At 40.1% G+C, this 206,404-nt stretch overlaps 13 protein-coding genes and 1 long non-coding RNA gene across 28 annotated transcripts; 8 read left to right on the top strand and 6 right to left on the bottom strand.

The window, feature by feature from the left end:
• Positions 1–1,255: 1,255 nt before the first annotated feature.
• On the bottom strand, positions 1,256–21,856 carry ppih (peptidylprolyl isomerase H (cyclophilin H)). Its single transcript, XM_080897890.1, has 9 exons — positions 21,672–21,856; positions 10,111–10,175; positions 9,960–9,983; positions 4,176–4,220; positions 2,998–3,040; positions 2,620–2,712; positions 2,363–2,450; positions 2,242–2,282; positions 1,256–1,635 (listed from the first exon to the last, which is right to left on the bottom strand). The coding sequence occupies exons 1-9, from the start codon at positions 21,735–21,737 to the stop codon at positions 1,567–1,569; spliced, it is 534 nt and encodes a 177-aa protein (XP_080754016.1). The 5' UTR covers positions 21,738–21,856; the 3' UTR covers positions 1,256–1,566.
• LOC308406706 (uncharacterized protein) lies at positions 10,208–19,291 on the top strand. The gene is made up of 2 exons (XM_080897887.1): positions 10,208–14,284; positions 16,811–19,291. Exon 2 carries the CDS (start codon positions 16,849–16,851, stop codon positions 17,944–17,946), a length of 1,098 nt encoding a protein of 365 aa, XP_080754013.1. The 5' UTR covers positions 10,208–14,284; positions 16,811–16,848; the 3' UTR covers positions 17,947–19,291.
• Positions 21,857–22,824: 968 nt separating the features above from the next.
• Positions 22,825–26,627, bottom strand: taf10 (TAF10 RNA polymerase II, TATA box binding protein (TBP)-associated factor). 2 transcript variants are annotated; one of them, XM_080897889.1, is made up of 5 exons: positions 26,247–26,627; positions 24,336–24,493; positions 24,146–24,210; positions 23,292–23,406; positions 22,825–23,146 (listed from the first exon to the last, which is right to left on the bottom strand). In XM_080897889.1, the coding sequence occupies exons 1-5, from the start codon at positions 26,371–26,373 to the stop codon at positions 23,057–23,059; spliced, it is 555 nt and encodes a 184-aa protein (XP_080754015.1). In that variant the 5' UTR covers positions 26,374–26,627; the 3' UTR covers positions 22,825–23,056. The 2 variants fall into 2 exon arrangements, with proteins under 2 accessions (XP_080754015.1, XP_080754014.1); XM_080897888.1 differs by having other exon boundaries at positions 26,241–26,624.
• Positions 26,628–27,087: 460 nt separating this feature from the next.
• LOC308407564 (2,7-anhydro-N-acetylneuraminate hydratase) lies at positions 27,088–32,851 on the top strand. Of its 3 annotated transcripts, none has more exons than XM_080899313.1 (14): positions 27,088–27,264; positions 27,549–27,657; positions 27,872–27,956; positions 28,032–28,105; positions 28,199–28,258; positions 29,068–29,175; positions 29,558–29,614; positions 29,989–30,119; positions 30,304–30,358; positions 30,467–30,559; positions 30,653–30,787; positions 31,355–31,456; positions 32,127–32,226; positions 32,499–32,641. In XM_080899313.1, the coding sequence occupies exons 1-14, from the start codon at positions 27,251–27,253 to the stop codon at positions 32,504–32,506; spliced, it is 1,131 nt and encodes a 376-aa protein (XP_080755439.1). In that variant the 5' UTR covers positions 27,088–27,250; the 3' UTR covers positions 32,507–32,641. The 3 variants fall into 3 exon arrangements, with proteins under 3 accessions (XP_080755439.1, XP_080755437.1, XP_080755438.1); XM_080899311.1 differs by having other exon boundaries at positions 27,090–27,264; positions 32,127–32,288; positions 32,499–32,851; XM_080899312.1 differs by having other exon boundaries at positions 27,109–27,264; positions 27,556–27,657; positions 32,127–32,288; positions 32,499–32,851.
• A 3,304-nt stretch (positions 32,852–36,155) lies between these two features.
• Positions 36,156–39,948, top strand: LOC308407566 (uncharacterized protein). Its single transcript, XM_080899314.1, has 2 exons — positions 36,156–39,517; positions 39,821–39,948. Exon 1 carries the CDS (start codon positions 36,207–36,209, stop codon positions 39,306–39,308), a length of 3,102 nt encoding a protein of 1,033 aa, XP_080755440.1. The 5' UTR covers positions 36,156–36,206; the 3' UTR covers positions 39,309–39,517; positions 39,821–39,948.
• An 18,634-nt stretch (positions 39,949–58,582) lies between these two features.
• Positions 58,583–66,144, top strand: errfi1b (ERBB receptor feedback inhibitor 1b). Of its 2 annotated transcripts, XM_080899765.1 has the most exons (5): positions 58,583–58,735; positions 62,232–62,311; positions 62,413–62,571; positions 63,008–63,093; positions 63,888–66,144. In XM_080899765.1, exons 3-5 carry the CDS (start codon positions 62,525–62,527, stop codon positions 64,883–64,885), a joined length of 1,131 nt encoding a protein of 376 aa, XP_080755891.1. In that variant the 5' UTR covers positions 58,583–58,735; positions 62,232–62,311; positions 62,413–62,524; the 3' UTR covers positions 64,886–66,144. The 2 variants fall into 2 exon arrangements, with proteins under 2 accessions (XP_080755891.1, XP_080755890.1); XM_080899764.1 differs by lacking the exon at positions 62,232–62,311.
• Positions 66,145–66,775: 631 nt separating this feature from the next.
• On the bottom strand, positions 66,776–78,161 carry emc1 (ER membrane protein complex subunit 1). The gene is made up of 22 exons (XM_080899748.1): positions 78,020–78,161; positions 77,427–77,554; positions 77,274–77,339; positions 77,074–77,167; positions 76,859–76,987; positions 76,552–76,678; positions 76,228–76,386; positions 75,878–76,045; positions 75,497–75,568; positions 75,127–75,225; positions 74,772–74,868; positions 74,041–74,157; positions 73,256–73,455; positions 72,890–73,039; positions 72,459–72,620; positions 72,110–72,229; positions 71,860–71,997; positions 70,495–70,668; positions 70,095–70,305; positions 69,870–69,954; positions 69,653–69,782; positions 66,776–67,785 (listed from the first exon to the last, which is right to left on the bottom strand). The coding sequence occupies exons 1-22, from the start codon at positions 78,109–78,111 to the stop codon at positions 67,606–67,608; spliced, it is 2,898 nt and encodes a 965-aa protein (XP_080755874.1). The 5' UTR covers positions 78,112–78,161; the 3' UTR covers positions 66,776–67,605.
• A 952-nt stretch (positions 78,162–79,113) lies between these two features.
• Positions 79,114–135,422, top strand: ubr4 (ubiquitin protein ligase E3 component n-recognin 4). 8 transcript variants are annotated; one of them, XM_080898517.1, is made up of 106 exons: positions 79,114–79,255; positions 81,664–81,761; positions 81,893–81,996; positions 82,150–82,279; positions 82,538–82,683; positions 82,858–82,957; positions 83,473–83,614; positions 83,740–83,864; positions 83,984–84,108; positions 84,216–84,275; positions 84,413–84,603; positions 84,727–84,826; positions 85,355–85,492; positions 85,797–85,914; positions 86,743–86,784; positions 92,325–92,512; positions 92,625–92,781; positions 92,950–93,035; positions 93,175–93,344; positions 93,626–93,905; positions 94,196–94,328; positions 94,425–94,504; positions 95,733–95,861; positions 96,433–96,615; positions 96,825–96,947; positions 97,043–97,272; positions 97,989–98,107; positions 98,211–98,308; positions 98,439–98,596; positions 98,703–98,909; positions 99,082–99,183; positions 99,263–99,363; positions 99,490–99,877; positions 100,370–100,433; positions 100,985–101,176; positions 101,323–101,393; positions 102,122–102,314; positions 102,989–103,222; positions 103,344–103,514; positions 103,649–103,831; positions 104,073–104,231; positions 104,343–104,495; positions 104,667–104,894; positions 105,704–105,861; positions 105,963–106,137; positions 106,350–106,551; positions 106,878–107,041; positions 108,897–109,113; positions 109,313–109,529; positions 111,470–111,502; positions 111,772–111,835; positions 111,957–112,091; positions 112,222–112,396; positions 112,602–112,733; positions 112,944–113,065; positions 113,295–113,406; positions 113,572–113,702; positions 114,347–114,524; positions 115,044–115,148; positions 115,563–115,700; positions 116,088–116,256; positions 116,478–116,682; positions 116,765–116,878; positions 117,113–117,322; positions 117,411–117,560; positions 117,649–117,876; positions 118,152–118,230; positions 118,334–118,576; positions 118,758–118,926; positions 119,068–119,212; positions 119,510–119,595; positions 119,699–119,786; positions 120,102–120,295; positions 120,464–120,703; positions 120,793–120,931; positions 121,051–121,176; positions 121,345–121,473; positions 121,568–121,917; positions 122,153–122,243; positions 122,419–122,503; positions 123,261–123,388; positions 123,506–123,635; positions 123,748–123,908; positions 124,021–124,130; positions 124,487–124,628; positions 124,802–124,883; positions 125,022–125,195; positions 125,327–125,448; positions 127,569–127,766; positions 127,898–127,978; positions 128,122–128,209; positions 128,386–128,513; positions 128,730–128,837; positions 130,026–130,142; positions 130,270–130,460; positions 130,641–130,814; positions 130,911–131,010; positions 131,123–131,341; positions 131,422–131,535; positions 131,744–131,886; positions 132,006–132,131; positions 132,217–132,411; positions 132,596–132,820; positions 133,135–133,225; positions 133,458–133,620; positions 133,946–135,422. In XM_080898517.1, exons 1-106 carry the CDS (start codon positions 79,131–79,133, stop codon positions 134,008–134,010), a joined length of 15,597 nt encoding a protein of 5,198 aa, XP_080754643.1. In that variant the 5' UTR covers positions 79,114–79,130; the 3' UTR covers positions 134,011–135,422. The 8 variants fall into 8 exon arrangements, with proteins under 8 accessions (XP_080754643.1, XP_080754644.1, XP_080754647.1 ...); XM_080898518.1 differs by having other exon boundaries at positions 113,572–113,699; XM_080898521.1 differs by having other exon boundaries at positions 102,122–102,269.
• A 403-nt stretch (positions 135,423–135,825) lies between these two features.
• On the bottom strand, positions 135,826–139,703 carry LOC308406765. Of its 2 annotated transcripts, none has more exons than XR_013973582.1 (3): positions 139,685–139,703; positions 137,299–137,728; positions 135,826–137,026 (listed from the first exon to the last, which is right to left on the bottom strand). It is a non-coding gene; the product is annotated as an uncharacterized lncRNA (long non-coding RNA). The 2 variants fall into 2 exon arrangements; XR_013973583.1 differs by lacking the exon at positions 139,685–139,703 and adding an exon at positions 139,425–139,555.
• LOC308406764 (transcription factor HES-5-like) lies at positions 139,295–140,884 on the top strand. Its single transcript, XM_080897970.1, has 2 exons — positions 139,295–139,594; positions 139,711–140,884. The coding sequence occupies exons 1-2, from the start codon at positions 139,433–139,435 to the stop codon at positions 140,149–140,151; spliced, it is 603 nt and encodes a 200-aa protein (XP_080754096.1). The 5' UTR covers positions 139,295–139,432; the 3' UTR covers positions 140,152–140,884.
• Positions 140,885–144,978: 4,094 nt separating this feature from the next.
• On the top strand, positions 144,979–146,155 carry her12 (hairy-related 12). The gene is made up of 2 exons (XM_080899587.1): positions 144,979–145,132; positions 145,217–146,155. The coding sequence occupies exons 1-2, from the start codon at positions 145,064–145,066 to the stop codon at positions 145,622–145,624; spliced, it is 477 nt and encodes a 158-aa protein (XP_080755713.1). The 5' UTR covers positions 144,979–145,063; the 3' UTR covers positions 145,625–146,155.
• A 2,332-nt stretch (positions 146,156–148,487) lies between these two features.
• Positions 148,488–152,245, bottom strand: tas1r1 (taste receptor, type 1, member 1; the record flags this gene model as incomplete). The annotated part of the gene is made up of 6 exons (XM_080899610.1): positions 148,488–149,410; positions 150,055–150,175; positions 150,468–150,686; positions 150,769–151,527; positions 151,626–151,953; positions 152,064–152,245. 6 exons carry the CDS (start codon positions 152,243–152,245, stop codon positions 148,488–148,490), a joined length of 2,532 nt encoding a protein of 843 aa, XP_080755736.1.
• Positions 152,246–154,521: 2,276 nt separating this feature from the next.
• rprd1b (regulation of nuclear pre-mRNA domain containing 1B) lies at positions 154,522–161,611 on the top strand. Of its 2 annotated transcripts, XM_080898132.1 has the most exons (8): positions 154,522–154,903; positions 155,003–155,226; positions 156,112–156,241; positions 156,585–156,718; positions 157,213–157,331; positions 157,476–157,602; positions 158,485–158,660; positions 159,282–161,611. In XM_080898132.1, the coding sequence occupies exons 2-8, from the start codon at positions 155,076–155,078 to the stop codon at positions 159,429–159,431; spliced, it is 987 nt and encodes a 328-aa protein (XP_080754258.1). In that variant the 5' UTR covers positions 154,522–154,903; positions 155,003–155,075; the 3' UTR covers positions 159,432–161,611. The 2 variants fall into 2 exon arrangements, with proteins under 2 accessions (XP_080754258.1, XP_080754257.1); XM_080898131.1 differs by having other exon boundaries at positions 154,522–155,226.
• A 6,263-nt stretch (positions 161,612–167,874) lies between these two features.
• On the bottom strand, positions 167,875–195,518 carry LOC308406694 (pleckstrin homology domain-containing family G member 4B-like). Of its 2 annotated transcripts, none has more exons than XR_013973577.1 (25): positions 195,135–195,518; positions 186,410–186,607; positions 184,045–186,277; positions 183,749–183,952; positions 182,674–182,794; positions 182,426–182,519; positions 182,091–182,177; positions 181,247–181,363; positions 181,059–181,157; positions 180,797–180,948; positions 180,239–180,377; positions 179,424–179,546; positions 179,134–179,331; positions 178,216–178,931; positions 177,397–177,843; positions 176,192–176,441; positions 175,985–176,074; positions 172,000–172,326; positions 171,744–171,914; positions 171,410–171,587; positions 171,199–171,315; positions 169,187–169,465; positions 168,664–168,858; positions 168,339–168,401; positions 167,875–168,009 (listed from the first exon to the last, which is right to left on the bottom strand). XR_013973577.1 is itself a non-coding variant. In XM_080897862.1 (25 exons), the coding sequence occupies exons 1-24, from the start codon at positions 195,135–195,137 to the stop codon at positions 168,363–168,365; spliced, it is 6,621 nt and encodes a 2,206-aa protein (XP_080753988.1). In that variant the 5' UTR covers positions 195,138–195,518; the 3' UTR covers positions 167,875–168,009; positions 168,339–168,362. The 2 variants fall into 2 exon arrangements, 1 of the variants encoding a protein (XP_080753988.1); XM_080897862.1 differs by having other exon boundaries at positions 168,620–168,858.
• Between the last annotated feature and the right edge of the window lie 10,886 nt (positions 195,519–206,404).

Genomic DNA, 206,404 nt, shown 5'->3' on the forward strand with positions numbered 1-206,404 from the left:
GGCTCCATCTGTGGTTATTGAAACCACTTGGTTTGGCTCTATTCCTCGCTTTGTTAACATTTCCTTAATGGCCAGGTAAATATCCTCTCCTCTTGTAGTGCTGTGAAGGGAAGTTACACCTAGCAGGTCTTCACAGAACTCTTTCTTATCATTGTTGAAGAACCTTACATAAACTAACAGCTGAGCATTGTCAGACACATCAGTGGACTCATCTACAGCCAAGCCTACACATGGTGTCTTATGAATAGCTTCTTCCAGCTGGGATAGCACATCCTGAGCTAATAATTCACTTCTCTTTGTGGCTGTTGATGCTGACATAGGTATTTGCTTTATTTTGTCATGAAGCTCTTCTTTTTGTTTACCCTCAAGTAATGTTTCTGCTACTGCACTCATGCACTCTTTGACAACACCTGCAAAGGGCTTTTTGTGTTGACCTAAAATCCAAGCAACTCTGAGGGAACATTCATGAGCACGTTGTTGGGCGGTGAAAGAACTGGTTAAGATCCTTGTGGACTGATCATATTGGGCTCTGAGACTGCTAATTTTCTGGGACCTGAGTTCAGACTTGGGTGGGTATGATTGTTCAAAAGCTTTGTGCTTTGTCTCATAGTGGCGTTTGACATTGCCACTTTTAATCAGTGCCACGGTTTCTGAACATATGAGACACACTGGTTTGCTGCTTGCGGCCGGAAGAATGAACATATATGCGTCAGTCCATTCAGTCTTGAAAGTTCTATTTTCGGTGTCTACTTTTCTCTTTTTTGAAAGCGCCATAGTTGTTTTACCTCTTGTGACTCCCGCTCACGTCTTGTCTCACTGTATCGTTAATCGTCTCGCTTGTCATTCACCTCTCACCATGTCTTTCCTCTGTCTGTCTGTGTCTGCACTCAGCGTTGCGATCGCCTTGAATGCGCAGATGTGATTGGCTAAGTAGTGTCACGTGGGTGGCGTAACTCGCACACAATTGGTTAGTATGTTCCCTGGTCTAATACAGCATGTTCCCTGGTCTAATACAATGTAAGGTTACTGCTTAAAATTGAATCGCCCCGTCAAAATTAAATATAATTTAATATTTTGTTAACTATAGGTCCGGGTCCATATAGGATGGCGACTGGGTCCGGACTCGGACCCCGGTCCGCCTGTTAGTGACCCCTGTTCTAGACTATATCCAATGGTCAGTATTGCAACATTTGACACCCTTTGACACTTAATGAAATCCTTTTGAATAATTTGATATAAAAAAAAATCTGCAGCATTTATAAAAATGTACAGAAATTTATTGATTGGAAATAACACAAAGTATGACCACCATCCAATTCTTTGTTCAATTAAAAAAAGAAAAAAGGTACACAAACAGTCTTAATTTGGACTTGACAGAACAACAGCAATGAAGCAATGAATTTAAAACAAATGCAGTCTGAAACCAAATAAATACATCAATGTCCACTACTGGTCATTGTAGGAATCAGTGTGTTAATGTTTTCTGAAGAGTAACAAGTCACAATTAAGACATTAAAAGTATACAGAGGCTGTGTAATGTTGGCATGGTGTTTAGCACGTGTCGGCTCACATCTCTCCACACTGTGCAATGACGATGGGGAGTTTAGGCTTGTTGTTGGGCCCTGTTGGGACATTCTGTAGGAAGAAAGTGACACACGTTTAGAACAAAAATGCCACTCTAAAGCTGTAATCTAAGCACTACATCCAACTACGGTGATTTATATGGACTTGTACGAGTTACAGGTTTAATTATTTGTTACATAAACATTACGTTATAAAAGATTAAACTGTAGGTGTTAGTATTAGGCTGGATACCTGCTTTAAAAAAAGGTCTTGAAGCCTTAAACATCACAGATGTAAAGTGATGAGTGTTTACAAAAGTCAACATTTTATTGGGTTGTGTTCATTTATTTCCCAAAGAAAGGCATTTCAAAATTAATTTTATGTAAGAATTTATTCATTTTACTATTATTATTTGAGCATTTTGGCTCTATTAGATAGCACAACAGAAAACAGACAGGAACGTGCAGAAAGAGAGCGGAAGAATTGTGAGAATTTCTTAAATTTAAATGGTAATACTACATTTTAGCTTAAATTTTTTTCATGGCTATTCTCCCCCTTTGAAGTTTTTTAGCTTAGTGTACAATGTCTCTGTCAATTTACTCCTACCAAAAGAACCACAAATACAAATCTGTCCGTTTAAACAAATATGGTAGATTTATAGGGAAGATAAGTTCTTACCTCAATTTTTCTCATGACCAGCAAGCCATCAACCAGTTTTCCTGTAATAATTACAAGTAAGACAATTCAACTCTGACACAGACAATACAGTAAAAAAATGCAATACTGTTGATTTACTCACCAAACACAACATGTTTCCCATCTAGCCAGTCACATTTAGTGCAGGTAATGAAAAACTGACATCCATTTGTTCCTGGACCACTGTTTGCCTGTAATATGATACAATATTAAAACAGACACATTTTGGTTAGGGTGATTTACCTGAAGTGTATCCGTGGAGATTAAGCCATCCAGTAGGAGTTTAACCCAATCAACTGGTAACATTTTCAATCACTATACTGCAAGATAAAATGTAAGTAGATTTATCAAAACACGTACCATTGAAAGAAGACCGGCAGCAGAATGCTTTATTCTGAAGTTTTCATCTGCAAATGGACCTCTATAGATGCTGCAGATACCTGTTCCATCACCCTGCACAAAAGATTAATAGTACATACAGTAGTAAGTAGGGGCTCATAAAGAGAGCAATAGATTAGGAAATTTTAAATGTGTTGTAATATGCTGCATAACCACCAGAGGGGGAAACACCAATGTGGTATAAATCTGCTCAGTTCAAGTCAATAGTTACCATGGCAAGATTTAATCAACAAATTCTCAAATTCACAAAGCGTTTGTGCAAATCTTCCAGACACAGTCAAAAGACAACCATTAAACTATGGATATTTGTGTTGTCAATCCAGTCTTCCATGTACTTACATTTACAAAGTCTCCTCCCTGTATCATGAAGTCTTTGATCACCCTGCCAATGACCAATGGAAAAAGAAAATATCAATTCTGCTAAAGAAAACCTCACAAAAGTTAACAAATATATGAAAAGTATTACAGTCTAACTGTAATAGACAGCAGATTACAAATGTATGCTGTCAAAGGAGCTTGCAAAGAAAAGCGTCTGGACTTCTTTAAGTTGCTTGAAGACGTTTCACCTCTCATCCGAGAAGCTTCTTCAGTTCTAAGGTCAAATGGTGGAGAGTCCCAGATATAAACCTAGTGGGAGTGTCCCCCCACAGAGGGACAAAAGGACCCCCTGATGATCCTCTAATCGCCTGAGCCAAGGTGTGAAACTGGGTGTGGGTCCCAATCAGCCAGAGTTTCGGGTGTGTTCATTGTGAAACCTGGCCCCACCTTATCATGCGAATTCCTGAGGTCAGATGGCCCAGGATGTGAGTGGGCGTTAAGGCGTCTGGGAAGGGATCTCAAAACTGGATTATAGATGGCAGAGAGTTGGTGTCGTAAACCCCCGCCTCTGTTCAAAGATGGTCGCTCACAGTGGACATAGATGGCTTCTTTCACTCCTCTTTCAAACCATCTGTCCTCTCTGTCCAAAATGTGAACATTGGCATCCTCGAAAGAGTGACCTTTATCCTTAAGATGCAGATGGACTGCTGAGTCTTGTCCTGTGGAGGTGGCTCTTCTGTGTTGTGCCATGCGCTTGTGAAGTGGCTGTTTGGTCTCTCCAATGTAGAGGTCTGAGCATTCCTCGCTGCACTGTACAGCATACACCACATTGTTAAGTTTGTGTTTTGGCGTTTTGTCTTTCGGGTGAACCAGTTTTTGTCTGAGCGTGTTGCTGTTCTCTGCAAGCTCCTTTGACTACGATGACCTGGATGACTGAGAACCTTCACAGACACAAATGTATGCTCTTTTCCATTTTCGAAGAGGCAGTGTAGCATTGCAAAAGTTTTCTAAATGACACTATGAATCACATAACAGATGTGCTAGTCTTGTCATCATAGACCCTTCGTTAACACGGTACATTTCTTCTGTAACTATAGCGCAGAATATCATCTCAGCTTTGCTGCTGTAGTGTACACACTTCATAAGTCAAACACCAGAGTTTAATGTAAGCTACAGAAGTCAAGATGCCATGTGAGTACCTGTGGAATGTGCAACCTTTGTAGCCAATAGGAACGCCATCTTTCCTAAAAAGACAGGAGTCAGTGAGAAAAGAAAATGAAGTAAGCAGTAAAATACTTTAATGTACAAACTGTGTCAACTGTCTCCTTGAAACGAAGTAGATTTGTCTATGTTTGTGATTCAGATTTTCACAGTAAATGGGCCAGCATGAAATATAGTACATCTGGAAAGTATTCACAGCACTTTCTCTTGTTCCACATTTTCTTATGATACAGCCCTATTTCAAATATTATTCTTGGAAATTCATTTAAAAAACAAAACAAAAGTATTCGCAGCCTTTGTCATAACACTCAAAACTGTTATGGCAAACCAGGAGACTAATCAGGTTTGAAGGAAAGACGAATGCAGCATTGTACAGAGTCATCCTTGATGATAACCTGTTTCAACAGAACAGCAACCCAAAGTACAAAGCTAACATATCTCAACCCCTCATTAGGCTAGCTATCTTAACTGTCCATAGACAGGAGTGATTTCCTAACTTTTCCTCACCGGCCGCTAGCTACCTTATGGTTGTCTATCCTGAACCCGAGACTTCATCACTGATCGAGCATCATACCACTTACTTTTCAGTAAGGCGGGGGTTTTTTTTGTACAGTTTAGCACACCAGCTAACTGATTGCCTTTGTTGTAAACATCCCAGCAATCAAAGATATGCACTTTTTTCCCCCTCACACCAGAGGAAGCAGAGAAACTAGGGCTCTACTCTTCGTTTGTGGCAACAAATTTTCAATTACGGACACACACACCAGGTCTCAGACCACCAGATCACATTATGAAGGGAAGAAATTGCCCCAGGCCACCAGGGCGGCAAAGCAGTTACTCATGTAACATGGGGCTTCTTCCCTGGATTTTGAGGGCACAGAGAAGCATGGCTTACTTTCACTTCCTATGATAAGTCGGAGCCCACCTCCATCCACGGCTGGCTACGGGCTCCTCCAGGAGTTCCACATTTTCATTGTGAATGAAAGGGCCTACAAAGTGGCGGCTTTAGCGGTAAGAGCACTGAAAATTACCTCCATGTTAGCTGCTTACCAAGCAGAGGTCTATGTGAGGCCAATGCGACTAGGACTGACTAATGTGTGGGAAGAGATCACTGTGATCACAGACATTTATCTTTGCATACAACGCTGCACAATCCAAGCCACATTTCAGGACTGTTCTGGGTTCCATAAGGCATAGATGTGAGACGGGGAAGCAGGAGGATGAGGTCTCAATCTCCATCTTCCCAGAAAACTGAGCCGACACCACCTCCGACCCCATGAGGGATGTGAGATGGGCAAATGAACTGAATCATTTCTTCAACAGATTTGACTCAGCCATGAGGCAGTCTGCAACATCGGCTGCAGACTCACCCACCCCCACTGCTGCTGTTCCACCTCAGACACTTCACACCTCCTCTATTCACCCTGCTCACTCCCCCCCACCCCCAACAACAGCATCCAATACACACTCAACACAAGGCTCCAGCCTGTCTCTCTCAACCACCCAGGTTAGGAGGGAACTGAGGAGGATTAATGGCAAGAAGGCAGCGGGTCCAGATGGCATCAGCTCGAGGGTCGTCAGGTCCTGCGCGGACCAACTGTGTGGGGTGATGGAGCACCTCTTCAACCTGAGCCTGAGGTTGGGAAGAGTCCCACAGCTCTGGAAAACCTCCTGTGTTGTACCAGTGCCAAAGACTTCACGCCCCAAGGACCTCAACAGCTACAGGCCGGTGGCTCTGACATCCCACCTGATGAAGACCCTGGAGCGGTTGGTCCTGGCTCAGCTTCGGCGCCTAATAAGCTCATCACTGGACCCACTTCAGTTTGCCTACCAGCCTGGCATTGGAGCGGATGATGCCGTCATTCACCTCCTACATCGTTCCCTCGCTCACCTGGAGACCGCTGGAAGCACTGTGAGAATCATGTTCTTTGATTTCTCCAGTGCCTTCAACACCATTCTTCCCTCGGTTCTAAAGGACAAGCTGGTGAACTCTGGAGTGGACCATCACCTCACTACCTGGATCCTGGACTACCTCACCGACCGACCACAGTATGTGAGGACTCAGGGCTGTGTGTCGGACAGGGTCGTCTGCAGTACGGGGGCCCCACAGGGAATGGTTCTGGCTCCGTTCCTCTTCACCATCTACACTGCAGACTTCTCCCACAATTCCACCCAGTGCTTCCTGCAGAAGTTCTCTGATGACTCTGCAATAGTCGGCCTCATCACTGATGGGGACGACAAGGAGTACAGAGGTCTGACCCAAGACTTTGTGGACTGGTGCCAGCTGAACTACCTCCAGATCAACGCCAGTAAAACCAAGGAACTGGTGGTAGACTTCCGCAGGCACAAGCATTCTCCACTGCAACCACTGAACATCCAAGGTATGGACATTGAGGCTGTGGACAGCTACAGGTACCTTGGTGTTCATCTGAACAATAGACTGGACTGGACTCATAACTCAGACGCCCTCTACAGGAAAGGGCAGAGCAGGTTGTACCTGCTGCGGAGACTCAGGTCGTTTGGAGTGGAGGGCCCACTCCTGAAGAAATTCTATGACTCTGTTGTGGCTTCTGCTATCTTTTATGGCGTGGTCTGCTGGGGCGGCAGCATCTCTGCTGGGGACAGGAAGAGACTGAACAGGGTGATCCGAAGGGCCAGCTCTGTTCTAGGATGCCCTCTGGACCCAGTGGAGGTGGTGAGTGACAGGAGAACGGCGGCTAAGCTGTCATCCCTGATGGACAACATCTCCCACCCCATGCAGCAGACTGTGACAGCACTGAGCAGCTCCTTCAGTGGGAGACTGCGGCACCCACGGTGTGGAACGGAGAGATTTCGCAGGTCTTTCCTCCCCACTGCTGTCAGACTCCAGAATAAAGACTTTAACTGATCAAGCACACACATCCATACATATGCAATAATACTAAGTGCAATAATCCTTTCTGTCATCGTTGTATTTTTACTCAGTTGTATATAGTATTTGTATTCTATTTTTATCTTATTGTATATTTATTTTATTTTATTCTACTGTATATAGTATTTTATTTTATTCTATTCTGTACAGTTGTGTACTGTATTTATTCTTATTGTATTCTAATTTTTGCCTCATAACTTTTGCACTGTCCACTTCCTGCTGTGACAAAACAAATTTCCCACGTGTGGGACTAATAAAGGTTATCTTATCTTATCTTATCTTATCTTATGACAGACCTTTGCTCAGGCAGTCACCCAGCTTCCCACTCAGTTCAAGGTCCCAAAACAAGGGCTGGTAAGCCACAACTCAGACAGCAGTTCCACCGGGACAACCCGCATAGCAGGTAAGTCAGCAGCTCAGGAAAAAGAAGAGTGTGGCCTGACATTCCCCTGCCATTTTATCAAAGAGTACTCCAAGTTACTGCCTGTCTTCTGGCCTCGTGCACTCAGTTTGCTCTAGGGCAGACCAGGGTGTAACTGAAGCCCAATCTGGCCTATGTGGAATCTGGAATCTCCGTTTTCCATAATGGGACATCAAAACAAATGCTAGGAATGAGAACTTTAGGCTACTTGTGTAACCCCAGTTCTCAAAGTAAAATGAGTAAGATGTCTCAATAGACAAGCCCTTCTTGCTAAGGAAAGGCAAGAAGAGGTGCTTATCCTGAATAACAGCTACGTAAGCATAAGTTACTAAAGGATAGGTGGTTCTGCCCAACGTGGGTTTTACAATTAGGGCTGGGCGATATGGCCTAAAATCCATATCACGTATAATTTGAAGCACGTGCGGTAACTATATATATCGCGATATATTATTTTCTTCTGTATAACGTATTTTCAATAAGGCACACTTAAAATCCTTTAATTTTCTCAAAAATCAAGAGTGTGCCTTATGTATGAATTCTGGTTGTGCTTACTGACCTCGAACCGATTTGGGCGTGCAGAAATCTGTTAAAAAATGTTTTAGTACAACTTTGGTAAGCCGCACTGCTTAATGGATTGTCAGAGCATTACGGCTGCCGTAGTGAGGAGCTTCGCGTAGTAATCTGGGTCCAAAACGCCATGGGTTCAGGTCCCAAAGTCAAACGAACACTGAGAGTTAAAAACGGTCTAAATCCTTTCATCTTTAATAAAATCATCAGTGTTGCTGCTTTACCAGGTGTAACAATTAAGTTTAACATCCAGGCATCCATGAAAACAGAATTTATTAAATTTAACGGAGTTAGAAGTTAACAGGAAGTTAGCTCGCTAGTTTCCACCTAAACATTTCATACCATGTTCTGACAGAAATTTCTGAAACTAATTAAAACGTACAGCTCTGCTACCACTTCCAACATAAATGAAGACAGAAAACTAATCAGCAGTGGCGTTTTGCAGGGTTACTGAAGTTGAACTACCTGGTATATGTTGTGCTATGTGATTGCTAGCGACACAGCTATGTTAGCATAACATTAGCACAGTGAAGCTGGAGGATGAACGCCAAACGTTTTTTCCACTCGATAAAAGTTAACGTGAGGGATTCTGGTGGTTAGGGACAAATGCAATCGCATAGCAGGATTCTATAAACTTCAGTCAGGAGAACAACTGAGATTTTTCATCCACAATACAAGGTTAGTTATTAATATACTGCAACAACATGGGAATAGAGCAGCTGCGAGAGAATTCAACATTAAGGAATCAATGTTACGGAAGTGGAGGAAGCGCAGTTTTTGGCTTTCCCCATATTTCAGAAGTGCTTCATCTCTTTGCTATGACTGTCGCCCAGCATAATTTGCAGACGATAATGGTTGTAGCCGCTGCGATGCTTTCGACCAAAACAGGCGCAGCTGGATGACATCATCAACATGCGCTATTGCGGTAGAGCGTATAGTCAAAATCTCTATCGTTGGCCAAATTTATATCGTTTCTATCGTATATCGTTTATATCGCCCACCCCTAGTTACAATCACCAGCCAATCAAGATTAGTGGAATGAGATAAATGCTCATCTCAGGGAGGCACATCCCATTGTGAGACATCTCACCCATGCTATTCTGGGAACTGGGGTTATGCAAGTAACCCAAAGTTTTCTGCAGCAGGAAACACTGCATCAAAGCACAGGACACACCTCAGTTCTGATAATGTTGATATGCGCTTTTTTCTTCCTTCAGTCACCAGATACTTACTCCTTCTCTAGTACACTTACCACGCAGGCACACATTTCAGCCCGAAAATACAGTGGAATTTGTAAAATGCAAACCAATGAGCACCCCAAAGAGTTAATTCTGTTCATCTTGATGTAGCAATGTCAGTGGGAGAAGCGTTTCTCAATTTGCATATTAATGATCAAGAAACTGACCTCATAGCCCATTGTTCATTCAGTGGGCTAGTTTCAGTCATTGTGCAAAGGTACTGTTTATATGGTTGGGGAAACCTGCAGTCAGCTTAGACTGAAGAAGTCACTTGAATGAGTGACGAAACATTTCTCCCACTGAAAAAGTTACGTCTAGATGAACAGAATCAGCTTTTTGGGATTTACTTAAACGGATGATTGAGCATGCATCAAGGCAAACGAATGAGCGGTTCAGTTCGCAAAACCTTTGCTTTTCTCTTAAGAATATTATGCTCATTATTAAGACAATAGTATTTCTTATGTGATTACTCGATAATTGATGGAGTACTTGATCACTAAAATAATCAATAACTGCGGCCCTGCTAACAAGTGCTTTCAAGAAGAGCATGTAAATGTTATGTCAATAACTGTACAGATTGGTGATGTGGTATTTGCAAATATGCATCCACCACACATTGCCTTACCTGAACTCTCCAGTACAGAACTGCCTGTAAGAGATTATGAAACTGTTAAAGTTTGATTTCTGTTAACACATACTGTATATCAAACAACAACAAAGAAGATTATATCATATAAGGCTGTGAGCAGTCTGTGATTGTGTGACTTGTTCTCTACCGGAAGTTCTCAGCTGTCTTTGGAACCACATCAGCAAAGAGCTCAAACTTCATCCGTCCAACATCCTGTCAAACAGTAAAGCAAAGTTAACAATAATTGATCAACAGAATTATCAAAGTTCTCGCAAACTTTTTTTTAAAAACAAAAACAAGATAATAAGTTTGATGGGGTGGTCCCAATTGTCATGAATACACAACAAAATGTCAGTGCTTGGGAGGAAAAGAAGAGCAGACACATGGACAAATTTCAACTTTTATACTGAATATTTTAGTCAACTGAATCAAGTTTATAATTAGTCTACTAAAATCTTATGACATTTAGGCAACAAAAGCCAGACAAAAACAAAGAATTTAGATGTTTAATTTAATGACTTAAACTAAATAATGTTTTAGTCAAAAGAATATACAAAACTACATCTAAATTTCATGTCAAAATCAACACTGCAGTAAAGAAAACTACTGGTTAACCAACCAAAGGGTAACCACACAAAAGAATATACCTCGCGGAGATTTGGCACCAGAACACAGAAACAGGTTATTCTTGTCTAAATGATAATGTACACTCACTAACACCCTTTCAGAGGGAGCTGAAGTTACACTTTCTACTTTCTACTTCTGGTTTTTAATTTGTGTCGACTTCGCTGAACACTTTACATATTCGGCGAAGTTGAACATAACTACTGTTGTTTAAACAACACAAGCTCTGCTGTGTCTCAGTTTTGATGTCATGCAGGTGTGACAACAGAAATAATGAGATGCTACAATCTTGATGCAAAACGTCACTGGACTATAAATTATCTTAGCCTTGTATTTACATATTTACATGTAAATGAGTGTGGCCATCTCTCCGCCCAGTTCTCTGATACTGTTGAATTCATGTAAGTGGCCCACTGTTACAACAATGTGTGCAAGTCTGTGTGAGAGAACAGTCTAACATTTGGAGTACAAGGAGCGGTTTGTCCTCATGACATCACTGCACAACTCGTCCTCCACTCCATGTGGACAAACCACAGTGGCCTCTAGATGTCCTGTGCTTGCCAGATAAAAGAGATAAAACAGTATGCTTAAGGTTTCCAGACAAAGAAATGAAATCAGAAATTGTGTTGATAAAGAACAAACAAGCACAGCACATTTTATCTGGTAAGGGTTTTCCCTTGTTGGAGTCTGGTTTCCCCTGACGTTTTGTACCCAACAATAGGTAAGACAGCTTTTAACTTTCTTTCTTAACAGTGGACTACTTTTGTTGTCATCCTATTACTAGGGTATCAACTTTCCAAGATTATTTCCATTTCAAGGGATTTATGCTACTTGGAAAAACCAGGTCTCAAGTGCACCGACTTAGACATAAGGCCAAGGCTTTAACTAACAAACAATGTTGAAATTTTCCAATCCACAGCGAGCAAATTCACCACACCTATATTAACTGATCAGGAGGAGTAAAAGAAAATAATAACAATACCAAAACTGAGAATAAAACCACACAGCAAACTAATCAAGCCAAACCTGAGGCTACAGTGTTGACATAGTCCACATATCAACTTTGCAACAGGAATAATCACCAGTCTATTGTGGTCAAAGACAGACGAGTTGACATTTCTGTGAACCGGCCATTCACTGGATCTTGAGTCCCAAGAAACGAGTGTAACTTGATATACATGAGGTGTAGGCAAACAAAATAATTTAAAGGGAGTAGTTTCAAACACACATTGTGTGTTCTACGGCGTTTGTGCAGGCGCGATGAGAGGAGGTGGAGGAATGATAGACTCCAGTCATCATATGACATTTTACGTATTAGCCGCTCGAAATTCCAATCTGCTGCCAGAATGGCTAAAGCAGCCTTCTTCGCTAAGATTATTACTTCTAATGGTGACAATCCTCGCATCCTATTTAAAATTTTTAACTCAGTGGTGAATCCTCGTCCCTCTATGCCACTCTCGTGCTCCCCAGGTCTCTGTGAAAAATTTTCAAACTACTTTCTAGATAAAGTTTTATCTCTTAGATCTACGCTTCCTTTGGTGGCTGACAGTATGTCTAATCCTGACTGTTCTGCTGCCTTACATCAATTTGAATTAATTTCACTTCCCACTCTGAAGCGTATAACTGAGAAACTAAACAATACTAATTGTGTACATGATGTTCTTCCATCTCGTATAGTCAAGGATTGTTTTAATGTAATTGGACCCTGTCTATTGTCTATATTGAACCTCTCCTTGCTTTCTGGTTATGTACCTTCAGTTCTTAAACATGCTTTTATTCAACCCGTTTTAAAGAAAAATAACCTGGATCATAGTGATTTTGCCAACTATAGACCGATTTCCAAGCTTCCTTTCTTGGCTAAAATCCTTGAGAAGGTGGTTCTGCTTCAACTGCAGACCTACCTGGACGAGAATAATATAAATGATAAATTCCAATCAGCCTTTAAACAACATCATAGCACTGAATCAGCGCTGCTTCGTGTTTTTAATGATCTTTTACTTATGGCTGATAATGGTCGTCCTTCTGTTTTAGTTCTATTGGATCTTTCATCTGCATTTGATATGGTTGACCATAACATCCTAGTCGCAAGATTAGAGCACTCTGTTGGCATTAAGGGCACTGCCTTGGACTGGTTCAAATCTTACCTCTCCAATCGGCTTTCTTCGGTACATCTGGCCTCATCTTCCTCTTCCCCTGTACCTGTTTGCTGTGGTGTCCCCCAGGGTTCTGTGTTAGGCCCGACCCTTTTCTCACTGTATATGCTTCCTTTAAGCGCTATCTTTGAGAAATACCACATTGCTTTTCACTATTATGCGGATGACATCCAGATTTATTTTGAGTTACATGATGATCTCGCTTTATCTTTAAATAACTTTCGTGAGTGCATGAGTGAGGTCAAGAAATGGCTGTTGGCAAATACTCTTATTCTCAATGAAAAAAAGACTGAAATCATGATTTTTGGCAGTAATGCCCTTCGCGCCAAACTTCAAGATGCCTTTGGCTTTCTTACTAGTTCTTTCTCTGATACTGTCAGGAATCTGGGTGTCTTGTTTGACAGCTCCTTTAAACTTGATAAACAGGTGTCTGCTGTTGTCAGATCTAGTTTTTATCAGCTTCGTCTCATCTCCAGGGCCAGACACTATATCCCGTATAATGACTTAGAAAAGCTCATTCATGCTTTTGTAACGTCAAGACTAGATTACTGTAACTCACTCTATTCTGGTCTCCATGTTACCCTTCTACATAGATTACAGACAGTTCAGAATGCTGCGGCACGTATTCTAACTAAAACCAAGAAGTTTGACCATATTACTCCGGTTCTTGCTGAGCTGCATTGGCTGCCTATCAAATACCGTATTCAATTTAAAATCTTGCTGCTTACGTTTAAAATTATCAATAATACTGCACCAACCTATCTTAAGGAACTTTTAAACCCTTATGTCCCTGCCAGGGCTTTAAGGTCATCCTCGCAGTTATTGTTAGTTCAGCCCAGATCTCGGTTGAAATCTAGAGGCGATCGATCGTTTGCCTTTGCTGCACCTGAGTTATGGAACAGCCTCCCGATTGGCATTCGGGAGTCTGATTCTATTTTTTCTTTTAAAGCACGCCTTAAAACTTGTCTTTTTGAACTTGCCTTCTCTACCCGTTAAATGCTGACTGTTAACTGCGACCTATTGCATTAACTTTTTACTATTCCTTCATTCTTGGTGTTCTCTATCATGCGGCACTGGGTCTGCTATAATCTATGTGCTGCAGTCCATTTTATTAGTGGCTTTCTACTGTGAACATTGTCTGCTGTTCTTATTATATTTGATATTAATGCTCTTAACTGTATTATTTTATTGTTTTTTGTAAAGCACTTTGGTATGCCTAAGGCTTTTAATGTGCTCTATAAATAAAGGTTGTTGTTGTTGTTGTGAACATTCACTGGTTGTCGTGGCTGCAGGACATGCAAATTGATGCACCAGGAAGTCGTCACTTCCATGATACATGTGGGAGGGAAAACAAGCCGAGTTCTTGGAAAAAAGAAATAGAAGGTGTGCCTCATCAGGTGTGTGCATCAACAATGGGGAAACAGGATCATGAAGAGTTGCCTACCTGCTCATAACAGTCAGGTCAGAAGCAGGACTTACATTACTAAACAAGAGTTATCCACCTCTGCTGAAGCTTACGGGACTAATACAACACAGCATAAAAAGGTAAATTCAGAGCCATTTATTATTTCGTTCTCATGACAAACACAGGATTCTTCAATGGCAGAACATGATTTAAATCTAAAGGAACATAAAGTTTATGTGTGTGCTGTATTGTGCAGAAGTGATTCTGCGGTGGCAAACTGATTGGTCAGTTTGAATACAACACTTTAGCATGTCTTAAAATTACAATAAAAGGAGTTTACCATACCAAAATAACAACTGATGCTTATTTTCATTAGCGATTTCCCACTTTCTTAGGTATGTAGGTACATACAAGATAAGCAGACTGGTCATGTTAATCAATGAGGCCCTTACAATTTTTTCTGGGATGCACATCAAGTACTGTGAGAGAAACTGAGAATTTTTGCATTTGTTCATTTTTAACACTGCTTGGTATCTCGTTTCCTCTTTTAATCTAATATTTTAATATTAATAATTTACCAGTGCATCAAACGGATACACCCCAATTTATTTTCAGGGTGTATGGTTTGTAATCATCTCAGTCTTAGCGACCTGTAAGCAGGGTAACACAGCTTTTAAGCTACGACTACACCAAATTTGATAATGATACATATCTATAGTACTACATGAATGCATTTTGCCAGTCCACTGTGACCCCTTAACTGTTCAGACTTTACAAGTGCGGTGCATACTGTAATTATCAGGAGAACGTTTTCTAAAATGAAATTGAATGTAAACAAGAAAAGACATTTTATAACTTGCAGGAGAAAATTATCTTTATAGTTTAATGAACTTGAGATTCATACAATGTATATGTATTCCCTTTGGTGGAGTCTTAAAGCAGACCTCTAAAATACCCTCTTCATATAATGATCAAAGTTTAGAAATACAACGATAATCTGAATAGGGGCAGGAGCAAAGGTATTCAATAAAATAGATCTGCAACAATTTACTCAGTAACTCAATTATAAAATATCCTGAAGGCAATATTTTTTAATATGTTTTACAATTAATTATTAACATCTACACCAGGAGATCATCTGTAGCAGGAAAGATTGCAGCTACTGATTATTCTATCTATTATTCCTTCAATTAACCCTTTCATGCATAGTGGTCACTACAGTGGACAGCTACTCAAAGGCTGTTTTATTGTGTTTGTGTCAGTGTTGATGGTATACTTGCACATAAACTACTACATTGGATACTGATATGTCACTCCATACCTTGCCACCCACTGGTTGTTTAATATTACTATAGATGCATGGCATGTTTCATTGTAATTATCGTTATTTAACCCTGTCATGCATGAATCAGGATTTTTTTCTCAAGTATTTTTATTCATCTTTTCAAACTTGGTGTGTGTCTGTGTTTTTGTGCATGTGTGCACATTAACCTATGTTTCAGCGATCTAATGAATATGCATGACTGCAATGAAGATAAACAAGTTTATCGACATTCTCAGAACTGAGGCGTGCCCTGTGCTTCAATGCAACTCTTCCTCCTGTACAAAACTGAAGTTTTGATGCTATAGATGTTAATAATTAACAATAATATTTCAGTGTCCAACCTAGCAGCACTGGGTCAGTGGCTCAGTGTGTTACATATTTATATTAATATAATCCAGAAAAATAATCCTACTAAAACCGTGAAATAAATATGATCCAACTCCACGCCCTTTAGACTCACACTGGTTGTTGCAGGTATTGCTGCCATATAATGTAGAACAGCGGCCAAAAGCCTTCAGCGAGCTTCCTGGTTTAAAGATTATATCAAACTAACTTTACAGTTCATCTCCGTATTTTATGTTCTGTAGCTCTACTGTAGATTTTAACTGAAGAAAGCAGCAGACGGGAGTGGCGAAGTTCGCTTTTATTCATGTTGAAACTTGTTTATCGAGTGGTTTCAGAAAAGAGTCCCACCAGCTTTTTCCTAGTAAAGGTGTAATGGTGATTACAGGAACAAGCGCTGCTGTTTTGCAAGGCAGAACAATGTTTTCTTTCATTCCACGTGAGCTCACCGTCTCGCTAACGACCGCAACTCTTTGCGTTAAACTATGACAGCATTGTCATCATTTCTGCTGTTGTGCTATCTAGGGGCAACATGGGCTTAAGACAGTATGCTTGCTGGTTAGTAAAAGGCAGACATCACAGCTCCCCCTACCAAATACCAAGTGTGTGGTTTAGGTTGTGATAAGTAAAAATACAATGGCATGAAAAAAAAAATGTTTTTCCTTTTTTGTTAACTACCATGTTATTTTATTTTTATATTTATCTTTTATTATATTTTCTCCCCGTTTCTGTTAAATCAAAGTAGTGTTTTTTTCTCTTGTGAATATTTACTATTGTTCATTAATAAAGGCATAAGTACTTTTTATCAGATGACTTGATTAATTGATAGAATACTCAATAACTACAACAATCAATAGCTGTAGCCCTAGAACAAAAGCCCTAGAAGAGTCAGAAAATAGGTGGTTTCTCACCTTGCACTCACAGCTAAAAGCTCTTTTGTGGTTTTTTTCTCCCGTATAAGCTTTCATCATGTCTATACAATTTCTGCTGTCTTTCACAGAATTTCCTGGAACATCTGAACACTGCAGTCCAAGTCAAATGCTGCCAGAGTTGCCATCTTTGTTTGACACAAGCCACACTTTCAGAATGATGGCCATTATACATGAATGGGAGGGCATGTCTGCCAGTCACACAGACAACACTGGAAAGTATGTTTCACTTTTAATTTCCAAAGCAGGCCTGGAAACAGTGATCTTTTATTTATTGTGTCAAAAACGGTACACCATCTTTATGAGTGCGTGCAGCCTGTCCATCATACTGGCTGACTGGCTGATGACCATTTTAATGGCAGCTGTGTGGTTACTGGGTCCTGTCCACTCATTTACACCCTGCCTCATTTTGACTAATGCCTCAGCAACATATGCAGCATTACCACTGCCCATGATATGCCTGAGTTTAATGGACTACCTTTTAAGAGACAAAGCTCTTAGCAACGGCAGAGCCTTCTTAAAAACCCTCAGAAATATACTCCTGACACTTCTCGTGTGGCTGCTAGCTTTTATGTGCTCTTTTAGCCATGCTGATGCTAAACTGATGGATATGAGTTGCGGCAAAAGGTTGAAGAAAGCTCTGGTGTGTGAAGTGCAGGAGTCAAAACTGGTGATCAACTTCATTGCTGGGATTTTCACTGCAATCCTTTTAGCACTGCTACCATTTTGCTCACATATTCCCCAGTGGGTAAGAGATGCTGACAAGTTCTGTGAAGCAGTGGAAGAACAAGAGAAGGTGGGGAACAACTTGCTACTCACTTCAACCCTCTGCCCAGAGACAAAAGGTGATGAAAAGAGTTACCTGACACATACAATCCACCATCGACCGCCTCTCTGGATCAGTCTAATACTGGGCTTTGCCACATTCTGGATGCCTTTTCTTGCTGTGTCTCTGGCCTGTTTGGTTTTTGGCCGTGGAGTACCTGCATACATCTCTGTTAACCTGTTGTGGCTGGAATGCACCAACAGTTTACTGCTGGGTGTGCTATTCTGGGTAAAGAGCAAGACTCTAGGGCCACACACCAATTTACCAGAAAATCTGTGCTCATGGCACATTTACTGGCATATAAGCACAGAAATGCAACCCGAGCTGATGGTTCCTGAGCTCAACCCATCAAAAGAGAAGAGAAATACTTACAATGTGTAAGAAAAAACCTGAAAGTAACAGACATCATAAGCCTAGATGGAAAGTCAAACTCATTGTACAACGTGGGCCACATACAGCAGACTTTGATGCTAAGTGCATCGAATCCCTATGCATGGGACAAGTTTTTCTATATGATAAAGAAATATTGCTGTAGTAAATAAAAGAAATCTGTCAACACAGCTGGACTTAAAGTGTAAGAAATGTATAACATTACAGAAAGGTTTTGGCAGCTCATTGGTCAGACTGTCCTGTAATTATAAACAGAGTTTATGTTAATTCAAAGAAAATGTCATTTTTACCCCCGTCTAGGTTTTTGATAATGTTTGTATATGTAAGCATCATTCTGTCTTTAAACACACTGACTGAAAAAGCTTTGAATAGCAAACTTTGTAGGGGTCTAGAATGAGGTCCTATTAACAATCTATTCAAATCTGACTTATATCCATCAAGCTATTCAAGGTCAGCTTAATGTTTTATTGGTCAAAAATTGCCAAACAGACTTATAACTTAGAAACTATGACTGTTAAAGTTGTAATGTGTATTGCAAACATATACAAACAACAAAAAAGGTTAAAACTAACTCACATTTGACCTCTGACATCATCTTTAAGGTAAATAGATTCATCTGAAGGTCAAAGTGCTAAAGGCTGTTTTAAAATATCTTACAGCCACTGTTTGCACTGCCAGCATAAGCGATATAGGTTACCAGAAGTTTATATTATATTTACTATACTATGTTTTAAAGCAAGTACTTTAAGAATTAAAAAAAAAAAAAGAAGAAAAAAATAAATAATATATTACACAAAATACAATACTATTCTAATAAAAGTAAATACTGCTCAGAGTGTGAGCTGCCTTGGTGACGGTTTCCACGCTGAGTGCTTCTTGGTTTATTGGGGCTTTTTTTGGTTTTTGTATTTGGATTTTTGTTTGTTTCTTTTTTATTTTATGTAACCGTAGCCCCTTCATAATAGTTGTTGTAATTGTAAAAAAAATTTTCTTCTTTATCTATTAGTAAATTGGTGTAGTATGAATGGCAATTCACCCCTGGTCTACACTACAAGAAACGTGATGTGATGAGCCACTAAGAAAGTTTCACCTGTGTCAATGCTGCAGGAAATGTCTACTCTACTCTAAGTTACACACCTGATGCTATGACTGAATGATTGATTCTAATTTATTCCTTCTTCTGTTAGAATCAGGTAACATCATAAAATTTTATTTTACAATACCTTCTTTTTCCCTCTTACCACTCCTGCTGCTTGACTGTTTTGTACATATCAAAAAGGTACAAAGTTTCTTCTGGATGTTCATGAACATCATTAAATATGATCAGCAGCTACAATGGATGTAATCTTTTTTCTATCATATGTTATTTCCAAGTTGGAGAATAAACTTAAACTTGACTTAAAACTAAGCTTTTAATCCGACACTGACGCCATCTGCTGACGAAGCTGAGATAACACAACTGAACGCACTGCAACACCAACACTGACCTCACAGTGGCATTTTGTAATTGGCTGTAACTAAAATGCATCTTTTCTTTACTTAACCATATCATTATAATAAGGCTGTTTATTATAAGTAAAGGGGTCTTATGAAGACTTTTTTCTTTTGTTGTAATTATTTTAGATGACAGATGTGTCCTAAAAACTACAATATGCTGGTACACGTAGTTCAAACTTCATACCACCACCATTCTATGTAAAAACAGTCGCTACTAGCACTACTGACATTCTCCTTTCTTAGGCTAACATATTTTTCTCTCAAAGTCTTAAGCAAACCTAAATATGGAACAATCTTCAACTAGAAAATTCAGGAAAATGAATTAAAAAAAAGAGGACTTAACTAACATGTTAACATAATATGGTACTTAGAGTCTGTATATTATTTTAATGCTTTCAAAGGCAAGTTATGATAATAGCGGTTCATTTTTAATGTTAAAGGGAACTTCTGTCACTTTCATTAAAAAAAGAAAAAAAAATATGACTAATCAATGCGAGAGTCTGAGACAATGAACCATCATTAATCAAAATGAAAAATTAAAGATAAACATAGAAAATAATTCTTGGTCTCTCTGTTTTAAATAGCTTTTGTCTTTTTATCTTTTCTCTAATTTCTTTTTACATTGTTCCTGCTTCATTATGCAACTGGGGGCGGTGTCTTTAAAGGAGCTCATGGGATCAAATTTCCACCTATTAGTTATTAAGGGGCAGGCTCATAAAGCACCACAGAAAAAAGCTAAAAATAATATTGACTTTCAGGACTATTTACTTCTTTTTAAAACTCTAAAAATATATTAAATAAATCTGTCTAAAAATACATTAATACATAATGTAAGCTTGAATGGCAATGCCAATAACACTTGATGCAGAAAGAAGTAAAATACATATTAATTTATAAATACTTGTATTTCAATACACACACTCGCATACATATATAAACTTTGCACAAACAATATTTGTGATTGGTCAATTACTTCTTTGTTGTAATGATTTTTTTGGCACTAAATCTTAAACTGTCAGAAATCCTGTTTATTTGCCCTTAAATGGTGCCACATCTATAAGGAAAATGCTTTTGTGGGTTGAGCAGCAGGTAGAGTATGTCTTCTTTTTCAATGCCAAACAGCTTATTCTGCTATTGATTCTAGTTTTGATTCTCAGGTAAAGGAGGTCCTAGCACTCAGGTGCCATGGGCAAATGATTAGAAGCACCCATAAGCAAGAACAGTGATCAGATGTTGTCTTTTCCAAGCATGCTGTGCTTGACTGCTCTAGATATGGCAACTTCAAGATGGCGTTCTGCAAAACAAGCAATACTTAGTGTGAGCAATACCGAGTGAGCCCTAGCCCCCTACCATCTCCAAGTTGAAGGCCAAGATCCGTATAATGGGGGATGACAGAGACGGTGGCGAAGTGTGCATCTGAGGGCAACAAGACCACACGAAGACCGTTTCCTTACCTGTCACCATAACAGTATGTGACCACCATGAGGTGGAGGTGCCAGGTTGGTGTGGCTGTATGGGTCTTCCACATGCTACTGAGGCTGCTGTTTGTTCAATGAATAAATTGTTAAATTGCCAGGATGTATTGATTCTTCAGATTTTAATCATCCAATCTGATAAATGACACTAAATAAAAGTGAAATGCAAATACGATATTTGGCATTGGAAAAGATTTTAATGGGCACAACCCACATACAAAATTCTCCTTCTCAAATCACAAATGTGGTACCATTTAAGTGAAAATAAATAGGCCAAGAAGCATTGTTACAGGATAATCCCCAAGTTTACATACACACCAAGTCTATACATGTGTGCGTGTGAGAGACACATCTAAAGTTTTCAAAAAGTCATTTTTCCAAATGCAGCTTTTTCCACGGTGTCAATAGAGGAATAACAGTCACATAACAAATTTATCGTACCATACTGATATGCATTTAGTTGCGAGGGTTATTCTTTTGAACAACATCGGGATATCTTCGATTTGAAGTCAACGTGCTTTCTCTGTCCGCGTCAACATTAGTTCAACAAACTCACCCGAAAATAATGAAAAGGATTTTAAATGTTTTGCCTCCCTTATTGTATATAATGTACATCAGGTGTGTATGTTTTACAACAAGGTCGTTTAACAGGGTTTAACCAGACTATGAACTTTATTGTTGCCACTGATGTGACGCGGTAACGTTGCCCGGTTAGCTTCAAAGTGTCTTTATGATGCTACTCACCTGCCCTCCAATGGTAATGTCGAAGAACACAACCGGGTTGTTGGGGTTTGAGGCTTGAATCGACATTGTCGTGATTTACCCGCTTTCTGAGACAACAAAATGCAACGTTTGGCTATTTACACAGCAATCATTTGAACCACGATCTGCGCTGTCGGAACTACGGCGTCTCGCGAGAGACGTGCTACAGATCCCTTCTGCGGACAAAAGACTTTCGTCACCAAAAGCGCGATTGTACGGAAATAAATGATAATGGCGACATGCCTACTGATAGCAGCGTAACAAATGAACAGTTTATTTTAAAAAAAAAATAAATAAAAAAAAAGGCTGAATTTGTCTTTACTTCTACCTAAAAAACTGTCAACGAAATTACTGCATTTAGTAGTCCTTTCCATATCAAATTCATTAAGTGAGTATCAACTGGTAAGGTAAAGGTCTGGAACTTAGTTTTTCTTTTATTAAAATCTATACCATCTATAATCTCAAATCTATGCTTATAAATACAGCAGCAAAAAATCTTTCACACGTGAAATTTCCAATTTAGACTAATTATACAATACAAAATGAAAATGTTGGGGGTGTAAATCACTTGAATTCCAGAGTGTCAGTCCTGCTCTGGTATCTGACATTTGTGAAGAACATCACATAAAGCTGTCATGGGCCGCATCCATAAAGGAGGAAAAAAAAAAAAAAAAAGAAAAAAAAAATCACTGTTCACAAAAGTCCAGGAAAACTGATAATCTGACCTTCACCAAAAAACAAAGCCTTGTCTGATGGGTGCAGTAGGTTTCATGTGGCTCTAGCAAGGGCTAAGAGGAACTGTGTCGGCCAGGATGTATAGAGATGTAGCTGCATGACTGTAGTTCAGACAATATTTTAAGACAGCATTATAAATGAAACCTTATATACTTAAGCGAGGCTCCCAGTCTGAAGAAGCTTTGGAAGTGGGGAAGTTTCCAAAACGAAAATGATCCCAGACAGACCGACAATTACCAAAGTTGTTTTAAAGAAGAAAAAGGAGAAAGTTATGACAAAGTATGTCCCTGATCTGAATCCAGTAAAATACATTTGAAGAAATTTGAACTGTAAGGCAGAGGAACAAAAGTCATACAGAAAAGATTAGCTTAACTAATTTTGACACCTTTGTGGGAAAATGTTTCTGTTAAAGGTTTTATTTTCACAATAAAACATTTTTACAAATTAACAAATTGCAAAGACTGCGCCACAAAACAAATGACCAAATGCAAATTGACTGCAAAGATTTCTCAAAGTTGTTCTAACTCAAGGTGAGAAAAAAAAAAAAAATAGCAATACAGGTTGTCACAAACTCTGCTGTGCAAGCAGGCAGATAAGTACTAGCAATAGCAAAAAGCTCTAAAGAAATTGTTTTATGTAAAGTAATAAGGTTTCTTCACATTCACACCATATTCTGCGAGGGCAGGAGTCAGGTCCTCCATAGTCAATGTGTACTTCTTATCCTATACACGGGAGGAGGAAGAAAATTATCAGGAACAAAAATAACTGAAAGCAGATGAAACCTTCCTCTTCTAGCAACACTCACACAGCGCTCTCTAAATATTGTACATCATATTTAAAGTGCCTGTTAAAATTAGACAAGCTTACCTTTGTCTTACTTCTTGAGCTTCCTGAGGCAGTGCCTTTCATTTTGCAGTACTGCAGCGCATCATTGGCAATGTCTGAGATAAATTTCTGAGATGCGAGGGAGATCAGACGAATTCTATGCATGGAAAAAAGAAAATAATTAATGACTTCTTCCCTTAATGGTTTACAGCCTATCTGTATCCTTACTTTGAAAAACACCACACACATAAACCTCAGATTTTCTCTGATCTTGTTCGGAGTGATCACAAAGCTGACATTAAAGAGTCTTACAAGGTTAGAGATGTTGCATTTTGGTTAAAAGGTTAAAGCCAGTTTGTTTTAAGCAAATCTAATCAGCCAACACTCCCTTTAATATCAGAAAGCACAGTGCTACCTGACTAATACAGTATTAAGATAAGAAATGCTGTATACCATTGGGAAATTCTTTAAATTAAGCAGGAGCATAGAAATATTTGACAATACAGTCATCTATTTGTGACTTCAACATGTTCCCAATGCCAGATTACATTAATTTCCGACTCATTCAGTGCCTTGAACTCGGGTTTTTAATGGTGAACTCATATTATATAAAGGCTTTTAAGTCATAGGTTTGTTAAGTAAATTGGTGGCTATCAATCAAACCTCTGAATGTACCAACTGAGCAGCCTTATGATTTGTGCTGTTTGTTTTGTTAGTCACACTCATATCAGGATTATGTACTCCTCCATGCGTGCACACTGACAGACACAAAGCTGTTCCTAGTATACAATTTCCCAGTCTATTTAAAGGACACATGTATAGGTGGAGCCTTTTTGCTGTATTTAATGTCTAAACTGACAAGTCCATGACATTAGACCAGAATTGAGTGTACTCACATCCTTGGATCAGAAGCCTCAAAGCCAGCCCGGTTGAGGTAGTAGCCTGTGACTGCATCAGGAATCTGATGGGGGGGGGGGGGGGGGGGGGGTTAATAACTACTTATGTATATGCCAATCAAGCACTGATTAAGAAACATTACTGTCAAAAACATGTGAAGATATGATGTAGCAGGGTTAACTGACTTACCGTGGGAGTGTACTCTTCCAGCTGCATGAGGAAATCAGCCAGTGGCGTGGTGGAAACAGCAGGCTTCACATCTCCATTGGTGATGCCACCAGGAACATACACTCCATTGGAAACAGATGTGTCTGCAGACGGTGTCACCACAGCCGATGAGGACGAAGCTATAAAAAGAGACATCAAGAAGGGTCTATTAAATGCTTGGAAAAAGGGTGGCTTTACCCCTCTGGAAAATTAGGCAAAAGGAGGCCAACTGAACTTCTTTAAGTTTGTGAAGACGTTTCACGTCTTATCCAAAAGCTTCTTCAGTTCAAATAACGAAGGTGGAGAGTCCCAGATATTTAAACCCTAGTGCAGAATGTCACCTTTGGAGATAATCGTTGACCTACTATTAATCGTGTGTGACATGACATGAGCCAAGGAGTTAAAAAAGGGAATGAGTCATTAAACCAGAGGTTTCAAGTGAAATTAAAGTGAGACCTTGCCCCTCCCTATCATGACCTATTGAGGTTACCTGAGGCAAGGGTTGAAGTGTCTGGAAAGGGATCTCAAGATAGCATTGAAGGTGGCAGCTTGTGTTCAGTGATGTTTGTTGACACAGGGCAAAGATGGCCTATTTTACTCCTCTTTCAAACCATCTGTTTTGTCAGTCCAAAATGTGAACATTTGTATCATCAAAAGAGTGTAGCTGTGCATCTGCACCTAAAGGATAAGTTGCACCTTTTGCCGCTTGGTTATTTGGCCAGTGGTGTTGAGGATTTAGGTAAACTTGATTAAATTATAAACACACATGAATAGGGTCAGATTTTGATATCCACCACAAAAAACTATCTGGACACAGTTTCATCTTTTAGCATGACAATGACGCCAAACATATTGCTAATGCATTAAAAAATACCTGGAAAGAAAAATATACAATTAAGCACTATCACTCATGGATCGGGATCCCAAAGAACAAACTTCAACTTTACTGAAGAATAGTTGGACCACCTTGACAGACAACATAGCAAAAGGCAGCCAACATCCAAAGAAGCTTTAGATGTCCTTCAAGAAGCCTGGAAAACTATTGCTAAAGACTACTTGGAGAAGTAGTTTCCCATTTTTACATAAAAATTAAATCTATCTTAAGGATGGGGCCAAAGGGTCTTTCACCATCTCACAATGCTGTGACTGCACCAATTCCCCAACTCTCACTGAACGGTACCCATGGCCATTAATTAATGATCATGACAATTTCTATATTAGTAATCAGGAAACTGACCTAACAGTTAGTCAGTTGTGTTAGTTTCAGTCTTTATGCAAATGTAATGTTCACAAGGTTGGGGACCCCACAGTCAGCTGAAACTGAAGACGTCACTTGAATGAGTGATAAAACATATCTCAACAGTCAGATAAATAGAATCAGAACTTTCTGTGACGACTTAAAGAACCTACAAGAAAGCTTGCCTGAGAGAATTCAAGCTCTTTTAAATAATAAAGGTGATCATATCAAATATTCACTTTATTTTCAAGCTTGTGAGAATTGCACAAACTGTTTTTACCTTATATACTAACATTTTTGCAATACACTGTACCCATTTCCAATCTTCCCTGGCAAAATATAAGGAAATCATGGATGGCTTGAGACTTTTGCAAATTACTGTACTAACAATCTAAAAATTGCTACAGTGGTTAAGTTAGTGATACGGACTTAACCTGAAACATGGTAGTTGGTAGGTTTTGTAATAAATATGTTTAAATCACTTTAGTGTAAGACGGCAGCCAGGTTAGTACGCGTTTCTCTCAGTCAGGCTTGGTAATGTTGACAAAGTCAATGTACATCGTGGAAAATTCCGACTTCCACAGCGAGATGAAATCATCAAATGCTCTCAGAATAATAACAAAGACAATAACAAAGCCACGTTACGTTACCATTACTTGTGACCGACGGGATGCTGCTCACGTTGGTTGTCGTATTATCATTGGCAATGCAATTACTTGCCGTTGACGATGTGGTAGAAGGCACTCCTGTTGTTACAGACTGATTTAAGTTGTCCATGTTCATGTTGGCGTTAGCTAACGAGCTAACCGTGGTTAACTAGCACCGAAATATGCAAAACACCACAAATCCGCGATTTATAGCTGTAAGACAAATATTTTACAAAATTCTGTTTTAGTATAACTCTACCCTTTAATTCAACGAAATGAATTACCAAAACTAAAAAAAAAACTATAACTCGTAGCAGAAGTGTTCCTAAGTCCTTTGCAGTAAAACGCTGAGCCACCACTGTAAAGTAGATCGCTTCACGTGACCTATAGTCATCCTCTTCTTCTATGTGTTTTATTGCTGACTGCACACCGCCTCCTACGCCCCCTGCCGTAGCGGAGACTGTAGGTTATAAATTAATACACTTTCTTCGTGATATTTAAAGCATTTAATTCAGATTTGTTCAAAATTATATTGTACTCACAAATATAAAATGATTAGTGTGTAATTATGTCTTCCAATAAATTGATGCATTCTCATAAACTTAAAATGAATCCATTATGAAGACATGGGATCAGGCTCTGGCTTGAATAAGCAATCATGTTGCCCTGTCAGAAAATTCCTGTAAGAAATCAGCATTCAATTGATTGCAGTCTGCAATCTTTTGACATCTAGCGGTGCGATTTTATACCTTTAAACAGAGATTCACCTCTACTGGCGGTGCGAAGTGGTAGTTTACGAGGTGCACTGAATACAGCAGAGCGATCTCGTGAACACTGCAGGGGGCGTTAAGGGAGTGTCAGACATTTTCTCGGTTGATATTCTTGTTCGAAGAAGTGAGTCTCCGTTTTTGTGGTCAGTCTTTCACTGCAGTGGACTGTATGCTGAGCTCTGGACAAATTTTAGTCCTGTATTCGTCTGACCAACGCGGGAGACGGACGTTTGTGACAGTTGAATGGGACAAAACAGGTACTGACAGCCTTTATAAACGTGCAAGTTAAATTCTCCACAAACGTCGATTAACGACTTTCACAAAGTTCCTCTCGTCCCCTGTTCAATAATCACTCAGTTTAGTCCACTTTTAAATGATTGGCAATTTTGTGCCTATCTCTGTAGGTTTAACGTGTTTACATATCGCCGTATTAAGGGAAGTATCGTGCATCTGTAGAGGACTGCTCAACCTGTAATCTCACGATTATGTATTTTCTTCGGTTTTGTGGCGGTGTACCTACAAGCTTTAATTTGTATCAAAGTTCACAGGCTGGCAAAATGACTGCTCCTGTCCGTGCCATCGTGGTAGGAGGAGGATGTCGGGGTGAAATCTACTCCCAGTATGCGTCTATTCATCCCGAACGAATGAAGGTTAGGAGAGGCTTGTGTTTCTGAGGGAAACATTTGTCAAAACGTCAGCATGTCTTCGTCTGTCGAAAGGAAATAGCTGAAATCTGAAATTAGTCTCCTAATTATAACCCTTCTATGCTCAAGTCATTGATGCAAGCTGTTCCTACCAATGTCACATAGTAAGTTGTAATATTTAACGGGGCGTACCTTGATTTATTCACTTTGACCTCCTCAGGTTGTTGCAGTGGCTGATCCACGGAAATTTGCAAGGACCAAACTTCAAAAACAACACAAAATCGTGGAGGAAAACGTATTTGAAGGTGAGAGGAAGAGAGAAAAAGTGTCAAATCCTTATAATTATCTGCCTTGTCCTTACTGAGTCCTCTTTTATCCAGACTGGCAGGCTGTAGTTGAAAGAGACAAGTTTGCAGACGCTGTGTTAATTTGCACCCCAGATCGCCTCCATAAGGTAAACATTGTCTGCAGCAAATATTTATTGGTTTAAATTACTTTGAGATGTTCTTAAATTAATTATTATGGTGATCACATTTATGCTTCCTAGGAACCTGCTGTGGCCTTTGCAAAGAAGGGATACCATGTTCTTCTGGAGAAACCAATGGCAGTGAGTGTTTGTGGATGTTATTGATGAACTGATTTTACAGTAATAATGAATCCCTGATTTGCACCAAAAGTTTTATTGTCTGAAGTTTGGACACACAGTTTGATTTTAGCTTCTTTTTAAAAAAATACTTTTTAACTTGTATTGTTTAGAAAAATGGCCCATTGAACCTCTCTCAGACCATTTATTTTAGCATTCTAAAATCTGAGGCAGTGTTTGAACAACAGTATCAACATCAAGCAAAGATATTTTCTTCTATCTTGAAATTTGTATTTAGAGAAGACAGTTTAAAATATAATGTTAAAAGTAGTCTGTGTTTTCTTTTAATTTTCTTTAATGTGAACTTTATTAGTGTGTGCTCAAATATGGAACTTTACAGGACACCATAAACTGGCTAATACTTAGACATTTTTTATGTATCTGTTCAAAATTACAGATGGCAAGAAAGACCAGTGAAAATTTCAGGCTTATCTTGAATAGTGTTTTAAATATTAAATATCTTCAAATAGGTCTTTAATGTACAAAAAAAAACTTCTGAAAGTGGGTCAACAGATTATTTTTTTCAAAGAAAGGACATCTGGAAAAGTATTTGATACATGAAGCTAAATTTTTACAGCAATTGTTCTACGTGTCCAAACTTTAAAGCTTTAAAATCTGCTGATTTGAGCTAGAGTGACCCAACAGTTGTTTGTTTTAGTTGCTTTCACGATTCACTATTCTGAGCAAAAGCTTTAACAAAACCACACACCCTCAGTATTTTACATCAAACTGAAGCACAGCGTCCCTCTTTTAATGTCCCCACATGACTTCAGACAACTGTAGAAGACTGCACGGCGATCGTGGAGGCTTGCATTCAGAGCGGCGTGATGCTGTCCGTGGGTCACGTTCTCCGGTACGATCCAGTCATCCACAAGATAAAGGTGAGCATTTTCTAGTGCACTTTATCCAGCTGTGACAGTTTTCTTCAGCAGGTAGTGGAATCTATTGTGGGTTCAAACACTTAAACTTCATCTGCCTAAAATCTATAGGAACTCTTTCTCATTCAAAACAGCCACACATTTACAGAATCAGCAGGATTGAGGAAAAATAAGCAAACAGAGCACTCTTTTGTGTTTGTGAAAGTGCAAAAAAAAAAAACCCATCAAAAACAGCATTTTAATCAAGAGTGCTGAGGCTGTTTTGACTTGATTAAGTCAAAACTACAATTTTCTCATACTTGGGAAAGTGGTAAAGAAAATTTACAAAATCTGTATGAGGGTTTTGCTGTTTTTTTTATTTATAAAAATAAATGGTCTTTTACAGAAGCTCATAGACGCTGGAGTCATAGGTGAAGTGATCCATATTCAGCACCTGGAACCGGTGAGCAGGCAGATACGATAGAAACAATAATAATAATAATAATAATAATAATAATAATAATAATAATAATAATAATAATAATAATAATAATTTATTATTATTATTACCATTGTTAAATTGAATTTAACAGACACATGTTGATTTTTCTTTTGTTGTTAATATTATATTGCAATATAAGACATAGTTTCATAATTAACATATTCATTAAGAAAATCATAATTTGGAGACATTTGCACATAGTTGTGGCCTGTGGACAAAATTTTGTAGCATTGTATGTTTTTGTTATGTTTTGGGTTTTTTCAGGGTTTTTAAAGTGTTATTCAATGTTAACATTTCTGCAGCATGGTTAAAAACAGAATCGATCTTTCTTCCAGGTTGGGTTTTATCACTTTGCTCACTCGTTTGTTAGAGGGAACTGGAGAAACGAAGCAGAGAGCTCTTTTGCTCTTCTCACTAAATCTTGCCATGACATTGACCTCATACATCACTGGGCTGGAGGGCGCAGGTATATCATTAGACAGTAGTCAGTGATTAAACTCAAGGCTCAGTGTTCAAAAGTAAGATTTTCTTTCTCTTTTATTTTGGCCTAAAACAGCTAGAAAACTACATGTTTAGCCCAATTTTGTTGGACTAGAGGTAAATGGGGATGTTTTTTTGTGTAGTTTGATTATTTAGTTTGTTCTTGGCAGGTGTGTGAAAGTGTCGTCATTTGGATCCGTCAGCCACTTCAATAAAGACAACAAGGTATGTTGTCTGTTCAGTGATCAAATGAAGATAATCAGTAGCCATGATGGGTAGAAATCTCTGTACTAAGCATGAATATAAAATGTGACGTTACTAGTTTTGTGTCAGCCAGCAGGGGCTGCAGATCGCTGCCTTAACTGTTCAGTAGAAAAAGACTGCCCGTACTCAGCATGCAAAATCTACTTGGACAGTGTGAAGAAGGTAAAAATTTCACCAATTTACTTTCATCATTTATGTACTTTTTTTATATACTTCTTATAAATAATTTTTGTGTTTTGTATGTTTGTGTGCTAGGGTCACACTGGCTGGCCAGTATCAGTCATATGCCCCAATTCACTCCCAGACATTGAGTCAGTAACAGAGGCATTGAAGACTGGACCGTATGGCCGCTGTGTCTATGAGTGTGACAATGATGTCTGCAGTAACCAGGTTAGAAAACACTGTGAAATCTGCAGCACTGACCCTTTCTGACTCAGTTATGCAGTATTAGGTTCCTATCAGGCATCAAAGATGCATTTAGAATATACAGAATATATTGTACTTCTACCTGCACCATTTTCATTATGTGTACTTTCTTTTTTCTTTAATCTCAACAAACAGTTATCTGCATATGAGTTAAAATAACTTAAACACAGTGAAATTTATTATTCATTTATTTATTTTTTAGCACAAGAAGCTTTCTGGTTTCTGCCGTTTTGCAGTTCTATACTGTACCTCTCATATTTAAGCAGGCTTTGTTGCAAGCAGGAAGATGGTGTGTGTGAGACTAAAAGACAGGTTGAATTTGGAGGACTGTAATTACAGAACCATTAGTTGTTGCTGAGATTAGTTTTTGTTTTGTAATTATGTGCATTTGCCCAAAATATTGGACATTGTCCCCATAGCTTAAATCAGCTGACTGACATACGAATTCCCAGACTGCACTTTGTTTATTTATTTATTTGGTCTGTGATTCTTTCCTTTTATCTCTTTTAACTTTTCTGATCTCCTGAGCAGGTTGTCAACATGGAGTTTGAAGGGGGTGTGACGGCAGCCTTTTCCATGGTGGCATTCACTGAGGAGATTTGTAAGCGAAAAACAACCATTTACGGCAGCAAGGTAGGACTGTAATTAATGTCTCTGGGAAAGATGAGAATGAGAGACTGAAGAAAATCACATAGAAACACATTAATTAGCAAATGAATTATATAAAAGTAAAAGTGTGAATGCTTACAGATACAGCAGGTAAGAAACATATATCACAGCACTGTTAATCCTTATAGACCCTGTAACAGTTCAAACTGTTAGAAGCATGTTATTTACTTCATAGGACAAAGGCACTCTTCTGCATCATAAAGCAGAACCGCAGACCAAAATCACCCATTCCATAATATGTTGAAAAATGGTTTAACAATGATATGTTATTATAATTAGGGATTTCCTGCCTCGTCATACATTCACAGAAATCTGTGTATTTCCATGTTTTTTTTTTTTATGACCATTTGATTTAAAAACTATTATATTTTAGCAATTCCTTATTTGATAAAACTGATTCAGTTGTTTTACAATACTTTCAATTTTGCTTTGGACACCCTCAAAAACAGGACAAAGTTTCAATATTCAGACAAAAACCTTGTTGATAAAACCAGTTCGATGAGCTATCATTCATACTACTGATGTGCGACTGATGAAATGATATCTCCTTGAATCTTTAGTATTTGATAAACATAGAGTTAAGTATTTTACTAAAATTCAGCTCTTTCCTACATAATGAACTGGGTCTTCTCAGGGCGAGCTCTCATGCAATGGCCACGAGATCCATGTGTTCAACTTCCTGACCCAGAAATCCAGAAAGCACACAGCAGACTACAACACTACCAGGCAGTTCGGTATGAGTGGACATGGTGGAGCAGACTACTGCCTTATGCATGCCTTCATTTCTGCTGTGGCAGTGAGTGCTCATTACACTTTTTTTTATTTTTTAAAATATCTAATTTTAGATAAGATTTGTTGTTGCTGAGTTCTACTTCCACTTGAGATTGTCTGTATTTGCTTTTCTTGTACCTGTGATGCAGGACTTAAAGGATGCATGTGTCGTATCTATGTGTATCTGCTCTGTGATGGCTAATTTTTGTTTTCATATATCTTTATATGCATACAGAACAATGATCCATCACTGATACGGTCTGGTCCTGTGGAGACACTGCAGAGTCATTTGCTGGTGTTTGAAGCTGAGCGCTCACGACTAGAGAGCAGAGTGCTGCACTGTGGGGACATTAAACAGAGCTTAAAAAAAAATACCTACAACATTTTTTTTTAGCATATTTTGTTATAGCTTCTTAATAAATCAGTGTAGTAATACCTATATTGTTAGTTATTGAACAAAACTATTAAACTTTCTCATTTGTCAATTACTAGATTTATATCCACACACTGACATATATAACAAGGACTTTTTTCTAGTGAAGCAAAGATGTCCTGAGAACGTATGATGATTAATGACAATGACACTCACTTCCTGTGCTGCCACTGCTGGGTGCAGTAGCTCCACCACCCCACTAGGGGGAGGAAGCGGGTTTGTGTACTCAAGTTTCTCTAGTAAATATAGGAAAAGTTCATGGAGTCTGGCCAAGTTGATACCAGCACACAAAATATTAGCTCTGAAGTTGGCTGTACTGGAGCATGAGAAATATATGCTTGTAAGTACGATTATATTCTGTGTTCATGTTAAGCATGTGATGTAAAATGGGTTGTTGACTCTCATATTTGAAGCCGGCATGTTAGCTGCATTGCCGATGCTAATTGTGTTAGCATGTCAATAGGAAATTCCATTGTGTGTTAGCATCAAGCTAGCGGGATTTGGAGTTAACATGTTTTCATTTATTTTTCTTGGTTATACCAGCTATAGTTCAAGTTGCTAAGTCTTCAGTCTGTACTTTGTAATATGAGAAATATATTATGTTCCAGATGTATGTTTTAATATGCTTTTCTTATGTTTGTAGTTTTACAGTGCCTTCATTAGGGAGACAAATAAACCCTGCAATGAGAACTGGAAGCCTTTGCCTCTCCTTTTGAAGAACTGTTTATCTATCTGCCAAACTGGGCATCAACGTACAGGGAGGGCAGAATAGTAAAAAAGCATCATTCTCATCAGCCAGATAGTTCTCTAAAAGAAAGGATGGATGAGACGCTGGAAACAAGGTCAAAAGTGTCCAGTTCTTTACGTTCCAGCCAGCTTACATCATCATCTACTGCTGCCGCCAGAGCACGAGCAAAAGCAGAAGCTGCCCGTGCTCAGCTCTCCTTTGCTAAGCAGGAAGCCAGCATCCTAAAACAACAGGCCGAGCAGCTTAAAAAGAAAGCAGATCTGGATGCAGAGCTACACGTACTCAAATCGCAGAAGGCAGCTGCAGCAGCCCTAGCTGAGGCTCAAGCTTGGGAAGCATCTGCGCAAGAGAGTGAGCACCCACAACAGCCCCAGCTGGACGGCATGCAGCAAATCAGCCCATTAGAACGAGTCCAAGAGTATGTGCAGCAACAGTCAGAACTCGGCGACGATCTGCAGACTCCACAAGTTAATCATCCAGAACTCCTATCTTCTCTGGTGCCACAGCCAGCCACAGCCATCGATGCAACACCAAAAGCTCACAAGGAACCAAGTATCCATCAGCCCAGTAGGAGCAACAACCAAGAATTCACACCTTTGCCAGTCTTCCGTGCTTTGAGCCCAAAGAGAGAATCTTGCAACTGGAGCTATGGAGGCGAGCCAGCAAACTATGATCGATATCACCATCCTCAGTCTAAGGTATGGACACCCACACCTGTAAGGAGTAGTCATGCTGACACGTCTGATCTAACGAGATACCTGATACGGAAAGAGATGATCAGCTCAGGCCTGCTGAGGTTTGATGATCGACCAGAAAATTACTGGGCTTGGAAGGCTTCCTTTCTAAGTTCAATTCAAGATCTGGGTGTAACACCTCAAGAAGAGCTAGACCTGCTATCCAAATGGCTCGGGCCACAATCAGCAGCACAAGCCAAGCGAGTCAGGGCTGCGTACATAAACAATCCCACTGCAGGTCTTCAGATGGTGTGGCAGAGACTCGAAGAGTGTTTTGGCGCACCAGAAGTCATTGAACATGCACTTTTAAAGAAAATCCAGGATTTACCGAAGCTGACGAACAGAGACAACCAGCGTTTGAGAGAGTTGGGGGATCTTCTGCTAGAACTTCATGCTGCAAAGACAAGCGGTCATCTCCCAGGCCTTTCACACCTCGATACAGCCCACGGGGTGAATCCGATTCTGGAAAAACTCCCATACAACCTTCAGGAGAAGTGGGTTGCAGCTGCCTCGAGGTTCAAGAGAGAGAATGCAGTGTCTTATCCTCCATTTTCCTTTTTTGTGAAACTTGTGAACGAAGAAGCTAAAATTCGTAATGACCCGAGTTTTTCGTGTGTAACCGGTGCCAACGTCAACAAGCCTAGAATCGAGACAATGACACAACAGAAGTATCGTTCACATGTCTCTGCTAAGAGGACGGAGATAGCAAGTAATCTGGCAGCCAGCCCAAACGTTCCTACAGGCAAGAACAACTTGGACCCCGATAAACAGTGTCCATTACACTGCAAGCCTCACCCTCTCGGAAAATGCCGTCTTTTCAAAAGTAAGACCCTGGAAGAAAGAAAGGCATACTTAAAGGACAAGAACATTTGTTTCAAGTGTTGTTCTTCTGTGCAGCACATGGCCAAAGATTGTCCTAAATCAGTGCAGTGCACAGATTGTGGTAGTGAAAGACATATCACCGCACTACACCCCAATCCTCGTCCTCAAAATGCAGAGAGCCTGGTGGCTAGTGAAGGGTATGGCGGGGAAGAAAGAGAAGGAGAAGCAAGTGTGGCTGACGTGACATCAAAAAGCACAGAAGGATGCGGAGACTCAGTTGGTTCAAGGTCATGCTCTAAGATATGTTTGGTCAGAGTGTATCCTGCTGGACAACCAGAGAAAGCTGTCAAGATGTATGCTGTTCTAGACGAACAAAGCAATCGCTCCTTGGCTAAAACATACTTTTTTGACATCTTCAACATTGAAGGACAGCTTGAGCCGTATACACTGAAAACATGCTCAGGTGTTGTGGAGATAGCAGGGAGACGAGCCCGTGACTTCATTTTGGAGTCCCTTGATGGCACCACACAGCTTCCCCTGCCTACTCTTATTGAGTGTGATATGATACCTGATGATAGGACGGAAATCCCATCCCCAGAAGTCACTCATTTCTACCCACATCTGAAGGCAATCAAGGGAAAAATCCCAGAAATTGATCCAGAAGCTGACATCCTCCTTCTCCTTGGCAGAGACATTCTGCGTGTGCACAAAGTCAGAGAACAACATAATGGTCTCCATAATGAACCATATGCTCAACGACTCGACCTTGGTTGGGTGATCGTAGGGGAAGTGTGTCTGGGAGAAGTGCATAAGACATCCAACATCTGTGTATACAAGACCAACATTCTACCAAATGGACGAGCTTCACTCTTGAGTGCATGTCCAAACAATATGCTAGTCAAAGAAAAGCTTGGTTGTCACACCTCGAACCTAAGTCTTCAAAGCTCTGCACAACACTTGAAAAGTAAGGAAAGTGAGTTTGCCAGTCAGGTGTTTCAAAGGACACAACATGATGACGTCCCGGCAATGTCAATCGATGACGAGAGTTTCTTGAAGACATTAGATGAACAAGTCTATAAAGACAGTTACAATACTTGGGTTTCCCCATTACCCTTTCGGTCACCACGAAACCACCTTCCCAATAACGGACCTCAAGCTTTAAAGCGTCTTGCATCTCTTCGGAGAACTCTGGAGAAAAAACCACAAATGAGGAAACACTTCATCGATTTCATGCAAAGAATGTTTGTTGAAAAGCAAGCAGAGCCGGCCCCTCCATTAAAAGAAGGTGAGGAAAGGTGGTATCTACCAATATTTGGGGTTTACCACCCACAAAAACCTGACCAGATAAGGGTAGTGTTCGATTCAAGTGCCAAACATGAAGGGGTTTCCCTCAATGATGTGCTCCTGAGTGGACCCGACTTGAACAACACTCTCCTTGGGGTTCTGATCCGCTTCCGCAGAGAACCTATAGCAGTTACAGCGGATGTGCAGCAGATGTTCTACTGCTTCAAGGTGTGCGAGGAACATCGCAACTTTCTGAGGTTCTTATGGTATGAAAACAATGATCTCCAGAAAGCAGTGAAAGAGTTTCGAATGACAGTACATGTATTTGGCAACAGTCCATCACCAGCAGTTGCCATTTACTGCCTCAGACGAGCTGCTAAGCAAGCAGATGACTCCACTACCAGTGCAAGGGAGTTCATCACACGCAATTTTTATGTGGATGATGGACTTGCATCTTTTCCTAATGAAGCAGAAGCCACTGGTGTCCTGCGCACTGCCCAAGCGATGCTAGCTAAATCAAACATTAAGCTACACAAGATTGCATCGAACAGCAGCAGTGTTATGCAAGCATTCCCACCAGAAGACTTGGCCAAGGATTTGAAAGATCTAGACTTAGGAGTGGAGTCACTACCTCTTCAGAGGAGTCTAGGTCTAATTTGGAATCTGGAAACAGACAACTTCACCTTCTGTGTGTCGAAGGAGGAGAAACCCTTGACAAAAAGAGGGATTTTGTCTGCAGTGAACAGTTTATTTGACCCTTTGGGATTTGTAGTGCCAGTCACAGTGGGAGGAAGACATTTAGTGAGAAACCTCTCCATTGAACAGTATGACTGGGACACACCATTGCCAGCTTCAAAACAAGAACACTGGAAACTCTGGAAAGACTCTATGAAAGACTTAGATCAGCTCCAGATCCCAAGACTATATGTTCCAGTGTCTTTGTCTACACAGACTCAGCACAGAGAGTTGTGCGTGTTTTCAGATGCATCAGTCATGGCTATAGCTGCTGTGGCTTACTTGAAAACAATTTCTGCAACAGGAGATATCCACGTGGGATTTGTTATGGCAAAGGCAAAGCTGGCCCCACACCCAGCGCACACCGTGCCCCGTCTTGAGCTTTGTGCTGCGGTTTTGGCAACTGAAATGGCAGTCTTCATCCAAGATGAAATGGATATTGACATTCATTCTGTGAAGTACTATACTGACAGCAAGATAGTACTGGGCTACATATATAACACCTCACGCAGGTTTTATGTCTATGTGTCAAACAGGATAGCACAGATCAGAAAGTCGTCTCGTCCAGATCAGTGGCATTACATCACCACTGAAGAAAACCCAGCAGACCATGGAACTCGGCCAACAACTGCTGCAGCTCTCAAAGGCACCAATTGGTTCACTGGACCATCATTTCTATTGGGCCCTTCAAAACGACTCCTTCCCCAGAGTGATGACTTTGAGCTGATACATCCGGAGGTGGATCCAGAAGTTCGCTCTGAAGTAACGACCTTCAGCTCAATGGTTAAAGAAAGCTCGCTTGGAGCTCAAAGGTTTCTTACATTTTCCACTTGGAGAGCTTTGACTCGTGCAGTCTCCACACTAATCAAAAAGGCAAGGAGTGTTGCAGATACACATGGTGGCAACACTGGGGATGAAGAAGAACAAGCAGTAAAAGTGATCATTAAAACTGCACAACAAGATGCCTTTGCAAGGGTGTTGCAGTGTCTAGCCAAAGGGGACCGAATCCCAAAACAAAGTCCACTGCGAAAGCTGACACCATTTCTGGACAAAGATGGGCTATTAAGAGTTGGCGGCCGTATGTCCTCAGCCGTTATGTCTTTTGATGATAAACATCCTCTGGTCATTCCCAAGACGCACATTGCTACATTATTGGTCAGAAGATATCACGAACAGGCTGCGCACCAAGGACGCCATTTCACGGAGGGAGCTATTAGGTTGGCAGGACTTTGGCTGATTGGGGGGAAAAGGCTTGTATCTAGTGTGATACACAAATGTGTAACTTGCAAAAGGCTGAGAGGTAAAATGGAGGACCAGAAGATGTCAGACTTACCATCTGAAAGACTTTCACCAGATCCATCATTTACTCATGTAGGGTTGGATGTTTTTGGACCTTGGATGGTGACTGCCCGAAGAACAAGAGGAGGGCATGCGGAAAGTAAACGATGGGCAGTAATTTTCACTTGTTTGACTACCAGAGCTGTGCACATTGAGGTTATAGAGACTATGACCACTACAAGCTTCATCAATGGGCTCAGACGTTTCATTGCCATAAGAGGGCCGATCAAAACAATCAGATCAGACCGGGGAACAAATTTCACTGGAGCCTGTAAAGAACTCAGACTTGACACATCAGATTCTGAGGTGAGGAATTACCTTAAAAGCAACAAGTGTACTTGGATATTCAATCCTCCCCACTCTTCCCACATGGGTGGGGTGTGGGAGAGGATGATTGGTATCGCTCGGCGAATCTTAGATGCTCTTCTTCTGAGGCTGAATCCATCGTACCTCACACATGAGACACTTGTCACCCTGATGGCAGAGGTTACCGCCATTATAAATTCAAGACCATTGGTCTCAGTGTCTTCTGACCCAGAAGCACCGGCAGTTCTCACCCCATCAATGTTGTTGACACAGAAACGAGATACGTTGACTGCTCCCTCTGGGGATTTTGATGTTAATGATCTGTCCAACAAACACTGGAAAAGGGTCCAAGCACTTGCTGATGCATTTTGGAAGAGGTGGAAAACGGAGTATCTGACCACGCTTCAAACACAGAGAAAGTGGACAACAGAGAAGCCAAACCTTCAAGTGGGAGATGTTGTACTGATGAAGGATTCGCAAGTAAAAAGGACTGAGTGGCCTGTTGGACTTGTGATTAAAGCCTTTCCTAGCCAAGATCATAGAGTACGTAAGGTGGAAGTGAAGGTAGTCAAGAATGGCACTCCTAAAGTGTATTTGCGGCCAGTGTCGGAGGTTGTTTTACTACTACATCCAGGGAATGGGTAGTGGTATAATTCATTATACCAGGCGGGGAGTGTGCTGCCACTGCTGGGTGCAGTAGCTCCACCACCCCACTAGGGGGAGGAAGCGGGTTTGTGTACTCAAGTTTCTCTAGTAAATATAGGAAAAGTTCATGGAGTCTGGCCAAGTTGATACCAGCACACAAAATATTAGCTCTGAAGTTGGCTGTACTGGAGCATGAGAAATATATGCTTGTAAGTACGATTATATTCTGTGTTCATGTTAAGCATGTGATGTAAAATGGGTTGTTGACTCTCATATTTGAAGCCGGCATGTTAGCTGCATTGCCGATGCTAATTGTGTTAGCATGTCAATAGGAAATTCCATTGTGTGTTAGCATCAAGCTAGCGGGATTTGGAGTTAACATGTTTTCATTTATTTTTCTTGGTTATACCAGCTATAGTTCAAGTTGCTAAGTCTTCAGTCTGTACTTTGTAATATGAGAAATATATTATGTTCCAGATGTATGTTTTAATATGCTTTTCTTATGTTTGTAGTTTTACAGTGCCTTCATTAGGGAGACAAATAAACCCTGCAATGAGAACTGGAAGCCTTTGCCTCTCCTTTTGAAGAACTGTTTATCTATCTGCCAAACTGGGCATCAACGTACAGGGAGGGCAGAATACTTCCTAAAATGATTACATAACTGATTCATGTCAGAAAAAGAAATATTAATTTCAAGGGACTGCCTGGTTTAATAAATGCTAAATAAAATCTGTTTTTAGTCTTGTGTCTTTAGTTTCCACATTTTTTTTTTCTTCCACACACTATCACGCTACAAAGCCTGACACTAGTCTTGAGGCAGTAGGACATGGAAAATATGTACTATTTAAAGAAAAAAGTAATCTTGAATTTAATGGCAACCGCACTCAAATTTTGAGACTGTGTGTCACATCCAATCTTCAGCACCTGGACTCTTCTGCTCCAAAGCCATGCTATTGTAAGACATGCTGTTTGCCATCGCTTTGCTGAAATGTGAAACCTCTTCCATAAAAAAGATGTTTGGATGAAAGCGTATGATGCTCTGAAACCTGTAATCTTTTTTTTTTTTTGGTCCCAATAATTTATTACATTTTGACATCAGGACAAATGGAGTACATGAGACCTCAGTTATTAATGAAAACATGAATTTCACAACTTATCACACCACTTTACAACTGCTCATTGAGGCAAATAGGTAGGGAAATATTGGGTGAATGATCGGGCACAAGCACAGGACTCTGTCAGATCTTTATGTAACAAGAAAGCTTATTTACACAACACCAAGACACTGAAGAAGTCACTTGGATGAGTGATGAAATGTTTCTTCCAATGAAAACGTTACATCCAGATGAACAGAATCAACGTTTGGGGATGCAGAACACCAAGTGCAGTAAAAAGTGATATTTTTTTAATTAAAAATAATTTTTTAAATGGAGGCTGTATGATAAAAAAAAGTATTTCTATACTATAAAATTAAAACAAAAAGACATTTTAAAGTGGCACATGGCAGCAGGTTTCCATGTAACAAAATTATGTTGTGATTCCATTTTTGCTATCGTTACCATTTAAAGTAACATAACATATATGAAACATAACAAGCAAAGGTCTTCACCATTTCAATCCAGAGCTTGGAGAGAAATTGACTATCACAGCGGTTGCAAAGCAAGGATTTACTAGCAAGCAGAAATTTGTTGGATTGCAAAACCACTGACCATCGACTGACAGCATGGGAAAAGTAAGTGCATGAATAAATGAATAAGTTCTTCAAGTCATTTGTTTTTGAATCAGGTGTTTAAACTTGAAATTCATATTTGCAAATCTAAAGATTGTACAATTTTTTTTTACATTCCTGCATTTTTTCTGTGCAGTCCTGTGAAAGGAAACCTTTTGAATCACTGTTTTGTTGTAACAAGAGTAAAAAGCATCTTTTAGTTATTGTATTTATTTTGAACCTTTAAAGCAGCTTGTGGTAAATATAACAGACACTCTGTCACGGTCCTCGGTCGGTGACCCAGTGTTTTGTGTTTTGTATTATTATTGTTATGAATTGAACTTAAATTTTTTATGATTTTTCATTGCTAGTCTCTTGGTTTTTGTTTCTGTATTTCTAGTTCTGTAAGCTCTTTAGCATCTCCTTATTTCCAGTCTTTACCTTTTGTTAATGTGCCTTCCCTCTGTTCACTGTCTTGTCTCTCTGTGCCTTTACTGTGGGACACAAATGTCTTGTTTTCCAGTTTCCTGAGACCTTACTTTTTTTTAGCTTCTAGTTATTATGCTTTATTTTCTGTTACCCCTATTTCAGCTCTCTAGAGCGTAAGCTCGTTTAGTTCATCCCTCTGTGTCCTGCAAGTCCTGCATTTGGCACCTATCTCCTTCCTTCCACACAGCTGTAGCCTTTACACACAGTTACTGAATTTGACTCATTTAAAATTTTAAAGGTAAACAAAATAATAACCACTGACCAAATTTAAAAAAGCAAAACAAAACAAAAATAATATTAATAATGATAACAAAAAAACGCATTACAAAACTTAAATCTTCAGATAAAATGAACTGTTTTCATTTTGTTTATATCTATGTAAAAATGAAATATTTCTAATGCTCTGCTTTTTCCTTTAAATGTGGTGTCATATCATAATAAAAATTACTTGAAATGTGTATTGAAACAGAAAACATAAACCTACAATATATTTTTCACTACAGTTAACATTTTAATAACAGAACAGTGGTTTCTAGAATATATTTTTCATTTCATTATTGTTTAATCCACAAAACTTCTTTTAGTTCTTTAAGAAAATGTCTTACAGTGAAATAAATACAACTAAATCTTTTTTTTTTTTTACACCTTGAATCCTGTCTGGCAGCTTTGGCAATCAGAATTATGATCTCAGTGTCAGTCACTGTCATTTATTCAGCACCAGTGTTTTGATGGGTATCAGTACATCAACACTGAAATGGTTTAACTGTAAATAATAGCAAGAATAAAACAAAGCAGATCACAACAAAACTTGTACCATGACTTCATATATTTGAGTATGTTTGCCCTTTATGTTTACCTGGTTGTTGAATGTCCCTGACAGGCAAAGATGAAGACAAAGTGGCTAGAGGACAGCAGCCCTGAATCCCTCCAACACCCTCCCGAAAAAACATATTGGACCACATTTGGTGCTCTGCTGGCGAGAAGCTCCAGCCCTCAGCCCTCCACCTCTGGCTTCCAGCATAGACGACCCAAGTATGCCAATCAAGAGGTGAGTAGAAAGCATATTCATAAGCTCATAGACAATGTAAATGTTTTGACATCTTCTAAATCCTACAAAAACAAGAACTGAGCGGTGAAAAAATACAAACTGGCATTGTAGACAAGCCAAGAGTTTTGACACACATTACTCCATCTCTAACAGGTAAACACTGCCCAGCCAGTGAGGAGGTCAAGCCCCCAGCCCTCCACCTCTGGTTTACACTTGAACCGTGACTGGAGAGCAAGGAGATCCAGCCCTCAGCCCTCCACCTCTGCCTTCAAGCGTGGGAGAGAGGAGGCTGACCAGGAAGAGGTGAGTAAGCACAATGCTGTAAGCATCAGTGGTGGATATTTCAAGAAAAAAAAATACTGTCATGTATTCACTGTATTCACTTCAGCTTTAAATGTTTGTTGTCTGATCTCACTGTGCTGCACACACACCATACCCGCAGTCATTAGTGGCTTATACAGTCTCTATTTCTGACCCCTTCTATGCACATTACTGCCACCTTCTGGCACTAGCAGCATGTAGCAGCACACTATATTTGAACTCATGTTGGTTACATAAAGGTACATTTTGTTGCACTTTGCTAACTATTTCAGTATTCACAAACCAATTACCACCCCCAGTGTGCATACAGAACTGACTTCTGTTGAAGTTATCTGTAGTATTTTTGAAAAAAATAAAAGAAACTGCTAACATAAGAATAATAGTTAGCATTTTCGGTGCTTAACATCAAGTGATATCTCACAGCTACCCCCTGGTCGGCGAGTGAGGAGATCCAGCCCTCAGCCCTCCAGCTCTGGCTTCCAGCATGGACGACAGGTGGGTGCTCATCAGGAGGTGAATAGAACGTATATTGTATGCTCACAGAGAAGTACATGTTTTAACATTTTCTAAATTCTACAAATACAAGATGTGAGTGATAAAAAAAACAAACACTTGTTTCTAAAACTGGCATTTTCAGATAAACGAAGATCATGTGGTCCAACCAGTCTTCTACCTCTTTTTACAACCCTGGAAGAGAGGAGGCTGACCAGGAAGAGGTGAGTAATCACAATGCTGTAAGCATCAGTGGTGGATATTTCAAGAAAAAAAAAATACTGTCATGTATTCACTTCAGCTTTAAATGTTTGTCCTCTGATCTCTAATGACTGGAGCATTTTTAACCTGTTTGTTCCTTTTCGTTACTGCAGCAGGAACGCCAAAGATTCCGGAGCGGGTACTACAGAGTCCAGACTGACACCGACGGGTCCCGCCCCACCGTGTGCTTCCCTTATTGTTTTCTACCAAAAATTGTTAATGTTAATATTGTATATTGTATTTTGACTTTTCATGTTATGACATAAAACAAACAAAATAAAAACCAACTAATCTAATGGACCAGTTTTAGATTTTTATTGATTTGATGGGATGTTTCCAAAGGGTCGCGCCTATCTGTCTTTTAATGTTTTGTTTTATGTTTTCATTTATTTGATGTTTTTTAAGGTTAATAAAAATTTGCTAAAAGATTCAGTAAAGCCTTAACATTGTTTGCATTAAACTAATTCATTGTTTGGATTTTGAGAATATGGTTTCACTTCTTTATCAATCTGCAAACTGCCACTAATGAAAGAAAGCTCATGCTCAAACCATTATCTGCCCTGGTTTATTGATGAGTTTTGTTGTATTGCTAGTTCATTTTTCTCTCGCTCTCACAATGATGTGCGGTCATTCATTGACAAATGTACAAAGTAGAGAATGCCGCCGCCCGGTACACATTGCACCTGACCCCTATGGCGCCTCCTGCAGGAGGATAGGCCCATGTCCCTTTTTCAGGCTGTGCCCCGGCCGGGTCCCAAGGACTAAGGCCCGGGCACCAGACACTCGCCCTCGGCCACCCTCCCTGGGCCTGGCTCCAGGGCAGAGCCCCGGTAACACTATCCTGGGCAGGGTGAACTGTTCCCTTGATATTGTATTCATAGGGGTCTTCTGAACCTTTGTCTGGTTCCTCACCCAGGACAAATTGGCCATGGGAGACCCTGCCGAGGTACCAAAGCACCCGGGACAACACAGCCCCTGGGATCCCTGGGACACAGAAACCCCTCCACTACTATAAGGTAGCTATTCGCAGAGGGGATGGTGTAGAGCGTAGCCTTAAAAAAATCCAGCAAAGGCCTATCTATTTTAACTAAAATCCTTATCATAAATGTCCTTTGTTTCAAAGTTCGAGGAGTCAATTTTAAGGAAGGGAAAAAGTGAGTAAAGGCTGAGGTATGCCAAACACAAGAATTGGACTGAAAATCAGTGAACTCAATTCCTGTGGTAGGATATATATATTAACATGTGATTCAGAACCATAACATTTGAAAAATACCATAATGCAACATTAATAGTGAAACACATATAACAAAGTGGGAAAGGGTATAAAATCAAACAGGAAAAGTCAATAAATTTAGCCAAGTAGCTTTGGTATAGCAGCTAGTTATGTACAGAAGTTCCACCATTTGTGGGGATAGCAGAATAATACAACTTTGTACAGTCAGACAAGTAGCACTGAAAATGTCCAACTGCTGAAGTCATGAGATTAACTTTAACTTTATTACCATTACCTTTTCTGTATACTCTCGTTGATGTGTGCAGTATCCTTTGTGTATGGAAAGCCTGAATATTGCAGTAATGGGAGATTGTTTTGTTTCAGATCGAGCTTCTCTTTGATGTGCTGATCCACATCGTTAGCATTCTGGTTCAGCAACATCCTCTGTTTTTCCTGATTCTTCACACTAGATGGAGCCATCTAGTGTGAAGCACTCCAAGCACTGAATGTTGTTCCAAATTTGATGCTGAAATTAGAGATCAGCAGGTATAAAATCACCGCCCACTGACCATTCAGTTCTTTGGAAAATAGTGTCACCATTCCTGGAAGATCCCTCTGACCCCCTGCAAGCAATTTTGTTTTCAGATCATTACACAGCTCAACAGATAAAACTGTCTCTTAAAGATTGATTTAATGAAATACTTGATAATAATCCTTCTAATTGCCCTGTGCCTTAAAAACAGAGCAGTGATATTAAGTCTGCTAACTTAAACAGCATTTTTGCCACTTTGCTTTCCTGGCTATCCATATATTTCCAGTCTCGCTGACCAAAGTCCTTAAACACATTCAGAAATTCACACACCTCTTTTGTTACTAAACTACTGTAGAGCCCTTTTCCTTTCACACACACGTTCATGTCACTACTTTGTCTGCAGCAGCTTTATTGTTTTCCGCCTGTATTGTGAGTTTAATCTCTTAAGATTTTTCGGGTAGTATAGTTTTATCTTCCTTTGAAAAATCAACTGCTCTGCTGCCACTACACTCTTTCATGTTTGTGATTGGTCAGATGCTACCAATGCCACTCCTTACATGGAAACGTGCAGGGGAAACCCTGGATTTACTCAACAAGCTGTTAACTAGCTTTGTGATCACTTTTTTTTGTTGCAGATGTTAGGGTAAGTGAATCCAGATAACAGAGAGACACCCTGAGTATATTGAAGGGAGGCAGGCAGTGTTGGACCCTTTAATAACTCTGCTGGAAAACTGAACTCATATTTTCCAGCAAAGATTTCACATGTAGAAACTGTTTCTTCTCCATCAGTAGTGCATACAGCTCCCCCTTCAACTCACCATTCTTGGTTATCAGGCTATTTAAGCACTGGCAAGCCTTAAGTTAAAAAATATCTTAGCGTTTGTTTTTAAAAGGATTCCAACATCAAGGGGACCTAATACCAAGCACAACAGATATCTATTACTTTAGAAGTTGGCAAAATCACAGTGAAACTGACAGTAAAGTGTATTCTCTGTGCAACACTAACCCTGAAACACTTGTCTTCAGTATGCTGCATAGTTTTTAGAAATTTCCTGTTATCAAATTTATCAGATTTGTCAGGTATGGTTGCCCTGACAAATCTGATAATTTGTCAGGGCAAATTAAATCTCAATTCTGCTAACTTCTCTCCCATTCAAGGATCTGAAAACCAAACCAACAATGAGGGACAATTTTATTAAGAAAGGTTGACTCAAATGTGCATTTAAAAGAAAAATATAATGGACAAAATAATGACCACTGCTAGTGCTAGTTCAGCCTCTTAGTAGATGAATTTAAAAATCCTTAGTGGCTTCCTTCTTGCGTGATTCATTGGAAGAAAACTTGATCTCTGATTTTAAACCTTGAGATCAAGGTCAGCAAATTGTACTTAGATTTTTAGTAGATGTACCTATGGTATTAATTTGAAAATCCTACATCTTCTCATTCTTGAGTCATCACAAAGTTGGATGTCCATGCCGAACGTGTGGCCATCCACCACCCGCCTGTTGGGGTGACAACAATACCCTATCAACCGTTTATGACTGAAGGGAGAAAAGCAGCAAAGGATTCACAAAAGATGCCAACATTTAAATTTGAGAAAAAAATTATTTAAAAAAAAATGAAAAAACAAAAGTCTCTGTAACTGACAGGTTTTTAACTCCATCCATCCATCCATCCATCATCCACCCATCCACCCATCCATCCATCCATCCATCCATCTTCTTCTCCGTATCCAGAGCCAGGTCTCGAGGTTTTTAACTGAATATGTGAAATCTGTTTCTATCATATTTAGAATTTTAATGTAAGGGGTCAAAATATCATCCAGCCTCTGTAAAATGTCTCTAGAGCAGGCAAACAGGTACAGCCCCAGTCAAATATATGCACACACCCGAAGGCAGGGAAGTTTCTCATTATCCGAGACAAGTCATAATAAAAACCAACACGAAACTCTTTGACTGTTTACACAATGAACATGAAGTCAGTGCAGGAAGCTTACTGCATCAATTCGGTTGATGTTCTTTTGTTGAGTGTTTCATTATAAAATATGGGAAATAATGAAAAATAAAGAAATACTCCTTTTTAAAAATATATTTGTTATCCTTTTAACAGCTTTATTTGACAGAAACAGTGAAGATCGACAGGAAAGGCATGCGGCAAAGGGCCACAGGTTGGACTAGTACCCAGGCCCGCCACTTTCAGCCATGCGGCATATGGTCACCTGCTCATCCAGCCGAGCTAAACCGGCATCCAAGAAGTACTCCATTTTGACTGAGTGTGTCCAAACCTTTGACTGATACTGTAAAAAAACAAAACAAAAAAACAACTTACTCGTCTCTGCTGGTGATATCTTTGAATTTCTCAGTGCATGGCTGCTTGGCTGCCTTGGCTTTGTGACGCTGCCACTGCAGGTTTTTCAGGTCTGCTTCAGCCACATTAAAAGTATACTTCAGCAATGAGTCTTTTCATAATTACAGTGTAATGAATTGTGATCGCTGATATGTGAAAGATGTCTGTGTAATCAGGATTTACTGGTTATTATTTTGTGTTGCATCTTACAAGCAGCTTTCAACTAAAATTATTTAAGGAAAAACAAATGTATTTTTATTCTCAGTTAACTTACTCACAAAAATTATTCATCAGTCAGCATAGACACTTGAAGAACAAAAGCTGGAGCTGCATACCTGTGTGATGTGTTCTCATATATATCATACATTACAGCCACAGGCATTAGTGTGTGGAACACCTGTACAGATGAAGTTAAGAAAGGTACATCTATACAAAAATGTACACAATTGTTTAAAAACAATAAATTTTATGAATATAGGAAATGTTCCTCTTAGTGACTGAGATGTCCTATTGTGTTATAATAAAGCTTTGTCCTGATTTTTATTGATTAAGCAAAGCGTAACCCAAACGTAAAGTATTCATTAAGGTGTTTGTCACATAGGCATAATTCCATATGAAGCAAATTACAAACATCATAGGGTGTTTAGCTTAGGTAAAAATGTAGTTTGTTGTTGTTTTGGTTTAAGAGCTTAAATTGTTTCATGTGTGTATTGTATATGAGTTTAGACTTGTATACAGTTAAAAATGTATGGATCGTTTAATGTCGAATTTGGAATATTGATTTGTAAACAATGGAATTTGAAATAAGAGGGTAGGAACAGAAAATGTGAAACTTCATCTTACTTCTTTTTGAGCATAAACATTGTGTAGACATAGAAATATTCATGAAAATATAATGTTTTCAAGTTTTTCATTCCTCTTGTAAATCTTGAAATATCTGTGTATCATTTTCAGAGCTTCCTTGTTCTTGTTAGACTTCAGTCTCAGTTTTAGAGTTTTGATTTGTGTCACGGCTACCGGGGCAAGCCATGTGGTGTTTGTTGAGAAAGGACCCAATATGCAGGAAATGGCAAGATGCAGGTGAGCGTTTATTTACAAAATGGAAAACAGGAAATGAGGCACGAGAGAACTACTTAAAACCTAAACTGGGAAAACTAATAAGGAGACCTGAAATAATAATAAAGCAAGATGAAGACCAGAGAGACGCAGGACGAATGAAGAGAACACCATGAAATGCAGATGGAGTGACAACCAGCATAGGCAACACACTATATATACATATATATGTTGTGGGAAATACATCATTTTTTACAAAGCTTTAGTAGTGGCATATTGTGAAAACTTTTATAACATAAGTAGTGATGATCATTTTATACACACATTGCAAATGTGCTCATGAAGAGTTAGCATTCAGTCTTCTGAGGGTCATAAGCTTCATCTGGTGGGACTGTCCAGATGACATATTGTGAAAGGTGACTTAGAGTGCAGTAGAGGTCAATGCAAACACGCTTACAGACACAGACAGCACGTAGATTCACTTCTAGGTCAGAGGTAAGCTACATTTCCTTGCAACTGCATTTTGTGCCTGCACAATATGACACACATATCTGTACAGACACAAGGTAACGAGGGAACTAGACACAGGAGGGAGACACAGCTGAACCTAATGAACATTACGAGGAGGAAACAGCCAGAAAGCATGAAGCTAGATCCAGAAAAACTAGACATTACACAGAGACATGACAGAACTGGAGCAGAGGGAGTACAGAACCAAAACCAAAGATAATATATAACAATCAAGACAAAAGCACTGAGTCCAGAGACTCAGGACCATGACAATTTGTTCCCTCAGTGCTTGCCCATTTCTGCATCCTACATTTTTGCCCAGATTCCACAATACCTAACAGACTAGCTGATAGGGATACCTTAAAGTATATCCAGCTTTAACTGTTGTTACAACAGTAAAGAAAAGGACAAAATGGTGACTAAGACAATGAGTTCATTAAAAAAAAATAACTTTACCGATATATATATATATATATATATATATATATATATATATATATATATATATATATATATATATATATATATGTACAGGGCGTTGTTGGAATGTTACTACGCAAGTAACCCCGGCGGAAGGGGCTACATGAATAGGATGAGGGACCTATGGATTCTTCGATACCCAACATCCACAATGACGGCGAAACAACTAGTAGCTCAGTGTTCCAACATTCGAAAGAAGGGACTGCTCTCACAGCTAGAGATTGACGAGGTACAACACAAATGCTACGGCAAGGAGGAGTCAGGACGCCAGGTCAGGGGGGAGATATCATCACCCCCACCCGAGATTGGGTACATAGCCCCAAGTGCGATAGGAGAAGGATCGTTGAGTGCGAGAGGAACTGACCTGAAAAATAGGATCATGGCCAAGCTTGAAACCTGGATCCCCCGTAGCCGGTTACCAAGATTACGTGAAGTACCCTCAGAAGGTCTGCTAGATGATGTTAATGCAGCACTACGGGCAATACCTACAACCACGATTACCGACACTAACAAGCTGATCTACAATACGGCAGCAGTGATCAGTGAGATGCTTGGCTACACGTTGAACAGCGACAAGGGGCAGTACCCTCCATGGAGAAGGAGGCTAGAGGGCAAGATCAAAGTAGCACGGAGGGAGGTTAGCCAACTAACGGAGTTGCAGAAAGGTGCGACAAATAAGGTGCCTAAGAAATACAGCAAGCTGTCCATACCTGAGGCCTTGGAAACTGCCAAGCAAAGACTCACAGCCTTGGCCAGCCGCTTGAGGAGGTACACCAGAGAGATAGAAGGCAGGAGAATAAACCAGCTGTTCTCCACAGAACCAGCAAAGGTGTACTCTCAGTGGCAAGGGAACAATAAGAGAACAGCACCACCAAGGCTGGAGACGGAGCAATACTGGAAGAGCATATGGGAGAAGGATGCAACCCATAACGGCAATGCTCAGTGGCTAGTGGATCTGAGGGCAGACCACAGCGACCTCCCTGAACAGGGTCCAGTAACCATCACAGTGGCAGATATCCAAGAAAGAGTCTCCAGTATGAAGAGTTGGACAGCACCAGGGCCCGACATGGTTCACGCCTACTGGCTGAAGAAGCTGACTGCACTCCACGAGCGTCTGGCAGCACAAATGAACCAGCTGCTAGTTAATGAGAGACACCCGGAATGGCTAACCGAAGGTCGGACGGTCCTGATCCCCAAGGACCCCAAGAAGGGACCGGTCCCCTCCAACTACCGACCAATAACCTGCCTCAGTACTACATGGAAGCTCCTGTCAGGCATCATATCGGCTAAGATGAACAGGCACATGGGTCAATACATGAGCGGGACACAGAAAGGAATTGGCAAGAATACCAGAGGCGCAAAACACCAGCTACTGGTAGACAGAACAATCAGCCGAGACTGCAAGACCAGACTGACCAACCTGTGCACTGCCTGGATTGATTACAAGAAGGCCTATGACTCAATGCCCCACAGCTGGATACTGGAATGCCTAGAATTGTACAAGATCAATGGGACCCTAAGAGCCTTCATCAGGAACTCAATGGGGATGTGGCGTACAACACTAGAGGCCAACTCCAAGCCCATAGCACAAGTCACCATCAAGTGCGGGATCTACCAAGGAGATGCTCTGTCCCCACTGCTGTTCTGCATAGGCCTGAACCCCCTCAGTGAGATCATTAACAAGACTGGCTACGGATACCGACTATGGAACGGAGCAGTTGTCAGCCACCTCCTGTACATGGATGACATCAAGCTGTATGCCAAGAGTGAACGAGACATCAATTCACTGATCCACACTACCAGGCTATACAGCAATGACATTGGAATGTCGTTCGGACTGGAGAAGTGTAGTCGGATGGTAACAAAGAGAGGGAAGGTAGTCAGAACTGAGGGGATTGAACTACCAGAAGGCAACATTGCAGACATAGAGGACAGTTACAAGTACTTGGGGATCCCACAGGCGAATGGGAACCATGAAGAGGCCGCTAGAAAAGCTGTAACCACCAAGTACCTGCAGAGGGTCAGGCAAGTCCTGAGGAGTCAGCTGAATGGTAAGAACAAGATCCGGGCCATCAACACGTACGCCCTGCCCGTGATCAGGTACCCTGCTGGGGTAATAGGCTGGCCAAAGGAGGAGATAGAAGCCACTGACATAAAGACAAGAAAGCTCCTTACCATGCATGGAGGGTTTCACCCCAAATCCAGCACCCTGAGGCTGTACGCTAAGCGGAAGGAAGGGGGCCGGGGACTGGTGAGTGTCAGCACCACAGTCCAGGATGAGACAACGAACATCCAAGAATACATTGGGAAGATGGCCCCAACTGACCGAGTGCTCAGTGAATACCTCAGGCAGCAGAAACCCAAGAAAGAGGAGGGAGACGAGGAACCATCATGGAAGGACAGGCCCCTGCACGGTATGTACCACCGGCAGATAGAGGAGGTGGCTGATATCCAGAAATCCTACCAGTGGCTGGACAAAGCTGGACTGAAAGACAGCACAGAGGCACTAATCATGGCAGCACAAGAACAAGCTCTGAGCACAAGATCCATAGAGGCTGGGGTCTATCACACCAGGCAAGACCCCAGGTGCAGGCTGTGTAAAGATGCCCCAGAGACAATCCAGCACATAACAGCAGGGTGCAAGATGCTAGCAGGCAAGGCATACATGGAACGCCATAACCAAGTGGCCGGCATAGTGTACAGGAACATCTGTGCCGAGTATAACCTGGAAGTCCCGAGGTCAAAATGGGAGATGCCCCCAAGGGTGGTGGAGAATGACCGAGCTAAGATCCTGTGGGACTTCCAGATACAGACGGACAAAATGGTGGTGGCTAACCAACCGGACATAGTGGTGGTAGACAAACAGAAGAAGACGGCCGTAGTGATCGATGTAGCGGTTCCGAATGACAGCAACATCAGAAAGAAGGAACACAAGAAGCTGAGAAATACCAAGGGGTGAGAGAAGAGCTCGAGAGGATGTGGAGGGTGAAGGTAACGGTGGTCCCAGTGGTAATCGGAGCACTAGGTGCAGTGACTCCCAAGCTAGGCGAGTGGCTCCAGCAAATCCCGGGAACAACATTGGAGATCTCTGTCCAGAAGAATGCAGTCCTGGGAACAGTTAAGATACTGCGCAGGACCCTCAAGCTCCCAGGCCTCTGGTAGAGGACCCGAGCTTGAAGGATAAAACCGCCCGCAGGGGCGTGCTGGGTAAAAGAGTAGATAGATAGATAGACAGATAGACAGATAGATAGACAGATAGATAGATATAATAGTAGATAAAATAGCTCTCCAGTTGTTATCAGGAAATTGCATTCCATTAAGGAGCAAGGTGTCCTTAATTGTCCTCTCAACATAATAATGTCAACAACAGCATCCCAGCTCTGGGTCTTGCAACACATCCAAGATGACTAATCCTGGAGCATGTCCCACAGTCCATACTTCCAGTGGATCACGTTGTGTCGATGGCAGTTGTAAGACTAGTGTGGTAAGAAGGGTGTGTAGAGTAAACTCAAGAGATGACGACATGCTTGAATCACAGAAAAACTTTGACCTCGTGCCAGAAAGGGGATTACAGCAGCGCTGTGATGGGCACTCCTTCGAGCAAAGCCTCATTTTCCATTAGATGCAATCTGCTTTCTTTGAGCAGTTTGTGAATAAAGGAGTACAATTGTAGTTTTTTAAGAATGAAGCCTTTATTAGTACTATAACCTTTTCCTCTTCTCTTTTTCACAGTGACAATGATCACCTGGGAGGAGTTGTCTTCATGTCATAGTCAAGATATTAGTCCCTCAAAGGAACAGGGTGGACGCACACAAACACACATAATGCCACATAGGCTGGCGACGTGCTTCTGGAGACGAGTTTGCAAACTGAGTCAGCAGCTGTATTTCTGAATGACTCAACCGGTCCACCACAGAGCCCTTTCATTTCTCAGGGCCCTGCCTTCAACCCTGCCTAACACACAGGCATGCACTGAATATGTTAAACACTAGTGCTGACCTCACTACAGCATCACTTCCTCCCAAATGACCAGGGTAAGTACTCAAATACCAAGGCGCAATATGGACTTAATTTCCAAGGAAGTAATTCATCTCAGTGATCAATATTAACAGACAGTTTGATGCTTTAAGGTAATTTCTTAAGGCTACATCTTTTGTTTTTCATTGCTGCTGGAAACTTTTTTTGGCATTAATGCTGTATACTGATGACATGTTGTGGCAAGTGAGGTGGTGAATTATCTGTAGAGCTAATAATCCTTTGATCCTCCAAGTCATTTACTGTATGAATCAGTCAAGTTGCCAGGAAGAGACTTGTACATCTGCTTTGACTTTTCCAAAATGCTGCTTGGAAGGCTGTTGTGGGCCGACGTTGTGTTTCATTCCCCTCAATTTAAAATGATAGCCATCTTGTGAACAAGGAAGTGGAGGAGGAAAGTTTAAAAAAAAGGGGGACTAATAAAATGTAAAACATGGTGCAGCCTGACTGTGACTCAACAGGAAATGATGGAGTGCGCGTAAGTAAGGTGAGAGAAGAAAAGGAGGAGGTCTGGAGTGGGAGGAGAGACACAGTGAGGAGGAGGGGGGAAAAAAGGAAAACTGCCTCAGGACTCCAAGTTAATTTTTGGGAAAGGAACAGACTATAAGAGAGCATACCATGCCTTTCTGGGGAAAACTGTGGGTTGTATACGTATATCATTTCTCAGCCTTGCTACTCAATAGAGCCATGACGTGGACAAACACACACACGCACACTCACTAAATAATCAGAACAACAATTTGACCAAATTTGACTAGTTTCCACCGTCCTCCTAAAGATGACCCGGGATGACGCAGTTGTGCAAAAAGACTTCAACCTCAGAACAAGTTGCGAAAACTGTGCAAACATTCAAATATTGACAGCGCCTTCGTGTCTCCTCTCTCTACCCAAAATGTCCTTGTTAGCTAATTTGCATTGATGCCTGCAAATGTTTTTTTCCACTCCAGCAAAAGTGTGATTTATCAAGAAAAGCTGCCACGGATGAGTTAAATAACGGTCAAAGATCAGTCCAAGGCACTCTCTGTATTCTTTTTATCTGGATTCTACACAGAGCCTCCTCCGGCCTTCTGTTCCCTTTTCTCATTTCAACTGAAGCTCTTAATGAACTGAAGATGGACTTCACAGGGCTGCGGAAGTCCTCCTGCTGGGTTTGCAGAGCCTCTGCCCACACTGAGGCCTGATGTAATGGGTAGAAAAGCTGGCCAGGCGTCCAGTTCAGTATCCTAGGAAAAGAATTGCTCTTCTTTCATGCTCAGATCTCTGCCATTCATTGAAACTGTCACCATGACATCTGATGTTGCTGCGTTTAAATCACTTTAACCCTTGATCCCTTGGTGTACTTCCTCCATCAGTTTGCCTGCTTACTGTGCTTTGTTTTTCTCTGCTGGTACTCTGGGAAAAGCTACGCTGCTTCATTGTTTGTTTGTTCTGTGTTTTAAAGAAATCTGTGTTCATTTATGTGTGTTTGTGTGTCATTTCTCTCTCCATTAAGCTCCATTGTAGCTGGATTTTATTCACAGAAAATATCAGTTGCTATTATTATTTTTTTAAAAAGCACTTTAGCATCAGATTAGATTACACAGAAGTCTTTGTGCACATCCAGATTTGTCCATTATTAAAAGGTAGCAGAGGCATGATTCTTCCATCTGTCCTCCTCTTCCTCCTGATGACTGTTGTTCCTTTGATAACTAAGCTAAGATGTGGTCAAAGGCTGTGGTGGTGAGCCCACACAGACATTTGAGGAGCCCAGCTCCCAACTTGTCAGATCTACCCGTAAAGCCATTAAATGAAACAAGGACTAGGTGTGGGGTGTGTGTTTCAAATCACACACAGCGTTGCACACAGCAGCACAACATTCAGGTCTTAATCACTGTCCGTCTACTTTGAAGTAAAGCATCAAACATAAATATTACAAATCAGGCTGAAGGAAGCAGTAGGTGGCAAGAGAGGGGTGCAATGCACTAAATATGAGAATTTCATAAGAATATCTTTCTGTTTTTTCTCAATTACAGCAACTCGAATCCAGAGTTAAATGACGACGCTCTTTCAGTTCTGGTGACCCATCGTTTACTCATCTCTGAACAATCTTGATTTTTAACCTCTTACACATATGGCAGCATCAAGTGGACATTGTTTTATGCAATCACATATTTAAAGTATACGGCTCATAAATATGGCCGCCATATGCGCCTGTAGTTATCACAACCTCTAACACAGATTCGCTGGAACAAGGAATGTGAAACCTAAACACAAGACACGTCAACCGCGACTTTGAAAACAGCAGCCCTGTAGCGGCGCTCTAATTGCTATTACATGTTTGTACACAGCTGGTTCCTCTATAAGAGAATTCCCTGTGTCACCGTGTCAGCACATCAACCTACACGAATGTATTTACCATAGAAAACATATGTTAACACCTACCTACTTCATTTCCTTTTCCAACTTGAGACACTATTAAGCGCTGTGCTGCACACACACTCATCGTTTTAGTTTTCTATTCTCAGACAGATGGGGAACTGATAGATCAGTTTAATATAACCATAAGTCTTGATGAGTTTTATTATGATCTTGTACTTTTTACTCATTCTTGCATTAATCCTGTTCTTTTCCACAGAACAATTGATTCTTATACACACACACACACACACACACACACACACACACACACACACACACACACACACACACACACACACACACACACACACACACACACATATGTGTATCATAGTCCACCTGGTATTCCTGCTCATTTTTTGCCAGTCTGCATTTGAGTCAGGCCAGCTCTCGAAGTCTGACATATATGTATGTTTGCAACATTAAAAATAAGCAGTCTTCTTTATCTTTTTTGATAAGGATGTTGGGAGGTGGAGTGCTGCAGATGTGGAAGGTGGGCTTCTGACTGCACTGACATCTGTGAGGGACGGAGGTCTCTCAGAGCAGGAAATGACTTGACCTCCCCTGTAGGAGACTGGCCCACCCTGGCAAAAACCCCCACAGCCCTGAGCATCCTGGGTCACCACAAGCGCCCACAGAGGACTGCAAAGCAAGAGCAGAGCTGCTGGTAAAAGTGGCAAAAACTTTGAATTTTGCATGGCCATCTTTATGCAATTTATTAAAAGATGATTAGACTAAGATTTTGATTTTGAAGGGACAGCAGGTGGTATATTTAATTTCTATATAGTTTGGTATTGTTAGTCTTACAGTCTTAACTGTAACACAAAACGTGTACTTGGTTTACAGCTGAATGACAGTGGTGTGACTGGACATCTCTGTGTCACTTTGAAATTCCACATTGCACAATGTAAAGTTGATACATAACAGCTTATTTGTTGAAACTATGAGTATTCCTTTAAGCAAACAAGTTAACGTTAGTGGGAGAGGGATGGTTGATGATTGCAGCAATGTAAGCACGTTACATGTGGCGTATTTATTTTATGGGTTTGTGATTTACAGTCAGTATATAGGTATAAGGCACTCCTTAATCCGCATATGACTGTATGTGGGCTTTATTGGAGTAGTACAAGCAGAGGAACTACTCAACAATCTGCACCAAGGGAAGAAAGAAAGGTTACAGGGTCACTTGGCTTACAATTTTACGATTTGGTTATACAGTGTACAATATTTGATGGGTCATTTTGCCTAAGGATTTATTTGTGCTGTCACTGCAGTAAAAAGATCAGATGGCAGTCTGGGGGAAGACTGTAAGCTCAGTGTGGTCTGGACCCTGTGGTGAAAACAAGAATAGCCTGCACTCACTTCCCTGTTATTTTCTGGTAAATGGCCTCTCATATTGTCCTTCTGCCTCTCTCAGCGTGGGTGAGGACAAACACAGGACAAACACACACACACACACAGTCAACTCTTTTGTGACATGCAGGCTTCAAAACAAGTCCTCATCCTTCATGTCTGGTCTGCCAATCTAGTGCTTGTAACTTTTTATCAGTGTTATGTTGTACACACGCCAATATCCACCCACACACTTTCTGACTCCCACACAAGTCAGGCCACAATTGCTTGAAATGCAATTTCCTGTACACGCATTACAGGGAACAAATAAAATAAAGGACATTTTTGCTTTTTGACCTGCTGAGGCATACTTAGTGTAGGGTAAACGATGTAATAAAATGGGAGGGGAAATGCTTAATAGATTTAAGCATAGATCCTTAAGCTCTACAGAGTCTTAGTTCCACTGACTGTAAGGAAATAGATTTTGTGAATGGTGTCCTGAAACCTGAAAGTTGCGCAGACAGGTTAACAACATCTTGTTAGATTCACACTGCAGTTGAGAGTTCAGGAAGGTGAGTAAAACCGTACAGAGGAGTATAGAGATGAAACGTAAGAGAAACGTGAATTACTGCTGATAGCATAATGCGCAAGTACAATTTCAATGTTATTCCTGGTCAAAGGGAGACGATTTGTATAGTTTAATTGAGAACAAATAATCATATTTTATAACATTATCATGTGTATGTAAAAATGTAATATGAAAAGTAATTTCAGATTATCAGTTACATTTAATAGAGTCAAAACTATGTTGGACAGAATTGGGTTCTAACTACATACTCAAAAAATACATTTAATTAAAATTTTAAAAATCAAATAGTAAAGTAAACTTAGTAAAGTATTCAGTGCATTTCCTAGTAGAGTGATGTAAAAAGAATTACAGGCATTTTTCCCCTTTAAGGCAGCCATGGGTGGAGTTACAGTAACGCGTTCTGGGTGTTGAATTCTTTTATAAGGAGATGTGGAAACCCGCGTCACTCTGACAAAATGAGTTTCACCTCCCAGTGTTGTTGACAGAGGAGGGTCGATGCACATGGGTCAGGGTTGACTGACAGACTGGATTTTAGCCTCACGGGTGTCATTTCTCGCTTGGGACTGAGGGCGATCGAACGAAACCAGCTGTACGTGACGGATAAGCAGCATTTGCATGGTGAGGCTCATCACGTTCTCATAAAAGTTGTTTGATGAACATTGGCTCTTTTTTGTTGCCTTTGCCTTTACCACGGGACGGTCAGATGCTGTGTTGTATGTGATGTGAATGTTACTCTGTTACTAAGTGTATACGAGTGTTTTCCACACTGGGACGTCACGAAAAAAAAGAAAAAGAGCCGGTCAGAAATCACTGAGGTCTGTTCTCTGAGTAGAGCCTGTATAGTTCAGATGTGTGTGGACAGCATTTTGTAAGCTGGACATTTGTGTGAGTAGACCAGCTAGAGGAAGTTATTTATCTAGTGGAACGCACTGTACTTCTGACTCAATGAGGGATTTCACTCGCGTCCGCCGAGGGAAGTCACGTCGAGGCGGGATAGGTCTTGGACTGCTCGGCACTTCCATTTTCACCCACTAGTAGGCGATAAAGAGTAAACCAGTAATTCTATGTCTGTCTGACGTTTTCGTATAATTTAAAGCGCAAAAATAAAACAAAACGAGGGAGTCAAAATTGGTTCACAACTATCATTCAAAAAGTGTAAAAAAAAAAGTGACGTCAGTAATATAATGTAAAATAATTTACAGTAAAAAGCGCATGACCCAGAGTTAAACATAACTCGGTGTTATCAAGAATAGAGTGCGATAAAGGCCAATAACAGAAAGTGACAATAAGGGTTATGGAAATTAATTATAATAATAAAATAAACTATAAATATATAGTTTAATAGTTATGATGTGAAAATGTACTACATGCCGATGTGGCCCATGACCAGGTGGAGTTGCGCTTTTTTCAAACTATAAAAATGTGAAAATCTTCATTTTCTGCACACTATCTAGACTTTAGTTTATTAGAAACAAAACATTTCGGACATGCAAGTAGACTATAAAGTCTACCTACCATCTTGTTACATATTAGATATGTAACAATATTAGATAGGTTGTTACATATATAATATTATGTAACAATATTAGATATGTAACAACAAAAGATTTTTAACACGTTTATTTAATTATTTTTTTTTAAATATTTTTTGTAAGTAAAAAGCAAGTACTAAAACTGCATTTTTTCAGTTAAATATCATCACAAACATCTTTTCATATGCCTCTTTTATTCCCCAGGTGAATGAAGTTAAACAGTGGAAATGTCAGGATCTAATGAACTGCACTAAACTGTCACATTTACAGCATGGCCTTCGCCTGGTGACCCATTAAAAATCAGTACACGCAGATAAACCTAAAGGTCTGGTTTGTTAGTGCAATGGAAAAAAAAAATTGAAAGCTGCAGTCACACATTGAACCTAGATTAGTTTGGTGAATAAACTTGTATTTGGGCTGCGGATCTTGTTGTTAAAACGGTTTCTCTCATTGAATCAAATGCTTTATTGTTTAGTTTTGTGGCGCGCAGTGTTGTAGTTAGTCCCACAGCTTAGCAGACCTAATTAGTGTGTATGTATGTGTGTGTAAGGTGCAAACTTCACGCCATCAGGATAATCAACTCGTGCTTAAAGAAGGCCCGGTCACTGAATGGTCTATTGCCTGAAAAAAAGTTGAGGTGGGGACTGCCAAGGACAACACACCAAGGACCCTGCATGTACTAAACAAACTGTTTTCTCCAGCCTCTGGCTTGTCCTTCCAACTGTGCCAACACACGCAGTCCCCCCCGCAGGGGACTTTTTGTGGCACAGACTCATACCTTGGCCGTGGCAGCTTGTCTCCATGGCGTATCTCTAGTCCTAACCTCATGGGAGAGTTTACTTGTATTTTCAGGCTTGCTTCGCTGTGCACCAAAGTGGTACAAAGGCTCATTCATGCCCGAGAGTGGCTCCATTCATGGACACTGAGTAATTGCCGGTAGAATTCATAATTAGTCTGTGTCTTCCATCTCCGAGGCTCACGGGTGGAAATGACGCCACAGTTGGTTGTTTTAAGGATAGCATTAATATTCAAATCCACGCTTGAGTCACTGTTTTGTTTGTAGTTGGGTTTCCTTTGCATGCTCTGCATTGTTTGCTTCCCACTTCGGCATTGGAGTTATCATGGACAGGAAACAAAGCAGGTCTTTGAAGCGAAAGATTGCAGTGATAGTAGAATGGAGACCTTGGGTTGCCCTCCAGGCAGTGTGGTGCTTTCATTTTAATGTGAAATGGGTCTTTTTATTTCATTGCATAAGCACAGTATGTGTCCGCCTTATTGTATTTTAATTCTAAATGTTGCTTTCAATGCAAGAAGAAGCACAAATATGTAAAGTACAATATATGGGGAGAACAAAGATTTAGAGGTATGTCATTGAGTCAATGCAGCTGGGTGCTTTGCTGCGTCACTGCTGGGAAGACACAGGGGCACCACTCAGTTTTAAACTCCTTCAGTTGTCTGATGGTCTGCTTAACCTGAGCTGCACATCTGACCGTAAGCCAAAACCGCAACAGCAAGGTTGACATCATCATCTATCATAAAAAAAAAAAAACCAGGATGACCTTCACCTTTGCCCTGATACAAGTGTCCATCGCCCTGGAATGATATCAGTTGCTGTGCATCATATCAGGAGAAACAGTCATCATCTTTATAGATATATGCTAGTTGAGAATCTTAATCATCAGCATGGATGTCACGTACAGTCTTTGTACTTATTTCATTGCTTTGCCTGTCTGCACAAAATTCTCTCTCACCTTAACCCCTTAAAATATTTTAACAGTAAGACATTTCCTAGTCATTCGCAGTGTGCCACTTTTTAAGTGCACTTTTGTTCTCAGCCAGTAGGCTAACAAGGTTAGGGCTTGTGACCCTGTCAGACTTAAACTAAATTTTCCTTCAAGTGCATCTATAATCGCGGTGCTTTGGGGCCGTCTCAGCGGTGGAGTTTGTCATCCAGCATCACAGGAATTCTGGACAATAAGCCCCTTTTGTGAGGGCAGATACTGGAGCGTTGCACAGAGACGAAGGAGGGTGCAGGAGTACTGTCGCCCTCCCACATCTGACCCAGAGGTTGTGTAATACCCTGCTCATCAGACAAATAGCTTTAAACTGGATATATATGGTGGCTGAGAGAGCAGGCTGAAGCAATTTTCTTGGCTTTTGTTGTTACTCGTTTCCTCAAGGCTCACCTAAAACATGCGGGGTATCGCAAGTCGTTTGTTTACTGCGTCTAGTGAAAAGTGGCATATGTTCAAAATGTAAACGTTTCTTTTGCCCTGCTTTCATAACCTTTTTGAGAATAGGAAAAAGCTATTGGATATAGTTGTGTAATGATACTTTTACTACACTGAAATGTGAATGATATGAATGTTTTTCACAATCCTGCAAATCTACATACTAAACATAAAGAATGTCATGAAATGTTACATCCTTTGAACTTTGTTATATGTTACTTATTCAATGTAAAATACTTTGCTTTATATACAATTTTCATGAAGTAGTCCATCTGTCTGTAATATATGCTGTATGCTTGTGTATGTGCAGTTATCTTGTATTGTTTGCTGCCTTTTGCCTTGCCTGGTAAGATAAGAACGTGCAGCTGAGTGTGATGGACGGTGATGAGATCCAGCTGTACCCTGCTTATGGGCATTTCACACCAGCAAAGGTGTGACCTGAATGATGTGATGTAATGCAAAAGCCAGATGTGAATGTAAAAGATAGCCAGATGAATCCCCTTGCACTCTAATGTCAGTGTTTCTTCAACAGCTTACCACTGGCTAGAATGAAGCTGTGATGGGTTTGACGGAGCTGACTTGTGTTGGAGCTTTAGATCGATATCAAACAGAGCTTCTTATAAGAACACGATCTCTTCTACATCATGGCCAGGAGTCAGAATAATTTGTGGAGACAGCATGACCTGAACAGGTACAATTAACACTACACAAGTCCTAATACTAATTTAAAAAAAAAAATGTAAATAATCTGTTATTATTATCTGTGAATCTGTGGCAGCTTTGCAAAATGTTGAGCATGTAAATCTGACCAGGAAAAAAAGAGAAATATAAGAGAAGGGATAAATGTTAGCATGAGCAACTACATGTAGTCATGCAGGATTATAATATATGTATATAGCAAGATAATATGAAACTAAATAACAGTGTCTGGCAATCATAGACACAGAGTCTGGCTCAGAAAAGAAATCCAGTAACTTGTTACTGTTTTATACTGCAAATAGAAAAAGGACAACTGAACATATGTCCTGTTAATGCATTTGTTAGGCTCGTCTTATAAAGACTGATTTGGAATGATTTACCATCGTGCACAGCTCTGTATGGATTTCTCAACCTGTCCTGCTTTGCAGAGTGCAGAGCTTTGGCCTGAGGGCTTACACAGAGCAAACCCTGAAGGAGCTTCAACAGCAACAGCAAATGGCCAACGAGTTTAACTGTGAGTCTTTTTCAGATATTAGTGTTACATGTATGAAGGAAACGGATTTAGCATGGATGCATGAACTTTATCAAAGCTCCTCTGCTTTGAATTCGTATGTATCAGGAACACTATCAGTATGTATCTGCTATTACTGTAAATTGTAGAAATTCTGGCAATTTTTTTTTCATTGTTTTGAAATTTTGAAAGGATGTGAAGAGTTATGTTTGTTAAATTAGGTGAAGTTATGCACTTTTTTTTATTAGAGAAAAAAAAAAACCTTTAAACCTCATTTGTCTAGTAGAACAGTATTTAGACAGGATGCAAGTGAGTTTGCCATCACAGTACTAAGCTGTGTACCAGAGGAAAGAGATCGGGGTGTAGGAGGAGGGGAAGCTATCGCTCCCCAGTCACCAGCTGTTCCTGCAGTCTGGGGCACGTCGGATGTTTCCACAGAGAAGGTTATGGGAAGCTCAGTTAAGATTGTGGCCTGCCCTGCAGATAATGACGATTCCCGTGTTAATCATGGTGTTGTGGCTGATGTTTGACGAAGAAGGCGATAGGTTAAGCTGGTGTTTTCAGGATGTTTTTACTCCCGTTTCCTGTACAGTATCTTCAGTAAGTACGTTTTTATAAGGCGGTTGGGCAGCAAGTTGTTTTCCATGTTTCTTCCTCTGAGTGTTGTTTCTGCACTGGAGGGGACAACAGCGATAGCAAAGCCTTACATAACAATTTGCTTTCTCAGTATAAAAGCAAACGTAGCATTTTGTGTGTTTTAACACATTTCCTTTTTTTGCCCCTTTTTCTCTCCGCAGCCAACCCCTCTCTCTCCCAGCCTCCATTTTTTTCTGATTCCTACCACCTAGCATCAGACAACATGCTGCTGCCCATTGAGGGAGACCAGGTGGTTCCTTCTTCCCAGAGACAGGCAGTGTTCGGGGTTGATCAGAGGGAGGCCAAACCCTTGCCACCTCTGCCAGACCCCGAGGAGCTTATGTCAGATGAAGCAGCTGATAGTGAGGTTGAGTTCTTTACCAGTGACCGACGGCCCCTTTTGCCCAAGAGCTGCCCTAAGCCTATCTGCAGGAACAGCAGCAAAGACTTTGGCCAAGTAAATTATGCCTACCAAGAGAGTTCATTGAGGGCTGGAGATGCTGGCGTTGGATCCATGGCATTCTCTTGGCCAAGCAGAGAGGACCGGCCAACATTTGGAGGAGGCAGGTTTGCGGCCGACATTTGGTGCCTTGGTCACCAGACAGATGAAAACCAGCCTGTGGTGTCGGAAGCTGAGGATACCTTTGGAGCCAAACGGCCAGAGCAGAACCTATTACCTAGAATCCAATTTTTTGGCTCGGGTCCTTCCACCCAACCACACGCCAGCACCTCATCATGGTCCACTGACAGGCCACAAATCCCTCCTCGTATCCCCATCCCACCAAAATCAAAGACTGGGACCGATGAAGACAAACCTCCCAAAATCCCTCCTAGGGTGCCTTTAGTCCCACCCTGTCCACCACGCACCCCAAGCCCTAAAAGTCTTCCAATTTATATCAATGGAGTGATGCCTGCCACTCAGAGTTTTGCTGCTAACCCCAAATATGTCAGCAAGGCGTTGCTGAGACAGATGACAGGTGAGCCACCTGCAACCCAGTTTTCTCCCTGCATTGTTCCGATTTTGAAGGATGGCAGAAAGGCCAGCGGGACACACTACATCCTGCTGCCGCCGGGCCGACCGCCAAACACAGAGAGAAGAGAAAGACTCCTGAGTGAACCTGCTAAGACAGGGAACAGCAGCTTCTGGCAGAAAAGGTAGAAATCATCTCACCATGTCTGAAACTAGACGAGTACAAAACGGTGACTGACGTTATTAATCACTCTGTGATACACAACTGTACAGTGTGCGATAATATCTGCTCACATGTGTAACGTATTGGTATTTTCATTGACTGACATGTGTTTGGTGTAATATCCACAAGGTTTTTTTGACTGAACATTTTACCAATCAGTATTTTAGAGACGTCTCTTCTACTTCGACCACAACGACAATACACAATAATATAGTATTTTCACAAATAGAGAACAAATATTTATTTTCTATCACCATTTGTCAGTTTTTGATAACTAAGATACTGCCGTTTCCTTACTAAAAAAAAAATAGTATGATCACTTATAAATTTTTAAAGTCTGACAGTCGTATGCTCATACCACTAAAAACAGCCTTAGCTATGCAACATATACCTTACAAGAGAGCACGTCTTTATAAATGTACAAGCTGGGCTTGTGCCAAACTGTTCCACGTCTGTTATTTTTTATCACAATGCTGCTTGAAAAATATAATGTGTTGATAGATTTGATGTTTTTCCAAATAATTAAAGTACTATTTGAATATTTTAGCATCTTTTCAGGTAAACTTAATAAAGTGCTCCATTAAAAAATACCAGATTATAAAGAGTTAGCCAAGTGCAAGTCTAAAGATTCTTGACAAATTTTATAGTAAATTTGCAAATGAACTTGTTAGATCACCCCCCACACACACACACACACACAGTCGATGCAGCTAATATTGGGTGTTTGCGCTTTTGAATTAGCTTATGATTTCAGTATCACAAAGCTGATTGAGATAAGATAGCCTTATCACTCCCAAAGTTTAGAAATTTACATCAAACTACATTAACTACAGAAAAGTGTCAATTTGTTCATTTTAATCAGTGTGTATTTAAAGCTAGATTCTAATTCATTTTCATTAGAAACTTTGTTGAAAACCTGCAGTCACACTTATGATCACAGGTCTTTAAACATATGAAGAGCAAGTCAGAAGTTTTTACTTGTTGCATTTGTAAATAGAGCTGAAAAATTGTCATTAGCTGATCCTCGTGAAATTTTTTAATGATGTAAATCTGATGTTGTGTATACTTTTTTTTTTTACTGTGTGGGCATGGAAGTCATGTTACGTTTACACTGCTGAGGTGCAGGCCCACATTTACCTTTGTTACACCAACCTCTATGAAGTTCTCATGAAGGTTCTGTATCAGACTTGGCCCATTCAAAGGCTGTTTGTAAGTTCATAATTCTGTGTCAATTGTAAAAATTGTCTTTAATCTATTTATAGAAATAAATAACTTATTCATTCTAGGATTGCTTCATTCTCCACACTCAAGCTATGATATGGAGAGCTTTCTCTAAGTTTGACCTCCTTTTTTCAAGATAAGATAAACTTTATTGTCTCATCCATCTATAATCTGGGTTCAGGTCGCAGGGGTAGCCCAGACTTCCCTCACCCTGGTCACCTCTTGCAGTTCATACAGAGTTCATCTCAAGCCAGGTGGGGAATATATCTCTCCCATGAGTCCTCGATCTGTTATGGAGGAACTGAGAAACCTATGAACATATATATTTTTATGGCATTAGGGTGAAACCAGGCTGCCATCCCATGTCTAATTGAACTTTCAGGCACTACATAATAAAAAAGCACATGTTGTTATTTAGAGTGGATCATGTCACAAGCACCTGGAATATTGAACTAATAATAATAACACTACTAATAATACTATAATACTACTAATAATAATAATCAAAAGCAGAGAGTTGGTGTGACCGAATATAGGTGGATGGGGGCAGATGATCAGCTGTGAAGAACCCTAAAAGGAGCAGCTAACAGAAGAACAACAACAACAACAACAATAACAAACTAAAGCGCTCAGAATGGAGTTTTGGGAGAAATTTTAATGGAGCATCAACAGTAGCTATGTGGAAAATTTCTCATAAAAGTATGAGCTACAAGATGAGAGATGTACATAAAAGAAAGGCTACTGTCTCTTCCCATTCCCTTGGTTCATCATGTGATGGTGGCAACAGTGTAACAGTTCATTTGGTGGTTTTCAGACATCTCAAAAAACCATTTCTTGTACATGCTACATTATCACCTCACAGCTCATATTCACAGCTCATTTGCCAACAATCCAAACGGGACTGGAGTATCAAGGTGATTCAGCAGGCTAAAAAAAACCCAACAAACCCTTCCACTATGGTACTGTTCGAGTTCATGCTCACATTCACGCATTTCTCCTGACTATTCCCTCAGCTCCACATTTGTTATCGCTTTATATTAGATCAGTCCAGTGATGCAGAAATGTCTCAAAAAACAAAAACAAAAAAAGGCCCAGGAAAACTAAAATAACTGTCACATGAGCAGAAGTTTTCAAGCTCCATAGTTTAATAAATTGGCCGGTTTTATCGGTTCATAATTAGCTGTGTTAAACATTTAATCGAAATGACATTTCACAAAAGAACAATTATTCTACTATGAAATAATTCATTTTTGCAAAATAAGTTAAAAAATAAACACAAAAACTTTTTGCTAACCCCTCATTTCACCCCCTCCCCACTGTCCCCTCACCCCTGCAGTTCCTTATGGGCCTTATTGAACTTTGACCTGTGTTCTTGGACAGGCACGGCCTCAGCGGTCTCATCTCTTGGAGCCGAGGTCCTTCGTGCAGCCACAGAGCTGGCAGATGTAGGAATTTAACCGTCGCCTTACCGCCAAGCCCGGTTGAGCAGTTTAACTTCTGCCAGGCGTTTGCTGATCATGGTGGCAAAGAAAAGGGCAAGAAGCACGCTACTGATCAGCATGTAGTCGTAGTCATCTTTTAGTACGTCGAACTGCTTCGAGGGATACACACGTGTCTGGTAGATGTCAAGACCATATGCCACAACCTAAAAAATAAAATAAAATTGTCATATTAAGATTTTATTTAAGTGGGGAGGAAAACCAAGTGGTGGCAATACATTTCCAAATAAGGAATCATCTACAGCCCTGTTTCCAAATAGTAGTGATGTGATGAAAATGTACATGCAATGATTTGAAGATGCTTTAAATTGGACGGTAAACAAGAAAAAAAAATGTTCTGAACTCATTTTGAATTTGACGTCAGCAACACGGGGAAGGGGCAAAAAAACAAACAAACAAAAAAAAAAAAAAAGACTGGAAAAGTTGCGTAATGCTATACCAAGAAAAAAAAAAAAAAAAAAAAGATCCGGTGGAACATTCTCACAACTAATTAGGTTACTGAGTAACATGATTTGCTATACAAAAAAAAAAACATCCTAGAGAAGCTGAGCCTCACAGAAGTAAAACCAACGAGGATTTCACCATTTGCGAAAGACAGAGACTGAGTGGGCAAACGTTTTTTTAAAACCACTGTCAATTTAATTTAAACTGGGGGAATTTCTCATCTATGGCAGATGATATTAAAGGATCCAAATAATTCCTTGTAAGTGGGGAAGAAAGTCAAAAGCAGATACTGAATAGCCAAGCTTTGGTTAAAAAACAAGACAATATTCCATTGTGGAAAATTGTGCATGAGCTCTACTGAACATAGTTCACTGCTGCGTCCACAAAAACAAGTTAAAACTCCACTATGTGCAAAAAAACCAAAAAAAACCCCAAACATAAACAAGACGCAGGGGCCAGGACATTTGCGAGGCCAAAGCTCATGTAAGATGGACTGAGGCAGAGTGGAAAAAAACTGCTCAGTGGCATGAAAAATCAAAATATGAAAATATTTTTGGAAACCATGAACCTGGAATACTACAGGCTTAAAAAGGGACCAGTGGGTTTGCTCTTAGTGCGTGGCTCACAGCTTGGTAATACGGTTGGAGAAAACGTGCACAGAGCTTGTGCACTAAATGATATGAAAATCTCAGAGCAACATGCCCAGAGTCTTTTTTCCAGGGAATGTATCAATTATTTCAGGATCACAACTCTAGTAAAGTACGCCATTAACTTTTGAGCAGCTGAAATCAATATATCTACCAAGGATGGGAAAACACTTCACTTTTAAAACAACAGCGTTTGTTTCCCCTCGGTTATGAACCCCATAGAAGAAATGATGCAACACGATATTAAACATGCTCCGATTGCCACAGTTACATGTTATATCCACTCACTGACCACTTCATTAGTTACACCTTGCTAGTACGATGTTGGACCTCATTTTGCCTTCAGAACTGGCTTAATTCTTCATGGCACAGATTCAACAAGGTGCCAGAAACATTGCTCAGAGATTCTGGTCCAAGTGGCACCTGGTGTGATCTACTCCTGCTTTAGTCCATCTCCTTTAAAGTTCGATGTGTTGAGTTACTGTTGCTTTCCTATCAGCTTAAACCACTCTGGCCATTGTCCTCTGACCTCTGACATCAATGAGACATTTTCACATAGAGAGCTCCTGATCACTGGATATTTTGTTTTTGTTTTTCAGATTATTATCTGTAACCATACCACATTCAAAGCCACTTAAACCACCTTTCTACCCCATTAAGATGCTCAGTTTGAGCATTACAATGCTGCCATGTGATTGGCTTATTAGATGTTTATGTAAACAAGTAGTTGAACAGGTGACCCAGTGCGGTGGCCGATGAGTGTGTTGTTCAACCAATAAAATTTCTTCATTTCAACATTTGATAGGTTGTCTTTGTACCATTTTAAACTAAATATATGTGATGTAAATGATTTTTAAACCATTTTATTTTAATCTTACACTGTGCTGTCATGTGCTTTTCATTACTTTGAAGGCAGACTTACCAGGCAGGTTGACTCCAGTCCAGACGGGGAAGTGTGAATACCTCGCACTCTTGATATACTCTGATTGTAGTTGATAAACCACTCTGTACGGATCATTAGCTCTGGAGCATAGGGTATCAGGTTCTCCTCACTGAAGATCAAGTTAACAAGTCAGACACATAACAGTAAAGAAAAATCTGACTTTCATTTTCACACTAAGCCTGACTTGAGGACTGACCGGCTTTGCTCAGATACTATTTCTGGCCTTCGTGGGTCGAGGAACATCTTTGGTAATGACAAAATCCCTCCAGACGGCAAGCCAACTATGACAAAGCAAATTCAAACAAACATATTACAAAAAGGGCAGCCCGGTGCTGAAAATACTTTTTATTTCTAACATATTATGTAATAACTAAAAGCCAAAAAACCACAGAAAACAGCAATATAACCGAGTAGCACTTACTGAGCAGATGGCGGCTGGTGATGCCCTTTTCAGTCAGCGTGGCCTCCATGGTAGAAATGGCGGAGGGGAAAATGTAAGACTGCTGGAGAACCTGAGGAGCGTGTGGCCGATCCAGCGAGCTGAACACGGTGCTGTTGTAGAGCTCCATTCCTTCATACAGTTCAATTACAGAGAACTCGTTCCTACGTGACTTGGTGCTCCAGTATTCATACTGCGGAGTCACACAGGGGAAGGAGACACAATAAATATAACCCTCAATATTTCTCCTTTTTTCCTCCATTTAGTTATGTGCTTTGAACAAATGGCCTTCAAACTGTAACGATGCAAAAAGCAAGACAACAAAAGGTGGTTGTAATTATTTCAATCCCTACACATGACTGTAGCAAACAAGCGTGCTCACCACCACCCAGTTTTCAGAATGCACAATATGCACCGGTCCTCTGGCTTTTCTCTGAACAGCCTCGTGGATGATGCGGCCGGTCACACCGTCAATCAGGATGATCCCGACAAAGCTGCGCTCCTGATGCGTGTCTGTGCTCTCAGTCACTACAGCCAGTAGATTGGGGTTCAGGTACTATAAAAATTAGTTAGAACACAATTGGACATTTAAATTAATATAATAGCACAAAAGTACATATCTCGTTAATTAAGATAAATTTGTTGTCAAATGAAGCAGAGCCTCACTCAAGCTACTTTTGGGCCACTCCGGATGTTTGATTTGGCAGAGTTTTACGCCAGATGCCCTTCCTGACGCAAACCCAAACTGGGATTTGTGTCTCCGGCTGGAGTCCAACCAACAACATTTGCTTGCCAAGCAAATGTGTAAAGTGCAAACCACTACAACCAAGTAGGACCGCATTAACGCACTGACTTTTTCTTTGTAGTAGGGAAATAAGTTGGGGGTTTTTTGTACCTGGTTTCATTTATGAAAAAAGGTTGGAAAATAAATTTTTCAGTCCATAAACGAGGGTTCTTGACTATGTTAAGCTACATTTGCCTTCTCAGGAATCTAGCTTACAAAAAATATGACCGGAAATACTTGCAACAAGGTCTCAAATATGGCAGTCAGCTGGCCATCAGCCTATCCAGATCAACAATTCTAGTAAACCTCAAGCACTACTCGATGTACCGCTATAAACTGTCCTAGTGAATGATTTCTAATGTGTTTTTATCCTCATCTTCTTGTGCTACTCTCTGAAATAATGAATGCAAGAGCACACTTCACGGGTGATTCATAAATCACAACAAAGGCAACAGTAAGGAGTACTAGCAGTGAATTCTTACTAAAAGAGGGCAGTCGAAGGGAGAATGTGATTCACTGGGAAAACAGTGACATGGGTTACAAGATTTCTTGGAAAGATGAGTTTTTAGTTTACGTCACAAGACGGGGCGTTACCGTCTTTTAGCGCAAAGAGGGAAAACTGAGCCAAAACAAACCAAAATCGAGCCAGAATAAAGTCAATAATATAAGCTTAACCAGAAGGATTTGAAGCTTTCTTAGTTGTTTTCACTTGCATACTTCAAAGACATACAAGTGTTTTTGTGAAATCATCACTGGGAACTTGTTCCTATCTTTGGTATGACTGTGTACATTAGACAAATTTAGCTATTTTACTGTTTCTTTTATTGTTGTAATTTTAATGTTTGTCTAGAACAGATCTATCTTGTAAATGAGACACTGAGTCGCAATGGGACTACCTGTATAAATAAAAGTTAAATAAAAATAAATTTAAAAAAATGTGTTTTAAAAAGGATGTTACGGTACCTTATAGAGAACACTGCGGTCTCCCATTACTCTTCCTTGCGAGTGGACATGCTCATTAGGCCTTTTCCCTTTGACAGAGACAATCCTTTGTATCTCCATTGGAATGACAACTTCCCAGATCTGCTCAGTGGACAAGTCCTGAGAACACAAAATGATACACATGAACTTTTTCTGTCTGTGACTTGGGTATAGTTTCATGACGGTTTCCTGTGAGAATCAGGAAATGATGCGTTCAAAAAGTTTCACTTGCCGTCCTTAGTCTGTAACCAGAAAGTCTTCCCTGGCTGGAGTCAACAAGATAAAAGAATATAGATGAGGCCATTTCCTGGAGCTGCTGCAGTACGTTCTTCGTAGAAGGAAATGCAGAAACCTGGGAAAAAGCGAGCAAGATGAATATCATTTGTTTGCAGGTAACCGACAGCTCACACAATGCCATTGTTAAACAGTGTTCTACTGCCTGGTGGTCATGCACAATATGTAAACAGTATAATTAATGGGACATAGAGTCGTTATGAGGCAGCATGATGAGTATTCATACAGAAATGGCTTCGAGATGCAATATAGTGAGAATGTGTAAATGTATACAGTTTGCTACAAACCTTGTACTGATCATCAACTAGAAGCAAAACTTTAGCATAATCCTGGTCCATGAGTGGCAGCAGGAGTGACTGAAGTATTGGCTGAGGTAGAGCAGGTGGAGTCACATGACTCTTCTTTCCAAAGATGGGGTTAAACACATGCAGTGTGGTGAGCCCTGTGTCCTGATGACCAAAAATAGAACAAAGAAAATAAACCTTAATCACGTTTTACAGGTCAGGTCAGTACTTTATCTGTCAAGTGGGTATCTTTAAGATTTCTTTTATCTTTTACTGAGCCTGTCTTGTCTTTAAATTTGAAAACTGTAGGTACCATTTGGTCAGTTTTTTTCCCCTGCCAACTATTTGAGCTTTATCCATATTGTCAGCCTGCAAGATAAGAGCTTTGACACCAAACCTGAATCTCCAAACACAGAGCCTTTGCAATAAGTTACCTTATCTTTGATGAGCAACGTGCACTGCGGAGGATGAGGGAAGTGCGCTGTCGTTCGCTGTACCATCAGTTTGAACGCTGCATTCGATGGGACATCATTGAGGTAGTGCCTCCATAAAATACTGCCAGTCTTACTGTCAATCCCAAAGAGCTGAAAAAAGGAGAAGAAGAAAAGAATGAACCTTGCAGGAAAAAGTGAGATGACTAATCTGAATTTATTTATCAGTGTTTCAATTCCCTTCAAGCCTGCCTGATTTTAGACAAAATAAACCAAATCTAGTTTGACCACAACTGTGCGGCGCTGCTCATCCTCCCTGAAATGCTAACAAACCATTTCTAAATGACAGGATAAGCTTTAGTTTCATACTTTTCCAGATGCAGTGACCATAACCATCATCTTCTGCAAGTTGAACTCATCTCTGGACAGGTTTTCGATGGTGACCTCGTTTTTAACTTGACTACGAGGCTTGCGTGCGTCATAGAACAGCTTCCAGAGGTGAGAGATCCAGGCCTGCAGCAAGATGAGCTGAGAGGACAGCCTCTTGAACACCATAGACATCAGCCCATCTGGACAAACGTAAACAAGAGCACAGATGCCGCTAAGTGACCTTCCGGGGACTTGACTCAAATTTTTAACATCTGATCCACATCATGTTTCATATCTTAAATACAACAAACGTTGCGAGAAACAACAAGGACACAGGGATACAGGTTTTATTTCAAGAGTGAAATAAAATGAAGCAAAGGGTTCAACAGAGGAATGGTTCACTGAATGTGAGGAAGTCCTAACCGTAAGACAAGGAATCAAGTTTTGCTGAAAAAAGGCACAGATTTGTTACCTTGAATGGCTGAATCCATAAGCAGCAATAACAAAAAACAGGACAAAAACAAACAAAATGAAAGCAGTAATATCAACACACATGCGAAAGATATGTTTGAAACTGGAATATAGCAAATTCGCCGATTTGATAAAGCAGCTGAGTTGTTTAAGGAAGGACAAAAGCAAATGCAACAACCCTCAGAAATGATTAGAAATTCTAAGTTATGGAACCATTAATGGAGACACCATCCAGTTCTGCTGAGTTTACGCTTTGTAAAGGAGATTTACATGACTCCATTCAAATACAGCAAAAATTTCGGTTTGACATTTACCGGCCTTTTTGCCGAACTCTCCCTCCAGCTCAGCCTGCGTTCCAGTGAGGGGCAGATCCACCATTTCCATTGTCACCACATCTGACAAGGCCTCCTCTCTAGTCCACATCACACGCCCTGGAAAGCAAGAATCATTATTGTTCTGCAATCGTTTATTCAATCTATTTCCCACACCCTGCGGCTGTATGCAGTTTGTGTTGACGCTTTCCATTAATTATATTATGAGACGCGTTTTTTCATCATTCTTGTGGAAAAGACAGGACTGTAGGTACATTATGAAATCTGTCCACACCGTGGTCAGATGTTGGCAGCAACCATGATGATTAAGAGGTGGGATAAACCAAAAATATTATCATGAGGCACTGCACAGCTTACAAGTCTATGCGCTTTGGGAAAAATGTCCAAGTTCTCAACACTAAACAAACACGCAGACTCCTCACTTACATTTAATTTGCCTACTGATTGACAGAAACCCACTGCAGTCAGACCACAGTATGAATATTCATGACGTTTTCATCCCTCTGTTTGACCTTGCTAAAACACATTCCAGAAAAAAATAGGGTGTCTATTCTTCTTTTGCTCTTTTGAGTACAATGAGAAGGATTTTACTTTGGTTAGCTTTAGTAAAACTATAATTAAAAAAGTCCTGCAGCATCAATAGCTCTGCTCACATTAACATCAGTACAGCCTGAAAGCACTCTTTCCTTGCTTCCTGTTTTTGCCGCTCATACCTGGCTGTTGTATGAAAGTGAGTGTGTGGTCCTCTGTTTGCACCATGGCCCTGTAGCCTACAGAGTCATCTTTTTTCAAGAATGGCTGTATGTAGATCTGAAAGAGAGAATATAATTTACTTCTATTGTAAAGCCATTACTAACACACTACGGGGCACATTTACTACTAAAGTTGGCATAAAAAAAAAAGAAAAGAAAAGTACTGTCTATATTTTCAAAGAAAGCCCAGAAACCAGCATGTCTTATTTTTTCCACATCATACTGAAATGAACTGACTGCACCTGTGTTTAGAAAACTCTGCCTGCTCTGAAAGGCCATAGTTCCCACAGTACCTCAGGAAAGAAAACTGACTCACTTTCTCTGGTTTGCCACCATTAGGATCCATAACGAAAATCAGTGTTGTATCTAGAAGTCTTCGTCCAGTTTCAGCACTAAAGAGGTTAATACTGCAGGCCTATGGGAAAGAAACAAATAATAATCTCCCAATAAAAAATTGTATTTAAAAAAAACAAGACACAAAAACCCCAAAACACACTTATAAGACAGTTTCCTGAAAGACATGAAAAAAAAACTTACAGTAACAAGTCTAACCTTTACATTAAGTAAATCAATATGTGTATTACGCATCTGCCTTCTAAAATCAAATGCATTTATGACTAAGAAAACAGCTAAAACACATCAAAACCCACACATAAATCTAAAGGTGAAATATTACTTTAACTCACAGTTTTATTCTTGGGGGACATAACAGCAGCAATGGTCTTCTCTCCAGTGGTTGCAAAGGAAACCAGCAAGGCCTACAACAAACAAAGGATATAGCGCTGTATAATACAACAAAAGACATCATGTTTCTGTAGAAAAACAATACATTCTACAAAATGTCACAGGTTGGAAAAAAAAAAAAAGGATCGTATTTGGCCGTTTTTAACAGTTATTATGTTTGACATTTTCCCAGGGCAATAAAATATTTTGGCAAGGATGCCAAGCCACATTTACATTTTTGCAGATATTTACTGATGTTGGCTGATATAGCAGAACAACTGCAATACCAGGACAGGCTAATGTTTTTGAATATGAAACAAAAATATAGAGAAAAGCTTACGTACTGGCTTGAAATCCCTGAGCGTAACTATCTGACCATTGTTGAACTGGAGAAGCAGGAAGTTATCAGGGCCGAGCTGAAGGAAGAACTCAGACAGAGGCTGATGGGCTGAGTTGGGCTGGTGAGACACCAGGACCGGTTGAAAGTCTGGAGCTACTTCAAGTCCCAGTGACTGTGAGAAGACAAATAGGAGAAGACTGTAAAAGAAAAACTGTGCATTTACAAAGGAACATATAAGAACACAGAAGTGGAGAGCTGAGAAAGAGAGAGGCAGAATTTAAAACTTACCCAATCTAAAGCAGAGGACATACATGGCAATTTTGTACATTAGAAAGGTTTTTGTTAGAATCATACCTGCAGGGGGATCTGGGTCATCTGTAAATCATCCATATTTGGGTTTAAGTTGTACATGTACAGCGATGGAGTTGCAGAGTCTACACAAATCAGCACCCCCTGACCAATCACTGCACAGCTGGCCACTATGTTGGACAGCCACGGAGCTTCAACTGAGATCTGAAAACATTACAAACAAGAAACTCACAAAAGTCATTCTATATACTGACCACTGGTTCAGTGTTTAAGTTAGTTTGTTCTTTAACAAATTACCTATTTTATATACATTAAATTTACAGAGCATAGGCTGATTTTTTTAATACTATCATTAATAAACAGGATTACCTGCTTGATTATTTCTCCATCATCAGTGCTGTAAGCAATAATAACAATGTGGGAATGGGGAACAATTCCCAAAGCATAAACTTCACCATTTCCTCCAGAATAAACAGTCTGGTAATCCACAGTCTCACTGTGGAGAGAAACAGAAGGTGACAAACGTTTCATAATAAAACTACTGTTTTTGCAACACTGTGTAGTATTTTCTACCAAAAAAAAGCCTTTAAGGTGGTAAATGAATTCCTGTGTAGATTTATGTTCATTGAAACAGAGAACATCAGTACACAAAATTAACATTAATATAAAAACATACCTATCTGGTAGATTTTCTATCCATTTTTGATGGCCATTAGAAAGGTAATGGAGAGAGATAATGTTTTTTTCCAAAACAGCCACATGTTTCACTGTGCCTTGCTGTCCCACTAGACATGCTTTCTGGAAACTTGAACATATAAAAAGCAACGAGGTAAGATTTAATCAAATAAATGAATAAATAAAGACCATTCTTAACCTCAAGGTAATAATCACCTTCCAGAGTCGAGCACAATTTCCCAGTTCAAACCACCAACATTGACATCCCAGGATCGCAGCAGGCGGCCATTGCCAACCACTAGGATCGCATCTAGGACACAAACACACTTTCATCAACTGGAGGAACTTTAAAAAAATCTTTAAACTTTACTGCAATTCAAATACATGATTAGAATCATTACAAAAAAATAAATCACCTTGTCCATGGTGCAAAAGAGCATCAATGTTTCCTTCGGGTCCAGACTTATCAACATGTCGCCAGACTGTAACAGACATTGATAACAAAGTGACAATAAAAGACTATACCTAATATATGAGAACTTCGTCTTTCAAAGGAACAACATACTCACAGAGTTCCCCGGTCCTTGTATTGAGTGCGGCAAAAACATTATTCTCTGTTGCTACAAGAACCTTTTTGGATGACTGTACATGTGTGTCAAAATGAGAAAAACGAACCTTGCCTACATACTGCTGCCTCCTGTGAAACATGAAGAGAAAGCACAAGCACTCAGACTGTCATCCAGCTCACCCATGATCATAGTGACACCATTGTTTTAATGACCACATGGATCCAATCCCGGTGCAAAGACATATTTCTCAAACTGAAAAGCCGAAACTACATGACACTGGTTTATTGATTATTATCAGATTGGCTACAACGTTTTCCTATTACCTTTAAATCACTTTCTATCGCGTTTCACTTGCTGAATTTAGTGGGACCAATGATTTACTTAATGTATAAACCATGGAGATATGTACACCTCCTGAAATTAACTACCAAATTTACATTTGTTTGTTTGTATTCATTCTGATGTGTTTTGACCTGTTCTCTCATTCAAAGTCCACCGATTCGCAGTTAGCTGCTTTGACAGGTGCTAACATTAGCATTTCCACATTAAAACATAATCGGCACACATTTGATCGTTCGCTTGACTCCTCTTACCAATCAAATTTTCCTACTTGGTCCTCAAACACAGCATCGACAGCATTGTATAATATGATACACTTAAGCCAAAGCAAAATTAGCTTTGCCATTGCTGCAGCAGCTCTGACTTGCTCTTCAACGGAAGGAGGAAGTCGGAAGCCGAACGACTTCCTTTTTGTTCTGCGATGGAGAAGTGCTGCCCCCTAAAGGTTGTAAAGGTTACAGCGTCGGTCCTGGTAGTGACCTTTCAGATTAACAAATATTCATGGATTGAACCAAATCCTAAACTGAAAGAAAAAAAAGAAAGCAGATCACTATTGAAAAAAATAGTGTAAGACCGAGATTAATTCATGTGTGGGAAAATGTGTGATGGGATCAAGTGACAGAAACACAAATGATAAAATTTAAAAATAATGGTACCACAGGGGATAATAACAGGATTCAGGTGGAAGACAGAGGCTGCACCCCGACACGTTAAAAAAGCGAAAAATAAAAACCAATTAAATAAAGAAAAACGAAGAAGATTTGTGTATTTAATATATTTTATCTATTTAGCAGTGCATTCTAGGCCTTGTGTGGTGCAGTGAGAAATTAGACAATAAAATATTTATTTTATTTTATTTATTATATGAATTAATATTTACTCTTTTTTTTTTTTTACTTACTTGATGATCTTGGATAAAGTCCTGTTGGCTTTTTTGGAATCAAAAGGTGTCGTATTACTATATCCATCTATCGTTATACAAGAATATTAACATATGTGGATGAAAGTCACATAAAGTCAAAAACTTGATTATTGGTTTGTTGATGAAGTTAATATTAAAACAATAAAAAGATAAGTTAAACGCGGTAAAACAAAACAAAACAAAACAACCAATATGTAAGTTTTACTACTTGTATATGTAATTATATCACAAATGAATGAAGGGGAAAACATCGCTTTATTCGTTCCTGTAAAATGGGAACTATATTATTATACATAATTTAAAATGGGTTTAGAAACAGTAAACCAGTAAACATTTCGAGTGAAATGTTGGCAGGGCTGGTATCAGAGTGAGAGCGCCCCCAAGATTTACTTACACCACAGTTTCTTCTTCCAGTAACTAGTTTTTTCTGTTAGGATTTCAAGATGGCGTCGAGCGGAGGAGATGGGGAACACGAATGGACAGCGGCAGTTCGGCCGCTTTTATCAGCTTCGTACACTGCTTTTGAGACGAAGGAGCTACCTCAGCTTATTGGGTCTATAATCAACAGGTAACCGGTTAATTGTCAATAAATTGCAGGTTCATATTTGCTTGAATACTGCCTGTGTCCACCTAGGCGTAGGCTAGCTAGCTAAATTGCTAACCCTAGCTTGGTTAGTATAGTTGGATGGGAAACGATACCCATTTTGCTAACGTTAGCGGCTAGCAAGCTATTTAAGCTTAACTTGCACTGGCATGGAGTCAGCTCCAGACGTTAGCTGATATGCTAATGACAGCTAACTTACTCAAAATGCTATTTAGCGTTTTCTTTCTGCTGACTACAGAGTTTGAAACAACGCACGTCTTATGACTGATGGACATTTATCTTTAACGTAATGTCAGCGCTGTGCAAACGTTAAACGGTGTCGCAGTGTAAGCTTTAACAAAATTGCTTCATCATTAGCTAGCTAACACAAACATTAGCCGACAGGCTAACTCGGGGGGCCTTCCAACTGGACTGGCTAACCCTCAAACGCCCCAGCCAGAGTAATATTTGACTACGTCAGCTGACTTAATTGGGCTAAATTCAGCAACACTTGCATTATGAGGCGTAATCTGGGCATGTCATTAGCCAAATCACGCATTATATGGGTGGCAAAAATAGCCAGTCTGCCTAACGTCATCTGCTTGTGGTTAGGCTGGAAGTAGGCGGGGGACCTTATCTCTCCACTCATTTTTGATCAGGTGATGGTGGGTTACCGTCAACTTGTTGTTAGTAAAATTGTTATTTAGGGTTATTGCTTCTAAGACTTGTACTTTAGGTAATGCTGAATGGTTCTGCTTAACCACAAAGATGCTGGTGCAGAATGAACTTGTTATCTCGTTACAACATTCCCACCTATTTATGTTCTCATAAAAGTAGGAATATGTGATATTAGTGCTTTGCAAGTATTGTTGAATGATTTATTTGATTCCGTAGTTTTCCCTTGATTCTCTGTTTGTGGCGTAACATAAGCTAGTACACTGAAATAAAAAGCTTCCTAGTATGTCTGTTGGTTTCGTTTTCCAGTGCAACAGGCTGTATGCAAACATAACTATTACGAGGATTGAAAGTAGTGTTGTGTAGTTGAATTATCCTATTGTGCAGTTTACTATAATAAAAAAAATTAAAATAAAATAAGACTCCATTATCTATGTAAGTATTGGATAAAATGTTTCTTTCTTTCAGTTATGTAATTGTAACAAGCCTGCTTATTAGAGGCCCCAGGTGCTTATGTAAAAGTACTTAAAAAATTCCAACCACACCAAAAGCCAGTTCCAATACCAACAGCATAAACACACCTTGTTTCCTTACATCTCAAGTCCTAAAGAACTATTTCATTCTGTGAAGACAACATTGAAGAAGTAGGCTTGAATTGCTAAAGCTTAAATGGCATACCACGAGTTTGACCACACTGAGTTTGGTAAAGCTGGGTGATAGGTTTATAAATTTTGTGTTCTCACTGTAGCACACTCTAGCACAGATACCAGAATGGCCATGCTATTGCAACTTGTCAATAGCATGTTAGCAATAGCATTCATTTTACTATTTTAATGCTTTTTTGTGAAGGTCATGATTGTTTTTTGTGAAGGTTCAATTAATTATTGATAATATTGACTATTTGTTGCATATATATTGCAATTGATTGTGGTTTGATATATGAAATTTATCTTCTTTTTTTTTTTTTTTTTTTTTTTAACTGAGACAAACTAATGCTCCTGGGAGATGTATCAGAAATGTTAATTAGTTAAGTCACTGAGGTGGTGTATACTGAAGAACAGTAATTATTTTGATGCTAACTTTTAACCAGATTATAAACCATTTAATAACCATTAAACCATTTTATTCTTTTATTTTATTAAAGGGTTGTGTTGACAAAATGTGTAAGAAATGTTAATGGATGGATGATAATAAATTATAATTATAAGAAGTCTGTTTTAAAAAGTTGAATTAATTTTTAAGACTGAATTCTTGCACAAACACATTGGACAAACTGTAGGTAAGCAAAGTTTACATAATTGCAGTGCCTCAGAGGAATCAATTTCACAATTCACAATGTAATGTCACCATAGCAACAGATGGAGCTGATTCTGTCTATATTTTAAAAGTAAGGCTGCAGTCAGCAGCTGTTTTCTTTATTGTTACTTGGACATTTAGTATGGCAGTTGATTTGATGTACATCATGAGAGGTTGCCATCTGTTTAATGTGACACAGCAGAACATGAGATTGTCCCGTGAACACTTTAACTCCCATCTTTGCACCTCTTACTCTTATTTGCGTGGAAGAATTAAGACACTAGTTGAGGAAAGGAGGAGGAGTTAGATCAAATCCACTCTGTGTCACTGTCCTATCTGTATTCTCTACCCCCTCCCCCCAAACAAACTAAAACAACCCACTATAAATGTTGTGTAAAAAGTCATATTTCCTTTGTTTGCAGTGAATCAGACATTCTTCACCACGACAAGCAGTATGAACCTTTCTACTCATCATTCGTGGCACTCTCAGCACATTACATCACCACAGTATGTGGACAAAGTATGTGTATTTCATTTTCTCCTAAGAGTAATAGACAAATTACTGCCACTCACTGACAATGAGCCAGAATCTTTCAGTGAAAACTGTTTTGTTGCTAGATGTTATTTTTGTTCTTTTCTTTGTTTCCCCAGTACCAAGAAATCAATTGCTGTCAGTTGCTGCAGCATGCAAAGTATTGATCGAATTCTCATTGCTGCGCTTGGAGAACCCTGATGAGGCATGTGCAGTTTCACAGGTAAGTGAGACAGTCAGCAGGGTGGGTGTAGTCAATTGTAATACATTAGTGTAGTCATTTCTAGTTATCACTGATTTGCATTTTCTGGTGGTTTTCTGCTTTCTATTTGTATGGAATTATGTATTGAAATAAAAAAAAATTGTTTTTCTTTAGAAACACCTGATCCTTTTAATAAAGGGACTGTGCACTGGCTGCAGCAGACTAGATCGCACAGAAATCATTACTTTCACTGCTATGATGAAATCTGCCAAGTTGCCTCAAACCGTCAAGACACTTTCAGATGGTAAGACTCCATAAAGGACAAAACTGAAAAATGCTTCACTGTCCTGGTAGACAACATGAATAAGTTATATGGCCAAAACTGGAAATTCACTGCATTCACTGGAAGGATTTGGACATTTTTGGTCTATTAGTTTTCTATATACTATAATTATTCAATGAAGCTGTGAGTATTTATCTGCCTGGGCTGTCACAGAGGCCCTTTTGATTAACAGCCTTGACATGTGGTGAAACTCTTGTGCCATTTTTTTTCATTTAATAGTGGAAGATCAGAAGGAGTTACCCAGTGCTGTGAACCCAGAGCTTCGACAAAAAGAAGTACAAATGAACTTCTTTAATCAGCTGACATCAGTTTTTAACCCTGACCTTACCACCATCTTGGCCTCTCCATCAGCAGCACACATGCAGGCAAGTATTAATGACCCAGCTACTCTCGATTGCTATTAGCAGAAGTTACGCAGCTTCTGCTTTTGTTCCCCTTTCCTTTTAAATTAATTTTGTTAGCTGCATTTAAAATAATATTCTGTCACTGTATTGTTGAAAATTATCTTTTGTAATCATTGCATCTCTTGTTAATTACAGGCTGAAAGTGATTGCGATGAACAAAATACAGATCAAGCTGTTCAGACCAAAATGAAAAATGCCTTTGTGTCCCAGAATGTGTCAAGCTTACAGGAACTAGGTAAGTAGTTGTTCCAAGAGACTGGACCTTTGACACTACTATATACAGGTCAGGGTTTAAAAGTTTTATCGCAGCTGTTGAAAGATGGGAGACTAGAAATCTTGGGTTGTTTTTTTTTTTGTTTTTTTGAAAAATATCTGTTTAGTAAATGTCACCATTAAGTCACACTATGATGAATATACTTCAATAATTGATTTTCCATACAGGAGTGTATATATACACTGTGAGTGGCTGTAATCCAGAATTGAGTTTGTTTTTTCCCCCACACATCCATGTGGAAAATGTACATTTTTTCCCCCCTATTGATTCAAAATGTCAGATGGTCCCTTGTTTACTTTTCACTCTTGAAAGCACGCTTGAGCTCTAAATTATACGTAACCTTGTAAAAGCACTTTTTCCTTTACAAATTGCAATGAAAATTTAGTTTCTTTAGTAATCCTGCCATTAATTAATTTAAAATGAAACTTAATGAGTTATTATTTGATTAAATTTTTGATTTAATGTAATTTTTCCAGGTGGGTCTGAGAAGTTGTTACGAGTGTGCCTCAACCTGCCCTACTTTCTACGCTACATCAACCGCTTCCAGGATGCTGTATCAGCCAACTCATTCTTTATCATGCCAGCCACAGTGGCTGATGCCACTGCTGTTCGCAACGGGTATTCTTTTTTTTTTTCTTCTTTAAATCTACTGGGCTAATAAGAAATTGTGTTTAATTTTGGCATCTGGCCATTTCACCACTGGCCCCAACATTAAGTTGTTATCCTGTACTTAAAATACATAGATTTCACTCACTGGTGATAGATGTGACCATGGCTTTGGACACACTTTCCTTGCCTGTACTGGAGCCCTTGACACCAGGACGACTACTGGATATGACTGTGCTGGCTCTAAGCTGTCTCTATGCTGGTAGGTGGTTACATTTTTGGTTAAAATAAAACATACCATGTGATTCAGGCTGCTATAACATTCAAAAACCAAACTAAGGAAAAAAACAAAACATCTACAATGCGTTTTTACTTGTTTAGGTGTAAGTGTGGCCACTTGCATGGCCATTCTACAGGTGGGTAGTGGCTTGCAACTTCGCTCTGCCTCCACTGGTACCAAAGAAGAGGACTATGAAAATGATGCAGCCACAATTGTCCAGAAATGTGTAAGTATTATAACTAATCACTTTTAAAAAGTCTTTAATTACTGTCTTACTAACATGTATATTTTAACAAGATTTAAAAAGATGACATATATTTGTCTTCACAACAGCTGGAGATTTATGAAATGATCGGACAAGCCATCAGCAACTCTCGCAGAGCTGGAGGAGAGGTGAGTACCAATTTTGATTGATATATTGCGCAAATAGAAGAATAAATATATATTTATAATTGACAGTCCTAGACTGTCAGTTATAAGTTAAGTATTATGACTGATATTTTTAAAATTCTCTCTTCTCTGTTCTGCAGCATTATCAGAACTTCCAACTGCTTGGAGCCTGGTGCCTCTTAAACAGCCTGTATCTGATTCTTAACCTGAGCCCGACAGCGTTGGCAGATAAAGGAAAAGAGAAGGATCCCCTGGCTGCTTTGCGTGTCCGTGATATTGCAAGTCGCACCAAGGATGGCGCAGGGTCACCTAAACTTGGTCCTGGCAAAGGGTATTTTTAAATCTTAATAAAGACAATTTTAGTTCAGTAGGTATGCTTATGCATAAAAGGTCATTTGTGTGCATTAATGTTTTGCCTTTTTCTGTTTTGATCTTTTTTGTTTTCCCTCTCAAGACACCAAGGCTTTGGGGTTTTGTCTGTTATCCTGGCCAACCATGCAATCAAACTTTTGACTTCACTTTTCCAGGATCTGCAGGTTGAAGCTCTGCACAGAGTAAGTGAAGCAACAAAAAAACGTGGCTGCATTAAAACAAAACTGCCATTGTAGCCATACTGTACTTGCCACCGCTATCGCTGGTTTCAGATGTCACAATCGTTTGTAGGTTTAAACCCTCTACTGTAAAATTGAATTAAATACTAATGTAGCTAGTTACATTCAAGCCTTCATCTCTTGTTTGAGGAACCAAAAGAATTTTTTTTTAAATTACTGTACCTCAGTTAAATCTTCATGGCTTCATATTTAGTATAAGTTCCTTGTTGTTTTACAAGATTGCATGTTTATTTAAAATTAGACGCACAGATTTGAAAGTTGTTGTATTTTTTGTTTGTTTATTTGGGTTTGTTTTGGGGTTTTTTTTGTTTTTTTTGTTTTTTTTAGCATTTTCATTCTTTGTTACCCTTTCAGGGTAGGAAATGAATTCAATTAATAAAAAATTCAAAAGCATCCAAGTATGCTTCAGTAATTACTGAAAGTATTTTGTGTTCCTTAAAAGCCGTTTCCCCCCTTCTGCCAAATCTAAAGGGTTGGGCAAGTGATGGACCACCGGCTGAGCTCAACATCATGGCACAGAGCACTTCCAGCCAGAGGGTTCAAAGACTCATTGACTCTGTTCCCTTGACAAATCTGCTCTTCACACTTCTCTCCACCTCCTACAAAAAGGTGCTGTCAGTTGTATTTGTAATTTGCATTTGCAGTTATGCTGTTTTATTGATTTGAACATTAATTGTGATATTGTGATACAAAAGAAACAAGCAACAGATTTTGTCTGGTTCATTTTTATCTTTGTAGTTTATCCTTTTTTATCCCTTACAAAATTAGTGGATGTCTAGATGATTATTTATTGAAACCAGCCATTTTCAAATGTAGGTATACTGCAGCTGACTTCTCGGGTGAATCCTGGAAACTTTCTGTGTCCCAACCAAACTTTTAAACGTTGACTTTTATTTCATTTATCTGCTGTTAGGCTTGTGTTCTCCAGCGTCAGAGAAAGGGCTCAGTCAGCAGTGATGCCAGTGCTTCTACAGATTCAAACACCTACTATGAGGATGATTTCAGCAGTACAGAGGAGGACAGCAGCCAGGGTATTTATTTTCTTTGGATTCAAACAATTGTTTGTTACATAAAGTATGCATTTACATAGCAGCTCAGTTATGCAAATAAAGAGACATACTGCTCCCTGTGTGCTGCAGACAGTTTTTTTCTTAAATCCTGGGTTTAGGAATGCAGATGATACTCTCAACAATTCAGACATTGTTATGCTACTCCTGGATTGATTAATAAAAAAGCAACAACTTAAAAAATACAGACAATCCACTGAAAAACAGGGGATTACATTAGCATGACCATATGTATCTATATTGTAATTATGAAGCACTCTACTTTTGCAATTAATATATACAAAAATGCAATTTATTAAAATATATTGATAATTTAGGGTCAAACTTTCTTGCATTTATGGACAATTAAAAACAAAGATGTTGTCATCTAGCTTTAAAGGTAAAGGGGAGACACATGAACTCACCATTTAAGGACTCAATTCTGTTTTAACATAGTGACCAAGAAGTGTTGTTTCATTCCTACAAGGTATGCTTCAGGTTTCTCTGCATCACAGTGGGGATTCAATTGGTGAAAGTAAAGTCACATATATTTTTACACATTTCCATTTGATCTGAGTTTCTGTCAGTGCTGAGCTGGATAAGATAACAAATGCAGTATTTTCAGTATTTGGGAACATTTTTAAATTGGTTTAATTGAAGGAGTGAAACAAGTGTGCTGTCAGTGGTTAAGTCAGTGAGGTAATGACAGCAGTGCGAAGGGTAAACTCATACATACGCTCACAGTGATGTGATTTAAAAAAATTTTGTCCATCACAATAATACCAGTGTAGTTGACAGTGTCTACTATTTCAGCAGAGAGAAGACAGGAGAAGACAAGTGCAGCTTGTGTCTCAGGTTAGCAGTTTTCTGTCCTCAGGTCAAAGACTTGGTGTCCGCTGTCCTAAATTCATTTTTGTTATTGTATGTCTCACAATTTAGACTCTGAGCCTTGATCCTAACGGCCTAGAAAATGATAAAGCCACAGATGAAGTCTTTGACAAAATACTCCCTGTTATCAGAGTTGCTCTGCCTTATAATTCATATGAACTAAATTAAACTTGTTTTATCAAAGAGGTTCATCTGTGGCTTGTTGTTTTAAAGAATAATACCAGTGGTGTTGATATGTGGGATATTATTTAAACTATTAACTACTGAAGCTTTCATTAAAACTAGTTAATTATCTGAATAATTACACTAACAGTTACTGACAGAAGTCATAAAACATTTCTCAGTGATTTATTTTAAGAGCTTTACCTCTATTACTTTATCATCCTTTTGTCTTCCAGTTTCTGCCTCTTTCCTTTTTCAACAGCGACTCCAAAGAAAGAAGTTTGTTATAAGATAGCTGCTAATAGTAATGCTTTAAAAGTATAACATTTATTGCTGGCCTAATGACTTTTCAGGTCGTGGTTGAAATTAAAATTAAACAATTTTCAGTATGGTAGAAAATTATTTTTGAAATTGGCTGTGATACTACAAAATGATAAAATCCATTTTACCCCCGACTCTTGAATCTATTTTAACACAAATGAGGATAAAATTGTTAGAAAACTTATTTAAAAAAAAAAAAAGTGAAAAACTCTTGATGCAAAAATAATCAAGACCCACATCAAAGCAGTGGTATCATTCTTAAATACAATAAATTCAAGTTGTGCTTAATGAGCTTAAACACGCAATGCTACATCTTGCTGTCACCTGAAAAGTTCATTTTTGTATGTTGCATGCAGATGTGAATATCAAATTATTGTGATATTCTTTTGAAACACTAAAGTTGTCTTGTTTTTGTATTTGAAAACTTTCAGTGTAGTTGAGTGATATCACCTTTTTAAAGAATATGAATGTTTTGTGCATGGTAAGTGCACAGAGCACAATGAATCAATGAAATTTGTGGCTATAAATTTAAAAACATTATGGGGAAGGATCCAGAGCTAATATAGATGGTACACCCATGTAAACTAAACCAGGCAGTACCATCTCTCTAGATTGGTGCTATTAATTTGTCTCCTAGCTAGAGCTGGTTGGTGTCAGACACCTATTAGTGTTCACTGAAACCAGCCAGGTCAATGCTGCTCTGTTAGGAATTTTTTTTTTTTTTTTTTTTCCTCCATAGCTAAGCAGAAGAGTTTTACAAAGATGAATGCGTCTTATTCTATTCATGAACTAATTTTTTCCTCCAAGGCAGGGTCTAGGAGAGACTGGTCAAATTTGTAATTTGTTTTGTTAACTTAAACGCACATTCTCCAAAAAGTTGATTCTGTTCATCTGGACCTAGCGTTTTGTGGGAGAAACGTTTCGTCACTCATCCAAGTGACTTCTTCAGTCTCAGCTGACTGCAGGTTTCCCCAATCTTATAAACAGTGCATTTGCATAATGACTGAAACCAGCCCACTGAAGGAACAATGGGCTGGGAGGTCAGTTCCTTAATCTTAATTATGCAAATTCTCATAACCATTGATCAACAACCACTGACCAAAACCCACTGATCAAAGACCACTGATTAATGGCCATGAGTACCATTCACAGACAGTTGGGGAATGGCTGCAATCACAGCATTGTAAGATATACCCTTAGGCCCCCTCCTCGATTCAGAGATGGTCTTTCCCTTTTCACGTAAATGGCCTCCTTGACTCCACTCTCAAACCAGCGTTCCTCCCTGTCCAGGATGTGTACATCCTCATCATTGAAAGAGTGTCCACTGGCCTATAGGTGTAAATAGACTGCAGAGTCCTGGCCTGACGAGGTAGCTCTTCTGTGTTGTGCCATCCGCTTCGCCAGAGGTTGTTTGGTTTCCCCGATGTATAAATCCTGGCAATCCTCCTGGCACTTAACAGCGTACACTATGTTACTCTGTTTGTGTTGGGGGACCCGATCCTTGGGCTGGACCAGTTTTTGGCGCAGCGTGTTTTGGGGTTTGAAAGCCACAGAGACCCGGTGTTTAGAAAAAATGCGTCTCAACTGCTCCGATACTGCTGACACATATGAGATCACTACAGGTTTTCCCTTGGGCAGCGGTTGTCCTTCTCTCCTGGATCGACTGGCGCTTTCTTTAGGTGCCTTTCCAGCTTTGACGTCCAGCTGGGATAACCACATTTACTCAGGGCCTTTTTGATGTGATGTTCTTCTGCCTCCCTGGCCGCTGTGTCTGTGGGGATGGTGTTCGCTCTGTGTTGTAGCGTCCTAATGACACCCAGTTTGTGCTCCAGCGGATGATGAGAGTCAAACCTTAAATACTGATCCGTATGTGTAGGTTTACGATAAACGTCAGCTTTTAGATGTCCCCCATTCCTGATGGAAATCTCACAGTCTATGAAGGCTAACCTGCCACTCTTCATATCCTCCCTGGTGAATTTGATGTGTCGGTCCACCGAGTTAATGTGATCCGTGAAATGTGGTACGTCCTGAGATTTGATTTTCACCCAGTTGTCATCCACATATCTGAACCAATGGCTTGGTGATGTTCCAGGGTAGGATAGCAAAGCCCTCTTTTCCACTTCTTCCATGTACAAATTGGCCACGATGGGTGAAACTGGGGAGCCCATGGCACTCCCATGTTTCTGCCTGTAGAATTGACCCTTGTATGTTAAGTAGGTGGAATGAAGACACAGTTCCAAAAGCAAACACACTTGGTCGATGCTGAGATCCTGGCCCTGAGGTTGGAGTCATCCAGTAATCTCTTACGGACTACCTCCAATGCTTCCGTGACTGGGATGCAAGTGAAGAGAGATGTAACGTCGCAGGGCGTGGCTCAAGAGTTGGGAGTTCGCCTTGTAATCGGAAGGTTGCCGGTTTGAGCCCCGGCTTGGACAGTCTCGGCCGTTGTGTCCTTGGGCAAGACACTCCACCCTGCCTACTGGTGGTGGTCAGAGGGCCCGGTGGCGCCAGTGTCCGGCAGCCTCGCCGGGCGCACTGACAGAGGCGAGGGTGGCTGAGGCGAGGGTGGCTGAGGCGAGGGTGGCTGAGGCGAGGGTGGCTGAGGCGAGGGTGGCTGAGGCGAGGGTGGCTGAGGCGAGGGTGGCTGAGGCGAGGGTGGCTGAGGCGAGGGTGGCTGTGGCTGTGGCTACAGTGTAGCTTACCATCACCAGTGTGTGAATGGGTGGATGACTGGATGTGTAAAGCGCTTTGGGGTCCTTAGGGACTAGTAAAGCGCTATACAAATACAGGCCATTTACCATGGTTTCATCTGCCTCCATAATGACATCTCTCACCTTCTCAACAAAATCCAGGGTGTTCTGGATGTGGTGTTCAGAACTGCCCACCAGCGGGTTGAGGATCGAAGCCAGAAACTTGGAGATGTTATAGGTGACCGAGTTGATCATGCAGACAATCGGTCTTAAAGGTGCACCCTGTTTATTTATTCTGAAGAAGTCACTTGGATGAGTGACGAAACGTTTCTCCCACAAAACGCTACGTCCAGATGAACAGAATCAACTTTTTGGAGATTTACTTCCCTGGATGATTGAGAATGCATCAAGACGTTAAACGCACATTGACAAAGTGGAATGAAAACCCAGTGGGGACTATTATGAGCAATGCCGTGCCTATTCTGAACCTTAGTGGAACCTTGTGACATCTGTTAGTTGTGGTTTGTCCTTGACAAGCATGCTGTATCAATAAATAAGAGCCACGAACTTGACAGCAGTGCACTTAAAAAAAGAAGATTGATTGCATTTGTCATCAACAGATCACATCTGTTTACATATCCTACAAGGAATAACATAGCTGTCACCTGAGTTAAATCAGATGGCGAGTAAGGAAGCCATAGAGACTCTAACTTTCTTTGTGGTTAAGCTGAAAGCGTTGGACTGAAACTATTATCAATAGGTCTTAAAAACCTGCTTTCAAAGAAATTACTCCTGTATCGTACTGCAGGCTGAGCACACAGAATCAAAATGCCTGTGAAACAATTTTTCAGTGTAGAAAATGTCATGGCTCAGCAGGTGAGGGAAGCAGTTGAGCTTGAGTTGGCGACCTATTAGAAACACAAGATTTAAATGAGTTTTTCCCCCTCATATTTAAATTCAATGTTTGTTATATAGGTGCTTTTTTTTTCTAAATTCTTACTGTGAATTTTTATTTGGTAGAATATGAATTTTTCAAGCTATCACTGTAAATTAATGTACAGTATTATGTAGTTCTAGGCTGTGTGACAGTCAGTCTTATATTTTTGCACCAAAACATTTAAAGAGAAGTGTGCAAATTTTATATTTTATCATATTTTTGACCGACTGACATGTTGATTGTAGCAGTGTTTTCTGCAGAAGGTGTAATAATGCATCCTCACGCTCTGTTCAGCACATTCAGATTCTAAGCAATCTGAGAATAACGTGTGCTTTATGTTCAGCTAATTCTAGCATTGTTTCTTATTTTTGCTAGAAACACACAAGAATGTATAAAATGTGTAAAAATTCTAATGCAGCACAACTTGGAGCTCATCATAATATAAATTAATTTAAAGGAATGATTGTGGCTTTCCTCTCCACCATCTATGGTAGCTGACAAACTGCAGCATGTCTTTTGTTACTAGCAGATTTACTTCCACTTTGGATTGCACTTGTCTTATACAAAGATAAAAATATAAATCAATACAAATTAATATGTTCATGTATTCTCAGTGACAGCAATGAAAAGTGCATGTCTTTGAAGATAAATTGTGTAACATCCTTATGTAGATATTCATCAAGAGGGAACTGGTTATTGTTTGCTTCTTACTGCAGTCTTTGGATCTTGTTCACCACCTTCACTGTGTTGTACACTCACTGGCCACTTTATTAGTTACGTCTTGCTAGTAATAAGTTGAAAATTTCCTCATTGTTTGTGACATGGAAACAGCAACTTGCTAAAAATTTTAGTCCATATTGACATGGCATCATATAATTCCACATAACTTTTTCATGCCTGGCTACACGTTTTACTGCTTCTTTGCAGGGTAGTAATGTTTTGTTTGTTTGTTTTAAAGCAACTGGCAAACAACATGACATTGTTGTCAGGCAGCATATTTTTAAGATCATGACAATTCCAAGTACACAGGGGCTCATAGTGTGGTTAAAAGAAGGCCATTATACCACCACAAAAGGACCAAATGGTCAATAAATACACTGCGAGCACACTAGCAAATTGGCCATGGGGAGAGGATGGTGTTACTCAAGTTAACCTAAAGCAGTCAACCTCGGGGTAATACTGAAATGCGTTTTAAGTTCTACCGTGTGAGCGGTTGAAGTTTGTTTAAACAAATGGTAACTGATGGCCAGTGTCCAGTGAGTGTAGTTGCCATGAACTATTGTGAAGCTTTGTTTTCCTTTTATTGGTGACACCACTGCTACATCACAAATACTTTCATGAATGTGTGAGCATTTTACCTCAAGGTGTTTATGTAAATAATTAACTATTCTTTACAGATGATGACAGTGAACCTATCCTGGGGCTTTGGTTTGAAGAGACAATTTCACCAAGCAAGGACAAAGTGGCTCCTCCACCCCCTCCCCCTCCACCACCTTTGGAGACTTCTCCCAGACTGAAGAGCCCCAGCAAGCAAAATCCAAGCGAGAACGGCAACATTTTAGCTGGCCGTAAAGATCCCGAACTGGTGAAGACAACATATAGATTGTTGCTGTTACAATGCATACAATACTTCTTCTTTTTTTTCTTTTTTAATAGGGCTTATGACATTGTATCATCTCAAATCTTTGTTTCTGCAGTTCCTCAGCTTAGCATCCAGTATTCTGAATTTCATCACCACATCGATGCTAAAATCCAGAAACAACTTTATCCGTAACTACCTGAGTGTGTCTCTCACAGAACAACACATGGCTACGCTTGCCAGTATCATCAAAGATGTGGACAAGGATATCAAAGGTATGCTTAACAAAAAACCCCCAAAACAAACAAAAAAAATTGCAGTTATTCAAATATAAGAATATTTACCTAAATTCATAATAATTTGCTTTGCAGCCCTGCAGACTTGAGTATTTTGACAACAGTGAACATCTATAGTTATGCGTTGTTGTTTCTTTTACCCCACAGGGTCTTCAGATGAAGTCTTTTCTTTAGCACTGTATCACTTCAACCACACCCTAGTGACCTCAGATCTTCCCTCCCCAGCATTGCAGGTAAGAGGTTTTGCTTTGCTTTCGTTTCTTTGCCACTATATGAAAAAATCTTTTAACAACTACTTTCTACAACAAACTTAAAATTGATTTTTTTTTTTATTATCTCAATTCTCATATTGTTTCTCTTAACTATTTGCAGAGCACCCTTTTACAGCAATTAGGTGTTGCACCCTTTTCGGAGGGTCCATGGCCTCTGTACATTCACCCTCAATCATTATCAGTGCTCTCCAGACTTCTCCTCATATGGCAGCACAAAGCTACTCTGCAGGGAGAACCGGATGTTCCTGAGTGTATGAAAGTTTGGGAAAGGTAGAAAAATTCTGTTTTTCTTATCTGAATATTTATTATTATGATCAAATTGTTTAAATGCCTTGACGCTGCAATCGAACTTAGATAGTATGGTTGTTGGCATTTATGAAAAAAAATGGTGGTGGCTTGATGGGGGCGACTTGTATAAATATCCAATATTGTAGTCAATAACAATGGAATTATTGTTTGCAAAAACATCACAGTTGTAGTCTAGCTTAGTCTTCCATACATTTCTCTTTAATCTGGATTTTTTTTCCCTTTTGCTGCCTGTACTTTCTCAGATTTTTGGGAACCTTAAAGCAACACGCCATCCAGGGTTCTATTCATGGCGAAGATGACCTTAATGTGGAACACCTCCAGCTGCTGCTGCTCCTTTTCCACAATCTGTCAGAGCGTGGTCGTCGATCAGTCCTCACCTTAGTCACACAGGCTATTACAGAGGTGGCACAGAGCAGAGACTCCCAGCTGAAAGCTGTGCCCCTCAATTTGGCCCGCCTGTTGCTGGTTTTTGACTACCTGCTGCGCCACTACTCCAAGGCTCCTTTATATCTTTTTGAACAGGTTAATGCTTTCTTTCAAATTGTTATTTATATGGTAAATTGAACAATAAAGCTTTTTCTTTTTTCTTTTCTTTGTTATTTGATTTCCATTCATTAGGTAAAATATCGTCCTGCAAGTGCATTAATCTGGGTTCAGAGTAACATAAAGATGTCATTATGATTGTAATATAAGGCTAGTTTAGTATAAAACATACCAAGTCCTATACCTAGTAAATTTTTGCTAAACATTCTAATAACACAGTATTGTGTTTGGGACTCAATAACAGTGTTTACTCTGTGTGCTATAAATAGGTGCAGTACAACCTTCTTACCCCACCATCTACTGGGGCAAGTTCTGTTCAGGAAGGTGGAAAACGCAGCAACATCCCACTTTACTATGGATTCAAAGAGGTGGAGGAGAACTGGGCTAAACACTGTTCGACAGGTAAACCCAAATATTTTTTTTAACTAAATTTCAGTTTAATCTGTTTGTAGTATATGAAAATTGAATTTTATCTTTGATTAAATGCAACTGTTTTAGATTCCAATGTCCAGCCCAAGTTCTACTGCGTTCTGTCTCCTGAGGTGTCTGAAGATGATATCAGCAGACTAGATAGCAAGGTGAGGCATGGACTCTGTTTTATGTGGTCTTAAATGAATTTTTGACAATACAGTTTAAATGTGTCTTAAAACATGCTTTTTATTTTATTTTTTTGTATATAAATACTAGGGGTGCAACAATACTCGTATCGGTATTGAACCGTTCGATACAGTGCTTTCGGTTCAGTACGCATATGTATCGAACAATACAAAATTTTTTCTTTATTTTATCAACTTTTCTTCTGACGATGCTGTCTGTGTTGAGAACTCAGTGAATCTGCGTTCGACTACTCCTCCTAGGCTGCACTGTCGAGCGCAGATCCGCTGAGCACAGCGCAAGCTAGCAAGACAGCTAAGCTCGTTGCAACATGGCAACTGCCTCAACGCTAGCCGAATTTTAACCTCCCCCACCCTCATTCAGATCTGGCGTTTGGAACTAGTTTGGTTTTCATGTGAAGTATGACCCTGATGGTAAGCGCGTCATGGACAAAAGTAAAACAGTATGTCGGATGTGCCACGCAATGCTCAATTACATTGGTGGGAACTAGTGCGTGCGTTAGCTCGTTAACGTGTTGACGCCATCCAGCCCCACACACGGGGCGATCCGCGGTAACTCATTAATGGAGATTTGCCGCGTTATGGCGTTAATGTCATTTTAACGAGATTAACGCTGACAGCACTAGTGGTAACACAATGAATTTGACTGCACATTTGCGCCGACATCATCCTAGTGCAAAGACAAGTGGAAGCAGACAAAAACAACAAGCACGCATGCTACAAACTTTACCCGAGTCATTTAGACAGCCGTTAGCACATGATTCTCCTTATGGGGACCTGATATGTTTAATATGCTGCTGAGAATATAGCCCAGAAGAAGCGTATAGTATAGCTTTTATTTTGGAAAGAGCCATTTCTCTGTAATAAACTCTCATTTCCAAAGATGAGTGATTTCTTGATCAGATAGATTTCTTTTTTAATTATTTTGTTGTTTCTGCAACAGTAAATTTAAAAACTGTACTTTTGAGTTAAAATATATATTTATAATTTTAATAAATGACAAATTAAAAAGGCATGAACATCTTTTGCATCGAAAAAACATCGAACCGTGACACCAAAGTATCGAACCGAACCGTGAATTTTGTGTATCGTTGCACCCCTAGTAAATACCAGTATTTCTGTTTTTAATCACAATATTTTATCACAATATTAAAATTATTGCCATGCCTAACTGTTAAACATGTCCTCATAGGTCTTTCCAAAGCTTTTTAATGGAGCAGTGAAATATGATGAGCTGTATATATGGCTCATCTCACTCCTGGCTGCAGGCTCTCAGTTTGACACAGCAAGAAGACAAGAGAACAAGTCCATCACTCCTATGGTGAGAGCACCAAATGAAGAAATAGAACAGCTGAAATAAGCCCACTGAGCATATGGCTTTAGTGGTTTATCTAAAAGGCATTAAACACCCACGTGCTGCAGGGCTTGTGTTTTGGTGCGTCTTTCTGGTTAACTTAGAAATTGATCTGCAAACAGAAACGTGATATAAAAACCCTTTCTATAATGATGCAGTCCTTTTTCTAATTGTTCACTGCTACTGTTGACTTCAGTGACTGGTTTAGTTGGTTCAGGTGATAGAGGAAAATGCATATTACATTTTTGAAAATAGACCAATAAGAATAAAACAAAATAAACAAGAATAAGCCACATTGGAAATGTTTATCTGCAATTCTAGAGACAAAAAAAAAAGATAAACACATGCTAACAATATTGGCCAAAAACAAAGTTAATATCATCACTGCAGTAAGGCAGGACCTACAATAAATGTTATTCTAAACTGCTATATGTTGTGTAAGTAATTTGAAGAGCTAAGCTTCAGTTTCTGAAACATTAGAGACTTGTATACATAATGATACTAGCTTAATGGCAGCAAACTGTTGGGCCCCATACAGGAGGCCTGCTCCCTTCAGTACTACTTCCTGATACTGTGGAGGATCCTTGGCGTTTTACCACCTTCCAAAGGCTTCATGGAGCAGCTAAAGACTGGCTGCAGTGACCCCAGTGAGAGCGACATCCTACACACACTGCGATGGTCATCACGTCTCCGCGTAGCTACGTATGTAAACTGGATCAAGGTCAGTTGATGCTTGAAAGTCCTACAAATGTATTATCAGTGTGATGGGTTTGTTGTTGTTGGTCAAACCTTAGAATAATGTACTTGATTAATTCATAGGGGGGGGGGGGGGTCTGGAAATTGTTTGCTTTTTCAGAAAAATTTATATTTTGTATTATTTCTGCAATTTCAAGTCTTTGATGGGTGTTTTTTGTGTGTCATCACTCACAGGAACACTTGGTAAAGCAAGGAATGAAAACAGACCAAGCTGCTTCTCTGGTTGAAGTGACTGCTGCTAAATGCAGCACTGTGAAATACGATGTGGAGCTAGCAGAAGAGTACATTGCCAGACAGGTAATGGTTACGACAGATACATTAGTAACTTGTGTTGGTGGTGTTCAGAGTTTTGAAATCAATTGACACCTCCTGACAACTTTATTTTGTTGCAGATTTCCACATTCTCAAGTGTAGACCCACATGTCATCCTACCACTTCATCAGTTGCCCTCTCTACAAGCCATCTATACGCTGGATGCAGTCATCTCTAAAATTCAGGTTTCTTTAGATGAGCATTTGTCCAAGGTTGCCATTGAGGCTGACACCCACAAATCCTCTGAGATCGCAAAAAATCTGCTGCCTGCCACACTACAGCTCACTGACATTTACTCAGCTTTCACAAGGTGAGAGGGTAATGTTGTTATAAGCTCTTGTTATATCTAGTAGACTGGAATGCAATAATGTGATTGAAATGCTTGATAGATCACATGGCCAATCACATGGCCAGTTCTTTGGTTACAGATACTCAAAATATTGACAAAATCCAGAGGTCATAGCTTTGGTGACTTAAGTTACATTTAAATTATTACTATTATTATTATTATTATTATTTTTAATTCCACCATATTCGTCAAAGCCAACATTTTGCAAAGCACACATCTACTACATGCACGCTACATAATTCTAGTATCCATATATCTGTTACTTTATATATCTTTTACAGTTTATCAGTATTCTAACACCACTGGCATGTGGATATTTAAATGTTGAATTTATTTAGAATTGACTGTAATTGCTAATGTAAGCTGTTTTTAAAGTTTAGTTTTAGTGAAAGCTTTAGTAAAAAAAACCCCCAAAAAACAAAACCCCTCCGTTACCTTCAGAATGCATGTGTGCTTCAATTTAAGGAATACAACTTAAGGAACCTTAAATATTCCTTCTTTAATTTATATATCATAACATGTTTTTAAATATTTCTAAATCCTTTGATAGTTTTTCTAATTATTTGTTTAGATTTGGAATGTAGCCTACTTCATGTCTAAGAAATAAGACTTGTGGATGATGTTCTTTATGACAACTCATCCTGATCTAATCATTAAACGAAACTTGTCTTGAACAGATCTTACCTATTAATGAACATCCCAGAGGAAGGGGAGAACAAACTGACCGATGCCAAGCTCCAAGGTTATGCTGCAGTTCTGGCCATAGGTTCCACCCGATGCAAGGCCAACATACTTGGTATCCAAATGAAATACTGAAAAATAATATTTTACAATGCAGTGAATATGATTACTTTAATAGCTTTTATGCAGTGGTCTAACAAGACTTTAAATTTCTACAGGTCATAATATTATGCAGAACTTGCCAACAGCTGTGCAGACAGTTTGTGAGTCTTGGAATGGTGTCCACACCACTGAATTTCCCAACATTGGCTCATGGGTATGTGGTTAAAGTTGGAAATTATTAAAACATTTGTTACACATGGCATAATTTTAAAAAACATTGAAGACTTGGCTTTTGCCTGTATTTTCCCACACCATAAATAACAAAACTGGTGGTATCTTTTCAGCGCAATGCATTTGCAAATGATACCATTCCATCAGAGAGCTACATCAGTGCCATCCAAGCAGCTCACCTGGGCACACTGAGTTGTCAGTCCTTGCCTCTGGCCTCTTCTCTTAAACACATCCTTCTCTCACTGGTTCGCCTGATTGGAGACCTCATTGTGTAAGTTAAAAAAACGTCTACTGATAAACTCTTTTGCATGCATAGTTTTTACTCACGAAAAACCTGTTATTGTCTTGTGAATAATGCTGCATTATTGTCTCTTCAGTACTGAGGAGCTGAACCCCTCACAGGTTGTGAGCACCCTGCTGCCTCTGCTCTTGGAGAGCAGCACGGAGAGTGTAGCTGAGATCAGCACCACTTCACTGGAGCGCATCCTTGGCCCATCAGAGTCTGAGGCCTTTCTAGCCCGCATCTACGAGCGTTTGGTGACCGGATGTTACAACATTATTGCCAATCACTCAGATCCCAACAGGTATTTTTAATATGTATCAGATTTCATTAACCTTTAATGAACCATGTTAAATATTAAAATTCAATCAAAACATTACTTTTTATGCTTTTTTTTGTTTGTTTGTTTGTTTGTTTTGTGGGCTGCTCTTCAACATTTATCTATCCCATTTTTTTTTTTTTTTAATATTACTTAGTGGTTTGGATGAGTCCATCCTTGAGGAATGCCTTCAGTACCTTGAAAAACAACTTGAAAGCAGTCAGGTCCGAAAGGCAATGGAAGAATTCTTTTCATTCAGGTATTGTCTCTGCTGATGACACAATCTGGCTTCTCATTCATTCAGTCACCTCACATATTTTGGGTTTCTTCTTTTTCAGTGGTGAGCTTGTCCAAATTATGATGGCAACGGCCAATGAAAACCTGTCTCCAAAGTTTTGTAACAGAGTGCTGAAATTCTTCACCAAGCTTTTCCAGCTCAGTAAGTCTGTAATAATTTTAAAACTATACTGTCCAAGTTTGGTTATATTCAAGCTTTTCAAGGCAGAGCTCTTTGAGCTAAAGCTGGAGTAGATCCCTCTAAGTTTCATCATGCATTTTTCTCCAGCGGAGAAGAACCCAAACCCAAGCCTGTTAGGCCTGTGTGGCTCTTTGGCCCAGCTGGCCTGTGTGGAGCCCTCTCGTCTGCAGTCCTGGCTGACACGTATGACTGCTACCCCACCAAAGGACTCAGAACAACTGGAAATTGTGCAGGAAAACAGACAGCTTCTGCAGCTGCTAACCACTCATATTGTGCGTGACAATAGCCAGGTGGGCGAAGGAGTGTGCACTGTACTCCTCAGCACACTTATTCCCATGGCAACAGACATGCTGGCCAATGGTGATGGAACAGGTTTTCCTGAGCTCATGGTCATCATGGCCACACTTGCCAGTGCGGGACAGGGTGCAGGCCACCTCCAGCTGCACAGGGCAGCTATAGACTGGCTGACTAGATGGTAAGAAATGAATTTTACAGGCATGGAGATCTAAGTTTCAGTCGCATCACTAAAGAAATCTAAAGGGTGGAATTATATAGTTGCTACAGCCAAACTCGCTAGGAAAAAATGCTTGGTTTAAGCTCAATTTATACTTCTGCTACGAATCTATCCAGCAGCTATGACAGCAACTACACCCTAGGGTGTGGCTTTATGTACACATCTCCACATGTCTGATTGGTTTTCCTGCTGATTGCAATGTCATCTTCTTTTTGTAACTGTATTTCTTTTTAATTATTTAAGCTTAAATCTGATGTTGTTCAATTTCCATTGGTAGGAGTATTCAAATAAATTTAGCTCAGTAGCACAGAAATCTGAGCCTCAAGTAGCATTTTGGCTGTGTTATTACATGTTATAGTGAAAGCTCTCTGTAGATTCAGTGTGGGAGTATAAATCTAGGTAGAAATTTAAATGGAGAACTTGTGACCTAAAAGCTTATTTTTTGTTTTGCAGCAAAAAGTATTTAACACAGAAGAATGTCGTGGAAAAAGTGAGCACAAACTTGTCTCATGGAAAGGTGGGTTTTTCACACACTGAAGTGAATTTTGGACATTTCCACAGAATGAGATTTTAATTATGCCACACTTGTTGTAGACCTATGATCAGCCTTGTTATTTGAGAATAATATCGTCACCTCTCTAAAGGTTAAAGACCTTACGTATTCTTTGTTTTGGGAGTGTATTGCAATCTGTGGACTTTCTCTGTGGAAAAAGAAAGGATGTCCTTCTTTGTTACATTTTATATTAAGAAAATGTAAAATCTCTTCAAGGTTAAAATCAAGTGTAAATCATACTATTCTGATTTGATTATGAATTTACTACCACATAGTTGTACATCATGTCCTCTGGTTGTCTGTGTGCTTCTCATACCCCATATTGGACAATCAGAATGAATGATAATGAAACTGGCTTTAGGCAATTAAAGGAAAACACTGTAAAAGTACCAATTTGCCAAAGTATTTTTCTGTGATATATTACATTTTGAAAAATGGCCCAAAATGTGTCCCCTGCAGTTCAGATATTAACATATCTAAATATCAACTGATATGCACTTCTTCTTTGATTTCAGCATGCCAGCATGCTGGAATGCTCATGTCACATCATCTCCTATCTAGCTGATGTGATGAACGCTTTGCGTCAAAGCAGCGGTCAAGGCAACTCAGCAGTGCTGATGGAGGGAGAGGAAAAGGCCATGGAAGTAGACTCAGACTGGGTGGAGGAACTTGTAGTAGAGGAGGATGATTCCCAGGCAGAGGACTCTGTAAGAAGTTGTTCTTTTATTCTCGTCTGTCTCTGTGTGTATGGACTTACAGACATACATCAGTGCTGTTTTTGGGCTTAGCTTTTATCTCTGTCAGTTTGCTATATGAAACAATCCTTTTTAACATGTATGTCATTGTTTGACAGGATGAAGACTCACTTTGCAACAAACTTTGCACTTTTACCATCACTCAGAAGGAATTCATGAACCAGCACTGGTAAAGAAAAGTTTGTTTATTGTGATTTTGTTCTAATCTTAAGTGCAGCCTTTGGTTCCAAATACATCCGCATTACACCTAAAAATGGATTTGTCATACAGTACACGTTTGATTATTTCATTTGTTATTATTCATTTTTTACTAAGAATAAACAAAAAACAGAAACTCATATATTTAGTAGATTGCCTTTATGAATCAGAAAAGCTGATGGTATTTCTCGAATCTGTGGAAACGGGAGGACTCCACACTGCTGAATTACGATGGAAGACAAAATTGCATACATTTGTAACATTTGTAATGTAATTAGTGTTATGTACCTGGAAAAAGTAACAGTGTGTTAGCAACATGTAATATTTTCTATGTGAATTTTTATTTGTTTTTTGACTTGCTGTGAATATTTAAGGATACAGAGGGCAGCTATAAAAGGTTAAAAATGCCTTAATTCATCTAGAGCCTCTGTGGTGTGTAAATCTAACCGGGCAGCAACATATTTAAAGCTTGTCTGAGCTGAGTTAATCTTCTGGAAAATAATCTCCTTGGTTAGCTCTGGAATATGAGTAATTTTTAATTAATTTATCTGGGAATATTTAGGTGGTAGCATGATCAAATAGCCTTCTCTTGTGATATATCCATTTAGACATGGAGAAATACAGTGTCATTCTTTAGTTTCTCACATGATGTGATGTGCCATGCTATATATAGTATTGCCTATACTTTTCATTCTGCAGGTACCACTGTCACACCTGTAAGATGGTGGATGGGGTAGGTGTGTGCACAGTGTGCGCCAAGGTCTGTCACAAAGACCATGAGATCTCCTATGCCAAATATGGCTCTTTCTTCTGTGACTGCGGTGCCAAAGAGGATGGCAGCTGCCAGGTGAGACCGAATACCTCAGGTCATCATGGGAAGAGAACAACAGCGGTAACTTTAGCTTGCAAGTCATTCCCCCATTGACCTCCATCCAGTCATTTCATTTGATTAGGGTTATAGCTAGCCCACACATTTGGCCAGAAAATGAGCAAAATCATGTTAGGAATGTCTTTTTGTCAACTTTTTGTGTACTGAACAGGTCAGCTTCCCTAGTTAATCTTAAAGTCCGTGTAAAGAGATAATTCAAGGTTTACTTTGTATAAATATAAAAGTCTTTGAACCATCTTTTACTGAATTTTGTAGGTGTCGTATAATATTTTTTATCTGTGTGGTTTATAAAATATTTTTTATGATGTGACAAACATGTTTGTAACCACTTTACACGGACTTTAACAAATTTTTTTTATTTTTTTATGTGCATGTGATGAGCAAGCCATCAATTACATCTTACCTTTAGTTTACGGCGTAATAAGTACGATAGGCTTTTAGCTTTTTTGTTTTGTTTTGTTAATGCGATGTTTTCCTCACTATCAGTGTTGTGATAACATTTGCTCATAACAGTTTGGTTCACTTTTTTATAAATGTTTGTTCCACTTCTGCACTTATACGTATTATCGGTTGACATTTACAATGCATAAAGGGGAGCATAAAGAATCATTTAAGTATACATTTATATTAATATCAACTTTCTCCACTTCTTACTTTGTGTGTTGCATCATTCACAGGCCCTGGTCAAACGCAGTCCCAGCAGCGGCATGGGCTCTACTCTTAAAGAGTCTTCAGCTTTCCAGAGTGAGCTGCGTATTCCTGAGAGTGCTATTCGCCACCAAAATTCCTCACCGTCTGACAAGGGCAAGGTCACCATCTGTGATGGCAAATCCAGTGATGAAGACAGACCTAAGAAGAGCAGCGTGTGCAAGAGCATTGAAGGCTGTCAAGAAGAGCTGCTAGCACAAGTGGTTAGAGAGAACATATTAATTTATTTTTATCTGTCATCTCCTAAAACCGTTAAGAGTTCTTCTTTTTTATGTGAAAAGATGTTGTGAGACTTATGTTTTTGCCCCTCTTTTATCATGCTAGATGGGGTCATCTACTGCTGCAGTCATACTGGAAATGCTCATGTTTCTCATGGAAGCTATCCAGACCAACTTCCAGCAAGCATCAGCAGTGGGAAGCAGCAGCCGGGCACAGCAAGCCCTCAATGAACTGCATACTCAGGACAAAATTGTGGAGATGACGGACCAGTTAATGGTATCATGACCCAAATAGATTGCCTGTTCCAGTAAAACACTTAATTCATTGATAAGTTATTAAAACTTAATTAAAATAGAATTCTATTATTTACCTGCTGCATTTCATTGTTAACGGCTACTTTTTCCCTTCAGGTCCCCACACTTGGCTCCCAGGAAGGAGCTTTTGAGAATGTGCGAATGAACTACAGCGGTGACCAGGGGCAAACTATACGCCAGCTCATCAGTGCACATGTCCTGCGCCGTGTTGCCATGTGTGTTCTGTCTTCCCCCCATGGACGGCGTCAGCACCTGGCAGTCAGCCATGAAAAGGGGAAGGTAAACTAAACAATTTAAGTTCCTTTGTCCAATTAGAAGGGCTTTCATTGAATTCTTATTTAAAATATATGCATTGTTATTGTGTTTTTTCTCTTTGACTTTTTTCTTTAAGTTTTCTTTAAGTTGTTTGGTATGTTATCAAGATACTTTGCAAACTATGAAATAAGAACAGATAGGGAAATCTGTGTTTTCACTGTTAAAATGTCTCAACCTGACTTTTTCTCCATTTCCTATCTGGCAGATAACAGTCCTTCAGCTGTCTACTCTCCTGAAACAAGCTGACTCAAGCAAAAGGAAGTTGACACTGACCCGTTTGGCTTCAGCCCCAGTCCCATTCACTGTCCTTAGTCTTACAGGAAATCCCTGTAATGAAGACTACCTGGCTGTGTGTGGCCTTAAGGTCAGAAACGAGCTGCTTCTTGTAAAACAACTTGTAGAGTCAAAAGAACAGTTGCTGTAGGAATTCGTTAAATTTAACTATCTTGTTTTTTTTCCATTCATCTCTTCCCAGGACTGCCATGTACTAACTTTCAGCAGCACAGGTTCTGTGTCTGACCACCTGGTGTTGCATCCACAACTGGCCACTGGCAACTTTATCATCAAAGCTATCTGGTTACCAGGCTCACAGACTGAACTTGCCATCATCACTGCTGACTTTGTCAAGGTATATATTAAAATAATAAACATATTTTGCACTTAAAGCAACATAATTGATTTTGTTTCTGCAATTTCTTTATGAAAACAACCATAGATACTATACATATACCTTTCTGCCCTAGGAAAACAAAAGATTGCTTAATACTGCCTTTTAATGCTTGTTCCCTTTGGAAAACAGATCTATGACTTGTCAGTGGATGCCCTGAGTCCAATGTACTATTTCCTGCTCCCAAGTTCCAAGATTCGTGATGCTACATTCCTTTTCAATGAAGAGGGGAAGAACATTATTGTCATCATGTCATCAGCAGGTTACATGTACACCCAGGTCATGGATGAATCTAGCAGTGCTCAGCATGGCCCTTTTTATGTTACAAATGTATTGGAGATAACCCACGAAGACTTGAAGGTAACTAGGATTTGACATGAGTTGATGTTGTGACAAGGTTGCTGTCTTAATGGTCTCCAACAGGGGTGTCAAATGTACGACCTTCGGGCCACATTCGGCCCACAATACAATTATATCTGGCCTGCAAGGTATTTTCATACGTCAGTTATTAATGGCTCGTCAGCATGGGGGAGCTAAATCTTCAGCCCTGCTGAGAATCCATGCAAGCAGGGGTGGGACTTTATTTTGATGGGCACACCATGCTGCTAATCACATGCAAAGACAGACTGCGATCAGACCATTATGTGAAAAAAGGAAAAGGGGGCAGAAGTTCCAAAAGCAGCAAGTTTAGTGGTGTGCCAAATCATGCCAGAGTACAAAAAATGCTTAGCTATGTCTCTAATAAAACCTCTGTAACTTTGTGAAAAATAGAAATGTTTCTGTTTTTCACTTTCTGCTATAGAATTATCAGGGGTGGGGGCTACAGGCTAATTAAAGGCTAACTACAGGCTAATTTTGTAACTTCTTTACACTGACCAATTTCGTTGTACTCTGTACAATGACAATAAAGGCTATTCTACTCTATTCTAAAAAGGGGAGTTTCACTGGTCCGGCCTGCTTAAAGTCAAAGTGGGCTGCATGTGGCCCACGATGTAAAATGAGTTTGACACCCCTGGTCTACAGTATTTCTGTCATACTTTCCAGCTCTCATTTCTTTTGGGGGAATGTTTGGTTGATGTGTACATCATACCTTTATTCAGTGTTCAGGTGTTTTTGAAACTACATTAAAGAAAGCAGTTTTGAGGTAAATTCTTTCTTTGTAAACACAGGATAGCAATGGACAGGTAGCTGGCGGTGGTGTTTCTGTCTATTACTCCCATGTCCTTCAGATGCTTTTCTTCAGCTACAGCCAGGGGAAGTCATTCGCTGCCACAGTGAGCCGCAGCACAACTGATGTGCAGAGGCTCTTTGCCATCAATGTGAAAGGGTAACACAATAAAATAGTCTGTAAAAGCCTATCAAATATAATCGTAACTGGAAAAGAAAATTATGAACAGAAATATTTTTTTTCCCATTTTGTCTTTAAAGCTCCAATGGTGGCAGCAGTAAGATGTCTCCTGCACTGTGCCAGTGGTCTGAGGTCATGAACCATCCAGGCCTTGTGTGCTGTGTGCAACAGACAACAGGCATACCTCTGGTTATCATGGTCAAACCTGACACCTTCCTCATCCAAGAGATTAAAACCCTGCCAGCCAAAGCTAAGGTAAATACCATTTACTATTGTGACATGAAACTGGTTAGGATACCATGAAAACAGTAATTGGAGGAAAAAAAGGAAATTCCATTTTGGAGTACAGAACTGTATAAACACAAAGCTTTTCCGGTTGTCTTGTTTACTAAGCAAAGTTATTTCCCATGAGTTTACCTAATTTTACTGTTTTCTAAGGTTAACATTTATTTGTCGGTTTCTGTCAGATTCAAGATATGGTAGCTATCCGACACACTGCCAGTAATGAGCAGCAGCGCACTACCATGATTCTTCTATGTGAGGATGGCAGCTTGCGAATCTACATGGCAAATGTGGACAACACCTCCTACTGGCTCCAGCCCTCATTGCAGCCCAGCTGTGGCATAAGCATCATGAAGCCAGTCCGCAAGCGCAAGGCCGCTGCTGCCAGTAAGTTTGTGGACAAGGGTTATTTTGTAAATGCCAGTTATGTATGATGAATGAACAGCTTGTACTAACCTGTTTATTGCTTACTTAATATTTGCTGATATGTTACTGATGACACAGATTTGTAACCTTTTCCATAAATGCCCGTATGTTTTCTGATTTAAGTTTGCTTATTTTAAATTTTTCTTAAAATTCAAAGTGTAATTCATTCACATTTTCAGATCATGTTTCTTGTGTTCATTCTCCATGTAGCCAGACATACACAATAATAAAAGCAACTAATCTAAAATTTTGGGGAGCTAATTTGAATGTAATGATTTTACTTTAAGCCACCCGGACTTCCAGTCAGGTGACATTCCCAGTGGATTTCTTTGAACACAACCAGCAACTGACAGAGGTGGAGTTTGGGGGTAATGACTTGCTGCAGGTCTACAACGGACAGCAGATCAAACACAGGCTCAACTCCACAGGGATGTATGTGGCCAACACAAAGGTAGAGGCATTGTACCTTAATGTTCTGTGTTAGAAAAGGTGTAAAAACATTGCTCTGCTTCTCTCTTGTAATGCAGGTTATTGCTGCGTCAGCAGTGCTTGAGTTGATAACCATGGTGCAGCAGAGGGATCTTTGTTAATTAAATTTTATGTAAATGTAGTTTAATGTTATCTGCCATCACTTGTGTTGAGACTTTGCTGTCTTTGCCATCTACATTTGTGCAGTTTACTATACCAGAGTACATTAGTATATGTCCAGTCTAAATCCAAGTGACCCTGCTTTAAATAAAAACAGTGAAGACTAGAGCAGGGCGATATGGCCAAAAATATTTATCACGATATATATTTGAAAATTTGCGATAACGATATAACCGACGATATAATTGATGCGAGACAAAATACAACTCCACAACATTACTAGCGCAAAAAGACAACCTTCCATTTATTTTCACTTAAACAAGAAGCTGGTTTTTATGTACATTAAAGCTTTATAAAAATGTAACAGTGCAAATGCAAATTCCTTGCTGAAAGTTTAACCAAAAGGCATTTCCAGTAGAAATGGGCTGACATATCCTGAGCATAACCATGTATAATATCCACTGAAGTTAAAAAGAGGTGCTTTGCAACATTAAACTGCAGTGTGCAGTATGTATTTTTCGGACCATAAGGTGCACGGGATTATAAGGCACATTAAGCGAAACAAAGCAGTCAGATAAATCAAACTTTATTAAACTCATTCTTCTTGCTTCCTCCACTTCTGTACCATTGATTCATTAATGTTGAATTCTCTGGCAGCTGCTCTATTCCCATGTTGTTGCAGTCTATTAATGACTAACCTCATATTGTGGATGGATTATCTCAGTTGTTCTCCTGACTGAAGTTTGGTCCGTTTACAACATCCTGCCATGCGATTGCAGTTGTCTCTAACCATGAAGAACCTTCACGTTAACTTTTATAAGTGGAAAAGTGTTAGTGTTCGTCCTCCAGCTTCACTGTTTATGTTATGCTAACATAGCTGTGTCGCTAGCGATCACGTAGCACATCATTATATACCAGCTAGCCCAACTTCAGTAACCCTACAAACGTCACTGCTGTTTAGTTTCCTGTCTTCATTTATGTTGGAAGTGATAGCAGAACTGTACGTTTGATTTTTTTCAGAAATCTCTCAGTCAGAACATGCTATATCATGCTTAGGTAACTAGCGAAACTAGCGAGCTAACTTCCGCTAGCTTCCTGCTAACGTCTAACTCCGTTAAATGTAATAACTTTAGTTTTCATGGATGCCTGGAAGTTAAACTTCATAGTTACACCTGGTAAAGCAGCAATGCTGATCGTTTTATTAAAGATGAAAGAATTTAGACAGTTTTTAACTCTAAGTGATGCTGCAGTGTTGTTTGACCTGAAGCGTACAGAGTTTAGGACCCAGATTACTCCCAGATTTAAGAGCATCTTAGTCCGACAAATATGACAATAACAACGGCCGCTTGCATGTTCTGCAAAAAAATGTGCTTTGTCGTGTATCTGACGGACAAACACCAAACCAGTTCCACATCACGGAAGTTGCACCATTTTTACAAACCAATTCTGGTTCATCTGTTTCACTCAACAATCGGCCATGTGCGTATGAAAACAAAGGCACTGCGCATGCGCGTTTTACTCCCATTCTATCGCGATATTTCATTTTCCTATCGTTGCCTAACATTATACCGGTATTACCGTGAACGGTATAATATGGCCCAGCCCTAGTGAAGACACCTATTCTAAACATGTTTTTCAGCTGTAGTCAAGAAAAAAAGATGTAAAATAACAAATGTCATGTTTCTTTTTGCTTTCCTTTCTCTTTTCCTTCATCCTAGCCTGGAGGGTTCACTGTAGAGGCAGTAAACAACAACAGTTCAATGGTGATGACAGGTATGCGGGTTCAGGTGGGCACCCAGGCCATTGAAAGGGCTCCTTCTTATGTGGAGGTCTTTGGACGCACCATGCAGATAAATCTGACAAGAGCTCGCTGGTTTGACTTCCCCTTCACGAGAGAGGAGGCCCTGCAGGCTGACAAGAAGCTGTCTATATTTAGTAAGATCAAGACTGTGCAGTGGTTATACGTTTTTTTTTTTTTTTACTACTTAATGGTTTTTCTTGTTGCCTGTATTGATATTCCAATACACGTGTTTAAATAATTTGTGCTGACCTGTTCATATTATTTGGTCATATGGTCATATGCTTCAGTCTGTTTAGATAGATCTTCTAATACACTGTCTTGCTAATTTTTAAGTTGGAGCATCTGTTGACCCAGCTGGAGTCACCATGCTTGATTCAATTAAGATCTATGGAAAAACCAAGGAGCAGTTTGGCTGGCCTGAGGATCCACCAGAAGACTTCTCATCTGCCTCAGTTAACAATGTCTGCAGTCCCAGCCTCAACCAGGGCAATGGGACCTCTGATGGAGACATAGCCACCCCAACAACAACTAGTGGCACTGTATTAGAGAGGTATGAGCTTTTCAATTTGGGCTGCGAAAAGGTCAACCCAAGTTGTTGGCATTCATTTTTTATCCCCAGGGTTGAATAAACCACTCCTAATGAACTGATGAGCAAGTTGACCATCATCTATTAAGTACCTTTTAGAGATGGCACGATACCACTTTTTTATGTCCGATACGATATCATAAATTTGGATATCTGCCGATACCGATATGAATCCGATATAGTGTTTTTTAATCAACAAAACTGTTTTTTTTTAAATATCTTGCTGCATTTTGTATAAGTTCATACTCAAGTTTAAAACAACAACTACACTAAAGCTATTCTGTTATACCTGTATACAAAAAAAAATATTTCATAGTTCAGCAATACTGATCAATCTAATAAATTCAAACCTACACCATCCTCCCTATTCTGGTATTTTAAAGAGTGCTTAGCGTAAATATTAAGCAACCTTACTAATAGGGTTCCAACTCCCAGCAACAAAAATAAATAAATAAAAAATAGGGAACCACCCTCCACCTCATGATGCTTAATCGACGTAATCAACCTTAATTTGATGCAGTGTGAAAAAAAATGCACAGAAATGAATTATTTTTCAAGAAATATTAAATAGATTCAACATCTTTCTTCAACAAAATTGCAGACTGCACAGATGGTACCTTCCCAAAGGAAAAAGTACTATAGCTTACTAGGGTATATATATTAGACTTAATAGTTACTATATACAGTAATTGACTTCTATTCATTTTACATCAAATTAAAACTTTGGGTGTCAGATAATTATTTATTAAAAGCTAGACATTTTAAATGAGAATAAGAAAGAAAAGTATGTCTTTGTGCCCCCTTTTCCCTGTTAATGCCCTATCGGCCCCCCTGGCTAAACTTTGCTAGATCCGCCCCTGCACAGTTACCAGCGTCAGCTACGTAGAAAAAGATCCTCGAGTAGAAAGTAATATTAAATAAATTCTAACAACAGCTTATCAAGCTTAAACGTGCTGCTGTTGTTCAGCCGCTGGTTTCCTCTTTCTGGTGCAAAGTGGGCCAAAAACAAACAAGAGAGACGTACTCGCGACAGAAAAGCCAACCAGCTGATCATTAAGCAGTTTCATGATTGAAGTAGCAGCAAGAAGAGGCAGTCGCTTGTTAAGCTTAACGCAGGAATGCTTTACATTCAGAGATGGACTTACACACTTGCTTTACTTCTCTCGGGGATAACTTTGTCAGAGATGAAATGCCGGGTTGCTAGCGAAGCTCCACATGCTATCCAGACCACCGACAGGTCCCGCATGTCACAGCCGCTCTATCACGTGATGCATACTGCTCCGACGTGCTAACATTCTGAGGCGAGTTACGGCGTGTTGCAAGTTTTGTGAGATGCTTTCGTGATATTTAATGGATCGGATTACATTTTTTATTTTTCTCCGATATCCGATTCAGTAATTTAGGTCAGTATCGGACTGATACCGATACGTAATATCAGATCGGTCCATCTCTAGTACCTTTATATAAAACCTCTCGGTAGATTTGTTGGGTTCAGTGTTTCATCATAACTGTTTTTTGGTCCATTCACTTGACAACGAAATGTTTTCTAAAACATTGTTTTATCTACATTTCCTCAGTTTTGTGTGAAGATGTATATTTTGTGAAAAGCGCAATACATATATTACCATAGATGTGATGTTTTTTAAAAATTATTTTAACTCGTACTACATTTTATAAGCATGTATTGAATACAGCTGTGTAGTATGGGTTGTTGGACACAATCCTGAAATTTGAGCAGTAGCAGTGAGCTCTCTTTAGTGTGTTTTAGTGCATGGCTCTTGTGATCATCTTTTCTTGCATGTGTCTTTTGTTCAACTGAATCATTTATTTCCACTTGTTTCTTTCCGTGATCCTCACACTTATTTTTGTTCTTTTTCTTTTGCTCCCAAAATTACAATAAAAAGTTGTGAAACTGAGTCCTTATCAACATTGGACCGGTTAGTAACTGCCTTTTCTCTGCTTGTTTGTATGGTTTTGTGCATGTGTGCCAGCTTGTTTGTCTTTGCCTGCAACCGAACATGCCATGCACCATTTCCACACCTGTGCAGCAACAGAAACATTTTTCCCCTGACATTTATTCTTGCACTCAATTTTGTTTGGCGTTTAGAGTAGCAGCAGAATAATAGTGCTTTTTCCCCCTGTATGATTGGTTATTTAAAGAATAATTCACAGGAGATGCAGAATTGATGTTCTTTCTCTATTTCAGGTTGGTGGTCAGCTCCCTTGAAGCTTTGGAAAGCTGTTTTGCAGTTGGTTCATCCAGTGAAAAGGTAAACCTGTGAAGACTTTATTTTTTTATTGACTTTTAAAAGCATAATTCTGTATAAATGAATCCCTGTTATCTACATGCTTGTGTTCAGGATGCATTTTTAATTCATGTCAACTCTATAGGAGAAAAACAAGGCTGCAGCACTGGAGTTGGCAACTTTACTTCTGTCGATGCCAACACCTGTAGGTGTGCAGCAGCAGACAAAGGGGCTTCTTGCCAGTCTGCACACAAGCCGTACTGCCTACCACAATCACAAGGTAATAAAAGAGGCCAAATTCATACAATGTTTAGCTCATTATAATCTGAAAAATGTTGTATTGATTTTCATTAACAGCCAAACACCTTAATACTCTCGCGAACCACTATCCCTCCCTCTGTTCTCCTCAGGACCAGTCCTTGCTGAGCAATGCTGTGCAGTGTCTGAATAGTTGCAGCCGGGAAGGGAAAGAGCTAGACCCTGATGTCTTCCAAAGACTTGTAATCACTGCCCGCTCCATTGCGATCATGAGACCCAACAACTTGGTGCATTTCACAGAAACAAAATCATTGCACCATGACTCGGGTAAGAAGCTTTTCTTGTTATGAAGAATGTTGGCATAGAATAGAATGTTTTATATGTATTCTTGTGTGAGCATATAACAAATAAACTTGATTTTTGTCAAAGTCAGAAAAAGATACTTTTTACTTTTCACTTACAATGAAACAGCTTGGAAGTTAACTGACTTATAATTCTCACACTTACTGGTGTTCTTCTCTTACTAACTCAGAGGTGACAGAGGATGGACAAAAGCATGTGGATAGTGAGAACTGTAATTTTATTGCACAACTGATGAATAACTTCTGGAAACTTCATGCCCTAAAACCAAAGAATGCCTTTCTTGCTCCTGCTTGCTTGCCTGGTAAGTTCTACCCTGTGGGTCCCCAACATTTTGCAAGAACATTTATTGTTAAATGTATATGCATTTATACATATGTGTTGTGAGTAATGTTGATTCACTTAAACCTTATGTAAACAATTTACACGTATTGTAATGCCCAACAGCACGAGTACATTTGTCTTCTATTCTGAAACCCTAGTCTGGAAATGAGTTATTTATTTTAAATTTAAGGTCTAACTCATGTGGAAGCAACAGTAAATGCCTTGGTAGACATCATCCATGCATACTGCACATGTGAGCTGGATTACGTCAATGTAGCCTCCAAAATCTACATGCAGATGTTACTGTGTCCTGTAAGTATATCAGTTTTATTGATCAGTCATTTTTATTTATCTTCTTCTCCTTGAACAGCATTTTAACTACTGTAGTTTGTACCTTGTCAGTAGATTTTTTTTACATGGCTTTACAAGGGTGATAATAAGCAGCATGCCTATATTAAAGATTTTAGGCAATTAGAAGGAGCTCTTGCATGGATCACTGTCAAAGTCATGAGGTAACTAGTCTATATTTAACAATTCACAGGACACTGCTGTCAGCTTTTCTTGCAAGCAGGCTCTGATCAGAGTGCTTAGACCAAGAAACAAGCGACGCCATGTGACCCTTCCATCTCCCCCACGTTCCAACACACCTATGGGTATGTTTATTAATTAATTCAAAGTATTAATTGAATGTTACTAGATGTACATGAATATTTGATAGTTTTTTGGGGGCAATATTAAATATGATTTCTCATATTAGTTATCATTTTAACAAGGCTTTAGGGATCCTCTAAATGTTTGCGGTTGATCTCCTTTATCAGGAGACAAGGATGATGATGACGACGACGATGCAGATGACAAAATGCAGTCATCAGTGTTGACTGGTGGAGAAGAGGGTCGACAGGAGAGCCAAGAACAAAATGAAGTGGACCATGGCGACTTTGAGATGGTGGTGAGACAAAGAGCAGCAGTCTGTAGGCCAGGGGTGTCCAACTCCAGGCCTCGAGGGACAGTGTCCTGAAGGTTTTAGAAGTGTCCTTGATCCAATACAGCTGTTTTAAATGGCTAAATTACCTCCTCAACATGTCTTGAAGTTCTCTAGAGACCTGGTAATGAACTAATCATGATTCAAGTGTGTTGACCCAGAGTGAGATCTAAAACTTGCAGAACACCGGCCCTTGAAGCCTGGAGTTGGACACCCCTGCTGTAGGCTGTTTCTGACATTGGACTAGCATTTTTTTTAGACTATTTAGAGACACTCATCGCAAAAGTATAAATGATCTTCCTGTTCCTGAATTATTCTGGATGCAGAGTATAATGTTGTAACATCGCAAAGATATATTTAAAGTAACTAACTAGCTCTGACGATGTCAAAAAGTTTGTAATTCACTTCTGTTCATTTATATTATGACTAAATTGTTTTTCTGAGCTCACACTACATAGACAATAAATATACACTGGAGTAACATTTTTAAAAGCCACTTATATTCCTTTCTTTGGCTTGTATGACCATCTTCAAATTTAAATCTTAGTTATCTATAAATTACATATGCATGTTAAAATTTGGTAAAACATGCCTGTTTTTGTGCTTCACAGTCCGAGTCTATGGTCCTGGAGACAGCAGAAAATGTCAACAATGGAAATCCATCTCCCCTCGAGGCTCTGCTTGCTGGAGCTGAAGGTTTCCCCCCCATGCTTGACATACCTCCTGATGCAGATGATGAAACCATGGTAGAGTTGGCAATTGCTCTAAGCCTGCAGCAGGATCAACAGGGTAAGTGACCAGAAAATCCTAAATAAAGTAATAATTTTGTGACTAGTGTGACTGTGACTTATTACTAGTCCTACTCAGCATTAGTCTTTCCTGTCTATGCTGAAACTATTCTAAATTTCTTTAAACCTTGAAATTCATAGAGCCTTACAATTTTTCTTTTACATAATTGTTTCGAAGCTTTTTTGGTGTGTGTGTGTGTGTGTGTGTGTGTGTGTGTGTGTGTGTGTGTGTGTGTGTGTGTGTGTGTGTGTGTGTGTGTGTGTGTGTGTGTGTGTGTGTGTGTGTGTGTGTGTGTGTATCAGTTGCCACCCTTCAGAGTGATTTAAACCCTCATAAGTTATTCAACAAAATACAATTTTTTCTTCTTCTCCCCCCCCCCCCCCCCCCCCCCCCCCCCCCCGATTACGTTATTTGAATTGTTCTGATCTGCAAAACTTAATGTTTCACCCTGACACATTTTAATGGAAGTTTGGGCACTCCTAGAAGTCCGTCCTTAAACACAATTTTTGACATTTTTAGGCAGTAGCAGCAGTGCTCTTGGGCTTCAGAGTCTAGGCCTGTCTGGCCAGGCCCCAAGCTCCTCTTCACTTGATGCTGGCACCCTGTCAGACACCACTGCATCAGGTAATAAGACCATCTTCACGCTCAACCGGAAGCTAGTTTTTAATGCTTGCAAAGTCACTGTTGCAAGTCAGTTAAACAAACCTTTTTTTTAAAGTTCCAAAAATAAAATAACTTTTTATTTTTAAATTAAATAAAAGGAAATTATTATCATTAAATAATTTTATTCTAACTTGAAGCTCATAAGCTCATCAGTGATACAGCATGTAGTTGTACTGCTCATATCTGTAAGCTGGCCAATGTCAAATTAACCCCTATAATTTAATGCCACACTGGTCACAATGGGTTCGGTAGCACTTATTTTTGATTGTACTGCATGCTCTTTGCATTGTTGGTGCACAAGTATAAACTAAGATCATGTATCCTGGCCAGATGACCGCGGTGTATTTACTGTTACAGCTATTGCTATGATTTCAGCCCCGGCATCAGATGATGAGGGCAGCACAGCTGCTACTGATGGTTCCACATTGCGGACCTCCCCAGCTGAGCACGGCGGCAGCGTGGGCTCAGAGAGTGGAGGTTCTGCTATCGACTCTGTAGCAGGGGAGCACAGTGGTGGGTGATTTAAGTAAAACAGGCCAGTTTAATATTAAAAACATTATATATGCATGCCCCGAATTAGTGGTAGTATCTCAAATATGTAGGAACTTTATATCCAATTCTTTTCAGCCCTGTAGTAAGTATTAGACTTTAAACTTCTTTAGACATTAATTTTCTCTAATTCCCAATAACCTTCTGAGAAAGGTAGCTCTAAGTTTACAGATTATAATATAGTGTGTCACCTTTCCTATCCTTCCCTTTTCCCATGCCTCATTTTGTTGCGCTTTAAAGTCCTGAGGGGCAAACGTGACTCTTCAGTTTAAAATAAAACCTAATCCTTCCCTGTGTTACATTACCAGATTTCCATATTGCTTAGTTGCTTTCATTCATGCATTTGTATAGTGTCAGGTCGCAGCAGTGCATATGGAGACACAACAGCGGAAGGCCACCCCGCTGGTCCAGGCAGCGTGAGTTCCAGCACTGGAGCCATTAGTACCACCACAGCCCAGCAGGAATGTGAAGGCTCAGAAGGTGAAGGAGAGACTGAAGGAGACATTCATACAAGCAACAGGTCAGATTCATGAATTTGGATTATTTTAGGTTAACTTAAGGCTCCATGATAATGAACATCTGCCATGTGATGTGCTGAAGACTCATTTATACTATCTATGGATACCAACATGACCATAAGAAAGACAGATAATAATATTTACTTTTTATTACATTGTCATGAAAAGTGATTTATGCTTAATAGTTTAACCAGTAAAAAAATGTCATTATGTTTTTCATTAGGTTGCACATGGTTCGTCTTATGCTACTGGAGCGTTTGCTTCAGCACCTTTCTCAGCTCCACAATGTAGGTGGAGTCCAAGCTATCCCTTACATGCAAGTTATCCTCATGTTGACCTCTGACCTTGACGGCGAGGATGAAAAGGATAAAGGTGCTTTGGATGACCTGCTTGCACAGCTCATTGCCGAGCTTGGCATGCACAAGAAGGTAACTACTGTTTTGTCCTTTCCTCATTTTGTATCAGGCTCAGAATATTTTTGTTTTACTGAATCGTGTTATATCTCTGCAGGATGTTTCCAAGAAGAATGAGCGTAGTTCCATAAATGAAGTTCATTTGGTCATCATGAGGCTGCTTAGTGTCTTCATGTCTCGAACAAAGTCTGGATCCAAATCTTCCTCTGAGGTACAGTTGTACTATAATCACTATGTAGTGTGTAGCCAGGTTTGCACCTCTCTCAACAACTGCTCAAAATTGATTGCAGTCATTCATCACATCTCATTTTTGCTCAAGTTTCATATTATTATTAACATAACTTGTGCCATGAAGCTCACAGTTTCATGGCTATCATGCAACTTGATTATACTTTGTACATCATGAATTTTGAAGTCAGCTGTTTTCCCTCTTTTTGTCTTCTAGTCATCCTCCCTCATTTCCAATGCCACAGCAACCGCCTTGCTCAGCCTGGGTTCTATTGACTACTGCCTCCAAGTGCTCAAGTCACTCCTGGAGTTTTGGAAGAGCCAACAGGGTGAAGAAGAGCCAGTGACTGCCAGCCAGCTCCTCCGCACACACACAGCTTCCTCTCCCCCTGACATGAGTCCTTTCTTCCTTCGCCAATATGTTAAGGTAAGATAATCTCAACATAAAAAACGTAAAAGACTATTTATATCTCTCAAATTTTAACATTAACTCAATATATTGTTTTTGCAATCAGGGGCATGCTGCTGATGTGTTTGAAGCCTACTCCCAGTTGTTGACTGAAATGGTGCTTCGGCTGCCATATCAGATAAAGAAAATTGCTGACGCCAACCCACGTATCCCACCTCCTGTATTTGATCATTCCTGGTTCTACTATCTATCTGAAGTAAGCCATCATATAAATGTTTTTTTTCTTTTGTCTTTCCAAAAGAGAGAAATTGATCTCCTCATTTTCCCCCCCCAATTTTTCCCAGTATCTGATGATACAACAGACACCATTCGTCAGGAGGCAAGTCAGAAAACTGTTGTTGTTCATTTGCGGCTCAAAGGAAAAATATCGTCAGCTACGAGACCTGCACACTCTTGACTCTCATGTGCGCAGCATCAAAAAGCTTCTAGAGGAACAGGGCATCTTCCTCCGGGCTGGTGTAGTCACTGCCTCATCTGGCTCAGCCCTACAGTATGACACACTCATCAATCTGGTGAGTGTCTTGATAAGACAGTGTACCACTCCTGCATTACTCTGGATCCATTATTTATAAAACAGGTTTAGTTAGAACTTGTTTATTTGTGTTTTTATCCTTTTTTGTGTCTTAGTAAGCTGCAGTGCTGTGTTGAATTTATTGGTTTTATATATATATATATATATATATATATATATATATATACACACACACACACACACACACACACACACACATATGGGTTTTTTTTCTTTGCTATGCTTTGCTGTAAATTGCTTTATTTATTTTTGTAGATGGAACACCTGAAAGCTTGTGCTGAAATTGCCACTCAAAGGACAATCAACTGGCAGAAGTTCTGCATGAAGGATGACTGTAAGTTGTTTGTGATTACTTATTTATTTTTGAAGCAACAAATGTTTTACACAAGTACTAACTATTTATGTCTCTGTCTTTGCTTTTCTTTTTTTCCATACAGCTGTCTTGTACTTCTTGCTCCAAGTCAGTTTCTTGGTGGATGAGGGCGTTTCCCCAGTTTTGCTGCAACTCCTCTCCTGTGCTCTGTGTGGCAGCAAGGTGCTGGCCAGCTCCTCCTCTACTTCATCCTCATTCTCAGGCGGAGGGTCTGGTAGTGCTGGACAGACAGGAGCCTCTCAGTCCTCTCAGAGCAAGTCTTCTAGTAAAAAGAGCAAAAAAGAAGACAAAGAGAAAGAAAAAGATGGTGAGAAAATAAAAAATGACTAGTTGTACTTCTTCGAAAATCAACTAGCGTAGAAACACATATTGGGTACTGAACTGGGCTCCAGTGCTCCTTTGAACCTGAACAAGATGTAAAAGTGGTGTAAAATGATTGGTCGATGAGAGTATCCTGAATTTAATTGTATATTGTCAACTGACCACAGGGGATGGTGTTGGTAGCCAGGAGGATCAGCTTTGTATGGCTCTGGTCAGTCAGCTTAACAAATTTGCAGACAAGGAGACGCTCATTCAGTTCCTACGCTGTTTCTTGCTGGAGTCAAACTCATCTGCTGTGCGCTGGCAAGCCCACTGCTTGGCGCTGCATATCTACAGGTATTGTAGAAACATACACCTAGTACATTGGGTAGTTTGGTCTAAAGATTAGTCTATTTAACAAAAGCTTAGGCTTATTGCATCACTTTTTAACAATTGAATACATGTATGGACAACCTGATATTGTTTGTACTTCCGCAGGAACTCTAGTAAATCTCAGCAGGAGCTGCTGCTTGAACTGACTTGGGCCATCTGGCCAGAGCTTCCTGCATATGGCCGTAAAGCTGCCCAGTTTGTCGACCTACTTGGTTACTTCTCACTCAAAACCCCTCAAACTGAGAAAAAGGTTAGATTTTTTTCTTTTCTTTTTTTCTTTCTTTAAAATCCTTTTCTGTATTTCATGCAGTTTTTTTTTTTTTTTTTAAATAAAATTATAGTTTGGCTATTTTCTATATCAATTCAAAGAGGAATAATTCAGTATTTACAATTAAACGTTTAGTTTTTGTTCTTAAAGTATTACACAAGGGTTCATATCCTGATGCTTGTGTTTTTATTTGTCTCCACAGACCATAGACACCACTTTCATTATGATAGAAGATGAAATTGTTTTGTTTCTCTTATTTATTTATGTATTTTTCTCCAGCTGAAGGAGTATTCCCAAAAGGCTGTGGAAATCCTGAGAGCACAGAACCATATCCTGACAAATCACCCCAACTCCAATATATACAAGTATGTTGATAGATACTGAAATCGAAACATTCAATCTTATAACAGTGAGAATGCAACTATTGGGCATCATCTACATAAAATTACATGTGTTTTTTTTCTGCAGCACACTCTCTGGATTAGTGGAGTTTGATGGCTTTTATCTGGAAAGTGACCCCTGCTTGGTGTGCAACAATCCAGAAGTTCCCTTCTCCGTGAGTGAAACACACCCTCACACAACAGGCATATTCTTTTAAAAAGTGCACAGGCAGTCAAGCTAATTAAAATAATTTTTACATACTAGTAAATTTCACAGGGGAAGGCTTAAAGAGAGATGGTATTGGTTTCAGAATTTGAAAACCCCCTGCCAAATGCAAAACTCTTAGTATTAACTGTGTAACATAGCTGGTTAGTTAAACAATGATGAAATACAGTTATGTTGATAGAAACATCCTCTAAACGTAGGTATAAACAGTTCTCAGTATTGTTTTAAGCATAGTTTTTATTTTTATTTTATTTTCATCCACCAGAATATAAAACTGTCATCCATCAAAGTAGACACCCGCTATACGACCACACAACAGGTTGTCAAGCTCATTGGTAGCCACACCATCAGCAAAGTCACAGTGAAGATTGGTGACCTCAAACGCACCAAAATGGTCCGCACCATCAATCTCTATTACAACAACAGGACAGTCCAGGCGATCGTGGAGCTGAAGAATAAGTATGTCAGCAAAGAGCTGCTGTTCTTTCTTGCTTTTAGTTTTCATATTATTATGGTAAATTTTAAGGTGCAAAGATGTAGTATCAACTTGGAAGTTTCATTTTAATTTACTTTTTTGGCATTAATTAGGAGTTCTTAACTTTACTGTCTTTTTTCTTTTCTTTTTAGGCCTGCTCGTTGGCACAAAGCCAAGAAAGTTCAGCTCACCCCGGGACAAACAGAAGTGAAGATTGACCTTCCCTTACCTATCGTTGCTTCCAACTTGATGATTGAGTTTTCCGATTTCTACGAGAACTACCAGGCTTCCACTGAGACCCTGCAGTGTCCACGCTGCAGTGCTTCCGTACCGGCCAACCCCGGTGTGTGTGGCAACTGCGGTGAGAATGTGTATCAGTGCCACAAGTGCAGGTGAGCCCTGTGTTTCCTCTGCGGTTCTTAAAGAATTGAAGACACTTTTAGATTTATTGGATTTTTACTATATGGTCGACACTTTTCAGGTCTATCAATTATGACGAAAAAGACCCCTTCCTGTGCAACGCCTGTGGTTTCTGCAAATATGCCCGATTTGACTTCATGCTGTATGCTAAACCATGCTGTGCTGTGGATCCTATTGAAAATGAGGAAGACAGGAAAAAGGTAGAAAAAAAAAAAGAAGCCTCTTCTAGGACAAGAAAAACATTTAAAGGAATTGGTTAAAAATAGGCTTACCATTCCTAAAAGTCAGACTACAAAATGTTTTGTCCCTTTTTGCATAGGCTGTGACCAACATTAACACCCTGTTGGACAAAGCTGACCGGGTCTACCACCAGCTGATGGGTCACCGGCCTCAGTTGGAGAGTCTCTTGTCTAAAGTCAATGAGGCAGCACCGGAGAAGCCCCAGGTCAGTCAAGAGGGACTGAAAGAGCACTTGACCTAAATAAGCACAGCTTGTACTAATGCAACCTGCACATGCTGCAGAGATCATTTATGTTTTTCTTCAGTCTCTATTTTAGCTCTATTTCTACAGTTTTATCTAACAGTATTTTCTCTTGTCTTTTATTTCTTTCAGGATGACACTGGAGCAGGAGCAGGACTTGGTGCATCCTCTGCTAATGTGAACAGATACATTCAGCAGCTGGCTCAGGAATACAGTGGAGATTGCAAGACCTCATTTGATGAACTCTCCAAGATTATACAGGTTAGGAAGAAAATGCAGTTAACTTTCCTGATATCTGTACCCTTGTTTTCTTCCTGCTCTCATACAATTGTGCCCCTTCCTTCTTTGTTTACAGAAAGTGCTTGCATCTCGTAAAGAGCTCTTGGAGTATGACCTACAACAGAGAGAGGCTGCCACTAAGTCATCTCGGAGCAGCAGTAGCCACCAGCCCACCTTCACCGCCAGTCAGTACCGCGCCCTCTCTGTGCTGGGCTGCGGCCATACATCCTCAACCAAGTGTTACGGCTGTGCTTCAGCTGTTACAGGTCACTGCATCACACTGCTCCGCGCACTGGCCACCAATCCAGCCCTTCGGCAGATCCTAGTCCTTCAGGGTCTCATCCGTGAGCTGTTTGAGTATAACTTGCGTCGAGGTACAGCAGCCATGAGGGAGGAGGTGCGCCAGCTGGTCTGTCTCCTCACTAGGTATGTCCTTTCCTTCACATATTTTCATGTGACAATTAATTGCCTGACTTCAGTTCCACATATAAGCAATGATAGTATTGTAAGTTGTTGGAACGATAACATTGAAATCTCAGCTTTTTGCTTTTTAACTTTCTATGTTAATACACGCTGTATATAATGGTGTTTCATTGTCATTTGGTCTCCTGTATCCTTACATGTTTGTTTTTTTTCCTTGTCTCTCTATCTTTTGCTTCAGAGATCACCCAGAAGCCACTCAGCAGATGAACGATCTGATCATTGCCAAGGTGTCAGCTGCCCTCAAAGGTCACTGGGCCAATCCTGATCTGGTAGGTCTCAGAGGTCATACTGAAAATAATTTAAACCCAACAAACATTGTTTTGTTTTTTTTTTTGGGGGGGGGGGGGGGGTTGTTTTTTTTCCAGAGTCGCTGTGACTATGAACTTTACTATAAAGAGCTCCGATTTTAAAATACACACACTGTTTTTTGTTTTCCCCCATCAGGTTAGTAATTTGCAGTATGAAATGCTGCTGCTAACGGACTCCATTTCAAAAGAGGGTGGATGCTGGGAATTACGGTTGCGTTGTGGTAAGCATTAATAATATACTTCAATTATGTTGTGCATTGTTTGTCTATAACAATTAATTAATAAATTAAATTAATAAAATATGCATATGATATATTCTATTGATGGATCATTTGTATGGATAAGGCAGCGGTCCCCAGCCTTTTTTGCGCCACGGACCAGTTTATGTCCGACAATATTTTCACGGACTGGCGGACGGACAGGTGTCGCGGATAAATACAACAAAATATAACCAGTACCGGTACACACACCCACCCACCCCCCACCCCCCCCACCCCCCCCAAAAAAAAAAGATTTATTCATAACACACAGAAAAAGACCCAGGGAAACTATTTTAAAGAACTAACGCTAAAAACGGATAGAAACCCTGAAAACCATAAATTTCACACCCGAGCCTCAACTCTCGGTACCAAACGACTGGTCGATGGCCCGGGGGTTGGGGACCACTGGGCTAAGGGACTCTAAATTTATAAACAGTTCATCCAGCTCGGTCAATCCTGGCCAGGAATTTTGAGAGAACAATTTATTTATTTATTTATTTATTTATTTATTTTGGTTTGGTTATTTTTGTCTGACCAAATCAGTCTCGGTCTACATAGGGTGGTATTGATTAGACACCTGGAACTATCGCTCTTCTTCTTCTTTTTTCCTCTAATATTATTTTGAAAGAGGTTTTGTTGGATTAAAGCAGTTAAGAGTCTTCGACTAATAGTGTTGTATCTTTTGTTTTGTTTTCCCTCACTCCTTCCCCATATGTAGCCCTCAGCCTGTTCCTCATGTCTGTCAACATAAAGACACCGGTAGTGGTGGAAAACATCACACTGATGTGCCTGAGAATCCTGCAAAAGCTGATTAAGCCCCCTGCTCCCACTAGCAAGAAGAACAAGGTAAAAAAAAATTTGCTGCATGTTTAAAATAGATAAATATAAGCATATCTGTTGTGTCGGTTACCACTTGGTTGTATTATGCCACCTAACAAAGTTATGTGTGTTTTCTGTTTAAAGGATGCTGCCATTGAGTCTCTGACTACAGTCAGGCCCTACAGTAATGAAATCCACGCCCAGGCCCAACTCTGGCTCAAAAAAGATCCCAAAGCATCTTATGAGGCCTGGAAAAAGTGTCTTCCAGCAAGATGTAAGTATCGTGTCTGAACGGTTTACATTATCTGAGTGTCACAGGTTTATTCATTTATTGTATTTAATGAAATAGGAGCACTCAATAAACTTTTCATTGTTGTCTATCGCAGGTCAGGAAACGATGTCAAAACCTCAGGGGAAGGCTGAGTTACGGAAACAGTATCTACTTGAGAAGTATGTGTGGAAGTGGAAACAGTTCATGAGGTCTAGAAAAGGAGAAGGCCTTTTCCCGCGCCTGCTTAAACTGAGCCACAACAACTGGCTGCGACAGGTAATAATTAAAAAATAAAAAATCAGAAAAATGTTGTTTGCTTTGTTGGTTAGTTCACAAACCGGTAAATGCAATTTCTTAAAAAATGCTAACTTTAGCTCTACTTTTGCAGGTTCTTTTCACACCTGCCACCCAGGCTGCAAGACAGGCAGCTTGCACTATTGTGGAGGCACTTACCACAATCCCTAGCCGCAAGCAACAGGTCCTGGACCTGCTCACCAGGTACGAGTCTCAACAGAAAGCTAGCAAATCATGACATGCTCTATTTTGAATTTCATATACATAAATTAGGTTGATAATTCCAATGAATTTGGATATGCTTAGCAATATAGCATAACTAGTTAAAGATGAATAGCTCTTATCATGTATTTCCATGATTTTATATTTGCTGGAAAATGAATTATCGGGCAGAAAAATAATATTATTTTAAATACTTTACAGATAAAGTGTTAAAGAAGAACATAATTCTGTGCTTAATAATGAAAGAAAATGCGTCTCAGGCAGCTCACTTATTGCATAGTTTCTCAAGCAAAAGGATGAAAACTGTTAAAGTGATTAAAAAACTGTCCTTCTTTAAGTTATCTGGATGAACTGAGTGTCGCTGGAGAGTGTGCAGTGGAGTATCTGGGTCTGTACCAGAAGCTGATTAAGCCAACACACTGGAAGATTTATCTGGCTGCCCGGGGAGTCCTGCCCTACATTGGCAACCTGATCACCAAGGTATTATTTTAACGTTCAAAGAATGTAATTTTATAGTCAGATAAACACTGGTGTTTTTAAGTTATTATCTTCATAGTCCTGTTCCTTTCCCAATTTCAAACAACTGAAGTGTCACTAGATCCATTAGAAGTGCTCCTATTTCAGTATCTTATCTTGTTTATTGCTATGATCAGGAAATAGCCAATCTGTTGGCTCTAGAGGAGGCTACACTGAGCACAGACTTGCAGCAAGGCTACGCCCTGAAGAGCTTGACTGGTATGTTAGTTTCCATCTTTAGATTTTCAGCATATATACAGATTGAGTGGTACAAATTACTTTTATATCACAAGTAAAGTTGCAGCTAATTCAGACTTTCCTGAATCTTCTTTTTTTGGTTCTGTGTGCGTTTTTTAGGTTTGCTGTCATCTTTTGTCGAAGTGGAGTCCATTAAGCGGCATTTCAAAAGTAGGTTGGTCGGCACGGTTCTTAATGGTTATCTGTGCCTGAGGAAGTTGGTGGTTCAGCGAACCAAACTCATTGATGAAACTCAGGATATGCTACTTGAGATGCTGGAAGACATGACGACAGGTGGGCATTGACAATAATTATAAATTTAATTATGTTTTTAAAAAGATAATAATATTCTTATTTGGTCAACTGAATATTGTACAAATTGTGCTTAATATTTTTTTTATTTGTATGTCTTGTATTGTTTATAGGAACCGAGTCTGAAACCAAAGCTTTCATGGCAGTGTGCATAGAGACTGCAAAGCGGTACAACCTGGATGACTACAGAACACCTGTGTTCATTTTTGAGAGACTTTGCAGCATCATCTACCCTGTGAGTTGCCTTTACCTCGATTAGAGCTGCAACAAATAATGTCTTAAATTTTAATATAATGTTCACTAATTTTCACTAAGTCATACAAGTAATTTTCATTTGAGTGAAGGCTTTCAAGTGCAACATCCTGCTGCTTTCTTGACATTTGAGATTAATGATCAAGTAATAAGAAGTAATTATATACAAATTGTTATATTATATACAAGTATTTGTATTATATACAGATATATTTAGATTGAGTGTAGTTTGTGTTTTAACGTTCATTCTTTGAGTTGTGAGTAAAGATGAAGAAGTGACGTGCTTGTGTAATTTTGGAAACAGTTTTGAAGCAGAATTTGTTTTAATCTGGAGTAGGGCTGGGCCCTATCATACCGTTCAGGTAATACCAGTGTAATGTTAGGCAATGATAAGAAAATGAAATATCGCAGTAGAATACGGGTAAAACGCGCATGCGCAGTGCCTTTGTTTTCATACCCACATGGCAGAAAAAGCATGGCGGCTACGGAGAATGAGAAGGGCGAAAGCGGATCGTTGAATGACAGATGAACCAGAATTGGTTTATAGGTGCAACTTCAGTGGTGTGGAACTGGTTTGGCTTTCGTCTGTCAGATGCACACCAAAGCACTATTTTGTAGAGCATGCAAGCAGGCCGTTGTTATTAACGTGTTTTTCGGTAAATAAGTCGCTCTTAAAATCCTTTGATTTTTCTGAAAAATTGACAGTGCCCAATATAATTCTTATGTATGAATTCTGGTTGTGCTTACTGACCTCGAACTCATTTATGTGCTACACGGCGCTCGAAAACCTGTCAAAAAATGTTTTAGTACAGTTTTAGTACTAAGCTACAGAGCTGCACCGCTTGACAGATTGTCGGAGCATTACAGCTACCGTAGTCAGGAGTCTCCCGGAGTGATATGTACTGCGCTTCAACATAATATTACTGTATTGTGTGTATAACCTCTTTTTAAGTTTTGTGGATATGTCGGCCAATTTCCACTGGAAATGCCTTTTGGTTAAACTGTCAGCAAGGATTTGCATTTGCACTGTTAAATTTTTATATATAACTTTAATGCACATAAAAAAAACAGCTGCTTGTTTCAGAGCAGGGCGATATGACCAAAAATATTTATCACGATATACATTTGAAAATTTGCGATAACGATATAACTGACGATATAATTGACACTAGACAAAATACTTTACAACTCCACAACTTTATTAGTGCAAAAAAAAAAAATCAATGTATTTTCACTTAAACAAACAGCTTTTTTTAAGTGCATTAAAGTTATATAAAAAATTAACAGTGCAAATGCAAATTCCTTGCTGACAGTTTAACCAAAAGGCATTTCCAGTGGAAATTGGCCGACATATCCTCAGCATAACCATGTATAATATCCACAAAACTTGAAAGAGGTTATACACACACAATACGGTAATATTATGTTGAAGCGCAGTACGTATCACTCCGCGAGGCTCCTGACTACGATAGCCGTAATGCTCCGACAATCCATCAAGTGGTGCGGCTTCGTAGCTTAGCAAAGTCGTACTGAAACATTTGACAGATTTTCGAGCGCCGTGTGCCACATAAAATCGTTTTGAGGTCAGTAAACACAACCAGAATTCATACATAAGGCACACGGGATTATAAGGGGCACTGTCGATTTTGTGCTTTGTTGTGTATCTGACGGATGAAAGCCAAACCAGTTCCACACCACTGAAGTTGCAGCATTTTTACAAACCAATTCTGGCTCATCAGTTTCATTTAACGATCCCCTTTTGCTCTTCTCATTCTGCGTTGCCGCCATGTGCGTATGTAAACAAAGGCACTGCGCATGCGCGTTTTACACATGTTCTATCGCGATATTTCATTTTCCTATCGTTGCCCAACATTACACTGGTATTACTGTGAACGGTATGATATAGCCCAGCCCTCGCTTGTTTAAGTGAAAATACTTTTTTTTTTTCTTTTTTTTTGCGCTAATAAAGTTGTGGAGTTGTAAAGTATTTTGTCTAGTGTCAATTATATCGTTATCGCAAATTTTCAAATATATATCGTGATAAATATTTTTGGCGATATTGCCATGCCCTAATCTGGAGCATTTGTTTCATTCACTATCTAGGAAGAGAATGAGGTGACAGAGTTCTTTGTGACGCTGGAAAAGGATCCTCAGCAAGAGGACTTCTTGCAGGGTCGCATGCCAGGAAACCCCTACAGCAGCAACGAGCCCGGCATCGGTCCTCTGATGAGGGACATCAAAAACAAGATCTGCCAAGACTGCGACCTGGTGGCTCTTCTTGAAGATGACAGTGGCATGGAGGTAAAGTAACCTTACATTTGAGTTGCTTTGAAGGTTTCCTTTTCTTGTGAAATTATAAAAGGTGACACAGTTCAAGAAAAAATTACCAGATGTGTTTTTTGTTTTGTTTTGGGTTTTTTTTTGTTTTTCAGCTTCTGGTAAACAACAAAATCATTAGTTTGGATTTGTCAGTGGCAGAGGTCTATAAGAAGGTGTGGTGTCCTACAAATGAGGTGAGACTCACATTTTCTATGAATTAGTTACACTTTTACAAACATTTGGAATCATACAAATTGTCATGAAATGCTTACAGTCCTTTAAAGAATTAATGGTACTGAGAGCCCACTGACCTTGTCTCCCCACCCCCCCCAAAAAGGGTGAGCCAATGAGAATCATCTATCGTATGAGAGGACTACTTGGAGATGCTACTGAGGAGTTCATAGAGTCACTGGATTCAACTACAGGTTTGATTTGCTTTTAACTTGGTGTGTCTTCATAATTAGGGTCAAGCTTGTTCTCGTTTATGTGACATCTACCAGGTTTTGCCCTTGATATAATTATTGCTGTATGTATTCTTGGCCATCATATGTACCTGTATGCACAGAATGAGATGCAAATGTTTTAATTGACCTCGTTACAGATGAGGAGGAGGATGATGAAGAAGTGTACAAGATGGCAGGAGTGATGGCACAGTGTGGAGGACTCGAGTGTATGCTCAACCGGCTGTCTGGAATCAAAGACTTTAAACAAGGAAGACATCTGCTCACCGTAAGACAGTATTTTTGTGTCAGAAAGCGTTTTGAAATAATACCATTCTTTATTCTCCAGTCATCAATGTAAACTGTAATTTATTTGTAATTTTGAATTCTTCTTTGAATTAGTAAAAACGAATGCTGGTTATCTAGAATATATATGTCATTATTATTTAGAATTAAATTCATATAGTGCCCTAAATTAGAATTAAAACTTTTTTTTCTCCCCCAGGTTTTGCTGAAGTTGTTCAGTTACTGTGTGAAAGTGAAGATCAATAGGCAACAGCTTGTCAAACCAGAGATGAACACACTCAATGTCATGCTGGGAACTCTAAACTTGGTGAGTCTTATGCTGATTGTTGTGATTCAGTTTCTAGATTGTATTTTTGTGTGTGTGTGTGTGTGTGTGTGTGTGTGTGTGTGTGTGTGTGTGTGTACACACACACACACACACTTTGGTGTCACGGTTCGATATTTTTTCGATACAAAAAATGTTCATGCCTTTTTTAATTTATAATTTTAATAAATGACAAATGTATATTTTAACTCAAAAGTACAGTTTTTAAATTTAATGTTGCCAAAACAACAAAATAATAAAAAATAAATAAATCTATCTGATTGAGAAATCACTCATCTTTGTAAAAGAGTTTATTACAGAGAAATGGCTCTTTCCAAAATAAAAGCTATACTATACGCTTCTTCTGGGCTATATTCTCAGCAGCATATTAAACATATCAGGTCCCCATAAGGAGAATCATGTGCTAACGGCTGTCTAAATGATTTGGGTAAAGTTTGCGTGCTTGTTGTTTTTGTCTGCTTCCACTTGTCTTTGCACTAGGATGATGTCGGCGTAAATGTGCAGTCATATTCGTTGTGTTCCCACTAGTGCTGTCAGCGTTAATCTCGTTGAAATGACCTTAACGCCACAACACGGCAGATCTCCGTTAACGAGTTACCGCGGATCGCCCTGTGTGTGGGGCTGGATGGCATCAACACGTTAACAAGCTAACTGTGCTAACGCGCTAGTTCCCACCAATTGAGCATTGCGTGGCACATCCGACATACTGTTTTACTTTTGTCCATGACGCGCTTACCATCAGGGTCATACTTCACATGAAAACCAAACTAGTTCCAAACGCCAGATCTGAATGAGGGTGGGGGAGGTTCAAATTCGGCTAGCGTTGAGGCAGTTGCCATGTTGCAACGAGCTTAACTTTTGTCTTGCTAGCTTGCGCTGCGCTCAGTGGATCTGCGCTCGACAGTCCAGCCTAGGCAGAGTAGTCAAACGCAGATCCACTGAGCGCTCAACACAGACAGCATCATCAGAAGAAAAGTTGATAAAATAAATAAAAAATTTTGTATTGTTCGATACATATGCGTACTGAACCTAAAGCACTGTATCGAATGGTTCAATATCGATACAAGTATTGTTGCACCCCTAATATATAGATATAGAGATATAGATGGAGAGATGGAGATGGATAGAGAGAGAGAGGGAAATATTTTTTTTATGTTATTTTTCCTTCAGGCCTTAGTGGCAGAACAAGAGAGTAAGGATAGTGGTGGAGCCTCTATAGCAGAGCAAGTCCTGAGCATCATGGAGATCATTCTGGATGAGGCCAATGCTGAGATTTCAGAGGACAAGGTAACAATCTGAAGCTAATTTTATCTTCTGCTACAATCATAAAATCATACCCTCAAAAAGACCTTTTAATTCCGTTTTTGTGTTTTGTTTAGTTTTTTTTAATTAGAAACTGTCTTGTCCTTTGCAGGGTAACCTTCTCCTTACAGGAGACAAGGATCAGCTTGTCATGTTGTTAGACCAGATCAACACCCTGTTTGTGCGCTCCAACCCCAGCGTGCTCCAGGGTCTTCTGCGCATTATTCCATACCTGTCTTTTGGCGAACTAGAGAAGATGAGGATTCTGGTGGAACGCTTCAAACCGTGTTGCAACTTTGACAAGTGAGCACTCAGCTTTTACTTACTAATAAGCACATGAAGACTTTAAAGGGGCTATTATTTTACATTTTAATGGATAAATCGGGCTAATCTTTGTAGGAGAACCATGCTCCTATGGGCACTTTTATAGTTAATTTAGTGAAATTGACTCTTATTTTTGTGTTTGTGTTGTGTTTCTTTAAGGTACGACGAGGAGCATAGTGCTGATGACAAAGTGTTTTTGGACTGCTTCTGTAAAATCGCTGCTGGAATCAAAAATAACAGCAACGGCCATCAACTGAAAGATCTTATTCTGCAAATAGGAATCACACAGAGTGCACTGGACTACATGAAGAAGCATATCCCAAATGCCAAAAAGTAGGTCTCTTGTAGGTAAATATTTTGTATACAAGTACAAATGCAAGATTTTTTGTTTTTAAACCTCTTTTTTGTTTTTCTGAAATCTCTCATCAGTCTGGATGCGGATGTTTGGAAGAAATTCCTCTCTAGACCTGCTCTACCCTTTATTCTCAGACTTCTCCGTGGTTTGGCTACCCAGCATCCCCCCACACAGGTACAGAATGCTTTGAATATTAGACTAAACTGGAGTCAACTCAGACAGTTCTTTTTGTAAACACATGAACCTGTCTCCCTAATATAGCTGAGTGTCATCTTCTTTTGTCTAGGTGCTCATAGGCACAGATTCGATAACAAACTTGCACAAGCTGGAGCAGGTATCCAGTGATGAAGGCATAGGAACTCTAGCAGAGAACCTTCTAGAGGCTCTGAGGGAACACAGTGACGTCAACTTGAAGATTGAAGCAGCCCGCAGAGAAACCAGAGCTGAGAAAAAGCGTATGGCTATGGCTATGAGGCAGAAGGCTCTGGGAACTCTTGGCATGACGGTATTTTTTTTTTTTTTTTTATTACCACAGACTTGAATTGAAATGTGGATTTTATTGTAAGCTTTATGTTTGTCTTTCAGACCAATGAAAAGGGGCAGGTGGTGACAAAGACTTCACTCTTGAAGCAAATGGAAGAGCTGATAGAGGAACCAGGCTTGACCTGCTGTATCTGTAGAGAAGGTTACAAGTTCCAGGTATAAAAGCACATACAGGATTGAGGGAAGTTTGACATTATTTAACACTGAAGACATCTGGTTTTGGAATCCTATTTAAAGTATCAGTAGCCAAATTGTAGATAATTAAAATGACACTCTTATCAGTCTGATTTGCTGGTTTTCTTGGCATGCTGAAATTTGTTGTTGTTTTCAGTTCTCATTTTCATTCTGGTTTCTCTTTCACTAGCCAACCAAAGTCCTGGGTATTTACACTTTCACAAAGCGTGTAGCCTTGGAGGAATTTGAAAACAAGCCTCGCAAGCAGCAGGGTTACAGCACTGTGTCGCACTTTAACATAGTCCACTATGACTGCCATCTGGCAGCAGTCAGGTAGCTACAAACACCAGCATTTACTCTGTGGTGATGTTTAGAGTACCCCTTACATTCTTTCTGCAGCCCCACTTTTCATTTTTTTTGTAATACATGCCTGTTATTTTTACTTATTTTAGGCTGGCTCGTGGGCGAGAGGAATGGGACAGTGCTGCTCTCCAGAATGCTAACACCAAGTGCAATGGTCTGCTTCCTGTGTGGGGGCCACATGTGCCAGAATCAGCTTTTGCTACATGCCTAGCAAGGTTAAAAGAAAAAATCAGCATAAATTAGAGAGAACATTTTCTTCATGTGGCACAATTTCTTCAACCAAACTCTTTTACTCCACAGGCACAACACATATCTTCAGGAGTGCACAGGCCAGCGAGAGCCCACATACCAACTCAACATCCACGATACCAAACTGCTGTTCCTCCGCTTTGCTACTGAGCAGTCATTCAGCGTGGACACAGGAGGTGGAGGTCGGGAGAGCAACATCCACCTCATCCCCTATATCATCCACACTGTTCTCTATGTCCTCAACACGTATGTACATTTTTGATGTGCACAGAAAACACTTGCTGACATTTACTCAATATTGATGCTGAGGTGATACATGTGTGGGACTGTTGAGGCTTAAAATAAAACACAAATCCAAAGTTTGATTTTACAGCTCATAGTTCTCATTCCCATCTCACCTTATTTCACTTTGCAAATTCTGTCACTGTAGTACAAGGGCTACGTCCCGAGAGGAGAAGAACCTGCAGAGTTTCCAGGAGCAACCATGTGAGAAATGGGTTGAAAGCTCATATGAAGTTGAAGGGCCCCACTATTACACCATCCTGGCCATGCACATCATGCCACCCGAACGGTGGAGAAGTTCTCGTCTGTACTTCCTGCGGAGACTTCTGGGCACTGCGCATGCCCGTAAAGTCTCGGCAGCCTGTGCAAACAAGTATGAGACCTTTCCTTTCCTGTCTCCATTTGTTTTACACTCAATGCAGGGCACCTTTGTCTGTGATATTAATTAAATCCTTCAAGCAGGGAGCAGGTTCAGTACCAAATTATTAATTTGTTTGCCAATAATTCCAACAGGAAACTTTTACACTAGTGTAATTTTATTTTGAATACATCTAAGACATGTGAGTATTGACCAGTGAAGCAGGTCAGAGTTATAAATTTAAAAAGAAAAAGGAATAACCATTGAATGTTGTGTCCATTATTTATCTCAGAAGGTCTTCATCCACATCTTCTCTTATCTATTCTCAGGCTCACAGATAAAACACCAAAGGAATATGCAGTGTATCGCTCACCTCTTCTTTTCTGGGGCCTGGTGGACCTGGTCTACGACATGTTCAGGGTAAAGTATTTTGCCTGTCGATACTGTAAAACGATGGTATTATGCTCTTTCAATTTTGGGGATGCTTTGTAAAAATAGGAGTCATTACCTGTAAATACAGAATTCAGAATGTTGTTTGTTTGTTTGGGGGGTGGGTGTTTAGGGACATTTTCAATCTAATGGGAACATTGACATTAGACAAATAGATAATATACTGTAATTCCCTCTTCTGCTCTTGATTTTGTTTTTACAGAAGGTACCAACCAGCAACACAGAGGGCGGCTGGTCCTTCTCACTGGCAGAATATGTCCGTCACAATGACATGCCCATCTATGAGGCCTCCGAGCGTGTGCTCAGGGCTTTCCAGGATGAACTCATGCCCGCTGAATCCCTGTCAGAGTTCTTTGATGTTGTAGGTCAGTATGCACACACACACACCTATGTTTCTGGCTGATACTATTCTGATACTACTTCTTTTTAGACAAAATAAATCATCTCAGATAGAGAAAGCCCACAAAAAAGAACGTTTTGGTAGTGAAATTTCAGTGAAATCCATCTCAAATAAATGCCGTCAGTGAATAAGAGGATTTGCATTATTCAGTGCAGAAGTATAAACAAGCTTCACAGTTTATTTTCGTCTTCTCTTGTGCCATTTTTCTTTTAATTTACGACACTTCTTTTCTGGTGTGAATAATAAACTGTGGTGTTGGTCGAATGTTACTATTAAACTTTGTTTTTCAGGTCTCCTCTCTGAAATTCCAGACCCGGACCTCTTCCTCCAGGATTTGTTGAACTCTTTGCCCTAATGGCCAACCTCAAACCACAACCCCTCAAACACAAAACGCCCCTGCAATTATCATCTGGACACCTACCAGCTGAACAAAAATTTACTTTTTACACACTGATATTCACACAGTGTATACACCACGCTTCCTACTTAACTCCCACTCCCATATGACATCTTCAAATGATCTTTAAGCAGAAACTATGTGTAGTTTAAAAAAAACAAAGAAAAAGAGAAAAGATCCATCTCTGTAAAGTTTAACACAGAAACACCATGCTGTCAAAGGTTGGGGAGGGCACACAAAACAGAATTTACACTTTGATTCAAACTCTTTCAGACTAGAGTTGAGATCACAACTTGTTTTGTTTCAGGAAGCTTGAGGGGAAAATGAAGCAGGGCTCTGCCGACCACCCAGCCACAACCATTCACATCTGTCACCATCAAGGCATCTGTCTCTTTATGATGCCATAGATGATCAAAAAAAGGCCAGCTGAATTTAATGATTCATGTGAAAAGAAGAAATAATAGGTTTTTTTTGTTGATGGGAACAGCCTACGAATTCTGTTTTGTTGTGATCCTATCTTTTGGCTTTAAACTCCTCCCCCTCTCTTTGGGGTACAATAACTAAAATGTTTTGGGTATTTGACCCACCACCTATGAAGAGCGGCATTTGATTTTAACTCCTTTTCCTTTTTTTTGTTTTTTTTTCTTTCCATTTTTGTTGTGCTTTAAGTTTTTTTTTGGTAAGGGTTTTTTAAAATGGCAGAAGGTTTCACTGTCACATGGTTGCAAGCTAACCTGTCCTTTTCTTCTGGGCTTTTGCTGTTTGATCTTCATGTAGAGTCTAACTGGAATTTGAGTGACGGACAGGGAAACAAAAAAGCAGTTTGGTTTTATTTTTTTCTTGTATCGACCTTGGAAGCAAAGAGGGGGAAAGAACAATGAAGTGTTTTATTTTCTTCCACAAAGCTATGCCTTGGTGATGAAGTAAACTTTGGATTGATGAAAACATTTCCATCTGTTGCAATGAAACACCAGACTTGTCTAAATGAATAATAAACATAGACCTACATTATATCCTTTACACTTTTTCTCTTTTGACTAATTATTTTTATTTTTTTCCCTCTTGAGCCTCTCTGCACTCTTTAATTTAGGTTTTGGTTTTCCTCAGAATTTCTGGAAACACACACGTCAGTTTCCAGAACAGATTTCTGGAAAGCAAAGTCTCACTTTTACCCTCAACAGTTGAGCAAACTTTGAACTTACAGTTATTACAGAACCCTTGTACTCAAGAGTTGAATGCATGGTGTGGAGTTCACCCAGTTTCTCGTCAATTCACCTATTCCCGCTGCTATACGATGTTTAACTGTTGCTGAATGTCTGCTTTTTGAATTTAGCCTATGATTAATAAAGCCGTAATAATTCCAAATCTGATTCAGGGTAACCTCTTCTGTTCCGGCTGGTTTCTAGATTTGGGGGGGAAAAAATATTAAAACCTGCACCTTTGTTTCCTTTAATCTTTTGACAGTGCTCATAACACTGCTGTCTGTAAACATGCACAGAATACAAATGAACTCTAAATAATGTGGAAAGTGTAGTTTAAATTGGATCTCATATCTATTGGATTGATTTAGTCTTTGACGGTTTCATTAAAATTAATTTCTTCACATTTTGCTTCAAAGGCGACATTTTCTTAGAACTTCTTTAGGTGGTCTTGAGAAATAGTTCCCCAGGCTCTCTGAAGGTCTGGATCCTGGATGCTTCGAGAAGCCTGGAGAGCTGTTCCTGAAGACTACTTAAAGTATATCACAAGAATGCTCCCTAATAGTTTAGACGAAGAATAGGAAGACTGTTACAACTGCACTGTTTTTCCTCTTTATATATTTGCACATTTCAACTAACTGCTGCACCTACTTCCAAGTTTTTCAAGCATAATGTAAAGAAATGAAGGGTGGCTAGAGACCTTTTGCGCAGCACTTTACATCAATCAGTATACTTTTCATTAAAAATGCAGGCATGTGCGTAGTGGTGTAAGATGGTAAGTCCCCAGTCTGATTACTTCCTCTTTTCATGCACAGAGGGTTAAAACTCCAGAAATGTATTTAAGAACACTTTTATAAAAGTTTGCAGCTTTAAAGCAGAGCTCTGAGAATTTATGGTTGAATAATTGTGGATCACATGTGAAGTGTTGTTGCATTAATGCACACTAGAGGGTGACATTGATTATGACACTAAAGTGCAAGATATGGAAGTCGAACCTTTCGGGGCTCAACACAGAATCATAATTTAATCATTTACATTTTGAAAGTGCCGGAGCAAACAAAATAAAGAAATGTATATATTTAATCCATTTTTTTAGAAAACAAAACAAGCAGCACATGATGGGAAAACATGTCATTTTACTTAAAATTGCACAGGAAAGCACATTGCACTTTTCACTTATGGCTTTCAGCAACAAATTTTATACATGACTGACAATATCTTAAACATTTACAAAATATGCATTGGCATAAAATTAACTTTTACCCTTTATACAAAGGAATTTGACTTTCAGTTTAATAAAACTGTAATAACATGATCTTAAAGTTCTAAGAAGTACTTAGATTTAAGGCATAACATGCACAGTTCTAGGGCCTGTGCAATGACCAATAGGATCACGGTGCAGGTAGTCACAGTTAATGAGAACTCCCATCTTTTCCACCATTTGTGCTTAAGAAGACATTTGGAGAAAAAAGTTTATAAAAATGCCTAGATTTTGTTTTCCTCTTCGTATTTCAACCCTCTTTCGGTGCACTTCTTACTGGCAACACAAAGGCGACACATCCTCAGAAGGTGAGGGGAACAGCCTCATGGCCTCTCTGGAGGATTTGGTGTAGCCATTATGGAAAATGAAGGCCTTCTTCACTGTGAAAAAGGAGACAGTCTTGTCCCACACGTCAGAGCTGCTCATTCCAGTGCTTAGATGGCTCTCTAACGTGGAGCGGAGCCTCACTGCTCTGTCTGTGCACTTCCTTTCCAAAATCATCATCTTACACAGGCTGTGGAAGGAGATGGAGAAACATCAAATTAATGGTAGATGCAGAGAATTGGGTTGTTTCCAGGAGAAAATACCAGCATGCTTAAATATTGACGGCACATGTAGAAATGGTTTTGGTAACATTCATTCAACATAAAAAAAAAAAAGGAAAAACTTTCAATCACTTTTGAGTCAAATTCACAGATAGTGGAAGAAACATTGCTGTGATGCCTGTTCAAAACTAGGATCAAGTCTAGGATGATCTACAATGAAGTTTCTTGTATTCGAGCTTACGTTGTGTGTTGATCCCTCATGGCGAATATGCAGTCGGATGGCGTCCCGTGAGTCCAGGCCCGTGTGGGTTACAAGAAAACGTTCAGGGTTATGATTTTACCCACAGAGACCTCCCTCATTTATATACTTATGCCAACTTTCCCACTGATTTAATGTGATGTTGGTTCTCACAGTGTTTGGCCAATCACAAAGCAGCATTATGACAATAGGATGTGAATGAATTAGTTGAATTCATTGGGGTACAATGGCCCCAATCCAAACAAACAGGTGGGAGGGGCCCATTGCTTGCCCCTTGTTGAGGGAGATTTCCTTGTTATTGTATCCACTGGGATGATATGTGGTGGGAACGTGGAGGACAACATCTGTCTGAGGACGTTCTTCCTGGAGGAGAAAGTCGTCCATTGGTGGGCAGAGTTTCCAGATAGGCAACCTAAATATTTAGATACATTTTTGGAAATGTGATCTATGTGAGGGCAACAAAAAGCATCATCACAGACTGGATCTGCATCTAAGTGTTGTTAGTACCTGTTATATTAGTCTTTAATATAGAATAATCCCTTTTCTGTTGCAACAAGCTGAGAAAGTGAAGTGGTTTTCACTTTTTTCTCAATTTCTTAAACTTTTCGTGTCAAACAGTGTAAGAGTTTTGCACCTTTTTATTCACAGATTCTTAAAAAAAGTTCATCATCCTATCCAGAAAGTTTCCCACCCTCCACACACACACTCCCTATTCTTCTTATTTAACTTTCTGTCTCTATTTCAGCCTCTCCAATTCTCACGGTAAACATCTCCCGCGCTTGATCGGCCGACAATGGCATACAATCCATCCAGATGGTGTGCCTGGAAGCCCTGTTGACAGCCCTGTTTTCCTGGGTGTGTGCGTGCATGTGTTGTTAGTGGGGCTTGAAGGGGGGGTTGGTCACTCAATCTTTGTGCAATGGGGCACACTTCCTTTGTGCAGGCGGCCTCAGAGTCATTAAACACTGAAGTGTGGGAAGCCTGGGACCACAGCGGCTCCCACGTTCCACACAGGCAGGAAGGGAGCGTGTGACTGAGACGTGGCCAGCGGCATGCAGGTCAGCCAGCTGTGTGGGTGTGTGAGTGTGTGTGTGGGGTAGGGAAAGTGAATGAGAGTGTGGCTGTCTGCATGAGTTTGTGGGGGGTTGCCTGATGTGTCAGCATGTGCTGGGAGCGTGAAAGCTTAAAGCTGAAGCACTTTACAATTCACACACAGCTCTAATCACGTTCATCAGATTAAAGCTGACAAACTGATAACCAAACGTGTCGCTAATGAGTTATAACAGGCAAATTTTGAATGGCAGTACTTTTTTGTAACTGAGAGAGTACACTTTGCATCAGCTCTACAGTCTTTAGATGTCACACAAATCTCTATGAAAATGCTTGAGATTGGTGAACGTAATGAAAATTAGCTGCGATTAATCACTAATACTTCAGCTTCATCAGGGCTGGATATTGTGAGAGTAATTTGGTCAGATTATACAGCTGTCTCTCAAGAATTGTACTAAACCTTGAATGAGGAAACACCTTATAAACATATAACAGTTTAATCAGATTATCTGAAAAAAGGGTTAAATATTCATAGTCTAAATATTCTCTTTTCTTTTTCAGCTGAATAGGTTTGAGTTGCAAATCTGTTGCTTTCTTTCTCTTTGAATCTTTGAGGAACCTCAACCTGTTGCACAGCTCTGAAAGTCTGCCATTTCACACTGGTGGAAGTGGCTGCATGTTGGTCTTTCTCTAATGCTTGGCCCTCTGTAACACCCACGTGTGCCTGGTGGCAGAGGCACTTTGTCTTCAATTACGTGGCGGTGAAGATGACATGAGACAGCGGCATGCTTCCCTCTGGGGTCACCACTTTCCCATATCAGCACAAGCACCGGGTCAGTCTCCCATCTACCCCCACTCAGCCCCCCTCCCTCTGCCCACTCAACCCCGGGCTTTCTCTTGCAGTCTATTCCTCCACCTGCTCCCCAGAGACACACTCATTGTCCCCACGGCTATAAACACTTCATTGAGCATGTGGCAGCCCTGCTTTCCTCAAAGCCCTTCCCAGCACTCCCATTGGCCCGGGGACTGTGAGAAACTCCATCAAGCCTAAGACTCACACATTCATATGGAGATTTGGGTGTATAAATACAGGGCAGTGGCAGAGGAGAGGAGAACGCAGCTCAGATCCAACCAGCTCTTCAATCCGAGTAGAGACCCTGACTCCACAGCAATGGCTCCCTCTGTTTTTGGACAAGCAAACAAGGAACACCTGACCCCTGCTCACAAGGTAAATACTTTTTTCAGAAAAGTCTCATAACTGGATTTGTGTTGGTACAAATAATTCAATTAAAAGCAATGTTCAATTTGATTAAAATACCTTTTTTTTCTCCTTCTTTTCTTCAGCTGAGAAAGCCAATGGTAGAGAAACTACGCAGAGACCGCATCAACACCAGCATCGAGCAGCTGAAATCCCTGCTGGGGCCCGAGTTCCTCAGGCAGCAGCCTGACTCCAAGCAGGAGAAGGCTGACATCCTGGAGATGGCTGTGTCATATCTGAGAAACTGGCACCAGCAGCAGAAGCAGGCCGGCTTGACCTCTAGCCCGATGGTGGCTAGCGACGGTTACTCCCACTGCGTGCAGGAGGCTGTCAGCTTCCTGTCCCACTGCCAGGTCCAGACTCAAGCCCACAGGCTGCTACTCAGCCACTTTCACGGCCTGCAGGCGTCCAGCGGGACCAGTCACAGTCCCTGCAACCTCCCCTCCCCTCCTGGCTCCCCACTCCATCAGGTCAGCTCCAGCAAGGGCGTAAGCCAGGTCAGCTGTGCTCTGTGGAGGCCCTGGTAACATGGAGGCGGGATCACCTGTGAACCGAGAGAGAACTACGTCTGTGAACGTCATGGACAGAGAGTTAAGGACTTATAGAGAAGTCTGCTTTCTTCTGCTTTAGCAGAAGATTCAATACTGTCAAGTGTTTTATTTTGTGGTGAAATCAGCACGATGTGCCGGTACCCCTTTGGAAGGACTGAAATGATTTAGTGTATTATATATGATACACGCTTTATTATTTGGAGTGCTCATTCTGTGAATGCGTTAATTGTCCCTGTGGGAAAACTGCTCCTGACTTTTTGTTTGTTTTGCAAACATCATTGAATTATATTAACCACGTTGGTTTGAAACTATTTAAGTGTCCGAGACACTGATCGATGTGTTTACTGTTTGTCCCTGATGCTGAGTGTCACTGATTGACGTGTTTCATCAGTTTGCTGTTGATGAATCAAAAACAAGCCATAGAGAGATCCCATGGATCCATCTGTACTGTAAATCTTATAATGATTATACTTTGTTCTATTTGTAACCATCATTTGGCCTGTGTATGAAGGATACTGAAACTGTAACCATTACCTGTCCACTTGTAATGTTCATAATGGATTTTTAAAATCTTCATAACAATGCCTTTTATAAAGGCCTTTTGCGCTGATATCAATCTTTGTAAAAAAGAATCTGATTTATTGCTTCCTTGAGGAGTTTGATATTGAAAAAAAATAAATGAGAAACTTCTGATGAAGTTCTGCAAATATAAGTAATCGCAATGTGCTTTCTTTTAAAGAAAACTACAGTGCTAAATATGTCTTGACTTATTACTGATTGATTCATTTCTGTACACCAGAGTGAGAGACAGAGAAGGGAGCTGGTGGAGTGGGGGACTAAAAACTTAAATCCAGTCAGAACTGACAGCAGCTTTAGTTCAGTGTAAGAATTGAGCTCTGGTTCTTGTAAAGATTCATTAGGTTAGTGCTAAATATTTGGTGGTTTGATCACCATTTATGCATCTATGGCTCCAGTAATTAGTCACTTACATCACTACAAACCTTCTAAACATTGTAAAGACTTAGGAAATGGGGAAAATAAAATGGCGATATAACAGAAACTCCAACTAGACGCAAGTTTTCACCATTTAAAGAGTGATGCCGATTAAAATGTACAAGTCTGTCTTTTTTTCTTGCCATAGTGCCAGGTGTATAATACATCTGTTTGCACAGGTCTGGTGGAGCTGAATGGTGGCACTCTACAAGTGCTTAAATTAAATTATAATTCTTACAAAATGACTACATTTTCAAGTCAGTTTAAGTGACAGTAATTTGAGCAGAATGCAACTAAAGAGTTTGAATCGTTAATGTTAATTTACTGATTCAGGAGAGTGTCTTGTTTAGCTAAATTTTGATTTGAGATTTACCACAGGTATCATTAACATGTCATCTTATCCGACCTGGTAATCATCAACAGGTGCTTAAAAAAAATCAAAAATCAGTATGTAGACGCCCCAGCAGGCCACATATGCCGCTTTTCTCTGTTGTGATTGTCTTGGTATGTTGTGCAGTGCTTGAGTTATCTCTCAAGTGCCACAAAAGTCTTTCACAATTATTTGTGTGCGCTGAAGTTGTGGAGAATGTGGGACTTTCTCAGGGTCTAGTTTGCCAGGCCAGATGGTCTGGCTGAAGCTGCCCCCCCCCCCCCCCTTCAACAGGAGATCAAACACCATAGCTAATGTGATGTGTAACAAGACACACTTCTATTGTTCCCATCTTGGGACCAGTGAATAGGCACAGAGTGTGGGAAACGGGAGATACCACACTCACAGAGAGATGGCTGACGGGAAGCAGCTCTGTGCCGCCGCAGGTCTGAGCAATGGCCGAGACTTTATGGCATGAATTCAGCGCTCTCAGGCGGCTGGTGGGAGGGGGACTCGTCTTCCCACACACTTGTAGACAAAGACCCCCGGCAGCCATGTAGTGCACACCAACTTCCAAAGGAGGAGAACTTCGCACTGACATGATGACAAAGAGAAAAAAAGAGATTTAAAAAGCGCTGGGCTCATTGAAAGTTACTGGATTTTTTTTGATTTTTCAGTAATGACAACAGTTTTAAGTAGTACTGCTGATATGGGCCACACAGATGTAAGAGGAGAAAGAGAGAGAAAAAAAACAGGGCTCCATTACAGTGAATTTTAATTATCTCATTACCTCCAGAGATCCGAGATTTCCTTTTTTACCTGCTTTAATCTCTCTCATATCAGATTTATTGTGAATTATTGTTCAATACCTGTAGCACTTTTTGAGCATTTTCTACTGTGCCGATGCTGCTTTTACATGACTTGTGGTGGGGATGCTGCCACTGAGTGGACTCACTGCTGTACAAAAGTCTTGAGACTCTCCTCATTTATTTATTTTAGATTTTTCTATGAAAATGGGAAATATGGGCATTGAAAAATGTGCAAGAAAAAATGGAAATATAGTGTATAAGACAAAAACAGACAATTGTATAATCTAGTGAGTTCCAATATTTGGTGTGACAACACAGCCTGAACTTTTCTGTGTTCATAACTTCATCAGTTTTGACAAGCTCTCAAACACCACCACCTGACTGCACAGATGGCTGTATGCTCACCCAGCTTTACCCCTCTCCTTACCTCCTCTGTACACATTGATCATGACTCAAACTATAAATGTCGACTTTGAATTCATCACTCTACCAGACCTGTTGTGTCTGACTTTCAGTCCAGTTCTGGTGTAATTTTTCATACCTCAGCCTTCTCTCTGTTTCCCCTCTTTATGACCAACCTTCCACTGAGACCACTTCTGATGAGGCTTATGAATAGTAGATGAATCAACTGAAGGGACAGATATATCCATCAGATCTGGTGTTAAAGCTTTTCTTAAATTTTTCCTATTTCTTAAAGACATGACTTTCAGATACTGTACACCTGATGTAAATAGATGTAAAGACACTGCAGAGACACACTTCAAAATGGGCAGAGATATGCCAAGTTGGCTACTAAGACCTCTTTGGGAATCACCTTGTTCGTGTAAATATACTATTTTATGACTCTCAAGCTGTGTTATTTTTAGCAATTTTCATACATTTCAATAAAGAAGTAGGTTTAAATTATATTATATTATATGTTTTTGCAACAGGCTCCTAGTAACAAAGTGCCTATGTGTTGTGCCAGTGTTGTGTCTTTTATGTGTAGACACAACACTGGTTCATCACTTGAATTAGGGGCCTTTTTATTATTGAATGACTCATAGTTTAGCTTAACAAACAAACAAGAATCAAAAACAAAATTGGTTACAAAGATGCACGTCCCAAAACCTCCAGAGAGCCTGGAGAACTATTGACACTTTGAAATATTACAAAGGAAAGGTCTGGCTCCTCGGAAGCAAAGTCTAAAGAAATCAAGGGGCGGCCCAAGACTTTTAACAGTACTGCATCTCTGCAGTTCTTCCTTTGTGATGAAACCTTTAGTTCTTCTATCAGCACTATACATGGGTAACTGAAAGCACAGACCAAAACCTCCATACAGACAGGCAGTGAAGCCAGTTGACTTGATTTTTCCCAGATGGACCAGGACACAGAGTTTCTGTTTGAGCTGCAACAAAAGATCAATTAACATTCCTCGGAGCGTGGAGGAGCGGCATGGCTTTTGGAGCCCATTTAGCCTGATGTTGGGGGCTGGTGGGAAACTGGGGAGATGGGACTACTCACACTGCGCCCACAAGGCCAGCTTCACATCTGGGGCCAGCCAATGATGGAGGCCCTCAGAGGCACACTGCCAGCCCCGCTCATAATGCCATTAACTTGACACTAATTTGACACAGTTCATTTACAGCAGAGTCTGCAGACCCTCGGGGGAAGCGAGGCAAGGACTTTTGACTAAAGGCTGCCAACAATTTTTCAAAAGAAGTCATGACCAGTAATAAAGATATCTGCAAAATATGCTAAATTTATTAGTTTCGTAATAAATTCATGACTCGGTGACTCTCTCCAGCAGGGTGGCACTTTTGGGTCTTTCTTTGTTTGTCTTTCTATATGGGGGCAAATATAAACATGGCTAATATGCGCTCCCGCCCCTGTTTGTCTTTAATAAGAGGAACAAGAGGCTGAGTAAACGCCTCACGCTGTGCGTCAACACAAGCGCAAAAAAAATCGCTTGTTGGGCATTTTGAAGCGCACGCGTTGGTCGGCCCGGCTCGGGCCAGACAACTTACGCCACTCACCTCCTTTCACACCTGGGTCGTCTGTAGCTTTGAATATGCGCGAGATACACTGCTGAAGCTTTCCCTCACTCGCGATCCCCGTGGGAAACCTTAATGTCAAGGCTTGAGTGGGGCGGAGTTGGAAAAGCAACAGGTGGTAGACGAATAAGTTTCATCTAAGACTTCTTTGATTGTCCTGTCCTCAACTTTGATGGGACTGCCTGGAGTCCTACCCCAGGCCTTTATTATTCCAAAAACAACATTTTCTGTCCTCTCCACACTTTGCTATCTGAGCAGTAAAGTGCTCAAGTGTTCTTTGAAGGGGCATTTATATTGTTTTATTGCAGTAACTCATTTGGTCCTTAACTGCAGTCACCCCCTCCCCCTGGAGAGATTCTCTCTTTTGTGTATTTTACTCCCTCTGATCAGAATTAAAAAACAGAAAAAAAATCTGATCAATCCAGCTGATGTAAATTCGGAGATAGCACTTCTGATTAACTCTTAATTGCCTGTTGCTTATCTTGGGAAACATGCCCAGCAGAGATAAATGCTCTCTGAGTTATTGACATCTCCTCCATTGTTGTTGTTGGGAGTCCCACTGGTCAGAGTGTGGGAACCCCAGCCCTGCCTCAGCCACATGACTTTGTTATGCTAATCTCCCAGTATAAAATGAGGAGCGGCTCCTCCAGAGACATCACTGCTCACTTCACCTCTGCAGAGACATGGCTCCTTACTCAACAAACTACTCCTCTGTTCACCACATCAGGATCTCTGAGAAGGATAACATTAAAGTGAGTACCACAGGAGATTTTTAGATTGGCTTGTGCATTGCTGACTTGAAATGTGAACTTACTTGTCTGCCTTCTCTTTCTCAGATGAGGAAACCCATTGTGGAGAAAATGCGCAGGGATCGCATCAACAGCTGCATCGAGCAGCTGAAAGTCATTCTGGAGAAGGAGTTTCACAAGCAAGAGCCCAACTCCAAGCTAGAGAAGGCTGACATCTTGGAGATGACTGTGAGCTTCCTGAGGCAGCAGCTGCAGACAGGCCTCTGTCAGAGTGACTACAACCAGGCCTACTCTCAGTGTTGGAGGGACCCTGTGCACTTCCTTTCAGCTGGCTCAGAGGCTTCTCTCGCCCCTCTGCAGGGACTCCAGCAGCAGCAAGACCAGAAACTCCTTCAAGCCCAGACAGCCAGCAGCTCCTCCCCAGTCTGCTTCACACTCAGGCCCACCACAGTGCAGGACAGCGGGAGCAGAGGCCCCGTGTGGAGGCCTTGGTAGAGGCAGAGACTGAGACATGAGGGGTGCTGAACTCTCCCTCACTATGTAGGAAATATATTTTTCCAGCCTGCTCATTCCTGATGGGTTTCCTTAGCGTCTCATCACATTGATGGACAAGTAAAAGCACCGGCTGTCACGTAGCTGAAGATCCCGCTGTGACTCTTAATACGTACTTTCCCTTTGCGTTTAAAGCTGGAGGTTGATTTTGATTTTGAGTATTGATAGTTTTGTTGTTTACTCCAGTGGAGTTTTATCTTTGGACTACTCGATGTTACTGTATATGTGTCTGCCATACTGTGTTTATGGACAGCTGCTGTGGAGAATATTTCTCATCTGTTTTGATGTATCTATGCCAAACTCGATGTGTCAGTATGATTACAAAGCGTGTGTTTTGCGTGTAGATGGGTTTACATTTTTAACATGTTGTACTGAGATGTTTATATTGCTGTTCTGCTATTGTGTAAAGGTTCTTAAAACTCATTCCTAACATTTGTACGACAATTAAAAATAAAAAGAAACAATCATTAAAAATGCTTGCTGACTTCTTTTACATTTATATATATTTCATGAAAAAAGTCCACATTGGTACTATATATATATATAAAAAAATACCACTTTATTTTTGCCTCTTTTAGTGCATTTTTATTTTAACACCTCTTTTCAACAATGAATGTAGGGATGGTCATTAATGGTTTGATCTACAAGGCAACAGATATAAGGATGTTTGGGTCTGTACATATCTAAACAGCAAACTTAAAATGGGTTTTGACAACACTGCTGTACACACATTTTCCTCGTTTGGTTTGTAGATTTCATAATCAGGAAATGTGATAGGATTTCTTTGATTTATGCTAAGCAACGTGAACAGAAAAACACATTAAAAAATCCAGCAAATTGCATCTAGTTACTGGCATTTGCAGCCAGCATCTTGTCAGTTACACACGACAAGATGTATTTTATTTGCAATGCAAAGGCACAATAAACAATCAGCTGACCTTGGCATGTTAGAAACTAAAGCAGTCCCCCATGTTACTAAGTAAAACAATCACACATTCTCCACAGTGCCCAGATTTATGGCCTACATATTGTATTCACAATTACTCACACGTGTACACATATACTTACTTATAATCAAGTATAGACCGCAATAGCATTTTCCTAGCTTGTGTTTTACTGTAAATTCATGCTTCCAACACTCAGTATTCCTAACAGCACAGTGTAATGCTTGGAAATGAAAAATCAAAGCCACTGTTTGCTGCTACCTCTATTTTATTTTAGTATTTTATCAAATAATTTCTTCCCTAAAATAAAAAAAGGACGCTCATGTTCTTATGTGAACATTTTATGTTAACTGTGGATGATTTTTAGTCTTGGTGGTTTTGTTGTTCAAGCATTTCATTCACATCTCTCTGTTTAAATCTCAGAGGTGCTAACTTTGTTATCTCCCCTCACAGGTTGTGATGTAGTGAAAGGAGGCGTGGTTGGTGATGCATGGAGACGTGGGTGTGTAGGTGAAGCGATCAGATTCATTTTGGATGACACTATCAGCTCTGAAGCTGCTCTTCACTTTATAGCGTGTCATTAGCATGACAAAGGCACGTTAATTAAGCCGTATTGGGGTTTGTGTCAGATGAAGATGTATCAATAACTGAGAAGTGAAGCAATCAGAGGCTGGCTCAGTGGAGATAAAACCATTCCAGACTGAGAATGGAGTGCCGTCCATCTCTTATCAGGAGCTGCTGCTTATCTCAGCCTGCATTTACTCTGGGGAACGTGGGCAAAAGCTCCTGATATGCACCCAGGGAATAATTAAACAGGATGCATCATTGCACTGGTGGTGTCAGGGGAAAAGATGCCGAAAGAAAACATGTTATTATAGATTTAATTGCTAGTGTGGAAAAGGCAAATTCTTAGTTTTCACACCACAATGATTTACATAGTTTTTTTGTGCACATTTTTGTCCCTTTGACTTCATGGCAAAATATCATTAATGTGTGGATAGCCACATCCCAAATGAAACCTCGACTCTGCTGGTATTCGGGTGACTTTAATGGTTTGTTGATTTTAGTGTAACGAAAGACAAACACGGCCAAGAGCACAGTGAAACGTTGGCCACAGCAGTTTGCAGGTAGAGGTGTAAACGTGCCTTTGCATGGATTCAAACGGATAGTTTGTATGTTGGGCGATGTTGAAATGAAATTCCTGAATTTTTATTCTCGCGCCTTTTCTTTGTGTACAGACAATAAAACTCCTGCTTGTTCACCCATGGCACACTTCGATTGTTGACCGAGGGTATTAGCCTGTGAGTGGACAGAGAGACTGTGGGAAAGCCAACCTCCGACTCTACTCACACATCTACTGGTCAATAGCGCTGACCTCCCAGCCACAAAAGGCCTTTTCATCTATCCTCTCAAACAACAGCTAACAGCAGCAGTGTGTGTGTGTGTGTGTGTGTGTGTGTGTGTGTGTGTGTGTGTGTGTGTGTGTGTGTGTGTGTGTGTGAGTGTGTGAGAGAGAGAGAGAGAGAGAGAGAGAGAGAGAGAGAGAGAGAGAGAGAGAGAGACAAAGCAGTTAGGGATTTCTTTGACATGCAATGAGTTGTTGTATCATTCTGCAACTTGCTGTAACAAACTTTTATTCTGTAACCAGCTGCTTTTTGCTATTGACTCACTTGAAACTTGAACTTGACAATTAAATTACACTGAAATTAAATTATAGGACATCTAAGCAAAAGAATGCACAATCTAATAACACACAAATACACTCACAAGATAAACATTGTTTAAATAAAATGCATTTAAAGCTATTATTTTGCGCTGCCTTGAATATAAGTGCTGTTAATGTAATGAAATCACCACACTACTCATTTTTTCATGGTATACATTTGAATACAATTCTGGAAATGTGCAGTTGTGTTCATTTGCGGTCTCAGCACAATAATATAAATTTTGGGTACAAAGTATCCCCCGAGGAAGGCTAGGACACTGAAGAGTGTGGCAAACACTTGTGCGGCCATGGTGAACGAATCTCTGCTGATGAGGTAGAGGGTGAAGAAGCTGATCCAGGAGATCATGTACACCATGAGGCTGAAGGTCACGCACTTGGCCTCGTTGTAATTGGCTGGCAGGTCTTTGCCCATGTAACTGAAAGTGAAGCAGAGAACGCTGACCATGGACACATAAGCAAGTTCAACACCAGAGCCGACCGAGAGGGTCTTGCTGCACTCGAGCACGATGCGATCCTCGTAGAATTCAAGATCCATGGAAGGCCTGGGGGTGTCGAGGGCCACACGGAGCACGGAAATGATCAGCATGATGGCAGACACTAGGAAAATTGTGAACTCTGGCCCGTGTTTTTTTGCCCACTTGTCATAGGCTGGCGGCAGCTTGGATGCAAATTTAAAAATGCAGACAACCTGAAGGGCGCGCATAGTGATGCAGGCCAGGCACACAGTGAAGCTGTCCATGAATAGAGACTGCTTGAAGATGCAGGCCAGAGGCGATGGCTGGCCAAAGTGGCACAAAGAGCTTATGGTGGCTGCAGTCAGGGCTGCCAGCATCAGGAGGCAGGTGCGGCCCCCGGCAGACTTGGCTACGGGTGTGTTCAGGTTGAGCAGGAGGATTATTGCAGTGCCAAAGATCATGAGAAGGCAGGTGGCGAAAAAGAAGAGCAGGGCAATGGAGAGAGGGGCGTCCCATTCCAGCAGCAGGACAGTCCTGTTCAGGCACTGCTCACTGCTCGGGGGCGCCCACTGCTCTGGCAGACACGGCTGGCAAATTACAGGATCTAAGGAAGAGAAAAAGCACAGCTTGAAGAAAACCTGGGATATAAAAGCTGGACAGCAGTTGTGTCCACTGTTGGTTGAGCTCAGATTCACCAGCCCAAGTCTGAAACTTAAAGTCAAACACACAGCATTTGCTGGAAATCATATAATATGTGATTTGTTATTATTCAACATTGTGGCCCTTGTTTGGTTTTTTCAGGTCGTTTGGCTCCAGCGTCAGAATGTGCATTCAGCACCACCTATTGGACAATTTTACACACAACAATGTAATGGCGCTCTGTTGCAACGTGGATCACTTTGTTCACTGGAAGAAATCTTAAATAGCTGAACTCTATATTGAGTTCTGGAGCACAACAACTTAACTTTTATTTCTTGGATATCTTTATGATTTTGGGGGATTTGTATTTGCATTACATACAATCAGCACCTCTGACGATGCCGATAAACGACACATATTTATTACTGGCTTTTATAATAAAAAGATAGATTTTATATAATCTTTGTTATGAGATCATAAAATCTCAGATTCACTTTTCAGTCTCATTTTGCTACATAGAGATAATATGTGATCAAGGAAACCCTTTTCCACCGCCCGCCTCTCTGTTTTCTATTTATCTCTGCTCCTTTTTCCTTTTTCTTTGTTTACCACTTTTATTGAGGAATGTGGCAGCAGGACAGGCCTGGCAGTCGAAGCAGCACTTATGCTGCCCTGTCAGCAACTTCTTGTGGCCAGTTGGGCAGGGTGGTGAACAGATGGACAGTGGCACCTATACACAGTCAAAGAAAAAGACATATTATAGATTAGCTTTTATTTAAACAGGTCATCTCTAATAGATCTAGCTCTTGGTTGGAAGGGAGAGCAGAGAATAACAGAAGAAATAAATGCTATACAACAGATGCACATAAACCACAACATCAAAAGCATATTTGTTTAACCTTTTTAAATGAGAAATGAAAATGATCCTTTTTAGGGTTAGGGTTAATTTTCTGTGGGTCTTTTTGTAATATTAAATTTTTTTTAAAACTATAAAACAAACCCAAACACCATGTTGCTCTTACTGCTCTTGAACCTTCTTTTCCGCACCACTCAATTTGATCTGCATCAATTGTCAGTGTAATTGGGTCTGGGGTAAAGGAGCCCACTACTCTCAGGGACCAGTCAGTGCCCCTCCAAATCCAGGTAACAATATCATATCCTGTGGGTGGATCTCCATTTGCATCAAAGTACACAGAGGTGTTCTCCAGGGAAAATCGCACATGCTTTAGCTGCTGAAAAAGCTGGGGAGGACAGAAAATGAGAATTATGTAAAGAATAAACCCAAATCAAACCAAACCAAAACATCAGTTTAAATCAACTCACCTCCCATGGATGCACGGTTCTCTTGTTGCACTTTTCGGCATCACAACCAAGTGTAGTGTGCAGAGCATGAGCCAAAGCATACACAGCTTTATACACATTGAAGGCAGAGGCGATGTCATATTCCTCCAGAGAGTAATTATTTCTGGCGAGGCTGTACAGGTCTGTGCTCTGTAGGCAGTCATTTCCATAGCTCATGGTAACATTAGCGTTGGCGCGTTGCATTGAAGCCTCAACTATCTTTTTCTCAAACTCCTCAAATCCGGGAATGGATATAGGTTTGACGCCCACACCGATCACAGTACCGATTGTGTTGATTCCACTTATGCCTGATATAAGAGTTGCCACTGACCAGTCCTCCGTCCCGATCCACACTTTATCTGTTATGTTGCGCTCGAGTACAAATGGGAAGAAGCCACTGAGTTTCGTCTTGCTGGAGAAGACCACAATGGTATTGACGTGGGTTGTCAGTATGTCCGTTACCATGTTCCTCATGATCTGGACTGTTTCATCTGTGGCTGAGGGGATGACTCCTTGGTAGGCGATGCAGATGCCGTAGCTGGATGCTTGTTGGGACAGACTCTTCATGGCCTGAAGCCCATAGTCATTGTCACTGCCTAAGAGAGCGATCCAGGTCCAGTTGAAACGAACCAGGAGTTGGATCATAGCAGCTACCTGGTTCTTGTCACTGGAAATTGTGCGGAAAAAAGATGGATAGTATATCTTGTTGCTCAGCTGCTCACTTGATGCTTCATAAGAGATCTACAATGAGCAATGAGCAATGAGTTTCTTTTAAGATGTGAATGTGGAATATAAAATAATTCATGGACACGAGCAAAGACTTCCAAATATTAACTTACCTGTGGTACAAGAGAGGTCCCCAGTAAAGCAGCAGGGGTGAAAGACTTGCTGCTGCTGTCCGGCCCAATCACAGCCACAGCTGTTTGAGCATCACTGGAATTAAGGGCTGTGTTGTTCTGTGCCCCAGGTGTAGAAATGTTCCTGTACTGTTGGTCGAGCAGGTCCAGGGTGGCCAGGATACTGGCCGGTACTGAGCAAATATCGTACATCTGGTAGCCGAGTTTCACTCCTGGTAGGGGAGAAAGCACCCCTGTTTTGCTGTTGATTTCTTCCACAGCAAATCTCATAGCTTGCAACAGATGAAAACCATGTTTGTTGGGCCTGCCTCTGGAGAAGAAAAAAAAAGAGTGTTAAGTTTGAAAAAACTGACAATATTAACTGGTCCACAAGTGAAATGCATCTATCAGGTTTCTGTCTAATAAAACAGAAACACTCACTCTCTGCATGGAACCAGAGCAGGCAAACCACTCAGCCCATTAGTATAGAAGAGAGGAAAGAGTCCAGCGAAGGAGAAGTCCCCCTGCAGATACATCCCCTGGCTGTGAGTGGTGTGATCTAGATTCCCATCAGCTGACTGCAGCACTAACCAGCCCAAGGAAAGCAGCACAGTAACAGACATGCTCGTATTTTAGCGTCAGCTTATGCACATCTGCATGTGGAAGCTCAGTGTGTTGTGCAAAAACAGATCAGGAACTCTTCTTAAAAGTGTGGGCTGGCAGAGGGGAGGATTTTCCATTCTTCTGAAAAATGTTTACTGAGTGAAGGTACTTTGCATGTGGAATTTGTTGGTGTCATTAGAGTTTTCCTCCCGTTGAAATGATTTGCATAAATGAAAGTCATGAAGAGGCAGTGATTTTTTCATAAATCTTTGACCACTAACATGGAGTGAGTGCAGATTCACTTTTTAACACATTTATTAGGGCTGATAGTCTTTTCCAATATAAGACTTTGCTTTCAAGGATTTTAAATCTTAATCTTATAGATGATATTGCAATTTCAGTGTGATGTACATACATTACGTACATAGATACAAAGTGAATTTATCAACAAATGAAGGCAACATTACAGGTTTTGGGAGTTAAATGTTAACCTGATGCTGCTGGATACTTTTTGTAAGTACATTTTATGATATTATTTTTGTTAAATTCCACATGATGTGTGTTTAGTAAAAAGCAGCTGCCCATAAAACAGGAAATATCTGTTAAACTTTACATAGAAATAATGTGTCTCAAAAGTGTGTCTGAGTCAGCACAAAAACTAAGAATCTACTTTGAAGAGAAAGTATTTTTCCTTAAAAAAATAGAATGAAAAATAAAGTCATCAATGTTTAATAAATATAATATAAAAACGGTTTATTGAGCAGAATCAAGTATAAGATGCTGAAAGCCAAAATTTAATGTCACCAGATGAGGATTCAGGGTCTCAGGAGGTTAGCTTGTAAAGGCATAATTTGAAAGTCATGTCCTACTCAGAAGGACATTTTAGAAAATGTAAAAGCCAATAATAATAATAATAATACTAACAATACTACCACTAATAATAATAATAACAACAACAACAACAGTAATACATTTTATTAATTGGCTCTTTCAAAACACTCAAGGGTGCTTTAAAAGCAAATAAAAAAACAAATAACGAATTTCTAAATGTATATAATGTTACATGTTACACTAGTCTTATTAGCTACACTTATTTTGTAATGTGCAAATCCTTCATGAGGGCTGTACAGGTGTGCCAGAATTTGCATTTTGGTTGATATTTGACCTGTATTTTGTCAAACACACCTGTTGTACTAACATGTAATTTGCTTAGATCCAGGGAAAAACCATTGTTTGAACAGGAATACGGTGCATTTTATTATCCGCTGTATTATGCAGTCAAATAGCCATGTAAATTCAAATGCCTGTACAAACACAAAGATTTGATGGCATGCACACAATATGCAGACTTTTAACAGAAAGGTATTTGTTAACATGTCCGTATGAGCCAGGAAGTTGGATAAATTCTCTTTGTTTTGTCCTTTGATGACATATTGCAGTCAGATTAATAACAGAGCTGCATGAGTAATAGATCCAAGTTAAAGCAATCATAGCTTGAAAACAGTCACAAGAAAAATCTACTCATGACAAAAGGTTTATGAGTAAGACTCTGACCTTTACCAACGTGACTCCTCTCTGTGTAATTCTTCCTCTCAGCCTTCCAAAAACGTGTAAAGCAGCCATTATTAATGTACTCTTATGCTTCTTTAATATTATAACATTACACAAAGTGAATTGCAAACAGCTAAGCATAGACTGAAGTTGGGCAACGTTTTGATTAATCATTTGGTACACAAAGAAAGAAAAGTAGTACAACATTTAACTATATTCCTATATAACAACTGTTTGTAATGTCTTTGTGTTGAACTGGAGCAATAACACATAAGTGTTCGGGTCTTACAGCTTTTAAAAGATCAGCCGGTCAAACTGCAAATTTGAAGAGAGGCATTTTGGACATAACATAGCAAAACAATGGGCTGCTTGGCCTATAACTAAAGCTCCAATCATCTTCTCCTCTTCCCGTTGTTTTTGGCCTATCAATCTAATCAAAATATTGATCTGATAGTGTAAAATTGCATGTTTTAATGCATTTGAACTGCAGTGAAAAATAAACAAAAATACAAAACTTTAGTGAATTACTTTTAGCCTTGTAGCCTTATTACATGTTCTAGTATATACATATATAGTCTAAATCATCAAAAATACTGAGATATATTTCCCAAAATTCTCGTGAAATTATAGATGATACTGACTGTCTTTAAAAAAATCTGTGTTATTTAAGCAGTGGCGATATGAACAAAATAGCCTTCATCCCCGGATAAAGATGATGATGGTGATGCCCGGTCTGCTTGCGTCACTACCATGCGACGCGAACATCGAGGTGAAAGTGCAAGCTGCCATTTTTTGAAAGAAGTCTTTTTGATGAGTTAGGCGACCAAAGCCAAAGTGTGAGTTTCGCCGTTAGCGCTTCGTCGTTGGGTTTTTTATGCTGGTGGGTTGACACGTATTAATCGGGCTTGTTACAGAAGTTCTGTGTATCCAGAGTCTGTTTGGAGAGCAGGCTAGCACAGGGCTGCACTGCTCTGCAGATGGCTGCTTAGCTCGGTTGGCTAACGTTAGCTGGTGCTGTAAACAAACACTGGACTGAGTGAAGAAGCAGCTGCTGATAAAGGAGCTCATCTTCATCGCAGGCTTGCTTTAGCGGATTTGGTCGATAATTCAGGAAGCTGTGAGCTAAGGTAACGTTTGGGAGGAGCGGGAAACAGTTTGATGCTACTTGTCAGTAAGTTAGCAGCACAACTTCAGTTTTGATGACAGTGCGAGTCTCTCCAAAATAGCTCGGGGCTCAGTCGCGTTAACGCTGGTCGGAGTCGGTCCGGTCACAAGGGAAGCGCCCACTTACTCACCGGCATGTCGTCCTTCTCTGAGTCCGCCCTGGAGAAGAAGCTGTCGGAGCTGAGCAGCTCGCAGCAGAGCGTCCAGACTCTGTCTCTGTGGATCATCCACCACCGCAAACACTCGGCCCTCATCGTCAAAGTGTGGCACAGAGAGCTGAAAAAAGGTGAGACCTGACTGCCCTCCTGAAAAACCCCCCACACATTTGTGTGTATGTTGCAGCCAAAGAGAGAGCCGGTAACTAACAAGTAAAGGACACTGTACACAGACTGTAAACTCATTTTACGCTGTGAGCCACGTACAGCACACTGCAAAGCCCCTTTCTGTCAGTGCAAAGAAGTTTAACTGTGCATTTAATCCATGACATTATTTTAGTTTCAGGAAATAAATGTGTAGGATGACTTCTGGTATCTTACAGCCCAGTCTGTCCTGTACTGTTTTGTTTTTGTTTTTTGTTTTTGTTTTTGTTAATAGGAAATAGCCTTTCTTAAAACTGTGGACCTATTGTAAAAAACAAACAAACCCAAAAACATAAACTGTTATACTGCATTGTACGGGGGAAAAAACTATTTTTCTCTCAGTTAATTGTTTATCTGTTGCTTAATTACTTTGGTGCAGTATGAACAGTCAAGGGGGAGGTCTTTCTCAGTAGGAAAAGCTGTAATCCAAAATTTATGCACCTTTCTACATTTTCCAAAGCTGTTTAGTGGGCTGAATTGGAATCTGTGCTAGGCTGATTCTGGTCCTTGGGCTTTATGTTTGACACCCCTGCCCTAAGACCTTATAGATGGTCAGCTTACATGGGTGTGAAAGAATAGAAATACTAGTAAATCCAGTTTTATTGCGACTAACAGTGTATTTTTCCTCATTCTTATGCAGTAAGTAAAGGAGATGGGCATGATGAAGGGAAAATATGCCAATTAAAACTCAAACTGCAACTCAAACTCAAAATAATTTGAATGTGAGAAACTGATAATCACTCTGTGAATTTTCCTTGTTAATTTTGTTAAAGCTAACGTTTAAAATGAGATATTTTTCATGTACGTTGCAGCTAAAAGCAGCAGGAAGCTGACATTCCTGTATCTGGCTAATGATGTCATCCAGAACAGCAAGAAGAAAGGCCCCGAGTTCACCAAAGACTTTGAGTCTGTGCTCGTCGATGCCTGCTCCCATGTTGCCAGGTATATTTTAACGGTGACCACCGTGTTCTCTAAGTCTGCTCCAAATTAGACTCTCCTGAATGTAGTAAATGTGTGTGAGTCTGTGTGGGGAAGTAGATGCATGGGAAGTCATTTGTTTGAATTTTGTTTTGTGTTTTTGCTTATCTATTAAGCACAGCAGATCCTATCTGGACGTCTGCAGCCCCCGTTATCTTTTGTTTTTTAGAAAATATGTCATAAAAACTCTGGATGTGCTTTGATCTTTTTATAGCCTTCCTGTGCGTCTTTAAATTTAAAATTTTTATGTAACTCGTTACTCCCTTATTGTCTGCTGAAATCTGTTGCTCCTCTCGTCGCCCTGCAGTGATGCAGACGAGAACTGTAAAAAGCACATGGAAAGACTGCTGAACATCTGGAAGGAGAGGAACCTCTACAGAAGCGACTTCATCCAGCAGCTCAAACTCGCCATAGAAGACTCAAACAGCCCCAGGCCTTCAGGTTAGATGACTATTACATAACATGTTGTCACAGGTGTATGTAAATGTATACGATGCGTTTGACATCACAGCATTTCACTTTAAAACCATGGCCGGGATCACCAATACTGAAAGAAGTCACATTTTGTGGACGTTTGTTAGAGAGCTGTCATGATTTATGAGGTGACTGTATCAGTGGGCTGCGTCTGAGTAAATACACTGATTACGACTGAATAATTCTCCAAACAGGAAGCCTTTCTTTTCACTCTTTCACTGTTAACAACATGTGTGTCGACACACCTGCATTTGCAGGTAAATGGCAGGTTTTTACTGAGTTTGTATCACAGAACAACAGAAAGAGCAGCGTTCAAGTACCCAAAATGTTATCTAACAGTAAATACATTTTCGGGTTTATCCTGTCGACATCAGTATGCCATCATAGGTGTTAAAGGAAACACATTAGTGACCTCATGATGTGTTTTTTCTGTTCTGTTATCTCCAAACATCACTCTGCAGAAGAAAAAAAGCCAGTGAAAAGAAGCTATCAAAAGATCCAGGAAGATGAGGACGATGATGACAACGACTATAGAAGCCACACTTCTCCTCGCAACGCAGATTCCACGGCAACTCAGCTGGTGAAGATGCCAACGTTTAATCCAGATAATGTTAAAATGGTGGTATTTTTGACTGGCCTCCTTACTGATCTCTTATTACTGTTTCCCCCACTTCCTTTTTTTCCCTTGTCTCCTGTCTTTAAACACACTCTGGCACACGTGCAGACAGAGGAGCTGGTAAAAGCCCTGCAGGACTTAGAGAACGCTGCATCAGGTGACGCAGCTGTTCGTCAGAAGATTGCCTCGCTGCCGCAGGAAGTCCAGGATGTTTCCCTGCTGGAGAAGATCACAGGTAAGGCTTGGACAGCTCAGCTCGGTTTTGGACAAAATTGTTGGTAACCTTCTGTCAAAGAAAGAACAACCTACAGTGGTCACTAAAATAATAACTTGAAACTGAGATAAGTAATAACACTAAAACAAAAAACTTCAAGAAAATCAGACATTGCTTTTAAATTGTCGTTCAGCAGAATCCTTTTTTTAAACAACTAATGAAATTGGCCTTGCTATAAATGATGGTACCCCTAGAAAAGACTGATTCCACTAGTGCCTACTGAGCTCAATTCGACTCGGCTTTTATGGTTTTTGATAGTAGGACCTGGTACCAAGCGAGCTGAATCGATCCAAAAATGTCATGCTAACAGACGGCATGCTGCCAATTGGCAAGTCAGTGGTGTCACTCGGTGAGTCATGAGAGTGACTCCTTCACAAAATTCAAAACAGACTTTCTTTAAACCCTGCAGTTTCAGCCAAATTGCTGTAATGATCCCATCCACATTAGATGGTAGTTGATTATAATGAAAAATGAGACAAAACGAGTAGAGTTGATCCGAGTAGGTACCGGTACTAGTGGAAAAGAGCCAAGGTAAACTAGATTGTGCCCTGTAATTAGCATCACAGGTGTCTTCTATGGTGTGTACCACACTGACCACAGAAAGCTAAGGAGAGAGCAGCCTCAGGAGATCTTTTTGTAGAGCTTGAGCTTAGATTGTTTTATCTCTGCTTTCAGTGTGATAGAATTGTTCCTTCCAAAAAGACTCGCACTCAATCAATAAATGTTAGGACAGAACATATATACAGCAATCAAGTACTGCATGCAGAGGAGCGTGTTTATCTGGAGTAACCTCAGTTTAAATTAAGGCTCTGAGATTAACAACACACTTTGGCTCAACTCTAGACAAAGAAGCCGCAGACAAGCTCTCAAAAACTGTGGATGAAGCCTGCTTGCTGCTGGCAGAATATAACGGGCGTCTGGCCGCAGAGCTGGAGGACCGGCGGCAGTTAGCACGTATGCTCACTGAATACATCAGCAGCCAGAAGGAGGCACTCATGGAGAGAGAGAAGAAACTGGAGGTAAGGCACTTGACAGACGCAACAGTCATTAGAAAAGGATGTTTGAATGCTTGTGTTTGTCTCATTAATAAAGGGAGCTGTAATACCTGTAATACACTTTGTAGAGTTAAGTACAGATGTCTGAACTCATTATAGCAGTTACCATACAGCATGCCATATTATTTCACAGATAACTGCAGGAAAAATACCTAAAGGTAACAACACCCCCATCTTTTTGAGGTCATGTTCAGTGACTCAGATTAGCTGAGGAGATAAAAACAGCTGCAAACATGTTTATTTCTGCTGTTTAGAAGTTTAGAAGCAGTTTACAGCTAATGCTTCAGCCCTGAAAGCACTCATTGGCTAAAAACATGCCCACATAGCTGGGAGCATGTCTGACATGGCAAGAAATAAAAGAGGTCAGAAGGTCAGCACAGATCTGGTTATCACAGTTGGCAGACGTTTATTCTTGGATGTTTAAATACAATTTTGACGTTTATTACTGACATTTTGGTGCATCTAGCTTTAGAGGTCATCTCCCTTCTTTACTGCCTTGCTCTTCTGTTTCCTGCCTCACATGTTTTCATATTAAAAAAAGATGTAATTTGCTCATACCTGTGCGTATCGTCATTTTTTCGGTAGGAGTATAAGCAGAAACTGGCGAGAGTGACTCAGGTGAGGAAGGAGCTCAAGTCCCACATCCAGAGTCTCCCTGACCTTTCGCTGCTGCCCAACGTAACTGGGGGTCTGGCCCCGCTCCCCTCAGCAGGCGACCTCTTCTCCACCGATTGAGAACCCTTTGCCTCGACGAAGTCTCCCGTATGCTCCTCCCCAGACAATCTCAGCTCCACGTTGGATTTACAGAAATACTCCCAACTATGTCTCCAGCCAGAGGACACGTGTGGTCAATCCTCTTAACAGTCGCCAGCCTACCTGCTAACTCAAACCTGCAGGACGAGGACGAGGAAGGCTTTTGGTAAAATGAGAATGCTCTGCAGAGGAGAATAAAGACTCTGTCAGCCTGTTTATTTTGTTAGTTTTTTTCCCCCGTACCCTCTCGATCGTCAAGGATTCCACTTCACCAGCTTGGAACAAGTTTCCTGTTGCTTTTATTTTGTTTTAAATGCTGGAAGTTTCAGTGATTTAGGAAGAGGAGCTTAGACGTAAACCTGGTTATCAGGACATGTCAGTCGAAGCATCTGGCTGTAAGTTATAGTTCGGATTCAGTGAGCAAAGGCTGTCTGTCCGCTCTCTTAATTCCTAAAGGCTGTGGCTACACTGTGAAGAGGATGTACCATTCATTAGGTTTACTTTTTGACTTTTATTTGCTTGGTTTTTATCGACAAATTAGAGAGATTGTTGATTTACGGTGTGTAAGTGTGTGTTTGTATAGTTAGAAAAAATATCAGGCCACTTCAGTATGTGTTGCTTTTTTGGTTGTTTCACCGGACGCCACACACAGCGCTTTCATTAAAGTAACACTTGGTAGAGTCTGAAAAATGGGATTTGTGGGATACAATCATTCAGGCAGCAATTTTAAAGACAAGGGACTTTTTATTTTCCTGTATGTAAGGATTTTCCTTATTTTGATACAAAGGTGCACAAGGTTCAAAAGAACTGTTGTCATGCTTTCATTTGAAATATGATGAAGCTCATTATGTTCGTTAGTGGAAAAGAGGCACAGTTTGAGTTTTGCTAATGAAATCCTGCACGTTTGAAAAAAGATCATCTAAATGCTAAAACTAAAAATACTATTGCTGTATCTTTTGAAAAGGTAATTGATAAGAAGGCAAAAATAAAAATAAATGAAGACATCAGGAGGATTGAGCCGTTATTAAAAGAAGTGTCAAGATAAACGAGTCAGAAAACGACATTTGCTGATATACTGATCACAACATGTTTGGAAAAGTTAAATAAAAGGGTAGCGTAGTTGCATTAATTAGATTATATGTTATTGCGAAATGAACTGACCATTCTCTACTTTAGCAACATTAATAGACACATTGGACTGATCAGAAATAATTATTAAATATTCCACAGTTCTAACTGCCTGTATCGATTTAAGTATTCAACAGGTTCACGCCTGCATCCCCTTCATATTTGTTTTTGTTTTCTCTTTTCATGGGTGATCCATCCTGTAACAAATGTGTTTATTTAGATATGGAGGTCAGGAAAAGTTGTAATTACCAAAGTCATTATTTTGGTACGAGCCTTTTAGGAGCAGTTCTGCGAGAAGGCCATTTTGTCATTTTGCTTAACTGATATTTAATTTTCAGTTGTCTGATACACACACAAAAAAAAAAACATTTATTGAAAAAGTTTATGATAAAAAGATCAGAGACGTTTAACAAACTGCTCATTTCATTAGCGTCTTCAGAAACACGTAGCGACTCCTGCTGCTACAGCTGAGGTGATTTTTTTCCTTATATAAAAGAAAGATTGTAGAAGCTGTAGCTTATCTGCTGATTCCAAACGCTCAGCTGAGACATGCTGTTCATGGAAAACCGTTGCAGTAAAATGATTGGCCTCTCCCGGAAGCCTGAAACCACGAAATCTTTCAAAGAGCAGGTGAAAATTAGCAGTTTTCTGCAGCGTTTGTTCAACCAAAGGTGTGGATGCATTCGTCAGAGTCATTACTGGGGTCATAAAACAGATGTTTGGGCTTTAACATGATCCCTAATATCAAAGTAAACCTTTGGACTTTGGATGTCGAACATTAAAGCGGAGCCATTATTTCATTAATTCATGTTCATCTGATAAAAACCAAAACCAGGAAAGATTTCAGTAAAATTTTAACCCAGATATGCTTGACTGTAGATAACACTTAGATATTTTCTTACTGACTTGCTGTGTGGTATGTGTTTCTCTATAGAATCAGTCTGTACTACCAGGACTCTGCCACTAGGGGTAATGTTTTTTCTGTAATGAAAGTGATTCAGTGGATGCCAATAAACTGGAACCATTTGAACAAATTCTGTGTGTATTTTACATAATTTCAGTATAATGCGAATATACTTACTTAAATTAAAAATGGGTTTTAATTATAATACATAATAACACAAAAATAATAATAATAATAATAAAGTCATATGTGCAAATCAGAGTTTTCCAGCCTTTCATTTAATGCAGTGAGGAAACTCGGGCCTTTTCACAATTTAGAGACCATGAATTACATTTCTGTCATAATTTTAAGTTATTTAAGTAGTGGACCTTATCCTTCTAGGATCTTTTCATTGGGTTTGGTGTATCCTCTATCTAAGAAATTCCCTACTTTAAATATTATATTACAGATATGATGGTGGATGTCAGTAAAAAATCACAGGAAGATGAAAGGGGAACAGACCCTTTCTCATGCTCCTTAGAAGCTGTAAGGGTGGAGGAAGAGTCCTGACTTCAGAAAACTGCATGTGACTCGAAGTAGAGTTCAACAAATACTCAATTTAAGGGGCAAATAAAAATTTTTATTTATTTATTTATTTCCATTAATCATGAATACTACATGAATACATATATAGATATAGCTGCGTTATAAAAACTTGACTTTTATGCACCGGTTTACAAATTGTTTACGTTTGTAAATCAGTGCATAAAAGTTTCAAGTGTTTACACCAGTTGAATCTGAAGTGTCAATTCTGACTTTCTGTGTATTGCTGCATGGTTGGAGAGACTGAAGTCTAACAAGAACAAGGAAGCTCTGAAAATGATACATAGATATTTCAAGATTTACAAGAGGAATGAAAAACTTGAAAACATTATATTTTCATGAATATTTCTATGTCTACACAATGTTTATGCTCAAAAAGAAGTAAGATGAAGTTTCACATTTTCTGTTCCTACCCTCTTATTTCAAATTCCATTGTTTACAAATCAATATTCCAAATTCGACATTAAACGATCCATACATTTTTAACTGTATACAAGTCTAAACTCATATACAATACACACATGAAACAATTTAAGCTCTTAAACCAAAACAACAACAAACTACATTTTTACCTAAGCTAAACACCCTATGATGTTTGTAATTTGCTTCATATGGAATTATGCCTATGTGACAAACACCTTAATGAATACTTTACATTTGGGTTACGCTTTGCTTAATCAATAAAAATCAGGACAAAGCTTTATTATAACACAATAGGACATCTCAGTCACTAAGAGGAACATTTCCTATATTCATAAAATTTATTGTTTTTAAACAATTGTGTACATTTTTGTATAGATGTACCTTTCTTAACTTCATCTGTACAGGTGTTCCACACACTAATGCCTGTGGCTGTAATGTATGATATCTATGAGAACACATCACACAGGTATGCAGCTCCAGCTTTTGTTCTTCAAGTGTCTATGCTGACTGATGAATAATTTTTGTGAGTAAGTTAACTGAGAATAAAAATACATTTGTTTTTCCTTAAATAATTTTAGTTGAAAGCTGCTTGTAAGATGCAACACAAAATAATAACCAGTAAATCCTGATTACACAGACATCTTTCACATATCAGCGATCACAATTCATTACACTGTAATTATGAAAAGACTCATTGCTGAAGTATACTTTTAATGTGGCTGAAGCAGACCTGAAAAACCTGCAGTGGCAGCGTCACAAAGCCAAGGCAGCCAAGCAGCCATGCACTGAGAAATTCAAAGATATCACCAGCAGAGACGAGTAAGTTGTTTTTTTGTTTTGTTTTTTTACAGTATCAGTCAAAGGTTTGGACACACTCAGTCAAAATGGAGTACTTCTTGGATGCCGGTTTAGCTCGGCTGGATGAGCAGGTGACCATATGCCGCATGGCTGAAAGTGGCGGGCCTGGGTACTAGTCCAACCTGTGGCCCTTTGCCGCATGCCTTTCCTGTCGATCTTCACTGTTTCTGTCAAATAAAGCTGTTAAAAGGATAACAAATATATTTTTAAAAAGGAGTATTTCTTTATTTTTCATTATTTCCCATATTTTATAATGAAACACTCAACAAAAGAACATCAACCGAATTGATGCAGTAAGCTTCCTGCACTGACTTCATGTTCATTGTGTAAACAGTCAAAGAGTTTCGTGTTGGTTTTTATTATGACTTGTCTCGGATAATGAGAAACTTCCCTGCCTTCGGGTGTGTGCATATATTTGACTGGGGCTGTACCTGTTTGCCTGCTCTAGAGACATTTTACAGAGGCTGGATGATATTTTGACCCCTTACATTAAAATTCTAAATATGATAGAAACAGATTTCACATATTGAGTTAAAAACCTCGAGACCTGGCTCTGGATACGGAGAAGAAGATGGATGGATGGATGGATGGATGGATGGATGGGTGGATGGATGGATGGATGGATGGATGGATGGATGGATGGATGGATGATGGATGGATGGATGATGGATGGATGGATGGATGGATGGAGTTAAAAACCTGTCAGTTACAGAGACTTTTGTTTTTTCATTTTTTTTTTAAATAATTTTTTTCTCAAATTTAAATGTTGGCATCTTTTGTGAATCCTTTGCTGCTTTTCTCCCTTCAGTCATAAACGGTTGATAGGGTATTGTTGTCACCCCACCAGGCGGGTGGTGGATGGCCACACGTTCGGCATGGACATCCAACTTTGTGATGACTCAAGAATGAGAAGATGTAGGATTTTCAAATTAATACCATAGGTACATCTACTAAAAATCTAAGTACAATTTGCTGACCTTGATCTCAAGGTTTAAAATCAGAGGTCAAGTTTTCTTCCAGTGAATCACGCAAGAAGGAAGACACTAAGGATTTTTAAATTCATCTACTAAGAGGCTGAACTAGCACTAGCAGTGGTCATTATTTTGTCCATTATATTTTTCTTTTAAATGCACATTTGAGTCCACCTTTCTTAATAAAATTGTCCCTCATTGTTGATTTGGTTTTCAGATCCTTGAATGGGAGAGAAGTTTGCGGAATTGAGGACTATCAGGGCAACCACACCTGACAAATCTGATAAATTTGATAACAGGAAATTTCTAAAAACTATGCAGCATACTGAAGACAAGTGTTTCAGGGTTAGTGTTGCACAGAGAATACACTTTACTGTCAGTTTCACTGTGATTTTGCCAACTTCTAAAGTAATAGATATCTGTTGTGCTTGGTATTAGGTCCCCTTGATGTTGGAATCCTTTTAAAAACAAACGCTAAGATGTTTTTTAACTTAAGGCTTGCCAGTGCTTAAATAGCCTGATAACCAAGAATGGTGAGTTGAAGGGGGAGCTGTATGCACTACTGATGGAGAAGAAACAGTTTCTACATGTGAAATCTTTGCTGGAAAATATGAGTTCAGTTTTCCAGCAGAGTTATTAAAGGGTCCAACACTGCCTGCCTCCCTTCAATATACTCAGGGTGTCTCTCTGTTATCTGGATTCACTTACCCTAACATCTGCAACAAAAAAAAGTGATCACAAAGCTAGTTAACAGCTTGTTGAGTAAATCCAGGGTTTCCCCTGCACGTTTCCATGTAAGGAGTGGCATTGGTAGCATCTGACCAATCACAAACATGAAAGAGTGTAGTGGCAGCAGAGCAGTTGATTTTTCAAAGGAAGATAAAACTATACTACCCGAAAAATCTTAAGAGATTAAACTCACAATACAGGCGGAAAACAATAAAGCTGCTGCAGACAAAGTAGTGACATGAACGTGTGTGTGAAAGGAAAAGGGCTCTACAGTAGTTTAGTAACAAAAGAGGTGTGTGAATTTCTGAATGTGTTTAAGGACTTTGGTCAGCGAGACTGGAAATACAGTGGGGCAAAAAAGTATTTAGTCAGCCACCGATTGTGTAAGTTCCCCCACCTAAAATGATGACAAAGTTGCATCTTAATCTGCAGGTGTTAAAACCCTTTTTTTTCCCTTCTGCCCTACCTTGGCTCATATCTGCAGCAGGTTTCGTGTCCTTTCACTCTGCAAAATCACACTTCAGCTGCTGCTGCTTATTGGTTAAAGACTGCACAGTGTAACAGCTCCTGAGGGATATTTGTAGCATGTGTAACTTAATCGGGACGCCCCCATCTGTCTGCTCCTCACATCAGTAACTCTGTTTTTAGTTATGAAGGTCAGAGAGACAACACTCCTTCCTTTTTTGTGAACTTTCATTCTGCATCTAGCATTGTGACAGACTCTCTTCACGACCTAAACCAGTAAATCATGTGTTAAAACAAACAGTGCTAACTCAGCAAAGTAATAGCAATTAGGCTCAGTTGATGTGAGTAAATAATTACACTACTACTTACTCACTAAATTTAAAGATAAAAACAAAAACAAGTTTTCCCCAAATCATTTACATCATATATTAATTTATTGTTGAACATAAAAGTATAAATTACATTTTACAATGTAAAACAGGAACACATCCCACTGACTTTTCAAATTAAGGGTAGGTAATTACAACACCAACTTTTGTTTGTTTGTTTTTAGCTCAGTAACATTAGGTTATATAAAAGCACTGATGAGGTTTTCCTCATGTTGCTTACAGGTCAGATGGTCAATATGAAATGGCTTTTGTAAAAACAACAAACAGACAAAACAGAAGACCACGGCTGAAACATAACATTAAAAAAAATCTAGTTTTTGCAAAATTATACTGTCATCAGAATATATCATGCACGTATGTAGGTAGCACAGTAAGTGTCTGTATCTGTGAGGATGTTGTGTGTGTAATAAGGAAGGGCTGCATTTCCTCTCTTTGCTCCTCACATGACTGAGTCGTTTAGACCTTAATTCAGGGTGGAAAGAAACAACACAACCCTACTGACCTTGAATAGGAAAAATTAAGAAACAGAACTAATTTACATCAACAAATAAAAAGTATAAAAGAAAGCAAGTCAGCACAAAGGAAAGGGATACAGATGCACAAAAGGTGAGTGCCATGAAAAACAAACATGCAAACCAAAGGCTACTGTGTTACTGCCTTAGCTTTTCCTGTCATGATTTGTATACTCTTTATATTTACATAGAATAACAAAACTTAGAAAATCATGACACTCATCACCGGTACCTTTAAAGAAAACACATTTAAAAATGTGTTTTAATGGTCGTTTTCATAAAGAGAAACTTGGTACATGGAGCAGATGTAACGCTTAGTGGACCCTAGACGGTAAGTGGTTTCTGCTTGCAAGATTAAGGCCTTATTCTATTCACTGCTTATTATGAAGTAGCTTTTCTTGCTTCCCTGCACACACACAGTCATTTAAATCAAGATATGAAAACACACGAGTGACTAGTCTCTCCGTACAGATACATCGGTGGGTGGAGGATTACTAAGAAACTTAGAGGCATACAGGTAAAAAGCATCAGTTTAAAAATACAGTGGCAGTAAAAGGACCCTCAAAAGGTTACAGTACAGAAGAAACAGAAATGTATTTACGAGTGTTATTTACTGTAGATTAATTAAATTAATTTTATATTTCAATCCATACAGTATCCACATTTCTCAGTTTATCCCCATTCATGTTAAGCCTGAGTTTCCAAGTAGTACTGGGCTCTGTGCGAGCGTATTGGCAGAACAATGTGGTTAAGCTGGCAAAAATACATGATTGCGATTTACTTCCTAAGCAATGCTTTGACTTTGACAAAAGAAAAAAAAAAAGCATTAAATACTCTAGATTGGAGTGGTTTATACATGCTGCTCTGGTGTTTGTCTCACATGAGCTGCTACCTTTCAAGACAGCCATAAATAAAACATTATCTCTATGATCCCTGTTAATCAACAATTGTACAAGCTGTACAGGATAGAAGATCATACAAATCATATTTTAAAAAGTATGCAGTCATAGAATGCCTCCTTGCTATCTGGTCACCCCAAGGGGCTCTTTTATAACACAGCCTCCAGACATCAGCAGAAAAGACAAATCACACTTTAAAATATATATTAGTTATATTTCATGACATGAGAATGTTTTTCTGGAATTTTTGGTGACCTAATGTGAGGCAGCAGGTATAATTATTCCTATTCAACTGCATATTTTTGCTATGGTTTTAATCCACCACAGCTGTAACAGCAGATACCTGGTTCTTTATAAAGGTAAAACCTGCATTGGGGGGCATTAGGACGACTCTGATGGGCAAAAAGACTAGGCACACCTCGTATCACATATCTGATTGTGTTTATTAAAAAACTCCCACTGATGGCGCTACGTTTCACACTTCATGATGAATGTGTGACATCAGCATCACAGCCTTATCTTCTTCATATGATCAAATTTACCACATTTGAGTGACTGAGGTATGACACATGCAAAAGCAAACCCCAAACGCCTCTAAAATGACAAAGTCTGGTTGTACATAATATTTTTCATTTTGATAGTTCATCCATCTCTGCTGGGTGACTGCAGCAGGACTGACCAGCCTGAGTTGAAGTCCAATCTGTAAAAATATTAAAAGCACATATTATTCTGAATGCTGTGCCACTGATATAACCACATCTGTCACTATTTCTTTAAGAAGTGTCCTTAGGCTTCAAAGACTATTAAATGACCAACATAAGGTTAGCTGCTGTTATTCAAATTTAAAGGTTTAACAACAGAAAGTTTTATGGTGTATGTCTTTCAAGCTAGGGCTTGGTTTCGTAATTTTTTAAGGAATTTTAAATGCTGTCCCCCCCGTGTATATGCACTACCACATACACATGAATAGTATCCTTTTTTAATATAAAAAAACACAGAAAAATGACATAAATGTAGAATTTAACCTGCCTTTCTTCTGCTGGGGATTCAATATTAAACTTCTGTTGATTTTCCAATTATAAGTGCATCACCCTGCAAAACAAGAAACCACTCAAATATATTAGCATGTAATAAAAAAGTCAAAACATAACTGCATAACTTAAGTTCTTAATGACACTGAATCGTCATGTTGGAAAACTGCTGCATCAGACCTGCTAATGAACTGAGCTACAAAAACAACCTGAGAAACGCTGAGACCATAATTTTCAGCTCATTTACTAATTCACCAGGTTGCCTTGTTACACCTTCACCTGCACTTGAGAATTAGCCAGATGAGGAGGTTTGGGAGCTACACCTGGCTTCTTTCTGGTAGCTGTCGGTGAGCTGCTTCGCCTCAGGCTGGGTGTCCGACAGGTCTGTGGGTGGGTCTGTGAATTCTGAGATACACAGGAGGAGTCGTCCACTATTTCGCCACTGATGGCAGACAGACAGCTGTGCTCCGAGCTGCTGAAGAGATTCGTGCACTCCTCAGAAGACTCGGTGCTGTCCACTACACGGAAAGAAAACAGGTTTTTTGACATCAAACTGATATAAGTTAACATTTCATAGTGATGTTCAAGAAAAAAATAGAAACCTAGTAAAGATCGCACTGCAGTTTTTCACACTGCTGTGCCACTAGATTGGGCCAAACTAAAAGATAAACTTAAACCCTCCAGTGGATTTAAATATAACTACTGCTCTATGTTAGGATAATCACCATATGATTAGTTCTGATTTATCATTTAGTCATTTACTGTTTGAATACTAGTAAGTTAAAAAGTCAGCAGCAAACAAACACGTCTCTCTATAGGGAACAAAAAACCTTAAAATAAACTCACTCAGTGGATGGCGATCATTGCACTGCTCATAGTTAAGGTGATGTTGATGTAGGTGATGATTGTTGAGTTCATTGTCAGTCACAGCGTCAGGGGAGGAGCAGACAGCTGGATTGGCATCCACGCCCTGCGACAGGTTCCCGGGATGTCCGGCAGGGGGCAGTGAGCCACGGCCGGATGAGGAAGACGATTGGCTGAGGGTGGTGGAGGTGGTGCTGCCAGAGCCAATGGAGTGAGGTCGGGGATAGTCTAAACCCCTGTGTGAACAACACGCCACAGGGACTGACGACATACATAGATATTAATGAGACAATAATGGGCTTGATTAGTGAGCAATGAGGACTGTTGAAGTACATGCACATGAAAAAGTATTCTCTCCGTAGCTGGATTAGTGGGCTTTACCAAATGTCAGGGCAATCAATAAAATCAGTGCTATAAAAATTTGTTTATAATAATAATGGATTGCATTTATATACCGCTTTTCGAGACCCTCAAAGCGCTTTATAACACGTTTAGTACAACAAAGACCAAACTGATGCACAGCCCCCCATTCCCCAAAATTATCTGTGATGTGATAGAACAAGAAGAATGAAATGATATGCAATTGATTAAAAACAATTCATTAAAGAATTTTATAAAAATACAAAAAAGTAGTTTTTGAGAGTATTTCAGCGCTTCCTCAATTATAATAGCTTTTGTTTGATGTGCTCTTTGTAAGTGATACATGCACAGTGGAGGAAATAATCATTTGATCCACTACAAACCAGCCAGATTTGTGGTTCCCACAGATTACAATCAGTGTATTCATCAGTTAATTACAGATACTCCTGATCTCAAATTGTTATGTGTATAAAGCTCTCCCACCATGGGCGAGACCAAAGAGCTGGCAAAGGACATCAGGGACAAGATTGCAGGCCTGCTGGCTGGAATGGACTACAAGACAATCAACAAGAATCTTAGTGAGAAGATGACAACTGCTGGTGTGACTGTTTGGAAATGGAAGAAATACAAATGACAATCAGTTGCGCTTAGTCTGCAGCTCCATGCAGGATCTTGCTTCATTAGGTGGGAGTGATAATGAGAAAGGTGGTGGATTAGTCCAAACTACAATGGAGGATCTGAAGGCAGTTGGGCAGAACAAGCCCATTTTATGTAAATGACTCAATGGGCGTAAAATCTTTGACACACCCCATACCATACCCATACTGTCGGGCTAAAGAAGCATGTTAAGGTCGTGGAGTGGCCTAGCCAGTCACAGACCTCAGCCATATACAAAATCTGTTGACAGCCAAGAAAGATAAAGGATTAAGAGTTTCTGTAAAGAGGATTGGGCCAAAATCCTGATATGTGTGCAAACTTGGTGACCAACTACCATCTTACTGCTGTGGTTGCCAACAAAGGTTTCTCCAGCAAGTGCTAAAGCTTTGCTTGGGGATCAAATACTTATTTTATTCAATGACATGACATGAGACTGTTCACTTACAAATTCTTACAAATTCAGCAAGGGATCAATTAATTATTTCCCCCACTGTAAGTTAAAGTTTTTCAAATAACACGTAAAGTGCCTTTATTGTCACATTTAACTTAAATATGTTTCAGGACACAGCCCTTGATCAGATTTCCTGTATCCAGGGGATCTTTACTAGTGTAAAGATTCCAATTGGAATGTTACACTTTGGTGGTGTTACACCAATTGCAAGCATATCAGCTGTGGAAAAGGAATGATGTTTTTTGTTTTTTTTGCAATGGATTATAGTGATTTTCAACTCAATTAATTCCTAACCATCCCCAGAGCCATGACACAATAATAATTACAACCTAATGTCAACCTCAAGCCTTTTGGGAGGGTTAAATGGATGAATTAAATGTTAAACTTTTAATTAACTGAAAAAACTAAAACTATAGTACAAAGGGTGGAAATAACACCAAGACTGCAAGAGAACTCTGAATTGTTATGTTATATCTGATAGATGAAGTGGAATTTAGTTTAAAATGTTGTATGTGCAGCTCCTTACTTCTGTCGGTAACAACACAGCTGACAGCTCGGTCACAAATTGCAGCATCACTGGGTTGAATATCCATGAATGGCTTGCGGTCCATTCCCATGAATACCCTCTCCTGCATGCGCATTTCTGGAACAAAACGTAGATTCACAATATGTTTTTAAACCTGTGAAGCACCGTGCACTGGGTCAAATGCTAAATAAAGACAGTATGTTGTCACAACCTCTACTATGAGCAGCCTGATCCCAGAGTATCCTCTCCAGGTCTGTGGTCCAGGCTTTCTTCACCTCCACGCTTGAGGCTCTCAGAGTGTAGGTGTCCTCACTTTTTCTCCTCCGGAACCAGATCTCAAAACACAGAGCGCTCATAGCAGAGTTATGAGTCATCCCAATGTCATTTGTCTGAAGAAGAAAATAGAAAGAGATGTAGAAATTTCTCATCCTGGAGGATTCAAGCAGCATTGACATGTAATTCCTTGTAAATTGTGTTTTAAGGTTCAAAAAGGGTTGACTGTTTAGGTTCTGACAACCCTTTGATGAGCAAGGACATGTGCAGACCTTGAATGACTGCTTGTAGATGTACACGTCGTTTCCGATGTCCGTCTTCTTGGTCTTGCTGAAGAGAATCAGATCTTCAAAGAGGAAGACGCGGCGGACACATTTCTTCTTCCTGAAGAAAACCGTGAACTCATCCTGGCGAATCAGCTGGCCTTGTTCTTTCAAATTCACCTGACAGAAAAAAGGGGACGCAACTGTCACTGTCATGCAACAACTGTAATTTAAGTTGACCCGGCCTCCCGTTTTAAAATCTTACATCACAATCCTGAATGGCATCCATGGTGAGTAAATCGTTGCCATGACGCATCTGAAATCGAATCAGAGCTGCGGCAGCCTGGATCTCGGCCCTCTCCCGCTCCCTCTCACTGCTCGTCAGGTCAGGCACATACACAGCTGGGCCGGACACGCTTTGCGCGCATATATTAGAAGTGCACAGTGCATCCTGGATTATATCTTTTGGCCTGTATGAGCCAGCCAAAGCTAACATGTCCTGGAGCAGAAGGCTGTACTTGCTAATTCTCTGGATAGGGCGCAGAAGGTAGGATGAAAGGTCCATCATGTCTCCCAGCTCCTGCTGCTTCTTCTGTGAAGGAACAGAAAAGGTAGAGCGTAAGTCTAAAAAGTAAAAGCATGGCACAAACACTCCTACTGTAGCTGTTGGACAATGGTGGGAGCTGTTCTTATATACCTTGGAAGGGTGCATTATTAAACATACTGCTACCCCTACGCTTCCTAGAAAATGCACTTATGGTACAAGTTTGAACATCCTAGGTGCCTAGGTTCCTTCTTGAGTTACCGCAAACACCAGATTTTCAGAAAACTCTGAAACTTTCAAAAGCCCCGATCGTGAGATCGAGGTCACACAGATTAGAATTTGTTTTTACCAGGTGCATCTATCGTATCTAGGGATGGGTACCGGTGTCCGGTGCCATGATGGCACCGGTTCTGACATAAACGGTAGTAACCAGACCGAAAAGCAGCGCACATTTCGGTGCTTTATTTCGGTGCTTTTTTTTCCTGAGCTGTGATACACTTCTAGCCAATCATTTTACGTTTCCGAGGATAGTAGGCGGGGCCAGGTACGTACGTTCTGTTAGAGCAGAGCTACAGATTAAAAATGCCCAAGGCAAAGCGGTCAAAAGTCTGGCTGTACTTCACAGCAAAATATGCAAACTCAGCAGCTTGCAACAAGTGCTTTAAGCTGATACTGTCAAAGGAGGTAACACCAAGAATCCGATTAAACAGCTGGCGACGCATAGCGGGTTTTTTTTTTAAAAGCCGAGAAATGCGCGGTATTTGATAGCTTGCTGCGAGACCTCACACCGTGCACGTCGGGTGGGTTGCCAGTTATCGGACCCGGAGCAACATCCCCCAAAAACCCGAAGAATAGAGTCCTGGCCCAGAGGAGGAGCCAGACATTTGAAACACCCGGGGCTTAGCCCTAAAGGGTAGTATGCATGTGGGATTTTTTTTTTTTTTTTTTGAGGGGGGGGGGTGTAGAAATGACTGAAAGATTAATAGGCTCTGTTTTGAATTTTGTTCAAAAAAGAATGACTTCATATAGGGAAATATATATATCACACATGCAGGACACCTTAAACTAGTTTTTTAATTGAGCAGCGAGACAGAACGAAGTCGGGGCTGTATCAAGACACAGGGACTAAACCCCAATTCAACCAGACCCAGAACTGATCCAGAATTAAAACAGGACTACAACAGTTCAAAAGCAGGATTACTGAGGACTTAACCAAGACATAACCACAATCAGAACTAGATGATAGTAGCACTAAAAATCATCATAGACCTGCACTACACTTATTTATTTAATTCTACCAAAGTACAATATTTAGATTGAGAAAAGTTTATATAATTATTTAGCCTTGTTGTGCAAACAAGCCTGCAGAACTTAATAAATATAGAATTTGAAAAATAGCAAACCTAAAAAGAAACACTAGGTACGAGATACATGAGTACCTATGATACAGTGATACTTTTAGTAAGCAACCATTTGACTAACATGTGTGTCTCACCTGCTCTTGTTCATCTCTGTTCTGTCCCCATTCTCCATCTCAATCTCTGCTCCTCTCTCTCCCTCTTTGTGCTGACAATCATCAAATATACAGTTGAAACCAGATATTTACACACTCTTCAGATAAAAACACTTTTTTAATTGTAACATCAAATCAGACTAAATGTTTATTTTTTTAGATTGATAAATATAAAAACATATTTGTTAACTTTAAGAGTAAAGAGAGAAACTGTCTGTGTTTTTTAATTGCAAATGGCACCAAATTGTATTCAAACTGAGCCACACTTATGGAGCTCCACGATTCTTTTCCTGGTGTTTTGGTTGACATCTCTTGATTTTCCCATGTCAAAGAAACAGGCTCTGTGTTTTGCCTTATATGCATCCACAGCTGTGCCACCAATTTACTCACATGGACTCTACTAACCTATCAGAAGCTTCTTCAGCTCAGAATGGAATCGTCTGGAGTTTTTTTTATTAATTAACAATAAACTTAGTGTACATGTACTCCTAAATTTAATGAAAGTGATAAAAATAGACAGCTCTGTCTCTCTTTATTCTGACATTTAACTAATTCAAAATATATTTCAATATTTATCTAAAACAAAAGTTTACTCTAAATTGATGTTGTACAGTAAAAATGTTTTATGTTTTCTCCCTAAAGTGTAAATATCTGGTTACAAATGTGAATATCCTGCTGTGTACTGAAATCCCTCTTGTTTTGCATAGAAATATACTGAACAACATAGTAAGCATGATATATAAAATAACATTTACCCGAGTTTTTTCTTTGAAAGAACCCTCGAATGTCCATTCTTATGTTTCAGTACATAACTGAAACCGATTTAGTCGGGGAGGGTAAGAACTGAAAATATGAAATAAACACACGTAAGCTAAGACTCTCTAAAAAATAGCATTTGTTCGGCTTTTCATTTCGCCATTTGTTGATTCACTTGAAGAGCAAGTAACGTAATATTGGTCAAGTGATCAGTTTCATATCAATCTTTCGTGATGCACCGTCATATTTACATTATTTGTACAGTACGAATGATTTGCTTTGGTACCTGGTCAAACTTAAGCTCTCCTTAGTATGGCTGGCTCCGTCTCTCCAACAGCGCACTCACGGGCAGCAGCTCCCCCCGCCCCCTCGCTCAGTCGCTTAGTGCCTGAGCTTGGATCATACCAATATCAGGGGGGGATTCACGCACAGTCGTAAATTCCCACAGTGTGCACTATGTGCTTCGAATATTGTGTGTACTTTTTGTTTTATACAGTTGTCAGCCAGGCATCTAACTATGAAAAAATTACACTCCAAAATACCCCGGGCTTCTGACAAAACAACCCGGGCTTAAGCCCCGTAAGCCACCCCCACGCTCCGCCCCTGTCCTGGCCCCTAGCCCTGCCAGTGTAGCAGAAATGATGAGGATGATGATGCAGCAGCAGCCGTTCTTCTCTGCGTGAGTAGCTTAATGTTGTTCGTGTGTAATTTACGTTGAGTAGGCTAACCACGTTATTACATTAATGCATGTAAGGTGAACTAGCAAACATCATCATAGCTACATGCGGCTGTCTTCTTGTTTGATGGCAGATACTCCCTTCACCCTGCCAAAAAGGCTAAAATGACCAAAGAAAAATTGGAAAACAGTTAAACATGAGAGGTTTTTGGACAAAGTTTGTGTTTTTTCCATTGATTAAGCACTGCTTCCAGCCAAGAGTGATACCATATATGCCACATAGCTGCAGAAAAGGCTAGCATTGTTATCTTTTTACAAAAAAAACCAGCTGAACATGAGAGGTTTTTGGACAAAGTTTGTGTTCTCCATTCTTTAAGCACCGGTTCGAGCACCGTTTAAGCACCGGCACCGTTTCAAAAGTACCGATTTGGCACCGGTATCGGATAAAACCTAAACGATACCCATCCCTAATCGTATCGATTTGAAAATCCTACAGTGCCTCATTCTTGATTTATCATGTTCACATAGTTGGGTCTCCACACCTCCCTTCCACCTGCCAGTAACGGGGTAAGTGGGTAACAACAATAGCCCATCAGCCCCTTCAGCTGAGGGGTAAAACGTTGTCTGTGGAATACTTTTAATCACTCAGCTCTTTTAGAGTTGTAAGTTAGAGTTATAATAAATACAGTAAATCTCCTTTACATCATTAAGTTAGAAAACTGCTTTAAAAGTTTTTCATTGACAGGAAGACGTAAATTAACCTTGAAGATGTCATGGGGACGGTGCAGGATCAGGGCATCTGATTGAGGTTTGTTCTTGCTGTACAAAGCATATAGACCAAAACTCTTACTCTGTGGAAAAATACAGTTTAATGTAAAGTGAAAATTTTTTCTGAGAAGAAGTAAAAACATTATGTAGAATAAATATTGTATGAAAAAGTATAACGCAGTCACAGAGTTGTTACTCACGTGTCTGAGAAAGCAGCGGGCCATCATCGCAGGCTCCCTTGGACAGGCCTCCAGCTCTGGCAGGAAATAGTGGCTGTGGAAATCATAAAGCTTCTCCAGGTTGCCAAAGATGACCCCTCGCTTGCCCCTGAGGTCCTGGGGGATGTCTAGTCTGTCCATTAGGGGGAGGTAGTGGGTGAGGATGTAGCCTAAGGAGCGGACATACTCCCTCTCTGTGAACACCAACTCCTCCATGACACGCTGCAGCCTCCTGGTGACAGGAGGATATAATCATACAAAATATTCTAAACAAATGTTAACATGCTCAGGTAAAAAAAAAGTGCAGACATCTTCTGATAACTACAGTACTGTGTAAAAGTCTTTGACCGGCCCTTATTTTTTTTATATTTTCCTACAAATATAGGTAAAGGTGCAGCGGTTTATTGTAATGTGCAAACATAAATGGGAATACAGTATATAAGGCAAAATCTGTGTGTACAGTTCTGAGGTTGAAAGGTTGAAAGTGTTTTCTTTTTCGGATGTTGGCTGCCTTTTGTTTTATTCTCTGTCAAGATGACCTCACACTGCTTCAATAATGTTGAGTTATCATAATGAATGATTGTGTACCAGTCTGTTAGTTATTAAAAAAATACAACAAACTTCTTTGAAGAAAAATACAAAGAAATGAGAGGTGGTCCAAGACTTTTTCACAGTACTGTACATTCTCGTTGTTACGCTTATCATCAGCTATCTTTCCCATTTCAGATAGATACATTATTATTTTGCTTCCGTCACGTATATAGTAAGAAAAAAAAAGCCAGCATTTGTGAATTATGGAAACAACCCGCTGGGCACAGATAAATATTTACACCACGAACCTACATTTTTCCCCCAACTTCTTCTGCATTGGGTTAAATGTAAATTTATTGCAAACAAAGTTTCTCAGCACAGTATTTAAGATATTCGAAATTTCCAGTGAGGTAATAGCAGCACTGATAGTCTGTGCTCAGTAAGCCCGTTCCATCAATCCATGACACAAAGATGGAAAAAACAGAGGGAAAGTGAACAGACAGTACCTGTAGCTCTTCATTGCCAGCTTAGAGACAGAAAAGAGTGCATGAAAGACTCACATGAGCCACATAAGATGAGCCAAATTAAAGTTAATCATCAAATATTACTTATTCTCTATAGGCCATAATGATTTCACCCACACACAGAAGACTTACAGGGCGCGGCTGGCACTCCCATGTGGACTCTCTAAACAACAGGTCCCCTCATTCCTCCCAGTGGGCAGGCTGGAGTGTTTGCAGCATGAAGTCCCTTTACCCCCCACAGTCCCGTGGTCGCTCATGCAGGAGTCTTCTGAGCAGAAGCTCCCATGGCGGGAGATCTGAAACTTCTGAGCTTCTTGGAGGATTCGACAAGACGGCTGACCATGGTGGGAACAAGATGATGGGGTTCGAACTCGCTGCTCTGGAGGAGTAGATGATCCTGCTTTTGCCACTCGTGTGGTACATGAGTCCTGACTCGCTGACCTCACCCCAAAACCCCGTCCCCATGGAAACCATTGGCAGCCGACAGTGTGGGATTGAGACAGAGCGGCAGTGTCTCTCTCGCTCCTAGCTCTGCTTATTTGTCTCCTCTTCACCTCTCTTTCTGTTCTCCTTTCTGACCTGTATAAAAATGACACAGAGACACTGTTACTACTTCTGTAGCACAGCCATGCTACAGAAAACCAACTCAAAACTGCCTTTAAGGTTCTTAATCATCTTAAATGTTTATTCAGATCCATAAATCTTTATTTTTTATGCCAGCGGAGATCCAAAACACTTTTTGTATTTTTTGTTTAAATTTTGTATACCATGACATAATGCACAGGGCATCTACAATTACTATAATTGGATTATAATTATTATTACACAGAGAAATTCTCCCAAATATTACAAATATTATCTAACAGAAGAGTGTGAGACTTGCTTTGGAAATCAAAGTGAGTTAAATATTTAATAAGAGGGATGGATAGACAACCAAAGAAATTATTTTACCTATGAGGAGATTGTGGAGCGACCTTTGACCCCTGGTAAATTCCAGCCTCACTGTAATCCTCAGGTTTAACGATGATGTTACAGCAGGCTACAGCTGTTGAATTAGCGCAGTTGTTGCCCAGGATCGGTCTTCTCTTTCCTAAATCCACCGCTCCTGACATGATGCTTTCCCACTGCGGATGCCGAGGCCCAGGGGTTGATTGTACCACCAAATTATGGCTGCCGGGAGAAGCTGTCTGAACATTAGTGCTCACCACGTCAACAAAATGACCTTCACACCAGCTGCTAGAATCTGGTTGCTGGTGATAAACCTCATCCACATTCTGCATCCTCTCCTGAAGCTGTTGCCGGGCTTCCTGACTTCTCAGCCAGGCAAAGTTCCAGACACGCATCCCCCGGGAGCCCTGCAGGAAGCTGGCCTGTGCCTTTACCTCCTGGAATTTCTCCGGGCTGAACTGTTGGAACCTGTCATGGAAAGCCTGGAGGATGGAGCTGTCGGTGCATGAGGGGGAAACACCGGTGGTGGTTGGATGTGAGCCTTGCTCTGTATGGATGTCAAACTGACAAAGGGATGCAATGTTTGGACTAGAGTCTTGGTTTTGGAGCAGAGTGTCTCTTTGTTTAACCTGTGAGGCGCTTTCAAGGTCCTGCACTGCATGGATTCTGGACTGACACTGGTCCAGGTAATCAATGCATTCACTGGACAGTGCTGTAGCCTGTTTATAAAAGAAATGTCTATTTAAATAAAAGTAAATGAAAAAGACTTCTTACTACTTTTTAAAAAACGAGTAGTTCTAACCTAGAAAGTCAGATGTTAAAAAATGCAAAGTACAGGATAAAAAGTATGAAAGTTTGGGGTTCCCAAACAGGCAAAACATGCAGTATGAGAGCAACAAGCGACAAGTATCAAATACAAACCTGCTCACAAAAATCGCACACGTTGACCATGATCTGCAGCTCTCTGCCACACGCCTCTGCTCGGCATAGGAAGTCCTCCAGGCCTGACTTGAAGGTACAGACAAAATCCCTGAACGCCTCAGTCTCTGGGTAGGAGATCCCTCTCTGCTGAAGCCGCTCGGCCTCTGACACCAAAGACATGGCGTGGTGCCGTCGGTCCTGCAGGGGGACAGAAAGAGAGACTCAGAGAGCTGCACAAACAAACACAAATACAGGGAGAGTGGCAATCACAAATAAAATCTTAGACTGACATTAGCTTCAATTAGGAAACCAGTGAAGATGTTGAGGATCTGCTCCATTCTGTCTCCAGAGTCCTCCACTGACTCTGCCTCCAACAAATGGTGCTCTCCCTCCTCATTAAACCACTGCTGAATCTACATAGGGGTGGAGACACAAAAGTTATGTATTTGGTAATGTAGCATATAAGAAAACTGAATATGTGCAGACTCCAGTGTGTGCATATGCATATGCATATTCAGCTGCAACTAAACTGAATGTGCTGCTTTTCATTTCTCAGTTAAAAGCAGCACTGAGTTAATTAAAATGTTTTAGTGTCTAGTTTTTTTTTGTTGTTCATTCGCATTATAACACAAAGAGAGCAGGAATAAAATATAAACTGTTTGCATATTACCTGTTTATATAAATATATATATATGTATATATAATATGTATGCATATATACATATATATATATATACACACTGAGGTGTGTATATATATATATATATATCAACTTAGAGCATAAATAAGTTACCATCAGTGCCTGATTTAAATTTGTAATGAAGTGATATTAAAAGCCACAAACTAGAGGAAATCTTGCACAAGCCCTCGTTTTTTCTTTTTAACACTATATTCTATATGATCAATTACAGCTAAATTATACTTTCAATTTATTTACACACAAAAATCCTGAAATTCTACACTTCAATACAGCCACCTAATTCCTTGCTGAATCAGTGGCCTTTTGTGATGTCAGGATCACAGGACCTACACCAACTTTAGTCTAAAAATACCTTTTCAAATAAGAAACCTTTAACCTTAGTAAACAGAACATCAGTCAACGTACCTGTGTGAAGTGCCCCTCCATCTCTCTGAGTTGGAGCAGGTACTCCAGGTGCTCCAGCGACACGTTGGACCGCTGCACGAGGACGTGAGCCTGCTCCTCAACGTGGTTGTACAGACCTGTCACTGAGTCCACTGCATCACTGTATTGAGGAAAACGTAACATCAAAGGCTTCACAAAGAAGTTGATAAAAGTAGTGAATGTCATTTTAAACATTTCAGTGTACTCCAGCACCCCCACTGAAGATGAGACCACACTTTTAATGTAACTTACCTGAAAAGATAAAGGCCAGCACCTACTCAAAGTGTAGGAAAACACTTACTTATAAATGAATCAGTGTGTCTGGCCTCATGTTCTTTCCTGTACCTGTTGTTTCATATTCAATAAACTACGGCAAATGTGATGTTAAGATGACACTTTGCTATTCTAACAATGTTTAATTGCCAGTTATAGAAAGATACTGACACTTGTTGTTTCACAGCAAAACCTGAATCAGACTGTAGGACAACAGCTGGGATTTTCTACACTTGCAAACATAGCATTAGGATGATTCGTGGTTACCTAAAGTCCTCACAGTGGGGGTATTTGAGGTCGCTCTGCTTCCTTAGCCTAGCCAGGATAGCTCCACCCTCTCTCTGCAGGCTGACCAATCGGCTGTCCTCCAGAACATCCCTCATCAGAGTCCTCTGGTCTATCATGCACTGCTGCACACCCTGTTACATAAAGACCAAACAAAGAAGTAGTTACTGAGGAGAAGGTAACCTCAATTTCCAAGGTCCAAATAACAAAATGAAAAACCAGTCAAAGGCAAGTGTTCAAGTACCTGTACAGTATCTGTCCTGCGGGGCTCCTCGAGCTTGCTGATGGCTCTCAGGAGCAGGCTGGAGGCCACATGCAGATCGTAGACAAATGGGAAGAGTTTCTGCAGAACAAAAGATGTGGCTAAGCAGTGAAAAGGCAGACAGGCATGGACAAATGGAAACAGTTAATATCATAATGTGACGGCCTCACCTGATGTAGCTCCTTCCAGTCAACGTTACCACGAGACAGTGTCCCATCCAGGTGTGAACTCAGCTGACTCACCTCCACCAGCTTCAGCAACGATTTAACTGATGTCACTATATCAGTCTGTCAAATTACCAGGAACATATTTAAGTCATTACTCAGTATTTAACCACAGGAGATTGTTCACTTATCACCTTTAGCAGACACATTGTAGATCTTTATGTAATCTGGTTTATTAAATCCTTCAAATTCTACATTTTTTGCTTTCATTTTAACTAATTAGTGCACGGACAAAACTGGAACTTTGGACCTCTCGGTGTGTTTGCTGGTATTTGATTTAGATGATTGTCCTTATAAGATCAACAGCAGATCGTTTTGATCTATTTAGTTTTGTAATTAGTTCATCTTATACACCGTTGAAAACAAAACATCTGATAAAGAAAACTTATCTTTGATTAAAGACCTGTTCTTTCCTTCAACAGCTGATAGTCATGCAATATGACATATTTTACTCTCTTAACAAAATATTTAGCTGTTGCTAGTTGCAAACACATATAGGAGATTAGATTTCATTCACAAAAGAAAGAAATTGTCTTCTGGGGAACAGGACTGTAAATGCAAAGAGTCTCAAGATGTAAGATATTTGCATGGCTAGACACACATGCTTTTGCACTCTTAGAAATAATGCATAATATATACATATATGGCATGTAATACATACACACAGATGTTCAGTGAGCTGGATTAGCGTTTGTGCTGAGCTGATTCTGCCCCCTGGGCCTAATGTTTAACTCCCCTGCTTTACGAGGGCTTTCTTTTAAAAATGGATGTAAAGAGTGAAAAAGCTGACCTGTATCCCTGGACACCTTTCTGGTCTGAAGTTGTTCTCTTTGTCCACCAGCATAACCAAACTGCTCACTGCTTGAGGGCGCTGCTCCTGCAAGGATTTAACACTCCACTGAGCTAATCATGACAAATAAATCAACAGATGTATACTGAAAACTAATGTCATCTCTTGCTCTCTTGCAAACAAGCAGGGTGCTGATGCATTTTAGGACTTGATCTTTCACCCAGTATTTATGATCTGCAAACAGGAGCACTCAGCCAGAGATTAACACATAAAACATCAATTACCTGTGATCAGCTGTAGCAAGCTGTAATAAGGAAAGTTTGTTTGCTTCATACCTGAAGAGTCATCAAAGCTTTATAGAGGTGCGGCTGAGGATTAGTTTTCCTCGCATCGAACACTAGTGTCATCCCACTGTCTCTGATTTCTGTCCTACAAAAACAAACATTCCAACTAGCACACAGTATTTCCACAAATAAAACAGAGACAACCACATAAATGAGAAAACTCCTGCTTTCCAGCAGGTCTGTGAATGCAGAGAGGGTCTATTTTAAGTGTTTGGTTGAATGATTTATTCATTTCTTACCTGGTAATAGAGTGGAAGTAGAGCAGCATCTGGAAGATCTCCTGGCTTGTTACAGCTGTTCGCCATCCCGGGTGGTCACCATACAGTTCAACTACTGCCCTGCCCGTCCTGTCTCTGCCGCCTGGAGGGGTAAGAGAAAGGAGAGATGAGGATAAAAATAAAAATAAAATATGTCGCATACGCGGGAGGGTTTTCACAAACGAGCTGATATATTTTCAAAAGTTTAAAAGTGAGAAAAACTTTGCAAAATAATACTGCAGCTGACAAAATAGTGAGGACCAAAGTCTAGAATAATAATAATCAAAAAAGAGAGAAGCAAACAGATGGTTCAATGTTTTCTAGGTACAATGCATAGTAGTGAAGGCTTCTATTAGGAGTAATAGGTTATGCAGCAGTGTTCATATTTAAGATTTCATCATTGCATAATGACCTCTAACTACAGGTCAGTAGAGTCGCCTGCTTCACATTTACATGAGTCCAACAACACATTGCAGCAACCAAAGACAAACAAACTAGACCCGAGCAAGGTCATTCACATTTTCCTGTAGAATTCACTTGGTTGAATTCTGAAACCACACTGTTAGATGCCTCCAAGTTAAACACAACACTTTATAAGTGAATTTCACAGCAAATGTTGCAAAGCAAATGTTTTCTATGAGCGCAAAAACAATAAAATATTTATTTTCATAAATAAATAAAATCACAGATACAGACTCTCACACTGAAATAATGTCATATATTAGATAGCAGATGAGATTTTTATATTGATGCTTTTACACTGCAGCTCTGAACCTTTCTAGACTTTATCCAACAGAGGTGCAGTCAGGTCATTAAGCAGTCTGATGTGTAACTGCACCCAACAGTCTAGTAAAGCCACAGCTAGCTACTGGACTTCTGGTGTGCCGCATACTGCATGCTGTACTCAGAGAGCATACTTGCATAAGGCCAGTGGAGTATTTTTTACAGTGGTATTTGTGAGAAAGAGCAACAATGTTCCAAGATGATTCTTCAATCAGTGCACATGGATATTAATGGATAGCTTTTTATTTTATTTATTGTATATCAAATTGATTACCTGTAAGTGATGCTACTCCCAGATAGAGGGGGTGGGCTCGGGGGTCTGGAGATCCTAGAGGTAAGTGGTCAGGTCTAGGACGAACAGAGGGAGGCCGGGAGGTCTTCTGTGTCCCTGCCACTAGAGGTGTATCTGTCTGTGATGGTTTCTGTGTTTGCTGGCTGTTTCTACTAGTTATGGAAGCGCTGCCAGGCTGATCACCATCTGAACAAAGTTTGAAAACAAAATAAAATGAACCTAACAACACCAAAATGACCGCAAAGACAACTACAGAGAAGAATGACTTAAGTATGTACCTAGAACAGCCATGTTCCTCCTGTTGATCTTTGGTGAAACTAATCTGAAGGCGGTGCTGTTTTTACATTTAACCACATGCAGCTGGGGAATCTCTGCACAGGAGTTGCTATTTTCTTTCCTCCTGACATTTTTACCATCGACGATAACCAGTTCACACTTCTCTGAGGTGTCCACAACAGCAGTGGAGAGGGATGAACACCTTTTATTCGATGTGCATACTTGTGTGTTTTGTGATGCTGTGAAAGGGCTCCCCGCAGAACTTGTTCTGTTTGGCAGCTGCTCGCAGGGTTTGAGGGTCACGTGCTTCCCAGAAATTTCATTCGAACTAAATAGTAATCCGTGGTGTTTGGTGGAGACACGTGACTGTCCATTTGAGCTCGACTGAGCTTTAGCGTTAGTCATCTGTGTTTCTACTGTTGAATTTGTTCCATTCACATTGTGTGTACTGCCATAGGCAGAGTTTACATCCAGTGGTTCCCTAAATGGCACTGTGGTCCTATCATATGTCTGCTCTGGTAGCTCACCAAAGTGACAAGCATTTATTCCCCTGTAATCCATACAGGGGGTGATGTTTATATCTCCTGGTTTCCAATACGGAGCTGTGTCATATTCTCCCGACTCCTTACAAACAGCTTGAGGACGGTGGTTTTGCATCCCAGAGTCACCATACATTCTTTGAAAATTAAAACACAGATCCCTTGTTTCATTCTCAAGTGGCCCCTGTCTGTTTTTACACAGTGAGAAATCACCATCCTCCTCCACCACAGCTAATGCAGCTCCTTTCTCTTTCTCCTTTCCAAATGTGACGGGATTTTGCAGCGCAGCCTGGTAGGAGTCCCTGTATCGACACCTCAGCTCCTGAGCCCTGGAAACCTTTCCGCCCTGTTTTCTTCTCATGCATGGAGTACAGGGTTTCTCTGAGAAATGCACAGTCCGGATACACTCAGAGGGATCAGTGAAGTCAGAGTGAGGGTGGTGAGGCTGGGAAGGACTGAAAGTGGATGGAGGTCCTTTTTCTGCAGACTCGTTGGGTCTAAGATGACTTTGCGTTTGAGGTTTTGCAGGTAGCTGCACTGGTGCTTGCCACTGTGTGGGAGGTGGCATCCGTGTTGTCGTCTGCCCTTGTGTTTGCCTGTGTGAATCCTGTGGCTGGATTTGTGCAGGTCTCTGCAGATATCTCTGCATTTGTCCCTGAATTTGTGCATGTGGTTGGATTTGTGCCTCTGATTTTTGTTTTTCTTCTTTAATTGACTGAGCTCTACCGAAAAGCATAGTGGCTTGAAGGATATCAATATATTCCCCTTCTGCACCAACAATGGGTGCTGGCTCACCTCTACTGGTATCTTGAAGGTTTCTATCTTTACCTTTATCTTGCGCTGTGATTTCAGCACCCTTATCTTGACCTTTGCATACAATTAGATCAGTATTCGTAGGGGTCCACGTATCTGAAACAGTGCTTGGTCTTGTGCTTGTACCTTTCCCAGTAAAGCGGCTATCCCACGTGTTAGGGGACACCCAACCTAAAGGCTTAGGCTCTGATTCAGTCTCTGTAACTCTGATCAGCCTTGACGAAGAAGCAGCACTAACATCAACCAAGCAAAGCGACACAGCAATACCGTGCTTTGCTGGACATATTCTGGTCTCCACGGAGAAGGGAGAGGGATGTGAAGAAGATGTTAAAACTGAATTTTGAATGGTTAGAGGAAGCAGTTTGAGTGCAGATTCCTTTGAAGGAATAAGTGGTAAAGATTGATTAGATGAAGAATTAGGAAGAGGTGAAAGGAGAGGAAGCGGAGATGGCAAAGCAGGATATGAGCGAGGAGCAGAGGCCATACTACTCCTAGCACTGTGTGGCCTGTCGGCAAATTCAGGCACGGCCACCCGTTCCCATGGTAACCTCACCACGCCCTGCTCTGTGGCAAGCAGGCATCGGCTGAGAGGCGTTCCCTGGCGGCCGTTGTTGAGCTCATCTAACCAGTCGAGGCTGAATATGCAAGGATAGGAAGTTTCAGGAATTGGGGTTTCCTCTACTAATTCCTCCAATAAGTCCTCGTCTTCCAGGAGGCTGCAAACCACGATGCGAGCTGATTGGTCACAGAATGGTGCCACCTGGAGATAAAAATCACCCGGCTGAAGTAGCACTGGGTCGATGGGAGCAAGATGGACGACAACTTGGTCACATAAGCACAGAGGCCAGCCCTCATAGACGAAAAGAACACCAGAGTATGGAGCCTAAAGGGGACAGGACATGGGCACCAGAAAGAAGTGTACTCAGTATTCTGCTCTATATTAACAAAAGTGCTGAATGTACATAAAAGTCTCTTTAGCTTAGCATCCCACTGGGGTTTACAAACAATGACTTACACATGCAGCCTGCTGCACGGTGTCTAAGATGTGCTTGGCTGGGACCAGAAAGTCCAGCAAGCACCGAAGGGCGTCTCCCTGATAATGATTGTCGATGACTTGGAAGAGCTGGCTGAGAAGCGTGGGGGCGGTGGCCTCAAAGGGCGGGAACAGCACAGACAGAAGGTTTTGGATGGATCCCTCGAGAGAATCAAAGTTCTGGAAACATAAGAGAGAGCAGAAAGCTACAGATGTTACTTAGCAACAAGTTTTTGAAACTTCATACCACTGATTTCCCGAATTACATCATGATGTCAGTGACAAAAAAAATAATCAAACACCTCCATCATTTTTACATATATTCATTCAGCTGCTTAGAAGTTGAACCTTAGTGCAGGCAATCAATATTTCATTCTCAATTTAAAAATAAAATTTTAAACTTTTTTGATTTTTATCATCTGAAATCATATTTAGACTAAATCTGTGCTAGCCAGTATTTCTAACCTTTGAGATGCTGGGATTCTTGCTTGATAACTGATTAATAAAATATTCTGACAGTCAACTGATCAATTTATCAGGTATCGAAACTGTGACTTCACGTTAACCGCATAAAATATTTACTTAGTGCAGTGCAAAGTAATACTAAACAGCAGTAAAGCAGGAGTCAGCTGCTTCCATCTGCCTGTTGTCCACAGTAAATTACAGAGGCCTTGTCCTCATGCTCACAGAACAGCTTCACAAACACACAAACACCTCAGGCTCATCAATGAATATCGAGGCAGCCGGCCTGACAACAAACATCCAAGCAAACATAGTGTGTGATGCCTGGTCCCGAGGTTCACAGGCCTCCTGGTTTATAGTTTCACATTCCCTTTGACCTGAACTCATGGCCCACTACCCACTTTTAGGCCCTTCTTTATTTAGACCAGCAAAGGCCACAGCACCAGACCTCTGGGGTTCACATACAGTATATACACGTACATGGGGGCTATATGGCTTAGAAGAAAAGTGATGTGTGAATCTCCATGCAGAAGTTGGATCTTATTACAGCTGGATATAGTGAGCATAGTTGTTTTGCCAGAAAGAAAAAAGCACATTTTCATACATGCCAAACCAGAATGTAAAAGTCACTGTCCACTGCATATTTTCATTAAGATTATTTACCACTCAGCTCAAAGATTCAAAGCTGGAGTGACAGACATGGATAAGCAGAGATGGAGACATAGACGTGTTTTGGTGTGATGAATTAGCGCCTCTGACACTGATACTTGCTCGCTGTCTCGTGTTCAAACCAATTCAGTTCAGTTGTATTTTTATATAGTGCCAAATCACAACAACAGTGGCCTCAAGGCCCTTTAAGTTGTAAAGTAAAGACCCTACAATAATACAGAAAATCCCCCCAAAATTAGATGACCTACCATGAGGAAGCACTTAACAGTGGGAAGGAAAATCTCCCTTTTAACAGGAAGAAACCTCCACCAGAATGAGGCTCGGGGATTGGCCACCATGTAAATGAGAACAGGCAAGAGATATCATGTGTTCTGTATCTTTTTCTTGCCACTTCTATGAAGGGCTGTGCGGCACTTTTGGTCTTCATTAAGCAGTTTAACGCATTCATATTTGCATTTTCTCAAAAGTGACTTTTTCAGTTCTATGCATAACGTGCCTAAAGGTTTCATCTTATTTTATTTTTTTGCTGCTGCCTGTTCTCATTTACCATGTGGCCATCTACCCTCTTCATCTCATCCCCTTACATTATCATCCAAGGAACGCTGGAATCTCCACCAGTCCATAGCGCCTACAGCTTCAGAAACAACACTGTGACTCAGAGCTGTTTAGTCAGCTTTGACACATCCTGCTGGGATACAACACAACAATGGCTACTGGGGTAAAAAGAAAGAAAAGGATAAGGGGGTGTTTAAAAAAAGTGGTGGTGGGTGCTAAATGAGAGAAGATATGGATGGGTACAGACTGAAGCGCTTTATGAAGTGTAAGCAAATTCAGCTCATAGCACATACATTTTAAATGAAGGGTTTTCCTGTCTTAATCACCAAGAAAAGCACACCAGCTTCATCAACTCTTAAATGATGCCAGTGAAAGGGTATGCTGGTGTGGAGGTCTATATACAAGCCTCTGATTCAAGCTGTGCCTGCACTGCTGGTGATGGGTAAGCTGTGAGAAGCAGGACAAATCACCATTTACTGCATGTGCACCAACAAAGATGCCTATTTAAGCAATTTTTAAAATGCGTGTTTTTTAACTTATGTGTTTACTGGTTAGCCTGCCACCAGTATGCGGCGTATTAGCGGACTGCGCAGGCATGTCTCTCTGGCTAGGCAGATTCACATGGCTCTATATACACACCCGGATCTTTCTCACTCAGCCACTGAAATAAATAACGAGGCTCACATTACTGTGGATAAGATGTCCCAGTGCTGGAGCTGAGGACAGTTTGAATATTTATGTCCAGTATCATTATGAAGCAGAAATAGTCCTTGAACATTCCTGATGTCAAGGAGGTTCCTGTCTGGACAAAAAGAAGATACTTAACACTAAAGAATGAAAAGAGTGCACAGTGACATCCCTGTAGTCCATGTGCTTCTTGGGGAATTTTTCCTTTTTCATCAGTAGTCTCTGGTGGCAAGGGACAAGAAATGAAGAACAAGGGAATACAATGCACCAAAGGTCTAGGGTTGGATTTGAACCAAGGACAATGCGATTACATGCTGTCCCTCTTTGATCCCTAAACTAGGACACCAGCATGATCCCAACTGTGCCATTGTATGAAAATCCAGTTTAAAAAAAAGAGTGTCCAGATTGGATCATTAATATCCATTATTCCTGCTGACTGACATAAACAAACTATTTCTTGGAATGAATGAAAACATGCAGATATTTATTCTTAGGTTCAGCGCAATGACTTTAAGGAATACAGAAATTGAAAATCAACAAGAAAATGTTGTATTTGTGAACACTGACATCCTTGGAAAATTTATTTGAATCTTTTCTTGTTATTAACACAGTCAACCATTAACACTATTATCATTATCCACTCAAATATAAATTTTTTTGTGATACATTATAAGCAAAGAGCCTGAGAACTATGTGAATCCCAACAAGTCCGGCGTCTCTGATAGCAAAACCTCAAAGTCTCTGCAGACACTGACACGACCTCTAAATAAGCATTAAAAGAATCAATTTCCTGTGTTTATGTCTGCGGTTATTCATCGAAGCTGATATACACAGATTCTCTTCTGGATTGCACGAACTATTTAAAATGGTTTTAGTGCTGCCAGTTATAAGAAGTGCTGTGGGAGAAATGTGGATTCCTGTCTATTCCCAACAAGAAGGAGATCTTTCATTCCAATTCATTATTAGAGCTCCTGGAGATGCTGTGAAACTGTGTTTTTTAAAGAGGCGTCACCACTACAACAGATAACTAAACATATAATTTTCCAGCTGCCTAAGCAGCGGTCAGAACGAGTCATGTGTGGCTCCATTCATGGCTAAGTGTAAGTGTATCATATTTGATACATGAGTTTTTGAGACTTCTATATCATCACAGGGGATTTTTCCCCCCCTGATACAGTGGGCCACATTCATGTAATATGCCAAGAAAACATTTCTGTCACACCTTAAACTGTGTTTGAAAGTGAAAATTAAATCAAAATTTGGCAGCTCAGTTAATTATGCCTACAGGGAAAAATTAATTACTGCACAACTTCATTATTATTATTATGCTTTAATATGCAATGTTTACCTTCTGTTGCATCTTCTGCAGTACAAAGCATTGATATGCACTGAGTCCACTCTGTGGAGAAAACATTTGGGCTAGCTGAAAGTGTCCTCCTGTTATGCCTCAGCAGAGGACAAAGCTGAGAAAGCAGGAAAGCTCAGTAATGGGATCTTTAACCAGCTGGAACAATCTTAAGTGATACTAGATGCTGAATCAGTGAGAAACTGAGGTCAGTAAATTCTTATTGACACCACAGTCATATTCTCCTGTACATAGTCTGTGACTTGCTGTGGAGAATTGACAACATTTAAGCGTGTACTTGACCGACGGAAAAGGGGGGACTCTCCACTCCAGGTTAGGGACGAGTTATTGGCCCAAGTTGAGGAGTTTAAGTATTTCGGAGTCTTGTTCATGGTTGAGGAGAGAGGAGAGTGGGAGATCGACAGATGGATTGATGCCGAAATTAAATGAAAGAACAAGATTGCAGATACAAGCCCTGGAAATTAGCTTTCTGAGGGGTGGCTGGCCTCTCCCCTAGAGATAGGGTGAGGAGGTCGGCCATCCGGGAGAGACTCAGAGGCCACTACTCCAAATCGAAAGGAGTCAGTTGAGATGGTTCGGGTATCTGACGAGGATGCCTCCTGGGATCCTCTTGGGTGAGGTTTTCCAGGCATGTCCCACTGGTAGGAGGCCCCGGGGCAGACCCAGAGATTTTATCTCTCGGTTGGCCTGGGAACGCCTTGGTGTTACCCCAGACAAAACTGGAGGAGGTGGCCGGGGAGAGGGAGGTCTGGGCTTCTCTGCTTAGGCTGCTGCCCACGCAACGCAGCCCCGGATAAGCAGAAGAAGATGGATGGGTGTATTTAACAATAAACATTTACCAATGGTTCACAAAGAAAAGCTTTTCACCTCACCATTCGTAATTTTAGAAATTTCCAACTCTCCAGGCAGCTGAATCCTGTCTATCTGGTTGTCAGCTGACCGTCCATCAGGAGGGGAATTTTCTTGGATTTCTTTCTCATTGTATGTAGTTGTGTGCTTTCTGTGTGTTTCTTTACAGCAGGAAGGGCTCCCTTGCTCACGTCACGCTATGATAAAATTGTCTTCAGTCTGCAGCTCTGTTGACCCATTCACTGAAAATAACAAACCAGTGAATGATGACAAAAACACTCAGGCTGACCAACAGATGCTTTTAAAGAAAGGCAACCTGACATATTTAGTCATTTTAAGGACAATTCAATTGTGCTGTAAATAGATTAGCGCTGACGCAGAAGCTGTGCCGTGACACACCACCAGAACAATCGATGGCACACAGCAGAGGCTCAAACCAGCCATGGGACAAAATGTGAGGTCATGAATGTAAGTGTCCTTGTGAAAGCAGTTCCCTTTAAATAGAACTATTTTCTTTCTTTGTTTTTTAAATTATGATAAATTAACTTTTATCTTTCAGCAATGACCTGCAACTGAAAATCTTGCAAATCTGTGAAACTGAAATTGACTGTTGACAACGTCTCCATTTGAAATTACCGATGCACGTAAATCTGCCAAAAGTCTGAAGAGCATGTCTTTGCTTTTTAAATAATTGGATGCTCACGTTTAGACTGTAGCTGCTCTGGACTGCTGTTGTCTCGTACAAAACAGGAAGTTATTCCTGCTGCACAAAAGCATCTCTTGGTCTTTTTTAGAACATTTGTTTGCATTAATAATTTATTATCTGATGCTATTTACAGCTTGGGAATCTGAAGCAGAAAAAGAGTTTACTCAGAGAAAATGTACCAAATTCCATCCTTTGTCAGAGCAGCCTGACTTTTAGGAGTAAATGGACGTACCTAAAAGGTAAACTGTTGAACCTTTTAGTGTAAAAGCTGCACCTTGACACTAAAAGGTACAAGGAAAAGAAAAGCTAACTTTTTTATTATATATATATATATATATATATATATATATATATATATATATATATACATACACATATATATATATATATATATACAGACACACACACACAGGTTCTTTTACCTAGTGTGACATATCGTTCCTCTCTACCTCAACACACAGTGACACCTGAGCTGAAGCACAATGAGATTAATGAGAAAAACACAGCCTTAAAGGAATCACAATACACGACCACTACGGCATCGAGATGGCCAGACATCATATTTACTAGCCCTCACCGGGATCAGCAAATCGGACCTTGTGGAGGGCAAACACCAATCATGACAGCCTTGATAAGCAGGATGGCATGAAGGTGGCTGTAAAAGTAGCAGTCAGGAGGCAGCGAGACCTGTGTTTAAGTCATTAAAAACACGTCAGGGGTTTATGAATGAGCTGAGACTTTAAGCATGTCCTTAAACTCATCGCAAGTGAGTTGACGTGTCTGTGCTGTGTGCACATGAGGTGTGTTATTATATCAAAGTGTGGCTTAGCATTCACTGACACACTCGTCTCATCTGTAATTAGCTCACAGCTGCGCTTAATGTAACTCACACCAGCAGATTTCATAACAAACATCCAGAAATGACCACACAGAGAAAGAACCACCTGTCCTCAGACATCCTGGTGAACTTCTATCGCTGCACCATCGAGAGCATCCTGACCAACTGTATAACAGTCTGGTACGGGAACTGCTCTGCCTCGGACCGGAAGGCATTGCAGAGGGTTGTGAAAACTGCCCAGCGCATCGCTGGAGCACCACTTCCTGCCATAAAGGACATCTACAGGAAGCGGTGTCTGAAAAGGGCTGGGAAAATCATCAAAGACCCCAGTCACCCATCACATGGACTCCTCACCCTCCTGCCCTCTGGGAGGCGCTACAGGAGCCTCCGGACTAAGACCACCAGGTACCGGAACAGCTTCTTCCCCAAAGCTGTCAGACTCCTGAACTCTGCCTCCTGACATCTGACCCACGTTAACACATGGACTGGACATACACACACCCACAACCACCTACACACACACACACACACACACACACACACACACACACACACACACACACACACACACACACAATGGACAACTGTACCCTCAAACACACAATAATAACATGGACTGAACCACCACTCACAACCACTAGCACTTTATATAGCCTCTTAACTGCACTACTGTATAGTTCTGTGTAAATAATCATACGATAATTTTTAATTCTACAAGTGTTTACAACTTGCATAGTTCCCATTTCTGTATAGCTGTATATCTCATATTTCTGTATAGTTCTTTACTTCATATTCTGTATAGTTTTTCATATTTATATCCTGTTCATAGCCTGTACATAGCTTGTACTCACTACAGCCTGTACATACTTATAGTTATAGCATATTCATCACATACTTCATACCATGTACATATTACATACCATAATAGACCCATTTCTGTAATATACTTACATATCTATATTATTGCTAATATATATTGTAATATATCTATATCACTAAAGCACTTCTGGATGGATGCAAACTGCATTTTGTTGCCCTGTACCTGTGACATATGCAATGACAATAAAGTTGAATTCTATTCTATTCTATTCTGTTCTATTCTAAAACAGGTGAAAACATGGATGAACCACACTGAACATTAAAACACACAATGCCAAATTAAACCCAAAGATTTCTTTCACATATGCAGAACAAACATCTGAAGACTTAATGGGACTTAATGTGTGTGTGTGTGTGTGTGTGTGTGTGTGTGTGTGTGTGTGTGTGTGTGTGTGTGTGTGTGTGTGTGTGTGTGTGTGTGTGTGTGTGTGTGTGTGTGTGTGTGTGTGTGTGTGCAGCTCTGCCGATGTTCAGACAAATTTGGGGCAACATGCTCAGAGTTTCTGTCAGTTAGTGGTCTTTTAGTATCATCAGTAATGTTTTTGTGTTTATAGCCAAAGCAACACATACAAGTGGGCTACCCAGGTAAAGGTGTGGTGCTGATTTGTAGTTTTGCAAACAGAGTTGTTGAACTGACTGTTACGTATTTTCCATTGAGTCACCAGGACAGGACAAGACATCTTTCAGCTGAGAGAAAAAAGATGCTCTGTGTAACCTGGTCAACACAGGAACAAATACCCAAACATTGAGGTCACTCCTTAAACAGGAATAGTCGGGTTAATGGACTCTGGCTTCAACGACATGGCAAAAATGCAGGAAAGAGGGCGGGAAAATCACAGTAGTACACACACACATATATGCAGAGGCCTGCCAAATAAAACCTACAGGAGAGCTGGGCGGGCATTTTAAAATTTAGCTCTCTGCATAACATCCGTGCTGTTGGTCTGTGCCAAACTAAATCCACTTTAGAAACTGGACACACCCTCTCTCCAGCCCAGGTAGAGACGTGACAACGCTCATTCATTTACTTCTGCTTACAAGACATGCAAGCTGAGACTCTTACATTATCCCATCGCACCTCTGAGGTTCAAAAGATCTGCTGTCTGCTCTCTCGGTGCTCGCATGACTCACATCTCACATACCAGTGAGTGGAAGGAGGCAGATACAGTGGCTGGTTTGTGAAATCTGCCTTAATGCTCAGTAACCTGAGACCTTCACCTTGAGTCGAAACACGGAGGCAGAGCGGCAGCCAGTGCATGCTATGGGAGCTATGCTATACGTTAGACACACTCAGAGCACATGCATGTTACAGCATAAAGGGCTACTTGTCAGGACATAATAAATATGTAACTTGGCGATACTACTTAAAAACGAGACATTGCTCTACCTATCTACATGTCTATCTATATGTGAGGAGAGAAAACCGTATGTGTTTCATTTCAACTCTGTTAAAAAGGAAAATATACTAGAGTTGCTACCAGCAGTCATTTAGCTGATTAAATCTTTTGATAACCAATTTATAATCCAAAGATTTACAAGTGAAAAATTGAGAAACGCAGCAAATCTTCAGATATTAGACCCTGGAAACAACTCATCTTCATCAGGGCTTAGGTAGAGTGCATAAAACATTTAAGATTAATTCTTCACATGTTCACTCTGGATGAGAAACAGCACACACAGCAGACTCTCACATTACCATCTTCCTTTCTGGGTTCTGCCTTTTCTGGTTGTCACAACATCGGCAATTTCTGAGATAATCCAAAAGGAACGGGAATCGTCTACAAAGCTGCTGCTCCCGCACGCTGTCTGCTGAACCAAAATAAAATCCATTCTGCACAGACACTCGTTCACAGCTGAGTGGCTCAGGACAACCTCAAGCAAGCTGGATGAGCATTGGTCAAGTATTCAGCTGGTCCACACGCAGCCTGTGATTTGTCCTGTTATCGCTCCCTCTCTCTCTCTCTCTCAGCGCAAACTGTGTTTTCTGCATCTGTTTTTCCGTCTCTGTGTTTGTTCTCTGCCTCTTGCGGCACCTCAAGTGCTGGCCGTTATGTTCCAGGTTAGTCTGCGTGAGGAAACATGGCCAAACACGAGAAGCGGTGAGAGAGCAAGAGCGAGTTGCTGTTTCCTACTTTTCCTCTGTGGTATTTGTGACACACACTCACTAACACACACAGACAGAAAGAGAGAGTGAGCAAGAGAGGGCTCAATATCACAGTCATAATTGGCTTATAATACCAAAGAGGAACTTGATCCTTGATGCCACCCAGCCACTGTCAGTCGAAACCAAAAGACACGGGACATGTGTGCATGTGTGTGTCTGTGTGCGAAATACACTTCTGTAAGTACTCACTGGGAGACTAAAAGCTGATAGTACTTTTATTACTGATATTACTTTTATTTTAAGAAGAGCAAAATCACCTAATAACTCTTGGAAACTTTACACTTGATATCATATGATTAATACTGATACAGTAACAAAAGCATTAAGATCAATTATAAGACGCTGGTGGGGCTTTCAGCTTATCTTTTGAGGAAAAATCATTCCTACCGTTCTCTGTACATCATTTTGTATTATATCTTCATGCAGCAGTGTTTCTTAGATTTATAGATTTAAAGTATGCAAATCATTTATTAATGCAGTTTTCGCTACTCTCTTATATAACGTCAGTCAGATGTACACAACGCTTTGCCTGTGGCCGCTGAATCACCACCGCCTCACTCCACATATGACAAGACCATCCTAAGGACAAACTACGAGATAAGATGTGACAATGTGAAATGAAAAATATAGGAAGATAAGAAAAATTTCAATTAGTGCAACAACGGAAGGTGACAACAATGATTGCTCTTTGAGATCAGGGAGATAAATACAACATTGTGATTAATGGATATTTAAAAACATGTCATTGCATTCAAAGGCAAATCACAACACACAGCTTAAACCACAGTTTACACTGAGACACTCATGTGGATCTTCAGACTCATATAGTACCGAGACATTTTGGCGAGGGGAGTTGAAACTAACAAGACAGAGAACAGAGAACAGTGAAGACATGAGGAGGAAAGTGGAAAAGGCAATGCTACTAGGTGACATACCATGTTGGCAGCAGCTGTCGGGAAATGGTAGCAAGAATATCTCACACGTGTATGTCTGACCTGCTTGTCAAAGCTGAGACAAAGAGTGACAGAGAGAGACGGGGACAGTGAAATCTCTCTCTCGCTGTCTCACCCAGAGTGTGAGGCAGCGCATTCCTTTTTCAGCACTTGGCTCACTTCATCAGAAGGCCACAACCTGGGTTACAATTAGTGTGCAGCACAGACAAAGGACTCACTCACTCAGTGAAATGTTGTTTGCTTCGCTATACACTTGCGGCCACTTCATTAGTTACACCTTGATAGCACCAGGTTGAACCTCCTTTAGTCTTCAGAATCATTTTCATTTTTCATGGAGCAGATTAAATAAGACATTCTCACAAATGTTGGTCCAATGGATACAACAGTATAACACAGATGTCAGCTGCACCACCACCACTCATCAGACCTGGCAATATTTTTACAACTGTCCAATTCTGATGAGCCCAGGTGGAATATCGCCTCAGTTTCCTGTTCTTAGCTGACACTGCTGTTGCCCCCCTCTGCTTCAAGGTTTGCATTTTGTGGATTTAGAGATGCTCTTCTGTAACAAGTGGTTATTTGAGATACTGTTTCCTTCCTATCAGCTCGAAGCATCAACGAGGCATATTCGCCCACAGGGATGGACTGGCAATCTGTCATACTGGACATTTTCCCTGTGGGCCGACACACTTTTGGGCTGATCGATCGGCCTGAAGAGCCGCTGTGCTCTGGCAGCAGCCCATTTGTTCATTTTCATTACTGACACTGGATTGCCCAATCAGATCTCTTAATGCGACAGGCTACACCTCTGTTTGCTCAGGCAGCTTGTAGAAAAAGTTTAGTGTGGAAGAAGTGGCAAAAAATGGAGCCGAAAAGCTGAGAGGAAACAATAGTCAAATTAACCGACATGTTAGCTGCCAGTACTGCTGCACTGTGAACAGCCACAACTCCTCACACTCACAAGAGGCTGCTGCTGCTGCTAGCACCAGCTGTGGAGCAGTGAGGAAGATTAAATTAACATGGTAAGAAAATGATGGAGGAACATAATTAAAAAGGGAGAGGTTCAACAAATCAGGTAACACAAATGACTGATTTAACTATGAGCCACTGTTAATAGCTAAAGTGTAGCTTTTAATTATTGTCACACGCTGAGGTGTAACTAAGAAATGATCCAACAACAACTGTATCAACCTGATTAAACCCTGTTTCAATATCTATAATCCAACAAAAGGAGATAAATACAGAGTATGCGTACGCTTTATATATAATCAAGAGTCAAATCATAGACGTGAAGTTTCAAAGGTGAATAGCGCTACCACAGTGCTATCCAGCAGCTAGTTTGAGTAATCATGGTGGGACGATTTTTTTTTGTCCCAGTCTTGTCCTGTTCACCCAGAGAACTGGTGCTCACTGGATATTTTGTCTTTTTTGTACATTTCCCTGTAAACATAACTAAATGCATTGAGTTGCTGCCATTTGATTGGCTAATTAAATATTTGTATTGATGAGGAGTTAAACAGGTGTACCTAAAAAAGTGGACATGAATATATATATATATATATATATATATATATATATATATATATATATATAGTTTTTTTGTTTGTTTGTTTTTTTTAATCAGAACTCCAGCACACTGAATTCCAACATGTAGAAAGCAAAGAGAAGCAACAAATCCTCACACGTGACTTCAGTGGAACAGTTATTCATTTTATGTCAAATTAAGTGAAAAACATTTAGCACAAGCTGTACTAAAAGCAGGGCGTCATCTTCACTGTCTTAAAAATTGTCAAACCAGTCCTCATGTATGCAATGCAAGCGGATACACTGCTCAGAAGCAAAGAGTGCCAATGTGTAACCACAGGAATCTAAGAGAACATCGGCTGTATCTTAGCCTGCAACAGAACAGCTTGTTCACCATAGCTATCGGAGTGCAGCGTGCCCTGTGCTTCAGCTCCAACAGATCAAGTGTTGTGATGTTATTTTGTTTTTGTTGTCGTACATTTGAGCTATCATTGTTGTCCTCATGATCTACCCCTTGCTCTCTGTCTCGCTCCCTCTGCTGTTCCTTCCAGCTCCATTAATGCACCCACTCTACTGGGAGACAGAAGGAATGTGCAAAAGTCAAAAAAGGACACTGAAAGAAAGATAGGCAGAATGGGGGGAAGTGGCACAGAGGAGCTATGAGGGATAAAAAAAACATGCGTGTGTACATGTGTGTGTGTCAGCATGTCTGTGGCATTAGGCTTGAACAGAGTGAGCATGTCCTAGCCAGAGGAGAGAAGTCGTTGAATCAACTGGTCGCAACCAAGGCCTTGTCGCCCTTGTCCTCATCTCTCCGTCTCCCTCTCTCTCTTTTTCCTCACTCTCTCCCTCAAAATCCCCTCCGCTCATTCAGCAATGCATATTACAAACAGGACATTTTACTTAATCCTGAATCTCTCCCCCTCCTCCCGGGCTTCTTTGTCAGGGCACCATTGTGAATTAGAATAACAGAACCGGCTTTAAAATAAAATTCTACATCAAGTGCATAGCGTTTGCAACCAGGAAATGGCAGGTGAGTCTGAACTAGAGTTAGTAGATATTTTCATTTGACAGACTTTCATAGTTTATAGTGAGCTTGTAATATGTGGGCTGGATATTCAAGGTTTGATGTGTGACATCTCCCATGAGATAAGACATACCACAAAGAGCATTTGCACCTTGTACTTGGTTTAGCCTGACATCTTTCTACTCAGTCATCCTCACTGCAAATGTCTGTGCAATACTAACAGCTGCACACACAAAATCAAACAAGCTTGTCACTCCAAATGTAACGCTCGTTTTCTGTACTTGGAAGCAGCGCTATCAGTGTCAGCATATTTGAAAAAAACAATTTTTTAAACGTGTGTGTGTTCAGAATGGAATGCCGTGTTTAGAGGCCGCTAATCCCAAGCAGGGACGGAAACAAATGTACCTCAAGCTTTAGCCTTCTATTTTTGCCTCCAGTATCCTCAGCACTTCAAGCATGCATCGTCCCAGGCTCTGGCTTGGGCAGCTAACACCTCATTACCATTCTGTAAAGCAGTTAACATCGCTGGACATGGATTTCCTCCAATGAGTAAGTCGGGGTCAGAGGTTCGTATAAACGGAGGATTCATGATCAGATGGCTGCTTCGGTTTCTTAAACTTTGGTGGTTTATGACACGAGCGACACGAGAGTGTGAATCCTACACAAGCAGGTGAAGTACATTTCGGTCATCTACTGAAATCTGAACAGAAGTTTATTTTTATTTTTGACAGTGAGTGCTCTTTTTGCTAAGGGGGTGTAGTGCTTTCGCTTGACAGACTGTAGTGATACATTTGATCCTGACTGATACTGCAGGAGGATTTCTCTAGGATCACTTGAACTCTTATGGCTCTAAGATATAAGGCAATGGTTCTAAACTACTAGCTAGGTGGTGACTAAAACAAACGTAAAACAAAAATAAAGTGTGTTAAGCTAAAGAGGGAGTGCATTTATAATCATCAAATGAGGCGTTTAATTTAGCAGATGTTCTTTTAGGATATAAATATATCTTGTTAATTCAGAAAAAAAGGGGAATTTTTGTCAGGTGAATACATTGAGCTTTCATATTTTAGACACTGAAGTTTTCTATTTTTTTTTCTTTTTTAAGCTATTTAAACACACTTTATTACATCTAATGATCAAAAACATATGTGCATCAGTAAAAGGCACTAAAAAAAAACTATCTCTGAAGTGAAATGAAGAATCTGGAAGTTTTATTCTCACAACACAGTCTGAGCAAGCAACTGAACACCTGTCACCAAAATTACGCAAGTTATAACTTACCAGGCTCCCAATTTCTTCATGTTTCAGTTTAGCAGTATTATTGAAGATATGACGACAGAACTAAAGTACCCACAGCATCACACGAAATGCTATTATAGTCTCTCAGCTCTATGAGTAAAGCTGATATAAGAAAAGAAAAGAAAAAACATGAGACTGAAACTCACATTCAGACTGCTTTCATTCCTTGGGTGTGTTTTCATCTGTATTCTGTGGTTGGTGGAGCAGCAACAAACTGGCAAAAAACCCTATGGTTTATCGGCTGCAAAAGCTCACTTAACCACCAAAACAGATTATTGAATCCAAAGTGCAAGGGCCTTAAGATGAAGCATCCGAAACATAAACCACTGGAAACAAAAATAAAATCCCTGATCTCTTTACAAGCTGAAATCCCAATTATTTGGTTCACTTCCCTTTTGTATTGATTATTTCACTTAGATGTACCATAAATGCTTCAACAGAGGGGTATTTTGTGCTTACCTTTATATTTGCATATTTCTGAGTACTGTAGTACTTGAGGCCCATGCATTTTCTAGCTTTAGGTCAGTTCTTCTTGGTAAAACAACTCTAGAGGTGTGCTAGACAAAGATGGTGCAGAAAGGTTCAACAGGAGGACAGATTTTACTGTTATGAGGTGCTTGTATCACAAAAACTGGTCTGTTTTCTACTGGATGCTAATGTTGTAGCACCTCAACCATGTTAAAGTCTAAACCATGCAAAACACTGAGCTACAGAAAAACTGAAAAGCCTCAGAGATCTAGGTTAATTCAACAATTGCTTGCAAGAGACTGCTCTGGGCTGAGACAGATGGAGTGACCCAGTTGGGGAGAGAAAAATCTCCATCGTCTTTGTCATCCCTCTGACTGTGTGACTCCTCTCTGTGTCCTCTGGAGCCGACCCCATCAGTCACCATGAAATGACACAAATTACCACGAGCTGTTAGTGTCAGTCACAATGAACTGTGAGGACTTTTTTTTCTTATTGTTTACATAGCAGCAGAACAACCAAACAAAAAAGCCAGCATGGCATAAGAAGCTGGAAAATTAAAGAAAATAATCAACAAAGGAAAATAAAAGCAATGAAAAGGGGAAAAGGGGGTTCATATTCTTCCTATTCTGTTAGTAAATTTGTAATCTCCAAACTAAACAAGATCAGTGTACAGCCTTGACTTAGCTTTCCTGCTTGGCAACGTTTTAAGGACTTTACATCTAGTCATGCGGTACACGTCCCCCAACCTTGCTCTAATACTGACTTCCACATGATTCACATACTGTGCTGACTTTCACTGTTAAGTCACCAATGACACACAGCTGAGATGCAGATGGACACGTACCTGTTGTGCATTTTTCTGAAGCTTCACTTAAGAAACGCCTAATGGACTTGGTGCAGTCGTTTGTCATTAATGTCAAAATCAAAAGGAAAAATCATTTTCTTTCTTTGTTTCCTGCTTTCAGCAGAGCCTGCTAGTTTCCACCAAACAGCAGCTGATTACACACAAGAGGGGTACTGAGCTCGTCAAATACAGCATTTCTTTGTAAGACAGCACAGAAGTGTAAATTATACTAAAATATAGACAATGTAATTTATATAGCATCTGCGACTTCCCCAATAAGGAGCAACAAGTCAGAGTTTTGTAAAGTCATGTGCAAGTTACAGATGACTTTCTGGTCTGGGATCCTTAGAAGGAAAAAAGAACTAAAGGAAATCATTTAAAGCTTTTTTTTGTATTCTTCTTGTTTTGTCTTATTGTTGATGTGTTTTCAGCTGCACAGGTTTGTATAGAAACAACCAGCTTTTCTTTAATTGTATATAACTGTGTGATTTCATCATGATTGTTGTTCAATTCTTTCTTATTATCAAATAACTTGTATAGAGGATTATTTTTATTTTATTTTAGTAATATGCCAAAATTTAATCAATGTTAATGCAACAACTGGGAGAAAAAACAATATGAGTGACATCACTATCAGATAAAACACACATTAACTCCCAGTGATGGTATCAAGATCTCTGTGTGATTCAAAAAACAAAATAAAAATAAAAAAACAGCTGTGAATTTAGGATATTCACCTTTTCAGATCATCAAACAAATTTTAATATTAGACAAAGATGACTCAAATAAATACAAACTGCATGCAAAATGCAGTTTTTAAATGATGATTTCATTTATTAAGGGGTCACATCAGAGGGTTTTAAGGCATGAACTGCCTTTTTAAGGCCATGCCAAAGCATCTCAGATTTCTGTCAGGACTTTGACTAGACCACTCTGAAATCTTCATTTCATTCTTTTTGAGTCCTTCACAGGTGGACTTGCTGCTGTGTTTGAGATCATTGTCCTGCACCAGAACCCAACTGTGCTTGAGCTTCAGGGGATAAACTAATGAGCAGGCCATCTACTGATCGGAAGGTTGGTGGTTCAATTCCTGGCTTCTCCTAGTCTGCATGGCAAATATCCTTGGGCAGGATACCAACCCCAAGTTGCTCTCTGATGCATCCATCCATGCAGTATGAATGTGTGTGTGAATATTAGTTAGAAAGCACTAAGAAAATGTGCTGGTGTAAATGGGTGAATGCACAAGTTGTGTAAAGCGCTTTGAGTACTCAGAAGAGGCTCTTGTCTCGTCAGTCCACAGAATTTTTTGCCAAAAGTCTTGAAAATCACCAAGATGTTTTGCGCAAAGGTGAGCCGAGCTTTTGTGTTTTTTTTGGGCAGCACTGGTTTTCTCCTTGCATCTCTTCCATGGATGCCATTTTTGCCCAGTCTCTTTATTCAATCATGAACTCTGACCTAAACTGAGACAATGAGGCCTACACTTCTGTAGAGTTTGTTCAGGGTTCTTTTGTGACCTCCTGAATGAGTTGTTGATGTGTTCCTGGAGTAATTTTGGTGTATCAGCTGGGAAGGGTCACCATTGTTCCAAGTTTTCTCCATTTGTAGATAATGGCTCTTCGCTGGAGTCCCAAAGCATTAGAAATGGCTTTATAAGGCTTTCCAGACTGACAGACATCAATAACTATTTTTGTCAGCTGTTCTTGAGTTTCTTTATATTGTGACATGGTGTGATGCTTTTGCTGGCCCAGGCTTGATTACTGCTTTTGTTGCAGTAATCAAGCCAGGATGTAGATTATGAAAATAAACTCTGCTTCCAAAAAAGAATCTGGTTAATCACAGTTAATTCGGAATTTAACAAGAGTGTAATTACTTTTTCACATTGGGCCAAGTTGCACAGTTTTTGTCCCCTCAAAAAATTAATAATTTAAAAACTGCATTGTGTATTTACTTGGGCTACATCGGTCTAATATTAAAACCTGTGACAAATATGCAAACAAACTAAATAACAAAGAAATAAGGAAGGGACAAATACTTTTTCACTGCACTGTAAAAACTGTGCAAGTTGAGCTCTGTATGCAATTGTAACTGCTGGTGGTCATCCTTGTAAAGACAAGGGAAATTTCCCATGCTCCTTTTTGACTAGGCCAGCACATACATAGATGTTTGTAGGGTATAATTCATCTCACATACCCAAAGATCGGAAATAGCATAAAAACCTCAAAATATGGGTTAGTATATCTGGAAATACTTTTTTACTCTGGGTCCAGCACTCACTCAGGAGAAAAACCTCCAAAACCGAGATTTCTACAAGTCATCGCAATAATAAAGGACAATTTACAACCCCAAATATCTACTATATATCAAAAGTAAAAGCAAACAAGAGTGCATCACATTTCAAGCTTTTTTCTGCTTTCCTTGGAAGCACTTAAAGGGTAAATGCCACAGAGTGGTACAAAGACACACACAGAGATTAAACACATGAGACAGGTGACGCTGACCCAACACAAACAAACTGAAACCCTTGAGGTAGGAGCCAGGTGGTAAGTGCTAGCAGGGTGGCGGAGAACCTTGAAACAGGCCCGAGAACAGCATCTAGAGGTCAGTACAGGGAGTACACCTGCACTCGGAGGAGACAAACAAACCTCCACAGCAGCTGGTTAAACAACACACGAGCACTCAAAAACCTCCGGCCTCTTATTTATAACCTCGCCCACACAGCAAAGAAGAAGACCCCGAGCAGGGAAGACGCAGCCACGCAGACAGACAGTAACAGCTGGTTACAGGCCACAGCGTTCAGGTTGGAGTTGGAGTAACACTGAGAGAGCTGGTTAGTGGTTACTGAATGTTTAACCTATAACAGGCCTATTCCACAGCAGTGATTTTAATATGAAAAGTAGATAAACACACGTGTTACTAATGATGTTAATGAAGGTTTGCACTATTTTGGTACAAATCCCTGTACCTATAATATCACTGGTAACTACTATTTTATGTGAAAATGTATGCTGTGAAAAAGTTTTCCATCGAAAAATAATGATTAGCATCCACTGCAGATTTGCAGTTCAACAAAATAATGTTCTGAATGAAAGCAAAGATCTTCTGTGCGAATGATTGCGATTTAATTTAAATTAATTCTTTGTTCAGTTCTTTAGTTCAGTTCAGCTGGCTTACACCAGATGATAAACAAATGCAGGCTGATCCAAGTAACTGAAATATTTGGTATTGATAGTGAAAAATTTCATTGGGCCCCGTTTCATCATCTTTACGTTGCTTTGACGAGTGACAAAGATGATGAAAATGCAACAAATGCATTTATTAAAAATTTTTAAATAATGTGCATGTAAGAGTTCAGGCTTTTCACAAATCACTTCTTTAGTAACAAATCTGCCTAAACTTGAGTTGCAAAGGCTACTATCGAGTATCAGCCCTTTGAAGAGGAGTAGTCTTCTAAGATGCTAATTTTGATTCATGAGTGACACTCATCCTGTGTCTGTGTGTCATCACACCATCAGTTTTAAGCTTATGTAACTGCACCCCCAGAACAAACAGCTAGGGAGGTTATCAGTGCCTCCTGAGCTTCTGATTCAAAGAATTCAAAATAATAATAATAATAATAATAATAATAATAATAATAATAATAATAATAATAATAATAATTTGTTTAACACACTTCAGTCGGCTATATACTGATCTTGAAAGAAAGTATCGATCCTATTGCGCTAATATCGATCCATACCAAAGGCACTGTTGGTATCTATACTATCAATACTTGGATCGAGCGGTTCACCTCTAGTACTTAAGTATGTTCAAAAATAAGACGTAGCCTATGCATTTATGAGCAGTGCTTATAAGCTTAACCTGTTTCTGTGTGATTAAATTATATCCAATTATTGACTGAGCTCAAACTCAAACGTCTTCTTGGTGACCCTCGAAGAGCAACACACTGCACTCCATGCAAACATCTGCTTAGGTCAAATAAATCTTCAAACTATTTAGACGATTTTGGAATCAAAATTGTGATACGTGCAGATTTAGGTAAAGTCACCCAGACCTATAACGTAGAACATAGCTAACATTATGAATTTGAGCTCTGACTGTATCTGAAACTGAAGTTTTATTGCGCGTGTGAATGCTGCTCGCCAAAGGGTAAAATAGTATTTACTCAGCTTGACACCATCAGGCGAAAAGTCCATTAGTCACTACTGTGCTAACTTCAGAGTTCAACCAATTCATTTCATTGTGGCATTCTGTCTGCTTCTTCATTTTGAGATTAACTAAATTACTAACAGGATATATTAACCAGGCTATTAACCAGAGAAAAAAAATAACTTAACGAATGTGGTGCTTTGTACCTTGTGGGTCGGGGTCGCTCAGCTTGTCCAGCCTGCGGTGTTGAACCTGTGAGTTGTCTGTCGGTGTCTCTGCGTATCCTCCTGGAGGTGTGGAGGGTTCCTGCCGGTTCCTGTTGACCGGGTCAGTAGCGCACGGTCCTCCTGGTGCTTCAATCTCAACTGATCCACAGGGGAGCGAGAACACGCAGCGGGCACGCGCACAGGGTAGCTGGGAATGAGAAGTGGGAAGGAAAAAAAAGATTCTCTGCGCAGCACTTGTCCACAATGGCTGTGGATGGTTTTAGTCCTTATAAGGATAATCAATCGATGAAATTTAGAATTGATTTTATTTTTCA

The sequence above is a fragment of the Rhamphochromis sp. 'chilingali' genome (assembly GCF_963969265.1).
Source record: "Rhamphochromis sp. 'chilingali' genome assembly, chromosome: 12".
NCBI classification, from domain to species: Eukaryota; Metazoa; Chordata; class Actinopteri; order Cichliformes; family Cichlidae; genus Rhamphochromis; species Rhamphochromis sp. 'chilingali'.

What these genes read in the sequence shown, in the direction of transcription:
- LOC308406706 (XM_080897887.1), top strand. Translation starts at nt 16,849, where the DNA reads ATGCTGCCAGAGTTGCCATCTTTGTTTGACACAAGCCACACTTTCAGA.
- taf10 (XM_080897888.1), bottom strand. Translation starts at nt 26,373, where the DNA reads ATGAACATGGACAACTTAAATCAGTCTGTAACAACAGGAGTGCCTTCT. An exon ending in CCCGTCGGTCACAAGTAATG is followed by an intron (nt 24,494 to 26,240) that starts GTAACGTAACGT and finishes CTCTTTTTATAG; the next exon opens with CTTCGTCCTCATCGGCTGTG. An exon ending in TGGAAGAGTACACTCCCACG is followed by an intron (nt 24,211 to 24,335) that starts GTAAGTCAGTTA and finishes CCCCCCCATCAG; the next exon opens with ATTCCTGATGCAGTCACAGG.
- LOC308407564 (XM_080899311.1), top strand. An exon ending in GGAGGAAAACGTATTTGAAG is followed by an intron (nt 27,957 to 28,031) that starts GTGAGAGGAAGA and finishes TCTTTTATCCAG; the next exon opens with ACTGGCAGGCTGTAGTTGAA. An exon ending in CCCCAGATCGCCTCCATAAG is followed by an intron (nt 28,106 to 28,198) that starts GTAAACATTGTC and finishes TATGCTTCCTAG; the next exon opens with GAACCTGCTGTGGCCTTTGC.
- ppih (XM_080897890.1), bottom strand. Translation starts at nt 21,737, where the DNA reads ATGTCGATTCAAGCCTCAAACCCCAACAACCCGGTTGTGTTCTTCGAC. An exon ending in AAGACAGCTGAGAACTTCCG is followed by an intron (nt 9,984 to 10,110) that starts GTAGAGAACAAG and finishes AATCTCTTACAG; the next exon opens with GCAGTTCTGTACTGGAGAGT. An exon ending in AAAGGTTGCACATTCCACAG is followed by an intron (nt 3,041 to 4,175) that starts GTACTCACATGG and finishes GGTCATTGGCAG; the next exon opens with GGTGATCAAAGACTTCATGA.
- LOC308407566 (XM_080899314.1), top strand. Translation starts at nt 36,207, where the DNA reads ATGAGGAAACACTTCATCGATTTCATGCAAAGAATGTTTGTTGAAAAG.
- LOC308406764 (XM_080897970.1), top strand. Translation starts at nt 139,433, where the DNA reads ATGGAGATTTGGGTGTATAAATACAGGGCAGTGGCAGAGGAGAGGAGA. An exon ending in ACCTGACCCCTGCTCACAAG is followed by an intron (nt 139,595 to 139,710) that starts GTAAATACTTTT and finishes TCTTTTCTTCAG; the next exon opens with CTGAGAAAGCCAATGGTAGA.
- ubr4 (XM_080898517.1), top strand. Translation starts at nt 79,131, where the DNA reads ATGGCGTCGAGCGGAGGAGATGGGGAACACGAATGGACAGCGGCAGTT. An exon ending in TGTGGTGTCCTACAAATGAG is followed by an intron (nt 127,979 to 128,121) that starts GTGAGACTCACA and finishes CCCCCCAAAAAG; the next exon opens with GGTGAGCCAATGAGAATCAT. An exon ending in CCCAGCATCCCCCCACACAG is followed by an intron (nt 131,011 to 131,122) that starts GTACAGAATGCT and finishes TCTTTTGTCTAG; the next exon opens with GTGCTCATAGGCACAGATTC.
- rprd1b (XM_080898131.1), top strand. Translation starts at nt 155,076, where the DNA reads ATGTCGTCCTTCTCTGAGTCCGCCCTGGAGAAGAAGCTGTCGGAGCTG. An exon ending in AAACAGCCCCAGGCCTTCAG is followed by an intron (nt 156,719 to 157,212) that starts GTTAGATGACTA and finishes ATCACTCTGCAG; the next exon opens with AAGAAAAAAAGCCAGTGAAA. An exon ending in ATTCCACGGCAACTCAGCTG is followed by an intron (nt 157,332 to 157,475) that starts GTGAAGATGCCA and finishes GCACACGTGCAG; the next exon opens with ACAGAGGAGCTGGTAAAAGC.
- LOC308406694 (XM_080897862.1), bottom strand. An exon ending in ACTGGAAGGAGCTACATCAG is followed by an intron (nt 181,158 to 181,246) that starts GTGAGGCCGTCA and finishes TTTGTTCTGCAG; the next exon opens with AAACTCTTCCCATTTGTCTA. An exon ending in GCAGGACAGATACTGTACAG is followed by an intron (nt 180,949 to 181,058) that starts GTACTTGAACAC and finishes TTTATGTAACAG; the next exon opens with GGTGTGCAGCAGTGCATGAT.
- errfi1b (XM_080899765.1), top strand. Translation starts at nt 62,525, where the DNA reads ATGGCCAGGAGTCAGAATAATTTGTGGAGACAGCATGACCTGAACAG. An exon ending in AGACAGCATGACCTGAACAG is followed by an intron (nt 62,572 to 63,007) that starts GTACAATTAACA and finishes CCTGCTTTGCAG; the next exon opens with AGTGCAGAGCTTTGGCCTGA. An exon ending in AATGGCCAACGAGTTTAACT is followed by an intron (nt 63,094 to 63,887) that starts GTGAGTCTTTTT and finishes TTCTCTCCGCAG; the next exon opens with CCAACCCCTCTCTCTCCCAG.
- emc1 (XM_080899748.1), bottom strand. Translation starts at nt 78,111, where the DNA reads ATGGCAAAGCTAATTTTGCTTTGGCTTAAGTGTATCATATTATACAAT. An exon ending in TGTCCCCCAAGAATAAAACT is followed by an intron (nt 75,226 to 75,496) that starts GTGAGTTAAAGT and finishes TCTTTCCCATAG; the next exon opens with GCCTGCAGTATTAACCTCTT. An exon ending in CGTTGCTCATCAAAGATAAG is followed by an intron (nt 72,621 to 72,889) that starts GTAACTTATTGC and finishes TTTGGTCATCAG; the next exon opens with GACACAGGGCTCACCACACT.
- her12 (XM_080899587.1), top strand. Translation starts at nt 145,064, where the DNA reads ATGGCTCCTTACTCAACAAACTACTCCTCTGTTCACCACATCAGGATC. An exon ending in CTGAGAAGGATAACATTAAA is followed by an intron (nt 145,133 to 145,216) that starts GTGAGTACCACA and finishes TCTCTTTCTCAG; the next exon opens with ATGAGGAAACCCATTGTGGA.